Genomic DNA, 258,137 nt, shown 5'->3' on the forward strand with positions numbered 1-258,137 from the left:
CAGCTGGTGTACAAGTTTTAACTGTGCGAAGGCGCTCCTGGCCACTTCCGACATCTGGAGTTCCAGGGTCAGGTGACCCCATCGAATACAGGTTGTAATCCCACACCCATATCCACTGTCAAGGAAGATATACAGGTATCTAACGGATTGATGCTTAACAAACTATCTTATTAACTGGTCAGATGCCAAGTGAGCCTGGTTTGCTGCAGTTGAGGAATCTCTTTCCTCTCATATTATAGTTGGGAAGTGATGCTGAACATCACTAGTGTTTGAGGATGATAGATTCTGGAATCCAGCAACAACTGGAGGACCATGGGTTCTCTGTTGTGACATAGCTTTCCATTGGGCAAGCCATCAACTCAGTTTTCAAGTTTTCTCCAGAAGTATTGTCGAAACCTTTCAAGGCCAGAATCATTGGGTTGTTGTAGGTTTTTTCGGGCAATATGGCTATGTTCTAGAGGCATTCTCATCTGACGTTTCGCCTGCATCTATGGCAAGCATCCTCAGAGGTAGTGAGGTCTGTTGGAATTAGGAAAAAGGGTTTATATATCTGTGGAATGACCAGGGTGGGACAAAGGACTCTTGTCTGCTGGAGCTAGGTGTGAATGTCTCAACTGACCACCTTGATTAGCATTTGATGGCCTGGCAGTGCCTGGGGCAATCTTTTGTTGAGAGATGATTAGATGCCCCAGATTGTTTCCTCTCCGTTGTTTTGCTGTTGTAATTTTAGAGTTTTTTTTAATACTGGTAGCCAGATTTTGTCCATTTAATGGTCTCCTCCTTTCTGTTGAAATTGTCTACATGCTTGTAGATTTCAATCTTCTCTGTGTAGTCTGACATGGTGATTGTGAGAGTGGACCAGCATTTCTGTGTTCTCTAGTAATATGCTGTGTCCAGGTTGGTTCATCAGGTGCTCTGCTATGGCTGACTTCTCTGGTTGAAGTAGTCTGCAGTGCCTTTCATGTTTCTTGATTCGTGTTTGGTGGTCCCTATGTAGACTTGTCCACAGCTGCATGGTATACGGTAGACTCCTGCAGAAGTGAGAGGATCCCTCTTGTCCAGAAGCATCTGAGTCTGTGGCCTGAAAAAGAGGGAATGAGATTGGACAGCTCTCACAGTCAGGAAGTTCTTCCTCATCTTCAGGTGGAATCTCCTTTCTTGTAGTTTGAAGCCATTGTTCCATTGCGTCCTAGTCCCCAGGGCAGCAGAAATCAAGCTTGCTCCCTCCTCCCTGTGACTTCCTCTCACATATTTATACATGGTTATCATGTCTCCTCTCAGCCGTCTCTTCTTCAGGCTAAACATGCCCAGCTCTTTAAGCCGCTCCTCATAGGGCTTGTTCTCCAGGCCCATGATCCTTTGAGTCGCCCTTCTCTGGACACATTCCAGCTTAGAGTCAATATCTTCCTTCAGTTGCGATGCCCAGAACTGGACACAGTGTGATGTGTGGTCTCACCAAGGCAGAATAGAGCATGGGGAGCATGACTTCCCTGGATTTAGGCACTAGACTCCTATTGATGCAGGTTGTTTTTGCTACCACATCACATCCCGAACTCTGGGGATCACCTGGGAAGGAATCCCACTGGAGCATTGCAACACACCCAAATACCTGGAAGTCACTCTGGACTGTGCTCTGACCTACAAGAAGCACTGCCTGAACATCAAGCAAAAAGTGGGTGCTAGAAACAATATCATACGAAAGCTGACTGGCACAACCTGGGGATCACAACCAGATACAGTTAAGACATCGCCCTTGCGCCGTGCTACTCTGCTGCTGAGTATGCATGCCCAGTGTGGAACACATCTCACCACACTAAAACAGTGGATGTGGCTCTTAATGAGACATGCCGCATTATCACGGGGTGTCTGCGCCCTACACCACTGGAGAAATTACACTGTTTAGCCGGTATTGCACCACCTGACATCCGCCGGGAAGTAGCAGCCAATAGTGAAAGGACCAAGGCAGAGACATCTCCAGCTCATCCCTTGTTTGGGCATCAGCCAGCACACCAATGACTTAAATCAAGAAATAGTTTTCTAAGATCTACAGAGACACTCGCTGAAACACCTCAGCAAGCGAGAGTCCAAAAGTGGCAGGCTCAAACCCAGCACCTCAATCCGTGGGTGATACCAGATGAGAGACTCCCCCCTGGGCACACAGAAAACTGGGCGACTTGGAAGGCGCTGAACAGACTGCGCTCTGGCACCACAAGATACAGAGCCAACCTTTGGAAATGGGGCTACAAAGTGGAATCCACGACATGCGAGTGCGGAGAAGAGCAAACTATAGACCACCTACTGCAATGCAGCCTGAGCCCTGCTACATGCACAAGGGAGGACCTTCTTGCAGCAACACCAGAGGCACTCCAAGTGGCCAGATACTGGTCAAAGGACATTTAATCAACTACCAAGCTTGCAAACTTTGTGTCTTTTGTATATTTGTTTGCTTGTTCTGTCAAAAATGTAATACAACTGTTTGGTTGCCTGACATGATAAATAAATACATTGTTGGCTTGTAGGTTTTTTGACATTAACAACTTATTTGATGTTACACTGCTACCACAAAGGCTTTGTCAGTAAGAAGCAGATCCATTCCATTCCTATTGATTGCAAACTGGTGGCCCAGCTCATGCATTAGAAAGGCAAAGATTCATGGGCATCTAGGATGCCTTTGGAAGGAAGCATATTTCCTAATGCACAGCCATTGCAATGTTGTTCTGTGTGTGTAAGCGTGTATTTCTTTTCCCCCAGAGGAGACTAAGATGTGCAAGGCACCATCCCTCATGCCTTGAAAAGTTAATGACTGATCCTCCGCCCCGGTTTACAATTTAATTGAAAAATGGCAGGCAGGAACAGATACGATGATGGATGCCGTCATTAATCATCAGGACGCATGGCAAGGTAGCACCACCCGGGGTCTGTGATAATGCTCAGCGGTGCCATTGAACCTAGTCAATAAACTCAGGATGGGGTTTGGATTCATAAAGACAAAAAGGGAAAAAAATTCAGGGAGGGATGGTGCAGAATGGTGGTACACTTTCCATGACCATTCCACCTGGAACCAGGTGATGCTTCTGCACTACACTACACAATTATATCACACTGATACCACTTCAACTGCTCTAGTTCTGCCCCATGAATCTTAGGATCTGTAGCATAGGGAAGAACTGAAACTCCCTGCTAGGGAGCTCTAGCCTGATACATCACTTGGGTTCTCTAGCAGTGAATTGAAAAGTCTCTTCACAAACTACAAATCCCAGGATGCCTAGCAGTGAGATCAGAGTGATACAGCAGTATGGCATGGAAATCATAGAATTCATGGAGTTGGAAGAGACTTCGTGGACCATCCAGTCCAACCCCATTCTATCAAGAAGCAGGGAAATCACACTCAAAGCACCCCTGACAGATGGCCATACAACCTCTGTTTCAAAGTCTCTGAAGAAGAAGCCTCTGCCATACTCTGACACAGAGAGTTCCACTGCTGAACAGCTCTCACAGTCAAGAAGTTCTTCTTCATGTTCAGGTGGAATCTCCTTTCCTGTAGTTTGAAGCCATTGCTCCATTTCGTCCAGGGCAGTAAAAAACAAGGTTGCTCTCTCCTCTCTATGACTACCCCTTACATCTTTATACATGGCCCTCATCATGTCTCTTCTCAGCCATCTCTTTTGCAAGCTCAACATGTCCAGCTCTTCAAGGGCTTGTTCTCCAGACCCTTGATCCTTTGAGTCGCCCTCCTTTGGACACATTTCAGCTTAAGAGTCAACATCTCCCTTCAATTGTGGTGCCCAGAATTGGACACAGTGTGATTTCAAGTAAAGGTAGAATAGGGGGAGGGGAGGCATGACTTCCCTGGATCTAGGCACTAGGCTCCTATTGATGGTTCTTCACCATCAACTCCACTAGACCGGCCACATTGTCCAAATGTCTGATCACCGTCTCCCAAAGCACTTTCTCTACTCCAAACTCAGGAATGGTAAACGTAATGTTGGAGGACAGGAAAAGATATTTAAAGATGGGATCAAACCCAACCTTAAAAACTGTGGCATAGACACGGAGAACTGGGAAGCCCTGGCCCTTGGGCGCTCCAGCTGAAGGTCAGCTGTGACCAGCAGTGCTGTAGAATTTTAAGAGGCATGAATGGGAGGGTGAATGGGAGAAACGTGCCAAGAGGAAGGCACGTCAAGCCAAACCTTCCACCTAGAAACCGATGCCCTCACTGTGGGAAAACATGCAGGTCAAGAATAGGGCTCTACAATCGCCTACGTACCCATTGCCAGGACACCGAACTTGGAGGACAATCTTACTCGGAATAAAAGGAATCACCTATGTAAATAAATGAAATACTCCTATTGATGCAGGCCAAAATCCCATTGGCTTTTAAAGCGGCCACATCACATTGTTGGCTCATGTTCACTTTCCTCCCCACGAGGACTCCAAGATCTTTTCCACACATCCTACTATCGAGCCAAGCATCGTCCCCCATTATGTGTCTTTGCATTTCATTTTTTCTGCCTAAGTGGAGTATTTTGCATTTGTCCCTGTTGAACTTCATTTGGTTAGTTTTGGCCATTCATCTCTCTAATCTGCTGAGATCGTTTTGAATTCTGCTCCTGTCTTCTGGAGTATTGGCTATCCCACCGAATTTGGTCCCAACTGCAAACCTTCTAACCCTTCATCTAAGTCAGTGGTCTGAACCTGTTGTAGGTGTCTTGACCTATAACTTCCAGAACTCCCAGCCAGTTTACCAGCTGTTAGGATTTCTGGGAGTTGAAGGCCCAAACATCTAGGGACCCACAGGTTGAGAACCAGTAATCTAAGCCATTAATAAAAAAGGGTTTGGGGTGGATCCATATCTGTAGTACTGTGGCACAGCTAGTTAGTAGCCAGCTGCATTAAATCACTGCTGACCGAGTTCGAGTGAGCTCCCGATTATTAATAGTCTAGCTTGCTGTTGACCTAGGCAGCCCAAAAAACAGTTGCATCTGTCAAGTAGGAAACTTAGGTGCCACTTTATGCGGGGAGGCTAATTTAACTAATTGACAACACCATAAAACCTTCCAGCAGTGTGTGTAAAAATGAGGAAGTACTCCATCAATGACTCAGCGTCACAAGTGGACGGTTAAACGGCAGCTCCCCCTGTGGGCAGAATCGAGCATATCCTCATGAAGCCGGAAAAGCTGGAATGTTAAATTGCCTCTTTGTCTGTCTATATATGTTGTATGTTTAACGACATTGAATGTTTGCCATGTATATGTGCATTGTAATCTGCCCTGAGTGCCCTGCGGAATATAAATACTGTAAATCAATAAATATCTAGTTATACTTAGAGCAGAACCAATGTTGGGCTTAAATACCCTTGATTTCAATGGTTCCCTGAGTAAGTTGACTGTATTTTGCTACACTCCCCCTGAAGACGCAGGTTCGCAGCTTGGGAGTGATCCTGGACTCGTCGCTGAGCCTGGAACCCCAGGTCTCAGCGGTGGCTGGGAGAGCTTTTGCACAATTAAAACTTGTGCACCAGTTGCACCCATTCCTTGGGAAGTCTGATCTGGCCACAGTGGTCCACACTCTTGTTACATCCTGAATAGACTACTGCAACACACTCTACGTGGGGTTGCCCTTGAAGACGGTTCGGAAACTTCAACTGGTCCAGCGAGCGGCAGCCAGGCTGCTCACCAGGGCGACATACAGAGAGCACACCAACCCTCTGGTGTGTCAGCTCCACTGTCTGCCGGTTCAGTTCCGAGCCCAATTCAAGGTGCTGGTTTTGACCTACAAAACCCTGTATGGTTCCGGTCCAGCGTATCTGTCCGAACGTATCTCCCTCTACGTCCCACCACGGAATTTAAGATCATCTGAGGGGGCCCTGCTCTCGACTTCACTGCTTTCCCAAGCGAGGCTGGTGGGGACGAGGAGCAGGACCTTCTCAGTGGTGGCCCCTCACTTGTGGAACTCACTCCCAGTGGATATCAGGGCATCGGCATCACCCCTGTCCTTCAGGAGGAAGGTAAAGACATGGTCTTCGGGCAATCTGCTAACTAGGAAGGACAACCAGACAAATAGGACCGGCAGGACTGATAAATGTGGAAGGAAACTCTGAACTATGAGATAGCGAACATTGACCGGCAATAAGGAGTAATTGGTTTGTATCGGTTTGTATGAAATTTTATTGGTTTTAGCGGGTATAGATGTAATGTATTCTTGTTGTTTGCTAATTTGCGTTATTCTGTTTTATTGCTGTTGTATGTTACGGGCATCGAATTGTGCCTTGGATGTGTAAGTCGCCCTGAGTCCCCTTCGGGGTGAGAAGGGCGGGGTAAAAGTAAACCAAATAAATAAATAAATACTTGGTTTACTGAATCCTTACTTAAGGTGTAGCTGCACCTTAGAATTAATGCAGCTTGACACCACTGTAACTGCTGTAGGATCCTGGGAGTTGTAGTTCCACAAGGCTGTGAACCGTCTCTGTCAAAGAATGCAGGTGCTTTGCCAAACTAACCTTATATACGCATTCATGGGGTTGTCCTACGTTGGCAAGCAACACGAAGGCTCCAAGACAGTAGAGCGTGGCAGAAGCAGAAAGGTGATGCTTGGAAAGGAGGGGGCGGTTGGGATGAAGTCCGCGTCAGGCTAATGAAGCCGTCTCATATAACTTGTAACAGGAACCTCTCATATCTGTGGTGACACTTAGCAAATCCGGGCATGAATAAATAACCTCGGCCCAATTGAATTAACCTCTGACGGCGCAAGGGAACTCGGCAAATTATCTCCAGCTCCAAACGAGATTAGAAAAAGCCTGGAAGGAGAGGAGACTTCATTCAACTAGACTCTGGTGAATCTAAGTCCAGGAGTTTGGCAGCTACAAGTCACAGGGCTGGAAGGGACCTGAATGGAGTGAACTGTAGCACCCACACATGCTTAGTAGGTCTCTTGTAGCTCAGCAAAGCCTACTGACCTTTCACTAGTCCAGACTGATGAATACCGGGCTGTGGCACAGCTAGTTAGTTGTTGTTGTTCATTCGTTCAGTCATCTCCGACTCTTCGTGACCTCATGGACCAATCCACGCCAGAGCTCCCTGTCGGCCGTCACCACCCCCAGCTCCTTCAAGGTCAGTCCAGTTACTTCAAGGATGCCATCCATCTATCTTGCTCTTGGTCGGCCCCTCTTCCTTTTGCCTTCCACTTTCCCCAGCATCATTGTCTTCTCTAGGCTTTGCTGTCTCCTCATGCTGTGGCCAAAGGACTTCAACTTTGTCTCTAGTCTCCTTCCCTCCAATGAGCAGTCGGGCTTTATTTCCTGGAGGATGGACTGGTTGGATCTTCTCGCAGTCCAAGGCACTCTCAGCACTTTCCTCCAACACCACAGCTCAAAAGCATTTCTCTTCCTTCGCTCAGCCTTCCCTAAGGTCCAGCTCTCACATCCGTAGGTTACTACAGGGAAGACCATGGCTTTGACTAGGCAATGGATCTTTGTTGCCAGTCTGATGTCTCTACTCTTTACTATTTTGAGACTGGACATTGCTCTCCTCCCAAGAAGGAAGCGTCTTCTGATTTCCTGGCTACAGTCTGCATCTGCAGTAATCTTTACGCCTAGAAATACAAAGTCTGTCACGGCCTCCACGTTTTCTCCCTCTATTTCCCAGTTGTCAATCATTCTTGTTGCCATAGTCTTGGTTTTTTTTGATGTTCAGCTGCAACCCAGCTGTTGCGCTTTCTTCTTTCACCTTGATGCTAGTTAGTAGCCAGCTGCATTAAATCACTACTGACCGATAGGTCATGAGTTTGAAGCCAACCCAGGTCAGGATAAGCTCCTGACCATTAATAGTCTAGCTTGCTGTTGACCTATGCAGCCCAAAAGACAGTTGCATCTGTCAAGTAGTGTCCTGAGTTGCCTTTCAAAAACAGCCTTTAGACCCGTGGTTCTCAACCTTCCCAACGCCACGACCCCTTTATACGGTTCCTCATGTTGTGATGACCCCCAACCTAAAATTATTTTCGTTGCTACTTCATAACTGGAATTTTGGTACTGTTATGAATCGTCATGTAAATATCTGATAGGCAGGATGTATTTTCATTCTCTGGACCTTGGGAGTTGTAATTGCTGGGATTTATAGTTCATCTACAATCAAAGAACATTCTGAACTCCACCAGAGATGAAATTGACCCAAACTTGGCACACAGAACGCCCATGACCAGCAAAAAAATAATGAAAGGGTTAGGTGAGCATTGGCCTTGAGTTTGGGAGTTGTAGTTCACCTATCTCCACAAAACACTGTGGACTCAAACAATGATAGATCTGGACTAAACTTGGCACGAATACTCAATATGCCCAAATGTGAACACTGTTGGGAGTTTGGGGAAAACAGACCTTGACATTTGGGAGTTGTAATTGCTGGGATTTATAGTTCACCTACAATCAGAGAACATTCTGAATCCCACCAATGATAGAATTGGGCCAGACTTCCCACACAGAACTCCCATGACCAGCAGAAAATACTGTGTATCCTGATGGTCTTTGGTGACCCCTCCGACACCCCATTGCGACCCCCCCCCCCAGAGGTCCCGACCCCAGATTGGAAACACTGCTTTAGACAATGTTGAAAGTAAAAGAAAAAATGCTTTACTTCAGCAAACACAAAGGATAAGCAAATGCAATTGAAAAGTGCAAAAGAAAGCAAGGAAGTCTTAATCCAGACACAAATTAAAGTCTCTTACAAAGTCCCAAAAGAAACACCAGTCTTCCATCAGACAGAGGGCAATGAACAAAGTCCTTAGCAGCAGACACAAAGCAGATTCCACTGGAGTGAAAACAGCAGGATCAGGGTCGTTGTTACCAATGAAAACTGACTGCTCCTGCCTCTGATTTATAGTCCTGAATTCCCCACGCAGGAGGTGCTAGGGTGTCTCCCAATGTTGCACCTTAGAGTAGAGTCACCTTGCTTAGGACACCAAAGAACACACCAGCAGTAGTCTTTATGGTTTATTAAAGTAAAAGATAATGTATTGTCGAAGGCTTTCATGGCCGGAATCACTGGGTTGTTGTAGGTTTTTTCGGGCTATATGGCCATTGTCTAGAGGCATTCTCTCCTGATGTTTCGCCTGCATCTATGGCAAGCATCCTCAGAGGTAGTGAGGACCTCACTGGCTGAGAACCGTCCCCCCTTCCTGAATCCTGCACCTGGCTCTCAGTAGTTTCACTTTCACCAGTGTCATCCCTTGCTGTGGAAAACAACTGAACTTCTGTCCCGTTTCTGGTCTTCTTCGTCTAACACAGGGACATCATTGCTTTGCACCTGACTGTGAATCTGAATCCCATAATTCCCATCAGAATCATTGACACTATCACTCTGTGATTCCAGCTGAGTCACAACACCCAATTAGCTCAGCATTTTTAGCAGCTATCCTAGCTGAACGCCGTCTCTGCTCTGTCTCTTTTCATCTCTCTAGAAATGTGGGCACTTTCAAACCCTCGTCGTCTGATTCTTCTTCTCCCTCCAATTCCTGAGCACTGCCCTGCTCCCCTTCCTCTTCCGAAGATGAGGAATCCCTAACAAGTAGGAAATCTAGGTACCGCTTTATACGGGGAGGCTAATTTAACTAATTGACGACACCATAAAACCTTTCAGCAGTGTGCAGAAGAATGAGGAAGTACTCCATCAAGGACTCGGCGTCACAAGTGAATGGTGAAGCAACAGCTCCCCCTGTGGCCGGAATCGAGCATACCCTCATGAAGCCGGAAAGCTGGAATGTTAAATTGCATCTATGTCTGCCTATATATGTTGTATGTCTAAATGGCATTGAATGTTTGCCATGTATATGTGCATTGTAATCTGCTCTGAGTCACCTGCAGGGTGAGAAGGGCGGAATATAAATACTGTAAGTAAATAAATAATTTTACTTGGAAGGGAGCCTGGCACACAAAGGTTTTCATGACCAAAGCCACCTCCTTGAGACCTGTAGGAGTTTAAACAGGGCAGAGGGACCAAGACGTATTCAGAGCCAGCCGGCAAAACAAAAAGCTGTCTTCTAAACTGAGGAAATCCAGAAGGAAAGATATTTTTTTAAGCACATTGTTTGTTGCCTTGTGAGTCATGATGTTCCGGGATGCACAGCCTTCTTCTCTGTTAAGCCTTGGGTTTGGGTCTTGTCATTGACAGGGTACAATGAGCCTTAATAAGGAAACAAACTGTTCCAAGCATCTGGAATATGACTCAGCCGTCATCCAGGCCGGGGGAGATGCAACCGGGCTTGCCTTGCAGATTCCCTTGACAAGAGATACGAGAAACCTGGAGTTGGTTGGCATCATTCTCTTCTCCTGTTTCCTCTTCCTGTTCCTCCTCTTCATCCTCCTCTCCTTCTTCCTTCTCTTTTTGCTCCTCCTCTTTTTCCTTATTCTCTTCCTTCTCCTCCTATTTCTAACTTTGTCTGCAAGCCAGCTATTGCAGTTTGACACCACTTTTATTGCCATGGCTCCACAGCAGATTGCATTTCCCATATCCACATACAGTTGTGAATGCTGATGAGAGGTGTGGGGGAATTAATGTTATGGAGTTTTGGGAGTTGCAGTTGGTCAAGTTTCACAGCTGTCAGAGAGGGCTGGTGTCCCACCAAACTGCACCTCCCAGTGTTTGCAGATTGCATTAATTCCAGATTCCCAACCAAGCTAGATCCTTTTGTGTTATGTCTAAACAGGTATGCACAACGTGTGGCCCTTAAGCAGCATGCGGCCCATGGAACCCGTTGGTGCGGCTCACCAAGCACCACCATCCCTTGCCCTCACTTGCTCCATTGAACTACTAAAAGCCTTTGTGGGTAAAGGTTGCTTTATAAGAGTTTCCAAACCCAATCCAGAGCTCTCTTCAAAGAAAGGGAGTGATCTCTTCAAAGAAAGGGAGTGACTTGCAGAGACCTCTGGGTTGGGTTTAGGAAACTACCTGTCTCCTTTCCTCCTAGGGCTTCTGGCTCTGCTTTTCAGACACCCCCCCCCCCCCCATACACACACACACACTAATCAATATGTTTAATATGTAAACCGGCTTCCTCTTGCTGGCATCTTTTTGAAAGGGGCATTGCGAATATGTGTGGCTGAATTGCAATGAGTAGAATCCATTCACTGACACATCAAGGGAGGGAGGGAGGAGGAAAGGAGGAAAGGGAGAGAAGGAGGAAGGCAGGAAAGGAGGAAGGTGGAGAGGGAGGGAGTGAGGGAGGAAGGAAAGTAAAAGGGAAGGATAGGAGAGAAAGGAAGAAAAAGAAAGGAAGAAAGGGAGGTAGGAAGAATAGGGAAGGAGGCTGGGAAAGAATAAAAGAGGAAGGAAGGAAGGAAGGAAGGAAGGAAGGAAGGAAGGAAGGAAGGAAAGAAGGTAAAAGGGAAGGATAGGAGAGAAAGGAAGAAAAAGAAAGGAAGAAAGGGAGGTAGGAAGAATAGGGAAGGAGGCTGGGAGAGAATAAAAGAGGAAGGAAGGAAGGAAGGTAAAAGGGAAGAATAGGAGAGAAAGAAAGAAAAAGAAAGGAAGGAAGAAAGGAAGGGAGGTAGGAAGAATAGGGAAGGAGGCCAGGAGAGAAGAAAAAGGAAAGGAAGGAAGGAAGGAAGGAAGGAAGGAAGGAAGGAAGGAAGGATAGGAGAGAAAGAAAGAAAAAGAAAGGGAGGGAGGGAGGGAGGGAGAAGAGGGAAGGAGGGAGGGAGAGAGGAAAGGAGGAAGGAAGGAAGGAAGGAAGGAAGGAAGGAAGGAAGGAAGGTAAAAGGGAAGGATAGATAGAAAGAAAGAAAGAAAAAGAAAGGAAGGAAGGAAGGAAGGAAGAGAGGTAGGAATAAGAGGGAAGGAGGGCAGGAGAGAGGAAAGGAGAAAGGAAGGAAGGAAGGAAGGAAGGAAGGAAGGAAGGAAGGAAGGAAGGAGGGAAAGACAGGAAGGAAGCAAGCAAGGAAGGAAACAAGATCAGAGCTGGGACCAGGCCCAGGTAAATGCAATAAATTCTTAAGTAGAGCCAAGGGAAAGAGCAAAAGTGAGGGAGCACCTCTGGCCATAAAGTGTCAAGATTAGTTGGGGGTGGGCAGAACTAAAGTGCAGGAACATAGGTAAGACTGAGCCAGTTCTCTGGTGATCTGCCTAATCAAAGGCACAATGGAACATCCAAGTTTTTATGTCCTTACAAAAAGTGGACAAGGTGAGTGCTTGTTCAATCTCCTTAGGGAGGGAGTTCCAGAGCTGGGGAGCCACCACCGAGAAGGCCCTCTCCCTCATCCCAACCAACCATGCTTGAGATGGTGGCAGAAGCGAGAGAAGAGCCTCTCCGGGTGATCTTAGAGTACAAGCTGGTTGGTAGGGGATGATGCAATCACAAAGATAGGCACGTCCCGAACCGTTTCATAGAATCACAGAATCAAAGAGTTGGAAGAGACCTCATGGGCCATCCAGTCCAACCCCCTGCCAAGAAGCAGGAATATTGCATTCAAATCACCCCTGACAGATGGCCATCCAGCCTCTGTTTAAAAGCTTCCAAAAAAGGAGCCTCCTCCACACTCCGGGGCAGAGGGTTCCACTGCTGAACGGCTCTCACAGTCAGGAAGTTCTTCCTCATGTTCAGATGGAATCTCCTCTCTTGTAGTTTGAAGCCATTGTTCCGCGTCCTAGTCTCCAAGGAAGCAGAAAACAAGCTTGCTCCCTCCTCCCTGTGGCTTCCTCTCACATATTTATACATGGCTATCATATCTCCTCTCAGCCTTCTCTTCTTCAGGCTAAACATGCCCAGCTCTTTAAGCCGCTCCTCATAGGGCTTGTTCTCCAGACCCTTGATCATTTTAGTCGCCCTCCTCTGGACACATTCCAGTTTGTCAATACCTCTCTTGAATTGTGGTGCCCAGAATTGGACACAATATTCCAGGTGTGGTGTAACCAAAGCGGAATAGAGCATGGGGAGCATGACTTCCCTAGATCTAGACACTATGCTCCTATTGATGCAGGCCAAAATCCCATTGGCTTTTTTTGCCGCTACATCACATTGCTGGCTCATGTTTAACTTGTTGTCCATGAGGACTCCAAGATCTTTTTCACACGTACTGCTCTCAAGCCACGCATCCCCCATTCTGTATCTTTGCATTTCGTTTTTCCTGCCAAAGTGGAGTATCTTGCATTTGTCCCTGTTGAACTTCATTTTGTTAGTTTAGGGCTTTGTAGGTAATGGCCTGCACCTTGAATTGGGACCGGAAACTTACTGGAAGCCAGTGGAGCTGCTTAAACAGGGGAGCTGACCGCTCCCTTTAGCTAACTCCCGTTAACAACCTGGCTGCAGATCTTTAGACCAAAGGCAGCCGCACGTAGAGTGTGTTACAGTAATCCAACCTGGAGGTAACTAAGGCATAGACCACCATGGCCAAGTCAGACTTCACGCGGTACGGGCGTAGCTTGTAACATCTCTTTGAGAGTTGGATGAGCTTGAATGGAAGGCTGAGGCCGTTCTAATTGATCAATACAGGCGGTGGGTTTGCAAGGAGCAGGCCCCTGGGACTCTCATGCGAGGCAGAAATATTTCCTCCTCTTGAAGAAAAACCATGCGCTTCAAGTTCCCGGGCGGCCATTAAGAGCCAGCGCTTGTGGGGGAATTGTGCCATCAAAGCCGCCGGTCAGTTTATTAGTTTACAGGTTATTACTTCTACGCACTGTGCTGAATCGCTTCCAGGGTTGCTTTTGTCGGCCCTCGAAATCGAATTATTATTTCCATTTTGATTTATAGCAGGATTTGCTCTGCCCTTGCCAAGGGCTCGGACGCGGACGATGCTGAAAGATGTGCCAGGACCCAAAGCAATGTCTAGGGAAGTTTGGGGAAAGTTTGGATGTTTTCCTCCATTTCTCACGCTGCATTCCCTCTTTGCTACCCAAATCTGAGTTTGCAAAAGCCGCATTTAGCTTTTCTGGGGAAGCAAAAAGCACTCCTTGCATTTGTCTTCCACGCGTCCTGAAGGTCAGTAATGACGTAAATTAACGGAGCCAGGCCCTCTTCTGAGCTGGACAAGAAAAGATCCTCAAAGGATGTCGGTCTTCGGTCCTTTATGGCTAAAGAGAGATATTTTTGTGGTTGTTAAGTTCAAAAGGGAGCTGTTTATTCACAGTTGCGGACATTATCTGTACCGGGCAGGTAAATCTCTAGGAGATGGAAAGGAAGCTAGGAAAAAGCAGTGTTTGTTTGCTACCTTCCCTGGCATCAGGAAAAGGGATGATAAGAAATCAAGTTTTCTCTACCAGAAGATATGAAAAATCATATATTCTTTTCCTGTGGATCTCTGCTGCCCTCTAGTGGAGTGGAAGGGGATTGTTTATGTTTACAAAATCACTGGGACAGCGGATGCATCCACAGTATAGACCTAATGCAGTTTGACACTGCTTTCACTCTTCTCTTAGATTCTACAGCACTGCTGGTCACAGCTGACCTCAAGCTAGAGCACTCCATGCAGTCATGCCATCCACATGACCTTACTTAATTAGGCGATCCCTCATTGTCGGAGTATGATGGCCTTCCAAGTGCAGTGTCTTGGCGGTGGATACGTAGGTGACTGTAGAGCCCTATTCTTGACCTGCATGTTCTCCCGCAATGAGGACCTCGGTTTCCAAGTGGAAGGTAGTCCCAGTCATGGTTGGCTTGACGCGCCTTCCTCTTGGCACATTTCTCCCTTTTGCCCTCCATTTGTACCTATTCGAATTCTGCAGCACTGCTGGTCACAGCTGACCTCCAGTTAGAACACTAAAGGGCCAGAACGTCACAGTTCTCAGTGTCTATGCCACAGTCTTTAAGGTTGGCTTTAAGCCCATCTTTAAATCTCTTTTCCTGTCCTCCAACATTATGTTTCCCATTCTGGAATTGTGAGTAAAGTTACTGCTTTGGAAGATGGTGACTGAGCATTCAGACAACGGAGTTGATGGCAGAGGAGCATCACTTCAGTGCTGGTGGTCTTTGCTTCTTCCAGCACGCTGACATATGTCTGCCTGTCTTCCCAAGAGATTTGCAGAATTTTTCAGAAGCAGCACTGATGGAATCGTTCCAGGAATTGCATGTGATGTCTGTAGACAGTCCACGTTTCACAGGTGTATAGCAGGGTTTATTTATTTATTTACATTATTTATATTCTGCCCATATCAGCCCGCAGGCGACTCAGGGCGGTCTACATATCGGCACAATTCAATGCCATCAATACATACATTCAAAAAGCAAAAACAATTAAGTGCATTTAGACAAAAAAGACAGTGCAATAACAATTTAAAAAGAGCTATATCCTCTCATTCCAATTCTCATCCGTTTCATCGTCTTGGCCATTCCTGGGTCATTCTCCATCTCAAGCTTGACTATCTATTCTGGGGTTCCAAATGCTTGCTTGAAGAGCCAGGTTTTTACTCTCTTTCGAAAAGTCAGGAGGGAGGGGGCTGATCTAATATCCCTAGGCAGGGAGTTCCACAGCCGAGAGGCCACCACAGAGAAGGCCCTGTCCCTCGTCCCCGCCAAGCGTGCTTGCGAAGCAGACGGGATCGAGAGCAGGGCCTCCTCAGATGATCTTAACTTCCTGGAGGGTTCGTAGGAAGAGATGCGTTCGGATAGGTAGGCTGGGCCGGAACCGTTTAGGGCTTTATAGGCTAAAGCCAGCACTTTGAATTGGGCCCGGTAGCAAACTGGCAGCCAGTGGAGCTGATGCAGCAGGGGAGTTGTGTGCTCCCTGAGCACCGCTCCTTTTAGCAACCTGGCTGCCGCACGCTGGACCATTTGAAGCTTCCGGCCGTCTTCAAAGGGTTGGGAGGACAATGGCTTTATAAACAAGCCCCTTGGTATCCCTACGGATGTCCTGGTCCTCAAACACTCTCTGCTTTATTTGGGAAAACGCTGTACTTGCAGAGCTCAGGCGTTGTTGTATTTCAGTGTCGATGTTGACTTTTGTGGGGAGGTGGCTGCCAAGGCAGTGGGAATGGTCAACGTTTTCTAACGTTACACCATTAAGCTGTATTTCTGGCATTGGAGAGGGATTGGCTGGTGACTGCTGGAAGAGCACTTTTGGTTTTCTCAATGTTCAAGGACAAGCCGAACTTCTTGTATGCTTCTGCAAAGGTATTTAGAGTGGTTGTAGGTTGTCTTCTGAATGCGCAGACTATGTTATCATCGGCATATTGAAGTACTATAACGGATGTTGTTGTGACCTTGGTTTTGGCTTTCAGTCTGCTGAGGTTAAATAGCTTGCCATCTGTCTGATAGATGATTTCCAATCTGGTGGGAAGCTTCCCATTTATTTATTTATTTACGACATTTATATCCTTCTCATCCTGAAGCGGACTCAGAGCAGCTTACAAGTTATATGTACATACAATATATTATTAGCATAGCACAATATTAGTATTATATATTACTATATTGCACTATACCACTATACGGTAATATTCTTAGTAATATTACATGTAATATGAAATATAAAATTATTATATTGTATTATTGTTGTTAGTATTATATTGTATTAAATACTATCAATATTATATGTGTTTACAATATATTATATTATTAGCAAAGCACTATATTAGTATTATATATTACTATATTGTACTATACCACTATAGAATCTTAGAATCATAGAGTTGGAAGAGACCTCATGGGCCATCCAGTCCAGTCCAATCCGATTCTGACAAGAAGCAGGAATATTGCATTCAAAGCACCCCTGACAGATGGCCATCCAGCCTCTGTTTAAAAGCTTCCAAAGAGGGAGCCTCCACCACACTCTGGGGCAGAGAGTTCCACTGCTGAACAGCTCTCACAGTCAAGAATCTCCTTTCTTGTAGTTTGAAGCCATTGTTCCGCGTCCTAGTCTCCAGGGAAGCAGAAAACAAGCTTGCTCCCTCCTCCTCCCTGTGGCTTCCTCTCACATATTTATACATGGCTATCATATCTCCTCTCAGCCTTCTCTTCTTCAGGCTAAACATGCCCAGCTCCTTAAGCTGCTCCTCATAGGGCTTGTTCTCCAGACCCTTGATCATTTTAGTCGCCCTCCTCTGGACATATTCCAGCTTGTCAATATCTCCCTTCAATCTAAGTCATTAATAAAGATGTTGAACAGGATGGAACCCTGCTGACGGCACTCCGCTCGTCACTTCTTTCCAAGATGAAGAGGAAGCATTAGTGAGCACCCTCTGGGTTCGTCCACTTAACCAATTCCAGATCCACCTCACCGTAGTTTTGCCTAGCCCACATTGGACTAGTTTTCTTGCCAGAAGGTCATGGGGGACCTTGTCGAAGGCCTTACTGAAATCCAGGTACGCCACATCCACGGCATTCCCCGCATCTACCCAGCTTGTAGCTCTATCGAAGAAAGAGATCAGATTAGTCTGACATGACTTGTTTTTGATAAATCCATGTTGACTATTAGCGATGACTGCATTTGTTTCTAAGTGTTTGCAGACCACTTCCTTCACAATCTTTTCCAGAATCTTGCCCGGTATCGACGTGAGGCTGACCGGACGGTAGTTGTTTGGGTCATCCTTTTTTCCCTTCTTGAAGATTGGGACCACATTGGCCCTCCTCCAATCTGCTGGAACTTCTCCCGTTCTCCAAGAACTCTCGAAGATGGTTGCCAATGGTTCCGAAATGACTTCCGCTAGTTCCTTCAATACTCTGGGGTGTAGTTGATCTGGCCCTGAAAGGGGACTTGAACTCATTTAGAGCGGCCAAATATTCCTGGACGACTTGTTTCCCAACTTGGGGTTGGATGTCCTCTAAACCCTCACCCACTCCATCTTGCTGAGGTTGAAGATGACTTTCTTTTTGTGAGAAGACCGAGGCAAAGAAGGTATTTAGTAGTTCTGCCTTTTCCCTATCCCCTGTCAGCATTGCCCCATCTTCTCCTCGAAGAGGCCCTATCGCCTCGTTTTTCCTTTTTCTAAGGACATAAAAAAGAAGCCCTCACATATTTATACATGGCTATAATTTCTCCTCTTTGCCTGCACACTACAGGAAAGGAGATTCCATCTGAACATGAGGAAGAACTTTCTGACTGTGAGAGCTGTTCAGCAGTGGAACTCTCTGCGCCAGAGTGTGGTGGAGGCTCCTTCTTAGGAGGCTTTTAAACAGAGGCTGGATGGCCATCTGTTGGGGGTGCTTTGAATGCAATTTTCCTGCTGCTCCATAGAATGGAGTTGGACTGGATGGCCCATGAGGTCTCTTCCAACTCTTTGATTCTATGATTCTATGAATCACTGGGTTGCTGTGAGTTTTCCGGGCTGTAGGACCATGTTCCAGAAGCATTCTCTCCTGACGTTTCACCCAATTCCATGGCAGGCATTCTCAGAGGTTGTGAGGTCTGTTGGAAACTAGGCAAGTGTGGTTTATATATCTGTGGAGTGTCCAGGGTGGGAGAACAAACTCTTGTTTGTTGGAGGTAAGTGTAAATGTTTCAATTGGCCTACTTGATTAGCATTGAATGGCCTTGTAGCTTCAAAGCCTGACTGCTTCCTGCCTGTGAATCCAGAGGCTACTGGGAAGAACCAAAATCCACCTCTTTTCTTCCCTTCTTGACAACTGGTTGGACTGTATGACCCATGAGGTCTCTTCCAACTCTAGGATTCTATGATTCTCTTCTGCAGGCTAAGCATGCCCAGCTCTTTCAGCCGCTCCTCATAGGGCTTGTTCTCCAGTTCCTTTGACTCTCCCTCCTCTGAGCACATTCCACCTTAGGGTCAACATCTCCCTTTAATTGAGGTGCCCAGAACTGGACACAGTGTGATTCCAGTTGTGGTCACTGCCAAAGGCATTTCACTGCCCTGGCTCAGTGTCCAGGGATCAAGGGAGTTGTAGTTTTGCAAGGTCTTACTCCTCCTTCGCCCAAGAATCATAGAATCAAAGAGTTGGAAGAGACCTCATGGGCCATCCAGTCCAACCCCATTCTGCCAAGAAGCAGGAATATTGCATTCAAATCACCCCTGACAGATGGCCATCCAGCCTCTGTTTAAAAGCTTCCAAAGAAGAAGCCTCCACCACACTCCGGGGCAGTGAGTTCCACTGCTGAACGGCTCTCAGAGTCAGGAAGTTCTTCCTCGTGTTCAGATGGAATGAGAGGCGGGGCACCCCCAAACTACAACTCCCAGGATTCCAAATCGGGCTCCAGAAGTCCTCTGCACATGCTCAGAAGCCCATATGCTGGAGCTCCTCCTCCATAGAGAAACGTCACCAAAAAGGGGTCAAAGGCAGCACCGGAAGCAAAGTGGAGGCAGCTTGGGAAGTGTGAGTAGATTTGGATCCTATCTGGCTTTGTTTGTAGCCATCTCCTCCTTTGCAAGCAGATTCGCCACAATGTTGCATTGGGTTCCCTTGCAAACAACCCAATGCAAAGAATCTGGGTTCCTATTGCATTGCAAGCCCAGGCCAGAAGGGAGGGGTGGAAACCCTGCTGATTGAGCTGCTTTTCCCCTTCAAAAGGCGCCTGTCTCTTTAAGAGGAGCAATGCTGCATATACAGCCTGCTTGTTTACTTTTTGCAAATCTGTTTGCCTGGCTGCTTTTTTTTTTTTACTCTTTCCCTTTTGTGGAAAGCAAGGTGGCACTTTCCCAATCTCTTGCCCTTTTCCTCATCTTGGACTTCAACTCCCAGAAGCCCAGAGCTAGGAACTCTGGGAGTTGGAGTCCAAAACGTGGAACAGCATAGTTTGGCAACACACTGCCTTTGCTCTTCTCTTAAGGTGCATCTCCACCAAACTTGGGTGAACATCAAACAAAAAGTGGGCGCTAGAAACAACATCCTACGAAAGCTGACTGGCACAACCTGGGGATCACAACCAGACACAGTGAAGGCATCTGCCCTTGCGCTATGCTACTCTGCTGCTGAGTATGCATGCCCAGTGTGGAACACATCTCACCACACTAAAACAGTAGATGTGGCTCTTAATGAGACATGTCGCATTATTACGGGGTGTCTGCGCCCTACACCACTGGAGAAATTACACTGTTTAGCGGGTATTGCACCACCTGACATCCGCCGGGAAGTAGCAGCCAATAGTGAAAGGACCAAGGCAGAGACATCTCCAGCTCATCCCCTGCACGTCAACGACTTAAATCAAGACATCGTTTTCTTAGATCTACAGAGACACTCGCTGGAACACCCCAGCAAGCGAGAGTCCAAAAGTGGCAGGCCCAAACTCAGCACCTCAATTCATGGGTGATACCAGATGAAAGACTCCCTCCTGGGCACACAGAAGACTGGGCGACTTGGAAGGCGCTGAACAGACTGCGCTCTGGCACCACCAGATGCAGAGCCAACCTTCAGAAATGGGGCTACAAAGTGGAATCCTCAGCATGCGAGTGCGGAGAAGAACAAACCACTGACCACCTGCTGCAATGCACCCTGAGCCCTGCCACATGCACAATGGAGGACCTTCTTGTGGCAACACCAGAGGCACTCCAAGTGGCCAGATACTGGTCAAAGAACATCTAACCAAATACCAAATTTGCAAAATCTGTGTGGTTTTTTTCCCTTTTTCTTTTTAATCTGTGTGTTTGTTTTGCTCTGTTAGAATTGTTATACAGTGGTTGTTGAAGACACGATAAATAAAAAATAAATACCAAACTTGGGCCCTCCAGGTGTTTTGGACTTCAACTCCCACAATTCCTAACAGGGTTAGGAAGAGAGGAAATTCCAGCTGAACACGAAGAACTTTCTGACTGTGAGAGCCATTCAGCAGTGGAACTCTCTGCCCCGGAGTGTGGTGGAGGCTCCTTCTTTGGAAGCTTTTAAACAGAGGCTGGATGGCCATCTGTCGGGGGTGATTTGAATGCAATATTCCTGCTTCTTGGCAGAATGGGGGTTGGACTGGATGGCCCATGAGGTCTCTTCCAACTCTTTGATTCTATGATTCTATATAGGTATATAAAATAAAACAAAACAAAACTATGGCCCTTCCTACACAGCCAAATAAAATCCAGATTATCTGCTTTGAACTGGAATATATGGCAGTGTTAGTAAAAGTAAAAGTTTTCCCCTTGACATTAAGTCTAGTTGAGTCCGACTCTGGGGGGTATTGCTTATTTAAATTTCTAAGCCAAAGAGCCGGCGTTGTCCATAGACACCTCCAAGGTCGTGTGGCCAGCATGACGGCATGGAATATCGTTGCCTTCCCACAGAAGTGCTGCCTATTCATCTACTCACATTTGTATGTTTTTGTACTGTTCAATTGGCAGAAGCTGGGGCTAACAGTGGAGCTCACCCCACTCCTGGATTCAAACCACCAACATTTCAGTCAGCAAGTTCAGCAGATAAGCAGCTCTAAAATCAGAATAGTAAATAAAGAACAACACTCAAAAACAGGAGAATTCCAGACAAGAAACAATCAGGGCCAGCTAACACCTCCCAACAAAGGATTCCCCCAGGCAGTAAGCAACCAGGCTTTGAAGCTGTAAGGCCATGCAATGCTGATCAAGGGGCCCCATATGGCAGTGTAGATTCATATAATGCAGTTCAAAGCCGATCATGTGGATTATCTACAGCCTGTTTGTTTACTTTTTGCAAATCTGTTTGCCTGGCTGTTTTTTTTTTTACTATTTCCCTTTTGTTGAAAGCAAGGTGGCACTTTCCCAACCTCTTGCCCTTTTCCTCATCTTGGACTTCAACTCCCAGAAGCCCAGAGCTAGGAACTCTGGGAGTTGGAGTCCAAAACTTGGAACAGCAAGGTTTGGCAACACACTGCCTTTGCTCTTCCTCTTAAATTGCATCTCCACCAAACTTGGGTGAACATCAAACAAAAAGTGGGCGCTAGAAACAACATCCTACGAAAGCTGACTGGCACAACCTGGGGATCACAACCAGACACAGTGAAGGCATCTGCCCTGCTACTCTGCTGCTGAGTACGCATGCCCAGTGTGGAACACATCTCACCACGCTAAAACAGTAGATGTGGCTCTTAATGAGACATGCCGCATTATCACGGGGTGTCTGTGCCCTACACCACTGGAGAAATTACACTGCTTAGCCGGTATTGCACCACCTGACAACCGCCGGGAAGTAGCAGCCAATAGTGAAAGGACCAAGGCAGAGACATCTCCAGCTCATCCCCTGTTTGGGTATCAGCCAGCACGTCAACGACTTAAATCAAGACATAATTTTCTTAGATCTACAGAGACACTCGCTGGAACACCCCAGCAAGCGAGAGTCCAAAAGTGGCAGGCCCAAACCCAGCACCTCAATTCATGGGTGATACCAGATAAGAGACTCCCACCTGGCCACACAGAAGACTGGGCGACTTGGAAGGCGCTGAACAGACTGCGCTCTGGCACCACGAGATGCAGAGCCAATCTTAAGAAATGGGGCTACAGGGTGGAATCCTCGGCATGTGAGTGTGGAGAAGAACAAACCACAGACCACCTGCTGCAATGCAACCTGAGCCCTGCCACATGCACAATGGAGGACCTTCTTGCGGCAACACCAGAGGCACTCCAAGTGGCCAGATACTGGTCAAAGGACATCTAACCAAATACCAAATTTGCAAAATCTGTGTGGTTTTTTTCCTTTTTCTTTTTAATCTGTGTGTTTGTTTTGCTATGTTAGAATTGTTATACAGTGGTTGCTGATGACACGATAAATAAAAAATAAATACCAAACTTGGGCCCTCCAGGTGTTTTGGACTTCAACTCCCACAATTCCTAACAGGGTTAGGAAGAGAGGAGATTCCAGCTGAACACGAAGAAGAACTTCCTGACTGTGAGAGCCATTCAGCAGTGGAACTCTCTGCCCCGGAGTGTGGTGGAGGCTCCTTCTTTGGAAGCTTTGAAACAGAGGCTGGATGGCCATCTGTCAGGGGTGATTTGAATGCAATATTCCTGCTTCTTGGTAGAATGGGGTTGGACTGGATGGCCCATGAGGTCTCTTCCAACTCTTTGATTCTATTATTCTATATAGGTATATAAATTAAAACAAAACAAAACAAAGGCCCTTCCTACACAGCCAAATAAAATCCAGATTATCTGCTTTGAACTGGAATATATGGAATATATGGCAATGAAAGTAAAAATAAAAGTTTTTCCCGTTGACATTAAGTCTAGTCGAGTCCGACTCTGAGGGGTATTTGCTTATCTAAATTTCTAAGCCAAAGAGCCGGCGTTGTCCATAGACACCTCCAAGGTCGTGTGGCCAGCATGACGGCATGGATCGCCATTGCCTTCCCACAGAAGTGCTGCCTATTCATCTACTCACATTTGCATGTTTTTGAACTGTCCAATTGGCAGAAGCTGGGGCTAACAGTGGAGCTCACCCACTCCTGGATTCAAACCACCAACATTTCAGTCAGCAAGTTCAGCAGATAAGCAGCTCTAAAATCAGAACAGTAAATAAAGAACAACACACAAAAACAGGAGAATTCCAGACAAGAAACAATCAGGGCCAGCTAACACCTCCCTACAAAGGATTCCCCCAGGCAGTAAGCAACCAGGCTTTGAAGCTGCAAGGCTATGCAATGCTAATCAAGGGGCCCCGTATGGCAGTGTAGACTCATATAATGCAGTTCAAAGCCGATCATGTGGATTATCTTATCTGCTTTGATAGTCTGGATTATATGGCAATTATGTAACATGATTTTTGTCTTTGGGTTATAAATGTCATTTCCTTATTGGTTCTATCATAACAAGATGGATACAAGTTTATTAAACTGCAAAAACTCTGGGTAGCTGTGAGTTTTCCAGACCATGTACGGCCATGTTCCAGAAGCATTATCTTCTGATATTTCACCCACATCTGTGGCAGGCACCCTCAGAGGTTGCACAAACTGTGGAAGAGACTGTGTCACAGCTGGCTGGGAGTCAGTTGCATTAAGATCACTACTGACCGAAAAGTCATGAGTTCACAGCCAGCCCAGGTCGGAGTGAGCTTCCGACCAATTTGCGTAGCTTGCTGTCGACCTTTGCAGCCTGAAAGACAGTTGCATCTGTCAAGTAGGAAAATTAGGTACCACTTCTGTGTGGAGGCTAATTTAACTAATTTAAGAGGCCATAAAAATCTCCAGCAAGCATGCGTGGAATGAGGAAGTACTTCATCAGTGTCGCAGGTGGACGGTGAAGCGACAGCTCCCCTGATGGCCAGAAAAAGTTGGAATGTTAAATAGCCTCTGAGTATCTGTCTATATATGTTGTATGTCTATGGCATTGAATATTTGCCATGTATATGTACATTGTAATTCGCCCTGAGTCCCCTGCAGGAAGCATTCTCTCCTGACCTTTCACCCACGTCTATGGCAGACTTCCTTAGAGGTTGTGAGGTCTGTTAGAAACTAGGAGAAGTGGGGTTTATATACCTGTGGAATAATGTCCAGGGTGGGAGAAAGAACTCTTGTTTGCTTGAATGTTACAATTGGTCACCTTGATTAGCATTGCATGGCCTTGCAGCTTCAAAGCCTGGTTGCTTACTGCCTGGGGGATCCTTTGTTGGGAGGTGTTAGCTGGCCCTGATTGTTTCTTGTCTGGAATTCTCCTGTTTTTGAGTGTTGTTCTTTATTTACCGTTCTGATTTTAGAGATGTTTAAAGGCTGGTAGCCAGATTTTGTTCTTTTCCATGGTATCCTCATTTTTGTTGAAATTGTCCACCTGCTTGTGGATTTCAGTGGCTTCTCTGTGTAGTCTGACATGGTGGTTGTGAGAGTGGCTCAGCATTTCTGTTTTCTCAAATGATATGTATTTTCCGTACAGCCCGGAAAACTCACAACAACCCATTCATTTTTGTTTGTGGGGCTTTGCCGCCGTTTTATTTATTTATTATTATTATTATTATTATTATTATTATTATTATTATTCAAAACTTTTATATCCCGATCTTCAATAACTTTGTTCTGTAGCTGGTCTCAGCCATTACTCTGGGAATACTTTCTTCCATAGCCAGGATTTCACCAGCCTCCTGAAGGACAGGAGGGAGGGGGCAGATCTGATCTCCATCGGGAGAGAGTTCCATAGCCGAGGGGCCACCACAGAAAAGGCCCTGTCTCCCGTTCCCGCCAGACGCAATTGCGAAAGTGGCGGGACTGAGAGCAAGGCACCACCAGAAGATCTCAATAGTCTTGATGGTTCGTAGGGGATAATACGTTTGGACAGGTAAGCCATGATTTCTAACGAAACTAATAGTTTTCTAATAAAACTATTCTAGGACCATGGCATCAGACTCCATCCTGGCATCGAAGCAGGCGGAGGAGGTGGTCCACGGTGTCCCAACGCAGGTAGTCTGCACGGCCTTTGGGAACACGATCCTGGTGGTGGTGACCCAATACGGGAAGATGGGGACCCTCGTCTCAGTGGAGCCCAGCGTCGTGGCGGACAACCTCAGCCGGCCCCTGCTCACCACCAAAGTCCTGCTCGGCAAAGATGAGGTATCGCTCCCTTAAAGTTCCATCTAACCCAGTGGTTTTCCTGCCCCGGCTCCACCTAGGCATCTCTAAACATCCTGATGCCCGCCTTCCCTTCATGATATATAATACAACTAGCTGTCCACTGCCACGTTGTGTATATCTGTTTTGTGTGTGTATATGTGAGTGTATATATCTGTGCATATGTGTATATATGTGGTTTAGAGCATGCTTTGTAAAAAAAATATTTTTGCCTTTTTAAGCCCCTTCTGCTGTATTTTCCAGTGTTTTTATGAGTGATGGTCATAAAAATAGGCCAAATGACCATCTGTCAGGAGTGCTTTGATTGTGCTTTTCCTTTATGACAGAAGGGGGTTGGACCGGATGGCATTTGTAGGTCCCTTCCAACTCTGGAACCCCATTATTATTATTATTATTATTATTATTATTATTATTATTATTATTATTAAGCAGAGGCTGAATGGCCATCTGTCAGGAGTGCTTTGATTGTACTTTTCCCTTATGGCAGAAGTTGGTTGGACTGGATGGCCTTTGGGAGTCTCTTCCAACTCTAGGATATTGTTGTTGTTGTTATTATTATTATTATTAAGCAGAGGCTGAATGGCCATCTGTCCGGAGTGCTTTGATTGTGCTTTTCCCTTATGGCAGAAGGAGGATCTTATTATTGTTGTCGTTGTTGTTAAGCAGAGGCTGAATGACCATCTGTCAGGAATGCTTTATGGGTTGGACTGGATGGCCTTTGGGGGTCCCTTCCAACTCTAAGATCCTATTATTATTATTATTATTATTATTATTAAGCAGAGACTAAGTGGCCATCTGTCAGGAGTGCTTTGTGCTTTTCCTGCACGAAGACAGAAGGGAGTTGGACTGGATGGACCTTGAAGGTCTCTTCCTACTCTAGAATCCTATTATTATTATTATTATTATTATTATTATTATTATTATTAAGCAGAGGTTGAAAGACCATCTGTCAGGATTGCTTTGATTGTGCTTTTCCTGCATGAAGGCAGAAGGGGGTTGGACTGGATGGCCCTTGGAGGTCTTTTCCTACTCTAGGATCCTATTACTATTACATCTTTCTTTCACGTCTACTCTGTTTACTTCCAGCCTCTGGTCCACATCTGTGCCAAACATCTGGTGTCCTCGGTGTCTCAAGAAGCAGGGAATAAGCCCGTTCTGCTAGCCATGGCCTTGAAGGACAAGAGCATCGAAGGAGTCCGAACCCTCCAAGAGGTGATTAGTCGATGCCGAGTGTGGTGAGACCCTGACATCCACCCTGGAAGACTTTCTCCCTTTGGGAATAGACTTATACATACAACCTTTGCAGCCAACCTCTGCTCTTGGACTCATCTTTACCCTGTAGGAACATTTTATTTATATTATTTTACTATTATTTTAGACATTTTAAAAAAAAAAAAATGAGATACTAGGATACAAAAACACCTGGGCGAAACTGGAATAGTACAGGTTTTGACACCACAATTATCCTGTAATGCAATAAAGGACTTTGCAAAATCTCCATTCTGAATTTCTTGTATTGTCATCGTCTCCGACTTAAGTATGGAAGCTGGATATTTATTTAATAATTATGAAATTAATGTATATCTCGCCTTTTTCCTTGTCTAGGATCCTGAACTAGTTGAGATGACCTCTGAATAGAATAGAATAACGTTATTGTTTAGATTAGAGAGATGGGGCAAAACTAACAAAATGAAGTTCAACAAAGACAAATGCAAGATACTCCACTTTGGTAGGAAAAACGAAATGCAAAGATACAGAATGGGGGACAATGCCTGGCTCGAGAGCAGTAAGTGCGAAAAAGATTTTGGAGTCCTCGTGGACAACAAGTTAAACATGAGCCAACAATGTGATGTGGCAGCAAAAAAAGCCAATGGGATTTTGGCCTGCATCAAGAGGAGCATAGTGTCTAGATCTAAGGAATTAATGCTACCCCTCTATTCTGTTTTGGTTAGACCACACCTGGAATATTGTGTCCAATTCTGGGAACCACAATTCAAGAGAGATATTGACAAGCTGGAATGTGTCCAGAGTAGGGCGACTAAAATGATAAAAGGTCTGGAGAAACAAGCCCTATGAGGAGCGGCTTAAGGAGCTGGGCATGTTTAGCCTGAAGAAGAGAAGGCTGAGAGGAGATATGATAGCCATGTATAAATATGTGAGAGGAAGCCACAGGGAGGAGGGAGCAAGCTTGTTTTCTGCTTCCCTGGAGACTAGGACGCAGAACAATGGCTTCAAACTACAAGAGAGGAGATTCCATCTGAACACGAGGAAGAACTTCCTGACTGTGAGAGCCGTTCAGCAGTGGAACTCTCTGCCCCGGAGTGTGGTGGAGGCTCCTTCTTTGGAAGCTTTTAAACAGAGGCTGGATGACCATCTGTCGGGGGTGATTTGAATGCAATATTCCTGCTTCTTGGCAGGGGGTTGGACTGGATGGCCCATGAGGTCTCTTCCAACTCTTTGATTCTATGATTCTATGATTGTCATTCTACATCATGCAACAAAATTAAATGCAATCCCCAATTTATTTATTTACAGTATTTATATTCCGCCCTTCTCATCCCGAAGGGGACTCAAAGCAGATCACAAAATACATACAGGGCAAACATTCAATGTCATGATACACTGACAAGACAGATAATTGTACATAGAAATAAATTATTATTATTATTATTATTATTATTATTATTATTATTATTATTACCTAGCCTTCCACGCATTGCTGTGGCCCACATGGAGCTTCTGTGTGGGAGGTTTGGTCCAATTCTATCGTTGGTGGGGTTCAGAATGCTCTGGGATTGTAGGTGAACTATAAATCCAAGCAACTACAACTCCCAAATGTCAAGATTCTTCCCCCCCCCCCCCAAACTCCACCAGTGTTCGCATTTGGGCATATTGAGTATTCGTGTAGAATTTGGTCCAGATCCATCATTGTTTTGAGTCGACAGTGATCTCTGGATGTAGGTGAACTACAACTCCAAAACCGAAGGACACTGCCCACCAAACCCTTCCAGTATTCTCTGTTGGTCATGGGAGAACTGTGTGCCAAGTTTGGTTCAATTCCATTGTTGGTGGGGTACAGAATGATCTTTGATTGTAGGTGAACTATAAATCCCAGCAACTGCAACTCCAAAATGGCAAAATCAATTTTTTGAGTGAAGGACATACATTGGGTTGTTAGGTGTCTTGTGTCCAAATTTGGTGTCAATTTGTCCAGTGATTTTTGAGTTCTGTTAATAGCACAAATGAACATTACATTTTTATTTATATAGGTAGAGGTGTATATATAGGCTTTCCCATCTTCGACATCTTGGAGGCCATGCTCGAGTCTGTCCTCTAGGGGGAGCTGTCACCGTATCTGCTTTGTTTGAAAACTTCTTCCTTGTTCAAATTGCCGACATTTTTCTGGTTCAAATTGCCGGCATTTTTCTACCTTCCCACCGGAACAGTACCTATTGATCTACTTACATTTGCACATTTTCGAACTGCTAGGTTGGCAGAAGCTGGGGCTGACAGCGGAAGCTCATGACGCTCCCCAGATTCAAACCTGTGACGTTTCGATAATATGCTAATAATATAATATATTGTATGTACATATAACTTATAAGCCGTCTGAGTCCCCTTCGGGGTGAGAAGGGCGGGATATAAATGTCATTAATTAATTAATTAATTAAATACCTCCCAGCTTAAGCGGTACCTATTGATTTACTCACATTGCTGTTTTTGAAACTGCTAGGTAGACAGAAGCTGGACTAGAGGCCAGGAGCTCACCCTGACCCGGGCTTTGAATTGTTAACTTTTTGGTTGGCAAGATTTACTGCAGCTGGTGGTTAATGTTTTGTGCTAAAGCCCGGCCCAATCACATATCTATCTATCTATCTATCTATCTATCTATCTATACACACACACACACAAATTACAAAGCAAAGTACCCATCCTTCCACATTCTAATCTCTATCGCACGACTTCTAATGTCTCTGTAGAGAGGCACGTCGCAATGGTATGGCTATTGTGTTGGTACGGCTCTACCAGGAGCTCCAAATTTATTTGCTTTGTATTAAATGTTTGTTTGCAGTCCTAGGTTTCAGGGACTCTGCGGACAGATGACTTCCTTTGCTTGCAGTCATAGGGCAAGTCACCTGTCCATCATTGTTAAGTTTTGGTTCCGCCCCTTGCTCAGGGCAATTGCGAAGGGAAGGGAGCCATTTTTTAGTTAGTCTCAGCAAGGAAAGCTAATGTACAGGATGTGTGCAAGCTTCCCCTGTACAAAAGCTTCAACCCTTAAGACTTTCTGGGGGGAAACAGTCTTAAGAGCCTCCAAGACTTTCTGGGGGGAAACAGTATTAAGAGCATCAAGACTTTCTGGGGGAAAATAGTCTTAAGAGTCTCCAAAGATTTCCAGGAAAACAGCTGGAGAATATCTAAGCCTTTACTGGTAGGTCCACTCGGTGCTTCGAGACGCAGTTCGACCCGGTAGCGGAGCCCACATCAGTAAGGGTTAGATTACAGTCAGCCTGGGAGAAGTTAAAAAGGGGACTTGACTTTAAAGTAAAGAAGAAGTTATTGAAGAAGGTTGCCTGTCCTTCGTGGGCAAGATTAGGAAGTCACCAGTTGCATAAAGCTTGGAAGCATTTGTTTAGCTTTATTGAAGACAAGAGAAGTTGATTGTTTATCATTAAAAGACTTTGTTATACTTCACAAGCCATCTAAAGGACATTTGTGGTGGAAAACCTCTGAGAACTTCTCCTTGGGCCCCCTGGCTTCCCGCTGGGCAAGGTTGCATGTCCTGTTCTAAAGAAAATTCTTTACAGGCCCAGCACGCAACAGAACAGCTATTGTATTTTTATCTCAATGTAATATTATGGCTTTACCAAAGTTTGCAAAGATTCCTTTTTAGCAATCCCTAGAATTTCCCAGCCTTGTTTTCTTGTGAAGGTTTGCCCTTACTTCTTTCTGAGGATGAGAGAGTGTGACTTGACTCCAGTTGCAGAGCGGGGATTCAAACCCTGGTCTCCCAGAGTCTTAATCCAATGCTCAAACACAAGTTGGCCTCTGATTCCAATTTATATCAACCCTTTCCTATGATGGTCTTGGGCAGATTGGTTCAGAGGAAGCCTGTCCTGTCTGAGAGAGTGTGACTTACCCAAAGCCAGCAATTTCCAAAACTGAGCAAGGATTCGAACCTTGGCCTCTGACAGTCCTAGAGTTGCATTCAGTTACTTGGATTGAAACGAGATTGGGTTGACTTCTCTACTGGTAATTCGCTTATTAATGTTCTCCATTGAAGATTAAAGCCTCTAATTTGCTTGGAAGATGTGTCCGTCATACTTTACGATGTCAGACCCGTCTCTTTTCCCTCCTCCTAAGATGGCAGAGGCACTGAAACCTTGGCAACACCTTTTTCAGCAGCTGCTGCACCCAGGTGCAGTCGATTAAAGCCGTGTTTTATAGCACCGCTGCAGTAAGTTACAAATTGGACAAGTGATTGCCAGGGAGAAATTATTGGGTACCTAAGCGTCCATCACCGGCTCCTCGTCGCCTCATAATTTACAAGGAGATGCGTTTGAGACATAAAACAGCCTCATCGATCTGACAGTCGGCTGCAAAGCCATCTATCACCTTCCTAGGCCTTTAGATGGGGAGAATGGTAATGAACCTCAAAGGCAGAGAAGAAACATCATCAAAGGATCAGGAACAAAAGTGTGCTGTGGGGAGAGACTCCTGGGCCCAGAGCAGGGCAACCAAGGTGGCGAAAGGTCTGGAAACCAAGCTTGGTGAGAGCTGGGTATAGTTCGCTCTGAGAAGAGAAGACTGAGAGGTGACATGATAAATATCTGAAGGTATGGATTGTAGGAGGCACAGCCAACTTTTCTAAAACTAGGATACAAACCAACAAATTGTATGACAACAAAGTCCACCTAAATATTCGGAAGAACATTGACTTTCAGTGATGGGCTGCTGTGGAAGTTGGCAACCTCATCATCTTTGAACAGATAGGATGGCAAAGCCTAGAGAAGACAATTATGCTGGGGAAAGTGGAAAGTAAAAGGAAGAGGGGCCAACCAAGGGCAAGATGGATGGATGGCATCCTTGAAGTGACTGGACTGACCTCGAAGGAGCTGGGGGTGGTGACGGCCGACAGGGAGCTCTGGCGTGGGCTGGTCCATGAGGTCACGAAGAGTCGGAGATGACTGAATGAATGAACAACAACAAAGGGGTTGGACTAGATGGCCCTTAGAGTCCCTTTCAGATATTGAGATTCTACAACTTGAAGTTGCTAGGCCACGTCATATCTTGCATGCAAGCACAAGGAATGTGCTTTGGTTTATGAAAAGATCTAACAAAAGAATGGTCAGATGTATATATTACTGAATGTAGGTGCTAGACCAATAGTTCCCAACCTTTGGTCCGAAGTCCACGTATTTTGGACTTCAGCTAGCAGCTGGTAAACTGGCAGGAATTTATTGGAATTGAAGTCCAAAACACCTGGAGAACCAAAGGTTGAGAACTACTGTGCTAGAGAAAGGGTTCAAGGTGAACCTATCAGGCAGGTCTCTTGGCCAGATTTCTTCAGAAGAGGTTTGCTATTGTCTCCCTCTGAGGCTGAGAGAGTGCAACTTCCCCAAAGTCACCCAATAAGTTTCTTGGGCTGAGTGGCAATTTTAAATTTGCTCTCCCAGTGTCCGAGGGAGCACATACACCAGTGGTTCCCAACCTTTTTTTGACCATGGCCCACTTTGACCAGGGACCACTTGCCCAGGGTCCACTTTGACCAGGGACCACTCTCCAACATGAGTACCAAAAGGGCTACGAATCAGTTTTTGGTCAACTTTTGGAGTGCTGATTCAGAAAATTGCATTGGATAGACGACATCAGCTCTAGTTTCTGGTACAGAGTATGTGCCATGTTCAGTGACAGGGAAGGAGTGGCAGCCGGTGCAAAAGGAGTGGAAATAAAACAAATAAATAAAGTGAAAGAAGGCTCGCAGACTAGATTTTCATCCTTGCAGCCCACTGGTGGTCCATGGCCCACAGGTTAAGAACCTCTGATCTACACTGAAGAATTAATGTAGTTGGCCTTCACTTTGGCTCCTAGTAATAGCAAGGTCTTTAGCTTATTCTGCCAAAGAATGCTGGGGACACACCAAACTACATCTCCCAGGATTCCACAGCAGTTCAAGTGGTCTCAAAATACATTAATTCAACCGTAGATACACTCAAATTAAAGCAGTATGCCACGTTAGCCCTCTTTCCTTAGGACAGCTTTCCTCAATCTAGTACAGTGGTTCCCAACCTTTGGGCTTCCAGGTGCTTTGGACTTCAACTCCCAGAAATCCCAGCCAACTTACCAGTTGTTAGGAACTGTGGGAGCTGAAGTCCAAAACACCTGGAGACCCAAAGGTTGGGAACCACTAATCTAGTATCTCTCCAAATGTGTTGAAGCATTGCTCCATCATCCACAGCTATCCAGGATATCTGGATGGGCAACAGATGAGGAAACTGACTTCAAAAATAACTGACTTCAAGAATCACTGGGTTCTTGTAGTTTTTTCAGGCTGTATGGCTTTATGTTCTAGAACAGGGGTCCACAAACTTTTTGAACAGAAGACCAGGTAACAGTCCCTCAAACTATTGGATGGCCGGATTATAATTTGAAAAAAAATGAATGAATTCCTATGCACACTTCACATATCTTATTTGTAGTGCAAAAAACACTTTAAAACAATACAATAATTAAAATGAAGAACAATTTTGATAAACATAAGCTTATTATTAGTATTTCAATGGGTCTGCTTTTGGCTGATGAAATAGGATTGTTGTTGCTGTTGTTGTTGTTGTTGTTGTTGTTGTGTGCTTTCAAGTCATTTCAGACTTAGGTTGACACTGAGCGAGGGCTGGGTAAATGACCTTGGAGGGCAGTATCCAGCCCCCGGGCCTTAGTTTGAGGACACCTGTTCTAGAACATGGCCATACAGCCCAAAAAACCTACAACAACCCAAGGCTGAAGATCTCTCCGCCTGTTCTTCTCTTCTTTTTGGAAACAGAAGGTGAATCCTCCCACCAAAAGCCCTCCTCCGCTGTGATGGGCCAGGCTCTCAGTGGCCTCTCAGCCAAGGGAGGGCTGTTTCTGAGACTCCAAGCAGGGAGGGGAGAGCAGGTGTGCTCGGCGCATGGCAGCATGGTACACATGTGCGAGTGAGAGAGAGCATGTGGGTCTGTAGGGAGGCTCACACCAGTGAGTCCTTTCAAGGCATGGGGAATTTTGTGTGGGAAGTTTGGCAGAATTCTATCATTGGTTGGGTTCAGAATGCTCTTTGAATATAGGTGAACTATATTTGTTGTTGTTTATTTGTTCAGTCGCTTCCGACTCTTTGTGACCTCATGGACTGTGGGAGTTGAAGAGCTACCTGTCGGCCGTCACCACCCCAGCTCCTTCAAAGTCAAGCAGTCACTTCAAGGATGCCATCCATCCATCTTGCCCTTGGTCGGCCCCCGTTCCTTTTTCCTTCCATTTTCCCCAGCATAATTGTCTTCTCCAAGCTTTCCTGTTTTCTCATGATGTGAGCAAAGTACTTCATCTTTCTCTACTATCCTTCCCTCCAATGAGCAGTCAGGCTTTATTTCCTGAAGTATGGACTGGTTGGATCTTCTCGCAGTCCAAGGCACTCTCAGAACTTTCCTCCAGCACCACAGTTCAAACTTTCCTCCAAGATCACAGGTGATCTATAAATCCCAGCAACTACAACTCCCAAATGTCAAGGTCTATTTTCCCCAAACTCCACCACTGTTCACATTTCAGCATATTTAGTATTCATGCCACATTTGGTCCAGACCCATCACTGTTTGAGTCCACAGTGCTGTCTGGATGTAGGTGATCTACAACTCCAATACTCAAAGTCAATGCCCACCAAACCCTTCCAGTATTTTCTGTTGTTCATGGGAGTTCTGTGTGCCAAGTTTGGTTCTATTCCATCATTGGTGGAGTTCGGAATGCTCTTTGATTATAGGTGAACTATAAATCCCAAACAACAAAATCAATCCCCTCCAACCACACCGGTATTCAAATTTGGGTGTATAGGGTATTTATGCCAAATTTGGTCCAGTGAATGAAAATACATCCTGCATATCAAATGGTACGATTCGTAGCAAAATTACAGTTATGAAATAGAAATGAAAATAATGTTATGGTTGGGAGTCACCACAACATGAGGAACTTATTTATTTATCATGTCAGGGGTGACGCAAGACAGTTGTATTGCATTAAAAAACATGAGGAACTGTATGAAAAGGTCACTGGCATTAGGAAAGTTGAGAAACACTGCCTGCTTTGGAGTGCTATCCAGAATAATCCAAGAAGACATCTGGATGGTCAACTGGCTAGGAAACTGGCTTCGGGAGTTGGATTCCTAACCTCTATCCAGAGTAACCCAGCCAGATCTGTAGATAGATAGATAGGCAACAGGTTGGGAAACTGGCTCCGGAAGTTTTCTAGGAGGCCAAGCTTCCTCTTTGGAGTGCTGTCCAGAGGAATGAAGTGCTGCTGGCATGGAAATCCGTCCACTGACAACAAACAAGCTCGTCCAAGGCTGCCTCCTGTCAATCTGGATTGTCCTGAATGTCGAGTCTGTTGGACGCCCTGCAGCGTCGGAGTCGGGTTCTTCTTCTTCCTCGGAAAGGCCTTTTCCGCTGAGACTGTGGCTAAGCCAAGGCCACGGAGGCCGGGGAAGGTGGAGCCTCTGGGGGAAGGAAGGCAGGCAGGGATCCAGGTGGAGGTGCGGCCGGGGGAGGGCTCTCTGGGGCCGGCGAGAGGAGGAGGAAGCGAGCCCAGCGCCGCCACACTTCCTGGAGCCGTGCGCCCTTGGAGCGCCTCTCGCCGGCGCCTTCCTCAGGTGGGTCCACGCGGGACTAGAGGTCTTGAGGGACGCGGGAGGGCCGAGCCCGTGGATCCGGCGACAAGGAGCCAAGGTAGGACTAGAGAACAGCCCTTCCCGTGGGCGCTGGAGAGAAGGAAAGAGCGAGGCGCAAACGGTGCGTTTTTACGCACAGAACTTTTTTACAGCATCCTTGCTGTGCCTCCTGGAAAGTTCCCTTCTTCCTCAAGTGCCTTGAAACACCATCCAGAGTGTCAGGCAGAGCCCACGGGATCCACATCCAAGCTGGGGTGGGAGGAAAAGGGAAATGAAACCCAGGAAATAAGCCTTGGAAGTTCACATACCTTTGGAGAGTTTGGATTCCCACCCAATGCGCCCTGGAGAGGTCAGGAAGGTTTTCATACCCTGAGAGGAACTGGGAGGCTTTCCTCTCCTTTGGTTTTGTTTGTTTTCTAGGTAGGATGCCTTACTCCTTTCCTTTGGCCCTCCCTTATAGATTTAGATTGGGAAATCGACTTTACAGACTGCAGGAAATAAGTGTTGACAGTTTGGACTTGCCTTGGAGAGGTCTAGGAAGTGTTGGGACCCCCTAAGACTGACTGGAAGAGTTTCTTTGGGGTTTTATTTGTTTTCTAGGTAGGAAACCTTACAATGTATTGTCGAAGGCTTTCATGGCTGGAATCACTAGGTTCTTGTGGGTTTTTTCGGGCTATAGGGCCATGTTCTAGAGGCATTTCTCCTGACGTTTCGCCTGCATCTATGGCAAGCATCCTCAGAGGTAGTGAGGTCTGTTGGAATTAGAACAATGGGTTTATATAACTGTGGGATGGCTGGGGTGGGGCAAAGAGCTCTTCTCTGCTGGAGCTAGGTGTGAATGTTTCAACTGACCACTTTCATTAGCATTTGAAGGCCTGGCTGAGCCTGGGAAAATCTTTTGTTGAGAGGTGTTAAGATGTGCCTGGTTGTTTCCTCTCTGCTGTTTTGCTGTTGTAATTTTTGAGTTTTTTTAATACTGGTAGCCAGATTTTTTTCATTTTCATGGTCTCTTCCATACACTTTCCCATCTATACTCCTTTATATATGTTTACAGAGCTTAAGGAAATAGTTTTAAAGGGATTTCAGGTCCTAGAACAGTGTTTCTCAACCTTCCCAATGCTGCGACCCCTTAATCCAGTTCCTCATGTTGTGGTGACCCCCAACCATAAAATTATTTTTGTTGCTACTTCATAACTGTAATGTTGCTACTGTTAGGAATCATAATGTAAATATCTGATATTTGGTGATATTCTCATTCACTGGACCAAATTCGGCACAAATATCCAATATGCCCAAATCTGGTTACTGGTGGAGCTTGGGGAAAATAGACCTTGACATTTGGGAGTTGTAGTTGCTGGGATCTATAGTCACCTACAATCAAAGAGCATTCTGAGCCCCACCAATGATAGAATCAGGCGAAACTGCTGATTCAGGACTCCCATGCCTTGAAGGCATTCACTGGAGTGAGCCCCTCTCCAGCCTCACATGCTCTCCCTCACCCATGCATGTACATCACACTGCCATGCACTGAGCATGCCTGCTCTCCTCTCCCCACTTGGAGTCTCAAAAACAGCCCTCCCCTTGGCTGAGAAGCCAACTGAGAGGCCAACCAATAACAGCAGAGGAGGGATTTTGGTGGGAGGATTCACCATCTGTTTCAAAAAAAGGAAGAGATAGATAGTCAAAGAGATCTTAAGCTCAGTTCTTGTGGGGTTTTTTCGGGCTATATGGCCATGTTCTAGAGGCATTTCTCCTGACGTTTCACCTGCATCTATGGCAAGCTTCCTCAGAGGTGAGGTCTTAAGCTTCTTTACCAAAAGGGTTCCTAAGACCATCAGAAATATATGTTTTCTGGTATCTTTTGGTGACCCCTCTGAAACCCCCAAGCAACCACTGCTTAGAAACTTACTTGAGTGTTCCTTCCAGACAGAGCTGGGGATGTGTCTTCATTTTGGTTAGGGTGATGTTGGAACAACGACTCCTACTCCTGTTGGTTCTTCTTCCTCTTCTTCCTACCCCTCTTCTTCTTCTTTCTCCTTCTTTCTATTATCTCTTTGATTGAGACGTGATGCAGAATGTATGTTTGGGAACTTAATAGTCCCCAAAAGCAATGCTTCCGAACACCCTATTTTTTCACTCCCACGGAGCCCTACCTCTGTTGTCCCCAATGCCTTTCTCTGCCCACCTAGAACCCATTTCCTCAGAGAAGATGGGTTTGACTTGCTAGGTGCCCAGAAAATCCTTGTGTGTGTTTTTAACATCTTATAACAGATATTCTCCCAAAAGAACCAACTTTTAGATGCCTCAGCTTAGGGAGTTTTCAAGTGTATGTTTCTATGTGTGTGTGTGTGTGTTTATTTAAATCATTGCATAAGTACCTAGTTTTAATCTATTTTGGAGAAGTCAAGGAGGGAGTGCGCTATGCAAACAAAACATAAAAGCTGCTCTTATTATCTTTTTAGGGTTGTAATGTGAGCGGAACCCAGGGCTCAGGAAAGGTAAGCACATTAATTTTATCTTATGAGTGCCACAGTTTCACTGTTCTGGTGGTTTGATGGGTTTAATATGTTTGCTGCATTTTAACCCTTCTGGGTTGCCAGCGAGAACTTGCTTTTTAAAATATTAAAGCCAACCCATTACATTTTGGATTCTGTTGGTTAATCCTTATGAGAGTAGACATTGAATCACTTGTTGGGTCAACATCATTGATTTGTGGCCTGTACAACCTGTGGCCCTCCAGATGTTTTGGCCTCCAACTTCCAGAAACCCTAGCCAACTTGTTCAATGGCCAGGAATTCTGGGAGTTGGCGGCCAAAACAGCTGGAGGACCTCAGGTTGTCCAAGCCGGATTTAGGGTCTAGTCAAGACTACCACTAGAATTTAGGCCATAAATTCTTCAGTGAGTTGGCCTTGAGTTAAAAATGTGTGGCTGCTGTTCAGTACTTATAGAATCCTAGAGTTGGAAGAGACCTCATGGGCCATCCAGTCCAACTCCATTCTGCCAAGAAACAGGATAATCTCATGCAAAGCACCCCCTACAGATGGCCATCCAGCCTCTGTTTAAAAGCCTCCAAAGAAGGAGCCTCCACCACACTCCAAGGCAGAGAGAGAGAATTCCACTGCTCAACAACTCTCTCACACAGTTAGGAAGTTCTTCCTAACGTTCAGGTAGAATCTCCTTTCCTGTAGTTTGAAACCATTGTTCCATTGCGTCCTAGTCTCCAGGGCAGCAGAAAACAAGCCTGCTTCCTCCTCCCTGTGACTTTCCCTCACATCTTTATGTATGGTTATCATGTCTCCTCTCAGCCTTCTCTTCTTCAGGCTAAACATGGCCAGCTCCTTAAGCCACTTCTCATAGGGCTTGTTCTCCAGACCCTTGATCATTTTAGTCGCCCTCCTCTGGACACATTCCAGCTTAGAGTCAATATCTCTCTTGAATTGTGGTGCCCAGAATTGGACACAATATTCCAGGTGTGGTCTGACCAAGAGAGGGGGAACATGACTTACCTAGATCTAGACAACATTATACTCCTATTTCTGCAGGTCAAAATCCCATTGGCTTTTTTTTGCCGCTGCATGACATAGTTGGCTCACATTTAACTTGTTCCCCACAAGGACTCCCAAATCTTTTTCGCCCATTCTGTATCTTTGCATTTCATTTTTTTCTGCCTTAGCATATAGGAAGCTGGTATATATGGAATCCAGCCCTTTGGGTCATCTCCCTAAAGATTGTCCATACTGTTTGGTAATTCAGAATTTCAGAAGGAAGTTTAGATAATCTGGGCTGGATCCTCTTAGAATTGACCCTGGGATATTAAAGGTGCAAAGCAAATATTTAGGTATTGTATTGTCGAAGGCTTTCATGGCCGGAATCACTGGTTGTAGGTTTTTCCGGGCTATATGGCCATGTTCTGGAGGCAATTTTTCTCCTGACGTTTCGCCTGCATCTATGGCAAGCATCCTCAGAAGTAGTGAGGTATGTTCTAAACTCTATGTCTGTTCCAAGAGCTGGCTCAGTTTAATCCGCAGAACTTCCAATGAGTAGATACGTATAAGATTTACAATTAAAAGGCCATTTGTGGTTGAATAATTTGCATGGCAAGATAGAGTTGGACTGGATGGCATCTGTAGGAAGACCGGGACATCCTTAGGGAGACCAAAGTGCTTGTTTATAAAGCTATTGTGCTCTCAATCCTGCTATACACCTGTGAAACGTGGACTGTCTCCAGACGTCACACTCAACTCTTGGAACGATTCCATCAGTGTTGCCTCCAAAACATCCTGCAAATCTCGGGAAGACAGGCAGACAAATGTCAGCGTGCTGGAAGAAGCAAAGACCACCAGAATTTAAGCGATGCTCCTACGCCATCAACTCCACTGGACTGGCCATGTTGTCTGAATGCCTGATCACTATCTCCCAAAACTGTTACTCTACTCCTAACTCAAGAATGGAAAACATAATGTTGGTGGATAGGAAAAGAGATTAAAAGATGTGCTTAAAGACAACCTTAAAAACAGTGTCATAGGCACTGAGAATTGGGAAGCCCTGGCCCTTGAGCGCTCTAACTGGAGGTCAGCTGTGATCAGCAGTGCTGCTGAATTCAAAGAGGCACAAATGGAGGGCAAAAGGGAGAAATGTACCAAGAGGAAGCTGCATCAAGCCAACCCTGACTGGGTTGCCTTCCATCTGGAAACTGATGTCCTCACTGCGGGAGAACATGCGGATCAAGAATAGGGCTCCACAGCCACTTTAGGGACCCACCGCCAAGACACTACACTTGGAGGCCCATCATCCTTGGGCTATGAGAGATTGCCTAAGTAAGTGGTGCCTCAATAAACTACAACTCAGTTCAATAGAATTCCAATTCTGGGCACCACAATTCAAGAGAGATATTGACAAGCTGGAATGTGTCCAGAGGAGAGTGACTAAAATGATAAAGGGTCTGGAGAACAAGCCCTATGAGGAGCGGCTTAAGGAGCTGGGCATGTTTAGCCTGAAGAAGAGAAGGCTGAGAGGGGATATGATAGCCATGTATAAATATGTGAGAGGAAGCCACAGGGAGGAGGGAGCAAGCTTGTTTTCTGCTTCCTTGGAGACTAGGACGCGGAACAATGGCTTCAAACTACAAGAGAGGAGATTCCATCTGAACACGAGGAAGAACTTCCTGACTGTGAGAGCCGTTCAGCAGTGGAACTCTCTGCCCCGGAGTGTGGTGGAGGCTCCTTCTTTGGAAGCTTTTAAACAGAGGCTGGATGGCCATCTGTCAGGGGTGATTTGAATGCAATATTCCTGCTTCTTGGCAGAATGGGGTTGGACTGGATGGTCCATGAGGTCTCTTCCAACTCTTTGATTCTATGATTCTATGAGCCATGGCAGTAAAAGTGGTGTCAAACTGCATTCATTCTAGAGCAGAGATGTCGGATTTGTTGTCCTTCAGCTGTTTGGGCCTCCAGTTTGTCCATTGGCTAGGAATTCAGGGAGCTGATGTTCAAAACACCTGGGGGGGGGGCACAAGTTTGACACCACTGTTCGAGAGTGTAAACACATCCCTTTAAACAGGAATCATGGGAAATGTAATCTGAAGGGCCACGTGATCCCCATCCCGCTGTATAGCTTGATCCTCATTTCCAGAGCTATGAATAAAGAAAGCACAATTGAAGTCTTGGCAGACCGTGCAAAAAGAATCTGCGAACCACACCTTCTCCAAGATGAACTGAACCACCTCAACTGGGCTCTCCAGACCAATGGAGACTCCACCTCAGACATCAGAAGAGCTGCAAGACAACCGAGAACAAGCCGCGAGAGTCAAGATGAAGATCCACCCAGAGGAAAAGTGTTCCTGCCATACATCAAGGGAACCACTGACCGCAGAGGGAAGCTGATGAGGAAACACAACATACAAACCACTTACAGACCCACCAAGAAAATCCAACCAATGCTACGTTCAGCAAAGGACAAGAGGGATCCTCTCACCTCTGCAGGAGTCTACCACATACCATGCAGCTGTGGATAAGTCTACAGAGGGACCACCAAACGCAGCACCCAGACACGCATCAAGGAACATGAAAGGCACTGCAGACTACTTCAACCAGAGAAGTCAGCTATAGCAGAGCACCTGATGAACCAACCTGGACACAACATATTATTTGAGAACACAGAAGTGCTGGACCACTCTCACAACCACCATGTCAGACTACACAGAGAAGCCACTGAAATCCACAAGCATGTGGACAATTTCAACAGAAAGGAAGAAACCAACAACCAACAAGCCACGAGAGTCAAGATGAAGATCCTCCCAGAGGAAAAGTGTTCCTGCCATACATCAAGGGAACAACTGACCGCAAAGGGAAGAACAAAATGAAAATGAACAAAATCTGGCTACCAGTATTAAAAAACTCAAAAATTACAACAGCAAAACAAGAGAGGGGAAACAAACAGGCACATAAAATCACTCTCAACAAAAGATTCCCCCAGGCACTCCCAAGCCATTTAATGCTAATCAAGGTGATCAGCTGAAACATTCACACCTAGCCACAGCAGACAAAAGTCCTTTGTCTCACCCTGGTCATTCCACAGATATATAAACCCATTTTTCCTACTTCCAACAGACCTCACTACCTCTGAGGATGCTTGCCATAGATGCAGGCGAAACGTCAGGAGAAAAATTGCCTCCAGAACATGGCCATATAGCCTGGAAAAACCTACAACAACCCAATAACGAAATCATTTAGAACCTGCAGAATCCTCCTCTTAGGGAACGAACACAGGAGCCTGTTTCATGCGGATCTGCCTGAGCACAAATATCATTCAGGTATGCAAAGTGCTCATTTACATGATGTTCCATGCGTCTGGAAATGCCAGCCTTAATAATATCTTTTGCACAGAGGAGCCACACTGAAGTAGAAGAGAAACTCATTGAATAAATACATGTTAACCGCCCTCCTTGTAACTGATTAATTCACCGATGAGCTTCAAATGAAGGGTATGTTATCTAGAGGCAGGTGCTATTTTGAGATGCTCTCCAATAAAAGATACAGATTCTCTTGAATTAAATAAGGCAGGCAAATGCCTTTATTCCCTGGAGAACAAAGTCAATGTTGTTCGAATCAGAAGGGAGACGGAAGGTGCTTTGAGAATCAGCAGAGAGGAATCAAAAGAAAATAACCTGTGCCTGAAAGGCCTATCAGTCTAAGCGTGTTTCCTGAAAACTGCAAGAATTTACTTCTGAATAAACACATTTGGGAACTTGCTATTAAGTTGCATCACTTGAGAGAGAGAAGAGGAGGAGGAGAATCACAGAATCATAGAATCAAAAAGTTGGAAGAGACCTCATGGGCCATCCAGTCCAACCCCCTGCCAAGAAGCAGGAATATTGCATTCAAATCACCCCTGACAGATGGCCATCCAGCCTCTGTTTAAAAGACCTCCTGGGCCATCCAGTCCAACCCCATTCTGCCAAGAAGCAGGAATATTGCATTCAAATCACCCCTGGCAGATGGCCATCCAGTCTCTGTTTAAAAGCTTCCAAAGAAGGTGCCTCCACCACACTCCAGGGCAGAAAGTTCCACTGCTGAACGGCTCTCACAGTCAGGAAGTTCTTCCTCATGTTCAGATGGAATCTCCTCTCTTGTAGTTTGAAGCCATTGTTCTGCGTCCTAGTCTCCACGGAAGCAGTAAACAAGCTTGCTCCCTCCTCCCTGTGGCTTCCTCTCACATATTTATACATGGCTATCATATCTCCTCTCAGCCTTCTCTTCTTCAGGCTAAACATGCCCAGCTCCTTAAGCCGCTCCTCATAGGGCTTGTTCTCCAGACCCTTGATCATTTTAGTCGCCCTCCTCTGGACACATTCCAGCTTGTCAATATCTCTCTTGAATTGTGGTGCCCAGAATTGGACACAATATTCCAGGTGTGGTCTAACCAAAGCAGAATAGAGGGGTAGCATGACTTCCCTGGATCTAGAAACTATGCTCCTATTGATGCAGGCCAAAATCCCATTGACTTTTTTTGCCGCCACATCACATTGTTGGCTCATGTTTAATTTGCTGACCACAAGGACGCCAAGATCTTTTTCACACATACTACTCTCGAGCCAGGCATTGTCCCCCATTCTGTATCTAGAAAAAGAGAGAATGTGTGTGTGTGTGAGAGAGAAGCTGTACTGGTGTGAGCCAACCTGTCTAGCATGGACATCCGTAGGGAGAGCAAGGTGCTTGTTTATAAAGCCATTATCCTCCCAACCCTGCTATATGCCTGCGAAACATGGACTGTCTACAGACGTCACACTCAACTCCTGGAACGATTCTATCAGTGTTGCCTACAAAAAATCCTGCATATCTATAGGGAAGACAAACAGACAAATGTCAGCATGCTGGAAGAAGCAAAGACCACCAGCATTGAAGCAATCCTCCTCTGACATCAACTCCGCTGGACTGGCCACGTTGTCCAAATGCTCAATTACCGTCTCCCAAAGCAGCTATCCTACTCTGAACTCAAGAATGGGATACGTAATGTTGGTGATCAGGAAAAGAGATTTAAAGATGGGCTTAAAGCCAGCCTTAAAAATTGTGGCATAGACAACAAGAGCTGGGAAGTCTTGGCCCTTGAGCGCTCTAACTGGAGGTCAGGTGTGACCAGCAGTGCTGTGGAATTCAAAGAGGCACGAATGGAGAGCAAAAGGGAGAAAGAGGCCAAGAGGAAGGCACGTCAAGCCAACCCTGACTGGAACCGCCTTCCATCTGGAAACTGATGTCCTCACTGTGGGAGGAGATGCAGATCAAGAATAGGGCCCTACAGCCACTGACGGACCCACCGCCGAGACATCACATCTGGAAGACAATCATCCTCAAGTTACGAGGTATTGCCTAAGTAAGTAAGTAAGCTGGAAATGCTCAGAGTTCCTTGCCTCTCATTCTGTTTCAGATCAGAGCAAACAAGGCTTTGGGTGTGCCTCTGGCAGCACGTGTTCCTTATTTACTAGCGATTTGGTGAGCAAGTAGGTAAAAGGGGATGCTTTGCTGCTACATGGCAATCTCATGAGTGGGAAGCACACGGATGGAAAAGGTGCTCTGCTTTGTGAGTCCAGATTTCTCTTGACTCTGTCTCAGTAGTGGATGGTGGCATTCATCTCAATTGGATGTTCAGTGGTTCAGACTGCTTGAAATAGCGGAGGCAGCATGCTGGGGAACTCCTTCCTGCTGGGCCAGTTTTTGTACCTTGGAATGAATGTTTCTGGGTGTTTTCCCTCCAGCCCAGAAGTTTCCTTTTTCACCCTTGGCGATTGTGAAAATATATTTCAGAAAGCCGCAGAATATATTTCAGAAATTCCACAGATATATAAACCCTTTTTCCTAGTTCCAACAGACCTCACTACCTCTGAGGATGCTTGCCATAGATGCAGGCGAAACGTCAGGAGAGAATGCCTCTAGACCATGGCCATATAGCCCGAAAAAACCTACAACAACCCAAGGTATATTGTGTTGATGTCAACATCCAGCTTTTTGGTCCCTGGATGGTTGTGCTTAAATCCAGCCACAGGGGGTGCTGTCGCTCCATCCTCTATAATGACAAGCCTTCAGGACTTCCTCCTTCCATTTTGGTCACCTGGCATTTTCTGATCTTTTTTATGGTGTCCCCCGCTTGTTTAAGCGGTACCTAATTTCGCTAATTATAGCTCAAGCTGTTTTCGAACTGCATAGGTCAACACTAAGCTGGGTTTGACAGTCGGCAGCTCACACTGACCTGGGGCTTTGAACTGATAACCTTTTGGTTGGTATATCTTATCCTTGCTGGTGATTTTCCAGCTGTGCTAAACCCCGACCACTTCTTGCAGACCACATGGTTGGGAACCACTGGACTAAAGATTAAGCTTGCTCTTGTGGAAGCCACATAGATCCAGATGATGAAAGTTAGGGAGATCACAGTGAAATCCACAATTCATAGCACAACAAATCGCATATCTTTCAACTCTCCCATTTTGGCAGAGACAGCCCCAATTAATCCTTTGTTATCCAATCCTTTAAACACTTATCGGAAGCGAGTTTCTGAGTTTGGGGTCCCCACTGAGACAGTGGATCTCAGAGCCGTGGTTGTCTCATACATGGAGATACACTCTGCTAGATAGTCTCACCCTGGACCACATAGAGATTTACAATATCCAGAGTGAGGGGGAAAGAAAAGTATATATCTCCCTCATTTGTTAAGCCTTGTGTATTCTATCGTTCTGTAGCTGATGCTTAATTTATCACGACTTCACAAGGCAACCTTTGTAATACCATTCTTGGAACATCACCAGTCCACATAAACTGAGAAGGGATGTCCCAAATCTAAGGTTTTGGTACTGAAATTCTTTGGAGAAGACCATATTTGGTAACCCTTATGTCTCTCACTCCTGTCTCAATGTTTTATTTTTCTATGCAATGTGTTTCCTTTTGAGAGTGTGAAATATACCTGCAGTTTGGAGCAGTGGGTTACAACTCTGGAGATGAGGGCCACTTGGTTATGGAAACCCTCAAGCAAGCCATGCTCTCTCAGCCTCAATTGCAGAACCCCCTCTGAACCAATCTTGTTTAGAAAACTCCATGAAAGAGTTGCTTTACAATTGCCATAAGTCAGAAATGACCTGAAGGCACACAACAGTAAACAAAGCTCTATGGAACTGCATTCAACCAGGTAGTTTCCCTCAGCCTCACTCAGAAAGTGGAACAGCTAGCTCCAAGGCCGGTTTCACAAACGTTGCCTGTTGTGTGAACAAGCCCTTGGTATTCACCATAACTTTGGAATAGACAGCAATACTTGCAATACCTATTATGTGGATGCGGTGTTTATTTTCTCATGGTTAATAACCCTTTAATAGTCCATAGAGCCTTAGTACTGGATCGTTTTTGCCAAACTGACGCTGGAAATATGCTAATCTGAAAGGAACTGAGAAAAGGGTCATTAGTTTTATATGGAAGTGGATCACTTGGACGCGGAGACTAGGAAATGGAGACTAGGACGCGGAAAAATGTCTTCAAACTACAAGAGAGGAGATTCCATCTGAACATGAAGAACTTCCTGACTGTGAGAGCCATTCAGCAGTGGAACTCTCTGCCCTGGAGTGTGGTGGAGGCTCCTTCTTTGGAAGCTTTTAAACAGGGGCTGGATGGCCATCTGTCAGGGGTGCTTTGAATGCAATATTCCTGTTTCTTGGCAGGGGGTTGGACTGGATGGCCCATGAGGTCTCTTCCAACTCTTTGATTCTATGATTCTATGACTTAAGTAGACTCCCTATCCACTAGCACTGCGTTCCTCCTTCTCTTCCTCCTTCCCTTAAAGCAGTGGTTCACAACCTGTGGTCTATGGACCACCAGTGGTCCACAAGAACTAAAATATGGTGCAGGGCCTCATTACTACACTGTTGCAACAAGAGTGACTGGTCTCGCGAAGTTGTCTTATAGTGCCGAAGCTTATTAAGTATGGTTTTCTGTGGGTGAGCAGATAGCGACTACTGGATGGCATATGTTCTGTATCAGAAACTAGACCTGAGGTGGTCTATCCAATGTAATTTTCTGAATCAGCGTCCCAAATAACTAAAACAGTGTTTCTCAACCTGTGATCAGCCACATTAACTTACATGTCCTTTTAGAGCAGCATTTCTTAACTTGGAGGTCGAGACCCCTGGGGGGCGTTGCGAGGGGGGTGTCAGAAGGGTTGCCAAAAACCTTCAGAAAACACAGTATTTTCTGTTGGTCATGGGGGTTGTGTGGGAAGTTTAGCCCAATTCTATCATTGGTGGGGTTCAGAATGCTCTTTGATTGTAGGTGAACTATAAATCCCAGCAACTACAACTCCCAAATGTCTATTTCCCCCAAACTCGACCAGTGTTCACACTTGAGCATATTGAGTATTCGTGACTAGTTTGGTCCAGATCCATCATTGTTTGAGTCCACAGTGCTCTCTGGATGTAGTTGAACTGCAACTCCAAAGCTCAAGGTCAATGCCCACTAAACCCTTCCAGTATTTTCTGTTGGTCATGGCGGTTATGTGTGCCAAGTTGGGTTCAGTTCCATCATTGGTGGAGTTCAGAATGCTTTGATGGTAGGTGAACTATAAATCCCAGCAACTACAACTCCCAAATGACAAAACCAACCCTCCCCAATCCCACCAGTATTCAGATTTGGGCGTACTGGATATTTGTGCCAAATTTGCTCCAGTGAATGAAAATACATCTTGTATATCAGATATTTACATTATGATTCCTAACAGTAGCAAAATTACAGTGATGAAGTAGCAACGAAAATAATTTTATGTTTGGGGGTCACTACAACATGAGTAACTGTATTAAAGGGTCGTGGCATTAGCAAGGTTGAGAAACACTGAACTAAACTGAATCTAAAGTTGACCAAAAAATACTTCATAACCCTTTTGGTACTAATGTTGGAGAGTGGAAGTAGTCCCTGGTCAAAGTGGTCCCTGCTCAAAAAAGGTTGGGAACCACTGCCTTAAAGGGACAGGTCATAGAATCATAGAATCATAGAGTTGGAAGAGACCTCTTGGGCCATCCAGTCCAACCCCCTGCCAAGAAGCAGGAATATTGCATTCCAATCACCCCTGACAGATGGCCATCCAGCCTCTGTTTAAAAGCTTCCAAAGAAGGAGCCTCCACCACACTCCGGGGCAGAGAGTTCCACTGCTGAACGGCTCTCACAGTCAGGAAGTTCTTCCTCATGTTCAGATGGAATCTCCTCTCCTGCAGTTTGAAGCCATTGTTCCACATCCTAGTCTCCAAGGAAGCAGAAAACAAGCTTGCTCCCTCCTCCCTGTGGTTTCCTCTCACATATTTATACATGGCTATCATATCTCCTCTCAGCCTTCTCTTCTTCAGGCTAAACATGCCGAGGTCTTTAAGCTGCTCTTCATAGGGCTTGTTCTCCAGACCCTTGATCATTTTAGTCGCCCTCCTCTGGACACATTCCAGTTTTTCAATATCTCTCTTCAATTGTGGTGTCCAGAATTGGACACAATATTCCAGGTGTGGTCTAACCAAAGCGGAATAGAGGGGTAGCATTACTTCCCTGGATCTAGACACTAGGCTCCTATTGATGCAGGCCAAAATCCCATTGGCTTTTTTTGCCACCACATGACATTGCTGGCTTATGTTTAACTTGCTGTCCATGAAGACTCCAAGATCTTTTTCACACATACTGCTCTTGAGCCAGGCATCCCCCATTCTGTATCTTTGCATTTCGTTTTTTTCCTGCCAAAGTGGAGTATCTTGCATTTGTCCCCGTTGAACTTCATTGTGTTAGTTTTGGCCCATCATCTCTCTAATCTGTCAAGATCATTTTGAATCCTGCTCCTGTCTTCTGGAGTATTGGCTCTCCCTCCCAATTTGGTGCCATCTGCAAACCTGATGATTATGCCTTCTAACCCTTCCTCTAAGTCATTAATAATCTGTGTACTTGCCCTTGTGCAATTATCTTATGAAGTGGACCACTGGGATTTTCTGCGCTGTTGGTTTTATATAAAAATCGAGTTTTTTTCTGTAGTGAGCTTAGTCAAAAGCAAACCGCTGCATCCTCTCCTAGATGGTGACTCTTTCCTTCTTAATAATTTTTGCCATCTTAGTCACTCTGATGGCCGAAAGCGAGGAGGAGCTGAGGAGCCTTCTAATCAAGGTGAAAGAAGAAAGCGCAAAAGCTGGGTTGCAGCTAAACGTCAAAAAAACCAAGATTATGGCAACAAGAATGATCGACAACTGGGAAATAGAGGGAGAAAATGTGGAGGCCGTGACAGACTTTGTATTTCTAGGCGCAAAGATCACTGCAGATGCAGACTGTGGCCAGGAAATCGGAAGACGCTTCCTTCTTGGGAGGAGAGCAATGTCCAGTCTCGATAAAATAGTGAAGAGTAGAGACATCAGACTGGCAACAAAGATCCATTGCCTAGTCAAAGCCATGGTCTTCCCTGTAGTCACCTACGGATGTGAGAGCTGGACCTTAGGGAAGGCTGAGCGAAGGAAGATCGATGCTTTTGAACTGTGGTGTTGGAGGAAAGTGCTGAGAGTGCCTTGGACTGTGAGAAGATCCAACCAGTCCATCCTCCAGGAAATAAAGCCCGACTGCTCACTGGAGGGAAAGATACTAGAGACAAAGTTGAAGCACTTTGGCCACATCATGAGGAGACAGCAAAGCCTAGAGAAGGGAATTATTCTGGGGAAAGTGGAAGGCTAAAGGAAGAGGGGCCGACCAAGGGCAAGATGGATGGGTGGCATCCTTGAAGTGACTGGACTGACCTTGAAGGAGCTGGGGGTGGTGACGGCCGACAGGGAGCTCTGGCGTGGGCTGGTCCATGAGGTCACGAAGAGTCGGAGACGACTGAACGAATGAACAACAACAACAACATCTTAGTCACACTTGGACATTTATTGACCACACATGTCTCCAGTCCCATCTGTGAAATGTTGGAGGGCACGTGACACCTCTAGTACCGGAGGAAGGATGACTCTTCTGCATTGTACCAAAGCATAGTCATAAAGTAAACAAGGAAAGGAACTATCCCATGGACAGGGAGTGGAACGGTTGTCCCTTCCTATGTCCTTTCCCACTGTGCCATTGCCAACCCAGTGGGATCTTTGCAGAGTGGTTAATGTTTATATGCCATGGATCGTGCCATGGCATATCAGCTCCCTGTTTGTTATAGTCAACTTGTGTTCACTAGGCTGGGCATATTATTCCACAGGAGAGCTTCATGGTCAGCTTCCACTTTGGTAATTTCAGATTCTTCTCTGTCTTTTTTCTATATTTAAATGTTGGGAGGTGATCTCTGAACTGCTTCTCCTAGCTATCGAGTAGTTGTGGGTCTTTTGAGTTGTGGTTTTGTCTTCCCTCCGTTACCATCTGTTCTGGGCAAGAAGGGCAGTATTTTTAGACTCTGCTATACTTCTGAGTTCGAGGCATAAGGCGCTCACTTTCTGCAAAGTTGAAATGTTTGGGGTGAGTATGTTTGTTTACCATAGGGAGGGGAAAAGAGGCAGAAATTGGAAAATGCAATTCCTTCAGTAGAAACAGAATGAGAGCAGTGGGTTGTTGTAGGTTTTTTTGGGCTATATGGCCATGTTCGAGAGGCATTTTCTCCTGACGTTTCGCCTGTATCTATGGCAAGCATCCTCAGAGGTAGTGAGGTCTGTTGGAAGTAGGAAAAAAGGGTTTATATATCTGTGGAATGACCAGGGTGGGACAAAGGACTCTTGTCTGCTGGAGCTAGGTGTGAATTGTTTGGGGTGAGTATGTTTGTTTGCCGTGGGGAGGGGAAAAGAGGCAGAAATTGGAAAATACAATTCCTTCAGTAGAAACAGAATGAGAGCAGTGGGTTGTTGTAGGTTTTTTCGGGCTATATGGCCATGTTCTAGAGGCATTTTCTCCTGACGTTTCGCCTGCATCTATGGCAAGTATCCTCAGAGATAGTGAGGTCTGTTGGAACTAGGAAAGTGGGTTTATATATCTGTGAAATGACCAGGGTGGGACAAAGGACTCTTGTCTGCTGGAGCTATGTGTGACTGTTTCAACTGACCAGCTTGATTAGCATTTGATTGCCTGGCAGTGCCTGGGGCAATCTTTTGTTGAGAGGTGATTAGATGTCCTTGTTTGTTTCCTCTCTGTTGTTGTGCTGTTCTAATTTTAGAGTTTTTTTTAATTCTGGTAGCCAGATTTTGTTCATTTTCATGGTTTCCTCCTTTCTGTTGAAATTGTCCACATGAGAGCAAATATCTCAGTCTTGCAAAGTCTGTGAAAACAGAATTAAAAAAACTGGAAAAAATGCTTGGAAAAGATTTAGGGTTCCAACTTATGACAAAGTGTGCCCCCCTAAAATTCTGACTTTTCCAAACTCTGGGACCTAGGAATATCTTCCTATCACAGCTGCAGAGTTTGAAGGCTTTAACACAGGCATGGGCAAGCTTTCTAACTTGGGGGCCGCATGGTGGGCTGGAATGGGGTGGGTAGGCCAGGAGGAAGAGGGCTCTCCCCTTCCTCATTCCATTCAGAGGCAGAAAGTGAAGCAAAAATGGGAAACGTTTGGATCCCAAAAGGGTTGGCCTTGGTCAGGATGAGATGCTGGATGGGAGAGAAAAAGTGTATCCATTACACTCTGTATTGCCTACTCTTGATATAGAATCCTAGAGCTGGAAGAGATCCCCAAAGGGCCATCCAGTCCAACCCCCCTGCCGTGCAGGAAGGCACCATCAAAGCACTCCCAATAGACCGCCTCTGTGGAAAAGCCTCCAGAGTAGGAAACTGCGCCACAATCCCGAGGGCAGTTCCACACATTGACTTTAATCTGGGCGCAATCAGGAGAATGAGAAGGAGGTAAGGAAGGGAGGGAAGGAGGAAGAGGGAGAAGGAGGAAGGAAAGAGGGAAGGAAGAACAAAAGGGTGGAAGGGAAGGATTGAAGGAGAAAGACAGGGAGGTAAGGAAGGGGGAAGGAAAGAGAAAGGATGGAGGGAGGAAGAGAAGGAAGGAAGAGAGAAAGAGAGGGGGGAAGGAGAGAGGAGGGAAGAGGGAAGGAAGGAAGAAAGGGTGGAGGGAAAGAGAAAGAGAGGAACGAAAAGGTGGGAAGGGAAAGTGGAAGGAAAGAGAGAAAGAAGGGAGGGAGGGAGGAAAGAGAAAGAAAGAGAGAGGGAAGGAGGGAGGGAGGAAAGAGGGAAGGAAGGACAAAAGGGTGGAAGGGAAGGATGAAAGGAGAAAAAGAGGGAGGTAAGAAAGGGAGGAAGAAAAGGAAGGAAGAGAGGAAAGGGAAGGAAGGAGGAAAGGGTGGAAGGAAAGGATGGAAAGAGAAAGAGAGGGAGATAAGGGGGAAGGGAAAGTGGAAGGAAAGAGAAAGAAGAGAGGTAGGGAGGAAGGAAAAGAGGAGAAAGAAAGAGAGGAAGGAGGGAGGAGGGAGGGAAGGAAGGGAGGACAAAAGGGTGGAAGGGAAGGAGGGAAGGAGAAAGAGAGGGAGGATAAGGAAGGGAGGGATGATGGAAAGAGGAAGGAAAGAGAGAAAGGTGGGAGGGAAGAAAGAGGGAAAGAAGGAAGAAAGAGGGGAGAGGGAAGGAGGGGAAAGAGGGAAGGAAAGGATGGAAAGAGAAAGAGAGGAAGGTAAGGAAGGGAGAGATGGAAGGAGGAAGGAAAGAGAGAAAGAAGGGAAGGAGGAAAGAGGGAAAGAAGGATGAAAGGGTGGAAGGATGGAAGCAGAAAGAGAGGGAGGTAAGGGAGGGAGGGAGAGAGAGATGGAAGGAGGAAGGAAAGAGAGAAAGAAGGGAGGGAGGAAGAGAAGGAAGGAAGGAGGGAGGAAAGAGGGAAGGAGGGATGAAAAAGTGGAAGGGAAAGATGGAAGGAGAAAGAGAGGGAGGTAAGGGGGGAGGGAAAGTGGAAGAAAAGAGAGAAAGAGGGAAGGAAGGATGAAAGAGTGGAAGGGAAGGATAGAAGGAGAAAGAGAGGGAGGTAAGGGAGGGAGGGGAGGAAGAAGGAAAGAGAGAAGGAAGGATAGGATGTTGAGGGGGAGGAGGTCCTGAGAAAAGTGCCCAAGGGGCCACATCCGGTCACCCCCGGGCTTGAGTTTGCCCATACCTGCTTTAACTGGTGAATGAAAGACCCATCCATTGTCATAAGATGGCAAACTTTCATTAATGCTGCAAAAGGTTAAAATGTGTGACCCAAAATGTGTTGGGAGTGTATTAAAATGAGCTTTTTCTTCAAAGCACAAGCAGTAGCTTTTGTTTATGACCCAATGCTTTCTTTTATGAATTTGGATTGAGGATGTAATGATGGATATATTCTACTAAATATCAGCCTTGATTAAATTAGTTAAGGATTGCAAGGAGACCTGAGTAATCAGCTAATGAATTGACTATATTTTTTAAAGGTCGGATGCTTTCATTATTGTTAGGGCTGCCATCTTTAAGCAGTTAATTAGTGAGATGAGTTGCTTTTTAAATGAATTGTCATTAGGCAATTCATATTTTAAAAACCCTCTAAAATCATAACAGTAATAATGCACAACACACAAACACAGGGGAACTCCAGACAAGAAACAATCAGGGACAACTAATCACCTCTCAACAAAGGATTCTCTCAGGCAGTAGGAAGCCAGACTTTGAAACTGCTGGGACATTAAATGCTAATCAAGCCGGCCAATAGCAACATTCACACTTGACACAAACAGACAAGAGTTCTTTCTCCCAACCTGGACATCATTCCACAGATATATAAACCCCCGTTTCCTAGTTTCCAACAAACCTCACAACCCCTGAGGATGCCTGCCATAGATGCGGGTGAAACGTCAGGAGAGAATGCTTCCGGAACGTGGCCATACAGCCCGCAAAACTTACAACAACCTAGCAATTCTGGCCACGAAAGCCTACGACAATACATTGTCATCAGGAATTGTCATCAGGCAACTTCTTTTTCTTAAAGGTGCCCAGTTATAACTTCAGTGCTTTGAAAAGTTCCTTCCATTTGTGGGGAATCCAATTCTTAGAATCTGGACATATTGGCAGAGGATTTGGGGATTAGGAGCTGGCTGTGGCACAATGGGTTAAACCCTTGTGCCGGCAGGACTGCTGACCAAAAGGTCAGTGGTTTGAGTCTAGAGTGGGATGAGCTCCTGAATGTCAGCTCCAGCTTCCCATGCAGGTACATGAGAGAAGCCTCCCACAGGATGATAAAACATCCGGGCGTCCCCTGGGCAATGTCCTTGCAGATGGTCAATTCTTTCACACTAGAAACGACTTGCAGTTTCTCACGTCACTCCTGAGACACAAAAAATTGGGCAACGTCCTTGCAGATGGTGAATTCTTTCACACCAGAAACGACTTGCAGTTTCTCAAGTCGCTCCTGACACACACAAAAAAATGGGCAACGTCCTTGCAGATGGTCAATTCTTTCACACCAGAAACGACTTGCAGTTTCTCAAGTCGCTCCGGACACACACAAAAAATTGGGCAACGTCCTTGCAGACGGTCAATTCTTTCACACCAGAAATGACTTGTAGTTTCTCAAGTCGCTCCTGACATACACAAAAAAATGGGCAACGTCCTTGCAGATGGTCAGTTCTTTCACACCAGAAACGACTTGTAGTTTCTCAAGTCGCTCCTGACACACACACACACACACAAAAAAATTGGGGAGATTATAGTTCAAAAATGAGCTTTTCTACCTTCTGGAGCCCCCGGTGGCACAGTGGATTAAAGCACTGAGCTGCTTAACTTGCTGACAGAAAGGTTGCAAGTATGAATCTGGGGTGAGCTCCTGCTGTTAGCCCCATCTTCTGCCAACCTAGTTCAAAACCTTGCAAATGTAAGTAGATTAATATGTAAATGGTATGTACATAGATCAATATGTAAGTAGTAGATCAATATGTAAATAGTTGCAAATAGTGTATAAGTAGTATCTTCTGACGGGAAAATAATGGCACTCCATGCAGTCATGCTGGCCACATGACCTTGGAGGATACTATGGACAACGCCGGCTCTTTGGCTTAGAAATGGAGATGAGCACCAGTCCCCAGAGTTGGACACAACTGGACTTAATGTCAACAGAAAACTTTTCTAATTTCTGATCAGGGGACCCTCTCCCATTGTTAGTGCTGTAGTATACTTGTTGTGTGCTTTCAGGTTATTTCCAACATGTGGGCAACCTAAGTAAATGTTATTACTCTGAATATATATATATTTTCTTGAATGCAGTTTCACGTTTAGGGGCTACAGCTCCCCAAATCTCCCATCCAAACCCACCTTAGTAGTGAACTCTGTGCAAGAGCTGCTTTTATTGGAAACCTAGTTATTTTCTTTCCTCAAAACAAAAGAGAAAGCGAGAGATCCCAGAATAGACTGAATATATGTAAGGAATGAACATCTAAAGATGGAAAGTTGGTGCTCAGTGGCCTCAGGCTGTGTGCTCACCCTAAAAATATGAGTATATTATTAGGTTGGTGCTGGGAACAAGATATCCAGGCTATTCTGGCTTTGCCTCCCCATTCCTACTCTTGACAGCCATCTATTTTCTTTATATTGTAACCTTCCTATGGGAGAGGCAAGTACTTCTTTATTCCTCTGTTTCGTTGGTTAGTTTGGAAAAAGGAGAGCAACACATAGGATGAGAAAAAATGTTATTGAAGCCTGAAATCGGGCTGTTGTTGCTTGATGTCTTTTGGGGGAATCTTGGCTTTAGGTTTGCCAGATTTCAGAGCTTGGCCCCAACTGGAGACTTGGAGCCAAGCCCTAAAATCTGGCAAACTTGTATAGGAAACAAGGGTGAAAAATAGCCAGTTTTGGAGAGCTCAATTCCAGGCAAGAAGAAGAAAGGTCTATGTAGAAATGTTCATTTTAGAGGTGAATGTATCTGCTTGCTATAAGTTGCATGGTTTGATGAGTTATTGAACTTGCAGAGACTTTCTTATTTATATATTTATTTATTTACAATATTTATATTCTGCCCTTCTCACCCCGCAGCGGACTCAGGGCAGATTACAATGCACATATACATGGCAAACATTCGATGCCATAGACACACAACATATATAGACAGACACACAGAGGGTATTTAACTTTCCAGCTTCATGAGGTTATTCCGGCCACCAGGAGAGCTGTCGCTTCACCATCCATTTCTGAAACTGATGGAGTACTTCCTCATTCTTTTGCAGCTTGCTGGAGATTTTATAGCATCGTAAATTAGTTAAATTAGCCTCCTCGGATAAGCGGTACCTAAATTTCCTACTTGACAGATGCAACTGTCTTTCAGGCTGCAAATGTCGACAGCAAGCTACACAATGGTCGGAAGCTCACTCCAACCCGGGCTGGTTTAGAACTCATGATCTTTCGATCGGTAGTGATCTTAATTTGGCCCACCCATAGATTTTAAAGTGTGTTGTCCTATTGTTAATGCTTATGTTATTGTTTTATTGTCTTGTTTGATTTTAATGGCTTATATTATTGTTGTTGTTATTGCCTGTACTGTTGTATTCTGTGCTCGGCCTCATGTAAGCCGCACCGAGTTCCCTGGGGAGATGGTAGCGGGGTATAAATAATAATAATAATAATAATTATTATTATTATTATTATTATTATTATTGCAGCTGACTTCCAGCCAGCTGCGCCACAGTCCCGGTGTGGTGTTTTTGTGAGTTTTCCAGGCTGTATGGCCATTTTCCAGAAGCATTCTCTCCTGATGTTTCGCCTGTATCTATGGCAGGCACCCTCAAAGGTTGGGAGGTCTGTTGAAAAATAGGAAAATGGAGTTTATATATCTGTGGATTGATGTCCAGGGTGGGAGAAAGAACTCTTGTTTGTTGGAGGTAGGTGTGAATGTTTCAATTGTCCACCTTGATTAGCATTTAATGGGGTTGCAGCTTCACGGTTAGACTTTTTACTGCCTGGGGGAATCCTTTGTTGGGAGGTATATAAACCCTATTTTCCTAGTTTCCAACAGACCTCACAACCTCTGAGGCCTAGCAGTTTCAAGGTCTGGCTTCTTACTGCCTGAGGGAATCCTTTGTTGGGAGGTATATAAACCCTATTTTCCTAATTTCCAACAGACCGTACAACCTCTGAGGCCTAGCAGTTTCAAGGTCTGGCCTCTTACTGGTTGGATGAATCCTTTGTTGGGAGGTATATAAACCCCATTTTCCTAGTTTCCAACAGACCTCACAACCTCTGAGGCCTAGCAGTTTCAAGGTCTGGCCTCTTACTGGTTGGATGAATCCTTTGTTGGGAGGTATATAAACCCCATTTTCCTAGTTTCCAACAGACCTCACAACCTCTGATGATGCCTGCCATAGTTGGAGGCAAAACGTCAGGATAGAATGCTTCTGGAACATGGCCATACAGCCCGGAAAACTCACAACAACCCAGTGATTCTGTCATAAGAAATTCAATGTGCAAATTTGATAAATGTGAATTTAATAATGATGTGTGGGAATGAATGGAAGAAGGATGTATGGAGTTAATAATTTTGGAAACACTAGTAAAGGATGCAGGCCTGCAATGACTAACTACCTGCTTGCTGGAATGTGGATAAGACCTGTTAATGAGATCTGAAGAGAAACCCTGATAAAAACTGGGACAGTGATAAAGGAAATGTTTGCAACATTCCTTATGTTAAGAAGGAAGTCAACACAAGCCTTGTGCTTGTCAACACCAATCAAGAAGAGTCAACATCTGGCCAGGAAACTGAGATGGATCCAGGATGGAAGACATCTATCATTAATTAACAACTTTGGGACTACATCAACATAGTGTCTAGGTCTAGGGAAGTAATGCTACCCATGCTCTATTCTGCTCTGGTTAGACCACACCTGGAATATTGTGTCCAATTCTGGGCACCACAATTCAAGAGAGATATTGACAAGCTGGAATGTGTCCAGAGGAGGGCGACTAAAATGATCAAGGTTCTGGAGAACAAGCCCTATGAGGAGCGGCTTGAGGAGCTGGGCATTTTTAGCCTGAAGAAGAGAAGGCTGAGAGGAGACATGATAGCCATGTATAAATATGTGAGAGGAAGCCACAGGGAGGAGGGAGCAAGATTGTTTTCTGCTTCCCTGGAGACTAGGACGCGGAGCAATGGCTTCAAACTACAAGAGAGGAGATTCCATCTGAACATGAGGAAGAACTTCCTGACTGTGAGAGCCGTTCAGCAGTGGAACTCTCTGCCCCGGAGTGTGGTGAAGGCTCCTTCTTTGGAAGCTTTTAAACAGAGGCCGGATGGCCATCTGTCAGGGGTGATTTGAACGCAATATTCCTGCTATTTGGCAGGGGGTTGGACTGGATGGCCCATGAGGTCTCTTCCAACTCTTTGATTCTATGAGCCATGGCAGTAAAAGTGGTGTCAAACTGCAATCATTCTAGAGCAGAGGTGTCGGATTTGTTGTCCTTCAGCTGTTCGGGCCCATCTGATATATCTTCTCACCCTGGAAATTGCAATAAAAAGAACTTCTGCTTCAAAGTTATTGAAAAGTCATTCACGACATAATTGGTCTTAGAAGTGGGATATTCTTTTCCAATGTGGGAAAGTTATTCATAACAATTCCGGCCGTGAAAGCCTTTAACAATACACTTTCTTAAGGATTTACTTTCTCCTTCCCCCCCCCCCCCAATTGTCATTTATTTATTTATTTCGGTTGCTTCTACCCCACCCTTCTCACCCCGGGGGGGGGGGGGGGGGAAACGGGACTCAGGGCGGCTTACAAAAGCAAGGCACAATTCGATGCCCGCATTACATAACAGCAAAGGACAATAACAACAATGAACAAACAGCAGTTTAGCAGTAAGGAAACAGTGATTGTAAGGGGCAAAAACAACCATAAAAGCAATAAAAGCAATAAAATCAATACAAACCTCATTGATGGTCAGCGTTTCGCAGACTCATAGTTTGAGGTTCTAATTTCCACAAATTGTTGGTCCTATCCATCTGGTTTCCATATCTAATTGTCAGGGTGCCCAAAGGCCTGGTCCCACAACCACGTCTTTACCTTCCTCCTGAAGGCAAGGAGGGATGTTGATGCCCTGATTTCCCCCGGGAGTGAGTTCCACAGGTGGGGGGCCACCACTGCGAAGGCCCTGCTCCTCGTCCCCACCAGCCTCACTTGTGACAGCAGTGGGGTCGAGAGCAGGGCCTCCCCAGATGATCTCAGATTCTGGGGTGGGACGTAGAGGGAGATACGTTCGGACAGATACGCTGGACCGGAACTGTAAAGGGTTTTGTAGGTCAAAACCAGCACCTTGAATTGTGCTCAGAACTTAATCGGCAGCCAGTGGAGCTGACACAGCAGGGCGATGGTGTGCTCCCTGTATGTCGCTCCGGTGAGCAATCTGGCTGCCGCTCGCTGGACCAGTTGAAGTTTCCAAACAGTCTTCAAGGGCAACCCCACGTAGAGTGTGTTGCAGTAGTCTATACGGGATGTGACAAGAGCATGGACCACTGTGGCCAGATCAGACTTCCTGAGGTACGGGCGCAACTGGTGCACAAGTTTTAATTGCGCAAAAGCTCTCCCGGCCACCGCTGAGACCTGGGGTTCCAGGCTCAGCGATGAGTCCAGGATCACTCCCAAGCTGCGAACGTGCGTCTTCAGGGGGAGTGTAACCCCGTCCAACATAGGCTGTAACCCTATGCCCTGTTCGGCCTTCCGACTGACCAGTAGGACCTCTGTCTTGTCTGGATTCAGTTTCAATTTGTTAGCTCTCATCCAGTCCGACACAGGAGCTAGACACCGATTCGAGGTCTGGACAGCCCCCTTGGTGACAGGTGAGAAGGAGTGACAGATCTGGTGCCAGGGCTCACCCTCTGTTCTGCATCAAGCTGTGGCAAGAAGCAAGTAGTGTGTGTTGTTGTGATAGAAAATAATGCAAATGGATGAAGACACCTAACTGAACCAGCCAAGGTTGTAAAACCATTCAATGGTTCTTTGTTCACTGACTCCTTCTGACTGCATCGTTTTATAGGCTGGCCGTTATCTCTTCCCGTTGTACTTTGACTCCTCTCCCTCTGAGATGTTTGCCTTTGCTCCTTCTCTCTTCCTCTGCAGATGAATGATTCCACCTACATCAACCAGTCCTCTCCTCCTCCCGCAGGAGAACTACTGGCCACCAGCATGGTTCCTAGTACCACCTTGGAGTTAGGTGTCCACCCAATGCTGACCGGCCACTTCATTGTGGCTGACGGCTCCCAACTCCGAACGGGACAGAATGCCTCTCAGGACAACCAACACCTCTTTTTGACCACTTCAACAGCCAAGGCTGTCTCCGGTCTCTTTGTGTGGGCTGCGCTCTTCATCACGTTCCACCAGGTAGGAAGAAGAGATGATGTCTCAAGGTGTTGTAAAATGGCACCCATTAACAAAATAGCTTAGTGCATTCCAGCTTGTTGCTGTTTTAAGGTTGGTTGGGAACTGTGTGACCTAGCGGACTGCCATTTATGACAACTCCAGTCATTGTAGCGGATACTATTAGCCGTGGTTCTCAACCTTCCTAATGCCACAACCCTTTAATACGCTTCCTCATGTTATGGTGACCCCCAACCATAAAATTAGTTTCGTTGCTACATCATAACTCATTTTGCTGCTGTTATGAATAGTAACAGATTGAGTGGGGGGGGGGGGGGTATTGATTTTGTCATTTGGGAGTTGTAGTTGCTGGGATTTATAGTTCACCTACAATCAAAGAGAATTCTGAACTCCACCAATGATGGAACTGAATCAAACTTGGCACACAGTTCTTCCATGACCAACAGAAAATACTGGAAGGGTTTGGTGAGCACTGACCTTGAGTTTTGGGAGTTGTAGTTTACCTACATCCAGAGAGAACTGTAGACTCCAACAATGATGGATCAGGACCAAACTTGGCACGAATTCTCAGTATGCCCAAATGTAAACACTAGTAGAGTTTGGGGGAAATAGACCTTTACATTTGGGAGTTGTAGTTGCTGGGATTTATAGTTCACCTACAATCAAAGAGCATTTGAACCCTACCAAGGATTGAATTGGGCCAAACTTCCCACACAGAACCTCCATGACCAACAGAAAATACTGTGTTTTTGGTGGTCTTTGGTGATCCCTCTGACACCCCCTCACGACCCCTCCAGGGGTCCCGACCCCCAGGATGAGAAACACTGCTATTAGCATTGAAGGCTTTTGTGGCTGGGATCACTGGGTTGTTGTGAATTTCCAGGCTGTATGGCCAGGTTCAAGAAGCATTCTCTCCTGATGTTTCGCCTGCATCTGTGGCAGGCATCCTCAGAGGTTGAGGGGTCTGTTGGAAACTACAAAAATGGGGTTTATATATCTGTGGAAGGTTCATAGTGGGAGAAACAACTCTTGTTTGCTTTAAGCAAGTGTCAATGTTTCAATTGACCACCTTGATTAGCATTTAATGGCCTTGCAACTTCAAAGTCTGGCTTCTTACTGCCTGGGGAAATCCTTTGTTGGGAGGCATATAAATCAAACGCATGCCGGTTGGAAGCCGCCCTGAGTCTCCCTTCGGGGGTTGAGAAGGGCGGGGTAGAAGTACCCGAAATAAATAAATAAACAAACAAATCCCATTTCTCTAGTTTCCAACAGACCTCACGACCTCTGAGGATGCCTGCCATAGATGCAGGTGAAACATTGGAAGATGCTTCTTGAACATGACCATATAGCCTGGAAAACTCACAACAATCCAGTGGTTCCAGCCATGAAAGCATCATCGGAGGTTGTGAGGTCTGTTAGAAACTAGGAAAATGGGGTTTATATGCCTCCCAACAAAGGATTCCCCCAGGTAGTAAGAAGCCAGACCTTGAAACTGCTAGGCCTCAGAGGTTGTGAGGTCTGTTGGAAACTCGGAAAAATTGGTTTTTATACCTCCCAACAAAGGATTCCCCCAGGCAGTAAGAAGCCAGACCTTGAAACTGCCAGGGCATCAAATGCTAATCAAGGTGGCCTATTGCTACATTCACACCTACCTCAAACAAACAAGAGTTTTTTCTCCCACCCTGGACATTCTTCCACAGATATATAAACCCCATTTTCCTAGTTTTCAACAGACCTCACAATCTCTGAGGATGGTGCCATAGACGCAGATGAAACGTCAGGAGAAAATGCTTCTTGAACATGGCCATACAGCCTGGAAAACTCACAACAACCCAGATACTATTATCATTATTCAATCTCCTTAAAACATGGTGCAAAAAGGGATGGAAGTGTGGGAAAGAATTACGTTTAGCACTGTAGAGAGGAATATCATTGCCAGATCTTAGGGCCAAGTTTTGAGTCTCCAGTCTTCATGGCTCATCTCCAAAAAGAGAAGATACACATTTTCCAGTTCTGAAAGGCTCTGCTCCAGAGCTGAGTGTAAATCTCCAGCACACCTAGAAAAGGTTTTAATCACTTGCTGTTCCAGCTTGCAAAGATTCTTTACGTAGTTAGCTTCCTCCTTTGCTTCCTCATCTACAACTGGCATGGCCAATGCAAATTGTAGTCTGACCCATCTGGAAGGTCATCAAGTTAGGGAAGCCTACTACAGAAAGTAGGCACCAAGAAAATATATGGTCTTTATAAAACTGAGGAGACTTGGGGTCCAAAAAGGGGGCCTTTTCTGGGCTCAGTCTCTGAACTGGACTGGTTTCATTGCTGTCGATCGCTTCCCGTTGGCAAGAGCTTATCAGAGCAGACTTTGTCCTTCTGTGTTTACCTTGTTTGCCACTATCTAGGCTTATGTTCTTGTATTTGTTACCTGCAAAGTGAAATAGCTCTCCTAAACTGTGGGAGTCCTGCTGCTGAGGCTGTGGTTCATCTATGGATATGGACAACCTGAATAGGACTATTAATACCGTGTTTCCCTGAAAATAAGACACTGCCTTATATATTTTTTTTATCAAGAAAACACTCTATGGCTTATTTTCAGGGGGTGTCTTTTAAAAAAATGAAGTATAGTACAACAATCTGCATTTATGGGAAGATTTCTCTGGGCCCAGTAGCAGACTACTTGCTGAAGATTTTCCCCTATCCCCTGGTGTTGGGTGGGGTGAGAGAGACCCACAGACTGTTGCTGGTTGGTGCTGGGGAAAAGATATCCACAGTGCTGAGTAAAACAGTAGCCACAGCTTTACTTCTTCTCCCTGAGGACACAGCTTTACTTCTTCCCCCTGCTGGTTGTTGCTGGGGGAAAGAGACCCACAGTGTTGAGTAAAACAGCAGCCACAGCTTTATTTCTTCCCCCTGAGGACACAGCTTTACTTCTTCCCCCTGCTTGTGGTTGCTGGGGGAAAGAGACCCAGAGTGCTGAGTGAAACAGCCACAGCTTTACTTCTTCTCCCTGAGGATACAGCTTTATTTCTTCCCCCAGAGGACACAGCTTTACTTCTTTCCCCTGCTGGTTGTTGCTGGGGAAAAGAGACCCACAGTGCTGAGTAAAACAGCAGCCACAGCTTTACTTCTTCTCCCTGAGGACACAGCTTTAATTGTTCCCCCTGCTGGTTGTTTCTGGGGGAAAGAGACCCAGAGTGCTGAGTAAAGCAGCAGCCACAGCTTTACTTCTTCTCCCTGAGGACACAGCTTTACTTCTTCCCCATGCTGGTTGTTTCTGGGGGAAAGAGACCCACAGTGCTGAGTAAAACAGCAGCCACAGCTTTACTTCTTCTCCCTGAGGATACATATTTATTTCTTCCCTCTGAGGACACAGCTTTACTTCTTTCCCCTGCTTGTTGTTGCTGGGGGAAAGAGACCCACAGTGCTGAGTAAAACAGCAGCCACAGCTGTACTTCTTCTCCCTGAGGACACAGCTTTATTTCTTCCCTCTGAGGACACAGCTTTACTTCTTTCCCCTGCTTGTTGTTGCTGGGGAAAAGAGACCCACAGTGCTGAGTAAAACAGCAGTCACAGCTTTACTTCTTCTCCCTGAGGACACAGCTTTATTTCTTCCCTCTGAGGACACAGCTTTACTTCTTTCCCCTGCTTGTTGTTGCTAGGGGAAAGAGACCCACAGTGCTGAGTAAAACAGCAGTCACAGCTTTACTTCTTCTCCCTGAGGACACAGCTTTATTTCTTCCCTCTGAGGACACAGCTTTACTTCTTTCCCCTGCTTGTTGTTGCTGGGGGAAAGAGACCCACAGTGCTGAGTAAAACAGCAGCCACAGCTTTAATTCTTCTCCCTGAGGACACAGCTTTACTTCTCCCCCCGCTTGCTTTTTCTGGGGGAAAGAGACCCACAGTGTTGAGTAAAACACAAGCCACAGCTTTACTTCTTCTCCCTGAGGACACAGCTTTATTTCTTCCCTCTGAGGACACAGCTTTACTTCTTTCCCCTGCTTGTTGTTGCTGGGGGAAAGAGACCCACAGTGCTGAGTAAAACAGCAGTCACAGCTTTACTTCTTCTCCCTGAGGACACAGCTTTATTTCTTCCCTCTGAGGACACAGCTTTACTTCTTTCCCCTGCTTGTTGTTGCTGGGGAAAAGAGACCCACAGTGCTGAGTAAAACAGCAGTCACAGCTTTACTTCTTCTCCCTGAGGACACAGCTTTATTTCTTCCCTCTGAGGACACAGCTTTACTTCTTTCCCCTGCTTGTTGTTGCTTGGGGAAAGAGACCCACAGTGCTGAGTAAAACAGCAGTCACAGCTTTACTTCTTCTCCCTGAGGACACAGCTTTATTTCTTCCCTCTGAGGACACAGCTTTACTTCTTTCCCCTGCTTGTTGTTGCTGGGGGAAAGAGACCCACAGTGCTGAGTAAAACAGCAGTCACAGCTTTACTTCTTCTCCCTGAGGATACAGCTTTATTTTTCCCCCTGAGGACACAGCTTTAATTCTTCCCTCTGCTGGTTGTTTCTGGGGGAGACCCACAGTGCTGAGTAAAACAGCAGCCACAGCTTTAATTCTTCTCCCTGAGGACACAGCTTTACTTCTCCCCCCGCTTGCTTTTTCTGGGGGAAAGAGACCCACAGTGTTGAGTAAAACACAAGCCACAGCTTTACTTCTTCTCCCTGAGGACACAGCTTTATTTCTTCCCTCTGAGGACACAGCTTTACTTCTTTCCCCTGCTTGTTGTTGCTGGGGGAAAGAGACCCACAGTGCTGAGTAAAACAGCAGCCACAGCTTTACTTCTTCTCCCTGAGGATACATATTTATTTCTTCCCTCTGAGGACACAGCTTTACTTCTTTCCCCTGCTTGTTGTTGCTGGGGGAAAGAGACCCACAGTGCTGAGTAAAACAGCAGCCACAGCTGTACTTCTTCTCCCTGAGGACACAGCTTTATTTCTTCCCTCTGAGGACACAGCTTTACTTCTTTCCCCTGCTTGTTGTTGCTGGGGGAAAGAGACCCACAGTGCTGAGTAAAACAGCAGCCACAGCTTTACTTCTTCTCCCTGAGGACACAGCTTTATTTCTTCCCTCTGAGGACACAGCTTTACTTCTTTCCCCTGCTTGTTGTTGCTTGGGGAAAGAGACCCACAGTGCTGAGTAAAACAGCAGTCACAGCTTTACTTCTTCTCCCTGAGGACACAGCTTTATTTCTTCCCTCTGAGGACACAGCTTTACTTCTTTCCCCTGCTTGTTGTTGCTGGGGGAAAGAGACCCACAGTGCTGAGTAAAACAGCAGTCACAGCTTTACTTCTTCTCCCTGAGGATACAGCTTTATTTTTCCCCCTGAGGACACAGCTTTAATTCTTCCCTCTGCTGGTTGTTTCTGGGGGAGACCCACAGTGCTGAGTAAAACAGCAGCCACGGCTTTACTTCTTCTCCCTGAGGATACAGCTTTATTTCTTCCCTCTGAGGACACAGCTTTACTTCTCCCCCCTGCTTGTTGTTGCTGGGGGAAAGAGACCCAAAGTGCTGAGTAAAACAGCAACCACAGCTTTATTTCTTCTCCCTGAGGACACAGCTTTATTTCTTCCTCCTGAGGGCACAGCTTTACTTCTCTCCCCCCCCCCCCCCCCGCCCCCGGTTGCTGTTGCTGGGGGAAAGAGACCCATAGTGCTGAGTAAAACAGCAGCCACAGCTTTACTTCTCCCTGAGGACACAGCTTTAATTCTTCCCCCTGCTGGTTGTTTCTGGGGGAAGGAGACCTACAGTGCTGAGTAAAGCAGCAGCCACAGCTTTACTTCTTCTACCTGAGGATACAGCTTTATTTCTTCCCCCTGAGGGCACAGCTTCTTCCCCCTGCTAGTTGTTGCTGGGGGAAAGAGACCCACAGTGCTGTGTAAAACAGCCAAAGCTTTACTTCTTCTCCCTGAGGACACAGCTTTATTTCTTCCCATTGAGGACACAGCTTCTCTTCTTCCTCCTGCTGGTTGTTGCTGCAGGAAAGAGACCCACAGTGCTGAGTAAAACAGCAGCCACAGCTTTACTTCTTCTCCCTGAGGACACAGACTGTTGCTGGTTGGTGCTGGGGAAAAGATATGCACAGTAAAACAGCAGCCACAGCTTTACTTCTTCTCCCTGGGGACACAGCTTTATTTCTTCCCGTTGAGGACACAGCTTCTCTTCTTCCTCCTGCTGGTTATTGCTGCAGGAAAGAGACCCACAGTGCTGAGTAAAACAGCAGCCACAGCTTTACTTCTCCTACCTAAAGCAGAGCATCCTGCTCCTCATTTCACTGAGGAGACTTTACTAGCACTTTCTATGTCTCCATCTATGCTTCAGCTTGCACAGAATGACCGAGACCTGACACGCCTATCACTATGTCTTATTTTGGGGGTCCGGAACCCCGTTGGTGCAATGGGTTAACCCCTTGTGCTGGCAGGACTGAAGGCAGGACTGCAGGTCAGAGGTTCGAATCCAGGGATAGCATGGATGAGCTCCCTCTGTCAGCCTCATCTCCCCATGCAGGTACATGAGAGAAGCCTCCCACAGAATGATAAAACATCCAATTATCTGGGCATCCCTGAGCAACATCCTTGCAGATGGCCGATTTTCTCACATCAGAACCGACTTGCAGTATCTCAAGTCACTCCTCACACACACACACACACACACACAAATTCAGGTATGGCTTATATTGAGCAAATGCTTAGAAATCCTGCTACAGCTTATTTTATGTGTATGTCTTTATTTTCAGGGAAACAGGGCAGTAAGATCTTTTTAAAGCCTCATAATTGTGACAAAAGGAGGGCAATAAATCAACATGATCGTTATCTTCCAAAAATAAAAGCCTGATTGAGCTAGATTTCTGTTGGATTGTTTCTGTGTGCCTCACTTGTTTTAATCTGTCTTTCTCCAGATATTCTTGCACTTGAAAAACTACACCGTCCCCAATGAGCAGCGCTACATCATCCGCATCCTCTTCATTGTGCCCATTTATGCCTTTGACTCTTGGCTTAGCCTCTTGATGATTGGCAGCCACCAATACTATGTTTACTTCGATTCTGTCCGTGACTGCTACGAAGGTGAGCCACATCTCATGCTTCAATGGAGAGAATTTGGGTACACTTTGACAGATCTCATGATGCTTCATAAATAGTAACTACGTCTGGACTGGTCAAATCATATAGTAGGGGAGAAGCATTGTGTCCCTTAAGCTATCAAACTTTTCCATCACTTTTTAAAAGATGGGGGTGGAGGAGAATGGCTGTTTTCCAGTTACCCGTTATGCAGTGAACTGTGAGTTATCAATGTGGTCTTGAGTGACAACTGCTTCTCTCCGGCAGCATTTGTGATCTACAGCTTCCTAAGCCTTTGCTTCGAGTATCTTGGAGGGGAGAGCACCATTATGGCGGAGATCCGAGGGAAGCCTATCGTGTAAGTTCACAGGAATGGGTTACGGTGGCTTTGCAGGATTCATTTTAAGCCAGGAATGGGGTTAATGCAGCTACTCAATTTGCAAGGAAGCAGGTGGGCCAGAAGCTCCATAGATACTGTGGCCCTGCTTGCCTCTGTCTTAAGTAAACTGCAACACAATGCAACACTTTTCGGTCAGCATTGATAAGTGGTTGTTTTGTTCCATGGTAGGTCCAGTTGTACCTATGGCACGTGCTGTTTGCAAGGGATGTCCTATTCAATCGGGTTCCTCAGGTTTTGTAAGCAGGTGAGTAGCACTGGGATGGAATTGCTTGTGTGTGTACATAAGGGAGAGAGGCAGAACCAGAGCTGTATTGAACACCACACTGATAGACACCACTGGGATGGGTGGCTCTCTTGTCAATGAGACTGAGAGTCTGCTCTGGGGTTTCCTCTGAATTTTCAAGATGCGAGTCAAAATGCTGAAGCTATTTTGGGGCAGGTAAGAGGAAAGACTGGAGAAGGGGGATGAGAGGTGGAAAGATTGTGATGTGATTGCTTCCTTTACAATCAGTCTATCTATCTATCTATCTATCTATCTATCTATCTTCCTTCTTTCCTTCCTTCCTTCTTTCTTTCTTTCCTTCCTTCTTTCTTTCCTTCCTTCCTTCCTTCCTTCCTTCCTTCCTTCCTTCCTTTTTCTTCCTTCCTTCCTTCTTTCCTTCCTTTTCCCTCCCTCCCTAGCTCCTTCCTTCCTTTTTTCCTTCCTTCCTTCCTTCCTTCCTTCCTTCCTTCCTTCCTTTCTTTCTTTCCTTCTTTCTCTCTTTCCTTTTTCTTCCTTCCTTCCTTCCTTCCTTCCTTTCTTATTTCCTTCTTTTCTTTCCTTTACAATCAGTCTATCTATCTATCTATCTATCTATCTATCTATCTTCCTTCTTTCCTTCCTTTTTTCTTCCTTCCTTCCTTCCTTCCTTCCTTCCTTCCTTCCTTCCTTCTTTCCTTCCTTACTTCTTTCTTTCTTTCCTTCTTTCTTTCTTTCCTTCCTTTCTTCCTTTTTCTCCCTTCCTTCTTTTCTTTCTTTCTTTCTTTCTTTCTTTCTTTCTTTCTTTTCCCCTTCCTTATTTCCTTCCATTCATTCATTCATTCATTTGTCCAATTCCCTTCCAGGCCACACTCCAGTTCTGCATTGTGAAACCTCTCATGGCTCTCATCACCATCATCTTGCAAGCTTTTGGGAAATATAACGATGGAGATTTCAAGTGAGCAAAGAGGGAAGGGCTTGGGCAAACAATTGATATGCAGCCAGTCCCTATGGTTTTCCTCATTCTCTCCATGAGTTGCTCTTTCTTTTGTTTATTTGAAACATTTCTATTCCACCCTTCTAACCCCGAAAGGAACTCAGGGCAGAGTACAACATATGTACAGCAAGCATTCCATGCTGGAACATAAAATAATTATAAATACACAAACACTAAAATCAGTTATAGCTACTTTAAAATCAGTTGTTTAAAAACATCTCAAGACATCAGAGTGGGTTCCCTATTATTGCCTCATTGCACTGCCTCAAAGGCTTGGTCCCACAGCCATGTCTTTATCATCTTTCTAAAGGACAGAAGGGGAGGAGGCTGATGTAGTCTCACCAGGAAGGGAGTTCCATAGCCAGGGGGCAATCACTGAGAAGGCCCTGTCTCTCGTCCCCGCCAAACGAGCCTGTGATGGTGGTGGGAACAAGAGCAGGGACTCCCAGAAGATCTTAGTCTTTGCAGTGGTTCATAAAGGGAGATGTGTTTAGTTAGGTAAACTGGGCCAGAGCCATTTAATGCTTTATAGGCCAAAGCCAGCATGTTGAATTGTGGCTAGTAGCAAACAGGCAGCCAGTGGATCTGACACAACATGGGAGTTGTGTGCTCCCTTTATGCTGCTCCAGTTATTAACCTGGCTGTCTCCCACTGGAATGTTTGAAGCTTCTGAACAGCCTTCAAAGGAAACCCCATGTAGAGCACATTGCAGTAATCTATCCTGGATGTAAGGAGTGCGTGGACCACCATGGCCAAGTCTGACTTCCCAAGGTATGGGTGCAACTGGTGCACAAGTTTTAATTGTGCTATAGCCTCCCTAGCTGCCACCACAACATGAGGTTAGAAGCTCAGAGATGATTCTAGGAGAGTTCGCAAGCTGCAAACCTGTGCCTTCAACCTACAGCACAGGCTGTAACCCTATGCCCTGTTCAGCCTTGCAACTGACCAGGAGGATCTCTGTCTTATCTGGATTCAACTTCAAATTGTTTGCCCTCATCCAGACTGTCACAGTGGCCAAGCACAAGTTCATAACCTGGATAGCCTCCTTAGCATCTGATGGAAAGGAGTAATAGAGTTGGATGCCATCTGTGTACAGTTGGCATCAAACTCCAAAACTCCGGATGATTTCCCCCAGTTAGATCGAAGGAGTGATCTAAACAGTTGTTCAAGAACCAAGGAGGTTTTGCATTTGTTTCCTTCCTGACTCTGTTTTGCTTCCTTGTCTTCACAGTGTCCACAGCGGCTACCTCTATATCACCATCATCTACAACTTTTCCGTCAGCCTGGCTCTCTACGCCCTCTTCCTCTTCTACTTCGCCACCATGGACCTCTTGCGCCCTTTTGAGCCCGTCCTCAAGTTCCTCACTATCAAAGCTGTCATCTTCCTCTCCTTCTGGCAAGGTGGGCCTCCTCAATTTCAGGGATGGAATCTCCTTTAGTTTTCCATTGCAGTGCAGTTATTTATTTATTTATTTAATATTCTTGTAGCCTGCCCTTCTCACCCCCGAGGGGGGACTCAGGTGCCATCATAATGATAAGAACAATCAACCAATTCATTAAAACCAAACATTAAATAAACAGTTGTTAGTAAAGGTAAAGGTAGTCCCCTGACATTAAGTCCAGTCATGTCTGACTCTGGGGTGTGGAGCTCATCTCCATTTCTAAGCCGAAGAGCCGGCGTTGTCCATAGACACCTCCAAGGTCATGTGGCCGGCATGACTGCATGGAGCGCCGTTACCTTCCAGCCGGCGCGATACCTATTGATCTACTCACATTTGCATGTTTTCAAACTGCTAGGTTGGCAGAAGCTAGGGCTGACAGCGGAAGCTCACGCCGCTCCCCAGAATCGAACCTGTGACCTATGATCAACAAGCTCAGCAGCTCAGTGCTTTAAGCCACTGTGCCACCGGGGGCTCCTAAACAGTTGTTAAAACACGCCATTTAAAATCCGGGTCCGGGTCAATCCATTGTCACTTCGAAATTGCTTATGTCTTCTTCATAACAAGCTGTTGTTCAATGGTTAAATGCAAGGTCCCACAGCCAAGTCTTGAATTTCCTTCTATAGGAGAGGAAGGAGTGGCCAGTTTGATATCTTTGGGGAGGGAATTCCACAGATGGGGAGCCACTGTTGAGAAGGCCCTGTCTCTCATCTCCACCAATCGCATTTGCGACGGCGGTGGGATCCATAGCAGGACCTCTCCAGATGATCTTAAACTTTGTGATGATTCGTAGTAAGAGATACATTCAGACTAGGAGCATTTAGAGCTTTAAAGGTTAAAACCAGCACTTTGAATTGTGCTCGGAAGCAGATCGGCAACCAGTGGAGCTGGCGTAACAGAGGAGTTGTATGCTCCCTATACGCCACTCCGGTGAGCAACTTAGCTGCTAACCATTGGACTAATTGAAGCTTCCAGGCAGTCTTCAAAGGCAGCCCCATGTAGAGTGCATTGCAGTAGTCTAATCGGGATGTAAGAAGAGTGTGGACCACCATGGCCAAGTCAGACTTCTCAAGGAACGGGCACAGCTGGTGCACAAGTTTTAATTGTGCAAAACCTCTCCCGGCATCACCGAGACCTAGGGTTCCAGGTTCAGCGATGAATCTGGGATCACTCCCAAGCTGCGAATCTGTGTCTTCAGGGGGAGTGTTACTCCGTCAAGTACAGGCTGTAACTTTATGCCCTGTTCGGCCTTTTGACTGACCAGAAGGACTTGTCTTGTCTGGATTCACTTTCAATTTGCTCGCCCTCATATATATAGCACTAGGACTCCACTTTACCTGCCATGGCTGCATCCTGTGGAATCCTAGGATTGGTAGTTTCAGGAAGGAAGCAGTGAATTCTCTGTCGGAGAGCTCTAGTTTATCCTAAACTACACTCTCCCTGACACCAAGATTCAATAGCTATGGGACAGTGGCAGCTGTGTAAACTCAACAAAATATCTTGAAACTTGCTAGCTCAAAGCCCAAGCATCAAAGGGTCCTCTGTATCCATAAGTTCTGCATCCATGGGGGATATTTCCAATGGCAAATCTTTGGGAGGCCATGTTACTATGCCATTATATAATTGAGCCATGGATTTTGGTATAACCCCAGTAGATACTACTGTATTTTAAAAATGGGTACACAAACTGGAAGAGGGATTATATTGGGATTCCTTTTAGTTTAATGATGCTTCGAACCTGGGTCACTTTAGTGCTATAAATTCATAGATGCTACACACACATCCATAAATAGTATTGCACTATCTCTTTTTGAAAAACAGGGATGCTGTTGGCAATCCTGGAGAAATGTGGGGTGATCCCAGAGGTCCAGATCATTGACGGCAAGGCGGTGGGAGCCGGGACTGTTGCTGCTGGTTATCAGAATTTCATCATATGCATCGAGATGCTCTTTGCTTCCATCGCCCTCCGATACGCGTTTACCTGCCAGGTCTACCGGGAGAAAAAGGAAAGCGCAACAGGTAACCAGGGTTTTGAAATCAAAGTGTGGGGAACCTTTCTTGGCTTAAGGGCTACGTTCAGTTTCAGGCAAGTTCTCAAAGATGGACAATGGAGCCAAAGCAAAAGGGTTGAGGCCAAAAATACCAGCTTATTTTGGCTTAAAGCTTTTACTAAGTCTTGAAAGTGTCACGTAGAAGAAGGAGCAAACTCAAACTAGAAGATAAATTAATGGATTCAAATTGTAAGAAAATATATTCTACCTAACCATTAAGGAAGAACTTCAACTACTCTTAAGAGTTAGAAAAGGTAAAGGTTTCCCCCTGACTTTAAGTCCAGTCATGTCCAACTCTGCAGGTTGGTGCTCATCTCCATTTCTAAGCTGAAGAGCCGGCATTGTCCGTAGACACCTCCAAGGTCATGTGGTCAGCATGACTGCATGGAGCACCGTTATCTTCCTGCTGGAGTGGTACCTATTGATGTACTCACATTTGCATGTTTTCCAACTGCTAGGTTGACAGAAGCTGGGGATGAAAGCGGAAGCTCAAGCCGCTTCCTGGATTCGAACCTTTAAGAGCTATTCAATACTAAACTAGAATGCCTTGGAGAGTGGTATACTCTCCTCCTATGGAGGTCTTTAAACAGAGGTTGGGTGGACATTCTTCAGGAGTGTTTTAGTTGAATGTTAGTGGGGTTTGCCTAGATGGCCACTTCTAACTATTTAGATTTTGTGATCCTAAATTGGAGCCCCTGGTGGTGCAGTGGATTAAACTGCTGAGCTGCTGATGTTGCTGACAGAAAGGTTGCTAGTTCAAATCCGGGGAGAGGGGTGAGCTCCTGCTGTTAGCCCCAGATTCTGCCAACCTAGCAGTTCAAAAACATGCAAATGTGAGTAGATCAATAGGTACCCCTAGGGGTAAGAAAAGCGGTATATAAATACTGTAAATAAATACCATTCCAGCGGGAAGGTAGCGGCGCTTCATGCAGTCTTGCCAGCAACATGACCTTGGAGGTGTCTATGGACAATGCCAGCTCTTCAGTTTAGAAATGGAGATGAGCACCACCCCCCAGAGTCAGACACAACTGGACTTAATGTCAGGGGATAATCTATACCTTTTTGTTGACACACATTCTCTGTCTCTAAGCCAATGGGATTTTGGCCTGCATTAATAGGAGCATAGTGTCTAGATCTAGGGAAGTCATGCTACCCCTCTATTCTGCTCTGGTTAGACCACACCTGGAATATTGTGTCCAATTCTGGGCACCACAATTCAAGAGAGATATTGACAAGCTGGAATGTGTCCAGAGGAGGGCGACTAAAATGATCAAGGGTCTGGAGAACAAGCCCTATGAGGAGCGGCTTAAGGAGCTGGGCATGTTTAGCCTGAAGAAGAGAAGGCTGAGAGGAGATATGATAGCCATGTATAAATATGTGAGAGGAAGCCACAGGGAGGAGGGAGCAAGCTTGTTTTCTGCTTCCTTGGAGACTAGGACGCAATGGAACAATGGCTTCAAACTACAAGAGAGGAGATTTCATCTGAACATGAGGAAGAACTTCCTGACTGAGAGAGCCGTTCAGCAGTGGAACTCTCTGCCCCGGAGTGTGGTGGAGGCTCCTTTTTTGGAAGCTTTTAAACAGGGGCTGGATGGCCATCTGTCAGGGGTGATTTGAATGCAATATTCCTGCTTCTTGGCAGGGGGTTGGACTGGATGGCCCATGAGGTCTCTTCCAACTCTTTGATTCCATGATTCTATGATTCTATGATCTCTGGAATTATATGGACATCTAACCCAGAGTGTCTTACTGTCCTCCTCCAGATGTTTTGGACTTCAACTCCCACAATTCCTAACAGCTGATAAGCTGGTTGGTATTTCTGGGAGCTGAAGTCCAAAACACCTGAAGGAGCAGAGTTTGAGAAACACTGGTCTAACCTATGATATCAAGGTCTGCAGAAATAGGTTCTCTTTGCAGTCTGCTCCTTCTTTCAGAGGTCCAACTGACATGATGATCACCTTCTCATCTTTTCCTTCTCCTAGCCGTCCTTGCTCCAATGCAGAGCATCTCCAGCGGACTGAAGGAGACCATGAGTCCTCAAGATATAGTCCAAGACGCCATACATAACTTCTCCCCAGCCTACCAGCAATATACACAACAGTCCATGCAGGACGGGAGGGAATGTGGACAGAACGGGCACGTGGAACCCAAAGTAGATGCCCCGCATGGCAGGAAGAGCAAAAACATTGAGAAACGGGTGTTGATCCTATCCGACGATGATATATAAAATGTATCTGGAGGAGAAACGGAACTAAGGGCTTCTTGGAAAACCTCCTTCACCCTGGCAGCTGTGAACTGAATTGGACCATGCTGGGTGGACCAGTTAATGAAGAAGCTGAGATGTCCCTCAAAGATTTGGGCAATAGGTTGCAGCCTCAACGAAGACTGGAAGCGTGAATGCTGTTTTCTCAGATGTGTAAAGGTTTGCTCTTTTTTGGTCTTCATACGACATCTGTCGCTACTCAAATCACTTTCCTCCTGTTTTGGGAATGAGCAAATGAGGACACACCAAGTTCTAGGAAGTCCTGTGAGATTGCTTTTAAAAATGCTCTTGGCCTCATACCAGAAGATAAAATTTCCCAACATGATTTAGTTCAGAAATTCAAGGTTCAAACTGTCATTCGGAACAATGAGTTACATATAGCATAATTATATGTAGGAAGATTTACAAAAAATCATCCAAGGATGGCATGAAGTTTCATTTCTAAAGTAATGCAACAGTTGGGATGAATTCATTAGAATAAGAAAGATTTTCTAGTTGCTTTTAAAATGTTGTTTTGGGGTCATTTGTAAAAAAATGTTGATACACTTTCAGCCTTCATGACAATCACTTGCTAATTTTATCCAGTGATGGAATGGCAACAAGGCACTCAGGGAGTTGCTTGGCAGTGAATCCCTTTTAAAGCACTATAACAGGTCATGACCATCAAAATAGTTTATTGTATGAGCCCAAGGCAATGACAAAAAGCACTACATGCACACAATAGTACCCTCGAAGCAACATACGAGGGTTGAATGAATAGTAATGCCTCCAGCTTCGTAACTCCTCAACAGATGGCAGTACTGGTATGCGGCAGGTACTGGCTTGTTCAGTAGACTCTCCTCTACGGTTCCATTTTGGTGGGAAGCCTTTGCATTGAATGGTTGTGTTGTTAAAGTGTGAAATATGGAACCCCGCACAGACGGTCGGTCAATGCAACTTAAGCAATGTGCAGTCATTGAATTCTTGACAGCAGAAGGTGTCACCCCAAAGGAGATTCATCAGAGAATGCAAGCTGTTTGTGGTGATTGTATTGATGTGAGTATTGTGTGTTGTTTGGTGAGTAAGTTTAAAGATGTTGAGGTGGGAACATCTGACTTGTGTGACAAAGAGTTGGACGTCCTGTGACAGGAAAAGAGATTTAAAGATGGGCTGAAAGCCAACCTTAAAAACTCTGGCATAGACACCGAGAACTGGGAAGCCCTGGCCCTTGAGCGCTCCAGCTGGAGGACAGCTGTGACCAGCAGTGCTGCAGAATTCGAGGAGGCACGAGTGGAGGGTGAAAGAGAGAAACGTGCCAGGAGGAAGGCGCGTCAAGCCAACCCCGACCGGGAACGCCTTCCACCTGGAAACCAATGCCCTCACTGCGGAAGAAGATGCAGAGCAAGAATAGGGCTCCACAGCCACCTACGGACCCACAAGGAAATCCATAATGGAAGACCATCTTACTCGTCCAACGAGGGATCGCCTAAGTAAGTAAGTAATCGACAGCAACCACTGAGTTACACAAGCAAAAGGTTGACAGATTGATTCAGGACAATCGTCGTATCACCCAGAGAGAAATTTCAAGCATAATCGCCATTTCACAAGAATGTGCGAGTCACATTATTGCTTTGATTGGCTATCGGAAGATCTGTGCACAATGGGTACCCAGGATGAGAGATCTGTGAGACGCTGGTTGCGGAAACAGAATGTTGACTTCTTCCATGACAGCTTCAGAAAACTTGTTCATCGTTGGCAGAAATGTATCCAATTGTCTGGTGATTATGTGGAAAAGTGAATAGTGGTAGTTAAAGAGCATATTCTAAGGATTATTTCTGCACTTGATTTATTAAAATATTCCCATCCAAACCCAAGTAACGAAGGTGGAGGCATTACTTTTCATTCAACCCTTGTAGATTCCTAGAGTTGGAAGAGACCTTGTGGGCCATCCAGTCCAACCCCATTCTGCCAAGAAGCAGGAAAATCGCATTCAAAGCACCCCAAATAGATGGCCATCCAGACTCTGCTTAAAAGCCTCCAAAGAAGGAGCCTCCACCACAGTCCAGGGCAGAGATTTCCACTACTGAACAGCTCTCACAGTCAGGAAGTTCTTCCTAATGTTCAGGTGGAATCTCCTTTATTTCCTGTAGTTTGAAGAAATTGTTCCATGGCGTCCTAGTCTCCAGGGCAGCAAAAAGGAAGCCTATTTCCTCCTCCCTATGACTTCCCCTCACATCTTGAGATATGGCTCTCATCATGGGATTTTGGCCTGCATCAATAGGAGCATAGTGTCTAGATCTAGGGAAGTAATGCTACCCCTCTATTCCGCTTTGGTTAGACCACACCTGGAATATTGTGTCCAATTCTGGGCACCACAATTCAAGAGATATTGACAAGCTGGAATGTGTCCAGAGGAGGGCAACTAAAATGATCAAGGGTCTGGAGAACAAGCCCTATGAAGAGCGGCTTGGGGAGCTGGGCATGTTTAGCCTGAAGAAGAGAAGGCTGAGAGGAGATATGATAGCCATGTATAAATATGTGAGAGGAAGCCACAGGGAGGAGGAGGGAGCAAGCTTGTTTTCTGCTTCCCTGGAGACTAGGAGGCGGAACAATGGCTTCAAACTACAAGAGAGGAGATTCCATCTGAACATGAGGAAGAACTTCCTGACTGTGAGAGCCGTTCAGCAGTGGAACTCTCTGCCCCGGAGTGTGGTGGAGGCTCCTTCTTTGGAAGCTTTTAAACAGAGGCTGGATGGCCATCTGTCAGGGGTGATTTGAATGTAATATTCCTGCTTCTTGGCAGGGGGTTGGACTGGATGGCCCATGAGGTCTCTTCCAACTCTTTGATTCTATGTCTCCTCCCGGCCTTCTCTTCTGCAAGCTGAACATGCTCAGCTCTTTAAGCCGCTCCTCATGGGGCTTGTTCTCCAGACTCTTGATTCTTTGAGTCATCCTCCTTTGGACACATTCCAGCTTGTTAACATGCTAAACAGGCACCAAAGGTGCTAAATAGAAACCATAATCATGCTCCCACAAAAAGCAAAAATAATACAAGTTAATAATAATTGAAGTACATTTTGGGAGAGGGTCCAGTTAACCCTTAGTTTCCTTGGCAGCTGATAGCAATTAATTTTATCTAACTCTGTCTTTCAGATAGAGCAAAAAGGGCTACTACATAGTCATTTATGTCGCTCAGCAGAAGCTTCACTTAAGCGGCTGAAGGGGAAAAAGAAAGGGCCTGAGGCTGTTAGGAATTATGGGAGTTGGAGTCCAAAAAACCAGGAGGGCCCAAGTTTGCCCATGCCTGGTCTAGAGGAACTGAAGTCTACACAATCTGGAGAGCAGAGGCCACATCAGTGTTTGGTAGCATCTGTATTAGGACCACTAAAAGATTGCAAAGTATGAGTGAATTTTCCAGAAGTCTTCAGCAAAGTGGTTCTCTAACTTTGCTGAAGAATTCTGGGGAAGAAGTACAAATCCAGAAATCTGTTATGCTAGTCATTGCATGTCTCTTAACTTGGCAAGCCTGGAAAAATTCTGCTGCAATGGATAAAATGCACAAGGGAGTTAGTTTCAGGGACTTTAAAAAACTAATCTTTCTCTGAGAATGAGTCTGTTTGCTTGTTTGTCCTGGACGGTATAACTCTACATATAATACTTTCTGCTCTGGATGCTCCTTGTTCTAGCAAGAGGAGGTGATTGATGGGGGTTTGAGTGTAAACTTGTAAATATGGAATTATTTATATTAAATACTTTTCTAATAAAATAAATAAATATCCTACTGCTGTCTTGTATGTCAAGTCACTGCTGCAGAGGTCAGGACAGGAAAGGTGATGCTTCTGGGACAAAAGTGAAGAATATGGCGTGTCAAGCATCCAGCTTCTGAATTAAGTTATGCTTGATTGTTGTATGAGACACTGGATATGAAAAGAGAAAGAGAGGCTAACACCTTCTAATTAACAATCCACTGTAAAGGATTTGCCCACTTCAGATTTTTTTTTGTCGTGTCAGGAGTGACTTGAGAAACTGCAAGTCACTTCTGGTGTGAGAAAATTGGCTGTCTGCAAGGATGTTGCCCAGGGCATGCCCAGATGTTTTACCATCCTGTGGGAGGCCTCTCCCATGTCCCCACTTGAGAAGCTGGAGCTGACAACTGGGAGCTCACCCCACCCCCCGAATTCGAACCATCAACCTTTCGGTCAAGAGAATTGGTCATCTGCAAGCACGTTGCCCAGGTGACGTCCAGATTTTTTACCATTCTGTGGGAGGCTTCTCTGATGTCCCCGAATGAAAACCTGGAGCTGACAGATAGGAGCTCACCCCAGTCCCCGAATTCGACCATCAACCTTTTGGTCAAGAGAATTGGCCATTGGCAAGGGCGTTGCCCAGGCGACGTCCAGATGTTTTACCATTCTGTGGGAGGCTTCTCTCATGTCCCCACATGAGAAGCTGGAGCTGACAGACGGGAGCTCATCCTGCTCCCCGGAATCGAACCTCCGACCTTTCTGTCAGCAGTTCTGCTGGCAAAAGGGTTTAACTGTTTCTCAACCTTCCTAAAGCCGCGACCCCTGAATGCAGTTCCTTATGTTCTGGTGACCACCAACCATAACATTATTTTCGTTGTTACTTCATAACTGTAATTTTACTACTGTTATGAATCATGATGAAAATATCTGATATGCAGGATGTATTTTCATTCACTAGACCAAATTTGGCACAAACACCCAATATGCCCTAATTTGAATATTGGTGGGGTTGGAGATAATTGATTTTGATATTTGGGAGTTGTAGTTGCTGGGATTTTTAGTTCACCTACAATCAAGGAGCATTCTGAACTCCACCGATGATGTAATTGAACCAAATTTGGCACACAGAACTCCCATGACCCACAGAAAATACTGGAAGGAATTGGTGGGCATTGACCTTGAGTTTTAGAGTTGTAGTTCACCTACATCTAGAGAGCACTGTGGACTCAAACTATGATGGACCTGGACCAAACTTGGAACAAATCCTTAATATGCCCAAATGGGAACATTGGTGGAGTTCAGAGAAAATAGCCCTTGACATTTGGGAGTTGTAGTTTCTGAGATTTATAGTTTACCTACAATCAAAGAGCATTCTGAACCCCACCAATGGTGGAATTGGGCCAAACTTCCCACACAGAACTCCACATCCAACAGAAAATACTGTGTTTTCTGATGGTCATTGGTGACCCCTCTGACACCCCTGCTCACTTCAGATATAACTGCTTGAAAATCAAGAACCCTGAGCTTTGAACACACAGATCACAGACCCGGTCAAGTCTGAAACCAGAAAATGCTTTATTGGAAAGGTACAAAAAAAATAGTCATTGCAGCTTCAAATCTACAGCAATAAATTAACATTATGTTGTTGGGGTTTTTTTTGTCAAAATGGGGGAAAGGAGGTTGGACACACACACACACACAGTGTATACGCCTTACGAAAACAGGCACTCACATTACTTGATATATCAATAATTTATTTCATAATAAAAAAGCAGCACAAAAATAAATATTGAAATGAACTGAGTAAACCACAGAGAATAGAATGGACACGTGATTAAAAGGAACACAAACACCAGGAGATTTCCTCGTTTTTTGAAAGGGAGGGAGGGAAGCACTCAGACGTGTATCATCACTGGAAAGCCTTCCATCACAATGAAGTGGGAAGGGGAAGGGGGGGGGGTGTCTTTATTTTCTGAGCTCTTGGCATATCATGAATCTAGATTTCCTTCTCATTTCCTCTATTAAATAATCCCCACCTGACTTTCATTTGCTTTTCAGCATCTTTAGCATATAGCCTTCGTGGGAAGCCTACATGATTCAGCCTGGTTTGCTTTCTAATATCCAAAAGCCATGCTGAACATGATGAAGATTGAGGTGGCATGCTGATGAAGTAGAATTCAAAATTATACTAATTATGGGGGAGTGGGATTTTTAAAATCCCACCATATTTAAATTGAATCACCCTGCGTGTAATAAAATAGCACAGAACGGGGAAGGATATAGCACAGCTCTCCCCCTAATGTACTTTCTTTTCATTGTCGAAGGCTTTCATGGCTGGAATCACTAGGTTCTTGTGGGTTTTTTCGGGCTATAGGGCCATGTTCTAGAGGAATTTCTCCTGACGTTTCGCCTGCATCTATGGCAAGCATCCTCAGAGGTAGTGAGGTCTGTTGGAAATAGGACAATGGGTTTATATATCTGTGGAATGGCTGGGGTGGGTCAAGGAGCTCTTCCCTGCTAGAGCTAGGTGTGAATGTTTCAGCTGATTACCTTCATTAGCATTTGAAGGCCTGCCTGAGCCTGGGAAAACCTTTTGTTGAGAGGTGTTAAGATGTGCCTGGTTGTTTCCTCTCTGCTGTTTTGCTGTTGTAATTTTAGAGTTTTTTAATACTGGTAGCCAGATTTTGTTCATTTTCATGGTCTCTTTCTTTCTGTTGAAATTGTCCACATGCTTGTGGATTTCAATGGCTTCTCTGTGTAGTCTGACATGGTGGTTGTTGGTGTGGTCCAGCATTTCTGTGTTCTCAAATAATATGCAGTGTCCAGGCTGGTTTTCCCAGGCTCAGGCAGGCCTTCAAATGCTAATGAAGGTGATCAGCTGAAACATTCACACCTAGCTCTAGCAGGGAAGAGCTCCTTGCCCCACCCCAGCCATTCCACAGATATATAAACCCATTGTCCTATTTCCAACACACCTCACTACCTCTGAGGATGCTTGCCAAAAATGCAGGCGAAACGTCAGGAGAAATGCCTCAAGAACATGGCCCTATAGCCCGAAAAACCCCACAAGAACCTGGTTTTCTTTTCATTTTTTTAAAGCAGAGTGCATTACATCCAGAATCATTAAACCACCACTGTTGCCGGAAGTCCAGTCCAATAAAACAAATGTAATGTGAACAGCAATGATAACTCAGCATCCAGAGGGGAAAAACTATCCAACCAAGATCACAACTGGCTACGCATGGCTGTTTCTAGTTTGCCAGATCACCTTTCCCTTTCTGACATTTTTGGAAGGAAGGCAGGTGCAAAGGCAGAAGGCCCAATGCCAGTGAAAGGCAAGACACGACACTGGTCACCAAATAGCAAGCCATGCGAATGGTGGTTGTAACAGACAGCACAATAAGATGCATGCATGAACCCTCCCATAACCAGGTTGTTGTGAGTTTTTCGGGCTGTATGGCCATGTTCCAGAAGCATTCTCTCCTGATGTTTTGCCTGCAGCAGGCATAGATGCAGGCAAAACATCAGGAGAGAATGCTTCTGGAATATGGCTATACGGCCTGGAAAACTCACAACAACCCAGTAATTCTGGCCATGAAAGCTTTCAACAAAACATGGAAGAGGATGCCTGCCATAGATGTAGGCAAAATGTCAGGGGAGAATGCTTCTGGAATATGGCTATACGGCCTGGAAAACTCACAACAACCCAGTAATTCCGGCCATGAAAGCTTTCGACAAAACATTGAAGAGGATGCCTGCCATAGATGGAGGTGAAATGTCAGGAGGGAATGCTTCTGGAACATGGCAATACAGCCTGGAAAACTCACAACAACCCAGAAATTCTGGCCATGAAAGCTTTCAACAAAACATTGAAGAGGATGTCTGCCATAGATGCAGGTGAAATGTCAGGAGGGAATGCTTCTGAAACATGGCAATACAGCCTGGGAAACTCACAACAACCCAGTAATTCCGGTCATGAAAGCTTTCGACAAAAAAACTGAAGAGGATGCCTGCCATAGATGCAGGCGAAATGTCAGGGGAGAATGCTTCTGGAACATGGCCATACGGCCTGGAAAACTCACAACAACCCAGTAATTCCGGCCATGAAAGCTTTCGACAAAACATGGAAGAGGATGCCTGCCATAGATGCAGGCAAAATGTCAGGAGAGAATGCTTCTGGAACATAGCCATACGGCCCGGGAAACTCACAACAACGCAATAATTCTGGCCATGAAAGCTTTCGACAAAACATGGAAGAGGATGCCTGCCATAGGTGCAGGCGAAATGTCAGGGGAGAATGCTTCTGGAGCATGGCCATACAGCCCGGAAAACTCACAACAACCCAGTGATTTTGGCCACGAAAGTGTTCGACAATACCTCCCATAACCACTGATTCTAACCTTCCTATGAGAAACTGCCTTTGGGATGGAAAGGAGCATTACAGCCCACACAGAGTTGACCCCTTGCAGGGCTGATCTTGGACCTCCTAAACGACAGTGGGATGGGAGTCAGACAAGCCTGGCCCAGATAGGTAGTTCTATTGGAAGCTCACCTGAAACAAACGCTAACTGGGTGAAAGCTCTGTCTTGGGATGCTGAAACTAATCGGACAAAAAGGAAGGGTGAAACCTGGAAAACAAGGTGGGATCAGACTGCAGGAAGGGGCATTGTGGTGGAGGTGTTGAGTAAGCATACAGCTCAAAGCCTACATATAGTGAAGGTGATGGTTTACACACATGGGTTTTATGTGGTGCTTTATATGGAAGGTTTGGGAAAGATCCCTAAATCAGGAGACCCAGGTGTGAGGAAGAAAGGTTAGGGGACAACACAGTCCTTGCACAGCTCTTTCAAGCTGTTTCATGGCACAGTAAATTCGCCTCTTTGGGAAGTTCATTTTTTGGGAAGGCATTATTTCAAGTGGATGCCATTGATGTTCTCCTCTGGGACCAAAATGTTGCAGGAACTTTTATATTTCTTTCACCAACCCCTGTGTTGCACTTTGATTTCTCTGGGCTCAGCGAAGAAAGACCAACAACTCTTTTATTTTGCCCCCACTCCTCCCACATTCCTTGCTGGAGGCGGGTGTTTGGTTTCTTAAATAAGGAAATCAACAATATCTCACACAAACACACGCACGCACACACTCACAGCCAGTAACTTTTACAAAAAATCTGTACGATAAAATGTATATAATTATGCATTTATTTTTTATATATATATATATTTATTTATATATATCTATATCTGTATCTATATGTGTCTCTCTCAAATATTTCCACATGGTCCTTAAACTGACATCCAATATGGATTACCTACCATGATTATGGCATCAACAGCTTTAAAAATGTTTTAGGCCTCATGCTTCTGATCAAATTGCAAAGGCACACATTCCCGTTGTTTTGCTGTAGGGAACGAGGGGGCCATTGTTTACCCAACGGAGGCTTCTCTCGGCTCTCAAGTTAACTACAGAGACTAGTTGTTGTCAACTCTCAAGGGTTGTTCCAAGTCGTCTTCGTCCTACCAGAGCACTGGTGAAATTAGGGCACAGAGCTATCCTACCATCCTGCCCCAGGCATGTAGCCCTATGTTGCTTTAGAATATCGATCCATAAAGGTATGGCAGTCTAAAGGAACATGGAGCTGGGCTACTAATACCTAAAAGAAAAGACTATCCCACGTAGAACATGGGATAACGATAACAATAGTAAGTACAATATTGGAAAAAAGGTAGAGGCCTTTAGAATAGTTACTGAATGACCAGAAGGTAGTTTTGTACCAGTAAGAGACACAGTGATGCTGCTCCCAAGGGGCAACACAAGATCTGTGTATCCACATTTCTAGCTCTAACAATTGGAAGCAGCAACTTAACAGAACTATAGTTGTCAGGGTGTCTCCCATTTACTTTGTTTATAAATTACCTGTCCACTTAAATCTCCTAAGGCAGTGGTTCTCAACCTGTGGCTTCCCAGATGTTTTGGCCTACAACTCCCAATCAGTTTACCAGCTGTTAGGATTTCTGGGAGTTGAAGCCAAAACATCTGGGGACCCACAGGTTGAGAACCACTGTCCTAAGGAATGCTGTATTTCTGCAAGGAAGTGCCACTGAGAAAACAGTCTGCTTTTTCTCATTTCAACAGAAAGTGTTACCACAACTAACACAAGAGACAAGACAACTCTTGACTTGCACATCCATGTAATGACGACCACAAGGTAAACACTCACTGGACTAGTCCTTTACAAAACAAGAGGGCACCTCATGGTCTGGGCTAATTGGGAAGACTTCTTTTCCCAGATGTGGCGGCTTTCACATGCACTTCCAACCCAGCCTTTCCCAACTGGGACCGCTGTAAAGGTATGAGACTACCCCTCCTATCACACCTGTTATCCCATCACGTGTGATGGGAATAGAAACCCCATGCATCTGGATGGCTACATGTTGACATGCACCTGGATGGCTACATGATGCTCCAGACTTTTCTTATCTCTATGGTGAAACCAACACCAGCTCTACCCTCTCTTACTTTCATGGTTTCTACATGATGCTCCAGACTTTTCTTATCTCTATGGTGAAACCAACAACAGCTCTACCCTCTCTTACTTTCATGGTTTCTACCAAAAGATGGCTCTTTGCTTTGGAGGACGCTTTGGTTTCTGCTTGAAAATAAGCCATGGGGCAACAGTAAAAGACATACGGTATGAAGCCCACACTGGCCATTTATATAGGTTTTGGAAGCTCCAACAGTGCAAGGGTTGTGGCCCTTCTCCTACACTTGAAGAGCCTAAGAAGCTTGCAGAAGTCCCAGGATTTCCCCAAATACCTCTAAGAGAATGTAATAGTAATACATAATAATATCTTTTCTTCCTCAGCTTTTGCTGAGAGAGTCATAAGCAGCATAGGTAAACAGAACATTAAGTTGCCTTTCAGAAGACTATGCAAGGCTGGGGAGAAAGGAAACATCCCTAGATAATGTGACTCAGTGAACTGCCAATCTAGTTACCTCTTGGCCAGACTGGAAATATCAATGTGGTTATCCCTTGCTTGGGATCTGGGAAGTATGTTTGGGACAGTCAGTGCCCCTTTCGTCCACAATGCCATTTATAACAGATGCAGTTCTGCTTTTCAAGTTATCCAGATTAGAATACTAACAGAAGAGCCACCCCATTACATGCAACATGTGGGGAGCTGGGTGTCTGAATGTTCCCCCACACAAAGAAATTCTAGGATGGCCTTTTCTCTTGGCACATATTGGGTGTGGAAAAGGGCCGTAGTCTCTTACATGGGGAAGCATTCAAAACATCCTTATGCTAACCCACCTAAACGCATGGGACTTTGTCTGACTGGTAGTTCTCAAGTCACAGAACCTTCCTCTTTCACCTGTGAATCTCAAGCCTTAGGCCAGTGGTTCTCAACCTGGGGTCCCCAGATGTTTTTGGCCTACAATTCCCAGAAATCCAGGCCAGTTTACCAGCTGTTAGGATTTCTGGGAGTTGAAGGCCAAAAACATCTGGGAACCCCAGGTTGAGAACCACTGCCTTAGGCAATACAGTGCTAAAGGGTGACAATGATACAAGAACAAAACTTATATACTCTGGAGATTACAGTAACCACACTGGCGAGGGGAATTCTGGGAATTACAATCCAAAAAGTAACCTTTCCAAGCTCTGAAGAAGCTTTTTTTGCCTTGCAGGCACATCCACCCGAAGACAACTCATACAACCTCATATTCCATTTAATTCTATATCTTGGTTGCTTCTTCCTCCTTCCTTCATTGCCTAGAATTCTTCTCCTGCCAGAAACCCCATCTGCAAACTCGCCTTGGCCACCGGCCACTCCTTTCCACTCTCGACAAACCCTTCAAACTTTGCTTTCTTCCCTCCACAAAAACCTGACTCAAACCTTAAACTCAAGACCCATGGCCAGCTATTCTTCATCACGCTTGCAGTTTTGCACCTTAGTCCATCTACGTGGTCCTCCAATTCTGACTTTTTCCTATGCTGCTGATCAGCTCCAATTCACTTTCTCATTTCCAACCCAATCTGTACTGTCTCAAGAAATGCCATCTTTTTACTAGGAGTATATCCAGAATAACATTTTCTCATATTTGAGAAACTACAAAGCAACCTGTTGAACAAGACTACTTTGTTTTCACTGTTCATTCAGCTTCACCATCTACTTGTGTTGGAGAGTGAGCCCTTTTGAAGACTGGAAGATTACACACATTTGTTTCTGTGGCTCACTGCAACTTTCTGCCTATTCCTGCCGGTCCTTTGGCATGCCTTGTTAGAAAACACCTTCTCACAATACTGACTCCTACTATGACAATTCCTCTTCTCACACTTCTTCTCTTACCAAGTGAACCAACTTCCTCGGTCGTTCTACTCGTTTGCCATTTTCTCTTCCCATTTTGGAACCTGGATTTTAAAAGCTGCTGGTATAGGAGTAAATTGTTGGAAGCAACAAGAGCACATTGAGAATTGATACCCAATTCACAGGCACACCATACGGAAGCAACTAATGGGTGATTTTTGCATTGTAGGTGTTTCATTTGGCTAGGCCACACAGCAGCACAGTCACATCAGCTTCCAACCCATGGGGACATTCACCTATGAGGGCTTTTCATAACTGGAGAACAAGGACCCTAACCTTCAACATTTTGATGAACTCTCAGTGCACGCTGCTCCAGAGAAACCTTTTATCGCCCATCCTGTGGAAGTCACCATGATAACCATGATGGGATAACATTCATTTCTTTTTTCCTGAAGGGAGGAGGAGAACTGTTTTTCATTCATCCATCCATTCATTCATTCACTACACCTGATGATTCTGCCAGCTGTTTCTGGGTGGCCATGTTTCATCCAAAGCTTTCCCGAGGCATTTGGGTGTCTTCTCCCAAGGCTCTGGGAAGTAGTTGAGCAAGGCCCCTCTTGCAACTGTTCATTCAAGGTACACAATTCCAATTTCAGTCACAAGAGGCTCGCAAGAACTTGGAAGTGAACACCAGAGCAGCCAGTTTAGTTTTCCCTTTGAAGTGTACTCTTTGTGGCTCTAGAAAAAACAGGCTGCTCTTTTGGAAGGCAGGCAGGCAGGCTCCTTGCCCTCTCTTTCCCAAAGGTTTCCTATAGTTCTCCCCGCCCGGACACTAGGATGCTGCTGAAAAGGGCACTGAGCTGGAAGAGATTTCTGCCGACTTCACAATGGTGATGACGCTGGTGGTGGCGACTTTGGTCGGGGTGATGGGCCCTCGGGCGACCGTGCGGGCAAAGGTCTGCAGGGCCTCATACTTGGAGCGCAGGGCATCCAGCTCGAGCTTCATGCTGCTGTTCTCCCGTGCGAGTTTCTCCACCTCCTGCTGCAGCTCCACCCGCTGCCTCTCCAGCTCCTCCTTCTGTGTCACGCGCTTGATGCGACAGCTGGCAGCGTAGCCCCGGTTCTTGAGCGTGCGCCGCCGCTGCTTCAGGCGGATGACCTCCTCTTTCGTCAGACCCCGCAAGTGCTGGTTCAGCTCCCGCACAGACATCGACACGAGTTCATCGTCACTAAGCACCGGGGCGTTCTCTCCTGACTCCTCCTTGACCTGTGGACATCAGCGTCACAGAGGGCATGAGAGAGGTGAACTACAAAGGGATAGCCTGGCTCTCCTAGTTCACTGTCCTTCATACTTTGATAGCTTTCGGGTTACCTAGTCTACCACGCTGTGCTTGGTCAAGGGCTGCTCTCGAATACTATCTGTTTGCCGCTTGCCTTTCAATCAATACTAGCTCAGAACTCGTTTTCAGTAGTTTCTGGCCAGAAATCAAAATGCTTTAAATTGTTCCAATCCAGAGTATTTGAGAGTATGCCTTCTTCCCATATCTAGTTGTGCTATAGGGGAAATGGAGAGGTGGGCAGAATGCCAGAATTTACTGGTAGCTACCTGGATTTTTTGCAGACTCCCAATAAGAAACTATACTGCAAGGAAACATGTATTCCATGCCATGGCTGGTCCATAAGCTATTTCTATGCCTCAGTGTCTCATTTTGTAGAAATATGAACACATTGTTAATGGACTTGCTTTGACTATGGTTTTTGCATAGCTTTGGTTAGGTGCCTTGTGCTAAAATCATCATCACACAAACTTTCAACTGGGGAACAGGTGAAAAAGAAAAATAACACAACTCTATTGGTCAGGAATTTTGGATATGACATTTGTTATACTGGTTGACTCATAAATTTATGGCAAAGGAAATTATACTTGTTCAGGCCTTGGTAGGGTTATGTGTTTGTAAAATGTTCATTTTTTTTCATATTCTGTTTACACTGTAAGATGTTAACATATGTATGTGTGTAGGTATATGTATGTGTGTGTGTGTGTGTGTGTGTGTGTGTGTATATATATATATATATATATATATATACACACACACACACACACACACACAAACATACTGGGGAACAGGTTATGGGGTGCCGTAGGGTAATGGCTCATTTTTGCCTGCAACTCTTCCTTCTGAGCCATTGCTTACCTCAGTATATTGTTCTCAATTGTTAATCCTACCGACCACATTGAAATCTTACAGCTATTCATTACATTAAAACATACTTTGATTATTCAAAACTTTCATTTACCCTTTGCAATTAGCACACCAGTTAATAATGAATATCCCCCCTGTCTCCGTTTAAAAGTTTTTTAAAAAATACGACCCTTATGTTGCAATATCTGACCAATGTTTGACTAGAGATTCTAAACTAACATTTTTGACTGGTAAAAGGGTTTAGCTTAATCCCACTGCAAGTTTACGTTGGCCTAATCTGTTTGCAAGCAATGTCATGCTTTCCTAGGTCTAATACTTGGCCCTTTTACTTTCCGAAACACTGTCAGAATATAGCACCACCTGATGGACAGGAGGTAGTGGACTAGTCCTTTCCTTCCTCTCCAGAAATTACTATAAATACCCAAGTATAAGGCAAGTTTTTCAGCCCATTTTTAAATTGAAAAAGCCTCCCTTGGCTTATACTCGAGTCAAAGTTATTTATTATTTTACTCTTATTATTATTATTATTATTCCATTTATTATTTTAATCTATTTCTTGGTGTTATTCCATTTATTATTTTACTCTATTTACTATTATTATATTTATTATTTACTCTAATTATTATTATTATTATTATTATTATTATTACATGTATTATTTTACTCTATTATTACTGTTATTATTACATTTTTTATTTTGATTATTATTATTATTATTATTATTATTGGAAGGATATGTAAGCACATTTACATTGGAATAATGGTTTAATCAGAGTTGGACAGTTTTATCTTAAATTACAGTTTTATGTAAATATTCAGAAACATTTAACCTACTGATGCCTCAATTAATGTAACTTTATTGGTACCTATTTTTATTTTCAAGTTTATCCGTAGGTGCTGCATTTCCGACCCTCAGCTTATACTCGAGTCAATACGTTTTCCCAGTTTTTTGTGGTACAATTAGGTGCCTTGGCTTATATTTGGGTTGGCTTATACTCGAGTATATATGTCAAACGCAGGATGTAAAACAGAAGGGCCTCCCCGTGTACTTCTTCCCCAAAGAAAGGAAAGGGAAATGGTTCAAATGATTATACAGGGAAATTATGTCCAAATCAAAATATTCAGGAAATCTGTTATCAGGCTTGAGCATATTAAGTGCTCTTATATAGAATTAGACTCTATGTCCATAAAGTCGGAACCAACTGATTGAACTGCTGATTCTCGCAGATATTAGGCACAGGTAACACCCAGACTGCTATCACAAATACTTTTAACTGAAAGTACAGGATTAAACCTGGGAGTTTCTGCATGCCACAAAAGTTCTCCAGTCATCACACTATGAATCTTGATCTGTGAAAGTGCCATGAATGTTCTCACAGGATTTGGTCTACTTTATAAAACTGCTGCTTAGCCCAATATTCAATGCTAGTCTAATCTCAAAGTCATCAATAAATGTATTTAGGTTAATTTAATTTGTATGATTTTAACACTTTCTTTTGAGGACGAAGTACAGCAAAAAATGTCAGTTTCTCCATACAATACATTAGAGAAGTGAATGTCATTTTAAGGAATGCTAGAAAAGCTAAATTCGATAAGATGTACTGCTAGGCAAACCATTTTTACAGCCAACAGTCCAAAGATCGGTTCTGGGTTTGTATAATTTAGCATATTTAAGAATCAGCTTTTTAAAAACCAGTTTAAGAAGTCATTCTTGTCAGAAATATTAAATATTAACTAGGTATTTTTAATTACAAAAATGTGAATCAAGCACTGAAAGGGATAAATTGATGCAATTACTCAGCAAAAGCTGCAGTTCAATATAAGCAGGTGCGACTGTAGTCTGTGAGAGGTTTCTGTGTTAGTAGGCTTCAGTATGAGAAGGCCTCGGTGATTGTTCACCTCAGTGGGAGAAAGGCCTCAGTCAGAGAGAACTCTCAGTGTGAGAAGACATCAGTGGGAGAAAAGCCTCAGTGTGATGTAGGCCTCAGTGTGAAAAGCTTCAGTGAGAGAAGCCCCAGGTTGAAGGCTATCATGTGTGAAGCCTGGTGTGTGTAAAAAGCTGTGTGAAGCTCCTGTGTAACTTCGGTGTGAAAGGAGGCTCTGTGAGAGCAAAACCGCTTATCTGCATGAGAAAGAAGCCCAGCATGGAAGCAAAGAAGGAAGTATAAGGGACTTTATTTGTGTTACGGAAACCTTGTTCTTGTAAATGGTGCAACCATATTATTTTATTACAACAAAAAGTCTCCTATGAAAGAGATAACATTGGTCTCAGTGTTTTTGTTCTTTCTATATATTTTGGCTACTGGTGCTGGTTCACAATGCTGCTACGTTACTCTGCTGTGCATTTACGAGGAGGGTCTTTTGTTAATAAGCCCACTCACCCAACAATTCTCAATGAATTTGCCTAATCCTCCACTCTTTTTCTAACACTTGAGCAGCCAAAACTGCAGTACAGGGAAAGATTGTTACTGCCTTACCTTTAATGCTTTGTTCGGCTTTGGATTAGTCGTCATAACCTGGGCACCGTCTTCTGGACAGAACTGCTCAGAAATTGCAACTGGAGGGGGAAGAGAAGAAACGAGAGGCAACAAGTTAAGCTTAGTACACAGAGTTAGAAAAATAGTCTAGCAAAGACATGTAGAATAGAACATCCTCTCGATATGCATGACACATTTAGACTCAAAAAGCACTACTCATCTTTCCAACACTTATCTGTTTGACAACATCCAGGGCTTTTCTTTTTTCCATCTACTTCTGGATCCTTTGAAACAAGTACTCATTTGGAAACTCATAATGCAACTTGCCAGCCATTCAGTGCATTAGTTCGTAAGTAGAGATTCCATCATACTTTAGGACATAGTGACCTCAAAATACGGTATATGTTGGATTACTATCCCCCTCATCTCCAGCCTGCAGAGGAGTATGTGAAGCCTGTTCCTCACAGGACAATTGATTCACTCAGGATCCTTACAGGTAACAAAGGACATCCCTTGTCCTCTGTATCTCATTCAGGTATCACAAACATGCCTATTTTGGATACAAATGCCTTGGATGGGAAGCAGATTTTCGAACAGCTACTTCTGCTACTCTCTCCTTCGTCAAAGCAAGCAAGGGACTGCAAATTTGCACACAGACATTCATTTTCCCCCAGTGCAATTCAACAAGAGGATGTGATCCATTTTGCTGTTTGTACTGGGCTGCAGATCACATATTAGCTCTTCTGCAAAATCAAAAAGCATCTTATGTAGCAACGTGGCAAGTATGTGATTATAGATATGAATGAAAGCTGGACAAAGCTGCCTCACATTGACTCAGGCTCCTGGTTTGTCTAGGTCAGCAGAGTATATTTTGACTGGTGTCTGTTACCGAAGCCTTTAAGAAAGCAAAGGTCTCGTCTCAGCTCTGCTGCCAGAGTTTGTTTTAAGCAGAAGGGCCAGGGACTGTACCTAAGCCCTTACATCGGCAAAGCACATCCTATGACCTACTGCCCTCCACGCAGATATAATGGACATCAAAGGAAGTTTGCATGAATGTTTTGGTTCTTAGCCACAGCATACAAAAGGACCAGAAGCAAGACTGGTTCAATCTACGACTAGAAAGAAATCAGGTGGGGAGAAGAGAGAAAATAGGACTGATTGCAACAATCCAAGTTGAGTGGTGTTATAATCCTGGTATGGGCAAACTTTGGTCCTCCAGGTGTTTTGGACTGCCACTCCCACAATTCCTAACAGCCTACCAGCTGTTAGGAATTGTGGGAGTAACAGTCCAAAACACCTGGAGGACCAGTTTGCCCATACCTGTTTTAGTCCATATTAATACAAAGTTATTGAGTTGCACCCACCACCGCAACCACAGTCCTGGAAAGCACCATCTTTGTACCCAGTGTTATTAGTAACCATAGCACACTTATTATTCCTAGATTATAAAATATCTTGAGGACAGTCTGGTCCCTACATCCTCCCAATCAACTGATCTCTACCCTGGTTTTACAGAAACTATCCAATTTTGATTCCTTTTATCTAGATCAGTGTTTCTCGGCCTTCCTAATGTCGCAGCCCCTTAATACAGTTCCTCATATTGTAGTGACCCCCAGCCATAACATTATTTTCGCTGCTACTTCATAACTGTAATTTTGCTACTGTTATGAATCGTAATGTAAACATCTGATATGCAGGATGTATTTTCATTCACTGGACCAAATTCGGCACAAACACCCGATACGCCCAAATTTGAATACAGGTGGAGTTGGGGGGTGGGACTGACTTTGTCATTTGGGAGTTGTAGTTGCTGGGATTTTTAGTTCATCTACAATCAAAGAATATTCTTAACTCCACCAATGATGGAACTGAACTAAATTTGGCATATAGAACTCCCATGACCAACAGAAAATAGAGTTTGGTGAGCAGTGACCTTGAGTTTTGGAGTTATAGTTCACCTACATCCAGAAAGCACTGTGGACTCAAACAATGTTGGATCTGGACCAAACTTGGCACAAATACTCAATATACCCAGATGTGAACACTGGTGGAGTTTGGGAAAAACAGACCTTGACATTTGGGAGTTGAAGTTGCTGGGATTTATATTCCATCTACAATCAGAAAGGACTATGCACCCAGCCCACAATGAAGCTGCACCAAACTTGGCACAAATGCTCAATATGCCCGGATGTGAACACTGGTGGGGTTTGGTGAAAACAGACCTTGACATGTGGGAGTTGAAGTTGCTGGGATTTATAGTCCATCTACAATCAGAAAGGACTATGCACCCAGCCCACAATGAATCTGCACCAAACTTGGCACAAATGCTCAATATGCCCGGATGTGAAGACTGGTGGAGTTTGGTGAAAACAGACCTTGACATTTGGGAGTTGAAGTTGCTGGGATTTAGTCCATCTACAATCAAAAAGGACTATGCACCCAGCCCACAATGAATCTGCACCAAACTTGCCACATACCTACATGGCCAACATTGAATACTGGTGGGGTTGGGGGGTTGTTTTTGAATTCTGAAAGTTGTAGTTCACCAACACCAAAAGGAAGAGAAGAACAGGCGGAGAGATCTTCAGCCTTCTCTGCCAAAAGGGTTCCTAAGACCATGAAAAGCATTTGCTTTCTGACAGAAATATGTGTTTCCCGATGGTCTTTGGCGACACCTCTGAAACCCCCTCGTGTCCCGACCCTCAGGATGAGAAACACTGATCGAGAACATTACATAAACCCCGACCTTCCTACCCCAATCTCTGCAAATGTAGCTAGTTATTTTTGTTCTTGTTTGTTGTTATACCAAAAATGTTTACAACATCTTGCAGAAATGCACCTAAACACCAGCACACCTGGAAGCTGGTTTTTGCAAAACACCAGACACCAGCATCAACTTTGTTTCACCCCACCTCCCTATACAAAAGGTTGACAAACAAAACTCAGGGGCAAACAACACATTGTTTGTTCAGTGCCATAGACAAAGGTTCCCACTCTCCAATGAGGAAACTGAGCAAACATTGAGCATCCTGAAACCCACCTGTAACCCACCTGTGCCTCAAAAGCAGAAATTCCTTTTACAGAAGGCCAACCAACACAAGACAAAATGCAAGATGGCAAAAACAGTGAAAAGGGGAAACGGGGAGGGAAAGGATGAACAGGTTGCAAAGAAAGACGAGGGGAAGGAAACACTTTCTCACTTGGTAGGGTTGACTCAGAGCCTTCTGCCCAGCAATGTGGAGATGTGGCACAACAGCAATGCCTCCCCAAATCTCTCCGCTGAAGACAGCTGCCCTTCACTCTCACCTCAGGTCTTGGTTAGGGGAAAAATAACCCTACATCCTTCCAAGCAGCACAAGAGACAGTCTGCCTGTCTAGACATCAGGGGAGAGCCTTCACACCTGCATCACGCACATAACGCACTTGGAGGGGCTGTGGAGAGCCGCGCACCTACCACCGAGGAAGAGGGCAATGCAGCTGTGACATCACAGCGCCTTCTTTCCCCCTGCCAGCCAGCCAGCCTGGGCCGCACCACCTTGAAAGGCTATCTGTCGCGCCGAACCAGCATGGGATCTGAGGTCCGGCTGCAGCGCTGGACGGAGGAGGCAACGGTCATGACCGTCTGGCCCGGCGCGCATCTCCTTCTCCTTGTCTCAGCCGTGAAAAAGAAAAGGGGGGAAAAACATATTCTTGTCTCCATCTATGTCTACATCGTGTCACACATTCTAATCATTCATAAAAAAAGGGAGGGGGAGAAGATACCCAGCCAAAGCATCCCAAGCATGATTCCCTTCCGATAGTTGCCATGGTGACCTTGGGAAAGTAGCCAACCCTGAGACGGTAGCCATGGAAACAAGAGAAGCCCAAAAGCAAATGGCTCCGGGGGTCATTGCTGTGCAAAGACGCTGGGAGGACAACGGAGTCAACAAACTCATTCATTTCAAGGCACCTTTGGAAAGGGAAGAGAAGGGGGCAAAGGACGGCAGCAGGGAAGTCGGAGCGCGTCTATACAGGAAGCATGTCGCTGTTGGGATTTTTTGTGGGGTGGGGGGATGAAGGGGAATTTGCTGGCTCAGCCTGCACTTCTTCTCCTTTGACTTGGGGAAATCAATGCAGTTTCAGCACTCTGGGAGCAGAAAACAAAATTATTAAGTCAGAAGGAGACACTGCTGCTTTTGCTTATGGCCATGCCTCTTCTTTAAAGCAACAGGCAAAAAGAATAATGAGGATAACAAAGGAAAGTACAGCTGAGGATCTGCTGAGCCCACGTTGCTCCCTTAATACTGCCAGATTTGGATAAGTTTTTTTTTTCTGTGTCAGGAGCGACTTGAGAAACTGCAAGTCGCTTCTGGTGTGAGAGAATTGGCTATCTGCAAGGATGTTGCCCAGGGGACGCCTGGATGTTTTATCATCCTGTGGGAAACTTCTCTCATGTCCCTCCATGGGAAGCTGAAGCTGACAGATGGGAGCTCACCCCGCTCCTCGGATTTGAATCACCGACCTTTTGGTCAGCAGTCTTGCCTACACAAGGGTTTAACCCAGGGGTCCTCAAACTAAGGCCCGGAAGCCGGATGCGGCCCTCCAAGGTCATTTACCCGGCCCTCGCTCAGGGTCAACCTATGTCTGAAACTACTTGAAAGCACACAACAACAACAATCTTATCTCATCAGCCAAAAGCAGACCCACACTTCCCATTGAAATACTAATAAGTTTATATTTGTTAAAATTGTTCTTCATTTTAATTATTGTATTGTTTATAAGTGTTTTTTTTTGCACTACAAATAAGATATGTGCAGTGTGTATAGGGATTCATTCATGCTTTTTTCAAATTATAATCCAGCCCTCCAACAGTTTGAGGGACTGTGACCTGGCCCTCTGTTTAAAAGGTTTGAGGACCCCTGGTTTAACCCATTGCACCACTGCAATGTTACTCTTTGAGATTACAACTCTCAAAATCCGGTTGTGGGAGATGTAGACTTTAAAAAGGAACTTTCTATGAACCATCACAGAGGTTAAGATCTTCTGGGGAGGCCCTGGTTTCAGTCCTACCACCTTCACAGGCGCGATTGGTGGAGACGAGAGACAGGATCTTCTCAGTAGTGGCTCCTTGGCTGTGGAACTCCCTCCCTAGTGGGATTTAATTGGCCCTCCTGTCATTTTGCAAACAAATGAAGACTTGGCTTTGGGAGCAAGCATTTGACCTGGAATAATTAATTGTGCAATACAGTTGGAATTGACCCTGGATTGATAAATATGATTATTTGACTATTTGGCTTTGGATGTTGACTATTTGGCTTTGGCTTTGGAGACTAGGACGCGGAACAATGGCTTCAAACTACAAGAGAGGAGATTCCATCTGAACATGAGGAAGAACTTCCTGACTGTGAGAGCCGTTCAGCAGTGGAACTCTCTGCCCCGGAATGTGGTGGAGGCTCCTTCTTTGGAAGCTTTTAAACAGAGGCTGGATGGCCATCTGTCAGGGGTGCTTTGAATGCAATATTCCTGCTTCTTGGCAGGGGGTGGACTGGATGGCCCATGAGGTCTCTTCCAACTCTTTGATTCTATGATTCTATGTATGCACAACAGTAATCTAATGTTTACATATCTTGTTTTAATGTTGTTTTTACTTGTTGTTTTTGTTTGGGCATAGAATAATGCCAATTATGTAAGCCAAGCTGAGTCCCCTTTGGATGAGCATGGTAGGATATAAATGTTGTAAATAAATAAACTTTCCTATATGCTGCTGATAGGCAACCACACCCAGATGTGAAGAAAGAAACTCGCCTCAGAGAGTCTGGCTGACACCTGTCTCTTTGAATAATTAAGGGCTCCTCCCAGCATCTCTGGGTACCACTGTGAGAACACTACCTATTTCCATCTAACATGTAAAGTGTGCATTTTTGACAATTACTTCCACAGTGACAACTGAACTGACACTGATGCTGTACTCATCTACGGTTGTTGGTTTCTATGAAAACTGGAGCAAAGGAATGGGACAGAGGGAAGGGAGTCGAACTGGAACAAAGACAGCCAAGGTATGGAAGCAAAGCCAGAAATACAACCCTGTGCAAAGAGGCCAATGTAGGAAGTAGGGGAACTCTCATTTATTTCATCTCGCTATGCTACTCTGCTGCTGAGTATGCATGCCCAGTGTGGAACACATCTCACCACACTAAAACAGTGGATGTGGCTCTTAATGAGACATGCCGCATTATCACAGGGTGTCTGCGCCCTACACCACTGGAGAAATTACACTGCTTAGCCGGTATTACACCACCTGACATCTGCCGGGAAGTTGCAGCCAATATTGAAAGGACATCTCCAGCTCATCCCTTGTTTGGGTATCAGCCAGCACGTCAACGACTTAAATCAAGAAATAGTTTTCTTAGATCTACAGAGACACTCGCTGGAACACCTCAGCAAGTGAGAGTCCAAAAGTGGCAGGCTCAAACCCAGAACCTCAATCCGTGGGTGATACCAGATGTGAGACTCCCCCTTGTGCACACAGAAGACTGGGCGACTTGGAAGGCGCTAAACAGACTGCGCTCTGGCACCACGAGATGCAGAGCCAATCTTAAGAAATGGGGCTACAAAGTTGAATCCACGACATGCGCGTGTGGAGAAGAGCAAACCACTGACCACCTGCTGCAATGCAACCTGAGCCCTGCCACATGCACCATGGAGGACCTTCTTGCGGCAACACCACAGGCACTCTAAGTGGCCAGACACTGGTCAAAGGACATTTAATCAGCTACCAAGTTTGCAAAATTTGTGTGTTTTTTTTTAATCTGTTTATTTTGTTCTGTAAGAAATGTAATACAATGTTCTGGTTGCGGATGACACGATAAATAAATATAAATAAATAGCTCAGCCATTCCCTATATGCATGAAGTGGAGAGTGAAACGTCTAGAGATCTATGTGACCAAACACAGAATCCATTTCGTGATAACGGCAATATGGCAAAGAAAGGTCTGAAGAAAGAGAAGAGTTCTGGAGAGCCAGGCAGCGCCATGCAGACATGTTAGAAGAGATTCCCAGGCCTCAGGACTGCCAAGGCGGAGCTGATCCACAAAGCAGGAAGCTCAGGGGCAGCAGGAAGGGCCAAGTCAGGAGTTCATATCACAAGCAAGCCCCATAATGGGAAGAAAGATAAGGCAGGGCAGGGCCCTGGAGAGCCGAAGGAAGCCGGAACGGACGCCAGAGGCAGCAGCAACGATGGCAGCAGCATTACCTTGGCTTTGCAGAGCCCTTCCAAGGAGGCCCTCGCTCAGGCCTTTCAAGCTCTTCTCTCCTGCCCGCATGACTGGACTTCGGCCATGCACCACTTGACCCGCGACAGCAGAATGTGAAGCCACCAGAAGTGTAAAACAGGGGAAGGGCGGTGCTGGCTGTCCCTCCAGGAACCTCTTTTTGTAGTGAGAAAAGAGTCAAGGAAGCGGTGTGGAATGTGGCATGAAGGAAGCAGGTTGCAGTTCCCCCTTGTATGTGTGTACACACACACACACACACTCAGAGACAGAGCATGCCTTGGGCTATGCATCCCTCCAGTGCCATAGCTATGTAATGAGTCACTAGCTGTTTACAGAGCTGGAGAAAGCTCACATTCCCACAGAACCAGAAACACTTCCTCCTCCTCCTCCTCCTCCTCCTCGGTCTTCTCCCCCCTCCCCACTTTCCTCTCTCTCCTTTTCCCTTTCAGCCCAATCCCTACAAGGAGAGGGGGTACTTTGGAGTCTCCCTGTTCTTGGCAGAGCTGTAGCAGAAAAAGGGAAGTCAAACAAATAAAATAAAAACCAAGCCCGGAGCAGAGGGAAAACACTGGCCACATCCCAGACACAAAAGGCCTTTTGATCCTGGACCAGGAAATCTTCAAAGCGCTAACCTTCCCCACCCACCCACAGATGGAAAGGCTGACTGAGCACGCTCTGAGGTGGAAGGTGCACAATTGCAAAAACTGATGGAATCCCTTGCTTTCGTCTATGCAGCTTGCCCACCCCATTCTTTTTTTTTTTAAACGTATTTCCACTTTCTCCCACCTGCTGTGTTGTATGCCTCGTGCTTCAATTCTTCATCGCTATGATACTTCACCTTGTTGATGGGAAGCTTCCCACCGGAGTGGAAATCATCTATCGGACAGATGGCAAGCCAAAACCAAGGTTACAACAACATCTCTTATAGAACTCCAGTATGCTGATGACAACGTCGTCTGTGCGCATTCAGAAAAAGATCTACAAGCCACTCTAAACACCTTTGCAGAAGCATAAGAGAAGCTCGGCCTGTCATTGAACATTGAAAAAACCAAGGTGCTGTTCCAGCAGACACCAGCCAACCCCTCTCCAATGCCAGTGATACAGCTGAATGGTGTAACATTAGAAAATGTTGATCATTTCCGCTACCTTGGCAGCCACCTCTCCATAAAGTCAGCATCGACACCGAAATACAACACCGCCTGAGCTCTGCAAGCGCAGCATTTTTCCGAATGAAGCAGAGTGTTTGAGGACTGGGACATCCGTAGGGATACCAAGGTGCTTGTTTATAGAGCTATTGTCCTCCCAATCCTGCTATATGCCTGTGAGATGTGGACTCTCTACAGACGTCACATGCAGCTCCTGGAACGATTCCATCAGCACTGCCTCTGGAAAATCCTGCAAATCTCTTGGGAAGACAGGCAGACAAACGTCAGCGTGCTGGAAGAAGCAAAGACCACCAGCATTGAAGCAATGGTCCCCTGCCATCAACTCCGCTGGACCGGCCACATAGTCCGGATACCCGACCACCGTCTCCCAAAGCAGTTGCTCTACTCCGAACTCAAGAATGGAAAATAGAATGCTGGTGGGCAGGAAAAGAGATTTAAAGATGGGCTCAAAGCCAGCCTTAAAAACTCTGGCATAAACACTGAGAACTGGGAAGCCCTGGCCCTTGACCGCTCCAGCTGGAGGTCAGCTGTGACCAGCAGTGCTGCAGAATTTGAAGAGGCACGAATGGAGGGCGAAAGGGGAAAGCGTGCCAAGAGGAAGGCGTGTCAAGCCAACCCCGACCGAGACCGCCTACCACCTGGAAACCAATGCCCTTACTGCGGATGAAGATGCAGAGCAAGAATAGGGCTCCACAGCCACATACGGACCCACAAGAATACTGGAAGACAATCCTCCTCGGAAAACGAGGGATCACCTAAGTAAGTAAGTAAGCTTCAATTCTGGTCTAGGACCTCATCACACTAGAGAATGAATCCACTTTAAGTCTGGTTGCTGCCTCCTGCAGAATTCTGGGGTTTGTAGTTTAGGGAGACTTTAAGAGGCAGAAACTAGATTTAAAGTGGATTCATTCTCTAATGTGATGAAGTAGTTACTTGATACAGGCCCTCCACACTGCCCAGATGAGTTCCAAGAGGACAACGTTTCATTTCCTCTAATGGAAAAGTAAACTCTAGACAGATAAGACTTTCTTGTGCCCATGTAGGGATGCTTCCGTCATTCACAAAATCTAATCACCTCTCAACAAAAGATTCCCCCAGGCACTGCCAGGCCATCAAATGCTAATCAAGGTGGTGAGTTGAAACATTCACACCTAGCTCTAGCAGACAAGAGTCCTTTGTCCCACCCTGGTCATTCCACAGATATATAAACCCTTTTTCCTAGTTTCAACAGACCTCACTACCTCTGGGGATGCTTGCTATGGATGCAGGCAAAACATCAGGAAAGAATGTGGCCATATAGCCCAAAAAAAGTACAACAATTCACAAAATCCATCAAAAGCCCCAAGATTCCCATTTGGCAGCTCCAAAACTCAGACCTGTCCCCCTCAATGGCTGCTCTGCATGTCTCCAAAACTCATCACTCTCATTCTGTCCCTACATAGTTGGAATGCCGTCTTAACAAAATAGGGCATGGATGAACAGCCAAGAATCCAATTTTTTCCTGATTCCTTCTTCCTTAAAAGAAGGCAGGACTCACCACTCAGTCGTACTTGTCAGTTCAGACATAACAAGAAGCTGTGCTTGAGGTTGCATCTTGGCTTGTTTGGCTGCTCACATGAAGGCAGCAGTTAAGGAGCTATGTGCAGATGCGCACCACTCAAGCAGTACCCTGGCATATCAGGTCAGGTCTGCAATCTCAGCATGAGAGGCTGAGCATAAACAGAGCAAAATAGATCCTCATAAAGCAAAGTTCGATAACTTCAGAGGTGGTCTGGTAGACAGCAGGCTAGTCCACTTAGCACTTAATGTGCTTTGGAAGCCCGGTTCTGGCAAATGTAAGCTGGCACTGCTACGAACACCCATAAATCTGTTTGGTCATCCCGATCTCTCCCTCGTGCTCTTAAAGAGGATGCCAGCTTTTTAATCAACATGTCAACTCACGTGTGTGGTCCCTTCTGCTGGAGCTATGAACGCCAAGCATTCTCATTTCTGTGGCAATGACTGCCTCAGCCTGCTTGGGAAACATACTCAAAATCTGCCAAGGCACATTCTTATGTCTACGAATAAGCATCTAAAACTTCTTCATTCTGCTCACCAGCTGCCTACATAGCATTATGCATCTCATCTTGCGAAATGTCCTTTATATGTCAAAATGCTTCCCAGACCATCAACCCGAAAAAATATAATAGATTTAAAATGAGCACAGTAAAGATACTTTTGGGGACAGTAAAGATACTTTTGAATTCAGGAGCAGAATTCAAAACGATCTTGACAGATTAGAGAGATGATGGGCCAAAACTAACAAAATGAAGTTCAACAGTGACAAATGCAAGACACTCCACTTTGGCTGGAAAAACAAAATGCAAAGATACAAAATGGGGGGCAATGCCTGGCTTGAGAGCAGTACGTGTGAAAAAGATCTTGGAGTCCTCGTGGACAAGTTAAACATGAGCCAACAATGTGATGTGGCAGCAAAAAAAGCCAATGGGATTTTGGCCTGCATCAATAGGAGCATAGTGTCTAGATCCAGGGAAGTAATGCTACCCCTCTATTCCGCTTTGGTTAGACCACACCTGGAATATTGTGTCCAATTCTGGGCACCACAATCCAAGAGAGATATTGACAAGCTGGAATGTGTCCAGAGGAGGGCGACTAAAATGATAAAAGTTCTGGAGAACAAGCCCTATGAGGAGCGGCTTAAGGAGCTGGGCATGTTTAGCCTGAAGAAGAGAAGGCTGAGAGGAGATATGATAGCTATGTATAAATATGTGAGAGGATGCCACAGGGAGGAGGGAGCAAGCTTGTTTTCTGCTTCCTTGGAGTCTAGGACGCAATGGAACAATGGCTTCAAACTACAAGAGAGGAGATTCCATCTGAACATGAGGAAGAACTTCCTGACTGTGAGAGTCGTTCAGCAGTGGAACTCTCTGCCCCGGAGTGTGGTGGAGGCTCCTTCTTTGGAAGCTTTTAAACAGAGGCTGGATGGCCATCTGTCAGGGGTTATTTGAATGCAATATTACTGCTTCTTGGCAGAATGGGGTTGGACTGGATGGCCCATGAGGTCTCTTCCAACTTTTTGATTCTATGATTCTATGACTTCAGCTCGAAGAATCCTTGTGGTTACGAAAAGCCAAGTGTGGCACCATGTGAGGCAGCCGGCAGGTGCCCAAAAGCATCAACCTGCTTTTCCCCATGAATGTTTGAATGGCTTGCACTAGTTTTGGCTCCATATACAACATAGTGACAGGAACAAGAAGTAATAGAAAGAAGAGCAGAAATTTAAGAAAAAAATATTCTGCCAATGAACTACCAGGAAAGACAACTAAGGAGTTGAAATAGACAGCTAGCAATCCACCTATTGTGCCAAGGGTGAAAAGACACAGGCAAGCGAGCGCATTAAATAGTTTTAGCACTTACCCAGTATGGCTATTATTGTCAGAGCCTGACAGCCTGAACAACTCCCCGAATGCTAGCAAGGCCACTGATCATAGTGCGGGCTGAATTCTGGTGCTGTGATCTAAAGCTGCTATTTCTCCCAAGCTCCAACAGTTATTTTTCTCCACTCTTGCAAAAGGGAGCTTGAAACAGCAGACATATCCATCTCCCTGCAAGTTATATTGTCACTGCATTGCAAGCATGAGAAGTTGCTCAGTGTTCTAAGCTCTACCTACCATATGAGCTTCCAAATGCACACTTTCACTTTCTTTCCCCCCCAAATAATAGCCTTCAAAAGCAGGCTCTCCCATTTTTATTAAGAAGGAACTGAAAATAATTGTAAATAAATACATTCTGCAGTTTTGCTGGATCTCAGATAGCAGTGTCCTCCATCCCACTGCTGCAAAGTCAAATGCTTACAGTACGTTCAAAAAGGTTTGGAGCTACTGAAAGTGGAGGTCAATGGCCTGCCTCTCCCCAAGCCCACCTGTAAAAGATGAGTACACAATGCAATAAAGGTGGTCCACCAAAATCAGGGTGAAAGAGTCTGTCCAGACTTTAAACCAGGGATCCTCAAACTTTTTAAAGAGAGGGCCAGGTCACAGTCCCTCAAATTGTTGGAGGGTCGGATTATAATTTGAAAAAAACATGAATGAATTCCTATGCACACTGCACATATCTGTAGTGGGGAAAAAACACTTAAAAACAATACAATAATTAAAATGAAGAACAATTTAAACAAATATAAACTTATTAGTATTTCAATGGGAAGTGTGAGATAGGGTTGTTGTTGCTATTGTGTACTTTCAAATCATTTCAGACATCAGACAGGCTCCTTCGCTGCTGGCGTTTCGGAAGAAGGTTAAGACCTGGCTCTACGAGCAAGCGTTTGGCTAAACAGTGCAATTGAACATAGGAAGACGGTAAAATTGAACATAGGAATGGCACAAGGATTATGAGAATGGATTTTGCTCAAGGCGTCATGAATTGATAATAATTGTGGATTTTGCTATTGTGTATGATGTGTTTTAACTGTTTATTGTTGTGATAACCTGCATTGTGTAAACCGCATTGAGTCGCCTAATTAGGCTGAAAAACGCGGTATAGAAATAAAGCAAATAAATAAATAAATAAATAGGTTGACCCTGAGCGAGGGCCAGGTAAATGACCTTGGAGGGCCGCATCCGGCCCCTGGGCCTTAGTTTGAGAACCCGCTTTAAACCTTCAACATACAGACACAGAACATACAGAATGGATAAATAGAGTCTGGCAAATTCTGAAGGTTCACAAAGTTAACTTGCAATGCATAAGCTATTTGCTATATGTCAATAACAGACCTTGAGTCCATGGGAACTCTCTAGTCAAATATGCAACATTTTCAAATCCCTGCATGACTCAAAAATCCGAGAAGATAACCTAATGAATTACTCTTCTGAGGCTGTTTTTAAAGATATGATTTTAACATATATAATCTTTATACAGGACCCAGCAGAGATTACCAAATTGGCTTAGCTGATGCAATACATCCCCAAAGTTTCCAGATTTCCAGAAGTGGCAAAGTCCAGATGAAAGAAAAACAACTTCTTTCTCCTCCTGTCTCTCTGTGGGTACAAAACAGGGTTAATTATTCTCGCTTGCAGCCCTGCTGAGCCTGTGTGTTGCCATTGGCTAGCACAGGCGTCATTCACGTTTAGGAAGTGACTGCAAGGAGGAAGGCTTCTCGGCGTTACATCTTCATACGCGGAAGGAAGAAAACACAGCAAACAGGCCAGCAAGCGGCAGTTTTCACTGGTGCAGAATCAGCAAGGTAAACACATTAAATGCTAAACTATGACAGGGTTGGTGATCTGAGCAGGGCAGCAGAGTCAAAGCAAGAGGGTTTCAGTAGATCGGCACAACTTTTGAGGATGAGGAGCTGCAATACTATATGCTTTTTCACCATTTCATAAAACAAAATTTTGAAATAATATGCTAGGAATGGAATAGCTTGCAAAAACAGGCAAAGAACAGAGGTTTTTCATTGACTTCCCCTTGGTTTAAAGTATTTTGTTTTGTTTGTTTACTAATTTCAGATTAATACAGGCCTTTCTTTTAACTATGACAAAAAATCCTCCTCGCCTTCGCTCTATCTCACTTCCTTTATTTTGTTTTGAAAAAACACTTTTGGAAAACAAGAAGGGGTGGGAAAGGCTCGAAATCAAAATAGAAGTTAACTTGTGTTTAGTGGTATTCTGGTTCTACAAAATGGGAACAGAAGGTTCTTCTTGCCTATGATGTCAAACATTTAGCATTTACATAACACTTTTTACAGCATGCATAAGGCACTTCTTGCAAGTATTCTGTCCCAGAAACATATTGGCTCAGAAATCTTTAGAGGATGGGGCTATCAATGAACTGCTATCTGTCCTATCAGAAGCACCATGTACTAGGGTGATGTTTCTCAACCTGGGGGCTGGAACCCCGGGGGGGGGGGGGTCGCGAGGGGGTTTCAGAGGTGTCACTAAAGACCATCAGAAAAAAATATATTTCTGGTGGTCTTGGAAACCCCATTGGCAGAGAAGGCTGAAGATCTCTCTGCCTGTCCTTTTCTTCTTTTTTGGAAAATGGCGAATCCTCCCACCCAAAAACTCTCCATTGCTATGATTGGCCGGCCTCTCAGTCAAGGGGAGAGCTGTTTCTGAGACTCCAAGTGGGGAGGGGAGAGCAGGCATGCTCGGCGTATGGCAGTGTGGTGTGCATGCATGGGTGAGGGAGAGTGTGTGAGGCTGGAGGGAGGATCGCGCCAGTGAGTCCCTTCGTGGTATGGGCATTCTGTGTGGGAAGTTTGGACCAATTCCATCATTGGTAGGATTCAGAATGCTCTTTGAATTTCTGTGGAACTATAAATCCCAGCAACTACAACACCCAAATGTCAAGGTCTACTTTTCCCAAATGAATATATTGAGTATCCATTCCAAGTTTGGTCCAGATCCATCACTGTTTGAGTCCACAGTGCTCTCTGGATGTAGGTGAACTACAACTCCAAAACTCAAGATCAATGTCCACCAAGCCCAGTATTTTCTGTGGGTCATGGGAGTCCTGTATGCCAAGTTTGGTTCAATTACATCATTGGTGGAGTTCAGAATGCTCTTTGATTGTATGTGAACCATAAATCCGAGCAACGACAACTCCCAAATGACAAAATCAATCCCCCCCCTCCAACCCCACCAGTATTCAAATTTGGCCGTATGGGGTATTAGTGCCAATTTTGGTCCAGTGAATGTAAATACATCCTGCATATCAGATATTTACATTATGGTTCATAACAGTAGCAAAATTACAGTTACGAAGTAGCAATGAAAATAATGTTATGATGGGGGTCACCACAATATGAGGAACTATATTTAGGGGTCACAGCATCAGGAAGGTTGAGAAACACTGCTTTAGAGGGTGGCTACCAATCACAGAATCATACAGTGAAAGAGACTTCTTGGACCACCCAGTCCAACCCCCTGCCAAGAAGCAGGAAAATCACATGAACTGCTGCCTGTCCCAATGGTTATATAAGATCAGAAGCACCTTGTCCTAGGGCAGTGCTTCTCAACCTGGGGTCCCCAGATGTTTTTGGTCTACAATTCCTAGAAATCCCAGCCAGTTTACCAGCTGTTAGGATTTCTGGGAGTTGAAGGCCAAAAACATCTGGGGACCCCAGGTTGAAAACCACTGTCCTAGAGGAAAACAGTGGGAGAAGGCATCTTGCTTTCAAGCCTGGCTTTTAAATTCCCAAGGTATAGCTGATCAAGCTCTGTGGGAAACCTTAACAGAGTTGCTGGACTTGATAAAACTGTTTTCTGGTCTGATCTATCATGGCTTCTCTTTCCATTCAATTAAGTTTTACAACAACTCTGTAAAGTTAACATGTTCTAGGATAGCTGTGTGGCCCATGCAGCAAAATACACCCAAATTCACAAAAAGGCAACACCCCATTGGCCAACCAAAATGCACTAAATACTTCATACAAGATTTCAAAGCTCCACTGGCTTCTTCAGAAGGCAAACATGTAAAAAAAAAAAAAGACAATACAGGAGAAAAATGCTGGAATAAACTGACACCACTGCATCCAGCTGCTCAGGTATACACAAGTCTATGTTTTGTTGTTATAGATGAAGTCATAGGGAGAAGGGAGCAAGCTTGTTTTCTGCTGCCCTGGAGACTAGGACGCGGAACAATGGCTTCAAACTACAAGAAAGGAGATTCCATCTGAACATTAGAAAGAACTTCCTGACTGTGAGACTGTTCAGCAGTGGAACTCTCTGCCCCGGAGTGTGATAGAGGCTCCTTCTTTGGAAGGTTTTAAACAGAGACTGGATGGCCATCTGTCAGGGGTGCTTTGAATGCAATTTTCCTGCTTCTTGACAGGGGGTTGGACTGGATGGCCCATGAGGTCTCTTCCAATTCTATGACTCTATAAAGCTAGTATGTTTATTTCTGTACTGTAAATGAAATGACTGAGGCTGAAAGACCGAGTGGACACCACTAAAAAGCTATGCCATCAAATATACACTCAATTTTGAAAGTCACTTTTACTTCTTTTCCATAGACCTTAAAGATGCAGACATTTTCCAGTTTTAAAAGCATAACTTCACCATCCCAACTCACAAATGAGACTTAGAAGTATTCAACTAAGAGACAGTGCATTTGCCATATACAACTGAATAACACTGGTGTTATTAATGATTAGGACAATATTTCTCAGACTTCCAAAACACAGAACGCATACCATTTTTCTGCAACTAAAGGGTAGACTACTAAATACTGGCTTCAAACACCCATTTCCAAAGTATATTTTCAGTTATTCTATTGTTCTAGCATACAATTTGGGGATTAACGAATTAGAGGTGATTCACACATCCAGCGAAAAAGGCAACAAATGTAACTGGCTTGCTGTGAGTATTCCGGGCTGTCTGGCTATGTTCCAGAAGCATTCTCTCCTGACGTTTCACCCACAACTATGGCAGGCATCCTCAGAGGTTGTGAAGTCTGTTGGAAACTAGGCAAGCGAGGTTTATATATCTGTGGAATAATGTACAAGGTGGGAGAAATAACTCTTGTCTGCTTGAGGCAAGTGTGAGTGTCGCAGTTGGCTACCTTGATTAGCATCTAATGGGCTTGGAGCTTCAAAGCCTGGCTGATTGCTGCCTGGGGGTAATCCTTTGTTGGGACAAGAGTTCTTTCTTCCTGGACATTCCACAAACCATGAAAATGAACAAAATCCGGCTACCAGTATTAAAAAACTCTAAAATCAGAACAGTAAATAACACTAAAAAAACAGGGGAATTCCAGATAAAAATAAAGAAGGGCCAGCTAACACATCCCAACAAAGGATTCCCCCAGGCAGCAAACAGCCAGGCCTTGAAACTGAAAGCCATTAAATGCTAATCAAGGTGGCCAATTGCAACATTCACATCTGCCTCTAGCAGACAAGAGTTCTTTCTTCCACCCTGGACCTTCCACAGATATATAAACCTCACTTGCCTAGTTTCCAACAAACCTCACAACCTCTGAGGATGCCTGCCATAGATGTGGGTGAAACATCAGGAGAGAATGCTTCTGGAACATGGTCATACAGCCCGGAAAACTCACAGCAGCCCAGTGATTCCGGCCATGAAAGCCTTCGACAACAACAACTCTTTAAAAACTGCATTTTACTCTTAGGCATAAAAAGTTAATTATCGATTCATGGAAACAAGAAAATTCTGGACACACATTGTCCTGTTGATGTGAAGAGTACATTGCTTGGGGATAATAGGAGCTGTGGTTCAAGTTATCTGGAGGCTGAGGAGAGCTGCATTTTCAATCTCTGAAGGTCTCATGGCTATGAGAGGTCATTTATCCTTATTTGGGATTTCAATAGTATCCTATCAAAAGAAGATACCACTATCAAAGTCAACACTAGTTGAAAGACCATTTGGAGAAAGAAAATTCCCTCTTGTTTTGCAATAGACTCCAAAAGCATTGTACTTTGTCCAAGCAACTGCCCTTCACAGATACCTGCCCTCAACCATGTCTGCCTGCTATGCATGCTAAAGGGGTTGGGGTGGCGGTGCATGGGGATCAGATTGTGCTGAACAGATAAGGCATGGGCATGCTGTTATCAAATGTTTGAAGCAAATGACTCAGAACGCACTCGTGCTCAGAATACCTAGGACAAACAGCTCTGCTGAGTCAATTAGCATGGAGCAATCATGACTGAAATTCCCTGAACCCAAGGCCAAACTTTTCTAACCACTAACAATATCTTCAACTGCTTTTCAATCTAACCATCGAGTGTCCTTTCACATTAGCTCCTGAAGACACATTTTAGTCTATAGTGAGCCAGGTTGAATAAACAGACACTACTGCATGCTCAGGTACGCACAGCCAGTTGTGAAAGACATAAGACAGCCACTAAACTGGGAAGGACCAAGCAGTGCTCAACAGATCTAGTTGGGACTACATCTCCAATAACTACTCACCACGTTGGCTATGACTGCTGGGAGTTATTTATTATTAATTATTATTAACTTTATTTATACCCCGCAAAATCTCCCAAAGGACTCGATGCGGCTTACAAAGGCCAAGGCTGCCAACAAACAACAGCATAAAAATACAACAGTAAAACTCATAAGCAAATAATAAACATCAAGCAAAACAATAAAACACTATAAACAATGACACCATTACGCATTTAAAACCTAAAGGCCGGGCCCAATGTAATGGACAAAATTTTAAAAAGTGCTGGACTTGACAGGTGATATGTAGAGGTTTTTTGGAGGTAGGTGCAATGTGCAGACAATCCTAAATCTCTAACGAAGTGCATTTGGGACATGATGCCAGGAGTTTCCTAATCTGGAAAGGCACACTGGAACAGCCAGGTCTTCAGGCTCTTCCTAAAGACTGCCAACGTTGGCGCTTGTCTGATGTCCTTGGGGAGAGAGTTCCAGAGTCGGGGGGCCACCACAGAGAAGGCCCTGTCCCTCGTCCCCACCAAATGCGCTTGCGATGCAGGTGGGATTGTGAGCAGGGCCTCTCCAGATGACTGAAGGGAACATGTGGGTTCATATATGGAGATGCGGGAACATGTGGATTCATATATGGAGATAGGACCCGCAAAGGTAGGCGGGTCCTAAACCGTTTAGGACTTTGTAGGTGAGCACCTGCACCTTGAATTGGAACCGGAAGATGAACGGCAACCAATGGAGCTCCTTAAACAGGAGGGTTAACCTCTCTCTGTAAGGAGCGCCAGTTAACAACCTGGCCGCCGACTGTTGGGCCAGTTTGAATTTCCGAGCCGTTTTCAAGGGCAGCCCCACGTAGAGCACATTACAGTAGTCCAATCTAGAGGTGACCAAGGCATGGACCACCCCGGCCAAATCAGCCATTACGAGGTACGAGTTATAATCAAGACAACATTTGAAGATCCAGTTTCTAGATCCCTGGACTAAGAAAACCTCATTAGCAGTCTATGGTCCCTCCCATCTTGCTCCCAAAACTTCATATGCATATCATTTTCAGGTTACTATAGTTATCATGCCTTTTAAAAACTACAGTGCTGGAGGCATATATTGACAGAATAATGTTTTACTATTGCAGGGATAAGATGAGATTTGAAGCCTAGGACTTCCCCAGCATCTAAACACACTAGATCTTTTGTACATGAGAATCTGTTGAGGTGAAGGGGGATTCCAGTAGAACCTGGCAGAAATAAATATTTCTGCTTTCAGTATAACTATCAATACAGAATTGTATTCCTGTATTAGTGCACATTTTCGAGCAATAACCTGCCTAAGTATTGTAACAGTTCAAGTGCCAAGAGAGTATACATAGCTTCAGTTTCTATGGGCTAACGTTCTCTTTTCTATAGGCAAAAGCACCCTACCTAGGAGCATAGTGTCTAGATCTAGGGAAGTCATGCTACCCCTCTATTCTGCTTTGGTTAGACCACACCTGGAATATTGTGTCCAATTCTGGGCACCACAATTGAAGAGAGATATTGACAAGCTGGAATGTGTCCAGAGGAGGGCACATTCAAGGGTCTGGAGAACAAGCCCTATGAGGAGCGGTTTAAGGAGCTGGGCATGTTTAGCCTGAAGAAGAGAAGGCTGAGAGGAGATATGATAGCCATGTATAAATATGTGAGAGGAAGCCACAGGGAGGAGGGAGCAAGCTTGTTTTCTGCTTCCCTGGAGACTAGGACGCAAAGGAACAATGGCTTCCAACTACAAGAAAGGAGATTCCATATGAACATGAGGAAGAACTTCCTGTGAGAGCCGTTCAGCAGTGGAACTCTCTGCCCCAGAGTGTGGTGGAGGCTCCTTCTTTGGAAGCTTTTTAACAGAGGCTGGATAGCCATTTGTCAGGGGTGATTTGAATGCAATATTCCTGCTTCTTGGCAGAATGGGGTTGGACTGGATGGCCCATGAGGTCTCTTCCAACTCTTTGATTCTATGATTCTACCTCTTAAGGGACTGACAGCATGTATCTTCACAATGGATAGAGATGGGATGCCAATTTCTGGACCCTTGGGTGTTGATGAACTATAATCCCCAGCATTCCTCATCACTGGCTGTCTTTACTGGGGCTGACAGAATAGCAGCTCAAAACCAACTAGAGCAGGGGTCCTCAAACTTTTTAATCAGCAATCCAGGTCACAGTCCCTGAAACTGTTGGAGGGCCGGATTTTCATTTGAAAAAAACATAATTTGAATTCCCATGCACACTGCGCATATCTTATTTGTAGTGCAAACCCCCACTTAAAACAATACAATAATTAAAATGAACAATTTTAACAAATCTAAACTTATTTGTATTTAAATGGGAAGTGCGGGCCTGCTTTTGGCTGATTATTATTTATCGTGTCAGGAGCAACCAGACATTTGTATTACATTTTTAACAAAACAAACAAACAAACAGACAAAACACAAAGTTTGCAAGCTTGGTAGTTGATTGAATGTCCTTTGAGCAGTATCTGGCCACTTGGAGTGCCTCTGGTGTTGCCGCAAGAAGATCCTCCATTGTGCATGTAGCAGGGCTCAGGTTGCATTGTAGCAGGTGGTCAGTGGTTTGCTCTTCTCCACACTCGCATGTTGTGGAATCCACTTTGTAGCTCCATTTCTTAAGATTGGCTCTGCATCTCGTGGTGACAGAGCGCAGTCTGTTCAGCGCCTTCCAAGTCGCCCAGTCCTCTGTGTGCCCAGGGGGGAGTCTCTCATTTGGTATCAGCCGTTGATTGAGGTTCTGGGTTTGAGCCTGCCACTTTTGGACTCTCGCTTGCTGAGGTGTTCCAGCGAGTGTCTCTGTAGATCTGTAGAATTATTTCTAGATTTAAGTCGTTGACGTGCTGGCTGATACCCAAACAGGGGATGTGCTGGAGATGTCGCTGCCTTGGTCCTTTCACTATTAGCTGCTACTTCCCGGCGGATGACAGGTGGTGCAATACCGGCTAGACAGTGTAATTTCTCCAGTCGTGTAGGGCGCAGACACCCCGTGATAATGCGGCATGTCTCATTAAGAGCCACATCCACTGTTTTAGCGTGGTGATGACATAGGATTATTGTTGTTGTTGTGTGCTTTCAAGTTTAACCCTGAGTGAGGGCTGGGTAAACGACCTTGGAGGACCGTACCTGGCCCCCAGGCCTTTGTTTAAGGACCCCTGATCTAGAGCAATAGTTCCCAACCTGTGGTCTGTAGACCACTAGTGGTACCCAAGAACGAAAATATGGTCCGCGACCTCACTATTACTACACCTTTGCCTTAAAACCATGCGCCAATGAGAATGACTGCTCTTGCGAAACTCTCTTATAGTTCCAAGGCTACAGGGATGTTGGGAGGGGAGAGGCTGACCACCCACAAAAGATTACTACTACCACATCAGCTCTAGATTATTAAATATAGTTTTCTGTGGGCAAGAGATGACTGGCTGGCATATGTTCTGTATCAGAAATTAGAACTGATGTGGTCTATCCAATGCAATTTTCAGAATCAACACCCCAAACAACCAAACCAAATTTAAGGTCGACCAAAAATTGTTTCGTAACTCTTTTGGTACTGATTTTGGAGAGCAGTCCCTGGTCAAAGTGGTCCCTGGTAAAAAAAAAAAAAAGATTGGGAACCACTGATCTAGAAGTCTGCTCTCTGTCCATGTATTTGCAAAAACTGTAGGTGACAGACATCCAAACTGTCGTTCTTGAAGACCCCAAACCCCACAATATAGATATATGTATTTAAAAATATGTTTATTTTGTGGCAGTAGGGGACAGTTGTAGGATTCTTCCCTTTTTCTTTTAGTACTTTTTGTGGAGAAATTCTAGAATGTGGATGCTGCTTCATGGGGGGGTGTATCTTTGCTTTACAGATGAGCTCCCTACACCACAGATGCTGCAGTCTCAAATTTTAATAACTTCAGTAAAAAAAGTAATTTTAACTAAATTTTTCATAAATATCTACATATAATATTAAATATTTTAAATATATGAAATATTTTATATATGAAATATTATTTGGAGGCTTTTCAGCAGAGGCTCTCTTCCAACTCTAGGATTCTATAATATTATATATAATATAATATTAAATATGTTATATATATATAATATTTTATACTTCAAGACGCAGGTTCTTACCTACAAAGCCCTAAACAGTTTGGGACCCATCTACCTGCGTGACCGCATCTCTGTGTACAAACCCACACAATCTCTTTGATCATCCAGAGAGGCCCTGCTTGCGCTCCCACCTCCTTCGCAGGTGCAATTTATTTATTTATTTATTTATTTATTATTTATTTCTTGCATTTATTGACCGCCCCTCTCAGCCCGAGGGCGACTCGGGGCGGTGAACAACAACAGAAAAGGACAGTGTACAATAAATCAGGACAATACAAACCAGACAATACAACATAACATATACTTATACTAAAAATCCGCTTCGTCAAGTCCTGGGGTCATAGCCAAAATTCATCGTCTTAGTTCATTCCAGTGTCGTTTCAAGATACACTCAGTTGAAGGCCTGCTCGAAGAGCCATGTTTTCAGGCCCCTACGAAAGGCCATCAAGGAGGGCGCCTGTCTAACTTCAACAGGGAGAGTGTTCCACAGCCGGGGGGCCACCACCGAGAAGGCCCGCTCTCTCGTCCCCGCCAGACGTGCCTGTGAGGCAGGCGGGACCGAGAGAAGGGCCTCTCCGGATGATCTCAAGGCCCTCGTGGGCTCGTAGGCCGAGATGCGGTCTGCAAGGTATTTTGGGCCGGAACCGTTTAGGGCTTTGTAGGATAACACCAGCACCTTAAATTGGGCCCGGTAGCGAATCGGCAGCCAGTGGAGCTGGGACAGCAGGGGCGTTGTATGCTCTCTGCGTCCAGCTCCCGTTAACAACATGGCTGCCGCGCGTTGGACTAGCTGAAGCTTCCGGGCCGTCTTCAAGGGCAGCCCCACGTAGAGAGCGTTGCAGTAGTCGAGGCGGGATGTGACCAAAGCATGTACCACCGTGGCCAAGTCAGACTTCCCAAGATACGGGCGCAGCTGGCGCACGAGCCGAAGCTGTGCAAATGCTCCCCTGGTCACCGCTGAAACCTGAGGCTCCAGGCTCAGCGATGAGTCCAGGGTCACACCCAAGCTGCGAACCTGCGCCTTCAAGGGGAGTGCGACCCCGTCCAGCACAGGCTGTAACCCTATACCCTGTTCGGCCTTGCGACTGACCAGGAGTACCTCTGTCTTGTCTGGATTTAGTTTCAGTTTGTTCGCCCTCATCCAGACCATTACAGCGGCCAGGCACCGGTTCAGGACTTCGACGGCCTCCTTAGTAGCAGGTGGGAAGGAGTGACAGAGTTGGACGTCATCTGCGTACAGGTGACACCGCACCCCGAAACTCCGGATGATCTCACCCAGCGGCTTCATGTAGATGTTAAACAGCAAGGGGGACAAGATGGAACCCTGAGGAACGCCACAGGTCAACAGCTGTGGCGTTGAACAGGAGTCCCCCAGCAACACCTTCTGAGTACGACCCTCCAGAAATGACCGGAGCCACTGCAGAGCAGTGCCCCCAAGACCCATCTCTGCAAGGCGCCCCAGAAGAATACCGTGGTCGACGGTATCGAAGGCCGCTGAGAGGTCCAGGAGCACCAACAGGGACACACTCCCCCTGTCTAGCTCCCGGCGCAGATCATCCACTAAGGCGACCAAGACCGTCTCGGTACCATGTCCCGGTCTGAAACCAGACTGTGCCGGATCCAGATAATCCGTGTCTCTCAAGAATACCTGGAGTTGTGAGGCCACCACGCTTTCCATGACTTTGCCCAAGAAGGGAAGATTGGAAACAGGCCGAAAGTTGTCCAATTTAGTGGGGTCAAGTGATGGTTTCTTCAACAGCGGCTTTATAACAGCCTGTTTTAGGCTCGCTGGAATCTTGCCTTCCCGAAGGGAGGCATTAACCACCACCGTTACCCACTCGGCCAATCCCCCTCTGGCCTCCTTCAGAAGCCAGGATGGGCAGGGGTCTAGGATGGACGTGGTGGGTCTCATCCCTCCAAGTACCTTGTCCACATCCTCGGGTTTCACAAACTGAAAAGAATCCAACAAAATCGGACAAGCAGGTGCTTGTGTCACATCCACAGAGACTGCATCTAATGTGGCGTCCAGCCCAGAGCGGATCAAAGCGACTTTGTCTGCAAAGAACCGAGCAAATGCTTCACAGCGCGCTGCCGAATTGTCAGGGCTCCCACCTGAAGTAGGGGGAGTTAAAAGACCTCTGACAACCCGGAACAGCTCCGCCGGACGGTTTTTTGCAGACGCAATAGTGGCCGCAAAGAAAGTTTTCTTTGCGGCTTTTATTGCCGCGGCATATGCCCTTAAAAAGGACACAAACCGTGTTCGGTTTGGCTCGCTTGGGTCTGAGCGCCACACGCTCTCTAGAACCCTCTTCTTTCGCTTCATCGCTGCCAGCTCCTCAGTGAACCAAGGGGCTGGTTTAGCTCGGTTACTTGAGAGGGGACGTTCCGGAGCGATCTTGTCAATAGCCCTGGTCATCTCCCCATTCCAGAGAGCGACCAAGGCCTCGACATGATCACCTACCGCGGTGGCGGGAAACTCCCCAAGAGCCGTCAGGAATCCACTCGGATCCATTAGCCTCCTGGGGCGGACCATCCTAATGGGTCCTCCACCCTTGCGGAGGTTAGGGGGCGCAGTGAGCCTAAATCTAATCAGGAAGTGGTCGGTCCATGGCAACGGAGAGATAGACAACTCCTCCACACCACCACCCTGCTCCCATCCCTGGCAGAAAACCAAGTCCAATGTGTGTCCAGCACAGTGGGTGGGGCCAGTTATTCGTTGGGACAGCCCCATGGTTGCCATGGCGGACATGAAGTCCTGAGCCGCACCTGTGAGGGTTGCCTCGGCGTGGATGTTGAAGTCCCCCAGCACAAGAAGCCGTTGGGACTCCACCGCCAGGCTCGAGACCACCCCCGCTAGCTCAGGTAGGGAGACTGTAGTGCAGCGAGGTGGACGGTACACTAGCAGAATCCCTATTCTGTCCCGGTCACCCACCCTCAGGTGGACACATTCAAAATTTGTGGTCTGCGGGATGGGGCTCCTGGCTAGATGGATGGAATCTCTATAGACCACTGCGACACCGCCTCCCCGTCCTCCGGCTCTTGGTTGGTGTTGCACGGAGAAACCTGGAGGACAGAGCTGGGAGAGGTTTACGCCCCCCGCTTCATCCAGCCAGGTCTCCGTGATGCACGCCAGATCTGCCCGCTCCTCCAGGATTAAATCCTGGATCCAAGTTGTTTTTCCGTTGACAGACCTGGCGTTCAACAACACCACCTTCAAGCCAGAGGGCCCGCTCACCTGGTTACACCAATTTACCTTAGGAGACCGGTTGGGAATGGTTAATTTAGATGAGCGGTCCGAATTAAGCCGAATTTGAGGTCTCCTTCTCCCGCATCTCCTCCTTCCCACCACGACCTCTATGGGGGCCCCTCGGCTAGTGGAACACCTCCCCCCCTCCATGCCGCAGTTCCAAGCCATACGATTACTTTCTCCTACGCTTGTTGTTAGGCTTATAGGTTCTTGCCAACATCCCCTCTCCCCCTCCTCCCCCCTCCCCACCACATCTCCGATCACAGGCTCCAGAACACCACCCCTTCTGCCCCCTCCGCTACAACAAAGCAACAGGAACAATACACAAAGGGGGGCAGGGGACCACATGAGTAGCAGCAATACAGGTGGTAATTGATGTTCCGACTACTACAATTGAACAGTTCATAAAGTGCATAGAATTAGGAGCAATTCATCAGTGATCGTAATGGTCGTAGTTGGTTAGCAGCAGCATACATTCATAAGGCACGTTAACAGAGTGCAAGGTCTAAAGGCACATTAATAAAGTGCAAGTCTAAATAAAGTTCTAGATCTAAAGTGCTCTACTTAGCGATAATAAAGTGCGGCACAGAGGGACAGGGAAGGGGCGTAGGTGCTGGTGCAAACTGGCAATCGATGACAGGCGCCTAAGTGCTCTATTCTATTTCAGATGGCAGATGACAACAGATGACTACTAGGAATGAGCTGGTTGGTATTATACGACTCCCTCTTATGGGTGGTAGTGGTGGTAGTTAATTAAAATATTGCCATGACCCCAGAGTCTCTAGACGGATTGTAAGCCAGCGGATGGGCTTCCGGAGTTGGTAACTCGGGGGTGGGGTAGCACAGATAGTCAGTCACACTTTGCTCAGCGAGAAAGCCAACTTGCAGGTTTACGCAGGAATCTATAGTGAATGGCCAGCAAAAGGTCCACAACAGCGGTCTACACATAGGCCCCTGTAGGAGTCACGATGAGGCCAGTCAGCGATGAGGCCAGGCAACGCACGTTAATCTCTTCCGGGGTGGTTCCCCAGGAACCCGGCCTCTATGCCTGCAGGGGGGACTCACCCCAAGATGGAAAAGTGAGGTAGACTCGCCCGGATGATGTGCAGCTTGCCTAAAGCTGGAAAGTGGGGGCGGACTCGCCTAAAGGTGGAACAGCCCCAGCCGCCCGGCACACGATGATCCTCACCGGGCAGCTCCTCCAGGATCCTGGCCTCTATGTCGGCGGGGTGGACTCGCTTGAAGATGGAGGAACAGGGGCGGGCCCGCCTGAAGATGGAGGCAGGGGCGGACTCGCCCGAAGGTGGGGGCAGACTCCCGGACTCGCCCGGAGGTGGAAACAGCTTCCCGGCCCCGCCGCGGCTCAGCGTCGGCACTTTCCCACCGGCAGCGGCTGTGGAGGCCAGGGAGCGCCCGGCCTCCCCACCCAGCGACCGGCGATGAAGCGGTATAGCGGTCCGGCAGCGGTCGCTCAGCGGCGGCGGCCTTGCGTCCGGCTTCTCCACCCCGCGGTCCGGCGGCGGCGGTGGTATGGCAGCCCGGCAGGGGTAGAGGAGGCCAGGCGGTGGTTTGGCAGCCCAGCGGGGGATGGAGGGGGCCAGGCAGCCCTCGGCCTCCCCTTCTGGCCCAGCCGTACTCGGTCGCACTCGGTCGCGGTGGATGGCGGCCTAGCGTCCCTCCTTTAAACGGCCGACACGGCGGCGACCAACGGCCCGGTAACCCCACGATGGTCTCCTTACCAGCTGTGGCAGTGGGGGCCAGGCAACAGCGGCGAGGCCAAAAAGCAGCAACAGCGGCGGTCCGGCAGGCCGCGGCAAGACAACGATGCCAGTAGGCCGCGGTAAGATGGCGGCGGGAGTTTCCTTCTCCTCTCCGCTTCCCCACTTTTTCCTTTGTTTTCCGGTCTTCCCTGGCTCCTTACCAGCCTCCTGCCCCTCTATCGGGGGCTCGAGGCTTGGGGTTCCTCTCTCCCTTCGATATGATGATGGTAGGTGGGGGGGAGGCTCAGGATTCTTCCCGATTGCAAAGTTGGCTGAGCAGTGCAGCGTTTTTGCTGCCAGCCACCATAACCGGAACCGGAAGTTTACTGGTGGGGACGAGGGAGAGGGCTTTCTCGGTGGTGGTCCCTCGACTCTGGAACTCACTCCCCAAGGACATCAGGCATGCCCCAACTCTGGCAGTCTTTGGGAGGAGCCTGAAAACGTGGTTGTTCCAGTGTGCCTTCCCAGAATAAGGAATCTTATTTCCAATTTTAATTTTACATTTGGCCTTCCCATAGTTTTAATTGTATGTTGTCTTATTGATAATGTTATATGTTTATGTTTTATTTTAACTGATTGTATTGTTGTGATTATTGCTTGTATTGTTGTGTTTGGGCTCGGCCTCATGTAGGCCGCACTGAGTCCCTTGGGGAGATGGTAGCGGGGTACAAATAAAGTGTTATTATTATTATTATAATCTCCCAGCAATATGTCCTTATATGCACTTTATTAATGATCTAGGATCTCTGCATGCCCCATCCCTCTCCGGAAACTCTATCCTAGTTATATTTCACCTGTTCATGCTCAGCATTATTTTTAAATTTTAATTATTACATTTGGCCCAGCCATGTGTCACTGTTAATGTCTATTGCTTATTCTTTGTTATGAGTTTTATATTATTGCTTGTATTATTGTTGTTATTGTTTGTATTACTGATGTATTGTGGGCTCGGCCCCGAGTCCCTTGGGGAGATGGTAGCGGGGTATAAATAAAGTTTTATTATTACTATTATTATATATGAAATATTATTTGAGGCTTTTAAGCAGGCTCTCTTCCAACTCTAGGATTCTCTGTGTGGGGCTGCCCTTGAAAACGGCTCGGAAATTCCAACCGGTTCAACGGGTGGCAACCAGGATGTTAATTGGCGCTCCTTACAGAGAGAGGTCAACCCTCCTGTTTAAGGAGCTCCATTGGCTGCCATTTACCTACCGAGCCCAATTCAAGGTGCAGGTGCTTACCTACAAAGCCCTAAACGGTTTGGGACCTGCCCACCTGCATGACCGCATCTCCGTGTACGAACCCATGCGCTCCCTTCGTTCATCCGGAGAGGCCCTGCTTGCTATCCCACCTGCATCACAGGCACGTTTGGTGGGGACGTGGGACAGGGCCTTCTCTGTGGTTGCCCCCCGACTCTGGAACACCCTCCCCTAAGACATTAGACTAGCACCCACGTTGGCAGTCTTTAGGAAGAGCTTGAAGACCTGGCTATTCCGATGTGCCTTTCCAGAATAGGATAATCTCCAGCACTACGTCCCAGAAGCACTTTATTCGAGTTTAAGACTCTCTGCACATTGCACTTGCCCAGAATGCCAACATATTACCTCTCACACCCAGCACTTTTTAACCTGTACCCATCACTGGCCCAGCCCCGGTTTTTATTGCGTAATGATGTAACGTTTTGTTATTGCTTATGTTTTAATTTGCTTTAAATTGTATTGTTATCATTCTGTTGCTGTTGTGTTGAGGCCTTGGCCTTTGTAAGCCGCATCGAGTCCTGCGGGAGATGCTAGCAGAGTACAAATAAAGTTTAATAATAATAATTATTATTATTATTATTATTATTATAAGCAATATAATATTTAATATTATAATATTAAATATTTTATATATGAAATATAGTATTAACTTATATTACTATTATACATAAAAATGTATAATATCACAAAGGACTACCACCTCACCCACCTCATAGGAAACCTGCTACAAAACAGGAGCTTTTTTGTTGAGTTTCAGGGCCAGAGAAGCAGATGGCGGAAACAGAAGAACGGCCTGCCTCAGGGGAGTGTGCTTGCTCCATCCATGTTCAACATCTACACAAATGACCAGCCACTGCCAGAAGGGACAGAGAGTTTCATCTATGCTGATGACCGTGCCATTACCACTCAAGCAAGGAGCTTTGAGGTGGTAGAACAGAAGCTTTCTGAAGCTCTAGGTGCACTTACTGCCTATTACAGGGAAAACCAACTGATCCCCAACCCATCTAAGACACAGACATGTGCCTTTTACCTCAAGAACAGAGAAGCATCCCGAGCTCTGAGGATTACCTGGGAAGGAATCCCACTGGAGCATTGCAGCACACCCAAATACCTGGGCGTCACTCTGGATCGTGCTCTTACCTACAAGAAGCACTGCCTGAACATCAAGCAAAAAGTGGGTGCTAGAAACAATATCATATGAAAGCTGACTGGCACAATGTGGGGATCACAACCAGATACAGTGAAGACATCTGCCCTTGCGCTGTGCTACTCTGCTGCTGAGTATGCATGCCCAGTGTGGAACACATCTCACCACACTAAAACAGTGGGTGTGGCTCTTAATGAGACATTCCGCATTATCACAGGGTGTCTGCACTCTACAGCACTGGAGAAATTACACTGCTTAGCCGGTATTGCACCACCTGACATCCGCTGGGAAGTGGCAGCCAATAGTGAAAGGACCAAGGCAGAGACATCTCCAGCTCATCCCCTGATTGGGTATCAGCCAGCACGTCAACGACTTAAATCCAGACATAGTTTTCTAAGATCTACAGAGACACCCGCTGGAACACCTCAGCAAGCGAGAGTCCAAAAGCGGCAGGCTCAAATTCAGAACCTCAACCAATGGTTGATACCAGATGAGAGACTCCCCCCTGGGCACACAGAAGACTGGGTGACTTGGAAGGTGCTGAACAGACTGCACTCTGGCACCACGAGATGCAGAGCCAACCTTCAGAAATGGGGCCACAAAGTGGAATCCACGACATGCGAGTGTGGAGAAGAGCAAATTACAGACCACCTGCTGCAATGCAACCTGAGCCCTGCCACATGCACAATGGGAGGACCTTCTTGCAGCAACCCCAGAGGCACTCCAAGTGGCCAGATACTGGTCAAAGGACAATTAATCAGCTACCAAGTTTGCAAAATCTGTGGGTTTTTTTTTATCTGTTTGTTTGTTTTGTTAGAAATGTAATACAATGTTCTGGTTGCGGATGACACGATAAATAAATACTGGCCCGGCCCTGGTTTTTATTGCATAATGATGTAATGTTTTGTTATTGCTTGTTTTAATTTGTTTTAAATTGTATTGTTATTGTTTTGCTGTTGTTGTGTTGAGGCCTTGGCCTTTGTAAGCTGCATCGAGTCCTGCGGGAGATGCTAGCGGGGTACAAATAAAGTTTAATAATAATAATAATAATAATAATTATTATTATTATTATTATATACAATATAATATTAAATATTATATACAATATTTAATATTATAATATTAATTGTTTTATATATGAAATACAGTATTATCTTATATTAGTGTTATCCAAAATATAATATTGCAGTAATATAAAACAAGAGTGAGTTTGTCCATTTTTTCCTATGGAGACTTTTGGAACACGTGCTCTCAAAGGCAGTGACTCAGCAAACTCCTCCCCTTCTTCTTTCCCCGACCCTGCAGAGAGAGCATGACTCAGCAAATTCCTCCTCCTCTCTCTCTTTTAGCCCCTCCCAATTAAGCCACTCCCCCTCTTTCCCCGCCTCACTCCTCCCTTGCCAATGTGCGCATGCGCCATCGAGCCAGGCGAGGCCCTCAGCCTTCTTCCCTCAGGAGCCCGGCCTCCCTTCCGTCCCCGCTCCCTTCTCCCTCCCGAACCGAACGAGGCCTAGCCTCCCGACTTACCCGAGCTCAGAAGCGGGGGAAACCGAAACTATATGCCAGAGAAGGACATATACGGCGAGGAGCTCCGCCGTTGCCCGTCCGCTTCGCAGCCTCGCGCACTTACTTTGAAAAAAAAAAAAAACACCAAACAGCAACAAGCGCGCGGGTGGCTCCGCCCCCTTTTTTCCGCCAGCCAATCAGCGCGCTCCGGGCTTGTTTTCCGGGCTGGGATGTCACTACTCGCCACAGTCTGACGTCAGAGGAGGGGGGAAACAAAACCACGCCCCTTCTCAGTCTCTCCGCCCCGCCCTTGCTTTCGTTTCCTTCCAATCACCTCGGAGCTGGCGAAGGTAGCCACGCCCATTTGTGGGGTCTGTTTCATTCAAGGGGAAAACTAAGCGCGGGAGAGTGGGGGAAGTGTTTGCGCATGCGCATGTATGGATAGCACACGTGTTGGAATACAGCCTTAATAAAGGTGACAACCAAATAGATGACCGTATATTGAGTATTGTAATATATCAATATATTATCAAACAGGCTACAGTATTTGTGTGATATATCACAATATATTCATACATAATGTAATGTAATAATATATTGGGTATCACAGACTGGATGGCCATCTGTCAGGGGTGCTTTGATTGCAATATTCCTGCTTCTTGGCAGGGGGTTGGACTGGATGGCCCATGAGGTCTCTTCCAACTCTTTGATTCTATGATTCTATGATGTGTTTTATATATGTGTGTGTGTGTGTGTTATGTGTACAATACCTGTGCTATTCTAATAATATAATGTAGTATAATATATTGTAAATATATGGCTTCAAACTAAAAGAGAGGAGATTCCATCTGAACATGAGGAAGAACTTCCTGACTGTGAGAGCCGTTCAGCAGTGGAACTCTCTGCCCCGGAGTGTGGTGGAGGCTCCTTCTTTGGAAGCTTTTAAAAAGAGGCTGGATGGCCATCTGTCAGGGGTGCTTTGAATGCAATATTCCTGCTTCTTGGCAGAATGGGGTTGGACTAGATGGCCCATGAGGTCTCTTCCAACTCTATGATTCTATGATTCTATGATATGTTTTATATATGTGTGTGTGTGTGTTATGTGTACAATATCTGTGCTATTCTAATAATATAATGTAGTATAATATATTGTAAATATATGGCTTCAAACTACAAAAAAGGAGATTCCATCTGAACATGAGGAAGAACTTCCTGACTGTGAGAGTTGTTCAGCAGTGGAACTCTCTGCCCCAGAGTGTGGTGGAGGCTCCTTCTTTGGAAGCTTTTAAACAGAGGCTGGATGGCCATCTGTCAGGGGTGATTTGAATGCAATATTCCTACTTCTTGGAAGAATGGGGTTGGACTGGATGGCTCATTACGTCTCTTCCAACTCTTTGATTCTATGATTCTAAATACATATAATATTTATAATATTATAATGTAATGCAATACAATACAACTAATAATATATTGTAATTGTATATTTATATTGCATGTAATATTACTAATAATATTACAATATAATGGTATAATACAGTATAGTAATATTTAATACTGATATTGTGCTTTGCTAATAATATAAAATGTCATATGTTATATATACATGTTATGTATACAATAGCTGTGCTATTCTAATAATGTAATGTATATACATATAATATTATAATGCAATACAATATAATACTACTAATAATAATGTGATATTGTAATTATATATTTATATTACTAATAATATTACAATTTAATGGTATAGTACAGTATAGTAATATTTAATACTGATATTGTGCTATGCTAATAATATAAAATATTGTATGTATATATATCTTGTAAGCCGCTCTGAGTCATGAATAAAGAAATAAATATAAAACATAATAGTAATAATAATATGATATTATAATTATATTTATATTACATATAATATTACACAATAATATTACAATATAATGGTATAGTGGAATATTGTAATATATAATACTGATATTGTACTATGCTAATAATATAATATATTGTATGTATATATATCTTGTAAGCTGCTCTGAGTCCCCTTCAGGGTGAGAAGGGCAGCATATAAATGTCGTAAATAAATATTATCAATTACAGGGTACAGTATTTGTGTTATATATCACAGTGTATTAATACATAGTAGTAGTAGTTTATTCGATGCTTAGACCATAGGTCTTTCCCATACAAGGCAAGACAAATAAATAAATACATGAACACCAGATTATTAGATACAATATAAAATACACAATAAAATCCCATAAATCATTAAAATGCTACATATATCGATGGCAAGATGCACCTTTAAAATACTACATAATGTATAGACTCATGTATTAATACATAGTATCATGTAATAATATATTGGATATCACATTGTGTATATATATATATCCCCAGCCATATCAGCCCAAAGGCGACTCAGGGCGGCAAACAATCGGCACAATTCGATGCCATATATCAGGGGTCCTCAAACTAAGATGGTTCATAAGGAGATATATGTTCAGATAGGTAAGCTGTTCCAGAACCGTTTAGGGCAGGGATCTTCAAACTAAGGCCCGGGGGCCAGATATGGCCCTCCAAGGTCATTTACCCGGCCCTCGCTCAGGGCCAACCTAAGTCTGAAACGACTTGAAAGCACACAACAATAACAATCCTATCTCATCAGCCAAAAGCAGACCCACACTTCCCATTGAAATACTAATGAGTTTATATTTGTTAAAATTGTTCTTCATTTTAATTATTGTATTGTTTTTAAATGTTTATTTGCACTACAAATAAGATCTGTGCAGTGTGCATAGGAATTCATTCACGTTTTTTTCAAATTATAATCTGGCCCTCCAACAGTTTGAGGGACTGTGACCTGGCCCTCTGTTTAAAATGTTTGAGGACCCCTGGCATATATAAAATACATACATCAATAAAATTAAAACATCACATTACACTATATCTAAAAACATCAAACCAGTGAACAATAAAATTTTTAAAACTGTGTCGTCATATTTAGTCCTCATTCGTTCCGTCGTTTTAGCCTAGATTGTTTTCCTAGGTCGTTCGCGCATATATATATATTGTGTATATATTATGTGCATGCATAAGTATGTTATGTATATGTATTATATATATGTATTATGTATACAATAAATACAAGATAATAATAATAATATATAATGGTGCTTCATGCAGTCATGCTGACCACATTACCTTGGAGGTGTCTACGGACAATGCTGACTCTTCAGCTTAGAAATGGAGATGAACACCAACCCCCAGTCAGACACGATGAGACTTAATGTCTGGGGAAAACCTTTACCTTTACCTTAATATACAGAAATAATAACATTGTAATGTAATAATGCTAATATATCTTTCCTGCTTTTTGGCAGAATGGGGTTGGACTGGTTGGCTGGTGAGGTCTCTTCCAGCTATAGGATTCTACGATTCTATGATTATTGTGCCTTCAACTCCCAGAATTCCTGAGAATTAAACAAGCTCATTAGGGCTTTTGGGAGTTGGAGGCCTAAACAGCTGGAAGGCTGCAGTTTGAGGATGCCTGTGCTAGACTGCCAAGGAACATTTTAAAAATAAAAGCAACTCTACTGATTTGATCCTTTCCACCATTTCAGAAGCTGTTTTTTGAACTGGTGTGAAGTATCAAAATAGCCTCCAAAGTCAGCCCTATGCATAATGCCTTACAGTAGTCCAACCTAGAAGTTACTCGGATCTGAGCGAGTCTGTTTCTCCCCTTCCAACGGGGTTGTAACTCTGTTCATTCTTGTTCCAATTGCATTTCTTTTCCTTTGTCACCCAGCTCACAGAAAATGAAATCCTATCAGAAGCTGACCACAGATGCCAATCAAGTCCCGGATGCTGGAGAGGAGAACGTGGATGGGAGACCACTGTGCCACCAAAAGCTCTCTGCCTGGTGGCTGGGTGGAGGCCTCCTGATGGTGGCCGCTCTGCTTAGTGGAGTGACCGTTTGGGTCCTGGGCCAGATTTGGTGGAGTCAACACGGGACGCCCCCCCTGGCCAAGTGCGTCTCCGTCCCGGAAGACCTCCGCTTCGACTGCTACCCGGAAAGGAACACCGTGGTGACGCGAGAACTGTGCGAGGCCAGAGGGTGCTGTTTTGTCGATAGTGACCAGTCCTCTGGAAGCACCAACGGGGTGCCCTGGTGCTTCTATCCCCCAGATTTCCCCAGCTACACCTTGGGGAACGTGAATGAGACCGAAATGGGGCTGGTGGGGTTCCTGACCAGGAAAGCAAAGGCCTATTATCCAAAAGACGTTGAGAAACTGCGGCTCAGTGTGGAGTTTGAAACCGATACCCGGTTACACGTCAAGGTGAGCCATGATCTAGTATGACGGGATGAGGAAAATAGGAGTCGTTCCCATTGTCCACAGAGGCCCCCACTCCTCAAAGATATAATAGGCAGACAGACACACAGACAGACAAATGTAAATACATACATACATGTATACACAAAGTATGTATATAACCAGCATAGCCTGGATGTCATTGGGACCACTACCTGTCTACTTTCTCCTTTCTCCAGCTCTAAGAAAGCCTATTTATTTATTTATTTATTTATTTATTTATTTAGGGCTTTTATATCCCGTCCTTTCTCAATCTCCACAGAGGGATTCACAATGTCTTCATGGCAACACGTTAGCCATAGTAGTCTTTGTGACTTTCGTTTTGTCCTTTCTCTCACCTTCTTTTTAATAATATTAATAACTAGCCGTCCCCTGCCATGCGTTGCTGTGGCCCACATGGGGGTTCTGTTTGGGAGGTTTGGCCCAATTCTATCGTTGGTGGGGTTCAGAATGCTCTGTGATTGTAGGTGAACTACAAATCCCAGCAACTACAACTCCCAAATGTCAAGATTCTATTTTCCCCAAACTCCACCAGTGTTTACATTTGGGCATATTGAGTATTCATGTAGAGTTTGGTCCAGATCCATCATTGTTTGAGTCCACAGTGATCTCTGGATGTGGGTGAACTACAACTCCAAAACCAAAGGGCACTGCCCACCAAACCCTTCCAGTATTTTCTGTTGGTCATGGGAGAACTGTGTGCCAAGTTTGGTTCAATTCCATCGTTGGTGGGTTCAGAAAGCTCTTTGATTGTAGGTGAACTATAAATCCCAGCAACTACAACTCCCAATTGACAAAATCAATTTTTTGAGTGAAGGACATACATTGGGTTGTTAGGTGTCTTGTGTCCAAATTTGGTGTCAATTCGTCAGTGGTTTTTGAATTCTGTTAATCCCACAAACGAACATTACATTTTTATTTATATAGATGACAACAATAACTTCATTTTTATACCCTGCAGCCATTTCCCCTAGGGGACTCGGGGCGACTTACAAGGGACAAGCCCAAAATCACAATTAAAACACAACAAGAAAAACACATTACCAATTAAAAACATCAGTTAAAACAATACAACACAATTATAACCAACATAAAAGCAATATGGCTGAGAAAAAAGATTCAATGAGTACGATACATTGTACATTCTTTTTCTTTCTTTCCTTCCTTCCCTCCCTATTCTCATACCTTCCCCTTTCTTTCTCTTCCTCCTTTCCTCCCTCCTTTTGTCTTTCCTTTTTTTCCCTTCACTCTATTTTTTTCCTCCTTCCTCTCATACCTTCCCCTTTTCTTCTCCTTCCTTCCTTCCTTCCTTCCTTCCTTCCTTCCTTCCTTCCTTCCTTCCCCTTTTTCCCATCCCTCCTACCTCTATTCTCCTATCCTTCCTTTCCCTTCTTCTTTCCTTCCCTCCCTCTTCCTTCCTCCTTTCCTTTGTGTTCTTCATCTCTTCATCTTATACACCTGTTACCTTTCTTTCCCTGTGAAATCCCAGAGGGCCACTTCACCTAGCCTTTGTTGTACAGCCTTTGTTGCGACCTTTTGTAAAGGCACTCAAGACTCAGCTGTTTGGTTGTGCATTTAAGTAGTCAGATCTAATTTGCCAAATAGTCACTGTTGAATGTTTTTATGTTGAATGTTTTTATATTGTGTAAATGCTATTTTAGATTGTAAGTTGCTCGGAGCACCTTGGTGGAGAGCGACTAATTAAGAAATAAAGTGAAGTGAAGTGAAGATAGACAAACAAACATTGTCTTTTAATATGTATAGAAGATTCAGATAATTTTGTTTCACCATCCTGAAGTGCTCAAGTCACACAACATCCACCCTCTTGCTTTCTAAGGGTGCATCTACACTGTAGAACTAAAGCAACTTGACCTTACTTTAATGGCTCAATACTATAGAAATATGGGAGGTCACTTTGGTGCCAGAGTTCACCTTCCATACTTTTCTGCATTCACTTGAAGTACTTTCCCCCTCTGCCCTAAGTTAGCAGGAAGAAGCCATCTCATTACACCTTGTAATGGGAATTAACTTCTTTAGCTATGATTTGTGTTTTAATTTCCAAACAAGGAAATGTGTTTGTGTGCTGCAATAGCAACCTGAGATGGTTGTCCTTAATGCACTACACTTAATAGCATCTGACATTTTGGCCCAATGCAGTCCTGAACTGGCAGTTCCTTTTGGAAAAAATGGCATTCATAACCTTTTTGAAAAGTAAAAATGATGTCATATCCTTTTGGTAAATGTGAATCTCCCTGAACATCTGGAGACCACCTTTTGAAAACCACTAGTCAAGGAAAGGCATGACCTTGTTAGAAGTCAACCCTTTGAAAAAGTGGTGTTCACAAGCATTCATGTCGTGGCACATAGTTAACTCAGTTGTTACCATGTCTTTGAACTGCCAGGGACAAAGACATGCCACTACACAAAAAAACATATACTTCACTAGCAGAGTTTTGGAATGCTTCTTTGAAATTGAAGTTGAAGTTGCTCTCCCTTGAAACCTCTTAGTTTAAAAATATGCACTCAGGAACAAAAACAAGATTTTCTTTAAAAAGTAACGTATCTTGTTTACTCACAAACATCTTGTATTAATTCAGCATAGAGGCACATTTCTTATTAAAGTTCAGTTACAGGTCGGATGTATTTTCTCTGTGTTGAGAACACAGGGCATCATTCTTAAAATCAATAATCCAAAGCATACTTCTGTTCCTACAGAAGTGTAAACTGTATAAGTGTACTCACTGCTTCTCAAAGCAAACATGTAGTAAATTCAGAAGTCCAAAAGACATCTGCTTCCATTGAAGTCCAAAAGCATACTGCATCCACCTCCACTGAGGTCTAAAGCAAATTGCTAACATTGAAGTATAATAATAATAATAATAATAATAATAATAACAACAACACTTTATTTATATTTATTTATTTATTTATTTACAGTATTTATATTCCGCCCTTCTCATCTCACCCCGCAGGGGACTCAGGGCGGATTGCAGTGTACACATATATGGCAAACATTCAATGCCAATTTTGACATACAACATATACAGACATAGACAGAGGCTATTTAACTTTTTCTGGCCGCCAGGGGAGCTGTTGCTTTCATCATCCATCTGTGACACTGTTGAAGTACTTCCGCATTCCCCGCATGCTTTTTGCTGGAGTGCTTGCTGGAGTCTTTTTTTTTTATGGCCTCATAAATTAGTTAATTTAGCCTCCTCACACTTTAAGGTGGTACCTAATTTTCCTACTTGACAGATGCAACTGTCTTTCGGGTTGCAAAGGTCGACAACAGGCTACACAATGGTTGGAAACCCACTCCAACCCGGGCTGGCTTTGAACTCATGACCTTTTGGTCAGAGTGATCTTAATGCAGCTGACACTCAGCCAGCTGCGCCACAATCCACCCTATCTCTCCAAGGGGACTCAGGGTGGATCACAGTACACATACACGGCAAACATTAAATGCCGTTTGGACAGACAGGACAGAAACAGACAGAAAGGAGGTATGTTGTGTCGAGGTCCAGCTTTTTGGCGCCTTGGAGATTGTGCTCAAATCCAGCCACGGGGTGTTGTCGCTCCATCCTCTATGACGAAGAGCTATCAGGCCTTCCTCCTTCCTTTTGGTTGCTGGGCATTTTCTGATCTTTTTCTTTATGGTGTTGTAAAAAAACAACAACATACTGATAACAAAATGGAGTCTTGAGATTGAACATGCTCAGTACAGTCACACATCTGTAGCCCCTTCCACACCAAAGAGATCAGTCAAATTGACAAATCAATATATACATACAATACAGTTTAGCAAATATATACATTAACAAACAAATAGTGAAGGCTTGGAAGGTTGTTATTTCCAACAATTCTAACCACAAGGATCGCTTACTTGGCTTATTATTTGGCACAAATGGACCTTCCTGTTGCTACCATCCACAAAACCTTTTAATTGTCAGAAGTCATCACTTTTTTCTTCTCTATTTTACTTGTCCTTTCTGTGAATCTTCTAACAAACGTTTCTTGTAGATTAGCGATGCCACATCTCCTCGGTACGAAGTCCCCTTGGAGGTACCTCCGGTGACAAAGAGAGCAGAGAATCCCATCTATACCGTTGAGTTCTCCAAGGAGCCCTTTGGGTTGATAGTGAAGCGGAAAACATCAGGGACAGTGCTGTAAGGACCTTTCTTCCCCATTTAATACTATAATAAACACCTGAGTTGTCCACAACTTTGGGCCTCGTTGTTGCTGTTTCTCTTCTCATCTGTGGTTCTTTTTCTCTAGATTGAACACGACGGTGGCTCCCTTGTTCTTTGCCGATCAGTTTCTCCAGATTTCTACCCTCCTTCCATCTTCGTACCTTTATGGTTTGGGGGAGCATCGAAGCAACTTCCTACACAGCCTGGAGTGGAACACTTTGACTTTCTGGGCCAGAGATGTTCCTCCGACGGTATCGTACTAAATATCTTAATTGTTTTTGGTCTTGATGTAGTTTATATGGTCAGATCGGTTTTTTCCTGACCTCTAGATGCCCTAGAATCAAACTAGTGATGAGTGGAGTACCATAAGCAGGGTTCTGTCCTGTGCCTGGTCCTATTCAACGTCTTGATTAATGACTTAGATGAAGGGTTAGAAGGCATGACCATCAAGTTTGCAGATAGGACCAATGTGGGAGGGAGAGCCAATACTCCAGAAGATAGGAGAAGGATTCAAAACCATCTTCACAGATTAAAGAGATGGGCCAAAACTAACACAATGAAGTTCAACAGGGACAAATGCAAGATACTCCACTTAGGCAGAAAAAAATGAAATGCAAAGATACAGAATTGGGGACGATGCCTGGCTCGACAGCAGGACGTGTGAAAAAGATCTTGGAGTCCTCATGGGGAGGAAGACGAATATGAGCCAACAATGTGATGTGGCAGCAAAAAAAGTCAATAGGATTTTGGCCTGCATAAATAGGAGCATAGTGTCTAGACCCAGGGAAGTCATGCTCCCCATGCTCTATTCTGCATTATTATTATTATTATTATTATTATTATTATTATTATTATCTTTATTTATACCCCACTAACATCTCCCGAAGGACTCGGTGCGGCTTACAAAGGCCAAGGCTTCCAATAAAGCAACAGCATAACAAACACAACAATAAAACTCATAAAGCAAACCAATAAACATTAAAGCAATAACAATAAAACATTTAAAAAAATACATCATAACACATTTAAAACTAGGGCCTTGGTCAAACCACACCTGGAATCACACGGTGTCCAATTCTTGGCACCACAATTGAAGGGAGATGTTGACTCTAAGCTGGAATGTGTCCAGAGGAGGGCAACTTAGAGGAACAAGGGTATGGAGAACAAGCCCTATGAGGAGCGGCTTAAAGAGCTGGCCATATTTAGCCTTCAGAAGAGAAGGCTGAGAGGAGAGATAATGAGAGCCGTGGATGAAGATGTGAGGGGAAGTCATAGGAAGGAGGGAGCAAGCTTATTTTCTGATGCTCCTAAACTAGGATGAAGAACAATTTGTTTATTTATTTGCTACATTTATATACCGCCCCTCTTAGCCCGCAAGCGACTCAGACAGTTTACAGTCAGTATCAAAGACATAAAATACAATTAAAACAGTCAATTTAAGTATAAAACCAAGTAAAACAATCAATATCAATAAAAACATATATCTAGTCTTCTAGTTAAAATCATTATCTAATAGCGTAATTGAGTTGTTTTGTTTTTTTCTCCATGTTTGTTATATTATGTCTGCAAACGCTTGCTCAAAAAGCCAAGTCTTGACCTTCTTTCGAAATATTAAAAGGAAAGGGGCTGATCTGATGTCCTAGATCCAGGGAAGTCATGCTCCCCCTCTATTCTGCCTTGGTCAGACCACTTTACCTGGAATAACACTGTGTCCATTTCTGGGCACCACAATTGAAGGAAGGTGGAATGTGTCCAGAGGAGGGTGAGTCAAATAATGAAGGGTCTGGAGAACAAGCCCTATGAGGAGCAGCTTAAAGAGCTGGGTATGTTTAACCTGCAGAAGAGAAGGCTGAGAGGAGACATGATGAGGACCAGGGATCAAGATGTGAGGAGAAGTCATCAGGAGGAGGGAGCAGGCTTGTTTTCTGCTACCCTGGAGACTAGGATGTGAAACAGTGGCTTCAAACTACAGGAAAGAAAGGAGATTCCACCTGAACATTAGGAAGAACTTCCTGACTGTGAGAGCTGTTCAGCATTGGAATTCTCTGCCCCAAAGGGTGGTGGAGGCTCCTTCTTCGGAGGCTTTGAAACAAGCTGGGTGGCTATCTGTCGGGGGTGCTTTGAATGCCATTTTGCTGCTTCTTGGCAGAATAGGGTTAGACTGGATGGCCCATCATGTCTCTTCCAACTCTAGGATTTTATGATTCTATGAAATTAGGCACTGCTTCTTAAACAAGGCCACCCATGGCTTGAACCAGGCCTTCCAAATGTACAGGATTTCAATTTTCATGATTTTTCAGGATACTTCTAATATAAGCCCTACCCCAAAAATAAGCCTCAATTAAGATTGTCACGTAAACGCATTTACTGGTAGTAAATCCATTGCAGTTATTGCACTATGAATAATATTAACATGTAATTAAAATAAATAAATAATCTTATTCGAGATCTTTATAATAAAGTATAATATACATTATAATTGAGTACAGTAGAGTCTCGCTTATCCAACCTTCATTCATCCAGCGTTCTGTATGATCCAACACAGTCTGCCTCCCGCCCGGATCTACAGCTGTTTCAATACATTGCAATGTTTTGGTGCTAAATATGTAAATGCAGTAAGTACTACTTAACGTTACTGTGTACTGAACTGCTTTTCTGTCGATTGGTTGTAAAACAAGATATTTTGGTGCTTAATTTGTAAAATAATAACATAATTTGATGTTTAATAGGCTTTTTCTTAATCCCTCCTTATTATCCAACATTTTCACTTATTCAATGGTATGCTGGCATAGAATCATAGAATCAAAGAGTTGGAAGAGACCTCATGGGCCATCCAGTTCAACCCCCTGCCAAGAAGCAGGAATATTGCATTCAAATCACCCCTGACAGGTGGCCATCCAGCCATCCACCACACTCTAGGGCAGAGAGTTCCACTGCTGAACGGCTCTCACAGTCAGGAAGTTCTTCCTCCTGTTCTGATGGAATCTCCTTTCTTGTAGTTTGAAGCCACTGTTCCGCATCCTAGTCTCCAGGGAAGCAGAAAACAAGCTTGCTCCCTCCTCCCTATGACTTCCTCTCACATATTTATACATGGCTATCATATCTCCTCTCAGCCTTCTCTTCTTTAGGCTAAACATGTCCAGCTCCTTAAGCCGCTCCTCATAGGGCTTGTTCTCCAGACCCTTGATAATTCTAGTCACCCTCCTCTGGACACTTTCCAGCTTGTCAATATCTCTCTTGAATTGTGGTGCCCAGAATTGGACACAATATTCTAGGTGTGGTCTAACCAAAGCGAAATAGAGGGGTAGCATTACTTCTCTAGAATGTTTATGTTGGATAAGCGAGACTCTACTGTATTTGCAAATACCCAAGTGGATGCCTTTGGACAAAAGAGAAACACCTGTGTAAACAGATCAACTCGAGAGTTATTGTCAAATGATCAACTTCAGAATATCTTTTCTTCCATGATTTTGAATAACTTAGATTGCATGAAAAGATAAAGGCATCCCCTGAAAATAATGTGTCTTTGTGACTGGAAATCACTCCCACCCTTTCTCTTTCAGGAGAGCTTCAATCTCTATGGCGTTCATCCGTTTTATCTTGTCATGGAGAAGAGTGGAGCCGCCCACGGGGTTTTCCTCTTGAACAGCAATGCAATGGGTGGGTATCTTCTTCTTTGAGCCTTTGGAGTATCTGTATGCTGAATATGTCCCAATCTGTTCAGTGAAACAATTCAGGCTAGCCTTCTCCAGATGTTTTGCAGCAACTGTTTTGCGCATTTATCTTAAAACGCTGCATAACGGATGAAAATTAGCAAATGACACGAGGTTCTGACTTCAGCCTTACTCAGTAACATGGCAGTTTGGAAATCCAGGTGATGGTTCCTGGAGCATTAAAGACGATAAAGAAGGACAATAAATTAATATCTAGACCGGTGCTTCTCAACCATCCTAATGCGGTAATCCCTCAATACAGTTCCTCATGTTTTGGTGACCCACAACCATAAAATTATTTTCGTTTTTACTTCATAACTGTCATTTTGCTACTGTTATCAATCGTCATGTAAATATCTGATATGCAGGATGTATTTTCACTAACAGATGATCTTAGGAACCCAACCCCCAGGTTGAGAAATACCTATCTAGACTTTTCCCATTAAAAAACTAACTCTGTATATAGTGGTTTCTCTATGTCCGCATGCCCTGGATACATTAATTCAACCCATTGTGGATCATTGTTGTAGTTTATTCATTCAGTTGCTTCTGACTCTTTGTGACCTCATGGACCAGCCCACGCCAGAACTCCCTGTCGGCCGTGGCCACCCCCAGCTCCCCCAGAGTCAAGCCAGTCACTTGAAGGATACCATCCATCCATCTTGCTCTTGGTCGACCCCTCTTCCTTTTTCCTTCCATTTTCCCCAGCAACATTCTTTTCTTTAAGTTTTCCTGTCTTCTCATTATGTGGCCAAAGTACTTCATCTTTGCCTCTCCTATCGTTCCCTCCAATGAACAGTCGGGCTTTGTTTCCTGAAATATGGCCTGGTTGGATCTTCTTGTGGTCCAATGCACTCTCAGAATTTTCCTCCAACACCACCATTCAAAAGTCTCTTTCTTCCTTCGCTCAGCCTTCCTTATGGTCCAGCTCTCACATCCATAGGTTACTACGGGGAATACCATTGCTTTGACTAAAGTACAGTACAACCAGAGATATGTTGGTATGCCATTGGAAGATGGGACTCCCTGGTTGGAAGATGGTCAAAATGCTACTGGGGAGGAGCAGAGGATAAGTTCAACTAGCCCCAGATGTGATGATGCAGCTAGCTCAAAGCCGAAAGGAAGGTTAGCATCCAATGGTGCTGGAGATAAACGACGAATCCAATGCTCTAAAGATCAACACACCATAGGAACCTGGAATGTAAGATCTATGAGCCAGGGCAAACTGGATGTTGTTATTGGTGAGATGTCAAGACTGAAGATAGACATTCTGGGGGTCAGCGAATGGAAATGGGCCACTTTACATCAGACGACCACCAGATCTACTACTGTGGACAAGTGGAACACCGAAGAAATGGAGTAGCCTTCATAATTAATAAGAAAGTCACTAAAGCAGTGCTTGGATACAACCCAAAAATGACAGAATGATCTCAATTCGAGTGCAAGTCAAACCATTTAACATCACAGTGATCTAAATATACGGCCCAACCACAGCTGCTGAAGAAGCAGAAGGAGATCAGTTCTATGAGGATCTGCAGCACCTTCTGTGGATTATTACATCCATATTATTAACTGCCACATTTAATAATATGGAAATGAACATATCTATCTATCTGTATGGGGTCCCGGAACCAAGCCCCCACAAATCTGGGGACACACTGTATTTATTTTTACTTCACATGGCCCATCTTTTCCCTCAGTGAGTTCAAGATGGCATAGCAGGAACCCCTACTTTTCTACTTTGGGTGCGTCTGCACTGTAGAATTAATGTAGTTTGGCACCACTAGAACTTCCAGGACCCAATCCAGTACTCTAAAGACTGCAGCGTGCTTCTTCCCAATAGTTTGAGTTATTTTTATCCTGAGATATTGAGGGAACTCAAAGCCAAAACATGAAAGTGTTCTCTCTCTCTGCCTCCTTTTCTTTCTCGGGGCATTTGCCGATTTCTGCAATTTGCATGGCGTATAAACCCTGTGCTCTCTGACCTGCAACAGTTCTGCCTCAGGAGTCCAAGAGAGTCTTTGTCAAAGCCTGACTTCATTTCTAACATTTTTCCAAGGAGGTCAAAAGCAGGGTCACCTCTCTGGTTTTCGTTTTCTAAACGAACTCCCGTGGGCACGGCTCGCCTTCATTTCCAGATAAATGTATAGAGTTAAACTCTAGGCTGACTTGATTGGAGTCAGTACTTCAGGGTCAAGGCATAATGGGGAGAGCGAAGGGTTGAGATGTGGTTGCAAGGGAAACACGGACATCTGTTTCCTGCCTTGCGATGGGCTCTGGAGCAACCTCCGAGCGGTTTAACCGCACACTGCAGCTGCCAGCCCTTTGCCTCCAGAGACCAGCGGCTTTGCACCTCCAGGCCGCCCGCCTTTCCTGATCTTCCCTCTGCGATGCATGGCCTTTTGGCTTTGCAGAGACAGCAGGAGGGTTTGAGAAGGCAAGGGAAGCCAGAGAAAGAGAAACAGGTTGAATCTCTTTCAGACATCCTTTCCATTTGGCCTCATTTTGGCAACGTCTCCAACAAGCTGATGGTCTCGGTGAGGACCAGAATGGGATGTGTGAAGCTTCATTCATTCATTCATTCATTCATTCATTCATTTATTTACCATATTTATATACCGCATTTCTCAGCCTGAAGGCGACTCAAGGTGGTTTAGAGTTGGCAATCAAGGCCCCCAATAACATAAAATAACATCAAGAGCATTAACATATAATACTAGCTGTCCCCTGCCATGCGTTGCTGTGGCCCAGTGTGTTGATCTGAAAAATAAAGGAATGAGAAAGTGTTGGTTTCTAATATATGTAATGTCTTTCTGCTTGTGGGTAAACCGTATTTCTTGTTGTTTCTTTGTCAGTGTTGATGTGGAGAGCGTCTGGTTTGCCCACGCTGGAACATGCAAGATATCATTGTCCTTCTTTAGGGGTCCCTTTCAAATCTATGATACTATATCTCTCTGTGTGTGAAACATATCTATCTATCTATCTATCTATCTATCTATCTATCTATCTATCGAATCTATGGATGGATGGCTCTTTGCCAGGAGGACTTTGATTACGTTTTCTTGCCCTGATGAAGGGAGTTGGATTGGATGGCCTTAAGTATTTTCTGTTGGTCATGGGGGTCTGAGTGGGAAGTTTGCCCCGATTCTGTTGTTCGTGGAGTTCAGAATGCTCTTTGATTGTAGGTGAACTGTGAATCCCAGTCACTACAACTCCCAAATGTCAAGGTCTATTTTCCCCAAACTCAATCTGTGTTCATATTTGGGCGTATTGAGTGCTTGTGCCAAGTTTGGTCCAGATCCATCATTGTTTCAGTCCACAGTGCTGTCTGGAGGTAGATGAACTACAACTCCCAAACTCAAGGTCAATGCTCACCAAACTCTTCCAGTAGGGGCCTTCTCAGTGGTGGTCCCTCACCTGTGGAACTCACTCCCGGGGAAATTAGGGCATCAACATCCCTCCTTTCCTTCAGGAGGAAGGTAAAGACGTGGTTGTGGGAACAGGCCTTCGGGCAATCTGCTAACTAGATAAGGACAACCAGACGAATAGGAATGACAGGACTGACAATTGTGGAATTGGAATATGAACTATGAGATAGCGAACGTTGACCGGCAATAAGGAGTGATTGGTTTGTATTGGTTTGTATGGATTTTAATTGGTCTTACTGTTTTTATCGGTTTATAGATGTAATGTATAATTGTGGTCTAATTGTTAATTTATGTTATTTTGTTCTATTACTGTTTTATTTTGTTTTATTACTGTTGTATGATACGGGCATCGAATTGTGCCTTGTTTTTGTAAGCCGCCCTGAGTCCCCTTCGGGGTGAGAAGGGCGGGGTAGAAGTAAACCAAATAAATAAATAAATAAATGTTTTCTGTTGGTCATGGGAGTTTGGTGTGCCAAGTTTGGTTCAATTCCATCATTGGTGGAGTTCAGAATTCTCTTTGATTGTAAGTAAACTATAAATCCCAGCAACTACAACTCCCAAATGACAAGATCATAATTTTTTGAGTGATGGTCACTCCTTGTGTTGTGAGACATTTTGTTTCCATTTCGTTCATTGGTTCTTTTGTTTTTAAGGTACTCATTATGCACAGAGCATTTATAGATATAGATAAGCCATATAAAAACAGTAGAAACAATAAAAACAATAAAAACACAAGTCCTCAGCGTCTCATTACTAAAATCATTATCCAGTTGCATCATCCAATCTGATGTGCCATCTGAGGGGTTGTCGAGTCATGTCATTTCAAGGCCCTAATGCTGAAGGCTCTATTTCAGAGGAAGGAACTGGCAAAACCACATGTTGAGGTCTCATTCTGTTTGAAAATCCTCAAATTCGTGGGATCGGCACAAGTCAACTGGCAACGTAGAATCATAGAATAATTGAGTTGGAAGAGACCTTGTGGTCCATCCAGTCCAACCCCATTCTGCCAAGAAGCAGGAAAATTGCATTCAAAGCACTTCCAACAGATGGCCATTCAGCCTCTGTTTAAAAGCCTTCAAAGAAAGAGCCTCCACCACACATTGAATCATTGAATGCATTGCTTTATTAAGTGTGTACATGTCTTTGAGGGAGTTGGCAGGGGGTTGAACTGGATGGCCTTACTTACTTATTTACTTTGGTTTCCAGGTGGAAGGTGGTCCTGTTCAGGGTTGGCTTGACACACCTTCCTCTTGGAAAGTTTCTCCCTTTCGTCCACCATTCATTGCTCTTTGAATTCCACAGCATTGCTAGTCACAGCTGACCTCCAGCTAGAGCGCTCAAGGGCCAGGGTTTCCCAGTATATGGTCATTCTGATCTCTTCCAACTCAATGATTCTATGATTCTAAGTTGCCAATTGACTTATGGCAATCCCATGAATTTCATGGTGGTTTTCCAGTTCCTTTCTCTGAAATATAGCCTGTAGTGCCTGGAATTCCTTCGCAACCTCCCATCCAGTGACAGATCAGATGGGATGTGGTGCATTTGGAGCAGAGGTGCCCAAACTATGGCCCATGAGCCGGATGCTGCTGTCCAAGGTCCTTGACCCGGCCCTTGCCCTAAACTTTAGACTTAGTGTCGTCCTAAGTCTGAAACGACTTGAAGGCCCACAATAACAACAATCCTAATTAACTCGACTCTCTCATCAATCCACACTTCCCATTGAAATATTATTGGTATGTTTATTTTGGCTAATATTGTTCTTCATATTCAATATTGTTTTGTTTTTTCGTGTTTGTTTGCACTACAAATTTTATTTATTTCACTAGCTGTCCCCTGCCATGTGATGCTGTGGCCCAGTCTGTATATATGTTTTGTGTGTGTATATATGTGTGTATATCTATCTATCTATCTATCTATCTATCTATCTATCTATCTATCTATGCAAACACACATATACGCAAATATATACACAAATATATAGATAGATAGATGGGTGTATATGTGTGTGTGCATATGTGTGTATATATGTGTGTATACGTGTGTATATATTTGTGTATTTCTGTGTTTTTATGTGTATATGTATATTGTGTATATGTGTGTGCTTGTGTATATATGTATATGTATGTCTATATGTATATGTGTGTATGCATGAATGTGTATATGTAAATATATGTGTATGTGTACATGTATGTGTGAATGTTTATATGTATGTGTATATTTATGTGTGTATACGTGTGTATATATTTGTGTATTTCTGTGTTTATATGTGTATATGTATATTGTGTATATGCGTGTGCTTGTGTATATATGCGTATGTATGTCTATATGTATATGCGTGTATGTACGCATGTGTATATGTAAATATATGTGTATGTGTACATGTATGTGTGAATGTCTATATGTATGTGTATATTTGTGTGTGCTTGTGTACATGTGTGTGTGTATGTATGTATGTGTGCATGTGTATATTTATATGAGTGTATGTGTATAGGTATATATAGTTTATTTTGGGGGGTTTTAAGTTCGTTCTGCTGGGGTTTTTTGTGTGTTTTTAGGGGTGATGGACACTCATTAGCCTGATAGGTGTATTGTGTCCAAGTTTGTTGTCAGTTCATCCAGTGGTTTTTGAGTTATGTTAATCCCACAAACGAACATTACATTTTTATTTATATAGATATCAAAAAAATTGCATAAATTAGTATAAAACTGCACTACAAATAAGATACATGCAGTGTGCATGGGAATTCGTTCATTATTTTTGCAAACTATAGTCCAGCCCCTAGTCAGAGGAACCACGGACCGGTCCTCTGTTTAAAAAGTTTGAGGACCCTGGATTTAGATTATCAAGTCCACTGCCAAGAACTAGGAACAGGCAGCCAATTATGTCCCAATGGCTCAAGGCTCTTCTCTTGGAAAACCCTTCAGGTTCTTGACCAACTCATGAATCAGCAGGGCTGTCTTCAGTAGCTGCAACCTCTTTAGTGTGGAAATCAAGGCAGTGAGCATTATGCTTTCCAAGTCACATTCTAAGGCTTGAGTGTGTATGTTTGTGTTTCTAAAAGCAGTTCTCTCCCTTGTTCCTTTTAAGAGCAGCCAGCAACAGAACAGACAAAGATCGTTTGCAGAATTTCTGTGTTATTTTCTCTATATAAAGTAGTGCAGAAGTCCTCAGAGTCTGTCTGATCTTGGAAGCAAAGCAGGGTCAGCCCTGGTTAGTACTTGGATGGGAGACTGCCCACAAATACCAGGTGCTGTAGGCTCTATTTCAGAGGAAAAAACTGGCAAACCCACCTTTAAGAATTCCTTGCTTCCTTGGTATTTTAACTTTGTAGTCATGACACAAATATGTCAATGTTTTTTTTAATGTTTGTACCTGGCTGCTGTTATATTGTAGTGGGTTGTGTCATGATATTGCTAGCTACCTTGATGATGATGATGATAGATGCCTGAGAAAACTCTGCAAAATTCACATGATCACCATAAGTCAACATGGTATCTCAAGGCACATACAACAACAACAACAAAAACTACTACTACTACTCCTACATTATCATTAGTCCATGACACCGATTAAAAACTTGGCATTATGCTAAGCATCCTTTGACGAGAAGCATTGTAGTCGGTGGTCTGTAGTTTGCTGTTCTCCACACTTGCATGTTGTGAACTCCACTTTGTGGCCCCATTTCTTAAGATTGGCTCTGCATCTTGTGGTGTCAGAGCGCAGCCTATTCAGCACCATCCAGATTGTCCAGTCTTCTGTGTGTCCAGGAGGGTGTCTCTCAACCAGTCTCAGCCACTGATTGAGGTTCCAGGTTTTAACCTGCCAGTTTTGGACTCTTGCTTGCTGAGGTGTTCCCGCAAATATCTCTGTAGATCTTAGAAAGCTATTTCTTGATTTAAGCTATTTCGTGATTGGCGTACTGGCTGATATCAGAACAGAGGATGGGCTAAAGATGGCCATGCCTTGGTCCTTTCATTATTGGCTGCTACTTCCTGGCGGTTGTCAGGTGGTGCAATACTAACTAAACAGTATAATTTTTCCAGTGGTATAGACATCCTGTGATAACGCGGCATATCTCATTAAGAGCCACATCCACTGTTTTAAAGTGATGAGATGTGTTCCATACTGGGTGTGCATATTCAGCAGCAGAGTAGCAGAGCACAAGGGCAGATGTCTTCACTGTATCTGGTTGTGATCCCCAGGTTGTGCCAGTCAGCTTTCATGTGACATTATTTCTAGCACCCACTTTTTGCTTGATCGTCAAGCCTTGCTTCTTGTAAGTCAGAGCACGGTCCAGGTATTTTGGTGTGATGATAGTTGCCTGAGAAACGCCTGTGAAATTCACATGATCACCATTAGTCAACAGGGTACATGAAGGCACATACAACAACAACAGCAACAACAACAACATTATTATCAGTCCCTGGCACTGTTTATTTTCAGCCAGGTTGGCTGGAAATGACAAAAACTATAATCAGTTTTACCTCTAAATGCTCGGGTTGCGGAAGGCTGACATGGATGATCAGGTCCTCCTGATACTTTTTGGCTAATCCTTCTTTGTAAGATGTGTTAGTAAATAATGGAAAACCTTTCAAAGCTCCTCAAGTGTTATTGAGCTGAGGAGAAAGACTTCCATCTTTGTAGGGACCCTGCTCATGATCCCACCTGCGTCGCAAGCGCGTTTGGTGGGGACGAGGGACAGGGCCTTCTCTGTGGTAGCCCCCCGACTCTGGAACTCTCTCCCCAAGGACATCAGACATCAGGATAACCTGAAAGACTGTTATGAAAACAACTGCATTTAAGTCCCCTTCCTCCTTGTTGTTCTTTGCCCAGAGGTGGCCCTTCAGCCGGCACCTGCCCTCACCTGGAGGACCATCGGAGGAGTTCTGGATTTCTACATCTTTCTAGGACCAGATCCCAACTTGGTGGTCCAGCAGTACCAGCAGGTGATTGGTGAGTATCCAAGTATCCCAAGCCACGTTGCAAAGGGTTTCTATATTGAATGAACCACATTTCAGAAGAAGTGAGAATGATATGAGAAGGTCAGACAAGAACCGGGGGGGGGGGGGGGGGGGGGGAGGGTAGCAGCAAGTAAAGTCTCAACCTGTAATACATTCATTTCCAGCTGTGACTGGAGAAGCAGCCCATGCAAAGGATGTTCCTTCCATCACTGCTGAGAAATAATGTATCTCCTCCTGCTTTCCTGCTTGTTGAAAGCACAAGAAGACCCATGGCGAGGGTTTGCGGGGAACGCTTTGAAGTGAAGCACTGGGCCTGTGGCGCAGCTGGCTGGGAGTCAGCTGCATTAGATCACTACTGACCTAAAGGTCATGAGTTCGAAGTCAGCCTGGGTCGGAGTGAGCTTCCGACAAATTTGTGTAGCTTGTTGTCGACCTTTGCATCCCGAAAGACAGTTGCATCTGTCAAGTAGGAAATTTAGGTACCACTTATGCGGGGAGGCAAATTTAACTAATTTATGAGGCCATAAAAATCTCCAGCAAGCATGCAAAGAATGAGGAAGTACTTCCTCAGTGTCACAAATGGTCGGTGAAGCAACAGCTCCCCTGGTGGCTAGAATACCCTCAAGAAAAAGCTGGAATGTTAAATTGTTTCTGTGTCTGTCTATATATGCAATATTCCTGCTTCTTGGCAGGGGGTTGGACTGGATGGCCCATGAGGTCTCTTCCAACTCTTTGATTCTATGATTCTATGTTGTGTGTCTATGGCATTGAATGTTTGCCATGTATATGTACATTGTAATCTGCCCTGAGTCCCTTGCAGGGTGAGAAGGGTGGAATATAAATACATAGATAAATAAATAAGCCAAACCTTTTGAAGTGACTTCCAAGCATTTGCAAATCCCACAGCCTATGGGAGATCCCTGTTTTTGGATTTGGGGAGTTGAAGTCCAGCAAAAGCAATTGGGTTGAGAAACGCGATGCATAAAACACCCTCTGTTTTTGTTTCAGGCTTCCCGGCCATGCCTCCTTATTGGGGCCTGGGCTTCCACCTCTGCCGCTGGGGCTATGGGAGCAGCAATGAGACCTGGGAGACCGTAAAAGCCATGAGGAATTTTCAGATCCCCCAGGTAAATATAAATGGACTTTCAAAAACCATTGTCTGTCGTCAGAGTCTTGATAGAATGGTGAAGATTTCATAGGGAGTGTGGAATATGCCAAGCCTTTGACAAAATTTTAGGCAGTGTTTTTAGAGCTCCAAATACAGCCAATCCCAGGTGTACGTCCTAATGTACCCCAGTTGTGGGCTGCATCCACATTGTACGGTTATAGTGCTATCATTCCATGTTACCCTGGGATTTATAATCTGTTAAGGAACTAGAGCTGCACTCCTTTGAACACTAGAGAGCGAAAGCATTATAGCCTAAACTCTGTTGTATATCTGGTAAGCTTTGACTCTGCAAATAAATCTCATGGCTAAGTCAGACAAGGTTTTGAACCTGGGCCTCACCTGTCCCTTAACCTGACACACTAACCCAGTGTTTCCCTTCTTAATGCCGTGACCCCTTAACACAGTTCCTCATGTCGCGGTGACCCTCGACCATAAAATTATTTTTGTTGCTACTTCATAATTGTAATTTTCCTAAGATTATGAATCGTAATGCAAATATCTGATATGCAGGATGTATTTTCATTCACTGGACCAAATTTGGCACAAATACCCGCTACGTCCAAATTTGAATACTGGTGAGGTGGTGGTGGTGAGATTGATTTTGTCATTTGGGAGTTGTAATTGCTGGGATTTATAGTTCACCTACAATCAAAGAGCATTCTGAACCCCACCAATGATAGAATTGGGCCAAACTTCCTACACAGAACCCTCATGCCTTGAAGGGACTTGCTGACACAAACCTCCCTCCAGCCTCAATGATGGAATTGAACCAAACTTGGCACACAGAACTCCCATGACCAAGAGAAAATACTGGAAGGGTTTGGTGGGCATTGACCTTGAGTTTTGGAATTGTAGTTCACCTACATCCAGAGAGCACTGTGGACTCAAACTATGATGGATCTGGACCAAACTTGGAACAAATCCTCAATATGCACAAATGTGCACACTGGTGGAGTTTGGAGAAAATAGACTTTGACATTTGGGAGTTGTAGTTGCTGGGATTTATAGTTTACCTACAACCAAAGAGCATTCTGAACCCCACCAATGATAGAATTGGGCCAAACTTCCCACACAGAATCCCCATGAATTTGGGGAAAATAGACCTTGACATTTGGGACCTTGACATTTGGGAGTTCTAGTTGCTGGGATTTATTGTTCATGTACAATCAAAGAGCATTCTGAACTCCCTGAAGCAATATAATTGTTTTGGGGAGTTCAGAATGCTCTGATTTTACATGAACTATAAATAATTGTATAGTTCATGAACTATATAATTGTGTAGTTCATGTACAATCAAAGAGTATTCCGAACGCCCCCAAACAATATAACCTCCAACACAGAAATCACATGAGCACCAAAAAATACTGTGTTTTCTGATGGTATTTGGCAACCCCTCTGACACTCCCTTGTGACCCCCCCCCCAGGGGTCCGGACCCCCAGATTGAGAAATGCTGCACTAACCAGTATGTCACACAGTCTTTTGGATGGGCATCTTTCAGGAGTGTTTTAATTATATATTCCTGCATGACAAGGAATTGGACTAGATGGCCCTTAACAGGCCTATGATCCTTCTTCTTGTGCTTATATATCCTTCTTCTCCTCGCCTCTCTTTTCTTTTTCGTAGGATGCCCAATGGAATGACATTGACTACATGGAAGGCTATCGGGACTTCACCGTGGACTCTCAGAAGTTTGGCGCTCTCCCCCAGATGGTGGAAGACCTCCACAAACATGGACAATATTATGTTATGATTCTGGTAACCTTTTTATTCCCATTAAGCTAGCCTGGTGTCTTCGTGAAACAAAGAATATTATTACTATACCTCCCAAAATCCCCCACCCAGGCTAACTGGGGATACTGGGATTTGTTGCCCATAGAATATGTTTCCAGCCCTCCAATAGGAGAGAATCTGTAATACCGGATATACTCGAGTATAAGCCGACCCGAGTAGAAGCCGAGGCACCTAATTTTACCACAAAAAAACTGGGGAAACCTATTGACTCAAATATAAGCTAAGAGTGGGAAACGCTGCAGCTATTGGTAAATTTCAAAATAAAAATAGGTATCAATAAAATTGGAGCCCCCGGTGGCGCAGTGGGTTAAAGCGCTGAGCTGCTGAGCTTGTTGATCGAAAGGTCGCAGGTTCGATTCCGGGGAGCGGCATGAGCTTCCGCTGTCAGCCCTAGCTTCACCAACCTAGCAGTTCGAAAACATGCAAATGTGAGTAGATCAATAGGTACCGCTCCGGCGGGAAGGTAACGGCGCTCCATGCAGTCATGCCGGCCACATGACCTTGGAGGTGTCTACGGACAACGCTGGCTCTTCGGCTTAGAAATGGAGATGAGCACCACACCCCAGAGTCAGACATGACTGGACTTAATGTCAGGGGACTACCTTTACCTTTACCTATCAATAAAATTACATTAATTGAGGTATCATTAGGTTAAATGTCTTCAAATCTATATAAATAAAAATGTAGTGTTCGTTTGTGGGATTAACAGAACTCAAAAACCACTGGATGAATTGGCACCGAATTTGGACAGCATACACCTAACAACCCAATATATGTCCTTCACTAAAAAAAAATTGATTTTGTCATTTGGGAGTTGTAGTTGCTGGGATTTATAGTTTACCTACAATCAAAGAGCATTCTGAACCCCACCAATGATGGAATTGAACCAAACTTGGCACATAGAACTCCCATGACTGACAGGAAACACTGGAAGGATTTGGTGGGCATTAGCCTTGAGATTGGGAGTTGTAGTTCACCTACATCCAGAGATCACTGTGGACTCAAACAATGATGGATCTGGGCCAAACTCTACACGAATACTCAGTATGCCCAAATGTGAACACTGGTAGAGTTTGAGGAAAATAGAATCTTGACATTTGGGAGTTGTAGTTGCAGGGATTTATAGTTCACCTACAATCACGGAGCATTCTGAATCCCACCAATGATAGAATTGGGCCAAGCCTCCCACACAGAACCCCCATGTGGGCCACAGCAACACGTGGCAGGGGACGGCTAGTATTTACATAAAACTGTAATTTAAGTTAAGACTATCCAACTCAGATTAAACCATTATTCTAACCTTCTTCAATGTAAATGTGCTTACATATCCTTCCAGCAATAATAGAGTAAAATAATAAATGTAAAAATAATAATAGAGTAAAATATTAATGTAATAATAATAAAATAGAGTAAAATAATACTAATATAAATAATTGTAGAATAAATTAATGTAAATATAATAATAATAATAATAATAATAGGATAAAACAATACATAGATAAAATAATAAAATAATAATAAATAACTTTGACTCGAATATAAGCTGAAGGGGGCTTTTTCAGCCTTAAAAAGGGCTGAAAAACTCAGCTTATACTCGAATATATCCGGTAATTTTGTAGAGCGAAAACTGGAATGGACTTATTTATAAGGCTACATGAAAGAGCTCACCAAAGGACAGTGGGATGTAAGGGCTCAGTCCAAATTCGCAAAACAATGGCTTCAAACTACAAGAGAGGAGATTCCATCTGAACATGAGGAAGAACTTCCTGAGTGTGAGAGCCGTTCAGCAGTGGAACTCTCTGCCCCGGAGTGTGGTGGAGGCTCCTTCTTTGGAAGCTTTTAAACAGAGGCTGGATGGCCATCTGTCAGAGGTGCTTTGAATGCGATTTTCCTGCTTCTGGGCAGAATGGGGTTGGACTGGATGGCCCATGAGGTCTCTTCCAACTCTTTGATTCTATGATTCTATGATTCTGATGTGCTTTTGAATACAGGTTTCATTTCCCTCCTTCCTTCCCTTCCTCCTTCCTTTCTTTCTTTCTTTCTTTCTTTCTTTCTTTCTTTCTCCAAGGATCCTGGGATCAGCAGCACTCAGCCTACTGGCTCTTACTGGCCTTACGATGAAGGTTTGAAACGTGGCGTATTCATCAATAACACCCAAGGAGAACCTCTGATAGGGAAGGTGAGAGAGCAAAAATAGAAGACATCTTTTTCTTTAAAAAAAAATCTTCACACTTATTTATATATATTCACACAAACATACAAAACTGAATCTGAACAATTGATGTAAACAGTTTGAAAACAGAAAAAATGACTTGTTGTATTGCTTCATTTCTAAGATGCACGTTTTTTCCTTTTATAAACATCTCTAAAATGGTTTGGAGGTACATCTTATGCATTTTTCTTGGTGGTGGTGCTACTGAAATTGGGGTGCATCTTACAATTGAAGAAATACAGTAATACAAAGTCCACTGTTACATTTTTATTTATCGTGTCAGGGCAACCAGTCGATTATATAACATTTCTAACAGAATAAAGCAAACAAACAGACAAAATACAAAATTTGTGAGTTTGGTAGTTGATTAAGTGTCCTTTGACCAGTATCTGGCCACTTGGAGTGCCTCTGGTGTTGCCGCAAGAAGGTCCTCCATTGTGCATGTGGCAGGGCTCAGGGTGCATTGCAGCAGGTGGTCAGTGGTTTGCTCCTCTCCACACTCGCATGTTGTGGAATCCACTTTGTAGCCCCATTTCTGAAGGTTGGCTCTGCATCTCGTGGTGCCAGAGCGCAGTCTGTTCAGTGCCTTCCAAGTTGGCCAGTCCTCTGTGTGCCCAGGGGGGAGTCTCTCATTTGGTATCAGCCATTGGTTGAGGTGCTGGGTTTGAGCCTGCCACTTTTGGACTCTCGCTTGCTGAGGCGTTCCAGCGAGTGTCTCTGTAGATCTAAGAAAACTATTTCTTGATTTAAGTCGTTGACGTGCTGACTGATACCCAAACAGGGGATGAGCTGGAGATGTCACTGCCTTGGTCCTTTCACTATTGGCTGCTGCTTCCTGGCGGATGTCAGGTGGTGTAATACCGGCTAAACAGTGTAATTTCTTTAGTGGTGTAGGGCATAGACACCCTGTGATAATGCGGCATGTCTCATTAAGAGCCACATCCACTGTTTTAGTGTGGTGAGATGTGTTCCACACTGGGCATGCATACTCAGCAGCAGAGTAGCATAGCGCAAGGGCAGATGTCTTCACTGTATCTGGTTGTGATCCCCAGGTGGTGCAATAAGTATGCAATATAATTGTTTGGTGTAGCTAATATTAACTTAGATCAACCAGTCCCCATCCTACTGCCTTCCCAAATGTTTTGTATTCCTTTACTGTCATCCACAACAATGCCCCAGTGGCATAATGGGTTAAACCCTTGTGCCAGCAGAACTGCTGACCAAAAGGTCAGGAGTTCAAATCCAGGGCGCGGGATGAGTACCGATTTGTCAGCTCCAGCTTATCAAGCAGGGACATGAGAGTAGCCTCCCACAGGATGGTAAAACATCTGGGCATCCCCTGGGCAACCTCCTTGCAGACAGCCAATTCTCTCACACCCGAAGTGACTTGCAGTTTCTCAAGTCGCTTCAGACACACACACACACACACAATCCACAACAATTGACGCCTTGTTGTGGAATTAGCAGCATCCATCTTATTCTGCATTCTAACAGATTTGCAACACTTCCTCAATGTTGTCAGTCACATTCTTGTGTGTGTGTGTTTTTAATTCTTCTCCTTCCAGGTCTGGCCTGGTCTTACTGCTTATCCTGACTTCTCTAACCCAGATACTCACCAGTGGTGGCTGGAGAATCTGAATCGTTTCCACTCCATTGTTCCCTTTGATGGCATTTGGATTGTGAGTCTTTTCTTAGCTTTTACCTAAGTATGAATCGACACAAACACTTGAAAGCGGGAAATCATTTGCATTACTTTAGAACAGGCCTTTCCAACCTATACTCCAGTGGTCCCAAGCCTTTTTTTGACCAGGGACTACTTTGACCAGGGACCATCTTGACCAGAGATTACTTGACCAGGGACCACTCTCCAATATTAGGACCAAAAGGGTTATGAATCAGTTTTTGGTCATCTTTAGATTCAGTTTGGATATTTGAAGTGCTGATTCAGAAAACTGCATTGGATAGACCACCTCAGCTCTAGTTTCTGATATAGAACATATGCCATCCAATAGTCGCCATCTGCTTGCCCACAAAAAATTTTTTTTAATAAGCCTCGGCATTATAAGAAGGTTTTGTGAAACCAGTTGCTCTTGTTGCAACAGTGTAGTGAGGCCGCAGACCATATTTTAGTTCTTGTGGACCACTGGTGGTCCACAGACCACAGGTTGGGAACCACTGCTATACCCTCTAGATATGTTAGACTGCAATCCACGTTATCCAAAAGCAGCATCTGTTGTAGTCTTCAGTCCTGCTGGCACAGTGCTTTAACCCACTGCGCCAGAAGACTGACAGGTCGCAGGTTCGAATCCGGGGAGAGACGGATGAGCTCCCTCTGTTAGCTCCAGCTCCTCATGCAGGGACATGAGAGAAGCCTCCCACAAGGATGATAAAACATCAAAAATCATCCAGGCGTCCCCTGGGCAATGTCCTTGCAGACAGCCAATTCTCTCACAACAGGAGCGGTTGCTCCTGACACGACAAAAAAAATAAATCTGTTGTAGTAAGCAGGACCCTGCCCTGAGGAATCTGCAGTGTAACATTTGCCTGAGGTCAAAAAGGAAGGAATGGGAGAAACACAGAAGCAGAGGTAAATGGAATATACATTATTTCAATTCAGAAATAACATGGGGCAACCTTATTGATAAGGTAAAGGCAAAGGTTTCCCCTTCACCTTAAGTCTAGTCGTGTCCAACTCTAAGAGGGTGGTGCTCATCTCCATTTCTAAGCCAAAGAGCCGGTGTTGCCCATAGACACCTCCAAGGTTATGTGGCCAGCATGACTGCATGGAGTGCTGTTATTTTCCCACTCAAGTGGTACCTATTGATCAGGGCCTTCTCAGTGGTGGCCCCTCACCTGTGGAATTCACTCCCCGGGGGAATCAGGTCGTCAACATCCCTCCTTTCCTTCAGAAGAAAACTGTAGACATGGATATGGGACCAGGCATTTGGGTAATCTGGCAGATTAACAAGGTAATGATGACTAGAGTTGGAAAGGACTATGGCAATGCTAAATGGATTGACGGATTTTAGAACTCGATGAACGCGGGCTATAGAGCGGTTTTAGTTGATATTGTATTGTATTGTACTGTATTAATTGTTTGTTTTTAATCTATTGTGTTATTGCTATTGCATTTTATTGTAACTGTTGGCATCGAATTGTGCCAGATGTAAGCCGCCCTGAGTTCCCCCTAGGGGGTGAGAAGCGCGGGGTAGAAATGACCGAAATAAATAATAAATAAATAAATACTCACATTTGCATGTTTTCAAACTGCTAGGTTGGCAGAAGCTGAGCCAAATAGCGGGAGCTCACCCGGCTCCCCGGATTCGAACCGCCAACCTTTCGGTCAGCAAGTTCAGCAGCTTGGTTTAACCTGCTGCGCCACCCTATTGATAATCACTCCAAAGCACCAGGATTGTGGCGCAGCTGGCTGAGTGTCAGCTGCATTAAGATCACTCTGACCAAAAGGTCATGAGTTCGAAGCCAGCCCGGGCTGGAATGGGTTTCCAACCAATTGTGTAGCCTGTTATCCACCTTTGCAACCCAAAAGACAGTTTCATCTGTCAAGTAGGAAAATTAGGTACCACCTTAAAGTGTGGGGAGGCTAAATTAACTAATTTGTGAGGCCATAAAGAAGACTCCAGCAAGCACTCCAGCAAAAAAGCATGCGGGGAATGCGGAAGTACTTCATCATCAGTGTCGCAGATGGACGATGAAAGTTACAGCTCCCCTGGCGGCCAGAAAAAGTTAAATAGCCTCTGTCTATGTCTGTATATGTTGTATGTCAAAATTGGCATTGAATGTTTGCCATATATGTGAACACTGTAAACCGCCCTGAGTCCCCTGCGGGGTGAGAAGGGCAGAATATAAAAGCTGTAAATAATAATAATACTAATAATACTACTACTACTACTAATAATAATAATAATAATAATAAAGGACAGGAGGGAGATGGCCAACCTGATGTCCTTAGGGAGAGAGTTCCACAGATGGGGGGCCACTGCCGAGAAGGCCCTGTCTCTCGTCCCCACCAACCACGTTTGCTAAACGAATGTTTGCCATATATGTGTACGCTGTGATTTGCCCTGAGTCCCCTGCGGGATGAGAAGGGTGGAATATAAAAGCCGTAAATAAATACAAAGGTCCTGACTTCACAAGACCTCTCAAATTACAGCATTTGAACTGCATTCTCACTGAACTCTTAAGCCTGATATCTTTATTTTAGGACATGAATGAACCATCTGACTTCATGGATGGCTCATCAGAAGGCTGTTCTCAAGGAGAACTGGATAACCCCCCATATGTGCCTGGTAAGAAAAACGTTAACTCCTCCTGGTTTTTGAGCAGAACAAGCAAATTATTGACAGAATGGCACAAACATCATGTGATAGGATCCATTCAGAAATGGAGTATATCCCGATGTGATAAGGTTCCTATTTGCCACCCCACTGGCATGGAACCCGCCAGCTTCCCCTGCATGCCACTAACCTGCCTTTCTCTCTCTCCTGCCAGCTGTATTGGGAGGTTTCCTTTCTGCCAAGACCATCTGCACCTCTGCCAGGCAAAGCACCTCTGCGCACTACAACCTCCACAACCTGTATGGATTGATGGAAGCCAAAGCGACTGCTAGGTAACTCTGTCCTTGGTGCATGGATGAGATCGGTTGTATGTCAGTCTGTTCAGCTTGTGATTGTGTCTGATGTTCATGTTGATGTTCATGATGGGAATGATGTTCATGTTGATGTTCGTGATCGGAATGGGATGATGCTTTGCTTGGGCATAAGTTAAGTTCAGAAGAGACGCCTTAGTTGTTTCAGGAAGATTCACAAGGCCACAGTCCTGGGGGAGACCTTTCACCACTTTTCTCAGAGCAACTGTCTAAAAATGATGCTGAGATTGATTTGCCAGATGCAGGAGTTAACGAGGGAGAGGGTAGTGAAACTTTGGACAGAAAGTGAAGTTTTAGAAAACAGGCAGAGCTTTCAGAGACTGAGGCCATCACTTCTTTTACAGCAAAAGAAGGATAGCAGACTGTTATCTGGTGGAAAAGTCAAGAAGAATGCTTTCTTTTCAATTTTGGGTTCTGGAAAAGGTTTATAATGATTCATGGGAGTGAATTGCCTCAGTCAAAGCCCACGCTATTGCAGTGGGTTAAACCCTTGTGCCGGCAGGTTGCAGGTTCAAATCTGGGGAAAGTGTGGATGAGTTCCCTCTGTCAGCTCCGGCTCCCCGTGTGGGAACATGAGAGAACCCTCTCATAAGGATGGTAAAAGCATCAAAACATCCTGGAGTCTCCTGGACAACATCCTTGCAGACGGCCAATTCTCTCATACCAGAAGTGACTTGCAGTTTCTCAAGTCGCTCCTGACACGATCTGGGTTTCTAGTGCTCTGAGTTTCATGTACCAAGTTTTTGCCAAGCTTAAGTTTTGCCTATGGGATTTCCTGTTTTTTTCTGCCATGGTTTCAAGTGCCTTGCTTCATTGATTTCTATATACTCATGGATCTGGTTCTCCTTTGAAGCTCATGAACTGTTCTGGAATTTGTACCTTTACTGTTTTGCTATTTTTTTTACTGCTTTGCCTACATATATTCTACAATTAACTGCTTGCTGATTTTAACAAGCTGGTATGGTGTTTAAGGTCAGAGGTGTTCCTGCTCTGTTGTACGATAAGTTCGTTTATGGCAGGCATGGGCAAACTTGGGCCCTCCAAATGTTTTGGACTTTGACTCCCACAATTCCTAACAGCCTCAGGCCCTTGCCTTTCCCCCCTCAGCCACTTAAGGAAGGGGCCTGAGTTTGTTTGGGATGTGGGAGTTGAAGTCCAAAACACCTGGAGGGCCAAAGTCTGCCCAAGCCTGGTCTGTGGGTTATTCAGCCCCAAAGCCAATAGGAAGTGAGCAGAACATCAATTCTGACTGCAGGGATTGGAAGTGCCTGACCCTGAATGTATGTCCATTCAGTATCCATTTTTTATACCTAACTGCTCACTTTTTCGCAGCTTGGGTGTGATCCTGGACTCATCGCTGAGCCTGGAACCCCAGGTGTCAGCGGTGACCAGGGGAGCATTTGCACAGTTAAAACTTGTGCGCCAGCTGCGCCCTTACCTTGGGAAGCCTGACTTGGCCACAGTAGTCCACGCTCTTGTCACATCCCGCCTAGACTACTGCAACGCTCTCTACGTGGGGCTGTCCTTGAAGACGGCCTGGAAGCTTCAATTAGTCCAACGTGCGGCAGCCATGATTCTAACAGGAGCGGAGCGCAGGGAGCACACAACCCCCCTGTTGCACCAGCTCCACTGGCTGCCGATTTGCTACCGGGCTCAATTCAAGGTCTTGGCATTGGCCTTTAAAGCCCTAAACGGTTCCGGCCCAAGATACCTTTCTGACCGCATCTCGGCCTATGAACCCACCAGGACTTTGAGATCTTCCGGGGAGGCCCTGCTCTCGATCCCGCCGGCTTCTCAAGCACAGTTGGCAGGGACGAGAGATAGGGCCTTCTCGGTGGTGGCTCCTCGGCTGTGGAATGCCCTTCCTAAGGACATTAGGCTGGCGCCATCTCTTATGGCATTCCGAAGAAAGTTGAAGACCTAGATGTTTGTGCAGGCATTTGAGTAATTTAGTGCAATCTGGTAATGGAACATAGGAATGGAACAATGGACGACGAACCTGGACTACGCTTGGATGATGAGAAGATTGGGTACGGTTGTTTTTTGTAATAATTGTGCATTGTAATTGCTTATTGGTAATTTATGGATAATGTGTTAAGTCAATTGTTGTATGTTGTATGGAACCACTGCTGTTTCTACTGTTTTTACTGTTTGTGAACCTCTGTGAGTCGCCTTCGGGCTTGAGATACAGCGGTATAGAAGCAAAGTAAGTAAGTAAATAAATAAATAAATAAATAAATTTTTCTTGTTCTTCCAGTGCTCTGATTAAACTCCGGGCAAAACGGCCCTTCATCATCTCCCGCTCAACTTTTCCAAGCCAGGGTAAATATTCAGGACACTGGCTTGGTGACAACAGGAGCACTTGGAAGGACATGGCTTGGTCCATCCCTGGTATGTATATGCCTCAAACATCCTGCAGGAATGCTATTTGGAAGTCACCTGAGTATGAGCATCTATTTCCAGGTCTCTCTGACCCCTTTCTCTTCCATCTAAAACCGCTCCAGGAATGCTGAGTTTCAGCCTCTTTGGGATCCCTTTAGTCGGGGCGGACATCTGTGGCTTCTCCGGTTCTACCTCCGAGGAACTCTGCACTCGCTGGATGCAGCTGGGGGCCTTCTATCCCTTTTCCCGCAACCACAACACTCAAGACGAGAAGGTAAATCAGGGTAGAGAGGCCTCTTCTGGGGTCCTTTCTGTGTGTGTAAAAGTGTTTCACCAACATGAGAGCTCACTCCCACCTCTCCCAAGTTAAAAATTTGCAAGAAGATGCCATTTTTTCAATAAATAACCCTTACACATGTTCTATGCAAAGTTGGAGTGTCACTTCTTTTGCATGCAAAATTATGGACAAAATTATGGCTTCCTTCTCTTTGGAAATGTGACTATTTAAGTTTGTGACCTGGAAGTGCTTCTGCAGAAATGCAGAGACTTTTTTTTTTCAATATAGGTGACAAAGCCATCCAGGTTGTTATGTTATTTATTATTTACAGTATTTATTTACAGTATTTATATTCTGCTCTTCTTATCCCAAACGGGACACAGAGTGGATCACAGAACACATATACAGTAAACATTAAATGCCATCATACACTGACAGAGATAGAGGTATATATAGGCTTTCCCCATCTTTGGCATCTTGGAGGCTGTGCTTGGTTCTGCCATCTTCCTTGCCCAAGAGCTTTGCTCCACTTTCCCTGCCAAAGAGCTTTGTTTATAAACTTCCTCCATTATTGAATTCCTGGCATTTTTCTGGCATTTCCTTATGGGTGCCTTAAATATCTCCCTGCTTTAAAACAGTACCTATTTATCTACTCAAATACTGTTTTGGAACTGCTGGGTAGGCAGAAGCTGGGCTATTTATCTACTCACATGCTGCTTTTGAACTGCTAGGTAGGCAGAAGCTGCGCTATTTATCTACTCACATGCTGCTTTCAAACTGCTAGGTAGGCAGAAGCTGGGCTATTTATCTACGCACATGCTGCTTTCGAACTGCTAGGTAGGCAGAAGCTGGGCTATTTATTTATTTATTTATTTATTTATTTATTGCATTTATTGACCGCCCCTCTCAGCCCGGGGGCGACTCGGGGCGGTGAACAACAACAAAAAGACAATGTACAGTAATAATGACAATACAAACCAGACAAATACAACATAACATATACTTATGCTAAAAATCCGCTTCGTCAGGTCCTGGGGTCATAGCCAAAATTCATAATCCTAGTTCATTCCTATGTCGTTTCAAGAACACTCAATTGAAGGCCTGCTCGAAGAGCCATGTCTACTCACATGCTGTTTTTGCACTGCTAAGTAGGCAGAAGCTGGGCTATTTATCTACTCACATGCTGTTTTTGAACTGCTAGATAGGCAGAAGCTGGGCTATTTATCCACTCACATGCTGCTTTCACACTGCTAGGTAGACAGAAGCTGGGCTATATATCTACTCACATGCTGCTTTCATACTGCTAGGTAGGCAGAAGCTGGGCTATTTTACTCACATGCTGCTTTCGAACTGCTAGGTAGGCAGAAGCTGGGCTATTTATCTACTCACATGCTGCTTTCGAACTGCTAGGTAGGCAGAAGCTGGGCTCTTTATCTACCCATATGCTGCTTTCGCACTGCTAGGTAGGCAGAACCTGGGCTATATATCTACTCATATTTGCTTTCGAACTACTAGGTAGGCAGAAGCTGGGCTATTTATCTACTCACATGCTGCTTTCGTACTGCTAGGTAGGCAGAAGCTGGGCTATTTATCTACTCACATGCTGCTTTCGTACTGCTAGGTAGGCAGAAGCTGGGCTATATATCTACTCACATTCTGCTTTCGTACTGCTAGGTAGGCAGAAGCTGGGCAATTTTCTACTCACATGCTGCTTTCGCACTGCTAGATAGGCAGAAGCTGGGCTATTTATCTACTCACATGCTGTTTTCGCACTGCTAGGTAGGCAGAAACTGGGCTATTTATCTACTCACATGCTGCTTTCGTACTGCTAGGTAGGCAGAAGCTGGGCTATTTATCTACTCACATGCTGTTTTCGCACTGCTAGGTAGGCAGAAACTGGGCTATTTATCTACTCACATGCTGCTTTCGCACTGCTAGGTAGGCAGAAGCTGGGCTATTTATCTACTCACATGCTGCTTTCGAACTGCTAGGTAGGCAGAAGCTGGGCTCTTTATCTACCCATATGCTGCTTTCGCACTGCTAGGTAGGCAGAACCTGGGCTATATATCTACTCATATTTGCTTTCGAACTACTAGGTAGGCAGAAGCTGGGCTATTTATCTACTCACATGCTGCTTTCGTACTGCTAGGTAGGCAGAAGCTGGGCTATTTATCTACTCACATGCTGCTTTCGTACTGCTAGGTAGGCAGAAGCTGGGCTATATATCTACTCACATTCTGCTTTCGTACTGCTAGGTAGGCAGAAGCTGGGCAATTTTCTACTCACATGCTGCTTTCGCACTGCTAGATAGGCAGAAGCTGGGCTATTTATCTACTCACATGCTGTTTTCGCACTGCTAGGTAGGCAGAAACTGGGCTATTTATCTACTCACATGCTGCTTTCGTACTGCTAGGTAGGCAGAAGCTGGGCTATTTATCTACTCACATGCTGTTTTCGCACTGCTAGGTAGGCAGAAACTGGGCTATTTATCTACTCACATGCTGCTTTCGCACTGCTAGGTAGGCAGAAGCTGGGCTATTTATCTACTCACATGCTGCTTTCGCACTGCTAGGTAGGCAGAAGCTGGGCTGTTTATCTACTCACATGCTGCTTTCATACTGCTAGGCAGGCAGAAGCTGGGCTAAAGACCAGGAGTTTACCCTCACCCCGGCTTCGAACTGCCAACCTTTCGATTGGCAAGATTTACTCCAGCAACGGTTAACCGGCTGTGCTATAGCCCGGTCCCATATTTGCCCTGCTCAGCTATACTTGTTGACCTCCAAAGCGACTCTACAGTCAATTTCTGTTGAAATTTAACAATAGAATTTTGTGGAGGAGTTAGAGACGTGTTTTCTCTAGGAGCCTCTACATCTCCAGCATGAGTCTATGGTCAAGTTGAGTCTCACTGAAGAATGCAGACTTTCCTAAAGAGATCATATTTATTAAGGGCTGATTTTGAATGAATGAATGAATAGCCTTCAGGGGATGTACTTGGGAAAGAGTAGTCTAGGTGTTTTCATTCATTCTAGTCTCTTCCTCCTCCCAGGCTCAGGATCCCCCGGCTTTCAGCCCCGCAGCAAGGACTGCCATGAAGGAGGCCTTGGAAATCCGCTACAGCTTGCTGCCCTATCTCTATTCCCTTTTCCATCGGGCTCACCTGCAAGGGGATACCGTGGCCCGGCCTCTCTTTTTTGAGTAAGTAATGAGGACGCTGGTTTCTGGCAGATACCTTTTTCCTTTCTGAAAGAGTTTGCACAACCAGGACTGGCTTTGTTCCCTAACTTAATCACAGAAATGGTTTGATTTTCTTATGCCTTGTGCATAGAGCAAGTCCAGGTGTTCCATGGCAGTAAATGCTCAGCTATTGCCTTTCTGGATTTTGCACCTTGTAGCAATTGCTCCCACTACTGCATCTAATACCCCAAATCCAATGCAATCTTAGAATTATAGAATCCTAGAGTTGGAAGAGACCTCATGGGCCATATTCTGTCGCCGCTAGAGCTAAAATTAAAAGAGAGGATGCAAGGCTTGCATCCAGCGGGAAGCCCGGGTGCCCGAGAAGGAGCCTTTAGAGGAACTTTCCCTACTAAGCAGGCTTTAGGAGACTTGGACTTAAATACAACAGTCTTTATTAATGAACAAGCAGGAATTGTAAGTTTTCTAAATAGTCTATTGGGTCTTGCAGTCTTGTTTACAAGAAACAGGCACTATCTTCAAGAAACTTTGTGTAACAGAAAAATTCCCCTTTAAAGCTCCTCCCAGGCTGCTGTGAACTTAAACCTGACTGGTTTGAGTCTGCTACCGGCTGAACTGCATCTCAGAACCGAACAGACGTACCATCAGGCTTGAAAACACTTAGTTGAAGATGAAGAGCTGTTATTCCCTCCGGAGGTCCTCAGGGCTGTGAAGCTGTTCCCTGGAACCCTTTGGGAATCCGGAGAGGCCTTTAATCTGTTCTTCCCCAGGAACTCTTAAAAGATGAAGCCTTTGCACAGGAGGAATGTCTGTACGCATCCTCTGCCTTGGCTTCCCTTGTTGTGACTAACTGAAAAATGGCCCCTTCCCTCCAAAAGGCAAAAAGGGGGCGGGAACAGGGATCCTAACTATAATTGGCAGGTGGTTTGCCCTATGAATGCAGCCAAAGGAAGCCACCTATCTACAAAGTCCCTGCAGCTTAGGACTATGAACAAACACTCAGTGCAAAACACAAATTTGTAGCCCCTGGAACACCCATTCCAGAACAGGCCATCTAGTCCAACCCCATTCTGCCAAGAAGCAGGAAAATCGTATTCAAAGCACCCCCGACAGATGGCCATCCAGCCTCTGTTTAAAAGCCTCCAAAGAAGGAGCCTCCACTGCACTCGGAGGCAGAGAGTTCCCCTTCTGAACAGCACTCACTGTTAGGAAGTTCTTCCTCATGTTCAGGTGGAATCTCCTTTCCTGTAGTTTGAAGCCATTGTTCCATTGCGTCCTAGTCTCCAAGGCAGCAGAAAAGCCTGTTCCCTATGATTTCCCCCCACGTCTTGATCCATGGCTGTCATCATGCCGCCTCTCAGCCTTCTCTTCTGCAGGCTAAACATGGCAAACTCTTAACCAATTAGAGAGATGATTGGCCAAAATGAACCAAACAAAGTTCAACAGGGACAAATGGAAGAGAAGTGGCCTATGCAGAAAAAAAGGAAATGCAAAGATAAAAAATGGGGGACGATGCCTGGCTCGACAGTAGGATGTGTGGAAAAAGATCTTGAAGTCCTCATTGGGAGGAAGGGAACATGAGCCAAGAATGAGCAAAAAAAGTTAATAGGATTTTGGTCTGCATAAATAGGAGCATAGTGTCTAGATCCAGGGAAGTCATGTCCCTCTCTATTCTGTCTTGGTCAGACCACACCTGGAATCACACAGTGTCCAATTCTGGGCACTAGAATTGAAGGGAGATGTTGACTCTAAGCTGGAATGTGTCCAGAGGAGGGCAATTCAAATGATCAAGGGTCTGGAGAACAAGCCCTATGAGGAGCGGCTTAAAGAGTTGGGCATGTTTAGCCTTCAGAAGAGAAGGCTGACAGAAGACGTGATGAGGGCCATATATGAATATGTGAGGGGAATTCATAGGGAGGAGGGAGCAATCTAGGCAGGGCATTGCAGAAAAGCCTACAGATGTGGAGTTGTCTGTTCTGTTCCACAGTCGCACAAAGTGGAGGATTCTTTTAGGTCATGCCATTTTGCCAGGTGTCTTTTGATCTGCCCACTCCGCTTCTGAGTCTGTTCAGGGGCATCCAAGTTGCCCATTCTTGGTTTGCCCCTGGAGGAAGACCCTCGTGGGGGGGGGGGGGGGGAGGATCCAATTGAGATTTCCTGGTTTAGCTGCCCAGAGGGATACTCTTGTAGTTTCTGGGAGAACATTAAGAGGAGTGAGGGTTCTCATGAAGCTTTTCCTTGATTTGAGTCTACTGGGAGGAGGCTGGTAGCCATGTAGTGGATGGCTTTCACAGTGTTCAACCTTATTTCTCTCACAGTTAGCAGCAACTTGCCGTTGCACATCATAGGGGGCAATAGCTTATTTAACACCATGTTTACTCCAGTTTATTTAACACCATGTTTACTCCTGACCTGTTTACAGTGTAGTGGCATTGATTAAGGGCATGTTTCATCAGTCAGCTGGACCTGGAGCTCATGGGATTGTGGTGCTCCTCCTTCCAGGTTTCCAAAGGATGTGGCCACCTACTCCATCGACAAGCAGTTCCTCTGGGGACGGGGTTTGCTGGTGACGCCGGTGCTGGACCCTGGTGTGGACTGGGTGATTGGCTACTTCCCTCGAGGCTTGTGGTACGACTACTACACGGTGAGGCTGCTGTGGTCTGATTTCTTTACTTTGCCCAAATTGTAGTCCCTTAGGACAGTTGTCCTCCATTTATGACCCTACCAGACTTTTAGGTGGGTTGCAGATGCGAGGAACCAGGGTTGGAGTCAGAGCTTGGAACAGTTATGTTCAGTGTATTGTCGAAGGCTTTCATGGCTGGAATCACTAGGTTCTTGTGGGTTTTTTCGGGCTATAGGGCCATGTTCTAGAGGCATTTCTCCTGACGTTTCGCCTGCATCTATGGCAAGCATCCTCAGAGGTAGTGAGGTATAGCATCAGAGGTAGTGAGACCTCTGAGGATGCTTGCCATACATGCAGGCGAAACGTCAGGAGAAATGCCTCTAGAACATGGCCCTATAGCCCGAAAAAACCCACAAGAACCTAGTTATGTTAGGATTACAACTTCCAGGAACCTCCAGCCGATACATGGACTATTTGTTGGAGTCACCAATTGGGTTGTGGATACTCTTAGGGATGTGAAAACATTACCTTGGGACTACAGTCAAAAGAAAGGAACTGGTAGTCCAAAAAGGTAATTGTTGCGAGCACTGGGTATGGTACAGTCAACCATTGTTCTGGTAACTTAAAATTGTTTGGTTTCTCTACCTCTTGTAGGGTTCTCTGGTGAATAGCAGTGGGGAGAACTTGAAAATGGCAGCCCCACTCGACCACATCAATTTGCACATCCGTGAAGGGACCATTCTCCCAACTCAGGTGAGATCCATGTGCTTCATCCCCTTTGCCTATTCAAGTCATTCACAAGCAACTTACTAGAGAAAATTCTGCCACCTTAACAGCGAAGTGGGACAAAGCCACAGTGACAGAACCCTTGCAACAACAGAAAATTGCAAACAAAACCACCACTGTGTAACTATTGTCAATGAAATATGAGAGATAAGGTAGCATATTATAGCCCTCCAGATGTTGGATTTCCTCTTCCATCATTTGTCATCATTGATTATCATCCCGAGCTCTGAAAATCACCTGGGAAGGAATCCCACTGGAGCATTGCAGCGCACCCAAAATACCTGGGAGTCACTCTGGACCGTGCTCTGACCTACAAGAAGCATTGCCTGAACATCAAGCAAAAAGTGAGTGCTAGAAACAATATCATATGAAAGCTGACTGGCACAACCTGGGGATCACAACCAGATATAGTGAAGACATCTGCCCTTGCGCTGTGCTACTCTGCTGCTGAGTACGCATGCCCAGTATGGAACACATCTCACCACGCTAAAACAGTGGATGTGGCTCTTAATGAGACATGCTGCATTATCACGGGGTGTCTGCGCCCTACATCACTGGAGAAATTACACCATTTAGCTGGTATTGCACCACCTGACATCTGCCGGGAAGTAGCAGCCAATAGTGAAAGGACCAAGGCAGTGACATCTCCAGCTCATCCCTTGTTTGGGTATCAGCCAGCACGTCAACAACTTAAGAAATAGTTTTCTAAGATCTACAGAGACACTCGTTGGAACACCTCAGCAAGCAAGAGTCCAAAAGTGGCAGGCTCAAACCTAGAACCTCAACCAATGGCTGAAGCCAAATAAGAGACTCCCCCCTGGGCACACAGAGGACTGGGCAACTTGGAAGGCGCTGAACAGACTGCGCTCTGGCACCACGAGATGCAGAGCCAACCTCAAGAAATGGGGTTACAAAGTGGAATCCTCGACATGCGAGTATGGAGAAGAGCAAACGACTGACCACCTGTTGCAATGCAACTTGAGCCCTGGCACTTGCACAATGGAGGACCTTCTTGCAGCAATACCAGAGGCACTCCAAGGGGCCAGATACTGGTCAAAGGACATTTATTCAACTACCAAGCTTGAAACTTTGTGTTTTGTTTTTTGTTTGTTTGTTAAAAAATACAACGCAACTATTCAGTCTGCTCCTGACATTATAAATATAAATAAATATATATCTGGTGTGGGCTGATAGGAACTGTAGTCCAACAGCATCTGAAGCTACCTAGTTTTGATGTATTCCAAGTCACTGAATAACTTTCTTATGACTGTAGGAAAATGTTTTCAAGGTGTGTTGTCAAAGGCTTTCATGGCCGGAATCACTGCATTGCTGTGAGTTTCCTTGGCTGCATGGCCGTGTTCCAGAAGCATTCTGGAGGAAACAAAATCTGGCTGCCAGTATTAATCTAAAAAATCAGGACAGTAAATAAAGATCAACGCTCAGAAAACAGAGGGATTCCAGACATGAATCAATCAGAGTCAGCTAACACCTCCCAACAAAGGACTTCCCCAGGCAGGAAGCAACCAGGCTTTGAAACTGCAAAGCCATTCAATAATACTCAAAGTGGCCAATGGCAACATTCACACTTGCCTCAGGGACATTCCACAGATATATAAACCCGACTTGCCTAGTTTCCACCATACTTCACAACCTCTGAGGATGCCTGCCGTAGATGTGGGCGAAATGTCAGGAGAGAATGCTTCTGGAACATGGCCAGACAGCCCGAAAAACTCACAGCAACCCAGTTTTCCAAGTGCTTAGGACACAGCATGTGATTTCCGAATGTTATGGAATATTGTAGGTTAGGTTCCCCCTAATGTTAAGTCTAGTCGTGTCCGACTCTGGAAGGTGGTTCTCATCTCTTTTTCTAAACCGAAGAGCCGGCATTGTCTGTAGACACCTCCAATGTCTTGTGGCCGGCATGACTGCATGGAGCGCTGTTACCACCGGAGCAGTACCTATTGATCGACTCACATTTGTATGTTTTCAAGCTGCTAGATTGGCAGAAGCTGGGCCGAACAGTGGGAGCTCACCCTGCTCCCCAGATTCAAACTGGTGACCTTTTGGTCAGCAAGTTCTGCAGCTCAGCGGTTTAATCCACCACACCATCAGGGGCTCCTTGAACATTGTATTGTTATTTGTTTTTCTTACAAATCACTTCCCCTCCCAATCCAATCTTGGGCCCCATTACACTGCCATATAATGTAGTTTCAAACTGTATTATCTGGCAATGTAGATGGGGCATGGAACTCAAATCAACTTACATGGTGAGGGAAGATTTTATTTATTTCTGTGGTAGCAGATTATTATATTATGCTGTTTTATTACACTGATGCAAATGTTCAACTGAAGTTTGTTACTCTGCTTGCTTTCTCCATTCCTTTGTCACAATGGGGCTGCTCTTGTTTGAACTCCAAATTCAGACACTTACTATTTTCCTTTCCAGAATCCAGGTTGCTGCACTTCCGTCAGCCGAGGTAATCCCATGCGCTTGATCGCAGCCTTGTCACAGAACGCCAATGCCTGGGGAGATCTTTACTGGGATGACGGAGAAAGCTTGGATGCCTTTGCGAAGGGCGACTATTCATACCTAGTGTTCAACGTCACCCAGGTAAGAAGAAGAGCAAGTTCTTCTGTCCTCCATTATAGCATGGAAAAGTAACACCGTCAGGGGCAATTGGTCACATGTTAGCTATGGCATCAGAGGGTAACTGGTAAGCTGGTGCATAATGTATATAAATAAAAATGTAATGTTTGTTTGTGGGCTTATTACTAGGATGGGCAACTTGTGGCCCTCCAGATGTTGGGTTGCCTCTTCCATCCAGATGTTGGATTGTTTCTTCCAACATAACTCAAAAACCACTGGATGAATTGACACCAGATTTGGACACAATACACCTATCAGGCCAACGAGTGTCCATCACTCCTAAACATACACGTACACATACACACAAAACCCCAACAGAACAGACTTAAAAACCCCCAAAATACATCATATATACACATACACTCATATACATGCACTTATTCATACACACACATGCACATATATGCACAAACACACACAAATATTGTACGCTCCCACTAATGCCCCATCTCTCCTACCTTATTCATGCCTAGCATTATTTTTAACTTTAATTGCATTTGGCCCAGCCATAGATTTTAATTGTGTTTTGTATTATTGTCATTGTATATTGCTTTTTTGTTATGAGTTTTATTTAATTTGTTTTACTGTTGTTGTTATTGCTTGTATTGATGTATTGTGGGCTCGGCCTCATGTAAGCCGCACCGAGTTCCTTGGGGAGATGGTAGCGGGGTATAAAGTTTAATAATAATAATAATAATAATAATAATAATAATATACACACATACATATTTATTTATTTTATTTATTTCATCTACTTATACCCCGCCCTTCTCACCCCGGGGGGGACTCAGGGCGGCTTACAAAGGAGGCACAATTAGATGCCCAAATCACACAACAAACAATACAAAATATAACAGTTCAACAATTAAAATGAAACATCAATACCTATTAAAATCATAAAAACTATCTCATGTCTATCTCACTATCTATAGATACACACACATACATATCCACATACATACATATGTACACACAAATATGCATATAGACAAGCACACGCATTTACACAATATGCATGTGCACATATAAATACACAAATACACAAATATATACACACACGTATATATACACACACATATATACACCCATATATGTATATATACACAAGCACACATATATACACATACACACGCACACACAAAGCACATATACACGGACTGGGCCACAGCAACGCGTTGCAGGGGACGGCTAGTCTATATAAATAAAAATGTAATGTTCGTTTGTGGGATTAACATAACTTAAAAACCACTGGACGAATGGGCACCAAATCTGGACACAATAAACCTATCAGGCCAACGAGTGACCATCACTCATATAAACACTGAAAAACACAGCAGAAGGGACTTAAAAAGCCAAAAAACAAAAATTACGTTACAGCGCATGCACAAAACCACATATATATATACACAAACACACATATATACAAATATATACACACACAAAACTCATATACACAGACTGGGCCACAGCAACGTGTGGCAGGGGACAGCTAGTTGTATATAAAATTCAAGTAGATAGCTCTTGTTGTTTTTTTAAAATGTTGTTTATGAAAACTTCAAAAATTTGCCAAAATTCAGTGGATGAGTCAAACATTCTGAATTTTGGTACACTAACCGTGGTAAATGTGTTCTACCACTGTAGCAAGTTTCATCAGGATAGCTCAAAAAATGAAGGAAAGAGAAGCACTTCAAGTTTCCCCACTGACTGTGATGTTTTCCCTTTGTGTGATCGCAATGGCCATTAACAAAGTACTTACGAAAATTCGTAAGTTTCATTAGAGTTCCAAAATTTTGATCACCAAAACTTCAGAAAGATTTTAGAAATGAAGCACCAGCGCCTCCTATTTCTGGAAGAAGTTTAGAACCATGTTTTAATGGATCGCACATGCCTAGTAACTATTAATATCCCAACGGAGCAAATTCTACCTCCCCTGTTTGTCTGACTTGATCGTCATCTGGCCACCCTTCCTCTCTTTTTCCTAGAATACCTTCACTTCTGCTGTCCTGCATTCCAGTGCGGAAACCACCCATGTCGCCATAGATGTATTGACTGTATATGGAGTGAGGGAAGAGCCAAAGATTGTCACGGTCAATGGGAAGGTGTGGCCATTCAGCTATTTGACAAACCAGGTAATCTGAAGTGTAAAGGCCAAAAGCCTACTGTCTATATTTTACTACATTGCAGCCAAGTCCTATTAGTGAGTTGAGAAGTTGTGCATCTGAACAGGGGTGCTTCGGTGTGCAGCATGCTGTTCTGATGCACACCAGGCACCCGTCTTCCTAGTTAGTGTCTGGGAGAGCACTGGAGAGAACATAAGGTTGGGAAGGGACACGATGCCACACTTGTTTTCTGCTGCTCTGAAGCCTAGAACACAACATAGGAAGAAATTCAAATGGCAGTAAAAGAGATCCCACCTAAATATTGGGGTTAACTTCCTGATTATAAGGGCTGTTCAACAGTAGACTATTCTGTCTGGCAGTGTGGTGGATTCGCCTTCTCTGGAGGTTTTTAAACAGAGGCTGGATGGCCATCTGTCTGGAGTGGTTAGATTGGGTGTGTTCCTGCATGACAGGGGATTGGTTTGCCAGCTGTATAATTCTATGAAGCTTCAGTGCCCATTTTACATTGAATTGCAATTTTGGGGGTTTTTCTTCATGTCAGGATCGACTTGACAAACTGCAAGTAGCTTCTGGTGTGAGAGAATTGGCCACCTGCAAGGACGTTGCCCGGGGGATGCCCTGATGTTTTTCCATTCTGTGGGAGGCTTCTGTCATGTCCCCACATGAGAAGCTGGAGCTGACAGACAGGAGCTCACCCCACTCTCTGAATCCAAACCACCGACCTCTCAGTCAGTAGTTCTGCTGGCACAAGGGTTTAACCCAGTGGTTCTCAACCTGGGGTCCCCAGATGTTTTTGGCCTACAACTCACAGAAATCCCAGCCAGTTTACCAGCTGTTAGGATTTGTGGGAGTTGAAGGCCAAAAACATCGGGGGACCCCAGGTTGAGAACCACTGGTTTAACCTATTGCGCCACTGGGGGCTCCATTGAATTGGAGTGTATCAGTTACTATGCTGGGTATCATTACACAATAGACTACCAAATGTTGTAGTGTCAAGCAGCCCTAGGCGAATATGAACATTGTGATACGATTCAATTCAGTTTTGTGCACATGGTAAGCCATTCACAAAGATATTAAAGCATTATGCCATGTGCACAAAACTGAATTGAATCGTATCACAATTGTTATATTCGCCGTTTCAAGCAGAAAGCCAGCCAATGAAATTAAATCATATCTGGGTTGCTGCGAGTTTTCCGGGCTGTATGGCCATGTTCCAGAAGTATTCTCTCCTGATGTTTCGCCTGCATCTATGGCAGGGATCCTCAGAGGTTGTGAGGTCTGTTGGAAACTAGGAAAATGGGGTTTAATATATCTGTGGAATGTCCAGGGTGGGACAAAGAACTCTTGTCTGTTGGAGGTAGGTGTGAATGTTTCAATTGACCACCAACTGACCACCAATTGACCACCTTGATTAGCATATAATGGCCTGACAGTGCCTAGAGCAAACTTTTGTTGAGAGCTGATTAGATGTCCTTGTTTGTTTTCTCTGTAATTTTAGAAAAGAACTCTTGTCTGTTTAAGGCAGGTGTAAATGTTTCAGCTGGCCATCTTGAATGGCATTGCAGCTTCAAAGCCTGGCTGCTTCCTGCCCGAGGAAATTCTTTGTTGGGAGGTGTTAGCTGGTCCTGATTTATTCATGTCTGAAATTCTTCTGTTTTCTGAATGTTTCTCTTCATTTACTGTCCTGATTTTTAGAGTCTTTTAATACTGGTAGCCAGATTTTGTTCATTTTCATTGTTTCCACCTTTCTGATGAAATTGTCCACTTGCTTCTTGTGGATTTCAGTGGCTTCTCTGTGTAGCCTGACATGGTGATTGTTAGTGAGGTATAGCACTTCTGGATACTCCAATAATATCTTTTGTTCAGGTTGGTTCATCAGTTGCTCTGCTATGGCTGACTTCTCTGGTTGAAGTAGTCTGCAGTGCCTTTCATGGTCCTTGATTTGTATTTGGGCATTGCTGCATTTGGTGGTCCCTATGGTAATTAAGCTGTAACTGATTCTCCCTACAATATTGTGCCAATGCTTTCAATGCTCTTTTTAGGCCTATTGGTGTTTTTGTAATCAGAGCTGCATCAGTGGGTGAAGATATGTTTCCCCGCAAGTTTTGGAGGGTGAAAGTCCATGTTGTGCAATTGATCCACCATAGAGTTGATGTATAGGTTGAATAATGATGGGTCTAAGATGCAGCCTTGTTTGACTCCTTTCTCTGTGCTAACTGTGTTTGTGAGGTGGCCTTGAGGGTTGCATCTTATTTTGAGAGACATCCCTTCATGGAGTTAATGGATAAGATGGAGGAGCTGTCAGTCAATTGAGGTGCCTTCTAAGTTGAGTTAGGTTTTAATAACTACTTGTATTGGTTTTTAGCTTAGATTTTAAACTTTGTTGAAGTTTGAAGTGTATAACCCCTTGGGTTTGATGTGAATGTATGGGATGGGTCTCCATGTTGTGATCTGGTCTTTGACCGTAATAAACTTTACTTACTTACTGGTGGTCCCTATGTAGACTTGTCCACAGCCAAATCAGTTACTAACTCCTCTTTTTGACTCCTTCTTGTAGGTTCTCACCATGAATGACCTGCAGCTCAACCTCAGCCAGGGATTCTCCATACAGTGGAAGTGAGCTGGGCACAGTTTCCTCCAGCCCGGCGGCTGTATGTTCATGCGCAGGTTGGGCTTTTGGCCCACGCAGAACCTCTGGATGGGGTCACCACACTCTGCGAGTTTTTGTGGGTCCGTCTCTTGGCCTCGTTGTCGTCTCCTCTCTGCCTCCGCTTGGGAAGAGGACTCCTGATTCTCCCCCTTGCTGCTTCCACTCTGAACACTTCCCTCCTGGGAACCTCCCGCCTCGCCTCTGTGAGAGTCCTTTGCATGTCGCTAGGCATCCCATGCCCCACCCTGCATGTATCAGAGGGCGCGTTGTGGTTTTGTCAGGAAGGGAGCTGGTGGAAGTGTAAGATATCTTTTTCTGGATGGGAGCCCTGTGTTGCACCACGCCATCGCTGTTTCCTGTGGTAGGGTTGCCTCCATTGCTGCATGAAAAAGGAGACCCTCAACTTGCATGCCGACCCCCTCCAGCCTAGCCATTGGCATTTCCACTTTTCAAGAATGAAGGGATGACAAAGGCAGAGGGAGAAAAGACTCTTGGGTCTTGGAATGGACTTTGCCAAATAGAACTTGGAAAAAGAAGTCAGATTAAAGCCTTTTGAGCAAGAGTCGTGTGAGATCCATGAGCTGTGGGATTCTGGGACTTGTAGTCCCAAGTTCTGCAGCCAAAAATGGGTGGGAGGTGACACTGGGCACCCCGTGGCCCTATCATAGAATCATAGAATCAAAGAGTTGGAAGAGACCTCATGGGCCATCCAGTCCAACCCCCCTGCCAAGAAGCAGGAATGTTGCATTCAAATCACCCCTGACAGATGGCCATCCAGCTTCTGTTTAAAAGTTTTCAAAGAAGGAGCCTCCACCACACGCCAGGGCAGAGAGTTCCACAGCTGAACGGCTCTCACAGTCTGGGTTCTAATGTGGGATAAGGACAGCCAAAGCCAGGAATATGCCAGCCTTTTAAATATAATTGGAACTAGCAGAAAGTATAGCACCACTGATTGGGCAACTTTGCTTCTATATGAATTTGGGGGCAATGCCATGGCTGTCAATGAGAAGGGCTGATATTACACAGCATAGTTGCCATCCCGTGCCTTTAGTAATCTGATTTCACGCACAGTTTCCAATTATTCACTAGATCTAAGCTCCCACCACAAACTCATAAAACCCAAGAGTTAAAGAGTTCAATGTCATGCATTAATTGGCACCTTGTGAAGTACATTAAACACTAGATGGCACATGCTTGGCAAACCTGCAAACATAAAAATTGGGGTTTTGCTCTACATGTTACAATTACTATCAGTATTACTCTTGCTTCAAAACACTGTTCATTGCTAAAAGAGCCAGACAACTTGGCTCCCAGAGGGATGGACCTTTGGTCTGTGGCAACATGCCACTTGTCTCACTGAATAGCCAAGCGAAAAGGCCACTGCTAAGGGGCTTGAACGCACAAACTCACTCAGGAGGCTGCCTTGCACAATAGATAGTCCTCTATAAGGTCCCTTTTGCCATCTAGGCAATGGGGAAATGTAACTTTTGTAAGGGACCTTGGATCAGATGCCCAACTTGGGTCAATCCAGGGCATTTTGAGCCAGCCCTGAACTCACTCTCAGTCTGAATGTCTCTCGCCTAAACTACAGTAAGAAAGACAAATCAATTGCACTATTTTCCCCTCTGAATCTAGAGTTCTGTCAATACAAATCCTACTGTCTTTCTTTGCTTATCCTCAGCAAGGAGGGTAAGCTTCTAAACCCTTGGAAAAACCATTCTAACATGTTCCAGTTCAGGGGTTAAAAGCTGGAACTATGGAACAGTTTTTAAAACATACCAAGGGCCCTTCCACACAGCCCTTTCAAGGTAGAAAATCCCACATTATCTAAGTGTGGACCCAGTTCAGATAACGCAGTTCAAAGCAGATATTGTGGGATTTTCTGCCTTGATATTCTGGGATATAGGGCTGTGTGGAGGGGCCCTAAGATCTCCTTTGGCAGAGAGAAGCGGGGTATAAATACATATAATATATACATTAATCGATTTTGTTCAGCTCACCATCCTGTCCTGAGGTTTCTGGGTCTAAACACCACTGAACTCAATGGTACTTTATTTTGCGTTGACATCTGTTGAGATGAATTGCATCCCCATCAGCTTGCAATTCAATAGTAAATGGATAACTGAGTTAGGACATTGGAAGATGATTTAGATCCATCCCATGACTCTAATAAGACCTGCTTCTTCATGATCTTCAGCAAATAGTATGGATAGGCATCCTGCCTTCCCTGTTGCTGCAGGTAATATATAGCTAATAGCCATTGATAGCCTTGGAGATTGGATGCGTATGGCGTCGCCGTTAACATTGGCCTTCTAGGAGTTGCCTTAGTTGGTTTGGGTTGATGTTTTTGGGAAATTGTTTTGTTTAGGCTGCCAAAGACTTGAAATAACTTGCCTTTATTAAACGAATGCTTACTTGTTCATCCCATCAAGTTGGATGATCTACTGTTGCCAAATGTTATATCATTGATTGTTAGGAATGTGTTGTCGAAGGCTTTCATGGCTGGAATCACTGGGTTGTTGTGAGTTTTTCAGGCTGTATGGCCATTTCCCAGAAGCATTCTCTCCTGATGTTTCACCTGCATCTGTGACAGGCATCCTCATGACGTTGTGAGATCCTCACAACCTCTGAGGGTGCCTGCCATAGATGCAGGTGAAACGTCAGGAGAGAATGCTTCTGGAACATGACCATACAGCCAAAAACACTCACAGCAACCCAGATTGTTAGAAACTAAAGAGCATTATTCATAGCTTCTTTCCATTTACTCCCTTTTAAGCCAAACTCAGATTTAAAACATGAACAATCATGTCCATAAGAACCAAGACTACTGATGAAATGTTATCTTCCCTCTATATAACACTGAGATAGTTTCTACATAACACTGAGATAGATCATGAAGTTGTCTAGCAAATAGAACTAGAATGGGAGATCTGGGCATAAATCTGCAGCCCTAAGGTCATTTACCTGTCAGTAAACACCACAAAATTCAGGTCCCACCCATAGTGCCATATAATGCAGTCTGAAACGGCATTCTATGGTCAGTGTATATCTATATATATAATGCAGCTCAATGCAGTTAAACTATATTATATGAGTGTAGATGGGGCCCCAGTGAGACTTAATTCTGATTCAGTAGCCTTCTGCCATGGGATCGTTTGGGAGAAAGTGAAGAAGTGTGGCTCTTTGGGTTATTTTGAAATGTTTGCTTGATTCCTTTCCTTACGTTTCTGTGTCAAACAAACAAACAACAACAACAATAAAATACAGATGTTGAAACTGATGTGCTGTGATGGTCTCTCACTAGTGTCGTCCCTTCTTATGTATAAAACACCGAAATCCTGGGCAAAGAAGAGAAAGCATAATGTGCCACTTTGTAAACAAGACACAGAAAGAAAAAAGACAAGGAGGGAAGAGAAAAATAAGCATAATCAATTGTGTGGGATAATGTAAAAATAAACTGTGCTGTCGCACGCTGGGCCTGTGCATAAGACTGTAGACAGGACATACATTCTGTGTTCCCAACGGGACGCCGGGGCTGTCTCAGATTAAAGGCCTTTGGATTTCCTTAAAACAGAGTCTTTAGATTGCTTAAAAGTTCAACAAAGTTCTTTATTGATGAAAACAAACAGGTACTTTAAAGCTTTCTTAACAGTCTATTGGCTCTTTCTCAATCTTGTCCACAGGGAACAGGCACTATCTTCTTAACTGTAACTAATGGGGAAATCCTTAACTTCTAGTCTGACTTTGCCTCTGTTGGCATGGAGCCCCTGCACCCGGTACCAACTGCTTCTGGCTTCTGCGAGTGACCCTTACCAAGCAGAGATTTGTAGACTTCCAGGGGAAAAAAGAAATCAGGTTTCCGTGATGGCTGACTGAAGTTCTTTAGCAAAGGAGATGTAGGGCTGTATAACCCCAGCTAAGCTGTAGGCTGTATATCTCCCTGGCCAAGCCGTAGAAGACGAAGCTTTCTACAGGAGCTCTTGGTATTATGTCCTGCATGAAAGGCTTCTCTGTGTGGACTGAACTCAAAATGGCTCCTATTCCCTCTAAAACCCAAAAAGGGGGCGGGACCAGGGAACTTAACTATAATTGACAGGTGACTTGCCCTATGATTGCAGCCAAAAGAAGCCTCCTATCTGCAGAGTACCTGAAACTTAGGACTATAACAAACATTAAATGCAAAGCAAACAAAATTGGAGCTCCTGGTGCAGTTGTACCTGCTCATAAACCATGTGTAGATCATGTTTGACCACTCCACACACTGCCTTGCCAGAGAAAGAAAATATGCCATGCAGATGAACAAAAAAGTAGTTTACTCTTCATAGTTCAGAACAATATTATGTAGAATGTGGTCAGTTGCATCAACTCACATAATGTCCTTTTATGAGATATTTAAAATGGTCTTTCTTTGTCCATGTGGATAAACTCCTTCAGCAGTTCAGGAAGCGAGAGCACATTCCAAACTCTGTCTCTCTCTCCTTCTCTCCAAGCACCTTCACAGCTCGAGCCTGAACAAAAATGTGACAGCAACCAAAAGTCCCAGGCTCATCCAGCTCCCCACACAAAGCTCAACCAATCAGCTTCATGCATCTTATTTTACCGTTGACACACACACTGATTTCTTGCATGCTCCAACAAGTTGCTTGTCCCTATGCGTTGGACTGGCCACATTGTCCAAATGCCTGATCACCGTCTCCCAAAGCAGCTACTATACTCTCAACTCAAGAATGGGAAACATAATGTTGGTGGACAGGAAATGGGATTTAAAGATGGGCAATCTTAAATTTAAAGATGGGCAACCTTAGATTTAAAGGCAACCTTAAAAACTATAGCATAGACACAGAGAACTGGGAAGCCGTGGACCTTGAGCACTCTAACTGGAGGTCAGCTGTGACCAGCAGTGCTGCGGAATTCGAAGAGGCACAGATGGAGGGCGAAAGGGAGAAATGTGCCAAGAGGAAGTCGCGTCAAGCCAACCCTACTGGGACCACCTTCCACCTGGAAATCAATACCCTCAATGTGGGAAAACATGGGGGTCAAGAATAGGGCTCCACAGCCACTTAATTATAACATAGGCGAGGCTGTGCTCCCAATGCCAACCGATAGGTGGCGCTGTATCTCCATTTTTTTGAGGCTCCAAGGCTGCAGTTCTCCTTACTCGGCGACAGGGCGCGGAAGCAGCAATTGGAGAGCGCACAGTGTTTTGGTTCCGAGTGCGGAGGTCAGAGCGGGGCACTTCCGCTTCCGCTCTGTCCAGCCGCACCTGAGCGAGGGGGAAGCTCCGGGCCAGGAACATGAACCGCCCGAAGGCCGCGGCCGCCCGCCGCCCAAGCACCGTCGCCAAGCCCTCCGGTGAGTGAAGGGGAAAGGCCTTGGGAGCTCCAGGATGCAAACACGGGCAGATCTCTAGCCCAAGCCCTGCTCAAGGCAGGCTCTCCCTCTCTCCGAGTCTCCAGCCATGGGCCAAGGCTGCTGAGGCTTCTGGGAGATGAAGTCCCAAGTCTAGAGAAGGCTTGGCCCAACTTGGGCCCTCCAGGTGTTTTGGACTTCCACTCCCACAATTCCCAATAGCTGGAAGGGCGAACTTGGACCCTACAAGTGTTCTGGACTTCAACTCCCACAATTCCCAACAGTTGGAAGGGCCAACTTGGACCCTCCAGGTGTTTTGGACTTCCACTCCCACAATTTCCTACAGCTGTAAGGGCGAACTTGGGCTCTCCAGGTGGACTCCAACTCCCACAATTCCCACCACCAGTAGGGCAAACTTGGACCCTCCAGGTGTTTTGGACTTCCACTCCCACAATTCCCAACAGCTGGAAGGGCGAACTTGGGCTCTCCAGGTGGACTCCAACTCCCACAATTCCCACCACCAGAAGGGCAAACTTGGGCCCTCCAGATGTTTTGGACTTCCACTCCCACAATTCCCAACAGCTGGAAGGGCGAACTTGGGCTCTCCAGGTGGACTCCAACTCCCACAATTCCCACCACCAGAAGGGCAAACTTGGGCCCTCCAGATGTTTTGGACTTCCACTCCCACAATTCCCTACAGCTGGAAGGGCGAACTTGGGCTCTCCAGGTGGACTCCAACTCCCACAATTCCCACCACCAGAAGGGCAAACTTGGGCCCTCCAGATGTTTTGGACTTCCACTCCCACAATTCCCAACAGCTGGAAGGGCGAACTTGGGCTCTCCAGGTGGACTCCAACTCCCACAATTCCCACCACCAGAAGGGCAAACTTGGGCCCTCCAGATGTTTTGGACTTCAATTCCCACAATTCCCAATAGCTGGAAGGGCGAACTTGGGCCCTCCAGGTGTTTTGGACTTTAACTTCCACAATTCCCTACAGTTGGAAGGGCCAACTTGGGTTCTCCAGGTGTTTTGGACTTCATCTCCCAGAATTCCCTACAGTTGGAAGGGTGAACTTGGGCCCTCCAGGTGTTTTGGACTTCAGCTCCCAGAATTCCCTACAGTTGGAAGGGTGAACTTGGGCCCTCCAGGTGTTTTGGACTTCAAATCCCACAATTCCCAACAGCTGGAAGGGCCAACTTGGACCCTCCAGGTGTTTTGGACTTCAACTCCCACAATTCCCACCACCAGAAGGGCAAACTTGGGCCCTCCAGATGTTTTGGACTTCAATTCCAACAATTCCCTACAGTTGGAAGGGCCAACTTGGGGCCTCTAGGTGTTTTGTACTTCAACTCCCACAATTCCCTACAGTTGGAAGGGCCAACTTGGGGCCTCCAGGTGTCTTGGACTTCAACTCCCACAATTCCCTACAGTTGGAAGGGCCAACTTGGGCCCTCCAGATGCTTTGGACTTCAACTCCCACAATTCCTAACAGTCGAAAGGGCAAACTTGGGCCCTCCAGGTGTTTTGGACTCCAATTCCCACAATTCCCAACAGCCGGAAGGGCAAACTTGGGCCCTCCAGGTGCTTTGGACTCCAACTCCCACAATTCCCAACAGCCGGAAGAGCAAGGTCTCTACAGTCACTTATGGACCCACTGTCAAGACTCTACCTGTGGAAGACAATCAGGCTCAGCCAAGGGAATACCCATGAATAAAATGAATAAGCCCATCCAATTCATCTTCTGTACCTTTCTTTTATCTGGGAGACATAAAGATTTGTGTGGCTTTTTAAAAAGGAGTTTGTTATCCTCCACCCCCCCCCCCTTCAAAATAGCAGGAGGGTCCAGGAGAGTTTTCTCATCTTGTTTCCTCATTGGTTGGTTTTCATTCTGCTTCTCCTCCCAGGCCACCCCCCTCCAGGAGACTTCATTGCCTTGGGTTCGAAAGGCCAGGCCAGCGAATCCAAGGCAACCGTTGCGCTGCTGAAGCCGGCCTCGGCGGGATTGCCTTCAGAGCGGAAGCGGGAGGCATCGGCGACTCTCACAGGGGCCTCTGCACTCACGGGGCTTGCCAAGCGGCCCAAGCTTGCCTCCACTCCCCCCCTTAGCGCATTGGGACGGTTGGCTGAGGCGGCAGTGGCAGAGAAACGAGCTATTTCCCCATCCATCAAGGAGCCCTCCGTGATCCCCATTGAAGGTAAGGAGATGAGTGAGGAGTGCTCCTCTTTCTACATGCATACTTCAGGGCTCCCTCTGTTCCTAACGGTTCTGTATACAAGGGTTGGTGCTTCACTACTTACAGCCAACTGGGCTGACTTTGATAGAGAAGTGGATGAAATCACAGAAGGTATTCATCAGGATTTCTCCTTGTCCCATCCAGGATCAGAGGGATGTGTCTCCATATATTTCTTGTTGGGAGATGTGAGGTGGATGGTGGAGTTGTGGTCTTCGCTATGATTATGTTGTTACTTTATTTTGCATAAGATGCTTTCTTGTGAAGGTATATGGAAAGATCCCTGTCATTCTGTTTTGTTTTTCAAATAAGGAATAGCTAGCCTTTGGCCTTCCAGATATTTTGAACTGCAGATCCCACATTTCCCATTTTGGATATGGCTGATGGGAGCTGTAGGCCAAAGTGCTGGATTCCTCCCTACCTCACCCATGTGTCACCATATACATCCCAAACAGCAACAGTCTCCTTGCAGAAATGTCTTCGTTTCAAATCAAGGAACCAAATCAAACAACTGCTTGTCATCATGACAATTGACAACTTAAATACCGGTAGCTGAAGTCTCTCTCCATCAGAGGTGGATGGATCACATATATGGGCAGACATCTTAATCATTTGCAGCAATTCTATACCATTTGAAAGCAGAATTACTTGAAGCTCACTCAGCCAGTGGAAAATTTCAGGAAGTATTAGCCCCCAAAAGTGATATTTGCAAGCTGTGTATGAAAGTACAACTCTTGACCTAGGAGCACTGATAGTCCCATTTGCTTCTGTTCATAGTGGCCCCAACCATTCTGGTGGATGAAATTGAGTCTGCGGAAGCCGAAGGCAACGATGACCGCATCGAAGGGGTGTTGTGTGGTGCCGTGAAGCAGCTGAAGATGAATAGGGCCAAGCCTGACGCCACCCTCTACTTGAGTTTAATGTACCTGGCGAAAATGAAGCCCAACATATTTGCCACGGAAGGAGTGATTGAGGTAAGAACACACTTGGAATGTGGGAACACAAAAGTGTGTTATTTTGGCAAATATTTCCCATAGTGAAGTCAAAAGACTTAAAAGGAAATGGGGTATTTTCTTTTTACAATACTAAGTGAGAGGATAGAAATTACCTTACAGGAAATTCATTTTTACATGAGGTTTGGGGTTGGGAAAAGTGTTTTACTTTTTAGCAGCCATTTCCAAAAAGTCCAGATTTCAGCTGACTTTCAAAGCAACACCTGATGTTGGTTCTAGTCCCTGGCCTTTGGCAAACAGAGGCTCTTGTAGCCAGCTTGTCCTCACACTCATGTTTTCTTGTATTCGGCAGGCCTTGTGCAGCCTTCTCCGCCGAGATGCCTCTATCAACTTCAAAGCCAAAGGGAACAGCCTGGTCTCTGTCTTGGCCTGTAACCTTCTCATGGCTGCTTACGAGGAAGACGAGAACTGGCCAGAGATCTTTGTCAAGGTAAGCGAAATTGAGGAAGCCACAGAGATGCATGGCAACATGCAAAAGTGGTGTGCACTCCAAAAGGAAGAAGAGTGAGGAGGGAAGAGAAAATGAAGCCATCCAAGGCCCTGGTTCTTAGAATTCAAGAGTTCTGCAACTTGAATGGAATCAGTCCAAAGGGTCATGTTTAAATATTTGAAAATATGTCACACTGAGGAGCAGGCAAGCTGGCTTTCTGCTGCTCTGGAGACTAGAAAACAATGGAGCCATGGATTCAAATGGCAGGAAAAGAGATTCTACTTAAAAATTATGAAGAACTTCTTTATGGTAACAGCTGTTCAACAGTGGAATATGCTGTCTTGTGGTGTGGTAAAAGTCTCCTTTTTTTTGAGATTTACAAACAGAGGCTGGATGTGTTGTCGAAAGCTTTAATGCCCGGAATCACTGGGTTGCCTTGAATTTTCTGGGCTGTATAACCATGTTCCAGAAGCATTCTCTCCTGTTGTTTCACCCAAATCTGTGGCAGGCATCTTCAGAGGTTGAGGGGTCTGTTGGAAACCAGGCAAATGGGGTTTATATATCTATGGAAGTACCAGGACTGAAAAAAGAACTCTAGTTTGCTTGAGGCAAGTGTGAATGTTGCAGTTGGCTACCTTGAAATGCATTGAATGACATTACAGCTTCAAGCCTGGCTGATTGTTGCCTGGGGGAATCCTTTGTTGGGATGTGTCAGCTGGCCCTGACTTATTTTTGTCTGCAATTCCTCTGTTTTTTAGTGTTATTTACTGTCCTGATTTCAGAGGGTTTTTTTTAATACTGGTAGTCAGATTTTGTTCATTTTCATGGTTTCTTCCTTTCTGTTGAAATTTTCACATGGTTGTGGATTTCAATGGTTTCTGTGTAGTCTGAGGCTGAATGGCCATCTGTCAGGGATGCTTTGATTGTGTGTTTGTGCATAGCAGAGGGTTTAGGCTAGATGGCCCTTTTGATCTCTTCCAACTCTAGGAGTTTCCTGAGAGATGCCCCATGGAGCTGTTCTCATACTGCTGCTGACATTGTAGGCATGACTTTTTCGTTTTTCCTTCTGCTGCAACCACATAGAGCAACTGCTCTTATGTGGACAAAAAGTGAATTTTATCTTATCATTGAATTGCTACTCCTTTTAAGAATTACATGAGAGAGGTATGATTTTGAAATGACTTTGAATTCATTTTATGCTTCAACTTTAGGAATGTTTGCCTTTTGTTCCCAGGTGTACATTGAGGACTCTCTTGGGGAACGGATCTGGGTGGACAGCCCGCATTGCAAAACCTTTGTGGAGAACATTCAGACAGCATTCAGCACCAAGATGCCCCCCAAAAGCATTCTTTTACATGGGGAGGTGGGGCGTGGCGGAGGAGACCTCAGTGCAGGTAAGAATAGTCCTCTGTGTGTTGATGGAGTGAGTGAGAGTGGCCCTTCCCTTCCCAGTTGCCTATTCCTGGTTTATTGTGCTATCAGAACTTAGCCAGTAGTTTTGTGTGTTCAGTGTTCTGTCTTCTGGCCCTTCCTTCAGGGAACAGCCCTCATCCCTCGGTGCCTGATGAGGAGGACAGCCAGAGCGAACTGTTGATTGCCGAGGACAAGATGAGCCCGGAGCAGGAGGGCCAGCTGATGCCCCGCTATGAGGACTTGGCTGAGAGTGTGGAGGAGTACGTGCTGGACATGCTGCGGGATCAGCTCAACCGGCGCCAGCCCATGGACAACGTCTCCCGGAACCTCCTGCGCCTCCTGACCGCCACCTGCGGCTACAAGGAGATCCGCCAAATGGCAGTGCAGAGGCTGGAGATGTGGCTGCAGAACCCCAAGGTGAGGGCAGAATTATTCATCCCATTCCTTTAACTTTAGGGACGAGCTGGATGCTTCTTTCATACTAATCCATCATTGGAACAGATTAAACCAAGATGGGCATCAGAAAAAAAACCTTAACTTCTTGCACTCTGATAGAAGTCTAGCACTTTACTGTAAATACTCGAGTATAAGCCGACCCGAATATAAACCGAGGTAATTTTACCACAATAACTGGGAAAATGTATTGATTCGAGTATAAGCCTAGGGTGGGAAATACAGCAGCTACTGGTTAGTTTCAAAGTAAAAACAGATACTATAAAATTACATTAATTGAGGCATCAGAAGGTTAAATGTTTTTGAATATTTACATAACACTGTAATTTAAGATAAGATTGTCCAACTCTGATTCTAACCTTCTTCAACGTAAATGTGCTTATGTATCCTTCCAATAAGAATAGAGTAACATAATGTAATAATAATAATAGAGTGAAATAATGGAAATGTAGTAATAACAGTAATAATAGAGTAAAATAATAAATCTAATAATAACAATAATAAATAGTCAAATAATACATCTAATAATAACAATAAAGTAAAATAATAATGTAATAATAATAATTGAGTAAAATAATAAATGCAATAATAATAGAGCAAAATAATACATGTAATAAAAATAATAATAACAGAGTAAAATATTAAATAACGTTGGCCCAAGTATAAGCTGAGAGGAACTTTTTCAGCCTATAAAAATGGTTGAAAAACTAGGCTTATACTCGAGTATATACTGTAATTTAGAGGTAGAGTCATCACTTTTAGTTCCTCAGCCTTAAAAAGGCTCAGAGCATTCTTGGTATCTATATCCAGAATTATTTCATTACTAGCCGTCCCCTGCCATGCGTTGCTGTGGCTCAGTCTGTGTATATGTGTATATATGTGTATATATGTCTGTTTGCGTATATTTGTGTGGTTTTGCGCTTGTGGTGTAATGTATTTTTAAATTTTTTTTTTGCTTTTTAAGTCTCTTACACTGTGTTTTTCAGTGTTTTTATGAGTGATGGTCACTTGTTGGCCTGATACTTGTATTGTGTCCAAATTTTGTGTCAATTCATCCAGTGGTTTTTGAGTTACGTTAATCCCACAAACGAACATTACATTTTTATTTATATAGATTGCCATCTGGCAGATGGTATAAGGTGACAAAGACAAGGACAGGCAGCCGAGAGATAGAGTTGTGGCTATGTTGAACTCCATGGTTTTGCATTGATGTGGCATTGGGGGCTGTGGTAGTGGTTGGGGTGTGGAGGGATGTGTGTGTTCTTTTGTGATGTGTGCTGGGGAAGGCATTTAATTTCGTTGTGCAATAGTAGAATGACAATAAAGCTATTCTAAATTTACGCAGCATATCTAGACTGTTCAGCAGGTATTATATATTTATCGTGTCAGAAGCCAATTGGGTACAGTTATAATGTATTTTAAAAAACACAAAGTTTAAAACTGGGCATGATGCTAGATTTCCTTTGACCTGAAGCTGCCCACTTGGAGTGCCTCTGGTGTCGCTATGAGACAGTCCTCCATTGTGTATGTGGCAGGGCTCAGGCTGCTTTGCAGTTAGTGGTCTGTGGTTTGCTCTTCTCCACACTCATATGTTTTGGACTCCACTTTGCAGCTCCATTTCTTAAGGTTAGCTCTGCATCTTGTGGTGACAAAACGCAGTCTATTCAGCGCCTTCTAGGTCGTCAACTCTTCTATATACCCAGGGAGGATTTTGTGATCCAGTCTCAGCCACTGATTGAGGTGCTGAGTTTTAGCCTGCCACTTTTGGACTCTTGCTTGCTGAGGTGTTCATGCAAGTGTTTCTGTAGATCTTATTAAGCTGTTTCTTGATTTAAGGCATTGGCATGCTGGCTGATATTCAAACAGAGGCTGGGCCGGAGATGTCAATGCCGTAGCCCTTCCTGTTGTTGATCCTCAAATCCATTCTTGGCTCCTGATGGAACCGAGTGCATCCATTTTTTACTAAATTGAAATAATAGTAATAATAATAAAAATTGTTTTGATGTTTTAATAATGTTTTAATAATAATAATAATAATAATGTAATAATGTTTTAAAGTTCCAACTTGAGGGGATCACCCATAGCTTCATAGTAGAGCAATCCCTTTGCATGCAAGTCTTGGAATCTCTAATTCAGTAGTGATAAAGCCAGGTGATGGGAAATATTTTATTTTAATGTATTGTTGAAGGCTTTCATGGCCGGAATCACAGAGTTGTTGTGGGTTTTTTCGGGCTGTATGGTCGTTCTCTCCTGACATTTCACTTGCATCTATGGCAAGCATCCTCAGAGGCAGTGAGGTCTGTTGAAACTAGGAAAAATGGGTTTATATATCTGTGGAATGACCAGAGTGAAACAAAGGACTCTTGTCTTCTGGAGCGAGGTGTGAATGTTTCAACTGACCACCTTGATTAGCATAAAATGGGCTGGCTGTGCCTGGAGCAAACTTTTGTTGAGAGGTAATTAGATGTCCCTGCTTGCTTCCTCTCTGTTGTTGTGCTGTTGCAGTTTTAGAGCTTTTTAATACTGGTAGCCAGATTTTGTTCATTTTCATGGTTTCCTCCTTTCTGTTGAAATTGTCCACATGCTTGTGTATTTCAGTGGCTTCTCTGTGTAGTCTGACTTGGTGGTTGTGAGAGTGGTCCAGCATTTCTGTGTTCTCAAATAAAATGCTGTGTTCTCAAATAAAATGTTCTCAAATAAAATACACCAGCTCCACTGGCTGCCGATCTGCTACCGGGCTCAATTCAAAGTGCTGGCGTTGGCCTTTAAAGCCCTAAACAGTTCTGGCCCAACTTATCTATCCGAACGTATCTCAGCCTATCAGCCCACCAGGACCCTAAGATCTTCTGGGGAGTCCCTGCTCTCTATCCCGCCGGCTTCACAAGTGCGGCTGGCGGGAACGAGAGACAGGGCCTTTTCTGTGGTGGCCCCTCGGCTTTGGAACACCCTCCCCATAGAGGTACGATCAGCCCCTTCGCTGATGGTGTTTCGGAAAAGACTGAAGACATGGATGTTTAAACAAGCATTCGGTTAATCCGTTGCAACGAATTTGATGACTAAAGGATTGGTAATCATGGACGATGAATTTTGGACTGCGATTTCAGTTACGAGATGCATGGGATTGTTATTGGTGGCCCAATAACTTGTATTGTATATGTGTTTTATGCTTTTATGCTTTTAAATTGAATATTGTTTTTTAAGTGTTGTAAACCGCAGTGAGTCGCCGACTTAGGCTGAGATATTAGCGGTATACAAGCGCATTAATAAATAAATAAATAAATAAATAAATAAATAAATTTTTACTTTAACTAAGATCCCAAAGACATGCAACAGGGACTCTTTTGCAGGTTCATATATCAATTTCATAGTTATACAAGGCCTAAAGCTAATTCCCATGTTCATTTAATCAAGGGTGTCATTTGTAATTGTGGCACTCCCACTCTTCACGCTCTTTGTATTCTCAGCTCACCCGGCCGGCACAAGACCTACTCATGTCCGTCTGCATGAACTGCAACACCCACAGCTCCGAGGACGTAGAGGTGGTCTCCAACCTGATCAAAATCCGCCTGAAGCCCAAAGTCCTTCTCAACCACTACATGCTGTGCGTCAGGTAAGGGAGCAGAAGCTGCCCTGCCTCTCTCAGAAACAGGGGAGACAGAAAGAAAAAAGTTTAGGGAAGAGGTTGGGCATAAGGTGGCCCACACATTCTCCCTTCTGATCTAGACAGGGAGGAGGAATCTAGCCATCAATGTGCAGGCTGTGATCCTAGATTTCTAACCCCTCCAGGGAGCTGCTGAATGCCCACCGGGACAACTTGGGCACCGTGGTGAAATCAGTGGTCTTCAATGAGCTTTCGAATGCTAGGAACCCCAATAACATGCAGATTCTGTACACAGTCCTCCAGCACAGCCCAGAACTGGCTCCCAAGGTAAGTACACGTAATTGGAAAGCTAGAAATTGAGCAAGGGACTGTCTCTTGAATTTCTTTAGTGGTGCATCTTCTATGGGAACTAGGGAGATCTATGATAAACCTGCATGAAACTGTTCCTCTAGGAGTTTAATAGACTTTTGGTTCAAAAATTGATTCTTCACAGCCAAGTATCTCTTGCAAGATTACAGCTCTTTTAACAGATAGAGTGGAAAGAGTCCCCACGAAGGTAGAATCTGGCAAAGCAGGAGTTGGATCTGCCCACAGAACAGGCTTCGTAGTTTTAGCTGAAATAACTGTCACTCATATTCTTGGTTTGTGTGGCTCTCCTAAGGTTCTTGGACTACAATTCCCTGCACCTAGCAGTAGACCGCAGTTATGAGTAGTCATGTGCATTCAGGTCAAAAGGCATATCATTTTCGGGTCTGTTTCCATCTGATCCCTCATTTCATTTACCAGAAAGTTACCCGAAAGGGTAGGGGTGTTTTCCGTTTCATTCGGAGGAGATTAGGCCCATTGGCTACAATAGGAAATTTTAAAAGCTCAATCCTCAGCCATTTCAAGGTCTATCTGCATGAAATCTACATCAGTTGTGGACCCCATTTACAACTGCAGGCCTGCCAAGTTTCAAAACAATCCACCAATCGACTGATTTTTTAGAATTATTTTAAGTTTTAAGCATAACATTTTAAAAAAATAAGACAAACCCCAAGAGAGGGTTCTGGGAAATGCCGGTTGTGTCCATTCTCAGCCAATCAGATCATGGACACTACCAGGCTTTTTATTGGCTTTATTTCTCGTGTCAGGGCAGCCAGTCAATTATATTACATTTCTAACAGAACAAAGCAAACAAACAGAGAAAATACAAAATGTGTGAGTTTGGTAGTTGATTAAATGTCCTTTGACCAGTATCTGGCCACTTGGAGTGCTTCTGGTGTTGCTGCAAGAAGGTCCTCCATTGTGCATGTGGCAGGGCTCAGATTGCATTGCAGCAGGTGGTCAGTGGTTTGCTCTTCTCCACACTCGCATGTCGAGGATTCCACTTTGTAGCCCCATTTCTGAAGGTTGGCTCTGCATCTCGTGGTGCCAGAGCACAGTCTGTTCAGTGCCTTCCAGGTCGCCCAGTCCTCTGTGTGCCCAGGAGGGAGTCTCTCATTTGGTATCAGCCATTGGTTGAGGTTCTGGGTTTGAGCCTGCCACTTTTGGACTCTTGCTTGCTGAGGTGTTCCAGCGAGTGTCTCTGTAGATCTTAGAAAACTATGTCTGGATTTAAGTCGTTAACGTGCTGGCTGATACCCAAACAGGGGATGAGCTGGAGGTGTCTCTGCCTTGGTCTTTTCACTATTGGCTGCTACTTCCCGGCGGAGGTCAGGTAGTGCGATACTGGCTAGACAGTGTAATTTCTCCAGTGGTGTAGGGCGCAGACACCCTGTGATAATGCGCCATGTCTCATTAAGAGCCACATCCACTGTTTTAGTGTGGTGAGATGTGTTCCACACTGGGCATGCGTACTCAGCAGCAGAGTAGCACAGCGCAAGGGCAGATGAGAGACAGAGAAAAATTTCAACTCAAAACGTGCTCCGAGAGGAACTTTCAGGGGCCACCCTGTGTTAGTGCCAATGGGAAAGTGAGTTCTACAGCCCTCTCTGGAGGAGAAGGGAACTTTCCAAGAAAAAAAATGGAGGAAGCTTCTTCTACTGGGGAGAGAAAAAGACGCCACGGATCCCCCTGCCTCTGGTATTTTGTAGACTTAACTCTTTTCGAAAATATCGTCTCTCTGAATTCGTTTCACTGGTTTTTTCATCTCTCTCTTCCCCTTTATGTTTTCGAAAATTACACAAAAATTGCTATCCGAAAACTACTAATCTTTTCGTTAACAGTAATTCGGGCGCAACTCTAGTTATGAGTGATGGGACAGACTTCTTTCCCATCCACATTTCTGCCTTAACATTGGTTCTTTTCTTCCTTGATGTCCAGTTCTTAGCAATGGTGTTCCAGGACCTGCTGACCAACAAGGACGACTACCTCCGGGCCTCGCGGGCCTTGCTGCGGGAGATCATCAAGCAGACCAAGCATGAGATCAACTTCCAGGCCTTCTGCCTTGGCCTCATGCAGGAGCGGAAGGAGTCCCAGTACGCAGAGATGGAGTTCAAGGTGAGGGCCCGACTTGGCTTCCAGCAGATGTTATCTTTTTAGACTACAACTACCACAGTGCTGCTGGCAGATACTGGGAACTGTACAGTACAATCAAGGGGTATATTCCTGAACTCACCATGGAAACTCGAAACAAAGGATAAAAATGAACTCTATTAGAATAAATGAGTTCTGCTGGATTTTATTATAAAGTTGCCAAGAACTTCCAAAATTTAGTAAAATCGTAAAATTCCTCTTTAGGAACAGAGAGAGAGGTGTCCAACCATGGTCTAGAACAGTGTTTCTCAACCTTCCTAATGCCACGACCCCTTATAATACCGTTCTTCATGTTGTGGTGACCCCCTACCATAAAATTATTTTGGTTGCTACTTCATAACTGTAATTTTGCTACTGTTACAAATTGTAATGTAAATATCTGATATGCAGGATGTATTTTCATTCAGTGGACCAAATTTGGCACAAATACTCGATACGTCCAAATTTAAATACTGGTGGCATTGAGGGCGATTCATTTCATAATTTGGAAGTTGTAGTTGCTGGGATTTATAGTTCACCTACAATCAAAGGGCATTCCTCCAACGATGGAACTGAACCAGACTTGGCACACAGAACTCCCATGACCAACAGAAAACACTGGAAGGGTTTGGTGGGCATTGACCTTGAGTTTTGAAGTTGTAGTTCATCTACATCCAGAGAGCACTGTGAACTCAAACAATGACAGATCTGGACCAAACTTGGTAAAAATGCTCAAATGTGAACACTGGTTGAGTTTAGGGAGAATAGACCTTGACATTTGGGAGTTGTAGTTGCTGGGATTTAATGTTCACATACAATCAAAGAGCACTCTGAACCCAGCCCACAATGCATCTGCACCAAACTTGGAATACTACCTACATGGGCAGCACTGAATACTGGAGGGGTTGGGGGGCTGTTATAGAATCCTGAGAGTTGTAGTTCATCAACACCAAAAAAGAAGAGAAGGGCAGGGGGAGAAATCTTCAACCTTCTCTGCCAAAAGGGCTCCTAAGACCATGAAAAATATATGTTTCTGATGGTGTTTGGTGATCCCTCTGACACTCCCCTCACAAACCCACCAGGGGTCCCAATCTCAGGGTTGGGAAACACTGATCTAGAAAGACTTTTGTTCTACTTTTCCCTCTACATCTTTCAGACTTTTTCACTGAATTCTGATCTACATCATTCTTAATGGAAAACTAGAAGCCTCTTTTTCCTTCTGTTTAAATCTGTCTCGTGTTCACAGCACCTTCTCATCAAAGCCCAATTTATAGGCAGATTAGCAAACCACCTACTCTTTCAGTCCCGGCTCGTCACCTTCTGGACTCTGTTGGGATGCCAATGACCACATTGCTCTCCTGTTTTTTTTAGGACCGGTTTGTCATTCACATCACAGACCTGCTGGCCGTCTCCATGATGCTCAGCATCACTGCTCAGGTGAAGGAGGCTGGGATTGCATGGGACAAAGGGGAGAAAAAGAGTAAGTACCTATGATGTCTTGTTTTCTGCTGAAAATAGGTCAAGAAGAAGAGGGAGTATTACAATAGGCAGAAATCTCCCAACAAAATATCAATCGATGGCATTATTAATGAAATTATATGTTTGTCATAATAAATCTAAATAAATCCTACTTGATAGATTTGCAGTGCTGGCAGCTTGTTCTTTTAATCCCAACCCTTCTTTTGCCTTCTCCTTTTGCCCAGACTTGGAAGTGCTGAGGGCTTTCCAGAACCAGATTGCGGCAATTCAACGGGACGCTGTCTGGTGGCTGCACACCGTGGTTCCCTCCATCACGAAACTGGCTCCTAAGGACTATGTCCACTGGTAGGGAATGGAATTGGTTGACAAAGGCCTTGGGTTTATTCCCTAGTGATTGTCAATAGGGCTGGAAAATCGCCACTCTGAAAGATACCCTAATGAACTGCTGCTTGAAAAGGTGCCAAATCGTGGAAGGCTAAGGGAGCACATTCACTCCTTATGAGACCTTCAGGCAGTGGTTCTCATCTGTGGATCCCAGTTGTTTTGGCCTACAACTCCCAGAAATCCCAGCCAGTTTACCAACCTATGATTTCTGAGAGTTGAAGACCAAAACATCTGGGCACCTACAGTTGAGAACCACTGCCTTAGGGGTACATTTGCTCCAGCTAGACACCTCCAGGCATCCTCTAAATGGCATTATCATCATGTTTTGGTCCTTTCTGGGCCATTTTAAGTCCAGAGAGGCCCTTTGAAATAATAGAAATTCAATCCCTACTTCACAAAGGCCTTTCCTGTTCCAAAACCGATCCCTAGAGCTTCTGTAGCCATCCCGTGCCAGATTTCGCCACTGAATTTGTGGTGCCGGAGTCTTTGAAACCTGGGCTGCTTTGGATTGTGGTTTAGCTTCCCACGTGCCAGATTTCTGAGATTTCCTGCTCTTTGTTGTTGTTTTGCCCACAGCCTCCACAAAGTGCTGTTCACGGAGCAGCCGGAGACTTACTATAAGTGGGACAACTGGCCACCCGAAAGTGACCGCAAGTAAGTCTGAGCCTCAGCTTGAACCCGGAGCCACTGCAAGGGAGGGAGGCTGTGGTGGGTGGCGTGCCAAAAAGTTCCCAGAGGGATTGCTAACTGGAAGCTGTGTCAGCCTTCACGCCATGCTTGTTGTTGAGACCCCTTCCTTCTTTGTTCTCCTCCTCTTCCTCCCCAGCTTCTTCCTCCGCCTCTGCTCCGAAGTGCCCATCCTGGAAGACACCCTCATGCGCATCCTGGTGATCGGCCTCTCCCGTGATCTCCCCCTTGGCCCCGCTGACGCCATGGAGCTGGCTGACCACCTCGTGAAACGGGCAGCGGCTGTGCAGGCGGATGGTAAGATCTGGGTTGGAGGAGGACATTGGCAACAGTGGGCCATTCCTTCAGAAAATCCCTTCTCCCTTCTAGTCATCCCTTTCCTACCCATATGGATTTATGTCTGGGTTGCTGTGAGTTTTCCAGGCTGCATGGCCATGTTCCAGAAGCATTCTCTCCTGACGTTTCTCCCACATCTGTAGCAGGCATCCTCAGAGGTTGAGGTCTTTTGGAAATGAGGAAAGTGGGGTTTATATATCTGTGGAATAATGTCCAGGGTGGGAAAAAGAACTCTTGTTTGCTTGAGGCAAGTGTGAAGGTTGCAGTTGGACACCTAGATTAGCATTGAATAGCCTTGCAGTTCAAAACTCCCACCCTGGGCATTATTCCACAGATATAGAAACATCACTTGCCTAGTTTCCAACAGACCCTCAACCTGTGAGGATGCCTCCCATAGATATGGTCAAAATGTCAGGAGAGAATGCTTCTGGAACATGGCCAGACAGCTTGGAAAAATCACAGCAACCCAGTGATTCCAGCCTTCAAAGCCTTTGACCACGGATTTATCTCTGTTTCTGTATTTTGTTTCTTTAGTCGGTTTTCTGACCTGTTTTTCTATCTTTATGTAAATAGACGAGAGCACCCATTCCTAGTCCTCCTCCTTTGTTTTCTTTTAGACCTGGAAGTCTTGAAAGTGGAGAGAATCCAGCTGATTGATGCTGTTTTGAACCTGTGCACTTACCACCATCCGGAGAACATTCAGCTTCCTCCTGGGTAAGGTTTCCACGCTGGAGAGAAGAGCAATCATTTCATTTTTAATGCAAAATGCCTAGAGGTGCATCTATTCCCCCTCTCCTTTGCTTTGAAGGTACCACCCCCCAAACCTAGCCATCTCTACCCTTTACTGGAAAGCTTGGCCCCTGTTGCTTGTCGTTGCTGCCTTCAATCCTGAGAATATCGGTGAGTGTCACAACTGGGATGTTGTAATGTCTGTGAGGTAAAGCCACTGGATACTTGTTGCTGGAAACCTCCACTCCCCTTTAGAATCGGTTTATCCCCACTTGTACAAGCCTCTGACTCTTGTGCTCAATATTTTATCACTTTTTCTGTTTCTTCTACCTGCCTACGTTGTGTCTTAGGTCTTACTGCCTGGGAGGAATACCCCACGCTGAAGATGCTCATGGAAATGGTCATGACTAAGTGAGTATACCCATTGAGCTCTGTCAAGGTCAGCTGATGGATGGAAATCTTCCTGAAGTAAACAATGTCTTGGACTTCCAGTCAATGCATTCCAAGAATTTTTTTTATTTGTCGTGTCAGAGCAACCAGTCCATTATATTACATTTCTAACAGAAGAAAGCAAACAAACAGACAAAATACAAAACTTGTGAGTTTGGTAATTGGTTAAATGCACTTTGACCAGTATCTGGCCACTTGGAGTGCTTCCGGTGTTGCTGCAAGAAGGTCCTCCATTGTGCATGTGGCAGGGCTCAGGTTGCATTGCAGCAGGTGGTCCGTGGTTTGCTCTTCTCCACACTCGCATGTCGAGGATTCCACTTTGTGGCCCCATTTCTGAAGGTTGGCTCTGCATCTCGTGGTGCCAGAGCGCAGTCTGTTCAGTGCCTTTCAAGTGGCCCAGTCCTCTGTGTGCCCAGGAGGGAGTCTCTCATTTGGTATCAGACATTGGTTGAGGTTCTGTGTTTGAGCCTGCCACTTTTGGACTCTCGCTTGCTGAGGTGTTCCAGCAAGTGTCTCTGTAGATCTTAGAAAACTATTTCTAGATTTAAGTCATTGACATGCTGGCTGATACCCAACAGGGGATGAGCTGGAGATGTCTCTGCCTTGGTCCTTTCACTATTGGCTGCTACCTTCCGGCAGATGTCAGGTGGTGCAATACCGGCTAAGCAGTGTAATTTCTCCAGTGGTGTAGGGTGCAGACACCCTGTGATAATGCGGCATGTCTCATTAAGAGCCACATCCACTGTTTTAGCGTGGTGAGATATGTTCCACACTGGGCTTGCATACTCAGCAGCAGAGTAGCACAGCTCAAGGGCAGATGTCCTCACTGTATCTGGTTGTGATCCCCAGGTTGTGCCAGTCAGCTTTCGTATGATATTGTTTCTAGCACCCACTTTTTGCTTGATGTTCAGGCAGTGCTTCTTGTAGGTAAGAGCACGGTCCAGAGTGACTCCCAGGTATTTGGGTGCGCTGCAATGCTCCAATGGGATTCCTTCCCAGGTGATCTTCAGAGCTCGGGATGCTTCTCTGTTCTTGAGATGAAAGGATCTAGTGATGCCTAGGGAAGTGTTCTATCTAGGCCTCTGTGGTCAAGATTAAGTCTGAATCCAAGGCTATTTCCCAAGCAGCTGTTTTGTCTCAGTGTTCAAATGAAGTTTGGAAATGTCAAGCTTTTTTTTCTCCTTTCCTTCTCAGCAATTACTCCTACCCTCCCTGCACCCTGACAGACGAAGAGACCCGCACAGAAATGATCAGCCGTGAGCTGCAGATCTCGCAAAGGGAGAAGCAAGAGATCCTCGCGTTTGAAGGACACTTAGCAGCTGCGTCCACAAAGCAAACCATCACGGAGAGCAGCAGCCTCTTGCTCTCTCAGCTCACCAGCCTGGATCCCCAGTATGCAACTTCCATTGTTCTAGAAGAGGAAACAGCCGGGATTTGGGGAGAGGGAATTGGGACCGGGGAACATGAAATAAGCCACTTCTACACCCACTTTCAAAGTGGATGTAATAGATCCTTTAAACTTGGGGCCCTTCCACGCAGCCCTATATCCCAGAATATCAAGGCTGAAAATCCCACATTATCTGAGTGTGGACTCAGATATTGTGGGGTTTTCTGCCTTGATATTCTGGGATATAAGGCTGTGTGGAAGGGCACTGGATCTCCCCAAAAGAGGATCCAGTATGACTTCCACAAGGAATACACTGCCACTATCCACAGGAGATACACAGAACCACCGATATAAGCAAGCCCAATTGAAATGAAATATTGTACTCCTGGCCCAAGAAACTTTGCAGTCATGCCAGAGAACCTAGTAAATGCATAAAACGGATGTATACTGTATATACTTGAGTATAAGCTGACCCGAATAGAAGCTAAGGCACCTAAGTTTATCACAAAAAAACAGGGAAAATATGTTGACTCAAGTATAAGCCAAGGGTGGGAAATGCAGCAGCTACGGGTAAATTTCAAAACAAAAATAGATAACAATAAAATTATATTAATTGAGGCATCAGTAGGTTAAATGTTTTTGAGTATTTCCATAAAACTGTAATTTAAGATAAGACTGGCCAACTCTGATTAAAACAGTATTTTAATCTTCAATGTAAATATGCTTACGTATCCTTCCAATAATAATAATGAGAATAAAATAATAAATGTAATAATAATATAGTAAAATAATGGAAACGTATTATCGAAGGCTTTCATGGCCGGAATCACTGGGTTGTTGTAGGTTTTTTCGGGCTATATGGCCATGTTCTAGAACATGGCCACATAGCCCGAAAAAACCTACAACAACCCAATAATGGAAATGTAATAATAATAAGAATAATAATAAAGTAAAATAATAAGTTTAATAACAATAATAATAAAGTAAAATAATAAATGTGATGATAATAATAAATGCAGCAAAATAATAAATATAATGAAAATAATAATAATAGAGTAAAATAATAAATGTAATTATAATAATAAAGTAAAATAATAACTGATGATAATAATAAATGGAGTAAAATAATAAATGTAATGAAAATAATAAAGTAAAATAATAAATGTGATGATAATAATAAATGGAGTAAAATAATAAATGTAATTAAAAATAATAATAATAGAATTAAATAATAAATACAATAATAGTAAAGAGTAAAATAATAGATTGTTGTAGGTTTTTTCGGGCTTTATGACCATGTTCTAGAGACATTCTCTCCTGATGTTTTGCCTGCATCTATGGCAAGCATCCTCAGAGGTAGATGCATCAACTTCTGGCGAGGAAGAAGAAGAGGGGGACAGCAAAGAACAGCGGGCCAAGAAACCTCACTACCTCTAAGGATGCTTGCCATAGATGCAGGCGAAATGTCAGGAGAGAATGCCTCTAGAACATGGCCATATAGCCCGAAAAAACCTACAACTACCCAGTGATTCCGACCATGAAAGCCTTCAACAATACAGTAAAACAATAAATGTAATAAAAATAATAAAATAATGTAAATATAATAATAATACATAGAGTAAAATAATATATAGAATAAAAATAACAATTACCCAGTAAAATAATAAATAACTTTGACTTGAATATAAGCCGAGCGGGGCTTTTTCAGCCTAAAATAAGGACTGAAAAACTAGGCTTATACTCGAGTATATACAGTATTTATCAGACATGAATAAGCAAAACCATGGATAGCAGTCCTGTGGATATAGGGGTCATACTTTCTCTACCTTAGTTGCTTCATACTGTGATTCTGATTTAGAAATGAACGAAGCTTCTCCTCCTCTTCCTTTGCCAGGGGCCCTCCCCGCAGGCCACCGCAGCCGGTTCTGGATCAAGTGAAGAGCCTCAACCAGTCTCTCCGCTTAGGGCACCTCCTGTGTCGCAGCAGGCACCCTGACTTCCTCCTCAACATCATCCAGAGACAGGTGGGCACCCCCAAGAGCTATGGACATGAGGGTGTAAGAAGGCCTGGCGGTTGAGTTGCATAGCACAATCACTTTGAAAAAAAGGAAAAGATCTGAGCCTCCCAAAAGGGCCCAGAGACCATTTACTCACCAAAAGACCTTTAAAAATAAAATGTATAAGATCTGAGAGAAAAATAAGGTGGTTTGAGTACCTACAGAGATCAAAAGTGATTGGAGATGGTAAATAGCTTTTTCTAATCCCCCTTCATTGTTTTCTTTGTCTTAGGCTTCTTCCCAGTCAATGCCATGGCTGGCGGATCTGGTTCAGTCTAGCGAAGGCTCCTTGGACGTCCTTCCTGTACAATGCCTCTGTGAATTCCTTCTGCACGACGCTGCTGACGAATCAGCTTCTGGTGAAGAAGAAGAAGAGGGAGAGAGCAAAGAACAGCGGGCAAAGAAACGACAGGTGGGTGGTCTTGGGTATCTATTTAGGATTTATATTAGGGGGTTGTGTTGGTCAAATGGGCTTATTAACAAAAGACCCTCCCCATGATTGTAGAGCAGAGTAACATTAGCAGCAGCACGGCCCAGCTCCAGTAGCCTAAAGTGATAAAAAGAACAAAAACATACAGACCAATGTTTTCTCTTCCTTAGGAGGTTTTTCTTTGTAGTAAGATAACATCGTTGCACTATTTACAAGAACAAGGTTTCCATAATAGAAATAACGTTCTTTGTACTTCCTTCTTTGCTTCCACGCTGGGCTTCTTTCTCATGCAGATAAACAACTTTGCTCTCACAGAGCTCTTCTCACATTGAACTTACACAGGAACTTCACACAGCTGCTTTTTACACACAGCACCCTTCACACACAGGGCCTTCTCAAACAAGGCCTTCAACCTGGGGCTTCTCTCACACAGGGGCCTACCTCACACTGATGCCTTTCTCAGACTGATGACTCTCTCAGACTGAGGCGAACTAACACTGAGACCTACCAAGCTACAGACACAGCTGCTTATATTGAACTACAGCTTTTGCCGAGTCATTGCATCCACTTAATCCTTTCAGTACTCTACAAGCTAGCTGGCATTGCCCCTCCGATGTGCGACTGGAAGTTGCTGCTAAATGTGAGAGAAATAAGGTTGAACACTGTGAAAGCCGCCCACTGCATGGCTATCAGCCTCCTCCCAGTAGACTCAAGGAAAAGCTTTATGAGAACTACCACTCCTCTTGGCGTCCCTCCAACAACAGCAAGGGTATCTCTCTGGGCAGCTAAACCAGGAAATCCCAACTGGATGGCCCCCCATGAGGGAGGGTCTTCCTCCAGGGGCAAACCATGAATGGGCCACTTGGAAGTCCTTGAACAGACTCAGAAGTGGAGTAGGCAGCCTTGACTACTGCAACGCTCTCTACGTGGGGCTGCCCTTGAAGACGGCCCGGAAGCTTCAGCTAGTCCAGCGCGCGGCAGCCATGTTGTTAACGGGAGCTGGACGCAGAGAGCACACAACGCCTCTGCTGTCCCAGCTCCACTGGCTGCCGATCTGCTACCGGGCCCAATTTAAGGTGCTGGTGCTTTCCTACAAAGCCCTAAACGGTTCCGGCCCAAAATACCTTGCAGACCGCATCTCGGCCTACGAGCCCACGAGGGCCTTGAGATCATCCGGGGAGGCCCTTCTCTCGGTCCCGCCTGCCTCACAGGCACGTCTGGCGGGGACGAGGGAGCGGGCCTTCTCGGTGGTGGCCCCCCGGCTATGGAACACTCTCCCGATTGAGGTTAGACAGGCGCCCTCCTTGATGGCCTTCCGTAGGGGCCTAAAAACATGGCTCTTTGAGCAGGCCTTCAACTAAGTATAGTTAATTGACACTGGAATGGATTAGGACTGCGATTTTTGGCTATGACCCCAGGACCTGACGAAGCGGATTTTTAGTATAAGTGTATGTCGTGCTATATCTGTCTGTTTTGTATGTCTAGACCCGCTGTACACTGTCTTTTTGTGTTGTTCACCGCCCCGAGTCGCCTCCGGGCTGAGAGGGGCGGTCAATAAATGAAATAAATAAATAAATAAATAAATAAAAGACAACCTGGCAAAATGGCATGACCTAGAAGAATCCCACACCTTGTGTGACTGTGGAGCAGAACAGACAACTCCGCATCTGTATGCTTGTCCACTATGCCCTGCCTCATGTACAGATGAAGAATTCTTGGAAGCTACAGACAATGCCATTGCTGTTGCCCCTTTTTGGTTTGCCCCAAACCAAAAACAGTTCAGTCAAAAGATATTTAGCCACCTGCGCTCCTTATTTTTTTTATCAGTTTTATACTAATTTATGCAATGCTTTTGATGAGAAATTAAATAAAATAAAAAAGTACTTGACTCACATTTTTGTAATTAAAAATACCTAGTTAATTTTTAAAATATTTCTGACAGTTTGGACGTGGAGTTGTTGTGGATAAGAAGCAGATCCATTTTGAGGGGGACTGTGTGAGGAAATTGCTGGGCAGGAGGAGGGTTAGCCACCGCTCCACTGTACTAGAAGGACCCACAGACTTTCTCTCCTCCACAGAGGCAGCAGAAGCAAAGGCAGTTGCTGGGGCGGCTCCAGGACCTGCTCTTGGGACCCAAGGCTGACGAACAGACCACCTGTGAAGTGCTGGACTACTTCCTACGGCGCCTGAGTTCCTCCCAGGTGGCCTCCCGGGTGCTGGCCATGAAGGTATGAAAGGTGGCCGCAAGCAAGGCCTACTTTTGGGGAAGATAGATCCCATTTTATTCCATTTTGCTGACCTCCAGAAGATTCATTTGATGGACGATTTGGTTCAATATAGGAACTCAAAATCTGGCAACCGTATGGCAATGCTGGAGGACCTGGAACAAAAGGATGCCATATATTTTGGAAAAATGGCCTTCATAACCTTTTTGAAAAGGAAAAAAAAATGATGGCCTATCTTTTTGGCAAATGTGAATCTCCCTGAACATCTGGAGACCAGCTTTTGGAAACCACTGGTCAAGGAAAAGCATGACCTTGTTAGAAATCAACCCTTTGAAAAAAGTGATGTTTATTTATTTATTTAAAGCATTTATATTCCGCCCTTGTCACCCTGAAGGGGACTCAGGATGGAGCACAGCGTATATATGGCCAACATTCACTGCCGGAAGAAAAACAAACTGTAAATATACAGAAACATTAAAATCAGTTGTAACAACTTTAAAATCAAATTGCTAAAAACCACCTCAGACCAGCCATGGGGTTTCCTATTATTGCCTTATTGCACTGTCCCAAAGGCTTGGTCCCACAACCAAATTTTTACCATCTTTCTGAAGGACAGGAAGGAGGGGGCTGATTTAATCTCACCAGTGAGTGGGTTCCATAGCCAAGGGGTAATCACTGAGAAGGTCCTGTCTCTCGTCCATGCGAATTGTGCGTGTGACGGTGGCAGGACCAAGAGCAGGGCCTCCCCAAAGGATCTTAGTCGCCACAGTGGTTCATAGAGGGAAATGTGTTCGGACAGATAAGCTGTGCTGAGGCTGTTTAGGGCTTTATACTAAGGCCAAATATAGTAAGTAAGTAAATAAAACCGGCACTTTGAATTTGCCCGGTAGCAAAAATGTTCACAAGCATTCATGTAATGGCACACAGGTAATTAAATCAGCTGTTAAACTGATAAACCATGTCTTTGAACTGTCAGGGACAAAGACACGCTACTGCATAAAAAAACATATACTTCGCTAGCAAAGCTTTGAAATGTTTCTCTGAAGTTGAAGTTGAAATTACAGTTGCAGTTGGCCAAAACATATACTCTTCATTGAAACCTCTTTGTTTAAAAATATGCACTCAAGAGACAAAAAACAAAGTCTTCTTTGAAAAATAATATATCTTGTTTACTCACAAACATATTATATTAAGGCACATTTCTTATTAAAGTTCAGTTATAGAGGATAGTTTCTCTGTGTTGAGAACACAGGGCATCTTTCTTAATCTATAGTTCATAGTCCAAAGTCATTTAGTATACATCTAATGAAAATCCAAACTGTATAACCGTACTCACTACTTCTCAAAGCAAACATATAGTTAACTGTTCCTACATAAGTCCAGAAGACATCTGCTTCCATTGAAGTCCAAAATGCAAACTGCATCCACCTCCACTGAGGTCTAAAGCAAACTGCTTCCATTGAAGTCCAAAAGCATACTGATAACAAAATGGAGTCCTGAGTCTGAACACGCTGAGTACAGTTATATTTATTATTATTATTTGAAACTCAACAAGATGAGTCCACAACAGATAAGATCACTCTGCTGGCTGTTGTATTGGATCACACGTGTCTAGGACTGTGTGATGTATCGGTGAACAATGCATGCTGATCCCAGTAAGTTGGCCTTCTGCAGCTGGGACCACATTGACTGGCTTGTGCCAGAGTCTTTGCAGTTCGATCTATAAATCCTCATATCGTGTCAGCTTTTCCAATTGTTTCTCTTCAATACCTCTGTCGCCTGGGATTGCAATATCGACAATCCATACTTTGTTTTTTAACATGATTGTGAGGTCAGGAATATTGTGCTCCAAAACTATGTCAGTCTGAATTCGGAAGTTCCAGAGGAGTTTGACGTGCTCATTTTCTGTAACTTTTTCTGGCTTGTGATCCCACTAGTTCTTTGTCGCAAGCAGATGGTATTTGTGGCACAAGTTCCAATGAATCATCTGAGCAATGGTGTTATGCTTCTGCTTGTAGTCTGTCTGCGCAATCTTCTTGTAGCAGCTAAGGATGGGATCAATTGTTTCATCTGCTTCCTTGCAGAGTCTACACTTGGGATCCGTCATCGACTTTTCAATTCTGGCTTTGATGGCATTTGTTCTAATGGCTTGTTGTTATTATTATCATCATCATCATCACGTGTCTATATGCCCCTCCCACACCAAAGACGTCAGTCAAATTGGCAAATCAATATATATACAAACAATACAGGTTAGCAAATATGTACATTAACAAACAAATAGTGAAGGCTTGGAAGGTTGCTATTTCCAACAATATATCCTTAGCAGCATTTGCACTCCAGCTAGTGGCCGTGCTGACTGGTGGATTCTGGGAACTGGTGTGCAAAACAGTCACTGTCCAAGCTCTGAGTCTCACATCCTAGCCAAAGTGTGGCTGCATAGGGTGCTAGTCAACCATGCCCTCTCCCAGGTTATTCCATCTTAGCCCCATTGTCAATTTTTCTTTTCCAGTTGACTGTTATTTTGTAGTAAAAGGCTCAATGTCCTCAGTAGTTGTTGTGTTTCTGTATTTCTCTGCAGGGCCTGTCCTTGGTGCTTTCGGAAGGGGGGATCCGCGACAGGGAGGAGAAGGAACCTCTTATGGAGGAGGACTCGGGCGACTCTGAGCTTTTGCAGGGCTACCAATGGCTGCTGCGGGACCTGCCCAAGCTGCCCTTGTTTGATAGCGTCCGGGCTACCACGGCCGTAGCTTTGCAGCAGGTGAGGCAGACCCAGGCTTCATCTCCCTGAATCCCTCATTAGAATCCCTCATTATAACTCCTGCTGGGAGTTATAGTCCTCAAAGCCACTTTTCCAGGCTCAGGTTAGAACTTCCTCTCTTCTTCCAGGCCATCCACATGGAGACAGACCCACAGACCATCAGCGCTTACTTGGTGTACCTTTCCCAGCATGCGCCGGTGGAGGATCAGGGACAGCACAACGACCTGGCGCTGGTGAGAAAGGCGACAAATCGAGGCTTCTCTGTTTTCCTCTCAAGCTTTCACTGTAATGAAATAAATCCCCGCTTCTTCCCCAGGGAACTGAAATCCAGCAGGAAGTCTGTTCAGGTGGCATGTTCTTCTTTTCCCCTAATCTGTGTTTCTTAAAGACGAGAGCATTCTGGCCTGGGATTAAGGAAACCAGACAAAACATTGTAGTGCTGCGGTTGTCTGCTTCTAAACGCAGTCCTGAAGCGTAAAGGAACTGAACACACATAACCAGCCGTATTTTGAGATCCATTACATCCATTTAGTCTGGCAGTTCTGTTTCTTCCCACAATTTTCCCACCTTTGTGTGAAGTCTTCCAGCAGAGAAAGGGGCTGTGTATGTATTTAATGGGCTGCTGTGAGTTTTCCGGGCTGTATGACCATGTTCCAGAAGCATTCTCTCCTGAAGTTTCGCCCACATCTATGGCAGGCATCCTCAGAGGTTGAGGGGTCTGTTGGAAACTAGGTGTATGGGGTTTATATATCTGTGGAAGAATGTCCAGGGTGGGAGAAAGAACTCTTGCCTGCTTGGGGCAAGTGTCAATATTGGAATTGGCCACCTTGATTATTTTATTTATTTATTTATTTATTTATTTATTTACTGTATTTGTATGCCACCTTTCTCAGCCCGTAGGCGACTCAAGGCGGTTAACAGGGAAAATTCAATGTTTACAATGTCATAAATACAATTAAAAACATAGCATATAGTAAAAACTAAACAAATCAATAAAATATAAATTCATAGTGTCTCCTTGTTAAAAACATTGTCCGGACTCATTGTCTAGTTCAGTGGTTTTCAATATTCCTAATGCCGCGACCCCTTAATACAGTTCCTCATGTTGTGGTGACCCCTCGCCATTAAATGATTTTCATTGCTACTTCATAATTCTAATTTTGCTACTGTTATGAATCGTTATTGGGAGTTGTAGTTGCTGGAATTTATAGTTCACCTACAACCAAAGAGCATTCTGAAGCCCACCAACGATAGAATTAGGCCAAACTTCCCACACAGAACTCCCATGACCAACAGAAAGTACTGTCTGTGATGGTCTTTGGCGACCCCTCTGACACCCCCTCGCGACCCCTCTAGGGGTCCTGACCCCCAGGTTGAGAACCACTGATCTAGTTGTTCCATTTTCCAGTGTCAGTTACTCTGCATTTGCAAACGCTTGTTCAAAAAGCCACGTCTTGACTTTTTTCCAGAATGTTAAAAGGCAGGTGGCCGATCTAATATCTATAGGAAGGGTGTTCCACAGCCGAGAAGGCCCTGTCTCTCGTCTCCGCCAAATGTATTTGTGACGAAGGCGGTAACATTATTATAATTACTAATGCTAATCTAATTTAATTAGCATTGAATAGCCTTGCAGCTTCAAAGCCTGCCTGGGGAAATCCTTTGTTGAGAGGTGTTAGCTGGTCCTGAATGATTCTTGTTTGGAATTCTCCAGTTTTTTGAGTGTTGCTCTTTATTTACTGTCCTAATATTAGAGGTTTTTTTAAATACTGGTAGCCAGATTTTGTTCATTTTCATGGTTTCCTCCTTTCTGTTGAAATTGTCCACATGCTTCTTGTGGATTTCAGTGGCTTCTCTGTGTAGCCTGACATGGTGGTTGTGAGAGTGGTCCAGCATTTCTGTGTTCTCAAATAATATGCTGTGTCCAGGTTGGTTCATCAGGTGTTCTGCTATGGCTGACTTCTCTGGTTGAGTTAGTCTGCAGTGCCTTTCATGTTCCTTGATTTGTGTTTGGGCAATGCTGCTGCGTTTGGTGGTCCTTCTGTAGACTTATCCACAGCTGCATGGTGTACGGTAGTCTCCTGCAGAAGTGAGAGAATGCCTCTTGTCCTTTGCTGAATGGAGCATTTGTTGGATTTACTTAGTGGATCTGTAGATAGTTTGCATGTTGTGTTTCTTCATCTGCTTCTCTGACGAAGAATGTATTTAATGGGTTGTTGTAGGTTTTTTCGGGCTATATGGCCATGTTCTAGAGGCATTTCTCCTGACATTTCGCCTGCATCTATGGCAAGCCTCCTCAGAGGTAGTGAGGTAGTAATGTATTTAATATTTTCTCCCTGCCCTTGCAGGACGTGGCCAGGCTGATCGTGGAGCGCTCGACCATCATGTCTCACCTCTTCTCCAAGCTCTCCTACTGCTCCGAGTCAGACGCCGTCCTGGTGGCGCTGCTCTCCGTCTTCTCGCGATACATCCGGCGCATGCGCCAGAGCAAGGAAGGCGAGGAGGTGTACAGCTGGGTGCGTGCCCCCTCTTCCTTTCCTTCCACCCCCCTCTTTCTTTTGTTTCCATCTCCATTCATTTTCTCACCCTGCTATTGAGAGCAAAGAACGTGCGGTTTGGAAAAATTTAAAACAATATGGTGACTGGATAAAGTCAAGCCATGTCCAACTCTGGGGGTTGGTGCCCATCTCCATTTCTAAGCTCAAGAGTTGGCATTGTCCATAGACACCTCTAAGGTCATATGGCTTGCATGGAGCACCCTTAAGCCACCTAACTGTAATTTAAAAATGATAAAAAATAAAAGAAAAATAAGAAATAAAAAGTAATAAATAAAAATAAAATTAAAACATCATAAAATACAGAAACCCTGAGCTCTTTGAGTATATGTTACAGTTCTCTCCCAGTGACATTGCAGAGGGCCACTTCACCTAGCAACACCCTTTGTGGTACAAAGAGACAGGCAGACAGACAGACATAAAGAATAATATAAATTGCATCATCTGTTCAGATGTATGGAAGAAACCATATGTCTAAATAAAATTGGTTTATTTCTTTTTTAAATGGATTCAGAACCTTTCTGTCCAAGGTTGGGGACCAGGCAGAATTCTTGAAGGAAGAGTAGAAGAGATATGTCTGTTTTTGATCTGTTGCCTGATTCATTTCCCCCTCTTATCCCTAGTCAGAGTCCCAGGATCAGGTGTTCCTCCGCTGGATCAGTGGTGAAACGGCCACCATCCACATTCTAGTAGTCCATGCCATGGTGATTCTACTGACGCTGGGGCCACCTCAGGGTGAGTCGGGACAAGAGTTTTGCACAGTTTGGAAAGTTTGCCATTTTTGTATGCTCTGAGCCATTAGAGAGCAAAGGTGTTTTCATCTCAGCCATTTTACGTTTGGGAGCATTTCCAATTTCCAGATAAGCAATACTCAACTAGTAATACTTTTTCAGTGATTGGTCAGTAGGATCCGAATGCCTTGTATGGCTTCCAAGCCTGCTGTGTGTGTTATGATTATATAATATCATTTAAGTATGATTGTAAGGTAAAATAATTACAGCTCTCAAGTGTTGACTTCCTTTGTTCCTCGCTTTGATACCAAGTCTGCAGGTGCTAGCAAGGAACATTCTTTTAATATGCTCTTAACAATAAAATACAGTCACTTAATTAAATTGGATGGTTATAATTAAATGGGGAAGATGTGGTTGCTTTTAATGTCTTCCTTCTTATGTTTTGGGCAACACTTGGTTTCCACACAGTGTTGTAGCTCCCATTACCCTAACTAGCAGAGCTAGTATTGAAGATTGCAATACTTGTCTTCCACATGATGTTGGGACTACAACTCCCATTATCCCTGGCCAGCAGAGCCAGTATTGGGGCATGATCAGTTTTGGAGTTGTGTAACATTATCTGACAGTTTTGATATTAATAATAACAATAAAAACAACAATAAACATTATTATTATTATTATTATTATTATTTAACACAACAAGATGAGTCCACAGCAGACAAGATCACTCTGCTGGCAGTTTAATTGGATCACACGTCGGACACTTCCCAAATGTCTAGGACTGTGATGTATCGGCAAATAATGTGTGCAGATCCTAGTAAGGTGGCCTTCTGCAGCTGGCAGATGGTAATTTTGTCAGCGCCGACTGTGTTTAAGTGCAGGCCAAGGTCTTTAGGCACTACACCCAGTGTGCTGATCATCACTGGGACCACCTTGACTGGCTTGTGCCGGAGTCTTTGCAGTTCAGTCTTTAAATCCTCATATCATGTCAGCTTTTCCAGTTGTTTCTCTGCAATCCTGCTGTCACCTGGGATTGCAACATCCACGATCCATACTTTGTTTGTACCATGATTGTGAGGTCAGGAGTGTTGTGTTATTATTGTTGTTGTTATTATTATTATTGGCTTGCTGTGAGTTTTCCAGAAAACTCACAGCCATAATAATAATAATAATAATAATAATAATAATAATAATGTGGCCGGAATTACTGGGTTGCTGTGAGTTTTCTGGGCTGTATGGCCATGTTTCAGAAGCATTCTCTCCTGATGTTTTGCTCACATCTATGGCAGGCATCCTCAGAGGTTGTGAAGTCTATTGGAAACTAGACAGATGAGGTTTATATATGTGTGGAATGTCCCACCCTGAATATTCCACAGATATATAAACCTCACTTGCCTAGTTTCCAACAGACCTCACAAGCTCTGAGGATGCCTGCCATAGATGTGGATGAAACATCAGGACATAATACTTCTGGAACATGGCCATACAGCCCAGAAAACTCACAGCAACCCAGTAATTCCGGCATCATCATCATCATAATCATCATCATCACATTTTCCAAATGTTCCTTGAAAGCTGGAGGTGGCGACTTCCAGGCATTGCTGGACATCTGGTTCCCAGAGAAGAAGCCCCTTCCCACTGCTTTCTTGGTGGACACCTCTGAAGAAGCCCTGCTCCTCCCGGATTGGCTGAAGCTGCGCATGATCCGCTCGGAGGTGCCTCGGCTGGTGGATGCAGGTGAGCAGATATAGTTATGAAGTAGCAACGGAAATGTTATGGTTGAGGGTCACCACAACATGAGGAACTGTATTAAGGGGCTTCAGTATTAGGAAGGTCAAGAAACACTGCTCTGGGTCCTCTAGCACAAGTGTATGTCCACCTTTCATTAGATGTTAAACATAGAATTGTACTAGAGGACTTAAAGATTCCTAGAGAGGTATTCACTCAGATAAAAAAGAAGCTTTTAAAAATGTATTGTGCTTTTTTGCAGCACCCTTCGCTCCTAACCCCAGCAAATGTGGTCTATAGTGATGTAGTTACTCATTGCTTACATATAGGTCCTGCCATTTTTAAAATAGGCACACAGTCTCTTAGCTTTCAGGCTTCATCTTCAAACACTCTTGTGAGGTAGAGCAGGCTGGGAGGGTGCAGCTGCCCCAAGATCAAGCAGGACCTTTTATTGGAGACAAGAATTTGGATCTCCCAGATCCTTGTCCAGTCCCCATATTGATTACATGAAGCTAACAAGGGCTTGTTAATGGGGGCCAGAAGCCAGGTAGGTTGTGACCCAGGTGTGTTTTGTTCCAGCCCTTCAGGACCTGGAGCCCCAACAGTTGCTCCTCTTTGTCCAGTCCTTCGGCATCCCCGTCTCCAGCATGAGCAAACTCCTGCAGTATCTGGACCAGGCCGTCTCCCACGACCCTCAGACGTTGGAGCAGAACATCATGGACAAGAGTAAGGATGTCCGGCTTCGGAGGGAGGCTTCTGAATTCTGCAGCAGGGCAGTTTTGGCACATTTGATCTATTTAATTCCAACAGCATGGGAATGTTGGTTTCATGGACAGCCAATCTAAGAACTCCATTGCAGTGATGGATTCTATGCATAGATACACCTGCTCTCGCTTGCTCACTTTTGTGACATTTGGGAGCGGGCTTGTTTTCTGTTGCCCTTGAGACTGGGGCCCCGTCCACACAACTGAATAAAATCCCACATTATCTGCTTTGAACTGGAATATTTGGCAGCGTGGACTCAGATAACCCAGTTCAAAGCAGATATTGTGGGATTTTCTGCCTTGATAGTAAAGATAGAGGTTTCCCTTGGCATTAAGTCTAGTTGTGTCCGACTTTTGGGGGGGGGGGTGTTGCTCATTGCCATTACTAGACCGAATAGCTGGTGTTGTCCATAGATGCCTCCTAGGTCATGTGGCCAGCATGACTGCATGGAGCGCTGTTACCTTACCACAGAAGTGGTACCTATTGATCTACTCACATTTACATGTTTTATTTATTTATTTACAGTATTTACTCTATATACTCGAGTATAAGCCTAGTTTTTCAGCCCCTTTTTTAGGCTGAAAAAGCTCCCCTCAGCTTATGCTTGAGCCAAGGTTATTTATTTTATTCTGTTATTAGTATTATTTTTATTATATTTATGTTATTATTCTATTATTATTTTTATTACATTTATTATTTTACTCTGTTTATTATTGTTATTAAATTTATCGTTTTGCTCTCTTTATTATTATTGGAAGGATACGTAAGTACATTTACATTGAAGAAGGCTAAAATAATGGTTTCATCAGAGCTGAAAACTACCTCTTACATTACAGTTTTATGTAAATATTCAAAAACATTTAACGTAGTGGTACCTCCATTCATGTAATTTTATTGGTATCTAATTTTATTTGGAAATTGACCAGTAGCTGCTGCATTTCCCACTCTCGGCTTATATTTGAGTAAATACATTTTCCCAGTTTTTGTGGTAAAATTAGGTGCCCCGGCTTATATTCAGGTTGGCTTATACTTGAGTATATACGGTATATTCTGCCCTTCTCACCGATTACAATGTACATATACATGGCAAACGTTCAATGCCATAAACACACAACATATATAGACAGACACAGAGGCAATTTAACATTCCAACTTTTCATGAGGGTATTCTGGCCACCAGGGGAGCTGTTGCTTCACCGTCCATTTGTGACACTGATGAAGTACTTCCTCATTCTTCGCAGGCTTGCTGGAGATTTTTATGGCATCATAAATTAGTTAAATTAGCCTCCCCCCGTAGGCGGTACCTAAATTTCCTACTTCACAGATGCAACTGTATTTCGGGCTGCAAAGATCGACAGCAAGCTACTCCGACCCAGGCTGGCTTCGAACTCATGACTTTTCAGTCAGTAGTGATCTTAATGCAGCTGATTCCTGGCCAGCTGCGCCACAGTCCTGGTGGCGGTAGTTTTCGAACTACTAGCAGGAGCTCACCCTGCTCCCCAGATTTGAACCACCGATCTTTTAGTCAGCCAGTTCAGCAGCTCATCGGTTTCACCCGCTACGCCACCGGGGACTCCTCTGCCTTTATATTCTGGGTTATATCGCTGTGTGGAAGAATCCTGGGACTAAATGGAGCCATAGATTCAAATGACAGGAAAGAAGATTCCACCTGAACATGAGGAAGATCTTCCTGACTATTCAACAGTGGAACTCTCTGCCTCGGAGTCCAGTGGAGGTTCTTTCTTTGGAGGCTTTTAAGCAGAAACTGGATGGCCACCTGTTGGAGGTTCTTTGATTGTGCTGTTCATGACTGGAAGAAAGGGGTTGGACCAGATGGCCAATGTGGTCTCTTTCGACCCTAGGATTTTATGATGCTATGGTTCTATGTTCCTTTTCAGATTACATGGCTCACCTTGTAGAAGTGCAGCATGAAAGAGGAGCTACTGGTGGGCAGACCTTCCATTCCCTTCTCACCACCTCCCTTCCAGCTCGCAGAGGTAAAGTAAAGGGGGCCTTTAGTTCTCATTCAAGACTGGATTTTGGCAACTGTGTCTCTTTTGCTCTTTCCATTCCCACACAAATCAAACAGACAAAATTTTGGGAAAATGGTATTTTCCTTTTTGAAAATAAACAGGATGTCATCCTTTTGGCAAATGTGAATCTCCATTAACATGTGGAGATCACTTTTTGAAAACCACTAGTCAAGGAAAAGCATTACCTTGTTCGAAGTCAACCCTTTGAACAAGTGATGTCCACAAGCATTCATGTAATGGCATACAGGTAACTCAGCTGTTAAACTGATAAACCATGTCTTTGAACTGCCAGGGACAAAGACATGCCACTGCACTCTCTCTCTTTCTCTCTCTCTCTCTCTATATATATATACATACATACACACACACACACACTTAGCTAACAGAGCTTTAAAAATGTTTCTTTGAAGTAGGAATTGGTTGCAGTTGCCCAAAACATATACCCTCCCTTGAAATCTCTTAATTTAAAATATAGACTTGGAGACCAAAAACAAAGTCTTCTTTTAAAAAGTAACATATCATATTTACTCATAAACATCTTGTATTAATTCAGCATATAGGCACATTTATTTATTTATTTATTTATTTATTTGATGCACTTATTAACCGCCATTTTCAGCCCTTAGGGCGACTCATTTATAGATAGGATGTAGTTTCTCTGTGTTGGGAACACAGGGCATCATTGGTTTGTTGTAGGTTTTTTCGGGCTGTATGGCCATGATCTAGAGGCATTCTCTCCTGACGTTTCGCCTGCACTTTGGCAAGCATCCTCAGAGGTAGTGAGGATGCTTGTCAAAGTGCAGGCGAAACGTCAGGAGAGAATGCCTCTAGACCATGGCCATGTTGTTGTTGTTCATTCGTTCAGTCATCTGACTCTTTGTGACCTCATGGACCAGGCCACACCAGAGCTCCCTGTCGGCCGTCACCACCCCCAGCTCCTTCAAGGTCACTCCAGTCACTTCAAGGATGCCATCCATCCATCTTGCCCTTGGTCGGCCCCTCTTCCTTTTGCCTTCCACTTTCCCCAGCATCATTGTCTTCTCTAGGCTTTGCTGTCTCCTCATGATGTGGCCAAAGTACTTCAACTTTGTCTCTAGTATCCTTCCCTCCAATGAGCAGCTGGGCTTTACTTCTTGGAGGATGGACTGGTTGGATCTTCTCGCAATCCAAGGCACTCTCAGAACTTTCCTCCAGCACCACAGACCATGGCCATATAGCCCGAAAAAACTTACAACAAAGCAGTGATTCCGGCCATGAAAGCCTTCGACAGGGCATCATTCTTAATCAATAGTCCATAATCCAAAGTCTTTAAATATACATCTTATTAAAGTCCAAACTGTATACCGTAATTGTACTCACTGCTTCTCAAAACAAACATATAGTAAACTGTTCCTGTATAAGTCCAGAAGACATCTGCTTCCATTGAAGTCCCAAAATGTACAGCATCCACCTCCACTGAGGTCTAAGGCAAACTGCTAACATTGAAGTCCAAATGTATAGGTAAAGGTAAACATAAAGGTTTTCCCCTGCAATTAAATCCAGTCATGTCCAACTCTGGGGATTGGTGCTCATCTCCCATTTCTAAGCTGAAGAGCTGGCGTTGTCCGTAGACACCTCCAAGGTCATGTGACCAGCATGACTGCATGGAGCGCCGTTACCTTCCTGCCAGACCTATTGATCTACTCACATTTGCATGTTTTCGGACTGCTAGGTTGGCAGAAGCTGGGGCTAACAGTTGGAGCTCGCCCTCCTCCCCAGATTTGAACCTGTAACCTTTCGATCAGCAAGTTCAGTAGCTCAACGGTTTAACCCACTGCGCCACAGGGAGCTCCAAATACATACTGAATAAAACAATGGAGTCTTAAGTCTTGAGTCTGAACCTGCTCAGTACAATCACATGTCTGTCACCCCTCCCACATCAAAGAGGTCAGTCAAACTGGCAAATCAATATATACATACAATACATGTTAGCAAATATGTACATTAACAAAGAAATAATGAAGGGTTGGAAAGTTGACTTATAAATGTCTGGAGACCACCTTTTGGAAACCACCAGTCAAGGAAAGGCATGACCTGGTTAGAAGTCAACCCTTTGAAAAAGTGATGCATAGAAAAAAGTGATGCATACATAGAAAACTAGCACATCATGAGATAATGCTAAGCTGGAAACCAGTTTAGTGGTTTATGGGGAGAAACAGTTCCACTGACAGGCTGTGATCTCTCAACAGACAGTGATGATGCTCCGCGAGCCAAAAGCGGCCTTGATGCTCCGCAGGGACAGGGCAGGATCCAGGCTTTGGCTCAGATCCGGGTTCTTGGCCCAGAGGATGACTTGCCAGGCATCCTTCTCCAGGTAAAGCGTTTTCATGCCTGCTTCTGTTTTGTTTTCATCTCTGGTGGGCCTTGTCCTCCCCCCCCCCCCCCCCCCACTCCTTGCTTCTTTCATTTCCTCACATGTCAGGGCAGCTGACATATGGCACAAAGTGCCTTTAACTAGACATTAAATAAACACACAATACAATACAATAAAGTGAAACTATAGCATACAGAACAACAATTTAAAACTCAGAACAGCACCCCATGACCTATGGTGACAACTAGTATTAGACATGGCCAAACTGTAAACAAGACGAGGGGAATGGGATAGTGCAAATTGTGGCAGGGTGTGAAAGTGCAGTGCTGACCACCTTGATTAGCGTTTGATGGCCTGGCAGTGCCTGGGGCAATCTTTTGTTGAGAGGTGATTAGATGTCCATGCTAATCAAGGTGGTCAGTTGAAACATTCACACCTAGCTCCAACAGACAAGACTTCTTTGTTCCACCCTGGTCATTCCACAGATATATAAACCCATGTTTCTAGTTCCAACAGACCTCAGTACCTCTGAGGATGCTTCACATAGATGCAGGCGAAACGTCAGGAGAGAATGCTTGTAGAACATGGCCATATAGCCCGAAAAAACCTACAACAATCCAGTGATTCCGGTCATGAAAGCCTTTGACAATGCAGTGATATATATATATATATATATATATATATATATATGTATGTATGTATGTATGTATGTGTGTATGTATATTCAGGGTAAGGGAAGGGGGAGGAAAAAGAATACTATTTTATTTTTACATGTAAAGTGGCGGAACAATAATATGAAGAGAAAGTAGGAAATAATAAAAGAGAGAGAATAGTTTTTTAAAAAGAAAAAAATGAAAATAATAAGAAAAAAAATGTCCTGGTGACTTCCAACCTTCGCGGTGTAATACATATTCAATGTATTGTCAAAGGGTTTCATGGCCGGAATCACTGGGTTGTTGTAGGTTTTTTCGGGCTATATGGCCATGTTCTAGAGGCATTCTCTCCTGACATTTCGCCTGCATCTATGGCATAGGCGAAACGTCAGGAGAGAATGCATCTAGAACAGGGGTCCACAAACTTTTTAAACAGAGGGCCAGGTCACAGTCCCTCAAACTGTTGGAGGTCCAGATTATAATTTGAAAAAAAAACATGAATTCCTATGCACGCGGCACATATCTTATTTGTAGTATAAAAAACACTTAAAAACAATACAATAAAATGAGGAACAATGTTAACAAATATAAACTTATTCGTATTTCAATGGGAAATGTGCGCCTGCTTTTGGCTGATGAGATAGGGTTGTTGTTGTTATGTGTTTTCAAGGAGTTTCAGACTTAGGTTGACCCTGAGTGAGGGCCGGATAAATGACCTCGGAGGGCCGCATCCGGCCCCCGGGCCTTGGTTTGAGGACCCCTGCTCTAGAACATGGCCATATAGCCCGAAAAAAGCTACAGCAACCCAGTAATACATATGCGTTCCATAAAATTTGTGTATTAAAATTGAGAAACAAAACATTGACCTTAACCTAAGTTGAAACCTTTTTTTTCCTAAAAGATCCATTTAATATTGATTTCTTTAGAGTGTATATATATATATAGAGAGAGAGAGAGAGAGAGAGAGAGTATTTCTTAATTAGTCTGCCTGATTGGGTTTCCCGTGTTCTTTTTCAGTAAGAAATTTAATTTGTCCATGTCTTTTTTTTTTAAGTTTATTTATCCACTGATTTATGTCCAGTATTTCCTTCTGTTTCCAATATTTCGCATACCATCCTGGCAACTGTCGTTAAGTAAACAAATAGAATATCCTTGATTTGTGATTATTTTTGTCTCTGACTCTTTCTGTCCCTTCCTTGGACAGTTGTTTCAATTGACTCCGGATCCCCGGTGGCAGAACTCGAACCCGCGGCCCCTGGCTTTGGCACTGCAGCAGGCACTGGGGCAGGAGCTGACCCAGATCCGCCAAGGGAACGCTCCTGTGCCGGGGACCGCCCTGAAGCTTCTGCAGGCCTTGGCCGCCCTGATGAGCTCTCCCCACGGAGGGGCCCTGGTGATGGCCATGCATCGGAACCACGTCGTGTCTTGCCCGCTCATGCGCTTGCTGTGCCGCCGCCAGGTGAGGCCATTGCAGTGTATCCTCGGAAGGAATCTGGAGCTTTCTGGGATTCAAGAAGGGATTGGAGCAGGATGTTTGAGGTTATCTAGATCAGGCATGGGAAAACTTTGGCCCTCCAGGTGTTTTGGACTTCAACTCCCACCATTCCTCACAGCCGGTAGGCTGTGAGGAATGGTGGAAGTTGAAGTCCAAAACACCTGGAGGGCCAAAGTTTGCCCATGCCTGCTCTAAAATGTGGGTCTCAATCAATTAACTCACCCAGATAGTCACTGGACTCATGGAACATATCAAAATCCCATCATTTTCTTTCCCTCCTTGTTTCCTCGCATGTTGGAAGTGTTTCTATTTATTTATTTATTTACAGTATTTATATTCCACCCTTCCCACCGCACAGGGGACTCAGGGCGGATTACAATGCACGTATACATGGCAAACATTCAGTGCCAATTTGACATACAACTTATATACACAGACACAGAGGCAATTTAACATTTCAGCTTTCCGGCTTCATGAGGGTATGCTTGATTCCAGCCACAGGTGTCACTATCCATTGTGACTAGTCCTTTTGATGGAGTACTTCCTCATTCTTCTGCATGCTGCTGGAAGGTTTTATGGTGTCATAAAAAAGGTTAAATTAGCCTCCCCGCGTAAAGTGATACCTAAATTTCCTACTTGACAGATGCAACTGTCTTTTGGGAAGTCTGACTTGGCCACGGTGGTCCACGCTTTGGTTACATCCCGTTTAGATTACTGCAACGCTCTCTACGCGGGGTTGCCCATGAAGATTGCCCGGAAGCTCTAACTAGTCCAACGTGCGGCAGCTAGAATGCTAACATGAGCAGGGTACAGGGAGCATACTACTCCTCTGTTGCGCCAGCTCCACTGGCTGCCAATTAGCTTCCGAGCACAATTCAAAGTGCTGGTGTTAACCTATAAAGCCCTAAACGACTCCGGCCCAGTTTACCTGTCCGAACGTATTCTCCCCTATGAACCATCAAGATTATTAAGATCGTCTGGAGAGGCCCTGCTCTCGGTCCCACCGGCCTCTCAGGCACATCTGGCGGGGACGAGGGACAGGGCCTTCTCGGTGGTGGCACCTTGACTCTGGAACTCTCTCCCACTGGAGATCAGAACTGCCCCCTCCATTCTGTCGTTCAGAAAACGGGTGAAAACCTGGCTATGGGGTTTGGCTTTCGACAAGTGAATCAATATTTCTGTGATCGGATAGATGACGATGAATGATGGACAACGAAGTCACTATGACTGACCATTGTTATTATGTGATTGCATTTTGCTATTATAACGTTTCAATTGAATATGTTATATGATGTTTTTAATGATTGTTTTGTGATTTTATTGTTGGAAACCGGCTCAAGTCCCCCAATAGAGGGGAGAAGACCGGTATACAAAATTGCTAAATAAATAAATAAATAAATAGGTCAACAGCAAGCTAGACTAATGGATGGAAGCTCACTCTGACCTGGGCTGGCTTTGAACTCATGACCTCTCTTTCAGTAGTGATTTAATGCAGTTGGCTCCCAAATAGCTGCGCCACAGCTATCTTTTAAAATTCATACAAAATACTACTAATAATAATACAATATTAGAATTATATCTTTTATATTACATGTAATATTACTAATAGTATTACATTATAATGGTATAGTACAATATAGTAATATATAATACTAATATTACACTATGTTAATCTATATAAATAAAAATGTAATGTTCGTTTGTGGGATTAACATAACTCAAAAACCACTGGATGGATTGACACCAAATTTGGACCCAATACACTTATACACTCATAAAAACACTAAAAAAACACAGGAGAAGAGACTTTAAAAGCAAAAACAATAAATATACAATTTTACATATACACACACACATACGTGAACACACACACAGACGCAAACACACTGTATACACATATACACAAAGATATACACACACATATACCCACACAAATCACATATACACAGACTGGGCCACAGCAACACGTGGCAGGGGACAGCTAGTAATATAATATATTGTAGGTATGTATGTATGTATTTATTTACTATATTTATATACTGCTTTTCTCAGCCTACGGGCGACTCAAAGTGGTTTACAACAGTAAAATTTAATGCTCAAAACATCACAAAACATTTTAAAAAATTAAAAACAATGGCATAAATATATGAGCATTACAAAGTGAATAAAACATAATTCATTAGCATCTCTGAGTCAAAAACACGATCCTATCTCATCGTCCAATCATTCCATATTCCTATGTTTATTACACTGCCTTTTCAAATGCCTGCTCAAACAACCAGGTCTTATCTTTCCTCTGGAATGCTAACAAAGAGAGGGCCGATCTAATGTCTCTAGGAAGGGCGTTCCATAGCTGAGGGGCCACCACTGAGAAGGCTTTGTCTCTCGTCCCCGCCAAACGTATTTGTGACGCAGGTGGGATCGAGAGCAGGACCTCCCCTCTTGTAAGCCGCTCTGAGTCCCCTTCGAGGTGAGAAGGGCAGCATATAAATGTCATAAATAAATAAATAAACAAATAAATACAGAAGAATTTCCTTTCTTGCATCCAAAAATATGTTCTCTCTAGGTATTTTCTAGGTATCCAATGCACTTTTGTGGTGTTCTGGAGGTTGGCGATAGAGTCATACTTTCTGGTTTGCGGGCCCTTTCTGTGTCCTGTTTGTAACCATGGTTCCTCCCCTCTGCAGCGCTGCGCCCCCCAAGACGCGGCCTTCTCCACCCTGTTTTTCAAAGTCTTGATGCAGATGCTTCAGTGGTTGGAGAACCCAGCCATAGAAGAGGGACCTCTCCGGACACAGCTCAAGTCCTTCGCCGTCCAGTATTCTTCCAGGCATCGCATTAATGATGGTAAGGGAGACTCAACGGGTGTCACTGCAGGCTCTTTCGGGCAGGGCCTTTTCTGTTATTATAGTAGTCGCAATTAAATACTTAAAATATTTCATGCAAGTTCGAGACCTGGTAAGGATATCCCTAGCCCAGAGTCGTCTGCTCTGACTCCAACAGAAAGGAGACTTTCCCATCCTTGACTACTAGATCTCTCTAGGCCTGGTCTACCTTATCTGAAAGGCCAAACGACTTCAAATAAGGGCTTTCCTCCATTACTGCCTATACTCATGGATAGGTTAACTTCACAAATTAGACTAGGGCAGCTTTAGAGGCCAAAATTATGGATTTTGATTTATCTGTGGGTAAGTCGAGGGTTACTACACAGAGAGAATGGAATGTGTCCAGAGGAGGGCGACTAAAATGATCAAGGGTCTGGAGAACAAGCCCTATGAGGAGCGGCTTAAGGAGCTGGGCATGTTTAGCCTGAAGAAGAGAAGGCTGAGAGGAGATATGATAGCCATGTATAAATATGTGAGAGGAAGCCACAGGGAGGAGGGCGCAAGCTTGTTTTCTGCTTCCTTGGATACTAGGACGTGGAACAATGGCTTCAAACTACAAGAGAGGAGATTCCATCTGAACACGAGGAAGAACTTCCTGACTGTGAGAGCCATTCAGCAGTGGAACTCTCTGCCCCGGAGTGTGGTGGAGGCTCCTTCTTTGGAGGCTTTTAAACAGAGGCTGGATGGCCATCTGTCAGGGGTGATTTGAATGCAATATTCCTGCTTCTTGGCAGAATGGGGTTGGACTGGATGGCCCATGAAGTCTCTTCCAACTCTTTGATTCTATGATTCTATGAGAGAAGAAATGACTAATGCATTCGAAAAGGCCAGAAGCACAGAGGCCTCCCTCACACTGAGGACTCTCTCAGACAGGCGCCTTTCATACCTTGAGGTGAACTAACACTGAGGCCTTCTCATAATGAGGCCTACTAACACACTGAGGCCCTTCTCCCAGAGAGACCTCTCACAGACTGAGAGGTCTCTGTGGTTTCATGAGAAGGAGAAGCTGGGCAGGGGTCATTGTTTTCGGTTCTCCCAGGATGGACTAAGCTCTGGCCTTTTGCCCCTTCACTCAGAGAAAGGGATGGTTCTTTTATATATATATAATAGTTAAGATACAATACTTCCATTGACCCATGGATAAGTCTGTCAGAGATATTAAAAATTAACTAGGTATGTTTAATTACAAAAATGTGAGTGATGCACTGAAAGGGTTAAATGGATGCAGTGATTCAGCACATCTGCAGTTCAATATAAACCGGTGTGCCTGTAGCTTAGCAGCCTCAGTCTGTGAGAGTTCTTTGTGGGAGAAGAGCCTCAGTGTTTAGTAGACCTCAGTATGAGAAGGCCTCAGTGTTAGTTCACCTAAGTGTATGAAAGGCATCTCTCTGAGAGAGTCCTCAGTGTGAAGGAGGCCTCTGTGTTACTAGGCCTCAGTATGAGAAGGACTCAGTGTTAGTTCACCTAAGTGTATGAAAGGCATCTCTCTGAGAGAGTCCTCAGTGTGAAGGAGGCCTCTGTGTTACTAGGCCTCAGTATGAGAAGGCCTCAGTGTTAGTTCACCTAAGTGTATGAAAGGCATCTCTCTGAGAGAGTCCCCAGTGTGAAGGAGGCTTCTGTGTTACTAGGCCTCAGTATGAGAAGGCCTCAGTGTTAGTTCACCTAAGTGTATGAAAGGCATCTCTCTGAGAGAGTCCTCAGTGTGAAGGAGGCCTCTGTGTTACTAGGCCTCAGTATGAGAAGGCCTCAGTGTTAGTTCACCTAAGTGTATGAAAGGCATCTCTCTGAGAGAGTCCTCAGTGTGAAGGAGGCCTCTGTGTTACTAGGCTTCAGTATGAGAAGGCCTCAGTGTTAGTTCACCTAAGTGTATGAAAGGCATCTCTCTGAGAGAGTCCTCAGTGTGAAGGAGGCCTCTGTGTTACTAGGCCTCAGTATGAGAAGGCCTCAGTGTTAGTTCACCTAAGTGTATGAAAGGCATATCTCTGAGAGAGTCCTCGGTGTGAAGGAGGCTTCTGTGTTACTAGGCCTCAGTATGAGAAGGCCTCAGTGTTAGTTCACCTAAGTGAACTAAGGCATCTCTCTGAGAGAGTCCTCAGTGTGAAGGAGGCCTCTGTGTTACTAGGCCTCAGTATGAGAAGGCCTCAGTGTTAGTTCACCTAAGTGTATGAAAGGCATCTCTCTGAGAGAGTCCTCAGTGTGAAGGAGGCTTCTGTGTTACTAGGCCTCAGTATGAGAAGGCCTCAGTGTTAGTTCACCTAAGTGTATGAAAGGCATCTCTCTGAGAGAGTCCTCAGTATGAGGGAGGCCTGTGTGTTAGTAGGGCTCAGTATGAGAAGGCCTCAGTAGGCCTCAGTGTGTGAAGGCCTGGTGTGAGAAGCTCCAGTAAGAGAAGCCTCAGGTTGAAGGCCATTGTAGGTGAAGCTCCAATGTGTGAAGACTGCTGTGTGTAAAAACCTACTGTGTGAAGCTCCTGTGTAAGTTCAGTGTGAGAAGAGGCTCTGTGAGAGTGAAGCTCTTTATCTGCATGAGAAAAGCCCAGCGTGGAAGTTAAGAAGGAAGTGTAACAAACTTTGTTTGTGTTATGTAAACATTGTTCCTGTAAATAACATAAAGGTAAAGGTTTTCCCCTGACATTAAATCCAGTCGTGTCCGACTCTGGGGGTTGGTGCTCATCTTCATTTCTATGCCAAAGAGCCGGCATTGTTCATAGACACCTCCAAGGTCACATGACTGGTATGACTACATGGACCACCATTACCTTCCTCCCAGAGCGGTACATATTGACCTACTCACATTTGCATGTTTTTGAACTGTTAGGTTGTCAGAAGCTGGGGCTGACAGCAGAAGCTCACCCTGCTCCCCGGATCTTGTAAATAGTACAACCATATTATTTAACTACAAAGGAAAGCCTCCTATAGAAGAGATAACATTGGTCTGTGTGCTTCCTGTTCTTTTTATCACTTGTGGCTACTACTTCTGGGTCATGCTGCTGCTAATAAGTTACATCTGATGTACATTTATGATGAGGGTATTTTGTTAATAAGTCTACTCACCCAACAGTACTTACCTTGACCTATCAATAAGTCGATCCAGGTTGTTGGTGTTGATATTTTGACCAGTATTTCTAGACTTATACCAAAGCTACTCAGACACAAAGTATAACTCATAGAATCATAGAATGATAAGACTCCTCAGAGATTCCTTTCCCTCCTTCCAACCCTCAGTGCGGGGCGGCTTCCTGCACTTAGCCGAAGCTCTGGCCTTCCGCCGTGATGCCGATATGATTGGCTCCACCGTATGTGCCATCGTTGCCACTTTGAAGACTGGTGAGAAGCATAGTGTAGAGCCTGAGCTGGTCAGCAAAGGTAGGCTTGTTCACCTCTTGATCGCACACCCTTTCCACAACTTGATTTGATGTTTTTATTTTTTAAATACATGAGTGAGTAAGATGTCTTTGGGAAGTAAAGAGTAAACAGTAAGAAAGCAGTGTTTCTCAACCTTCCTAATGCCGCAACCCCTTAATACAGTTCCCCATGTTGTGGTGACCCCCAACCATAAAATTATTTTTGTTGCTACTTCTTAACTGTCATTTTGCTACTGTTATGAATCGTAGTGTAAATATCTGATATGCAGGATGGATTTACATTCACTTGACCAAATTTGGCACAAATACCCAATATTTGAATACTTTTGGGGTTTTGGGGGGGTTGATTTTGTCATTTGGGAGTTGTAGTTGCTGGGATTTATAGTTCACCTACAATCAAAGAGCATTCTGGCCTCTACCAATGATGGAATTGAACCAGTCTTAGCACACAAAACTCCCATGACCAACAGAAAATACTGGAAGGGTTTGGTGGGCATTGACCTTGAGCTTTGGGGTTGTAGTTCACCTACATCCAGATAGTACCGTGGACTCAAAAACAATGATGGATCTGGACCAAACTTGGCACAAATATTGAATATGCCAAATGTGAAGTTTGGGAAAAATAGACCTTGAAAAATTTGGGAGTTGTAATTGCTAGGGATTTATAGTTCGCCTACAGTTAAAGAGCATTCTGAACCCCAACGACGATAGAATTGGGCCAAACTTCCCACATGAAATCCCAATGACCAACAGAGAGTACTGTGTTTTCTGATGGTCTTTGGTAACCCCTCGCAACCTCCCAGGGGTCCTGACCCCCAAGTTGAGAAACACTGGGTTACAGACTCCCAGTAGACTTTCAGAACCTTTTAATTTGATGTCCCTCACCTTCCCTACTCCAGTCCTCCGAGGCCTGACCGAAACCCACTCGCCGTACTTGGAGGAGCTCTTAGCAGCCCTCTTCTCCATAGCTATGGAGGCCTCGTCCCGCTTTTCCTCCACCGGACCCATCTCCGTGGTGAGCTCCTTGCTGCTCCAGGACAAAGAGGAGACAACTGTGAAGATAGAAGCCGACAACGTCAGGTGAGCTGTGGAGGTGTCATGAATGACTTTTCAATGACTTTAAAGCATAGTTTCTTTTTATTGCAATTTCTCATGTGAGAGGGTATATTAGATTACAGAAAAACATTCAGACAAAGAATGACATTGGGCATACAGATATACAGATTCTGTGCAACTAAATTGAATTCACAATTACATTGGTTAACAAACGAACAAAGGGGAATTACATTTTCACTCAACATTCATCCTCAGGCATTCAAATATTACCATATCCTTTTCTCCCTCCTTGGAGAAGCACCTCTTAGGCCAGACCCTGCTTTCCTGCAGCCTGCCAAATGCATAGTTCCAAAACTTCCATAACGCCATAACTTCAAAATGCATCCTTTCCCTAAGCACAATGCCAAGGACCAGATCTCTGTTTGACATACAGCAGAACCTGACTCCCTGCACAAAATCTAAGACTCCAAATGTGCACTTCTTCCTCTTCCCTTGAGGAAAAAGCCCTAAAGTGACCAGAATCATGCTTCCCCATAGCATATCTGACTCTCTCCATAGATACACTATCTCTCTCCTTCCCATGAAACAGAGCATAGCAGGTCAACAGCGTCTCTGTCTGTCACACTTCGAGCATTATTAGACCGAGTCTTTTATAGGAATAATCTGTTGATGTAGTCCCAAAGTTGTAAATTAATGATAGAGGTCTTCCATCCTGGATCCATCTCAGTTTCCTGGCCAGTTGTTGATCTTCTTGATTGGTGTTGGTCTTATGTTGACTTCCTTCTTAACAATGTAAACATTTATGTTATCACTGTCCCAATTCTTATCAGAGTTTACTCTGCATTTCTCATTAGCAACTTTTAATTACAGTCCAGCAAGCAGGTAGTTAGTCATTGCAGGCCTTAATATTATACTGGTGTCTCCAAAATTATTGGCTCCATCCATACATCCTTCCATTCATTCCCACACACAATATTAAATCCACATTTATCAAACCTGCAATAATACTTTCATGACAGATCGTGACAGACAGATCGTGACAGACAGATTATTTTTCTCTTTCTCTCCATGACTCAGTCAAATGCCAATTCTAACTATACTTTCGTGACAAATTGGTCATTATTATTTTTCTCTTTCTCTCCGTGACTCAGTCAAGTGCCATTTCTAACTAAAACACTGCTTTTTTTGCACCTTTCAGTACTGAAACTGCCCACCTGGGACCTTCTTCAGGCTTGTTCATTGACTGGCTAGAGATGCTGGATCCAGAAGTAATCAGTAATTGCCCAGATCTCCAGCAAAGGCTCCTGTTCTCCTGGAAGAAGGTCAGGATCTGTTCCCAGACACAACTCTAGTGTGTTGTTTACCACCCATAAAACCCATACAGCTGAGATTGTACCTCTGCTTATAGGTCTGCCCAAACCCTGAGAAGCTCAGAAGCCATTCTTCCATTTCCACCACCTTTAAAAGGGTGTGCAAGACAAGACCTGTTTCTCATTCCATTGTAATATTTCCTTATTTTCTCCACAGGATAAGGGCTCATCGGAGTCAGAGCTGCCCTCTTTCCGCCCGTACCTCTTGGCTCTCCTCACGCACCAGTCCAGCTGGACCACGCTTCACCACTGCATTAAGATCCTGCTCTGCAAAAACCGAGAGCACCGGTGAGCCTTCCTTTTGTATGTCATCTCTCTTATCCTGTTGTAGTTTTAGCACATGGATGCTGCAGTGTCAGAGACATTGATTCTCAGCTATCCTCGAGCAAGAAAGGGGAAATGAGTTCAAAAGAAAGTGAGGCAGCCTTGACAAATTATGATTTTTTAAATCAAAGGATGATTACTAGGGCTCCCAGAGCTTAGATGGAGAAAATCAAGCATTCCTTTTGCTCTGAACATGAGAAAGAACTTCCTGACTGTGAGAGCTGTTCAGCAGTGGAACTCTCTGCCCCGGAGTGTGGTGGAGTCTCCTTCTTTGCAGGCTTTTAAATGGAGGCTGAATGGCCATCTGTCGAGGGTGCTTTGAATTCAATTTTCCTGCTTCTTGGCAGGGGCTTGGACTGGATGGCCCATGAGGTCTCTTCCAACTTTATGATTCTATGATTCTAATATTCTGCCTTTCTCTGTCTTCTGGCAGGCTTGATCCAACAGCCTCCTTGGATTTCCTGTGGGCCTGCTTTCATATCCCTCGGATCTGGCAAGGAAGGGACCAGCGGTTACCCCAGGTGATTTTTTTTCCATGTCAGGAGGAACTTAAGGAACTGCAAGTTGCTTCTGGTGTGAGTGAATTGGCTGTCTGCAACGACGTTGCCCAGGGGACACCCGGATGTTTTGATGTTTTATCATCCTTGTGGGAGGCTTCTCTCATGTCCCCGCATGGGGAGCTGGAGCTGACAGAGGGAGCTCATCCACGCTCTCCCCGGATTCAAACTTCTGACCGGTTGGTCTTCCGTCGTGCCAGCACAAGGGTTTAACCCATTGCGCCACTGAGGGCTCCATCCCAGGTGATGCATCACTCTCTCTCATTGTGGAGTTCAGACAGGAGACAGGTTTCAAGGGATGGGCTTTTCCTGGTCTCTGGATGATTGGCTGCTCCAAAGGGAAACTCAGACTTGCTTTGGTGTCATAAAGATGGAGAGTCTGTGGAGACAAAAGTATTGGGTTGCTGTGAGTTTTCCCAGGCTGTGAGTTTTCCAGAAGCATTTTCTCTTGACGTTTCATCCACATCTATGGCAGGCATCCTCAGAGGTTGAGAGGTCTGTTGGAAACTAGGCAAATGGGGTTTATAGATCTGTGTAAGTTAACAGGATGAGAGAAGAACACTTGCCTACTTGAGACAACTGTGGTTGTTGCAAATGGCCACCTTGATTAGCATTTAATGGCCTTGCAGCTTCAAAGCTGCTTCCTGCCTGCGGAATCCTTGGTTAGCTGTCCCTGATTGAAAATGAACAAAATCTGGCTACCAATATTTTAAAAAACCTCTATTTATTTATCGTGTCATCAGCAACCATACCATTGTATTACATTTCTAACAGAACAAAACAAACACAGAGATTTTAAAAAAACAAAAACAAAAAAACCCACAGATTTTGCAAACTTGGTAGTTGGTTAAATGTCCTTTGACCAGTATCTGGCCACGTGGAGTGCTTCTGGTGTTGCCGCAAGAAGGTCCTCCATTGTGCATGTGGCAGGGCTCAGGTTGCATTGCAGCAGGTGGTCAGTGGTTTGCTCTTCCCTGCACTCGCATGTCGTGGATTCCACCCTGTAGCCCCATTTCTGAAGGTTGGCTCTGCATCTCGTGGTGCCAGAGCGCAGTCTGTTCAGCGCCTTCCAAGTCACCCAGTCTTCTGTGTGCCCAGGGGGGAGTCTCTCATCTGATATCACCCATGGATTGAGGTGCTGGATTTGGGCCTGCCACTTTTGGACTCTCGCTTGCTGAGGTGTTCCAGCGAGTGTCTCTGTAGAGTGTTGCTCTTTATTTACTGTCCTGATTTTTAAAAAACCTCTAAAATCAGGACAGTAAATAAAGAGCAACACTCAAAATGCAAGGGGAATTCCAGGCAAGAATCAATCATGGCCAGTTAACACATCCCAACAAAGGATTCCCCCAGGCAGCAACCAGCTAGACTTTGTAGCTGCAAGGCTATTAAGTGCTAATCAAGGTGGCCAATGGCAACATTCATACTTGCCTCAAGCAAACAAGAGTACTTTCTCCCACCCTGGACATTCCAGAGATATATAAATCTCACTTGCCTAGTTTCCAACAGACTTCACAACCTTTGAGGATGCCTGCCAGAGATGCAGGTGAAACGTCAGGAGAGAATGTTTCTGGAACATGGCCGTACAGCCCGGAAAACTCACAGCAAAGCAGTGATTCCAGCGACGAAAGCCTTGGACGACAAAAGTATTCCCCCTCCTTTCCCTAGCTAGGCCACACCTGCTAATGTGAAGGGGATGGATGATTCTGTTCTTCATCTTGGCTGTTCATGCCTCTGAATCCCTCTGCAGAAACGGCGGGATGAGTTTGTCCTGCGACTTGAGGCGCCAGAACTGATCAGTTTGGTGGAGCTGATTTTGGCAGAGTCGGAAACCCGAAGCCAGGCTCCTGAAGAGGCGTCCTGCTCGGTGACCCAGACCCGGCTTCCGCTGTTGCTCAGCTGCTGCCACGGGGAGGTCGAGAGCGTTAAGAAAGTGGCCGAATACCTGACAGCCTGCATCCAGCGGTTTGGAAGCAGGTGAGAGTCCCCTCCTTCAAAAGAAACTGCAACCTACGTCGTCCATTGGATCCTTACTTGAATTCCAAGTTCTACTAAATATACTGTATATAATTAAGTGTGAACTGGGTTTTTCAGGCGTATTTTAGGCTGAAAAAGCCCGCCTTGCCTTATACTTGAGTCAAAATTATTTATGATTTTACTCTTATTATTATTATTATTATTATTATTACATTTAGTATTCTACTATATTATTAGTATTAGGAGTAGTATTAGTAGTATTATTACATTAATTATTTTACTCATTATTATTATTATTACATTTACATTTTTACACCATTATTATTATTATTATTTTATTACATTTATTATTTTACTCTATTATTACTATTAGTATTAGTATTATTATTACATTCATTATTTTACTCAATTATTATTTTATTACATTTACTAGCCGTCCCCTGCCACGCATTGCTGTGGCCCACATGGGGGTTCTTTGTGGGAGGTTCGGCCCAATTCCATCGTTGGTGGGGTTCAGAATGCTCTGTGATTGTAGGTGAACTATAAATCCCAGCAACTACAACTCCCAAATGTCAAGATTCTATTTTCCCCAAACTCCACCAGTGTTCACATTTGGGCATATTGAGTATTCGTGTAGAGTTTGGTCCAGATCCATCATTGTTTGAGTCCACAGTGATCTCTGGATGTAGGTGAACTACAACTCCAAAACCAAAGGGCACTGCCCACCAAACCCTTCCAGTATTTTCTGTTGGTCATGGGAGAACTGTGTGCCAAGTTTGGTTCAATTCCATCGTTGGTGGGGTTCAAAATGTTCTTTGATTGTAGGTGAACTATAAATCCCAGCAACTACAACTCCCAAATGACAAAATCATTTTTTTTTTAATGAAGGACATACATTGAGTTGTTAGGAGTTTTGTGTCCAAATTTGGTGTCAATTCATCTAGTGCTTTTTGAGATCTGTTAATCCTGCAAACGAACATTACATTTTTATTTATATAGATTATTTTACTCTATTTATTGCTATTGGAAGGATACATAAGCACATTTACATTGAAGAAGGTTAGAATAATTTTTTAATTTAGTTGGACAGTGTTATCTGAAATTACAGTTTTATGTAAGTATTCAAAACCATTTTACCTACAGATTCCTCGATTAATGTTTAATTATTTATTTATTTACTATACTTGTATACCACCCCTCTCAGCCCGGAGGCGACTCGAGGGTAAAATAATAAATGTTATTTTATTGGTATCTATTTTTATTTTGAGATTTACCAGTCGCTGCTGCATTTCCCACCCTCGGCTTATACTCGGGTGAATACATTTTCCCAGGTTTTTTTGTGGTAAAATTAGGTGCCTCGGCTTCTATTTGTGTCGGCTTATACTCGAGTATATACGGTACTTGAAGAGATATATCTGTATCAGTGAAGACTAGCACTAGTACAGAGGTGGGGACCACAAAGTAATAAATGTATTTGACACTGAACATGCCATGTCTCACAGTATTAAGGAAAGAGGAACAGGCCTGCCATGACAGTCTTGCTCCAGGTTGTGGAGACATTAATCTCTCCTCTGCCCCTCTTTCCTTTTTGGTTCCAGCTCAATGGGGAAACATTGCCGAGACCTCCTCCTGCAAATCTACCTGCAGCTTCCGGAGCTCTTGGTCCCGGTGCCAGAGACCCTGTTAGCCAGTGAAGGGGCCACAGACAGCAGCACTTGCAAAGTAAGATATACGGGAAAAGAAAGATTCAACTCTGCCTTTCTTGATCCACATCAAAGCTATGTTTTAGGGTCGTTTTCACTAACAAAAAGGGTTATGGGCCCAGCACACTTCCTCTGCACCACTCTGCTACCCATTTTTTAATGAAAGCTATTCTAAAATATACATCCAAAAACATAAACATGGTACTTAAATTTGAGTATTGGCTCACAGCAAGCAAAGCGTGGTGCCATTGGTTGTGGCTGTAAAGAATTCAGAGCCTAGGCAGACAAAGATGCAGAGTCCAATATGAAAAATCACAAATAAAGTTATTATTATTATTATTATTATTATTATTATTATTTGAAACACAACAAGATGAGTCCACAGCAGACACTCTGCTGGCTGTTGTATTGGATGAAACATCGGACACTTCCCAAGTGTCTAGGACTGTGTGATGTATCGGCGAATAATGCGCGCAGATCCAAGTAGGGTGGCCTTTTGCAGCTGGCAACTGGTAATTTTGTCAGTGCTGATTGTGTTTAAGTGCGGGCCAAGGTCTTTAGGCACTGCACCCAGTATGCCGATCACCACTGGGAATACCTTGACTGGCTTGTACCAGAGTCTTTGCAGTTCGATCTTTAAATCCTCATATCATGTCAGCTTTTCCAGCTGTTTCTCTTCAGTCTTGATATTTATTTATTTATTTATTTGTTTGTTATTCGAGCTTATATTTCGCCACTCCCCTGGGACTCGGAGTGGCTTACAAGAACAGGCTAAAATCTAACACAATTTAAAAACAATTTAAAACAATTTAAAAACAGCAATATCAAGGATCAAAGGCCTGTCGAAACAGATATGTCTTACATGCCCTGTGGAAAGCTGATAAGTCCCGCAAGGCACGGGATATTGCCTGGGATTACAACATCGACGATCCATACTTGGTTTTTTAACACAATTGTGAGGACAGGAGCAGTGTGCTCCAGAACTCTGTCAGTCTGAATTCGGAAGTCCCAGAGTAGTTTAACATGTTCATTTCCTGTAACTTATTATTATTATTAATTTATTTATTTACCACATTTTTACCCCGCTCTTCTCACCCCCGCAGGGGGACTCAGAGCGGCTATTATTTGACTCTATTTATTATTTATTCGGACGTCCCAGAGTAGTTTAGTAGTAGTAGTAGTAGTAGTAGTTGTTGTTGTTGTTGTTATAGAGGAGAGAAGAAATTAGATACATTCCAATTTTCATACAGGAGACATGGGGGAACAGAAACGCTTAGCCTATCCTAAGTTAAGTAAACTGTTCCTCATTGAGGACTTGAGACTTGGGAAGTATGGCATTGAATCTCAGCAGGAGGAACCCTTTGTGTAGCAAAGTTGAATGGTAACCCTTTCCACCCTCTGATGTATTTTTTTTCTCCACAGCTGGACCGCTTGATCCACTGGTTCATCACTCTCCTGGCCGATTCCAATTATTCAAAGAGTGGCGAGAATCGGCTCTGGGATGCCAACATGGCGTGCCGGAAGTTAGCCGTGGCTCATCCTATCCTCCTGCTCAGGTTTCTGTCCAGCTCGCTTCATTTGGGGACTGTTTTGGCTTTAGAGTTTAGACCTCCAGAAGCAGATGGACAGCACATGCCCTTCGTTTCTGGTTTCCTTGGTGTTCCCACAGCTTGAGTATCTGTTGAGATTCTGGTACTCAACAACAGGCGTACCAACTTCCTCTTCTCCTTTCTCTAATGATAGGCAATTACCGATGGTGGCGGCCCTGCTCCACGGCCGGGTCCACCTCAATTTCCAGGAGTTTCGCCAGCAAAACCACCTGACCTTCTTTGTCCACGTCTTGGGCCTCTTGGAGCTGCTTCAGCCGCAGGTCTTCCAGAGCGAACACCAGGTGGCACTCTGGGATTGTCTCCTCTCCTTCATCGGCTTGCTTCAAGTAAGAGGTCCTGGGTTGTTGTGATGCTTCTTCTGATCTATGGCAACCCTAAAGCGAACCTATTCCAGGGTTTCCTTGGCAAGATATGTTCCAAAGAGGTTTTCCTCTGAAGCCAAGAGAGAGTGATTTGCTCAGTGGGTTTCATGGCTAAGTGGGGATTTATACCTTGGGTCTCCAGAGTGTGTTTTGTTCTTGTTCTTCTGTGGGGAAAAGGGGGGACAGATTTGCTGTTGTAAGCTGCTTGGGAGAAAGAAGTGGGGGATAACAATGCCTGCTTCCATTTCTGCAATTATTCATTTAATTTATTTATTTAAAACATTTGTATTCTGCCCTTCTCACCCCGCAGGGGACTCAGGGCAGACATTCAATGCTAGGACTTAAAACCATAAATATATACAAGCATTAAAATCACTTTAAAATCCAGTTGCTTAAAAACCATCTCAGGACACCATTCTATTATTGCCTCATTGCATTGCCCCAAAGGCTTAGTCCCACAGCCAGGTTTTCACAATCTTTCTGAAGGACAGGAGGGAGGGGGCTGATCTAATATTGCCAGGAAGGGAGTTCCATATCTGGGGGGCAATCACTGAGAAGGCCCTGTCTCTCGTCCCCACCAAATGTACCTGTGAATTGCGGGAACAAGAGTAGGACCTCCCCAGAAGATCTTAGTCTTTGTGGTGGTTCGTAAAGGGAGATGTGTTCAGACAGGTAAACTGGGCCAGGACCGTTTAGGGCTTTATAGGCCAAAGCCAGCACTTTGAATTGTACCCGGTAGCAAACAGACAGCCAGTGGAGCTGACGTAACATAGGAGTTGTGTGCCCCTGTATGCCACCCCAGTTATTAACCTAGCTACCTCTCGTCAGACTATTTGAAGCTTCCGAACTGTTTTCAAAGGCAGCCCCACACAGAGCACTTTGCAGTAGTCTATCTTGGATGTAACGAGAGCGTGTACCACCGTGGCTAAGTCTGACTTCCCAAGGTGTGGGCGCAACTGGCGCACAAGTTTTGGTTATACGAAAGGCCCCTAGCCACAGCTGCAACCTGAGGTTCTAGGCTCAGCAGTGAGTCCAGGAGGGCTCCCAAGCTGCGAACCTGCGCCTTCAAGGGGAGTATAACCCTATCCAGCACAGGCTGTAATCCTATACCTTGTTCAGCCTTGTGACTGACCAGGAGGACCTCTGTCTTGTCAAGATTCAACTTCAGTTTGTTTGCCCTCATCCAGACTGTCACAACGGTCAGGCAACCTGGACAGCCTCCTTAGCATCTGGTGGAAAGGAGTAATAGAGTTGGATGTCATCTGCATACAGATGGCATTGAACTCCAAAACTCTGGATGATCTCACCTAATGGCTTCATGTAGATGTTAAACAATATGGGGGACAATACTGAGCCCTGCGGGACCCCACAAAACAATGGCTGCAGGGCCAAGCAAGTGTCCCCCAACAACACCCAACAACACTATTTCTCTTCCCCACTACACCTTGCTGGCTCTCCTGTTTTCCTTCAGAGGTTTTAAGATTCAGTAGCCACTATCCATTATGGGTTGGTTATGGGTTATTTGTTTACTGCCGAAATCCTACCTGCGTTTGCTTTTGCTTGGCATCAGAGCTACCGGAAATCCTCTCGCCACCTGGCCACCTTCATTTCCAAGTTCGTCCAGTTCATCCACAAGTACATCACCTCCAACGCCCAGGCGGCCATCTCCTTCTTGCAGAAGCATTCGGATCCACTCCAGTAAGCGTGCTTTCTCCTTCTGTGGAGGAAAGGGGAATGGGTGGGATATCAATTAAAGACATCAGTAAGCAAGCAAACAATGTCAGCTCCCGTCTCCACTCTTTCACTTCCCCACAGTGACCTTTCATCTGATAACAGTGACCTGGCGATGCTGAAGTCCCTCCTGGCTGGCCTGAGCTTGCCCAGCAAAAATGGCTCCTTGGACAGAGGGGGCGAGGACGAAAAAGAGGGTATGTTGGGAGTGTTGGCCCTCTTGTCGAGGCAGAAATGGGTCACTACTGAAATGTTTCCCTCACCATTGATACATTCTCATTGGAAAACTGAAATTTTATTGAGCAGGAAGTTGGGTAACTGCAGTAATATCTTCTGGTCATCTGCGGTGAACAGCAATATAGAGTAGGATAACAGCTTCCTGTCTCTACTTTGAGACAGGTCCCTAATTAAAATCTCCCTCTCTTTCTCTGGTCTTCAGATGAGGCTGGAGCCAGTTCTTTGCCTCTCGTCAACCTCTCCCTTTTCACCCCACTCACTCCGGCGGAAATGGCCCCATACATGAAGCGGCTCTCAAGGGGTCAGACTGTGGAAGGTAAGCAAAAATAGCTGCCATGCAAAGGGGCAGCTTCCCTTCCCTTTCCCTTTCCCTTTCCCTTTCCCTTTCCCTTTCCCTTTCCCTTTCCCTTTCCCTTTCCCTTTCCCTTTCCCTTTCCCTTCCCCTTCCCCTTCCCCTTTCCCTTTCCCTTTCCCTTTTCCTTTTCCTTTTCCTTTTCCCTTTCCTTTCCTTTCTCTTCCAACTGTTTATTTTTTTAAATACTATATTGTGTCCAATTCTGGGCACCACAATTCAAGAGAGATATTGACAAGCTGGAATGTGTCCAGAGGAGGGCAACTAAAATAATCAAGGGTCTGGAGAACAAGCCCTATGAGGAGCGGCTTAAGGAGCTGGGCATATTTAGCCTGAAGAAGAGAAGGATGAGAGGAGATATGATAGCCATGTAGAAATATGTGAGAGGAAGCCACAGGGAGGAGGGAGCAAGCTTGTTTTCTGCTTCCATGGAGACTAGGACGTGGGACAATGGCTTCAAACTACAGGAAAGGAGATTCCATCGGAACATGAGGGAGAACTTCCTGACTGTGAGAGCCGTTCAGCAGTGGAACTCTCTGCCCCGGAGTGTGGTGGAGGCCCCTTCTTTGGAGGCTAGATGGCCATCTGTCAGGGGTGCTTTGAATGCAATATTCTTGCTTCTTGGCAGAATGGGGTTGGACTGGATGGCCCATGAGGTCTCTTCCAACTCTATGATTCTATTATTCTACTGCTCATGTTTAATTCCATTTTAATGTTTGTATATTTTGAAGTTTTAATTGTGTTGCATTGGTTGTAATGTTACCTGCTGTATGAGAGAAAAAGCAGGATAATCACAATATAGGAGCCCTTGGTGGCGCAGTGGGTTAAACCCTTGTGCCGGCAGGACTGACAGATCGCAGGTTCAAATCCGGGGAGAGTGCAGATGAGCTCCCTCTATCAGCTCCAGCTCCCTATGTGGGGTCATGAGAGAAGCCTCCCACAAGGATGGTTTTGTTTTGTTTTGTTTGTTTTTTGTTGTGTCAGGAGAGACTTGAGAATCTCCAAGTCACTTCTGGTGTGAGAGAACTGGCCGTCTGCAAGGACGTTGCCCAGGGGACGCCCGGATGATTTGATTTTTTTATCACCCTTGTGGGAGGCTTCTCTCATGTCCCTGCATGAGGAGCTGGAGCTGGTATAGGGAGCTCATCCACCTCTCCCCGGATTTGAACTTGCGACCTGTCGGTCTTCAGTCCTGCCGGCACAGGGGTTAAACCACTGCACCACCGGGGGCTCCACAAGGATGGCAAAACATCATAAACATCCGGGCGTCCCCTGGGCAACATCCTTACAGATGGTCAATTCTCTCACACCAGAAGCGACTTGCAGTTTCTCAAGTCGCTCCTGACACGAAAAAATATATTATAATAATAGTTATATTTTATTCATTTCTCTTGTCAGAAGTGAGTTGAGGGTACAGTTCAAATGCATTTAAAAACACAAAGTTTAAAAAAGAACTTGGCATTGTTTGACCAGAAGCTGGCCACTTGGAGTGCCTCTGGTGTGGCCGTGAGAAGGCCTTCCATTGTGCATGTGGCAGGGCTCAGACCGCATTGTAGTAGGTGGTTTGTGGTTTGCTCTCTCCACACTCACATGTCGTGGACTCCACTTGGTAGCCCCATTTCTTAAAGTTGGCTCTGCATCTCGTGGTGCCAGAGCGCAGTCTGTTCAGTGCCTTCCAGGTTGTCCACTCTTGTGTGTGCCCAGGACGGAGGTGCTGGATTTTAGCCTGCCACTTTTGGACTCTTGTTTGCTGAGGTGTTCCTGAAAATATCTCTGTAAATCTTAGGAAGCTGTTTCTTGGTTTAAGGCATTGGCATGCTGGCTGATATCTGGGCCAGAGATGTCACTGCCTTGGTCCTTTTCATTGCTGGCTGCTATTTTCTGGTGTTTGTCAGGTGGAAAAATACCACCTAAGCAGTGTAATTTCTCCAGTGGTAGCTTGCAGCATGAAACCAATAATAATAATACTCCCTGATCCCACAGAAAGGAAGGTTTCACTTTGGGAACTTTAGAAATTCCATAATTTGCTCCATTTTTGCACTGCTAAAACATTTTCATCATGCTGGCAACACGTTTTTGTGCAAGCAAATGAGGCAGGTATCTGATATCACAGATTCTGTATCCACCCATCCAACTATCCATGAATTCAAAAATATATATCTTACAAAATAGAATCACACCAATCTTGTTATTTTATCCCATTCTCCAGACATCTTAGAGGTGCTGAGCGACATTGATGAGATGGCCCGACGGCGGCCTGAAATACTTGCATTCTTTTCCGTAAGTCAGACAACCTCTTTTCTTTTTTTCTTTCTTGCTCCTGTTGCCCATCAGTTACTTTGTCTTCAAGTACATCGTCTAAAAGGAAGTCAAGAGCCTTGTGGACGCTTGCACGGGGTTGCAGAGTGGTGAAAAGAGCACCAAGTCTCCTGAAGCCAAAAGCTTCTTCAGGAGGGAAATGTGATCCTTTGTGGTTCCTCTCCACTCCTTTACTCAGAGAACTCGGTTAAAATTTTCTCTCTCAAATCCCATTTTGTGTCTCCCTCAGACTCACCTGCAAAAGCTGATGAGTTCATCCGAGGAAACCTGCCGCAATCTGGCCTTCAGCCTGGCTCTGCGCTCCATCCAGAACAACCCCAGGTAGGAAACACCAAAACTTTGGGGGGGGGGGGATCCAAGATCCTCTAGGACAGTGTTTTTCAAACAATGATTAATAATAATAATAATAATAATAATAATAATAATAATAATAATAATAGTAAGGTAAAGGTTTTCCCCTGACATGAAGTCCAGTCGTGTCTAACTCTGGGGTGTGGTGCTCATCTCCATTTTTAAGCCGAAAAGCTGGCATTGTCCGTAGACACCTCCAAGGTCATGTGGCCGGCATGACTACATGGAGCACCATTACCTTCCCACCAGAGTGGTACCTATTGATCTACTCACATTTGCATGTTTTTGAACTGCTAGGTTGGCAGAAGCTGGGGCTAGTAGCGGAAGCTCATGCCGTTCCCTGGATTTGAACCTGTGACCTTTCGGTCAACAAGCTCAGCAGCTCAGCGCTTTAACCACTGCGCCACCGGGGGCTCCAATAATAATAATAATAATACTTTATTTATATTCCACCCTTCTCACCCCGAAAGGGACTCAGGCCAGATCACAGTATACATACACAGCAAACATTCAGTGCCGCTTTGTATTGACAAGACATAGACTGAACAGAAGGGGGTGGTTAGTTCTGACTCCGTGTCCAGCTGTTTTTGCTGCCATGGACTTGAGTCTAGTCCAGGGGGTGCTGTTGCTCTATCCTCTATTGCGAAGAGTCAGGACTTCTTCCTTCCTTTTGGTTGCCCAGCATTTTCTGATCCTCTTTCTTCATAGCGTCGTAAAACCCCTCCCCCGCTTTTAGCAGTACTTAATTTCTCTACTTACAGCTAAAGCCGTTTTCGAACTGCTTAGGTAAACAATGAGCTAGGCTGACAGTCGGCAGCTCATGCCGACCCGGGGCTTCGAACTTGCAACCTTTCAGTTGATAGGTTTCATAATTGCTGGTGATTTATCAGCTGTGCTAAACCTCGGACCTAGGTTGAACTTGGTAGTTATGGTGGAACTACAATACAATACAACTCCCTCCAGCCTCGCATTCTCTCCCTCGACTGCACATGCGCACCACTGTGCTTTGTGCTGAGCACACCTGCTCTCCCCTCCCTGTTTAAGAGTCTGAAACAGCCCTCCCGTTGGTTGAGAGGCCAGCTGAGAGGCCGGCCAATCACAGCAGAGGTGGGAAGATTTGCCATCTGTTTCCAAAAAGGAAGAGAAGGACAGGTGGCGGGATCTTCAGCCTTTTCTGCCATAGGGGTTCCTAAGACCATCAGAAATATGTGTTTTCTAATGATCTTTGGCGGCCCCTCTGAAACCCCCTTGTGACCCCCCCCCCCTCCAGGGTCCTGATCCCCAGGTTGAGAAACGCTGGTCTAGATCAAGAGAAGCCATAATCCCACTCTATTCTGCTTTGGTCATGCATCACCTGGAACAATTCGGGGTAAAGCAATTCCCAAAGCATATTGACTAGCTGGAAGGTGTTCGGAAAATATTCCAAGATTTGGAAACCAAGGCCCATGAGGAATGGCTGAGGGAGCTCGGAATAGTACGTGTTTACCCACAGCCTATTGTTTTCAGGGTTGCTGCATTCATACCCTGCTTTTGGGTAAGAAAATGGGTTGATCTCGCAAGGCCCCTTTTGACATACTCAATGAGACCCTCTCTCTTTTCCCTTTGGTTTTGCAAACATACAGCATTGCAGCCGATTTCCTCCCGACGTACATGTACTGCCTTGGGAGCCGGGACTTCGAAGTGGTTCAGACAGCCCTGAGAAACCTGCCCGAATACACCCTCCTCTGCCAAGGTAAGCACAAGGAGCCCTTGCCCAAAGCGTAGGGATGGGATCTGATGGGTCATCTAGTCCTTGCAGAGTTGTAAGGTGGTCTTCTCCAAACCTGAAGTCCTCCAGATAGATTGTTGTTGTTGTTGTTTATTCGTTCAGTCATTTCCAACTCTTTGTGACTTCATGGACCAGTCCACGCCAGAGGTCCCCGTCGGCCGTCACCACCCCCAGCTCCTTCAAGGTCAATCCAGTCACTTCAAGGATGACATCCATCCATCTTGCCCTTGGTCGGCCCCTCTTCCTTTTTCCTTCCATTTCCCCCAGCATCATACTCTTCTCTAAGCTGTCCTTTCTTCTCATGATGTGGCCAAAGTACTTCATCTTGGCCTCTAACATCCTTCCCTCAAATGAGTAGCTGGGCATTATTTCTTGAAGATAGATTAGGACTCCTATAATCTTTAGGGAGTTGTATTCCAACACACCTAGAAGCCTTAAGGTTGGGGATGGGTGGTAGAAGGACTCAGGTGAATGAATCATCTTGACATCAGAAAAGGTCATGAGCTCTATAAAGCCGTTGAATTAGCAGGACTTTGTATACCCAAACTCATAGAATCCTAGAGTTGGAAGAGACCTTGTGGGCCATCCAGTCCAACCCACTGCCAAGAAGCAGGAGAATCGCATAAAGCACCCCCAACAGATGGCTGCCAGTCAGCTTCCGAGCATAATTCAAAGTGCTGGCTTTAACCTTTAAAGCCCTAAACAGTTCTGGCCCAGATTACCTCTCTGAACATATCTCCTGTTACGAACCATCACGAAACTTAAGATCATCAGGAGAGGCTCTGCTCTTGATCTCACCACTTTCGCAAACGAGGTTGGTGGGGACGAGAGACAGGGCCTTCTCGGCAGTAGCCCCCCATCTGTGGAACTCTCTCCCTAAGAACATCAGGTTGGCCATCTCCCTCTTGACAATTATTATTATTATTATTATTATTATTATTATTATTATTATTATTATTTACAGCTTTTATATTCCGCCCTTCTCACCCCACAGGGGACTCAGGTAAAATCAATGGAGTAAAATCAATGGAGTTTACGAGGACTCCAAGAGGTGGGCAAAGTGCAGGCTCCTAGCCAGAAATGCAGCCCTCTAAACCACTTAAAAACAACAACAATTCAGGTTATTTCTCCCCAAAAAAATCATCCAAATGTGCCAAATAATAGCTTTCCCTGTGCTTGCATAGTTTTCCAAAATCCTCTAAACACAAAGGAAGTTCACAATTTCACCCCAGATGGTGACTGAAAGTGACATGATGCCACCTGGATCCCAGGCCCTGCGTAGTTTTAGAGCATACCAACGACGATTGAATATTCCAGAAGAGTTTGAGTGGGAGGTGCATTGAATTCAATCAGCCAAGATAAGGAATGCAACCCAGACAGGTTTCTATAGACAGAGACCTATATTTAACCTTTGCAGATGAGATGGCGCAACATGTGGAGCCTGTCGTTTCACCTGTTGCACCATGGTCTTAAAAAACAAAAAGGCCAAGCTGGAATGTGTCCGGAGGAGGGTGACTCAAAGGATCTAAGGTCTGGAGAACAAATCCTATGAGGAGTGGCTGAAAGAGCTGGGCATGTTTAGCCTGCAGAAGAGAACACTGAGAGGAGACATGATAGACATGTATAAATATGTGAGAGGAAGTCATAGGGAGGAGGGAGCAAGCTTGTTTTCTGCTGCCCTGGAGACCAGGACGCAAAGCAATGGCTTCAAACTACAAGAAAGGAGATTCCATCTGAACATGAGGAAGAACTTCCTGACTGAGAGAGCTGTTCAGCAGTGGAACTCTCTGCCCCGGAGTGTGGTGGAGGCTCCTTCTTTGGAGTCTTTGAAACAGAGGCTGGATGGCCATCTGTTGAGGATGCTTTGAACACTTTGAGTCCCCCCCAGGGGTGAGAAAGGCGGTATATAAATACTGTAAATAAATAAATAATAAAAAAAATAAAATTTCCTGCTCCTTAGCAGAATGGGTGTGGACTGAATGGCCCACAAGGTCTCTTCCAACTTTATGACTCTATGATTCTCTTCTGCAGGCTAAACATACCTAGTTCTTTAAGCCGCTCCTCATAGGGCTTGTTCTCCAGACCTCCTTTTAAGCACATTCCAGCCTAGAGTCAACATCTCCCTTCAGTTGCGGTGCCCAGAATGGGACTCAGTGTGATTCCAGGGGTGGCCATTGCCCTGGCTCAATGGCAAGGGATCAAGGGAGTTGTAGTTTTGCAAGGTCTTGGGCCTCCTTCGCCCAAGAGGGGCAGGGCACCCCCAAACTACAACTCCCGGGATTCCAAACCGGGTCCCGAAGCCCTCTGCATGTGCTCAGAGGCCCCCTCGCTCAGAAAGACTTCCCCCATAAGCTAATCTGGAGCTCTGCCTCCATAAAGAATCGTCATCCATCTGTCGGGGGTGCTTTGAATGTGAATGTCCTGCTTCTTGGCAGGATGGGGTTGGACTGGATGGCCCATGAGGTCTCTTCCAACTCTCTGATTCTATGATTCTAAGTTGAATGCCTGGGTTTGATATAAGTGTGGCTTCATCCGTGGATTTCCAGCCATTCTCTCTAGTTTGTAACGATGTCCTGGATGCCAAATCTATTCCTCCTTTGGAAGGACGCACTCTGTTTGTTTTGCTCCGCTGCTTCTCCCTCCTCTTGACTTCCCTCCCCATTATCGTCAACCTTCCTTAGCAAATCCAGCTTTTCTGGTTCACTGTGAAGCATTTGGCTCTGAAAACACGGGTGGCATTTGGTGCGGAAGTCCTTCAGCCGCGTTGCAGCTTCCCTTTCAAACACTCGGGGTCAAGCTGGAGGGACTCGGCCTCTGCGTCTAACAAATACTTGCCGAGGATCAAGCCGGTCGGACGCACTTCGTGCGTGTTGTTCTAGTCAAATGTCAGTGGGCAACCTTTTCTTGGATATCTGGCAAATATTGGCAGAAATTCCCATTAGACCGAGACAGTTCTGAGCTAAGTAAGTTGCTGCATGCCATTGTGCGGCCTGAGACAGATTTCCAGGGAAAGTTTTGTAGTTTCCTTGGGTTTTGGAAAGGGAAAGAGCCTAAAGCAGTGTTTCTCAGCCTTCCTAATGCCGTGACCCCTTAACACAGTTCCTCGTGTTGTGCGGACCGCCAACCATAACTACTTGTTGCTACTTCACAAATGTAATTTTCTTACTGTTATGAATTGTAATGTCAATATCTGATATGCAGGATGCATTTTCATGCACTGGACCAAATTTGGGACAAATACCCAATATGCCCAAATTTGAATACTGATGGGGTTATGGGGAGATTGATTTTATCATATAAGAGTTGTAGTTGCTGGGATTTATAGTTCACCTACAGTCAAAGAGGATTCTGAACTCCACCAGTGATGGAATTGACACTCAGAACTCCCATGACCAACAGAAAATATTGGAAGGGTTTGCTGGGCAATGACCTTAAGTTTGGGAGTTGTAGTTCACCAAATCCAGAGAGCACTGTGAACTCAAACTGTGGACCCAAACTTGGCACAAATACTCAATATACCCAAATGTGAACATTGGTGGAGTTTGGGGAAGGTAGACCTTGACATTTGGGAGTTGTAGTTAATGGGATTTATATTTCACCTACAATCAAAGCGCATTCTGAACTCCACCAATGATGGAATTGACACACAGAACTCCCATGACCAACAGAAAATATTGAAAGGGTTTGGTGGGCATTAACTTTGAGTTTTGGTGTTGTAGTTCACCTACATCCAGAAAGCACTGTGAACTCAAACAGTGGACTGTGAACCCAAACTTGACACGAATACTCAGTATACCCAAATGTGAACACTGGCATAGTTTGGGGGAAATAGACCTTGACATTTGGGAGTTGTAGTTGCTGGGATTTATAGTTCACCTATAGTCAAAGAACATTCTGAACTCCAGCAACGATGAAATTGACACACAGAACTCCCATGACCAACAGAAAATATTGGAAGGTTCTTGTGGTTTTTTTCGGGCTGTATGGCCATGTTCTAGAGGCATTTCTCCTGACGTTTCGCCTGCATCTATGGCAAGCATCCTCAGAGGTGAGGATGCTTGCCATAGATGCAGGCGAAACGTCAGGAGAAATGCCTGTAGAACATGGCCATATAGCCCGAAAAAACCCACAAGAACTTAGTGATTCCAGCCATGAAAGCCTTCGACAATACAATATTGGAAGGGTTTGGTGGGCATTCATCTTGAGTTAGGGAGTTGTAGTTCACCTACATCCAGAGAGCCCTGTGAACTCAAACAGTGGGCTGTGGACCCAAACTTGGCACGAATACTCAATATACCCAAATGTGAACACTGGCATAGTTTGGGGGAAATAACCTTGACATTTGGGAGTTGTAGTTGTTGGGATTTTTATTTCACCTACAATCAAAGAGCATTCTGAACCCCACCGGTGACAGAATTGGGCCAAACTTCCCACACAGAACCCCCATGAGCAACAGAAAATACTGTTTTGTGATGGTCTTTGGTGACCCCTCTGACACCCCCTCGTGACCCCCCCCCCAGGGGTCCCAACCCCCAGGTTGAGAAACACTGTCCTAAAGGCTTCACTCCAGGCAGCAACCAGTCAGGCTTTGCAGCTGTAAGGCCTCCATAGAAGGATCCTCCACCACACTCCGGGGCAGAGAGTTCCACTGCTGAACAGTTCTTACAGTGAGGAAGTTCTTCCTCATGTTCAAATGGAATCTCCTTTCTTGTAGTTTGAAGCCATGGCTCCATTGCGTCCTAGTCTCCAGGGAAGCAGAAAACAAGCTTGCTCCCTCCTCCCTATGACTTCCTATCACATATCTATACATGACCATTATGTCCAATATTTCCCTTCCTTTTCCCTTTGCACAGAACATGCGGCCGTGCTTCTGCAAAGGGCCTTCCTGGTTGGGATGTACGGACAGGTGGACACCAGCGCCCAGATTTCGGAAGCCCTGAAAATTCTTCATATGGAGGCCATGCTATAAACAGGACAAAGAGCTGCAAGGCTTCATGGGACCACAATGATTCTCACTCTGCGAGGTGGGAATACAAGGATGCACGTTCCTTCCGGAGAAGGGGAACCTGTGCCAGGCATCTTCCCACAGAAGGGAGAAGCAGGACAATTGGGATATTGTGATGTATCCCACACAGGCCAAAGGTATGGAACTTGTGTTACTGAGAGGAAGAGAAGGGCAAGCACCTCTCTCATTCGAATGGAGAAAAAGAATTACAGGTTGGACTTTTCTCAGGAGGGTGGTTTTAGCAGATCACTCTGCTGGGAGATTGGAGACCATGTAGCCTTCTCAGTAGTAATGAACTAATAATTATGTTTATTACTCTTTTTTAAAAAAAAAAAGAAAGAAAAGAATTAAACATCTTAAATTTCAGTCGTGATTCCTTGATTTAATGTTCTTAATTGATTTTGTTCAATGTGCTTTAGAAATTATTTATTTATTTATTTATTTAGGGCTTTTATATCCCATCCTTTCTCAGGACGGCTAACAAAGCGGCACCCCATGGTGCTCACATCAAAACATAAATATACAATTAACAGCAATGTAATAATAATAACAATATAAAACAGTATAAAACCGTATAAACAATATAAAAACAATATAAAAACAAATAGTCAGTGGTCACCAATTTAAATATTTATTTATTATTATTTATTTCGAGATTTTATATACCGACCCTCTCACCTTCAAAGAGGGATTCGGACCGGTTCACAACATGTGTTAACATACAAAAAATATACAATAACAACACAATGCCACTTCATTACACGATTAAAATATCAGCACCATACACATTAAAACATTATCATCACAGTTAAAAGAACCAAATCGTCCGACACCATCACAATCCCATTCATCATCCTCCTTTCATGTGGGCAAAGGATTAAATCAGTTGTCAAATGCCGCGTTCCACAACCAGGTCTTTGTTAGTTTCCTGAACGTCATGAGGGAGGGGGCAGGTCTGATCTCTAATGGGAGGGAGTTCCAAAGTCGAGGGGCCACCATCGAGAAGGCCCTGTCCCTCGTCCCCACCAGCCGTGCTTGTGCAGGCGGTGGGACCGAGAGCAGGGCCCCTCCAGACGATCTTAATGGTCTTGATGGTTCGTAGGGGAGAATACGTTCGGAGAGGTAAACAGGGCTAATAAATAATTATCCAAGGGCAATCCATAAGTTCTAAATAAGTCAACACGTCAGTAGGTCAGCTTATTCTCCAAAGGCCAGATCCCATAGCCAGGATTTTACTTGTTTCTGGAAGGTCAAGAGGGATGCAGCAGATCTAATTTCACTCGGGAGGGAGTTCCATAGCCGGGGGGGCCACCACAGAAAAGGCCCTGTCCCTTGTCCCCACTAGACGCGATTATGACAATGGGGGGACAATGAGCAGGGTCTCCTCAGATGATCTTAGGGCCCTAAGGACCCTCTCCTCCCTCTATCCATCTATATGAAACCATGTATATTAGCCACCATTGCTTGGGTGTCATTGGGACTGCTTCCTACCCACTTTCTCCCTCCTTCCCTTCCCTTTCTCTTCTTTACCTCTTTTTTCTCCCTCCCTCCTTTCTCTTTTCTTTTCTTTTCTTCCTTTCTTCCTTCCGCACATACTCATGTCACCTTTCATTTCATCAGAGAGGGCAACTTCACCTAACAACCACCAAGCTAGTGACATCAGAAGGGGCCATTTCACTTAGCAACAGCCTTTGTGGCTATCTTTCAATCTATAAATAAATGTGAATATGCATTTCTTTTTTCTTTCTTTCTTTCTTGTTGGACTTGTTGCAAACACCCATCTTAAGTCGCTGACTCATTTAAGTTGCCTCATGCTGCATATATTTGCGGTTTTAACTCCGAACACCTTTGACATTCATATTTCCACCTCATCAGACAACTAGCACAGAACTCTGGGAGTCCTAGCTTTTAAGGTTTACTCTTTTAAATAAAAAAAAAAACACAGAATACAATATAATTACCATATATACTTGAGTATAAGCAGAGTTTTTCAGCCATTTTTTAAAGTCAACGTTATACTTGAGTCAAAGTTATTTATTACTTTACTCTATTATTATTATTATTATTATTATTATTATTATTATTATTATTATATGGCCATAGAACATGATTCCAGCCATGAAAGCCTTCGACAATACATTATTATTATTACATTATCATTTTACTCTTACTTAGGCGATCCCTCATTGGCCGAGTAGAATAGTCTGCCAGGATCAGAATTCTTGTGAGTCGGTAGGTGACTGTGGAGCCCTGTTCTTGATCTGCATCTTCTCCCGCAGTGAGGGCATTGGTTTCCCAGTCGGGATTGGCTTGACGCGCCTTCCTCTTGGCACGTTGAAAATCCACAAAGTAGGGATGCCATATTAATTTTAATATTTATACATTATTTTATGTTTTATATATATTATTTTCTTACCTGCGCTTCCATAGCCGTCTCCCGGCCCATCCCAAGGGCACCTGCCTGTCTCCCTGGCCTCCGCAGAGCCTCTGGAGACATGAAGGCAGCAGCAAGCCAGGAAGGCAGGCCTTCCCCATCGCACCTCCTTGGCCTCCACTGGATGTAAATATTTAATGTTTTTAATTGATATTTTCAAAAACCTGCAAAACTGTAGGTCCGCTAAATGCGAACTGCAAAGTAGTCAGGGAACACTGTATTGTATTACATTTTTTATTTTCATAGAATCAAAGAGTTGGAAGAGACCTCATGGGCCATCCAGTCCAACCCCCTGCCAAGAAGCAGGAATTTTATTCTATTATTGTTATTGTTACATTTACGTTATTTTACTCTATTATTATTACATTTATTATTTTACTCTATTTATTATTATTATTATTACATTTATTATTTTACTCTATTATTATTACATTTATTATTTTACTATATTATTGTTATTACATTTATTATTTTACTCAACTTATTATTGTTATTATTAAATTACCATTTTACTATATTATTATTATTATTACATTTATTATTTTATTCTATTATTGTTATTATTACATTTACATTATTTTATTCTATTATTATTATTACATTTATTATTTTATTCTATTTATTATTGTTGTTATTAAATTACCATTTTAGTCTATTATTATTACATTTATTATTTTATTCTATTATTGTTATTATTACATTTACATTATTTTACTCTATTATTATTACATTTATTATTTTACTCTATTGTTACTGTTATCATTACATTTCCATTCTTTTACTCTATTTATTATTGTTATTATTAAATTACCATTCTTTTACTCTATTATTATTACATTTATTATTTTACTCTATTATTACTGTTATCATTACATTTCCATTCTTTTACTCTATTATTATTATTGCATGTATTATTTTGCTCTCTTTATTATTATTGGAAGAATCCGTAAGTACATTTACATTGAAGAAGGTTAGAATAATGGTTTTATCAGACTTGGATATTCTTATCTTAAACTACAGTTTATGTAAATATTCAAAAACATTTAATGTCCAGATACCTCAGATACCTCATTTAATGTAATTTATTGGTATCTATTTTTATTTTGAAATTTATCAGTAGCAACTCGAGTCAATACGTTTTCCCAGTTTTTTTGTGGTAAAATTAGGCGCCACAGTTTCTGTTCTGGTCAGCTTATACTCGAGTTGTTGTTGTTGTTCATTCGTTCAGTCGTCTCCGACTCTTCGTGACCTCATGGACCAGCCCACGCCAGAGCTCCCTGTCGTATATACTCGAGTATATACGGTATATGTTCCAGATCGCTTTCCGTCTCTTCCGGCGTTATCCGGCCCAGCCTGACGGTGTCCTTTTCCCTTCCCATGATATTTGCACTTTGTAAGACACCCTGCTCCGCTCTCGGCCACTGCCCTCTGCCTTGTAACCCCGCTCGGCACTTTGCCTTTTGAATCCAGCTTTCTGTCCATCATTGTCATCCCAAGCTCTTGGAGTAAAGCCCCTTACAAATAAAAAATCATGTTTGCAATCAGGAGTTTTAAGCGGCTGTACCAATTGATAGGGAGGATGCAAAGAATCCTTCCGATAAAAGCAACCAACATGCCCTTTGTAATGTTTCCTGCAATGGGAGTTTGGGGGCATGCACTTATTTCATAAGGTGTACATGCAGTATGAGAACCAGGTTTGAGTCCTTGCCTAGGAGATGCAGATTTAGATCAGAGTCAGCTGCATGAATGTCCCAGTTTCTCCTCCATCCCACTTTTTCAGCTGCTTTTAAAATGTCCCAGTTTCTTTCACCTCTTCTCACCTTCTTCCTTTGTCCTGCACTTGCTTCAGAGTCTGGAAATATGAGATCAAAATGCAAAAGGAGTTTGTGCTGAGTTAATTAGCAAAGAGAGGACGATGGTGGGAAGAATGGGGATCCTTTCCCATTACCTCATTTAAAAAGCAAACTCCTGTATACTATCCTATATTGTATATTCTTCCACATTACTTTTGCCATCTTGACCCCACCCTGTAATGACTTGGTTCCATGTGTCAGAGGATATGCAGCTATTGTTTGTGTCATGATCAAATCTAGCAAACCTTATAGAATCATAGAATCAAAGAGTTGGAAGAGACCTCATGGGCCATCCAGTCCAACCCCATTCTGCCAAGAAGCAGGAATATTGCATTCAAATCATCCCTGACAGATGTCTATCCAGCCTCTGTTTAAAAGCTTCCAAAGATGGAGCCTCCACAACACCCCGAGGCAGAGAGTTCCACTGCTGAACAGCTCTCACAGCCAGGAAGTTCTTCCTCATGTTCAGATGGAATCTCCTCTCTTGTAGTTTGAAGCCATTGTTCCATTGCGTCCTAGTCTCCAGGACAGCAGAAAACAAGCTTGTTCCCTCCTCCCTGTGGCTTCCTCTCACAATAGAATCATAGAGTTCGATTTTGGAAGACAGTGGGATTCATTTGATAAAAGATTTGGTTCAATAGAGGAACTCAAAATCTGGCAACCAATGCTGGAGGACCTGGAACAAAAGGTTGCCATATATTTTGGGGAAATGGCATTCATAACCCTTTTGGGGAAAAAAAATGATGTCATATCCTTTTGGCAAATGTGAATCTCCCTGAACATCTGGAGACCACCTTTTGAAAACCACTAGTCGAGGAAAGGCATGACCTTGTTAGACGTCAACCCTTTGAATAAGTGATGTTCACAAGCGTTCATGTAATGGCACACAGGTAACTCCCTGTTAAACTGATAAACCATGTCTTTGAACTGCCAGGGACAAAGACATGTCACTGCACAAAAAATATACTTTGCTAGCCAAGTTTAAAAAAATTTCTTTGAAGGTTGAAGTTGAAATTAGAGTTGCCCCAAAACATATACTCTCCCTTGAAACCTCTTAGTTTAAAATATGCACTCAAAGACAAAAAAACCCAAAGTTTTCTTTTAAAAGTAACCTATGCTGTTTACTCACAAACACCTTGTATTAATTCAACATACAGGCACATTTATAGATAGGATGTAGTTTCTCTGTATTGAGAACACAAGGTATTAATCAATAGTCCATAGTCCAAAGTCTAAGTATACATCTTATTAAAGTCCAAACTGTATCACTGTTTCTCAAAGCAAACATATAGTAATCGGCTGAAGGGGAAAAGGAAGAGGCCTGAGGCTGTTAGGAATGGTGGGAGTTGGAGTCCAAAACACCCGGAGGACCGAAGTTTGCTCATACCTGATCTAGATACTAACTTCCTATTGATGTAGTATTTTGTGCACTACACAAATAAGTGGCCTGTCTTAATGATCTCACATTGCACGATGGGAAAGTGTACTTTGTGCAATACGGTTGGCAGAGGAAACCCTTGAAAGGTTGAAAGCATCGTAGTTGTGGAGCTTTGGGTGCAGACGTGGGTGGCGGGTGAGAAACCTGGCCCCTTCCCTTTGGAAAGCCAAATCTGACATGTTGTAAAAGAGGTTACGGCTGCTTGTATGTGTGCGCTTGTGTGAATTTAGTGGTGACAGCCTCCCGCCTTGTAATCGCAGCTGGTTTGTAACCGTATTTCATCTCCGTGCGGCTCAGCCTGCTCTCTCCTTTTTGATCAGCCCAACCGCACTAATCTGACAGCTTTCTCTGTTCGCCAGCCTCAGAAATGCAGTTTTGCATGGCGTTTGCAGCAGTCAAGAGAACCCCAGAGGGCCAAAAGTAGAGCAGGGGAATGGCGGTTGTGTAAAGGCGACTGCCGTTCCCAAAATCCCCCTGTTGACCCCTTGACAAGGGATATGTAGTCCCAAAAAAGCTAATGTCCAAGCTCGAGCTAAATGTAGGCCAGTATAGTGGTTCAATAGAGGAATACAGAAATGGATTAACAGGTAAACCAAGCATGGGGAAACTTTCTAACTTGGGGGCCGCATGCTAGCACTCCCTGCTAAGAGGACTGATTTCCTGGTGATGGAAGGAAGGAAAGAGAGAAAGAAGGAAGGAAGAACGAAAGGGAGGAAGGATAGTGTGGAAGGAGAAAGGTAGAGAAGGAGGTAGGAAAGGTAGGGAAAGAGGGAAGGAAGGAAAGACAAAGGGAAGGAAGGCTGAAGCGGTGGAAGGAAAGGAGGAAGGAAAAGAGAAGAAGGGAGAAAGAGATAAACGAGAAGTGTGAAGGGAAAGATAAAGGGAAGAGTAGGAAGGAAAGACAAAAGGGAAGGAAGGAAGGAGAAAGAGCGATGAAAGTGGGAAGGAAGGAAGGACGAAAGGGTGGAAGGGAAGGATGGAAGGAGAAAGAGGGAGGGAAGGTAGAGAGGTAAGGAGGAAGGAAAGAAAAGGAAGGGAAGAATGAAAATGTAGAAGAGAAGAATGGAAGGAAAGAGAAGAAAGGAAAACGAAGGAGTGGAAGGCACTGGAGGGAGGGAGAAAGGGAAGGAGCAAGGAAGGAAGGAGAAAGAGAGGGAAGAAAGGAAGAATGAAAGGGTGCAAGGGAAGGAGAAAGAGGGAGGGAAGGAGGAAGGAAAGAGAGAAGGAAGGATAGGATGGTGAGATAGAGGAGGGGCTGAGAAAAGAGCCCAAGGGGCTGCATCCGGCTCCCGGGCCTGGGTTTGCCCATAAAAAGTGAAGATAAAGATTTTTCCCTGATATTAAGTCCAGTTGTGTCTGACTCTGGGGGTTGGTGTTCATCTCCATTTGTAAACCAAAGAGCCGGCGTTGTCCATAGACACCTCCAAGGTCATGCGGCCGGCATGACTGCATGGAGTGCTGTTACTTTCCCGCCAAACTGGTACCTATTGATCTACCCACATTTTAGTGTTTTCAAAGTGCTAGGTTGGCAGAAACTGGAGCTAATAGCGGGAGCTCACCCCCCTCCTCATATTCGAACCACCAATCTTTTGGTCAGCAAGTTCAGCGGTTTAATCCGCTGTACCACCGGGGGCTCCCTGGGTTTGCCCATACCTGGGTTAAACTCAGAGTTTGGAAATGTGGTTTTTGGGAAAGTGGGCATGTAGACTAAAAGCAGAATTTTGAAATGCAAGATAATAATAATTATGATGGTGATGATGATGATGATCTATAACTCCCTTATTGGCCTAACTAGTCTATCCAGTGTACATACTTACGTATTGTTGCTGTGCTTTTTCAGGGCATTTCCAACTGATGGTAACCATAGGGTTTTCTTGGAGATTTGTCTTCTAAGGCTGAGAGAGTGTGACATGCCCCAAATTATCTAGTATGCTCCATGGCCAAGTGAGGATTCAAACTCAGGTCTCCAGAGTCATAGTCCAACACTTAAACTGCTGCACTATGTTTGGACCGCCAGCTTGCTTCAGCCTCTTAGAAAAACAAGAACTCATTGTTGATTTTTCAACCTTTGCTGTTTTGGCGGATGGCTTTAGTGGCCACAGCGGGCACCGAAAGAAATCCAAGGCTAATCACAGTGGCGTTTCCCACAGCAATTTAAGGATGATGAATCTCGTTCACCAGCCGTTGGGTAGCTTGAACTCCTGACAGAACCGGGGATTGACTGAGTTAGAGAAGCGTCGCTATGGGTTCATTCTTCATTTAAAAGTTAATGCAGTTCAGCACCACTTGAACTGTTTTGGCTCAATGCTATGGAATAGTCGGAGCTGTGATTAGGGCCCCTTCCACACTGTCCTACATCCCAGGATCTGATCCCAGATTATCTGGCAGTGGAGACTCCTATAATCTGAGATCATATCCTGGAATATAGGGCTATGTGCACTAGAGTTCTAATCAAGGTGAAAGAAAAAAGCACAAAAGCTGGGTTGCAGCTAAACATTAAAAAAACCCAAGATTATGGCAACAAGAATGATTGACAACTGGGAAATAGAGGGAGAAAATGTGGAGGCCGTGACAGACTTTGTATTTCTAGGTGCAAAGATTACTGCAGACGCAGATTGCAGCCAGGAAATCAGGAGACGCTTACTCCTTGGGAGGAGAGCAAGGACCAATATCGATATAATAGTGAAGAGTAGAGACGTCACACTGGCAACAAAGATCCGCATAGTTAAAGCAATGGTATTCCCCATAGTCACCTATGGATGGGAGAGCTGGACCATAGGGAAGGCTGAGCCAAGGAAGATACTTAGGCAATCCCTCGTTGGACAAGTAAGATGGTCTTCCATGATGGGCTTCCTTGTGGATTTGTAGGTGGCTGTGGAGCCCTATTCTTCTCCCACAGTGAAGGCATTGGTTTCCAGGTGGAAGGCAGTCCCGGTCGGGGTTGGCTTGACGCGCCTTCCTCCTGGCACGTTTCTCTCTTTCACCCTCCACTCTTGTCTCCTTGAATTCTGGAGCACTGCTGGTCACAGTTGACCTTCAGTTGGAGCGGTCAAGGGCCAGGGCTTCCCAGTTCTCAGTGTCTATGTCAGAGATTTTAAGGTTGGCTTTGTGGCCGTCTTTAAATCTCTTTTCCTGTCCACCATTGTTCCGTTTTCCGTTCTTAAGTTCAGAGTAGAGCAACTGCTTTTGGAGACGGTGGTCAGGCATCCGGACAACGTGGCCAGCCCAGTGGAGTTGATGGCAGAGGACCATTGCTTCAATGCTGGTGGTCTTTGCTTCTTCCAGCACGCTGACGTGCTGGAAGATAGATGCTTTTGAATTGTGGTGTTGGAGGAAAGTTCTGAGAGTGCCTTGGACTGCCAGAAGATCCAACCAGTCCATACTTCAGGAAAGAAAGCCCGACTGCTCATTGGAGGGAAGGATATGAGGGGCACAGATGAATTACTTTGGCCACATCATGAGAAGAAAGGAAAGCTTAGAGAAGACAATTATGTTGGGGAAAATGGAAGGAAAAAGGAAAAAGGGCCGACCAAGGGCAAGATGGATGGGTGGCATCCTTGAAGTGACTGGATTGACCTTGAAGGAGCTGGGGGTGGCGACGGCCGATAGGAAGCTCTAGCGTGAGCTGGTCCATGAGGTCATGAAGAGTTGGAAACAACTGAACAAATGAACAACAACAACACTAGGGTTGGTTTGCTTAGATGTGGCACAATTCGGAAAAAAATCGGATGCTTGCCTTTCGAAGGGACTTCCACCACATTTCCACGAGGCTGTAGTCCCCTATAATTTCGACTCGCCTTGCGCGATTGATTTCAGGGATGTGGAAATGAGTCAGAACTATGATGAAACGTTTTTAATGCAACTAAGCCTGCCGGGAGGTGAGTCATAGAATCAAAGAGTTGGAAGAGACCTCATGGGCCATCCAGCCCAACCCCATTCTGCCAAGAAGCAGGAATATAGCATTCAAATCACCCCTGACAGATGGCCATCCAGCCTCTATTTAAAAGCTTCCAAAGAAGGAGCCTTCACCACACTCCGGGGCAGAGAGTTCCACTGCTGAACGGCTCTCACAGTCAGGAAGTTCTTCCTCATGTTCAGATGGAATCTCCTCCCTTGTAGTTTGAAGCCATTGTTCCATGTCCTAGTCTCCAAGGAAGCAGAAAACAAGCTTGCTCCCTCCTCCCTGTGGCTTCCTCTCACATATTTATACATGGCTATCATATCTCCTCTCAGTCGTCTCTTCTTCAGGCTAAACATGCCCAGCTCCTTAAACCTCTCCTCATACGGCTTGTTCTCCAGACCCTTGATCATTTTAGTCGCCCTCCTCTGGACACATTCCAGCTTGTCAATATCTCTCTTCAATTGTTCAGTTCTTTCCTAAAGGAAAGGAAATATTTCCCAGCAAAATGTCCCCAAATGCACTTTAACTATCCTTTGGATTGCGCTCCCCTCACTTCTTAAAAACCCTCCTATTAGATATATCCTACCTTGTTCATGCCCAGCGTTTATTTTTTAATTTTTAACCATTACATCTGGCCCGGCCATAGGTTTTTAAATCCTTGCATGCTAATGTTTATATGTGATTTATTTAATTGTATTGTTGTTATTTTTTGTTCTTGCTTTCTTGCATATTGATGTGTTCTTGAGCTTGGCCTCATGTAAGCCACTCCGAGTAAGCTGCTTGGGGAGATGGAGGCAGAGTATAAATAAAGTATTATTATTATTATTATTAAAGGAGGGAGGACGCTGATCTAATCTCGCTGGGGAGCAAGTTCCACAAGTGGGGGGTCACCACCGAGAAGGCCCTGTCCCTCGTCCCAACCAGACATGTTTGCGAGGCTTGTGGGACTGAGAGCAGGGCCTCCCCGGTGGATCTTAAACTATAATGTCATTTCTGGAAACTTTTTTCTTTGCTCACATGTCCTAACATGTTGAAATTCGGTATGCTAAAAGAGAAGAATGTATTGTAGCAGTATATCAAGATTCATCAAGATTGGTGTAAAAATGAGGGAGAGAGAAGGCCCGGGAGTTTCCCCAGTGCCAGCGCTGTTTTCAGCGTATTGCACAATCGCTTCCGTCATTAACGAAGTGATTCGGAAGTTTCGGAAGTTTTGGAAAGTTCTGACTTTTTTCCAGAAAAATTCGGAAGTCACTTTAGAATCAAACCACCAGCGCCCTCTAGATCCAAAACGGGTTTTGAACCATTTTTTTTAATCAACCAAGCCTAGTGTAGACACATACACACATACATATTTTCACTTTTATTATGTGTATAAATTTGTTGTTCATTCATTCAGTCATCTCCGACTCTTCGTGACCTCATGGACCAGCCCACGCCAGAGCTCCCTGTCGGCCGTCACCACCCCCAGCTCCTTCAAGGTCAGTCCAGTCACGTCAAGGATGCCATCCATCCATCTTGCCCTTGGTCGGCCCCTCTTCCTTTTACCTTCCACTTTCCCAGCATAATTGTCTTCTCCAGGCTTTGCTGTCTCCTCATGATGTGGCCAAAGTACTTCAACTTTGTCTCTAGTCTCCTTCCCTCCAATGAGCAGTCGGGCTTTATTTCCTGGAGGATGGACTGGTTGGATCTTCTCGCAGTCCAAGGCACTCTCAGCACTTTCCTCCAACACCACAGCTCAAAAGCATCTCTCTTCCTTTGCTCAGCCTTCCCTAAGGTCCAGCTCTCACATCCGTAGGTGACTACAGGGAATACCATGGCTTTGACTAGGCGGATCTTTGTGTATAAATAGATAGATAGATATTGAATGAACTACACATCTCAATTTAACCTACTGGCACTACAAATAAATGCCTACTAAATATAACAAAACATAGACACAAAATTCAACACACAGAAACAAACAACTAACAAACCCCGCTCTGATCTATGAACCTCTCACTCTCTATCAGATAGTTTTATATTCTACTCCCTGTAAATGATGTTATAATCACACCTCTCACTATTGATGACAGTCTAAAATAATTTCTAATGGGGAATAAAAAAAAATCTCTTTATGTAAAAGCAGGCCAGGAAGAGCAGGATTCGCACCCGAGCCCCGTGGAAAAAGTAATGCAGAAGGTAGATAATTTGCCCCCATAAAGACTTGACCCCCAACGCATTAGCCAAAGTTCAGCAGAGCTAATAATCTCTGTGAGCGATGGCCTTTCTCCCCTTTGACCGAATTCGCCGGAGCTTCATTTGAGTAATTCCCAATAAACTCCGGAGAGTAAAAAAACCGTCCGCAATCTGCAATCTCTTTATTAGTGCAAAAATAAAAAGTCATTTTATTGCCATTACGGCCTGTTTGCCATCATTTGCATAATTGTCAAATGCTAATAAGACAATTAGCAATTATAGCTTAATAATTATGCCGCAGCCACAACTGTCCTATTGTATCGTAATGAAATTCTTAATTGTTGCTAGAGTTTTTTTAAAAAATTCATTTTCTGATTCCAGGAGACGAATAGGAGCCAGAAAAAAGGAAGCAAATTGGGTGGGTTGAGCAAGGAGAGCAATCGAGATGGAAAGGGGCAACGACAGACAGACAAAACACAGAATTTGCAAGCTTGGTAGCTGATTAAATGTCCTTTGACCAGTATCTGGCCCCTTGGAGTGCCTCTGGTGTTGCTATGAGAAGGTCCTCCATTGTGCATGTGGCAGGGCTCAGGTTGCATTGCAGCAGGTGGTCAGTGGTTTGCTCTTCTCCACACTCGCATGTCGTGGATTCCACTTTGTGGCCCCATTTCTGAAGGTTGGCTCTGCATCTCGTGGTGCCAGAGCGCAGTCTGTTCAGCGCCTTCCAAGTCGCTCAGTCTTCTGTGTGCCCAGGGGGGAGTCTCTCATTTGGTATCAGCCATGGATTGAGGTGCTGGGTTTGAGCCTGCCACTTTTGGACTCTCGCTTGCTGAGGTTTTCCAGCGAGTGTCTCTGTAGATCTTAGAAAACTATTTCTTGATTTAAGTCGTTGACGTGCTGGCTGATACCCAAACAAAGGATGAGCTGGAGATGTCTCTGCCTTGGTCCTTTCACTATTGGTTGCTACTTCCCGGTGGATGTCAGGTGGTGCAATACCGGCTAAGCAGTGTAATTTCTCCAGTGGTGTGGGGCGCAGACACCCCGTGATAATGCGGCATGTCTCATTAAGAGCCACATCTACTGTTTTAGTGTGGTGAGATGTGTTCCCCACTGGGCATGCATACTCAGCAGCAGAGTAGCATAGCGCAAGGGCGGATGTCTTCACTGTGTCTGGTTGTGATCCCCAGGTTGTGCCAGTAAGCTTTTGTATGATATTGTTTCTAGCACCCACTTTTTGCTTGACGTTCAGGCAGTGCTTCTTGTAGGTCAGGACACGGTCCAGGGTGACTCCCAGGTATTTGGGTGCGCTGCAATGCTCCAGTGGGTTTCCTTCCCAGGTAATCCTCAGAGCTCAGGATGCTTGTCTGTTCTTGAGGTGAAAAGCACATGGCTGTGTTTTAGATGGAGAGGCATAATTTATTTGGTGTGAGCCAAAACACTGCCATGGCTTGTGTTCCTCCCGGAGTAAAAACCAAAGCAAATGCTCAAAAATATTGAAAGAATATCCTAGCAGTAAATGATTTTCCACTTCCTTGGTGCTGAGGATTCCTGCATTGGCTGAGATAGAGTTGATTTTTTTTCCATGTCAGGAGCGACTTAAGAAACTGCAAGTTGCTTCTGGTGTGACAGAATTGGCCGTCTGCAAGGACGTTGCCCAGGGGACGCCCGGATGTGTTACCATCCTTGTGGGAAGCTTCTCTCGTGTCCATTTAAACCCCAATGTGATGACATCATAAGTACAAGGAGATGATGGTGCCGCTCTCTGTTTTCTATACAAACAGTAGGACTGAGTGTTTCCTCTCGTTGGTTTGTTGCCAATCTTTGACAACATGGGGAGCTGGAGCTGACAGATGGGAGCTCACCCTGCTCCCTGGATTCGAACCGCCGACCTTTCAGCTGGCACAAGGAAAGGAAGACAGTAAAGAACAACAGACACAGATCTGTCATTTGGGAGTTGTAGTCGCAGGGATTTATAGTTCACCTACAATCAAAGAACATTCAGAAATCCACCAGTGATGGAATTGAACCACTCTTGGCACACAGAACTCCCATGACCAACAAATGGGTTGGTATGCATTGAACTTGAGTTTTGGAGTTGTAGTTCACCTACATCCAGAGAGCACTGTGGACTCAAACCATGATGGATCCGGACCAAACTTGGCACAAATACTCAATATGCCCAAATGTGAACACTGGTGGAGTTTGGGGAAAATAGAGTTTGACATTTGAAAGTTGCAGTTGCTGGGATTTATAGTTCACCTACAATCAAAGAGCATTCTAACCTTCACCAAGGATGGAATTGAACCAAACTTGGCACACAGAGCTCCCATGATCAACAGAAAATACTGGAAGGGTTCAGTGGGCATTGACCTTGAGTTTGGGAGTTGTAGTTCACTTACATCCAGATCGCACAGTGGTTTCAAACAATGATGCATCTGGACCAAACTTGGCGTGCTCAGTCAATATGATCAAATGTGAACACTGGTGGAGTTTGGGGAAAATAGACCGTGACATTTGGGAGTTGTAGTTACTGGGATTTATAGTTCACCTACAATCAAAGAGCATTCTAACCTTCACCAAGGATGGAATTGAACCAAACTTGGCACACAGAATGCTCATGGCCAACAGAAAATACTGTGTTTTCTGGTGGTCTTTGGAGACTCCTCTAATACACCCTGGTGACTCCCCCCCATGGTCCCGATCCCCAAGTTGAGAAGCACTGCTCTAGCTGTTTGTAAAATGCCTTCTCCCCAAAGGGATAAAGCAAGGACAGGGATTTTTCAAGGAAAGATTCCTAAACAAAAACTAGAATGTGACCCCTTAATCCCTAAAGCTCCCAAGAGACCGGCGCTAATATGTCCGTTTCCATTCTGGACCTTCACAGCGGCGACCTCCCAATCTCCAGCCTCGTAGGACCCAGAGGACGTCCCTGCAGAAATTACCCTTTAAATGGGCTCCTTCCTCCACCCCTGGGCCCGCTGTGGGCTGAAATTGTAAAACATCAGTCCGCCGTCTTCTCATAATATTAATTTACATCCCTCCTCAGGGCAGGAGAGGTTAATTGGTTAATATTTGCAGGGCGATTTGAAGCTACAGAGCCACTAAATACCTATTATTGTTTATTGCTAATGTGCTCTCCTCGGCTCACGGCGGCTTCTGCAACTTCCGAATCCAAGGAGATTGAATGCAAAGACTGGGCACGTTTGGGAAGGAAGGACGCGCTTCCTATTTGTTATTGTGCTTTATTGATGATGGGCCTCATTCTCCTTCATGGTCAACGGGACATAAATGTAAGTACCTGTAACTGAAGTGGCAGAAATGTGGCAAAATGTGAAAATGCCTTGGTGGGCATCGGTAAGATGGGATTTGATGTGCATTGGGCACTACTGCTGTGATGTGGCACTGCCTGGCTGGTATTTGGATGCATCATGGGATCCGCTGTGTGTTCGACTGTGATACATAGATCGCAGTGGGTTAAACCCCTGTGCCAGCAGGACTGAAGACCGACAGGTCGCAGGTTCAAATCTGGGGAGAGGCGGATGAGCTCCCTCTATCAGCTCCAGCTCCTCATACGGGGACATGAGAGAAGCCTCCCACAAGGATGATAAAAACATCAAATCATCTGGGCGTCCCCTGAGCAACATCCTTGCAGACGGCCAATTCTCTCACACCAGAAGCGACTTGCAGTTTCTCAGGTCGCTCCTGACACGATAAAAAAAATTGTACAGTAGACTATTTGACCAAAAAATTAGCCTCACAACAGCCCCTAAATGAATATGGATGATGGGTTGCTGTGAATTTTCCAGGCTGTATGGCTGTGTTCCAGAAGTATTCTCTCCTGATGTTTCACCCATATCTATGGCATCCCCAGGTCCTTCCCAGTGTTGAAGTTTACAGACTTGAGGGTATTGGAGCATGATTTGCATCTGAGACAGAATTGCAGACAAAATAAGGGTTCTATGGCCATGTTTCAGATGGGAGAAAGAACTCTTGTCTGTTAGAGGCAAGTGTGAATGTTGCAATTGGCCACCTTGATTAGCATTGAATGATCTTGCAACTTCAAAGCCTGGCTGCTTCCTGCCTGGGGGAAATCCTTTGTTGGGAGGTGTTAGCTGACCCTGATTGTTTTGTGTCTGGAATTCTTCTGTTTTCCTGAGTGTTGTTGTTTAGTTACTGTCCTGCTAACAGAGGAATTCCAGACAGGAAACAATCAGGGCCAGCTAACACCTTCCAAAAAAGGATTCCCCAGGCAGCAACCAGCCTGGCTTTGAAGCTGCAAGGCTAATCAAGGTGCCCAGTTGCAACATTCACACTTACCTGAAGCAGACAAGAGTTCTTTCTCTCACCCTGGACATTCCACAGATATATAAGCCCCACTTGCCTAGTTTCCAACAGACCTCACAACCTCCGAGGATGCCTGCCATAGATGTGGGCGAAACATCAGGAAATAATGCTTCTGGAACATAGCCATACAGCTCGGAAAACTCAAAGCAGTTCCTTCTTTTGTCTGCAATCCTGTCTCCGATGCAAACAGTGCATGTTGAAACCCAACCATAACATTATTTTTGTTGCTACTGTTACGACTCGTAATGTAATTTAATGTAATTATCTCATTTGTTGGATGTTTTTTCATTCACTGGACCAAATTTGGCACAAATACCTGATACAGCCAAATTTGAATATTGGTGGGGTTGCGGAGGGATTGATTTTGTCATTTGGGAGTTGTCGTTGTTGGGATTTATAGTTCACCTACAATTAAAGAGCATTCTGAACTCCAACAATGATGAAATTGAACCAAACTTGGCACACAGAACTCTCATGTCCAACAGATGGATTGGTGGGCATTGACCTTTAGTTTTGGAGTTGTGGTTCACCTACTTCCAGAGAGCACTGAGGACCCAAACAATGACGGATCTGGACCAAACTTGGCACAAATACCCAATATGCCCAAATGTGAAAACTGGTGGAGTTTGGGGGAAAATAGAACTTGACATTTGGAAGTTGCATTTGCTGGGATTTATAGTTCACCTACAATCAAAGAGCAGTCTGAACCCCACAACGATAGAATTGGTTGTGTACAGAACCTCCATGATCAACAGAAAATACTGGTTTTTTCTAATGGTCTTTTGCGACCACTCTGCCACCCTCTCATTACCCCCTCCCAGGGGTCCTTACCCCCATGTTGGGAAACTCTGGCCTATGTAAACTGATGGATGCTCAATGCAGATGGCTGTACATGGAAAAATAAGACATTCCCTGAAAATAAGCCTTGTCGCATCTTTTGGAGGCAAAAGATAATATCAGACCTGGTCTTAGGTTTTATCCTGACATTAAGTCCAGTTGTGTCCGAGTCTGGGGGTTGGTGCTCATCTCCATTTCTAAGCCGAAGAGCCGGCGTTGTCCATAGACACCTCCAAGGACATGTGGAAGGCATGACTGCATGGGGCATTGTTACCTTCCTCCCGGAGTGGTACCTATTCATCTACTCACATTTGCATGTTTTCGAACTGCTAGGTTGGCAGAAGCTGGGGCTGACATCGCTCCTCGAACCTGCGACCTTTCAGTCAACAAGTTTAGCAGCTCAGCGGTTTAACCCACTGCACCACCGTGAGCTCCTACCTGGTCTTATTTTCAGGGAAATATGGTAGCTACCATCAGAATGGGAGATGTATTGATGCCAGGCTGCCAGTCAATGGAGTGCCACCTTCCACAATATGCCCTGTCTTGCTAACCAAGAGGGTTCACTATAAAGCTGCTGGATGCAGAGATTGTTGTTGTCCAGAATCCTTTGGAGTCCAACTACTGCTTTTCTTTCACCACTGAATGCTCCTTTGTTAAACCCCACCCGGGGCCCTTCACAACTCTGCACCTTCAGAGCGGCCTCCAATGCGCCAATTAATTCCTAGTGTAACCTAAGTACAAACAGATGTCCGCGCCGCCTCCTTTTCCGCTGCCGAACTTGGCCAGTGGAAGAGGGAAGCAAAGTTTCTCCGGTGTAATATATTTCCCATCACCGTTCGACGTCCTATTTATTATCCCGGTTGTAGAGCAACATATGCTAAACCCTTATTACAAGATATCCCTATAAACAGCGCGGAGGATTAATAATGCATTTATAACACAACTTTGCTTTAGTAGGGAAATGATCTATAAATGTGTAATAAATGTTTTATCATGTTTTTGTAGCCTGTTATAAATGATGAATGGGGAGGCGATAGATGCCGCATCAAATATTAATGCCGCATTGTTTGCGCCGTTGTGCCGGTATTGTTCGGGAACCCATTAATAATCAAATGAATGGGGGCCGTTAAGGTGCGGGGCGGGAGTGGCGGACACAACAGGCCGGCGAGCCATTTATAATGCCATCCATAATCCTTACCATAAAGTAAATACATTGTCCAGTGACCACTGACGAGACGGGGAGGCGAGTGGTGAATTATTTGTAAGGGTGGTTATATATTAATGTATATGATCCATTTCATGACCATAGAACTGCCATCAATATATTATATGGTATGTATTATTAATCTTTCCCACCCAATTTATGGCCAGCAGTCCTTTGAAGAAAGGGGGAGAAAGCCCTTATCTTGCCTCTTTGGCTGCATCATCGCCAACCTGAGCCCGTTGGGGTCTTCCTTGACATTTCCTCTGAATCCACAGTGAGGGTCTCATCTCCTCCTTATGGCCTCTGCCAAGATACCAGTTTGGAAGAGGGAACATAAATCAATATACGATACAGCCAACAACTAGAGTTGCCCAATGATTATGGTCCATATTGGTTCCCTTGACATTAAGTCTAGTTGTGTCCAACTCTGGAGGTTGGTGCTCATCTCCATTTCTATGCCAAAGAACCGGCGTTGTCTGTAGACACCTCCAAGGTGTCATCGGCCCTTGCGCTATGCTACTCTGCTGCTGAGTCTGCATGCCTGGTGTGGAACACATCTTACCATGCTAAAACAGTGGATGTGGCTCTTAATGAGACATGCCACATTATCACGGGGTGTCTGCGTCCTACACCACTGGAGAAATTACACTGCTTAGCCGGTATTGCACCACCTGACATCCGCCGGGAAGTAGCAGCCAATAGTGAAAGGACCAAGGCAGTGACATCTCCGGCTCATCCCTTGTTTGGGTATCAGCCAGCACGTCAATGACTTAAATCAAGAAATAGAAAACTACAGAGACACTCGCTGGAGCACCCCAGTAAGCGAGAGTCCAAAATTGGCAGGCTCAAACCCAGAACCTCAATCAATGGCTGATACCAAATGAGAGACTCCCCCCTGGGAACACAGAAGACTGGGCGACTTGAAAGGCGCTGAACAGACTGCCCTCTGGCACCACGAGATG

The 258,137-nt window shown here is 44.7% G+C and overlaps 5 protein-coding genes across 10 annotated transcripts; 4 read left to right on the plus strand and 1 right to left on the minus strand.

The window, feature by feature from the left end:
* Positions 1-19,175: 19,175 nt before the first annotated feature.
* On the plus strand, positions 19,176-26,869 carry LOC137097997 (proteasome assembly chaperone 3-like). The gene is made up of 3 exons (XM_067473632.1): positions 19,176-19,239; positions 25,132-25,351; positions 26,456-26,869. The coding sequence occupies exons 2-3, from the start codon at positions 25,136-25,138 to the stop codon at positions 26,606-26,608; spliced, it is 369 nt and encodes a 122-aa protein (XP_067329733.1). The 5' UTR covers positions 19,176-19,239; positions 25,132-25,135; the 3' UTR covers positions 26,609-26,869.
* Positions 26,870-34,858: 7,989 nt separating this feature from the next.
* Positions 34,859-75,567, plus strand: LOC137094812 (transmembrane protein 184A-like). 2 transcript variants are annotated; one of them, XM_067460655.1, is made up of 10 exons: positions 34,859-35,255; positions 37,736-37,771; positions 59,813-60,073; positions 66,972-67,137; positions 67,399-67,489; positions 67,700-67,775; positions 68,636-68,727; positions 69,998-70,167; positions 72,027-72,224; positions 74,239-75,567. In XM_067460655.1, exons 1-10 carry the CDS (start codon positions 34,896-34,898, stop codon positions 74,481-74,483), a joined length of 1,695 nt encoding a protein of 564 aa, XP_067316756.1. In that variant the 5' UTR covers positions 34,859-34,895; the 3' UTR covers positions 74,484-75,567. The 2 variants fall into 2 exon arrangements, with proteins under 2 accessions (XP_067316756.1, XP_067316757.1); XM_067460656.1 differs by lacking the exons at positions 34,859-35,255; positions 37,736-37,771 and adding an exon at positions 49,719-50,023.
* A 7,864-nt stretch (positions 75,568-83,431) lies between these two features.
* LOC132782144 (transcription factor MafK) lies at positions 83,432-122,864 on the minus strand. Of its 5 annotated transcripts, none has more exons than XM_060786852.2 (3): positions 122,637-122,864; positions 91,232-91,311; positions 83,432-87,817 (listed from the first exon to the last, which is right to left on the minus strand). In XM_060786852.2, exons 2-3 carry the CDS (start codon positions 91,265-91,267, stop codon positions 87,383-87,385), a joined length of 471 nt encoding a protein of 156 aa, XP_060642835.1. In that variant the 5' UTR covers positions 91,268-91,311; positions 122,637-122,864; the 3' UTR covers positions 83,432-87,382. The 5 variants fall into 5 exon arrangements, with proteins under 5 accessions (XP_060642835.1, XP_060642834.2, XP_060642838.1 ...); XM_060786851.2 differs by lacking the exon at positions 122,637-122,864 and adding an exon at positions 98,464-98,804; XM_060786855.2 differs by lacking the exon at positions 122,637-122,864 and adding an exon at positions 94,682-95,401.
* LOC132782142 (lysosomal alpha-glucosidase-like) lies at positions 104,750-171,636 on the plus strand. Its single transcript, XM_067473023.1, has 20 exons — positions 104,750-104,890; positions 126,424-126,955; positions 131,009-131,154; positions 131,264-131,429; positions 134,742-134,838; positions 143,154-143,273; positions 144,290-144,408; positions 146,074-146,205; positions 148,310-148,420; positions 150,019-150,132; positions 152,676-152,760; positions 152,963-153,080; positions 155,377-155,510; positions 155,624-155,775; positions 158,825-158,973; positions 161,476-161,617; positions 162,251-162,349; positions 164,829-164,993; positions 167,012-167,158; positions 169,707-171,636. The coding sequence occupies exons 2-20, from the start codon at positions 126,434-126,436 to the stop codon at positions 169,767-169,769; spliced, it is 2,781 nt and encodes a 926-aa protein (XP_067329124.1). The 5' UTR covers positions 104,750-104,890; positions 126,424-126,433; the 3' UTR covers positions 169,770-171,636.
* Positions 171,637-175,030: 3,394 nt separating this feature from the next.
* Positions 175,031-239,355, plus strand: LOC137097885 (integrator complex subunit 1-like). Its single transcript, XM_067473237.1, has 46 exons — positions 175,031-175,151; positions 177,054-177,344; positions 178,158-178,354; positions 178,686-178,823; positions 180,058-180,217; positions 180,361-180,653; positions 184,154-184,299; positions 184,476-184,617; positions 186,595-186,771; positions 188,158-188,266; positions 188,490-188,610; positions 189,226-189,303; positions 189,476-189,633; positions 190,290-190,386; positions 190,481-190,572; positions 190,752-190,812; positions 192,046-192,243; positions 194,133-194,262; positions 194,528-194,707; positions 196,804-196,953; positions 199,532-199,711; positions 199,840-199,944; positions 202,057-202,224; positions 202,887-202,998; positions 204,570-204,731; positions 205,302-205,448; positions 207,386-207,484; positions 209,749-209,873; positions 211,731-211,985; positions 214,709-214,868; positions 218,131-218,271; positions 219,170-219,350; positions 220,525-220,648; positions 220,854-220,984; positions 221,454-221,541; positions 223,325-223,551; positions 225,150-225,273; positions 226,677-226,810; positions 226,998-227,190; positions 228,797-228,924; positions 229,042-229,154; positions 229,397-229,510; positions 231,756-231,826; positions 232,095-232,186; positions 233,839-233,948; positions 238,838-239,355. The coding sequence occupies exons 1-46, from the start codon at positions 175,094-175,096 to the stop codon at positions 238,951-238,953; spliced, it is 6,576 nt and encodes a 2,191-aa protein (XP_067329338.1). The 5' UTR covers positions 175,031-175,093; the 3' UTR covers positions 238,954-239,355.
* Positions 239,356-258,137: the final 18,782 nt, after the last annotated feature.

This window comes from Anolis sagrei, chromosome X (assembly GCF_037176765.1).
Source record: "Anolis sagrei isolate rAnoSag1 chromosome X, rAnoSag1.mat, whole genome shotgun sequence".
Classification (NCBI taxonomy): domain Eukaryota; kingdom Metazoa; phylum Chordata; class Lepidosauria; order Squamata; family Dactyloidae; genus Anolis; species Anolis sagrei.

What these genes read in the sequence shown, in the direction of transcription:
- LOC137094812 (XM_067460655.1), top strand. Translation starts at nt 34,896, where the DNA reads ATGAAGTGCTGCTGGCATGGAAATCCGTCCACTGACAACAAACAAGCT. An exon ending in CTCGCCGGCGCCTTCCTCAG is followed by an intron (nt 35,256 to 37,735) that starts GTGGGTCCACGC and finishes TTATCTTTTTAG; the next exon opens with GGTTGTAATGTGAGCGGAAC. An exon ending in GAAAAAGGAAAGCGCAACAG is followed by an intron (nt 72,225 to 74,238) that starts GTAACCAGGGTT and finishes TCCTTCTCCTAG; the next exon opens with CCGTCCTTGCTCCAATGCAG.
- LOC132782142 (XM_067473023.1), top strand. Translation starts at nt 126,434, where the DNA reads ATGAAATCCTATCAGAAGCTGACCACAGATGCCAATCAAGTCCCGGAT. An exon ending in GGAATTTTCAGATCCCCCAG is followed by an intron (nt 144,409 to 146,073) that starts GTAAATATAAAT and finishes TCTTTTTCGTAG; the next exon opens with GATGCCCAATGGAATGACAT. An exon ending in TAGTGTTCAACGTCACCCAG is followed by an intron (nt 164,994 to 167,011) that starts GTAAGAAGAAGA and finishes TCTTTTTCCTAG; the next exon opens with AATACCTTCACTTCTGCTGT.
- LOC132782144 (XM_060786851.2), bottom strand. Translation starts at nt 98,533, where the DNA reads ATGCGGGCAGGAGAGAAGAGCTTGAAAGGCCTGAGCGAGGGCCTCCTT. An exon ending in AAGGGCTCTGCAAAGCCAAG is followed by an intron (nt 91,312 to 98,463) that starts GTAATGCTGCTG and finishes TTCCCCCTCCAG; the next exon opens with TTGCAATTTCTGAGCAGTTC. An exon ending in AGCCGAACAAAGCATTAAAG is followed by an intron (nt 87,818 to 91,231) that starts GTAAGGCAGTAA and finishes TGATGTCCACAG; the next exon opens with GTCAAGGAGGAGTCAGGAGA.
- LOC137097997 (XM_067473632.1), top strand. Translation starts at nt 25,136, where the DNA reads ATGGCATCAGACTCCATCCTGGCATCGAAGCAGGCGGAGGAGGTGGTC. An exon ending in TCCTGCTCGGCAAAGATGAG is followed by an intron (nt 25,352 to 26,455) that starts GTATCGCTCCCT and finishes GTTTACTTCCAG; the next exon opens with CCTCTGGTCCACATCTGTGC.
- LOC137097885 (XM_067473237.1), top strand. Translation starts at nt 175,094, where the DNA reads ATGAACCGCCCGAAGGCCGCGGCCGCCCGCCGCCCAAGCACCGTCGCC. An exon ending in GCCTCGGCTGGTGGATGCAG is followed by an intron (nt 204,732 to 205,301) that starts GTGAGCAGATAT and finishes GTTTTGTTCCAG; the next exon opens with CCCTTCAGGACCTGGAGCCC. An exon ending in AAATACTTGCATTCTTTTCC is followed by an intron (nt 231,827 to 232,094) that starts GTAAGTCAGACA and finishes TGTCTCCCTCAG; the next exon opens with ACTCACCTGCAAAAGCTGAT.